The 236969-nt window shown below is 44.5% G+C and overlaps 6 protein-coding genes and 2 long non-coding RNA genes across 28 annotated transcripts; 3 read left to right on the plus strand and 5 right to left on the minus strand.

Annotated features, from left to right (window-relative positions):
• The first annotated feature begins 844 nt into the window (after positions 1–844).
• AGBL3 (AGBL carboxypeptidase 3) lies at positions 845–75994 on the plus strand. Of its 7 annotated transcripts, XM_043589563.1 has the most exons (21): positions 846–1817; positions 1954–2003; positions 2933–3040; positions 3962–4022; positions 4865–4894; positions 6529–6714; positions 21312–21419; positions 24748–24886; positions 26077–26856; positions 30932–31094; positions 32690–32816; positions 33994–34094; positions 34315–34427; positions 34938–35004; positions 40825–40908; positions 44012–44069; positions 45565–45636; positions 62676–62724; positions 63869–64065; positions 68867–69098; positions 74210–75994. In XM_043589563.1, the coding sequence occupies exons 3-21, from the start codon at positions 2942–2944 to the stop codon at positions 74607–74609; spliced, it is 3066 nt and encodes a 1021-aa protein (XP_043445498.1). In that variant the 5' UTR covers positions 846–1817; positions 1954–2003; positions 2933–2941; the 3' UTR covers positions 74610–75994. The 7 variants fall into 7 exon arrangements, with proteins under 7 accessions (XP_043445502.1, XP_043445498.1, XP_043445501.1 ...); XM_043589566.1 differs by lacking the exon at positions 40825–40908 and having other exon boundaries at positions 1956–2003; XM_043589565.1 differs by lacking the exon at positions 4865–4894 and having other exon boundaries at positions 1956–2003.
• Positions 75995–90937: 14943 nt separating this feature from the next.
• Positions 90938–93161, minus strand: LOC122488321. Of its 2 annotated transcripts, none has more exons than XR_006298597.1 (3): positions 93070–93161; positions 91851–91960; positions 90938–91114 (listed from the first exon to the last, which is right to left on the minus strand). It is a non-coding gene; the product is annotated as an uncharacterized LOC122488321 (long non-coding RNA). The 2 variants fall into 2 exon arrangements; XR_006298598.1 differs by having other exon boundaries at positions 91851–91955; positions 93070–93157.
• Positions 92846–107625, plus strand: TMEM140 (transmembrane protein 140). 4 transcript variants are annotated; one of them, XM_043589617.1, is made up of 3 exons: positions 92846–93453; positions 105448–105550; positions 106140–107625. In XM_043589617.1, the coding sequence occupies exon 3, from the start codon at positions 106178–106180 to the stop codon at positions 106730–106732; it is 555 nt and encodes a 184-aa protein (XP_043445552.1). In that variant the 5' UTR covers positions 92846–93453; positions 105448–105550; positions 106140–106177; the 3' UTR covers positions 106733–107625. The 4 variants fall into 4 exon arrangements, 3 of the variants coding, with proteins under 3 accessions (XP_043445552.1, XP_043445551.1, XP_043445550.1); XM_043589616.1 differs by lacking the exon at positions 105448–105550 and having other exon boundaries at positions 92850–93453; XR_006298596.1 differs by lacking the exons at positions 105448–105550; positions 106140–107625 and adding an exon at positions 98354–98365 and having other exon boundaries at positions 93338–93453.
• Positions 95924–98346, minus strand: LOC122488322. Its single transcript, XR_006298599.1, has 2 exons — positions 98209–98346; positions 95924–97562 (listed from the first exon to the last, which is right to left on the minus strand). It is a non-coding gene; the product is annotated as an uncharacterized LOC122488322 (long non-coding RNA).
• CYREN (cell cycle regulator of NHEJ) lies at positions 107509–111553 on the minus strand. 8 transcript variants are annotated; one of them, XM_043589609.1, is made up of 5 exons: positions 111491–111553; positions 110555–110628; positions 109745–110025; positions 109406–109481; positions 107509–108511 (listed from the first exon to the last, which is right to left on the minus strand). In XM_043589609.1, the coding sequence occupies exons 3-5, from the start codon at positions 109882–109884 to the stop codon at positions 108257–108259; spliced, it is 471 nt and encodes a 156-aa protein (XP_043445544.1). In that variant the 5' UTR covers positions 109885–110025; positions 110555–110628; positions 111491–111553; the 3' UTR covers positions 107509–108256. The 8 variants fall into 8 exon arrangements, with proteins under 8 accessions (XP_043445544.1, XP_043445548.1, XP_043445543.1 ...); XM_043589613.1 differs by lacking the exon at positions 111491–111553 and adding an exon at positions 111227–111427 and having other exon boundaries at positions 109745–109898; XM_043589608.1 differs by lacking the exon at positions 111491–111553 and adding an exon at positions 111227–111425.
• Positions 111554–114286: 2733 nt separating this feature from the next.
• Positions 114287–143690, minus strand: WDR91 (WD repeat domain 91). Its single transcript, XM_043589605.1, has 15 exons — positions 143526–143690; positions 141816–141995; positions 141057–141264; positions 139167–139249; positions 138034–138164; positions 136781–136946; positions 127378–127533; positions 125680–125873; positions 124800–124950; positions 122911–123005; positions 122601–122769; positions 120487–120595; positions 119586–119698; positions 118121–118318; positions 114287–115705 (listed from the first exon to the last, which is right to left on the minus strand). The coding sequence occupies exons 1-15, from the start codon at positions 143646–143648 to the stop codon at positions 115541–115543; spliced, it is 2241 nt and encodes a 746-aa protein (XP_043445540.1). The 5' UTR covers positions 143649–143690; the 3' UTR covers positions 114287–115540.
• An 18285-nt stretch (positions 143691–161975) lies between these two features.
• STRA8 (stimulated by retinoic acid 8) lies at positions 161976–180332 on the plus strand. The gene is made up of 8 exons (XM_043589623.1): positions 161976–162381; positions 166445–166520; positions 167107–167191; positions 169044–169265; positions 170149–170434; positions 174961–175034; positions 176653–176764; positions 180258–180332. The coding sequence occupies exons 1-8, from the start codon at positions 162190–162192 to the stop codon at positions 180330–180332; spliced, it is 1122 nt and encodes a 373-aa protein (XP_043445558.1). The 5' UTR covers positions 161976–162189.
• LOC122488323 (solute carrier family 23 member 1-like) lies at positions 174015–230802 on the minus strand. 4 transcript variants are annotated; one of them, XM_043589621.1, is made up of 13 exons: positions 230432–230802; positions 227925–228071; positions 217539–217696; positions 200526–200685; positions 193720–193901; positions 192693–192813; positions 191476–191632; positions 189928–190181; positions 185322–185486; positions 184808–184916; positions 184617–184712; positions 183067–183237; positions 174015–175683 (listed from the first exon to the last, which is right to left on the minus strand). In XM_043589621.1, the coding sequence occupies exons 1-13, from the start codon at positions 230471–230473 to the stop codon at positions 175646–175648; spliced, it is 1800 nt and encodes a 599-aa protein (XP_043445556.1). In that variant the 5' UTR covers positions 230474–230802; the 3' UTR covers positions 174015–175645. The 4 variants fall into 4 exon arrangements, with proteins under 4 accessions (XP_043445556.1, XP_043445557.1, XP_043445554.1 ...); XM_043589619.1 differs by lacking the exon at positions 174015–175683 and adding an exon at positions 179862–182357; XM_043589620.1 differs by lacking the exon at positions 174015–175683 and adding an exon at positions 179862–182357 and having other exon boundaries at positions 227925–228068; positions 230432–230801.
• Positions 230803–236969: the final 6167 nt, after the last annotated feature.

Genomic DNA, 236969 nt, shown 5'->3' on the forward strand with positions numbered 1-236969 from the left:
CCTTTAATTTCCTGTGTCCCCTGGTTAGACCATTTCTTGGGGCTTCTTCACCTTGTTTATCTGACATTCAATGGCTGGCAACCATGACTCTAAAGTCCAACAGAAAAATGGAGTCCGTGTTTAAATATTCTTTGCGCAGGTCACCTTTAGTTACATACGTACGGCGTAAAACAAGGTGCAACAAGGCACCTGATGGGGTTCCGGGCAAGCATCACCACCTGCATGCCACTTGGCCTGCAGATTATTTTGAGCTGAAGACAGTGTAGGCCCAAAGGCTCAGGAGCAGCTTTTTATAGAGTGCCCGGTCCAGGAGAACAGCCATCACCAGAGATAACTGCAGAAAGTATGCGCTAGGGGTAGTACGTTGGAGGGAGCTTGGCAGGGCATGTTCAGTTCCTCTCTGTGTCCCATTGTCTCTGCGTGGCCAAGGCAGGTAAACATTTGTTTACCAAACATTTGCTCTTCCCATCTTCCTATGAATTGTCTTCCTGCCCTTTGACGCCCCAGACTCCACTCTCTCCTTAGTTCAGGATGGCATATGAGCCTCAGGTGCCCATCTTGGAGCCTCTCGTGCCAGTGTAAGGTGCCCATGTGGAAGAAATTAAACTTATTTTTCTCGTATTAATATACCAGCCAAAAGAATTTAAAAAGAGTAAAAATGTTTCCAAACATCTTAAGACTTTTTTTCAGCTACACTGGGACAACGGTTTAGACCAGGGGGAAATCAAGGTGATTTCAGGAATAACGTCTACAAGTCTCTTATGGACCAGGGTGTCTAAGTCTGTTATGGAAAGACCCCATTTAATTAGAAAAGACCATGCACGTAAAGGGATGTGCGTAGCGCCTCAGAAGGTCCGAAGTGCTCGATGTGTTTGCTAACAATTATGATACCTAAAGAATCTCTGAGCTGGGAAGAATTTAGAGTTCACCCTAGTGTATCTATCACTCCTCTACCAAGTATTTAGAGAGAAGTCTCGTTTCCTGAATAAAGATTACTAGTCACACAATCGCGCAGAATGCAGTTCTGTGTGGGTGCAAATAAAGACTAACAAGGCTCAAGTCTTAACCAGTACGTTCTACTGCCTCCTTGGCTAAAGCACAATCGACGCGGAGAAGCGAAGGGACAAATCGCTGCCGGCTCCTCTCCTCTCCTAAGTTTCCCCCCGCCCAGGTAGGGGGCTCCACGCTAGCGCACTTGGGGCCTCTCTCCGCCCCCTCGCCTCGGCCCCTCGTTCCCGTCATCCTCTGGGCTCTCCCCTTCCTCTGGCCGAAATCCCGCGTGGGCTCTTCTCGGCGCTGGTCGCTAGGTGATTCCCGAGGGCGCTAGGAAGTCTCGCGAGGGTGGTCCCGTTGCTCAGGAAACGGAGGGCCTCGCCTCTCGGTGAAGGGCGTGGCTGGAGCTGTTGAACTATCCCCGCGTTCCTTCCAGACGCTGGACCTTAGGTGTCTCGGGTGGAACGGCTGCGCCCCGCAGGGACGGGACGACTGGCCTGGGCGGAGGACTCGGGGCGGGGGCGAGGGCCCGGCCGAGGCAGCCCAGAAGGAAGAGACTTCGCAGACGGGCCGCCCCCTGCGGGAAGTGAGCGCGCGTGGAAAGACCGCGCGTCCCAGAAAATGAGCTCCTCCCCACACTGCCTGGTCCAGAAGTGAGTGTGGGAGGCACCCCTTACAGACACAACTTGGGGCTTAAAAGTCCTTCCCACTGAGAAAGTCACCGTGCCTGTCCGCAGACCCGCCCTGCGTGGCTGGGCGTGGAAACGCCTGCTTTTGCCTCGTCTGCTTCAGCCGTGGAAGACACAGGAAGCGCCCATTAGATAGTGTGTGTGTGTGTGTGTGTGTGTGTGTGTGTGTGTGTGTGTGTGTGTGTGTGTGTGTGGCTTTATGTGTGTGTGTGGCTTTGTGTGTGTGTGTGGCTTTGTGTGTGTGGCTTTATGTGTGTGTGTGGCTTTATGTGTGTGTGTGTGTGTGTGTGGCTTTCCTGAAGTTGAGGTTTCACTACTCAGGTCAGCACGTTGGTGTGCCTCCTATGTTCATGTTAGGAAATAGAGCCAGGATTTATGCCACGTTTTCCAAATTTGGAATTGTGACGATCCCCCCCAGGCTGAAACTTCAGTCTCTTGATCCCGGAGGTGTCATCTCTATTGCATGAGTTATTTGCTCTCTGTAGAGAGGAGCATAAACCAATAGATTCGAAATTGGTAAATTCCTTTGGTCTCAAAAAGAAGAGAGTCTGGCAAGGAATTTGGTATTCCGTTGTCTTAACCACTTGGGAGGATGTTTGCATGGAAGGAGTAGTCACCGCCAATACAACCTTCGGATAGCTATTGAGATTTAAGTAAGAATAATTGAATATTAGAACAGAGACAGTATCTTACAGAATAGTAACCAAAATCTAAGGAGAAAAGTCTGTTGTAGTCATTTGAACTTTTGGTCAATTGAAAACTAAAGCAGAAAAAAAAGATTTTTTTTAAGCTATGCTGTTAGATATCATTGCCTGAGTAACTATAATTTTCCTTTGACCCATGATCTTTGTATTTTTTTATTTTTACTTTATTTATTTATTTATTTTTGATCCATGACCTTTTTAAATGCCTCAGGATCATTCCGAACTTACTATGCTGTGTGGTATTGGGAATACAGGATGTGAATGATTTGGCTGTGTAGCCTAGAAATTTCTTTTTCCAATACATTATTTACTTGATTAGCCTTTCCTTGTGATTTTTGCCTCTTTTTCATGGAAATGGAAAATGTCTTCAGTTTTTGGAAATTGAATGTCTAATTAGCTGTGTCCTAATATAGCTTTTAGAGAAGCCTGTTGTCACTATTAATTAAATACAATTGAATAAAAGGTTGGGGTACTCATTTAATGTAATAAACACCTTCAACTTAAACAGAAAACTGTCAAATAAGTTCCCTAGAAATTGTTTTACAGCCTACCTACATGATAAAAGAAATTTCAAGCCAGATATTGCCAGAAATGTCAGAAGATTCAGAAAAGGAAGACTATTCAGACAGAACGATCAGTGATGAAGATGAATCAGTATGTTTTTCTCAGCTTCATTCCACTTAATTTCAGATAAACCGTATGTTATAAAATATAAATTTCCCGGTAAAAATATTACAAAATCAGTTGGATGTGAAAATCAATTCGATGTTTAAATCACTTGCCACTGAAGTTCGAAAATAATTTGAAAGCCAAGATGTTGCTGTGTGCAGTATGCCCTGTCTAGAAAGAGAACCTGGATTGGTATTGTTGTTTAGAAAATATTTTGGCTAAGATTCTTCTCAGTTTTACTTAAAAGTGTGTATAAAATCATTACTAAGGTTTCATTTTTATAATTCTTCACTTACGTCTGTGTTACATCATAATATGTATCATAATACTGCAGCCTCCTATGTTCTAAATCTACTGTTTGTCACCATAATAGGTTTAATGTGGCTCTGATGTAACAAAGGGACACGGAAGAAGAAAAAGGGAAAAACAAAGCACAGTATTTCAAAAGAGTTTGCCTGGTTCTAGTACATATTTCTGAGAGATTTCCTTCACATTTTAGTAAAATATAAATTACCATGTATCTAAGTTAAGGTCCCAAAATAAGCTCCCTATTAACCCTCTCAGTCTATGGCTTCTTGTGCTTCTTTTCTTTTAATTTTATTCGTAGTTTAAATTGGGTTGCCAAGCTTACCAAGAATCTTTAAACTTTATTCCCTCCCTGCAATCATTAATCTGACCTTACCCAATGAAAGAAGGAGGTTGAAAGATAAAGGCTGGAAGGTTTGAGGGTATTTGAAGTGTTTGGCACTTTGAGACTGGTAGTCCCTAATAATCCTTTAATTTTTTTCATTTATTAAAGATTAAAAAGAGGCACTCAATTCTCACTACTAAAATAGATGTAAAAAATTTCTGGATTTGGAAGCTGTTGGTTTTTAAAAGAATATTTTAAAACTCTTTTTGTTTTAGGATGAGGATAACTTCATGAAATTTGTAAGCGAAGATATCCACCAGTGTGCACTTTTAACAGGTTTGAACTTATCCATATTTTCTTCCTTCCCTTTATGATAAAACCTTGAGTGAATAAATAGCAAATGAAAAATTCACTCAAGGTCCATGAAAAATAAGAAAATGAAGAAACTAGAAAAAAAGATTGAATAATATAGGAATGTATTCTGATACTGGATAAGGAGAGAAAATGTATCCACTCTTATAAGAATCTTTTGGAGCTCAAACTGTGAAGGTTTTAGGTAAACCTGATATTGAATGAAACTGAATAAAAGTGGTCATTACTTTATGAAGGACTACCCTTAACATAAAGATTTACATAGGCATTTCTTTAAATAATTAGCTCTTAAATTTACAGTATGACTCGAGTTACAGTACACAGTGTTTTTAAAGTACATTTTTATTTTTTTTAATGTTTATTTATTTTTGAGACACGGAGACAGAGCAGAGCGCGAGTGGGGGGAGGGGTAGAGAGAGAGGGAGACACAGAATCTGAAACAGGCTCCAGGTTCTGAGCTGTCAGCACAGAGCCCGCTGTGGGGCTCAAACCCACGAACTGTGAGATCATGACCTGAGCCGAAGTCAGACGCTTAACTGACTGAGCCACCCAGGCGCCCCTACAATACATCTTTTTTTAAATGAAGTATCCTTGTACAGAGTTTTTTTAATAAAGCCATTCACTTGCAAAAGTACATATATGTGGAATCTTTGTGTATACTTGATTTTTAAAAAATGTACACATTTAGAGTTTTAAAATAAAATATTTCTTCTAAATATCCACATATCTATCACAGATGATCTGAAATTGAAGATAAGGCCTTAATTCTTTTCTTTTTTCTTCTCTCTCTCTTTCTATCATAAAAGTCTTTCGAGATACCTACTATTCTCAGTTTGGTATGTATCCCTCTAGACCTTTTTCTTTGCACTTACACACATATCTATGCCCATACTCATAAAATATTTGTAGTACTAGTTTATGGACATCTTGCCACCCTTTTTTGCTTTTTAAAATTTTGCCAATCTGTTGGAAAAAAGGAGGTAACTCACTGTCTAACCAGTGTCATCTTTATTGCTGAAGAAATTGAGAATTATTCCATATGCTTGTCTATTTATGTTTCCTCTTATAATGAATTCCCTGTTATAGTAATCCTTTGTTAATGTTGCTTCCATGACTTAGAATTATTTTGATGTTAAGTTTATCATTATTCATTTGTGGCTCTTTATTTTTAAATCTGTTTAAGCTACAGAGGCCTTCCCTACCCCAAGGTCATTATTATAATCATGTAAGTTTTCTCTAAATACTTTGAATTTTGTATTTAATTTCTCTATAATTTACACTCATGAGCAGTATGAGATATTGATCTAGTTTTATTTCCTAATTCATAGCTACCTTGCCATTTTTGAGTCATACTGTAAATTAGACAAAATGTGGTCTCTTCACATAATGAAAAACTAGACGCTTAATAACTGTTGAAAAAATGGATCTAAATAACAATCCTGAGAAGTAGCAGGGAATATTATTATTCCTTATTTACATATAGTAAAATTTATGTTCAGAGAGGCTGCATTAGCCAAGAAAAATCATATAGAAACAAAGTGGTGGAATAGAACTCAGTTGGTCTGACATCTAGTCCAGCTTGATATATCTGTTATCGTACAAAAATAGCCCAAAACTAAATCTAGGTAAAAAGCCACATTTTAGAGGTAGAAGAGCAAGAAGAGGCAGACAAATGGAAAACGAAATATGTGAAAGGGAGAAAACAGGAAAGTATAGCATCATAAAAGACAAGGTACATGAGGGGTGATTATCCACATCAAATTGATGCCCCACGGTTATCCCATTGAAAGAGACAGGGCCTCTGCGCTGCCTACTTGTGTTGTATTCTTTGTGAATTATGTGCTTGGGGTTGTGTCACACAGTGACCCTAGAATGAGCACTGAGAAAAATTTGTGACAGAGTTCACTAGCAACCCTTGAGAATATTCTTCCAGTAGGCGGTGAGGAATTATGATCGTGGACAAATTGTTGCCTCAGTGTGATTAAGTTTAAGAAGACTCGGCAGTAAACAGTTTGCTAGAATAATTGCAAGAAATAAATGTTTTTGGAGTAGCACGGCATTTAGCATAAAATAATAGTATCTGAGGTCAAAAACTACTTTTTAGCTATTGTAAAGATCAATTGTTACAAAATTTCAATAGTAATTTTTATTTATTTATTTTTTATCTTTTAGAGAGAGAGGGAGCAAGGGATGGGCAGAGGGAGAGGGATAGAATCTTAAGCATAGGCCGACTCAGGTCTCCATCTCCTAACCATGAGATCATGACCTGAGCCAAAATCATGCGTTGGAAGCTTAACCAACTGAGCCACCCAGGTGCCCCAGTAATTTTATTTTTTAAGTGCCATGAATTATAATATCCACAAATATTTATAAATTAATGGTATTGGGAGGGAAAAGGAATGTATTAAAAAATTATAGAAATTGGGGCTTTGCTTCTTATCATTCATGATTGTGTTGAATCTTTTTTCAGCTAACTCTGCTGGTGACCCATTTTTCCCACGGACTACCCAGATACTGTTGGAATATCAACTAGGGAGATGGGTGCCACGTCTTCGTGAACCACGAGATTTGTATGGTGTTTCTTCTTCTGGTCCACTGAGTCCAACACGGTGGCCGTACCACTGTGAGGTCATTGATGAAAAAGTCCAGCATATTGGTATGTTCCTAGATGTTTTTGGAATTCAAATATTAGCATACTTACTTTGCCAAACTTCATGAGGAGACTTATGGTGTTAGAACAGTGCGTTCCAACAGGAATATAACATAAGCTGTATGTATCATTTAAAATTTTCTAGTGGCCACATTTTAAAAAAGGAAAAAGGGGCCCCTGGGTGGCTCAGTTGGTTGAGTGTCCGACTTCAGCTCAGGTCATGATCTCATGTCTCATGGGTTCGAGCCCTACATCGGGCTCTGTGCTGACAGCTTGGAGCATGAGCCTGCTTCAGATTCTGTGTTCCCTCTTTCTCTCTCTCTGCCTTCTCCACTCGCACTCTGTCTCTGTCTCTCAAAAATAAACATAAAAAATATTTTTTTAAGGAAAATAACTAAGTGAAATTGATTTCAAAAATATATTTAATTTAGGGGCGCCTCGGCTCAGTCAATTAAGTGTCCAACTTCAGCTCAGGTCATGACCTGAGTCCATGAGTTCGAGCCCCACATCCGGCTCTGTGTTGACAGCTCAGAGCCTGGAGCTGCTTCAGATTCTGTGTCTCCCTCTCTCTTTGCCCCTCCCCTCTTGAGTGCTTTCTCTCTTTCAAAATTAACATTAAAAAAATTGTTTTAATATATATTTTATTTAAGCCAAATATATCCAAAATATTTTGCATTCTTTTTTTTTCATATGAAATCTTCAAACTCTGGTGTGCATTTGCACTTGCATTTCAGTTTTAAGCCACATGTGCTTAAAAGAGGAACTTAAAACATGTGCCAGAGTTTTGTAATTCTCAACAATTCCAAATAGCATGACGGTTCCAGTCACATTCAAACTCTTATGTAGAGTGAGGTTGCAGACAGAGGGTATGCCAGATGGCTGTGTAATCTTGCTTTTTTTCTCCCTACCTCTTTCTCCTTCCCCTCCTGCCCTACCACCACACCGAGTATCTTCCTTCTCCTGTGTGTCTTTATCCTCTTCACCTTCTGCCTTTCTCCCGTTCGCCATTGCCCTTCCTTTCTTATTTTCTATCTTTGTGCCCCTTTGTCGTTTTTCTCTCCTCTCCCACTTTCTGCTTCTTTCCTTCAATGTATGTTTTATGGACGTGAAGTGTGCATATTTCAGTGAATATTTTTATGTTTCTGTATGTGTGCATTCTCAAATTTAGTTTTCATTCAGTGGCTTACAGCCTTATCTTCCCAATTCTCACACACAAATGATAGAAACATTCCTATTAGCACTTCCTCATTGCCACTGTTTTCCACTTTTTGTTAATTATAGCATATTATAATGCTATAATAATATTATTGCCATGTAGAGATATTATTAGACATTCACTGGTGATTAAAATTAAAAACCATCTATACTTACTATAATTGTCTACACTTACTTAAATTAGATGCTACTTACACATTCTTATAAACTAACTTTTCTCTTTATATTATTTGATGGAGAAAGGGTAAAGGAGAAGTCTGTCTCCCCTTCTCTGATTGACTCTCTCTCCCTCCCTCCCTCCCATCCTCTCTCTCTCTCTCTCTCTCTCTCTCTCTCTGTGTGTGTGTGTGTATATATATATATATATTTACATATATATGTATATGTATATATGTGTATATATATATTTACATATATATGTATATATATATGTATATATACGTATGTATATATGTATACACACACACACACACACACACACACACACAGGCTTCAGATGACTTCTAAGTCAAAAGTTCCAGCTGAGTGTTTATGCCCCTGTGGTCATATGGTCAAGCCAGGCTGTCTGATTCTGCCAAATGAAAACCACCAGTAGATAAACTGCCCATGGTGGGTACCAGGGGAGTTTCAGACTTTAAATAGCACATTATAAATCTTAACTGTCCTTATCTTGGCCAACTGTCAAAGCTAGATGTCCATACTTCCCCGGATATAAAAATAGAGCTTTTCTGCTTTAGCTATAAATGAACTCTGTCCTACACAACTATATATCTTGAAAGTCTTTCCACATCAGCTCACATATATCAATCTTTTTTAATATAAATTGGTTTATTAGATTTAATTGGATAAACAATGTTTTCTGTAACTGCTACCTTATTAATGAATTTTAGATGTTTCTAGTCTTTGACTCTGACAAACAGAACTACATGAACATTCTTTTATATGTGTCCTATTGTGTGTGTGTGTGTGTGTGTGTGTGTGTGTGTGTGTGTGTGTAGTGTTGGAAGTAAATGCCTAGATTTCCGGTTACAATAATACTGCCAAATTGCCCTCCAAGAGGAGCTGTAACAATTTATATGAGCATGGTTGGGGTCTTCAAGATTACCTACAGGTTCAATGATTATAGAAGGACTCCTAGAACTCAAAAAACTGCCATACTCATGGTTATGGTTTATTACATTGAAATGATACAGATTAAAATCAGCAAAGGTTAAAAAAATCAGCAAAGGTAAAAGGTACATAGACTAGAGTCCAGGATAGATCAGGCACAAGCTCCAGTTGTCCCCTTCTAATGGTGTCTTTTGTACAGTGTTTAATACTCCCAACCATGTGAGATAACACATGAAGTATTGCCAATCAGGAAAGCTCATCCAAGCTTTGGTATCCAGGATTTCTATGAGGGGCTGGTCACGTCTCCATGGAGTATATATATGGTTGGCCTTAGTTACTCAGTCTCTAACCTCTCCTGTTAAAACTGATAGCATATGGTACAAGTCCCTCTACCATAAGTCACATTAGTGTAAATTATCTGGTGTGACCCAAAGCCCCAAGTAGACGATAGACTCTTATCAAGCAGGATAGTCCAAAGTCTGAGAGGTTATCTTCTAGGAGTTTTACAAGGGTCTAACTTTTCTTTGGTATGTGCAGAGTTTGGACAACCCAGGCCTTCTGAGTTAATCCTTCATTACACCGTAAGAAGGCGTGTTTTTCCATATACCCATAAACACTGTTTAGTTTCCTGATTTTCAACAATCTGGTGTTGTTTGCTTTATATATGTTATGTTTTAATTTATATTCTTTATTTATTAGTGACATGAAATATCTTTACATATGTTTATTGGCTATTTTAGTTTTTATATTTATTTTTTTGTGGTAAGAGCACTTAGCATGAGGTCTACCCTCAGCATATTTTTAAATGTGCAATACTGTATTGTTAACTATAGGCACAATGTTGTTATAAATCTTACTCATCCAGTATTATTGAAGCTTTAAAGATGTTGATTAGTAGCTCCCCGTTTTTCCCTCCTGCTGGCTCCCAGCAGCCACCATTCCACTTTCGGAGTTGGACTCCGGAAATTTTAGATACTTCATGTAAGTGGAATCATGTAGTATTTGTCCTTCTGTGACTTCATTTAGCATAATGTGTCAGGGTTTATCCATGTTGTTGCATATTGAAGGATTTCATTTTTTAAGACTGAATACTGTTTCTCTGTGTGTGTGTGCATGTGCATGTGTGTGTAGCACATTCACTTTGTATCATTTGTCCATCAATGGACATTCAGATTGTTCACACATTTTCACTAATGTGAATAGTACTGCAATGAATATGAGAGTGCTAATGTCTCTTCAAGATCCTAATTTCAATTCTTTTGGGTAAATACCCAGTGGTTGGACTGCTGGATCATGTGGTAGTTCTGTTTTTAACTTTGGAATTTCTATACTGTTGTACACAGTGTTTGCAGCATTTTTTATTCCCACCAACTGTGTACAGGGATTCCAGTTTCTCCACTTCCTTGCCAGAACTTTCCAGTTTCTCCACTTCCTTGCCAGAACTTTTTTTTTTATAATACCCATCATAATAGGTGTGAAATGATACCTCACTGTGGCTTTGATTTTTCATTTCCCTGAAGATCAGTTAACAATGCAATCCCTATCAAAATCCCAATGGCTTTTTCATAGAAATAGAAAACAACTCTAGGGGTGCCTGGGTGGCCCAGGTGATTAAGCATCCGACTCTTGATCTCAGCTCAGGTCTTGATCTTAGGGTTGTGAGTTCAAGCCCCATGTTGGGCTCTGTGCTAGGTGTGAAGCCTACTTTAAAAAACTAAAATATAAAAGGAAGGGAGGAAGGAAGAAAACTGAATGGGAAAGGGAATGGAAGTGAAGGGGGAAGGGAAGAACTCTAAAAGTCAAATGGAATCACAAAAGACCAGATAGCCAAATCAGTCTTCAGAAAGAAGAACAAAGCTGGAGACATCACACTTTTTGATTTCAAAATGTATTACAAAGCTAGAGTAATCAAAAAAGGACAGCACTGGCATAAAGAGAGACCTAGAGGCCACTGAAACAGAACAGAGAGCCCAGAAATAATTCCATGCATATACAGTCAATGAATCTTTGAAAAGAGTACCAAGAATATACAATGAGAAAAGGATAGCCCTTCAACAAATGTTGAGAAAATTGGATATCCACGTGAAAAAGAATGAAATCAACCCTTAACATCTTACAGTATGCAAAAAAAACACCTCACAATTTATTATGGATTAAAGACTTAAACATAAGACCTGAAACTGTAAAACTCCTAGAAGAAAATTTATGGAAAAAGACCTTGCTATTGTCAATGATACCATGGATATCATGCCAAAGTACAGACAGCAAAAGCAAAAATAGGTAAGTGGGATTACGTCAAACTAAAAAGCTCTGTGTGGCAAAGGGAACAATCAAAACTGAAAAAACAACCTATGGAACAGGAAAATATTTGCAAACCATATGTATGATAAAGGGTTAATCTCTAAAATACATAAGGAATTTCTACAGCTCAATAGCAAAAAAAAAAAAAAAAAAAAAAAGTAACCAGATTTAAAAACAGGCTGAGGACTTGCATAGGCATTTCTCCAAAGAAGACCTGCAATTGACCAACAGGTGTATTCATTGGCTTTTTATGTCAACTGATAAAATTCTTTGCCCATTTTGTTATTGGTCTCAAAAGTCTTTGTATACTGCTTTCTCTTAAACCCTGTCCAGCCACCGTGGAACAATCCATAGCTAGCTTGCTGGGTATGATGAGCATGAAGCAGAGATGAGCCAAGATTAGCCTACATCGTTTAGCCACCAGCCAAACCTGCAGCTTATCAAGATAAATGAGTGAACCTAACCCACCAGAAGAATCATGTAGCTGAGATAAATAAATGATTATTGTTTTGTGTCACTAAGTTTGGGGGTGGTTTCTTAAATAGTAAAAACACATATACTAGCATGGTTAGGAGTTCAGTCTCTGTAATAATAAACTATGGTCCACAGGCCATATCTCGCCCATTATCTATTTTGAACCTTCTATTAATCATTGAAATGTGGAACATAAATTAATCTTGGAAAAGGAATATCTTTTATAATCAATACCCAAAGAATTTCTTTTAATAAAATACTATATAGTTCTGGGAGATATCAACAGATTTTCTAGTCTCAGACAAAGTTTACAGGGATAGCCAATGATATTCCATACACAGACATTAGGTTAATTCCTCCAAGAATTAAACAGGCTCCTTTTGCATTTAAGAGAGGAAAAAAATGAAATAACTTTCTAATGTCAGTAAGAAAACTCATCTTCAAACAAATTGCATGTAGAAATATATAAATGAGATTACTATATTCTTTTTAAAAATTTTTTTATTTCTCTTTTGAGAGAGAGCACGAGCTCTGAGCTGTCAGCACAGAGCCCGATGTGAGGTTCAAACTCACAAACCATGAGATCATGACCCGAGCCGAAGTCAGGATGCTTAACCAACTGAGCCACCCAGGCACCCCAAGAAAAGTTATTTTCAAACAAATTGCACACACAAATACATATATGAGATTACTATATATTTTTAAGGGCAGTATATAGTGCCTTATATTTCAATATGTAAAATTCACATGTTCTTTGATTTAGCATTTCCACTGCCAGGTATCTAGCCCACAGGTCTTCAAACACATGAATCGAGGCATATTATAAGTAATGTAGTATAAAGAGACTGTTAGAACCAAATGTCCATCAGTAAAGAAATTACTGTAATGTCTGTCAGTGGTCAGGTAATGGCAATCCATATTAGGGAACTCTACACGGCTATTAAGAAATGAGGGAGATCTATATATATTAATAAAAATCGGAGAGGCTGGGTGGCTCAGTCAGTTGAGCAACCGGCTTTGGCTCAGGTCGTAATCTCACAGTTTGTGAGTTCGGGCTCTGTGCTGACAGCTCGGAGCCTGGAGCCTGTTTCAGAGTCTGTGTCTCCCTCTCTGACCCTCCCCCGTTCATGCTCTTTCTCTCTCTGTCTCAAACATAAATAAACATTTAAAAAATTTTAAAAAGAAAAATCGCTAAGATATTTGGTTAGGTGGGGTGGGAAAAATTGATGATCAGTTTATACATAAAGTGATATAATATACAAGAAGAGGAATTGTAGTTGACTCCCAAGTATCCATTTCACCTCAGTTAAGTAGTACATGTCAGTTAGTCCATGACACTGTTTTACTGAAAGCCACATTGTTCTCATTTTACAACAGTAAGGGATCCAACCTTAGGAGGACCTCAGATCTGAAATGACAAAGTAGAAAGACATAAATAAATTGTGCCTTGAATGGCCACTGAGCCACTGATTGTACCAGACCTTGAATCCTCTCTGTTTCTAGATTTCTAAATATGTAAGATAATAAATTACTGTGTAAGCCAGTTTGCCTTAAGAATTGTTGTTACTTGTAGCTGGAAGCATCTTTATGGGATAGTTGAAAAAGACAAAGCCTGAAACTAAAAACCCAAATGTTCATATTTAGATCTGTGCGATGAATTATGGATAATTCTTTTTCTTTTGGCTTAAAGTATATTTTTAAATTTTTATACAGCAAATTTGTTTAATAAAAAATACTTATCAAAAGCATCCAAATTAAGCACCTTTAATTCAAGTTTTATTACTCCTGAGATTTTCTGTGACTCTTAGACATCTGTTTTGTAAGATCACTTCCTTCTACTACATGTCTGTCATCAAAAAGTGGGATAAACCAAAGGTGAAGGGCAGGTAAGTCTTACAGAAAAAAGAGAGAGAAAAAAAAATGCAATACTCACTGTCATCTACTTAGGCTTTTAAATCAGTGCTATATGGGTGCTTCAGTCAGTTAAGCATCAGACTTCAGCTCAGGTGAAGATCTCACGGTTCGTGGGTTCAAGCCCCACATCTGGCTCTGTGCTGACAGCTAGGAGCCTGGAGCCTGCTTCAGATTCTGTGCCGCCTCCTCTCTCTCTGCCCCATTCATGCTCACTCACTCTCAAAAATAAATAAACATTAAAAAATGTTTTTAATAAATAAATCAGTGCTGTAAATGGTTGAATCAGTACTGGAGCTGTTAATTTTCATTGCTTTTCCTCCATAAAGAGATGATAGGTATAGTACAAACAAATGTATTCCACAGATTTGGATTTACCATCATGAAAACACTTTCTAAATTTATATTTATTGACTTTCTGAGAAACTAGTAGTCTCTTATTACCAAGAATAGTATCATTTAAAGATTGGAACTTAACACAAACTAACGAAGTCAAGGAGGGAAAACACCAAGCAAATACTTTAAAACAAAATATTTGCTAGTCTTACAAGTGTCACATTCTAAATTTATTTTTGCATAGAATGGGGTGCCTGGGTGGCGCAGTCGATTAAGCGTCCGACTTCAGCCAGGTCACGATCTCGTGGTCCGGGAGTTCGAGCCCTGCATCAGGCTCTGGGCTGACGGCTCAGAGCCTGGAGCCTGTTTCTGATTCTGTGTCTCCCTCTCTCTCTGCCCCTCCCCCATTCATGCTCTGTCTCTCTCTGTCCCAAAAATAAATAAACGTTGAAAAAAAAATAAATTTATTTTTGCATAGAGTTTGTAGCTTGAATATAAGCTCTTTTCAGACATATCTAGGCTTGTCTGCTATCCTGGTAGTTAGGGCCTCAAGAGTCTTCTTTAACATGAGAGGTGTTTTATTTTTGTTTTTGTTTTTTTTCCTTAAAATGAAATATATGGTACAGGGCTGAGGGCATAGTGTTATCTCAGTATTAACCCTCCAAGCTAGACCTGAAGACAAAGGAGAAAGGAGCTGAAGGCCAGAGTAAAAAACTTCATAAGATGATCCAAGAGACACAATGGCACAAACAGCACTGATTTGGTGCTCATGTGACATAGTAAATGCTAACTAAGTCTCCTGGGGACATGACTTTGACCCAAGGAGAACTCAAAGCAGTGCTGTTTTGTTTTCTTTTGTTTCTTGTTTTTTGTTTTCCATTGAGTATTATGTTAGCTGTGGGTTTTTCATATATGGCATTTATTATGTTGAGGACATGTTCCCCCTAAACCTCCTTTGTGAGAGTTTTATCATGAATGGATTTTGTACTTTGTCAAATGCTTTTTCTGCATCTGTTGAAATGATCATATGGTTTTTATCCTTTCTCTTGTTGATGAGGTGTGTATCACATTGATTGTTTGGGAATATTGAATTACCCTTGTATCCCAGGAATAAATCCCACTTGATCATGGTAAATGTGTTGTTGGATTTGATTGTTTATTTTGTTGAGGATCTTTGCTTCTATGTTCATCAGAGATATTGGCCTGTAGTTCTCTTTTTTTGTAGTGCCTTTATCAACTTTGGTACCAGGGTAATGCTGGCCTCATAGAATGACTTTTGAAACCTCCCTTCCTCTTCTGTTTTTGGAATAGTTTGAGATGAATAGGTATTATCTCTTCTTTAAATGTTTGGTAGAATTCACCTGTAAAGCCATCTGGTCCGGAACTTTTGTTTGGAGTTTTTTGATTATTGATTGAATTTCATTACTGGTAGTTAGTTTGTTCAGATTTTCTATTTATTCCTGATTCAGTTTTGGGAGGTTATGTTTCTAGAAATTGATCCATCTCTTATTGGTTATCCAATTTGTTGGCATATAATTTTTTATAATACTTTCTTATAATCCCTTGTATTTCAGAGATGTCAGTTATTTCTCCTCTTTCATTTCTGATTTTGAGTTCTCTCTCTGTCTCTCTTACTCTCCCTCATTTTCTCCCCCCTTCTGTCTCTCTTCTCAATGAGTCTGGCCAAAGTTTTCTCAATTTTTTTTTTATCTTTTCAAGAACCAGCTCCTGTTTTCATTGGTCTGTTACATTGTTGTCTTTTTATATTCTATTTTATTTCTGCTCTAATGTTCCTTCTACTGGTTTTGGGGTTTTTTTGTTCTTTTCTAGCCTTTAAGTGTAAGGTTAGGTTGTTTATGTGAGATTTGTCTTGCTTCTTGAGTTAGGCATATATTGCTATAAACTTCCCTCTTGGAACAGCTTTTGCTGAATCCCAAAGATTTTGGACTGTTGTGTTTTCATTTCCATTTGTCTCCATGTATTTTTTTATTTCCTCTTTGATTTCTTGGTTGACCCATTTATTGTTTAGTACCATGTTATTTAACCTCCATGTATTTGTGTTTTTCCATATTTTTTTCTTGTGGTTGTAGAATTCCAGTTTCATAGCATTGTGGTCAGAAAAGATGCATGGTATGACTTCAGTCTTTTTTAATTTGTTGAGACTTGTGGCCTAATACATGATCTGTTCTGGAGAATGCCATGTGTACTTGAAAAGAATTGTATTCAGCTGTTTTAGGATGGAATGTTCTGAATATATCTGTTAAATCCATTTGATCCAATGTGTTATTCAAAGCCACTTGTCCTTGTTGTCCATAGTGTCCTTGTGATTATGTTTGGATGATCTATCCATTGATGTAAGTGGGGTGTTGAAGTTCCCTCCTATTCTTGTATTATTATCAATTACTCCCTTTATGTTTGTTATTTGCTGTATTTGGGTGCTCCATGTGGGTGCATAAATATTTACAATTATTATATCTTCTTGGACTGTTCACTTTATGATTATGTAGTGTTCTTTGTCTTGTTAGTCTTTGTTTTAAAGTCTATTTTGTCAGATATAAGTATTACTACCCCAGCTTTATTTTCACTTCCATTTGCATGATAAAACTTCCTCCATCCCTTCACTTTCAATCTGCATTGAATCTGCATTCAATCTGTCTTTAGGTCTGAAATGAGCCTCTTATAGGTAGCGTATAGATAGGTCTTGCGTTTTTATCTATTCTGTCATCCTATGTCTTTTGATTGAGGCATTTACTCCATTTAAATTCAAGGTAATTATTGATAGGTATGTATTCACCACCATTTTGTTACTCATTTTATAGTTGCTTGTGTAGTTCTTCTCTATTCCTTCTCTTGCTCTCTCGTCTCACTATTTTCTGGCTTTCTTTAGTGATATTCCTGGATTCCTTTTCTTTACTTTTTGTGTAGCATCTATTATTAGTATTTTATTTATGGTTACCATTAGTTTTGTACACAACACTTTCTGCATATAGCAGTATGTATTAAGTTATGGTCACTTAAGTTTGAACTCATTCTTTACTCCTCACCTCACCCCTTGCCCCAAGTTTTAGGTGTATAGTACCATAGTTTACATCCTTTTATTTTGTGAATCCCTTGACTGATTTTTATAGATATAGTTAATCTTACTACTTTTGTGGTTCCTAATATTTTCTTACTCTTGCTTACAGTCTTTTCTTTTTTCTTTTTTTTTTTAATTTTTTAATGTTTATTTATTTTTGAGAGAGAGAATCCAAAGCAGGCTCGAGGCTCTGAGCTGTCAGCACAGAGCCTGATGCAGGGCTCAAACTCACGAACCATGAGATCATGACCTGAGCTGAAGTTGGACACTCAGCCAACTAAGCCACCCAGGCACCTCTACAGTCTTTTCTTTTCACATAAAGAATCCTCTTTAACATTTCTTGTAAGGCTGGTTTAGTGATGAATTCCTCTAACTTTTATTTGTCTGAGAAACTCTTTTATCTCTCCTTCTGTCCTGAGTGATAGACTTGCTGGATAGAGTACTCTTGATTGCAGGGTTTTTTCTTTCAGCACTTTGAATATATCATGCCACTCCATTCTGGTCTGCAAAGTTTCTGCTGAAAAATCAGCTGATAACTTTATATAAACTTTATGGGACTTCCCTTGTATATAACTGTTTTCTCTTGCTGCTTTTAAAAATTATTCTTTATCACTGCTTTTTGCCATTTTAATTCCTATGTGTTTTGGTGTGGAACTCCTTGGATTGATTTTGTTGGTGTCTCTCTGTGCCTCCTGGATCTGAATTTCTGTTTCCTTCCCCAGATTCAGGAAGTTTTCAGCTATTATTTCTTCAGATAAAATTTCTTCCCCCTTCTCTCTCCCTTTTCCTTCTGGGATCCCTATGTATGAATGTTATGCTTGATGATGTCACTGAATTCTCAATTTATTTTCAATTTTTCTTTTTCTTTTTTCTTTCTCTTGTTCAGCTTGATTACTCTATATTACTCTGTCTTCCAGGTCACTGATCTGTCTTTCTGCTTCCTCTAGTCTACTGTTTATGCCATCTAGCATAGTTTTAATTTCACTTATTGAGTTCTTCATTTCTCATTGGTTCTTTTTCATGTTTTCTGTCTCTTTGTTGAGGGTCTCACTGAGGTCTTCCACTCTTTTCTCAATTCCAGTGAGTATCTTTACGACCATTACTTTAAATTTTCTGTCAGACATATTACTTACCTGTTTCATTCAGCTCTCTCGCTATGATTTTGCCCTGTTCTTTCATTTGAGAGATATTCCTCTGTCTCCTCATTTTGTCTCTCTGTGTCTGTTTCTATGGGTTAGAAAAGTCAGCTACATCTCCTGCTCTTAAAAGTAGTGGCCTGTAGTGTGTTGTCCCCTGTTCAACAGAACCTGGCGCTTCAGAGTTGTCTCCTATGTGTGTTACATGCACCCTACTGTTGTGGCTGAGCCATGTTTGCCATCAGTCGGCATTGGTTCTTTTTTCCCTATTGTGGATGGGGTTTGGTCCCTGTGTTGTTAGTGAGCCAGTCTGGGGCTACATTGGGTTTGAGTTGAGTCAGACTAGGTGTTTTCCAGAGGTGTATAGCACCAACCTGCAGGGTACTCTCACTGTGTGGTCCCCTGGGAGGCTTTTGCTGTTGGGTGGGACCTGCAGTCAGATCATATACCTGTCCTCAGCAGTTGAACTGGTATGTGTGATTTTCTTCCCCATTTACTCCGGGAAGGAGGCACTTTGGGGTGGTGCTGGCCCATGTCAGGGCTGATTGCACACTGCCGTGCTTGTGGTACTGCTTTGTATGGACTCCTGCTGAGTATGTGTTGGGTGGGCTGGATCTGTAAGAGAACACAAGGGCAGAGGAACCATGCTAGCAATTTCATGCTGGTCTATTGTTGAAGCCGTGCTATTTTGGTACCTCAAAAGTTTGCAGCTTTAAGAGAACTGGGAAGCAAAACATTTGTTATGCACAGACATATAATTTCTTTGAGACAGTGATTCCACCACCTTTAAGTAGTGTTTTGAATGGAAAAGATCAAAAAGTCTGGCAGGAGATTCTGATAATAGGAAGATTCTAAAAGGGTATAGAACTTGCCTGGCTATTTGACTTAATGACACCTGCAAAAGTTACCACTAGATAGCAGTAAAGAAGTGTCTATCAGGAATCCATTTGATGTTTAAGTCCCTCACAGGTGAAATTCTTTAATGGATTACTTCTCAAAAAATCTGGAAATACTTCCATTCCCAGCCCATATCTCTGCTTAAACAATTTTAGCTCCAAACAAGCTTCTCTGCAGGGAAGGTATTGTCAGATAGAAAGCATTTATGGCAATAAGTCAGTATTACATTATTTGAATTTAAGGGATCCCATAAGAATCCCATCGGAGTTGTTCAACTATCCATTCATCCATCCAACAGTCTGTCAAATACGATGCAAACAGTTTTCATGGAGTAGAGCAAAAGCTAGATTGAAGTGGGTTAGACCGATTCTCAAAATATGGTTCTCAATAAGGGTACTTTGATAAGCTGCAAACTTGTTCCTATTGTATAAGTTCTTTATCCAATTCCAGTGGTAAAGTTTCATACTTCTTTACAGATAGGACTATTTATTAGTAAATAGTTAAAGAAGAGTATAAACAGATTAATTAAATCTCTGTTTCTTTAATTAAGAATTAAAGAAATCATGCAGCTGTTGACAATAAACATGCACAAAGGTAAATAGTTGAAATCCCCAAAATTGTCAGAATCAATGCTATGGTAGTAGTTCATGATTAAATTTGATTTGTGTTGGGGCGCCTGGGTGGCTCAGTCGGTTAAGCGTCCGACTTCAGCTCAGGTCACGATCTCGCGGTCCATGAGTTCGAGCCCCACGTCGGGCTCTGGGCAGATGGCTCAGAGCCTGGAGCCTGCTTCCGGTTCTGTGTCTCCCTCTCTCTCTGACCCTCCCCCATTCATGCTCTGTCTTTCTCTGTCTCAAAAATAAATAAACGTTAAAAAAAATTAATTAATTAATTAATTAAAAAAATAAATTTGATTTGTGTTAAGGCTTTCAAATAATGAGAGGCTCACTCTTTAGTTATAATTTTCTTTATGACTTATTATCAATTTATTTCATTATGTGTTAATGCTACTATGTGTATTCATGCATATTTGCATCAATATTCTGTTCTATTCTTTTTCTGTAGCTAGACTTGATCCATATTCATGTCAAATACACTTCTATTGCTAAAGCAGTTGTACACAATCCTTAAAACGTCAAGTAATACTTATTTCTCATCACCACATTTTAAAAAATTGTTCTAATGAATATATTTGGGATCATAGAGTATGGCTCCCTCTGTTGGAGCATACATATTTCCACAGCCATGCATGTCTGACACATATCAGCTAAAGATAAAAGGAAAGGAGGAGAATGCATCATCCAAATTCTGTTCCGCTAAAAAGTGGGAACTACTAGGGCAGCTGGGCTGTGAAGTACTTTTTTCAGTCAAATAGGTCGTGTTCAAAAGTTTGATCAAAAATAAGTCATTTATTACAGCATGGTCTAGACAACTTTTAAGAAATTTGGTCTAAAAATAAGAGAAGGAAAGCTGGTATAGCTAAAGAAGAAAATGGGGGTTCGAGGATAGCCTTCCTTTGAGAAGATAGAAGAAATCTGAGCATGTAGAAGCTTAGAGGACAACCATTGTCAAGCAGGAGGCTAAAGAGGCAGGGTAAGGGAGAACAAAAGGTGGAGCAGGATTCCCAGAGGTGGGTCAAAAAGTCATCAAATGCTCAAGAAAATGGGATCTTCAGTATGAAATCCTTAATGACACAAAATAATCACGAGCTACTCACTTTAATAATTTAGAACAAAGTACAAATGAAATGTTATGGGTTTTGTTACAGTGTGGCAGTGTTCATTATCACTTCCAATGAACCGTTGGTAAAATCTAGCCCTACATAAAACACTAAATTTTAGAGTAAAAATACCAATGAATAATTTGAAAATATATGGTAAAAATTTCCTATTTTATTGGGGCATCTGGGTGGCCCAGTGGGTTAAGCATCTGACACTTGTTTTTGGCTCGGGTCGTGATCTCACAGTCCATGAGTTCGAGCCCCACATCAGGCTCTGCACTATCAGCTTGGAATTCTCTCTCTTTTCCTCTCTCTCTCTGCCTCTCCCCTTCTCACTCACTCTTTCAAAGTAAATAAAGTTTAAAAACACTTCCTGTTTTATTTTGAAGTAATATTCAAATAATGTTTTCTCTTTTTTTTCCCCCAGATTGGACTCCTTCTTATCCTGAGCCAGTGTACATCCCAACAGGTCTAGAGATAGAACCTCTTTATCCAAACTACAAGGAAGATACTGTAGTTTATCTAGCTGAAGATGGTGGGTACATAATAAAACATGTTGCTATAAAATATAATTTGGTATCTATATTCATCTCTTAATTATATTTGTTTTGCTGTTTATAATGGAAACTGCAGAATACCATGAAGTCTCTGTCACCATCAAGATGTTTGGTTACAGATTGATTCAAGTGTGGATTTAGTGCTAATTATATTCTTGAAGGTGTACTGCAGTTTATGCAAAGTTGCTTTAAAAAAAAAAAAACAATGCCCACTAGAATGGAGAGTTATATTTAAAAGGGATTATGTTCACATCACCTTTCAAAGAGAAATCCAGTAGAGTATTCTGCAACTATTGTTGCCTCTCTGTTGATAGCTCATGTTCGTGAAATCTTTCAGATGACTTTATTTTCATTTAATGCCAGTTTGATGCATTTCTTGAGATTGCATCTTTAAAAGGGGGAAAATACCCCACACTGCAAGTAACATCTAAGATTATACCTCAGGAAAAGTGTTCTGAACAGTCAAGATCAATATTTGTACTTTGAGAACTCTATTCATGCAAAATCTCGTATCTGCTTTACAATAGTATGCTAATAGGGGCGCCTGGGTGGCACAGTTGGTTAAGCATCCGACTTCAGCCAGGTCACAATCTCGCGGTCCGTGAGTTCGAGCCGCGCGTCAGGCTCTGGGCTGATGGCTCAGAGCCTGGAGCCTGTTTCTGATTCTGTGTCTCCCTCTCTCTCTCTGCCCCTCCCCCGTTCATGCTCTGTCTCTCTCTGTCCCAAAAAAAATAAATAAACGCTGAAAAAAAAATTAAAAAAAAAACAAAAAAACAATAGTATGCTAATAACAAAACATAGATGTCTCAGCGTATATGCCAAACTGTGTTGCTCCTAAAGCACCATGTAAGGAAATATGGGATTCCTGCACAGTTTCACCATCCAAGTTCTATATCTTAGAGCATATATTAGAGATAACTTCAGGAAGCATATGTATTTTATTTAAAGGGCTGGCAAAACAAAAATGTGCAAGGATTGTTTCCTATACAGTAAACAATTGTATAAATCATATACTCACATATTTTTTAAGAACCAGAGTAAAGACAAGCATCTCTGATTTTTTTAATTTCAAATATTTACATGGCTAACCTGCCTTAGAACTTCCACACATAACTTAAATGTGATCTGATAAAATATTAAAATAGTTGAGGTGAGTCAATCAGGGTCTTGTCAGGAACTGAATAGCATACTGGGAGTAATTTAAGAAAGTTTAATGAAAGTATAACTTACCAAAGTGTGGACAGACTTAAGAGAGACTCACAAGGGATGGTAAAGCAACATCAAACTGTCAAGAGAGCAAAATCATTGTGTGTCCTAGGCCTGAAAGAGTAAGAGGACAAAATGGTTTTCAGATCTGTAGCTATAGGAAAGAGAAATCTCCAAACAACAAGGTGTATAGAATTCTGGGTTCATGGTTTTTTTTCTTCTAAAAATTTTTTCTTTAAAATGTTCCATTGTCTTGTGACATAATTTGTCTTAAATAAAAAGTTAGCCATAATTTTTATCATTGTTCCCTACATATATATAATGTGTCTTTTTCTCTCTGGCTGTTTTCAGCAATTTGACTATGATCTGCCTAGATTTGGATACCATTATATTTGGATACCTGCTTGAAGTTTGCTGGACTTCTTTGATCCATAGGTTAATAGAGTTGGATTTTTTTTTCAAATTTGACAACTTTTCAGCCATTATTTATTCACATATTTTTTCTGTATTCTTTCTCTTCTGTCCTTTGGAATGCCAATTACACATATGTTGGATTTCTAGCTATGTTCCACATGTCACTGGATCTTTTTTTTTCTTCTCTGTCCTTGAGACTGGATAATTGTATTTATCTGTTTTTAAATTTACTGCATCTTTCTTTTGCAGTATTCAATTTTTCTTAAGCCTCAGGAAAAGTGTTCTTAACAGTCAAGATCGATATTTGTACTTTGAGAACTCTAGTAATGCAAAATCTCATATCTGATTTACAATAGTATGCTAATAACAAAACATCTTTCTTAAACCCATCTAATAAATCATTAACTTCAGTTATTGTAATTTTTATTTCTAGCCTTTTCATTTGGTTCTTTTTTTGTAGTTTTTCAGGTTTTTTTTGAGATTACTTGATCTGTTTGTTCATTATCTCTATCTTTTCCTGTAAGTCTTTAGATATATATTCAGAGTCATCTGTTAATCCCAACATCTCAGTTATCTTGGGGTTTGTTGAAAATTGTGTGAGTGCGTGCGTGCGTGTGTGTGAGACCATGGATCACATTTTTCCTGCTTTTCTTCATGTTTCATATTTTTTCCTAATCACATGCAGGACATTGTGAAAATATGTTTTAGAAATCTGTATTATGTTCTTTTTAAAAATTATGCCACAGTTCTGGTAGGCAGCTAAATTGCTGGCATATCATTTTGCTTCTTTCAGGCTTGGTTTTATTTTTTTATAAGGGCAGACTTTTGTAAGGGCAAAATTTTTATTTTGTCTTAGTCCTTCAGTTAGTTCTAGGTCTTGGTCTTTACCCTTGGATGTGGTACATATGCCTAGTATGCTCCCTTTCTTGAATCACAAAAGAATGCTTGAGATGCCCCATAAAGTCTTTCCATTCCGGATAGATTAGAATTACAGTATATTCTAGAATTGCATATCTCAGCGCCACAGTAAAATTTTCCTATCTTACTCAGTCTTATCTTGTGCTTACACAGCCAAGCCCTCAGCCATGAAGGGAACCACCAGGGAACCACCATGTCGACTTTTGAGGCCCTCCATCTATGTAGCTTTCATCTCTCTGGTGTCCTGTCTCATAAATTTCCGTAGCCCCAAGCAACTGTCTTGCCTCCTCAGCTCAGCAAGACTGTTAGAGTATTCTTAAGTGCCACCTTCTTAGGATGTAGTCAGAAAGTATTCCCAGGAAGAAAGCCAGGGTTAAACATGGGCATACTTCATGTATTTATCTTCTTTCAACTATTATTATAGTTCTAGTCTGTGTGTTATCCAAATATATGGAAACAGCTCATATTTTTTTATCCAGCTTTATAGTTATTTATAGTGAATGGGAAAGTTCAGGACCAATTACTTCATAAAAATTAGAAGTAGGATAAATACTTTTAATGTGACAAATACATGAATTTATTTTAGGCATTGCTTCTCTAGTCTGAAAATTCTTAGACTTCAACAAATCTGTATGTTAGTGTCAAATTACTTTAAAATTTTAAATCCTTAGTGACACTTCAGTTATACTGTGGCTCCAAACTCTGTGCAGAATAATCTGTGTACTTTAGACATGGCTTGATACCTTTATGGTCTTCTTCTGTCATCAGCTTACAAGGAGCCCTGTTTTGTGTATTCCCGAGTAGGGGGCAACCGAACACCCCTGAAGCAACCTGTGGATAACTATGACAATACTTTGATGTTTGAAGCAAGGTTTGAGAGTGGAAATCTACAGAAGGTAGTCAAAGTGTAGGTTTTAATTATTTTTATTTGAGGAGCTGGACCTTCAACTATTTATTATTTTCTGTATTAGGTACATTAAAGTTTTAGTACTCATTAATGAACTGTAATTCCTTGAAGTATAGATGCCAATTAGAGATTGTGAAGGGGGTATGAAAGGTTCAAATTCTGGATTCAAATACTATGAACTTAAGCAGATTTCTGTAGTGTACATTTTTAATATGCCAGTATGAACTGTCAGACAGACACACACACACACATACACTCACACTGCTTCTCAAATTTTTTACTGGAATAGTGTTTGAGATGAGTGTTCTATAAAATATGTTTGGGAACATTCATGCTATCCAAGAGCATTCTTTAAAGGAATTTTTACTATGAAAATATTTAAATACAGAGAATAATACAGTTCTCTATTAACCATCATACACCCATGACCTAGATTCACCAGCTCTGGTTTTGCATCCTTTATTTCACCTATTTCTCAATCACTATTTATAACACATACACACACACAGTAAGTACATAGTCCTGATAGAAGAGAAGGTTACTTGGCAAAGAAAAGTCACAAATAACCCAGCAAGATTGTGTGTGTGTGTGTGTGTGTGTGTGTGTAAAACAAATGTGCCAGTAAAATTATTTTTACCTTTATTTAAGTATCCTTAGTGATTAAGTACGAGGGATGCAAATAGTTACCAAAAACAGTCCTTAAAGAGTTTTCAAATTTTTTAATGTATGTGGTTGTATTAATTTATATGTTTTAAACTTTTCTCAGTGATAGTATTTCAGATCTCTAGAGTTTGAATCTAATAGAAAAAGGAATATATATCTGAAGTAAAAAAAAAAAAAAAGAAAAGAAACAGTGGACTTTAAGTTTTAAGAGCTCTTTAATCATTTCTTTTATAGGAAATGTAATCGGGGTAAAATACAGAATTTTTTTATCAAATGCCCATTTTAATGTGCTCTCTTGAATTACAAAGAAATAAAAAGGCTTTAGAGAATTAGCACAGAAGCAATTTCATATCCAGTAAGAACATTTCAAAACTTTTATCTTTTATAATTACTTGCTGTTGGATGCTGCCTAAATAGTTTCAGGAAAAAAGGCTCTCAGTGAATAGGTAAAAGTAAAATAATTTTCCTTATGTAATTTAAATTTGAATGTCATTTTTACATGTTTCTTTTTCCTTTTTATGTATTAGGGCAGAATATGAATACCAGTTGACTGTGCGCCCTGACCTCTTCACAAATAAACACACCCAGTGGTACTATTTCCAAGTCACTAATACTCAAGCAGGAATCGTCTACAGATTCACTATAATCAATTTCACTAAGCCTGCTAGTCTTTACAATCGGGGCATGCGCCCACTGTTTTATTCTGAAAAAGAGGCCAAGGCTCATAATATTGGCTGGCAGAGAATAGGAGACCAAATCAAATATTATAGGAACAACCAGGGACAAGAGGGGCGCCATTATTTCTCTCTTACATGGACATTTCAATTTCCACACAACAAAGATACCTGCTACTTTGCTCACTGCTATCCATATACTTACACCAACCTGCAAGAATACTTGTCTAGTATCAATAATGACTCAGTACGGTCAAAGTTTTGTAAAATACGTGTCCTGTGCCACACAATTGCTAGAAACATGGTGTATGTTTTAACGATCACTACTCCTTTGAAGAATGCTGACTCAAGAAAGCGAAAGGCTGTGATTTTGACTGCAAGGGTACATCCAGGGGAAACCAACAGCTCTTGGATCATGAAAGGCTTCCTAGATTATATTTTAGGAGACTCAAGTGATGCACAGTTGCTTCGGGACACTTTCATCTTCAAGGTGGTACCTATGCTGAATCCAGATGGTGTGATAGTGGGAAATTATCGTTGTTCCTTAGCTGGACAAGATTTAAACCGTAACTATACATCTGTCCTAAAGGAATCATTTCCTTCTGTTTGGTATACCCGGAACATGATCCGTAGGTAAGATAAGCCTCAAATTACCTCTCTGCTTATTTAGTAAACTTGGAAGTGAGAATCTGGTTACCACAATCCCATTCATTTTACCCTAGCTTCTTAAGATAGTTTAACTAATCGTTTAACTATAGCTACTTAATTTTTTCTCCACCCTTTCCACTCTTCTTTCTGGCATTATGCCACTGGATTCACTATCCTTTTCTTAAATAATGAATAAATTTCTAGAACATTTTAGTGGCTTTGTGAAACTAATAGTTAAATTTGCATATCCCAAATCTGGTTTCTTGCTAAAGGTAGCACTGATGTTTACTTCGGGATGCTTGAATCTCTTACATGTGAAAATTAGTTATATGTCATAGGGCTCCTGGCACTATATTGATCACACATTGCTCTTTGATGAGCCTTTTTTTTTTATTAAGTATTTTAACTCTAGTATAGTTAACATATAATATTATATTAGTTTAGGTGTACAATATAGTCGTTCAACAGTTCTATACATTACTCAGTGCTCATCACGATAAGTGTACTCTTTTGACTATCAGGTTGCATAGTTATTGCAATTTTGATGAATAATAGTGTTTATTTCCCCCGGAAAAGAAATAAACAGCTTTAAATTTTCCAAAGAATCCAGAGCAGCAAATGCACATAATATTTAAATTTTTGTTGAATGGGTGAATTCTTTAATAGATTCAGTTAATAACAATCAAGAATAGGCATGTGCTAGAGCAGAAAGATTTACTGGAGTCAGAGAACCCCATTCCAAGTCCAAAGCCTCTTGACTTTTTTGGTTAAGAGTGTGGAGTGGAGTAACAATATCAGATTGGAATCCTGGTATGCCATTTGCTGTGTGGCCTTGAGCAATTTAAAAACAAATCTAAAGCTTGGTTTTCTCATCTATAAAGTATATAGATGTGGTAATAATAATACTTCATAGGCAGGAGGATTAAATGAGAGTGTTATTTAAAAAGTGCCCAGATGGGGAGCCTGGGTGGCTCAGTTAGTTGGTTAAGCATCTGACTTCGGCTCGGGTCATGATCTCACGGTCTGTGAGTTCAAGCCACGCATGGGGCTCTGTGCTGACAGCTTGGAGCCTGGAGCCTGCTTCAGATTCTGTGTCTCCCTCTCTGCCCCTCCCCTGTTCATGCTCAATTAAACATTTAAAAAAATTATAAAAAGTACCCAGAATAAAATACAGAACATTGAAAGATCTAAGTGTTTTCAGTGTTAGCTCAAATATAAAAAGAAAAAATTGATAATGAATCAGATATAGATATAAAAACTCTTGGTAAACTATTTAGGATTATTCAAATATTTACAATAATAAGTACATTACAGAGACTGTTTATATCCTTATCCCACTTTGCTAGGGCCCCTAGTGCAAGTACAAGAACCCTGTTTCAAGGCTGAGGATGTCAAGGGTACCTCCAGTCCATCAGAGCTGCTGACAGGCTTAGGATGGCCCCAGTTATCTCAGTTCAGCATCAACTTTCACTTCCGTGTTAATGCTTTTATCTGCTTAGGCACAAAGGGACTAAGGTGCAGATCCCCACCAAAAGGACTCAAAACTCTGTTTTCATACCCCTCACAGACGTGGTCTCCAGGATTCCCTGCAGTTATCTGAGAAATATTCAGTGATTAAAAATATAATAACCTATGACGTCCTTTTTCCCCTGGGGATAACAAACAATAAAAAGAGAGCTAAGTAATGTGATGACCCTGATTGGATTCTGGGACAGAAAAGACATTCATGGCAAAACCAGTGAAATCCAAATAAGGTTGGGAGTGTAGTTACTAGTCGTATACCAATGTTGGTTTCTTCATTTTGAACACTGTACCATGGTTAAGTAATTTGTTAACGGGGGAAACTGGGTGAGGAGTACATGGAAACACTACTATTTTTGCAAATTTTGGGTAATCTAAAATTATTCTAGAATTTTTTTTAAAAAATCATAAGAAAGGATGCTGATTAGAATATCTATAGTATCTGCTTACTGCTCTTTGACATAAAGGGTCCCTGGTCCAACACAAGATGGATTATAGGCCAAGGCCCTTTGGCTTGTCTCTGTAGAAAATACTTTAAATGTCTTAGTTCTTCTCAGGTTGCCTTGTAAGAAGGTTAAGGCAGGAATCTACTCAGTAAGTTTCAGAAAGACTTCCAAGAAGGAAAACTATCTCAATGCAATTGATCATAGGCAGGTAAGTAGAATAAGAAGTCACATATGTGTGGGAAGGCAAGCAGCTATAAATATATCTAAGATTTAGTATAGTTAAAGAATATGAGAATAAGAGAAAGTAGTTTTAGTATAGGTTACTTAGTATACGTTACTTAGAATATCTTAACCTGTGGGTAAGAAAAAAGATCCAAGATGTTTCTCAAGTGATTTAAATTCATGTAAAATTTAGAGAGACCCTTCAGAAGTAATGACATATCTTTGAGAATTAGTTAGAAGTTTGTTTTAACTTACATGTAAGAAACTGAAAGGTCATTGAAACTGGGAAAATGTTTATTTCAAAATGTTTAGTGTATTTCATATTTAAGGCCCTAACTTGATATTCTTGTTTTATAATCTACTTCGTTATCTAAAAACTTGTAATGATCATTTAGTGGCTTTCTGTCAGTCTTCCATTTTCCATTAGAATTTATTGGGCACCAAATGAGAAAAGGGCAACCAATTAATACATGTAACAGACTTTACTTTGGGATTTCACTATAGTTTAAAGGAGTATTGTTGCTAATATAAGCTATGTTTTGATTTTGGGTTTTAATATTTTTGTTACAAAAGTAATATATTTCATATTACTATAAGTACCATTCATTACTAACATTTTGGTACTTACCCTTCCAGATATAATAGTATATGTGATTTTGGTTATTTAAGTGATAGAACACTATATAAAGTTTAGAAATATGGGGGAGAGGAGGCAAAAAATGCCCATCATCCTACCATCTTAACACCACTTTTTTTTTAACCTTTTTAATTCCTCTTCATTAGTTATTTTCATCAGTTTGGAGGGGGCTATTTTTTTATAGCTTTAATACTCATTGAATGGCAAGTTTTACAAGCCAAGGATTGTGCTCCTAAGAAATGTGTAGTAATTCATTTGTTAAAAATTTACCAGAAAAAAAATTCAAACTTTAGTGCCATTTTTCTCAAAATGATATTTACCATTTTTTTTAATTTTTTTAATGTTTGTATTTATTTTTGAGACAGAGAGAGAGCATGAGCAAGGGAGGGGCAGAGAGAGAGGGAGACACAGAATCCAAAGCAGGCTCCAGGCTCTGAGCCGTCAGCACAGAGCCCGATGAGGGGCTCGAACTCAGGGACTGCGAGATCATGACCTGAGCTGAAGTCAGACACTCAACCGACTGAACCACCCAGGCGCCCCAGATATTTACCATTTTAATCAAGGGTTGTATAATAATTGGCTTCAGCACCAAGTTGTCTGGTACTCAGTTTTTAACAAATATTTGGGTACTTGTGTACATAGCACTGTTCTAGATGATTTGAAGCATTTCTTACCCATAAGGAGATTAAATATCAAAAATATAAAAAATTTCCAAGGCAAGTGTCAAGTAAATGGTACCAATATTATATGCTACAGGAATTCAAAAAAAGAAAAATCTATGACCCTGACTAATTAGGAAGTGAGACATGAAGTCAGCCTTGAGGGGCAGTATTTGTACATACAGAGATGAAGAAAGAAGACGTTCTAGTCAGAAAGAATCTCTGTGAAAGCTAATGGGCAAAGCTAGGAGTGAGCTGTTTTCTGTATGCAAGGGAAAACCAGAATAATAAAGCAGAGGGATCCTGTAGGAGAGTCTTGGGTGGAAGGTAAATTTTATCCTTATAATGGAAGGTAAACATTCACATTTTATATATGTATATAGTTAATAGGAAATTATTAGAGATGTTTTAAAATTGCCAATAATGTGCAGTATGGATAAGAGAAAGAAGTCGAAAGCAAGGATATAAGAAATTCTGTTTATTTGGATATTAGACTTGTAAATCCATAGTTCCACCCAGAGAAGAAAAATGCAGAGGTGAAATTTAGTAACTTCGTTCTTTTTTTTCCTTGGTAGATTAATGGAGAAACGAGAGGTTATTTTATATTGTGACCTTCATGGCCATAGTAGGAAAGAGAACATCTTCATGTATGGTTGTGACGGTAGTGAGAGATGTAAAGCATTATACTTACAACAACAAATCTTTCCACTTATGCTGAGCAAAAATTGTCCAGATAAAGTAAGTACCATTTAAGATTTTTTTTAATTTTTTTTTCTTTTTTAACCTTTATTTATTTTTGAGACAGAGAGAGACAGCATGAATGGGGAGGGTCAGAGAGAGGGAGACACAGAATCTGAAACAGGCTCCAGGCTGTGAGTTGTCAGCACAGAGCCCGACGCGGGGCTCAAACTCACGGACCGCGAGATCATAACCTGAGTCAAAGTTGGCCGTTTAACCTACTGAGCCACCCAGGCGCCCCCCATTTAAGATTTTTAACTTTTCTTTTATTACATGTTGCTCATGTGAGACTGCAGAATAGATCATTTTAGTAAACTGCTTTTTTATTTATTTTGCCTGGTTAATACAATTGACCATAAAAAAGCAACTGTGGGGAATGTTTAATTTGAAATGTGAAGGAAAAAATGTGCCTTATCCTTCCACCTTAATGGTAAAAGACTAGTTTCCTCATAAGGTCAGGAACAAGGCCAGCATAGCCAGCCTTAACCCCTTCAATTCAGCCTTATACTGGAGGTTCTAAGTGCTGAAAGGCAAGAGAGAAATAAAAGGCAGACACTTTGGAAAGGAACAAGTAATAAAGATGACACAGTTGTCTTCATAGAAAATCCGAAGCAGTCCACAAAAAAAGTCCTCGAATAAGTGAGTTCAGCAATGTCCTACATGACAAGGTCCACCCACAAAAACCAGTTACATTTCTATAGACTCACACCAGACACTTGGAAACCACAACTGAAAATGGTATCATTTACTGTAGCTTCAGAATAAATTAAATACTTGTGACTGTAAAGGAATGATACAAGGGAGAATTTTAGAGGTGATGGAATTGACCTATATCCTGATTGTAGTAGTGCTTACACAGATCTCTATATGTGTTTAACTCAGAATGGAACACAAGTCACTTTTATCATAAATAAAAAATAAAATTACAAAAACTTTTTTTTGTACTAAAACATTTTATAGATATAACAGTCTTTTAGGACAGCTTTCCAGTGATCGATCTTGTGAAAATAAAGCATCCTTATTCTATTCAAAAAATCTACATTAATTAGGGACACTTCGGTGGTTCAGTCAGTTGAGCCTCTGACTTGGGATCAGGTCATGGTCTCGTGACTTTGTGGGTTTGAGCCCCACATCGGGCTCTGTGCTCACAGCTCAGAGCCTGGAGCTTGCTTTGGATTCTCCCCCTCCCCACCCCCCATCTCTGCCCCTCCCCTTGTTCACACTCTTGGCTTTCTCAAAAATAAACATTAAAAAAATTTTTTTAATCTACATTAATCTTTATTTCTAAACATATTTAAGCCCTTTCCTATAAGTTTTTTAAAGTATAAGATCTTATCCCAACAGTATCAAGAATTAATAGGTTTTGAAGGTATATGTTTTATATAGATTAAAAGTAAAATTTATTACCAGCATTCAAATCTGTAGTTCTCAGAAATGTAAATATGTCATCCTTAGGACATAAAAGCCCGTGAAACGTGAGAGAGAATTACTGCTTTTGCACTACTTCCTCCTTTTCAATCCTAGTTCTGAGAAAGACATTGTACTCAGAAAAACACATTTTTCTCTTTTTTTTTTTTTTTTTTGCTTATTTTTAGTTTTCATTCTCAGCTTGCAAGTTTAATGTTCAGAAGAGCAAAGAGGGAACAGGAAGGGTGGTCATGTGGAAAATGGGAATCAAGAACAGCTTCACCATGGAGGCTACTTTTTGTGGATCTACCCTGGGTAAGACCAAGTTTTCTCATTCATGGCTGTCAGAGCTTCAAACCAAAGAGTCGTTTTTAACATAAGATTAATAGTGTAGACAGTTTGATAGTGAGCACTTTCTTCCTACTTAGAAACATGCTGGTGTCCAATCAATTCTCTAAACAGGATGAATTAACAAACTACCACTATATGCATCTCCATCTCATCATTTTCCCTTTGTTTAGAAAAGGGAGTTTTAGCATATAGATAACATACCTAATTGGTTATTTCATGAACTAATTTTTTTTTGTTATGTTTTTAAGAAAGAGTCCTTATAGATGACTCCTGATTGCAAGAAAAAGCAATGTTCATACTTAAAACATCAGGATAGACATGTCTTTAGTGGATTTGCTATCTGCAAGTCAAAATAGACTGGGTTTGTTGGGGGTTCCTTGGGGGGTCAATTTATATTTTAATGGAAGCACTTGTTTCCTTTAAAAATAAAAGTGTGTGGGGGCACCTGGGTGGCTCAGTCAGTTAAGCATCTGACTTGGGCTCAGGTCATGATCCTGCGTGAGTTCAAGTGAGTTCAAACCTTGCCTGCATCAGGCTCTGTGCTGACAGCTCAGAGCCTGGAGCCTGCTTCAGAATCTGTGTCCCTCCCCCTCTTGTGCTGTCTCTCCTCAAAAATAAATATTTTTTAAAAATGTTTTTAAAATTGTGCTCTGTAGTTACATTTAAGAAATCTTTTGGTTTACCCTTAGAATATTCCATATTAAGATAACGGTTATGTTTTTAGAAAATTTATTGACTCAAAGGAAAGTGCTAGAAACCCACACATGTATTTCTGGTCTTTAAAGCACCTTGAAACTGATATAATGGTATCTATGATGATGAAAACATTAAAATATTTACCCAAGTTTTTCTCTAAGTGATTATGAGCATGTTTATAACTGATAACCAAGTATTCCATATGTTCTTATTAAATATTCTTCAGCCCTACAACATAGCCTACTATGTGTTAAGTCAGCTTTGATCCAGATGTGGAGAGGGAATGAAGGAAAGCAATAAGCTGTTAAATGACTTGCCCTGGAGAAGCAAATCCAAAGGACAGGAGATGGAATCTGACCAGAGGTTTTATTTATACTCTGTGAAAACACAGAACGTAAGCCTGCCTGTTAAGGACAAATGGTGGTTAAACTTATTGATGTTTTAGGTAATAAACGAGGTACTCATTTCAACACAAAAGACTTGGAGTCGATGGGGTATCATTTTTGTGATTCTCTTTTGGACTATTGTGACCCAGACCGAACCAAGGTAAGCAAAGTCCATTTGGTAATGCTTCAAACTCCACTTTATCAGATAACATAATCTAACTAAGGGCCTATAGCAGTGTGTTTCTTTTACTATCCCAACAGTGTTTGGGGTTTTTGGTACTTGATGTCCTCATAGTTGCTGTGCCAGGTATCTATAAATATTCAATTAGTTTCATTAGGAAATAAAGTTAATTTATAATTAATTTATCATTTTCCCCTAGTACTATCAGTGCCTGAAAGAATTGGAAGAGATGGAAAAACATATAAATTTGGAAAAAGTCCTTGAGGATTCAGATACTTCTCTGAAAGAAATTGCATTGGATCTAGAGTCTAGGTAACTCAAGATAGTGGATGTAATATAACTTGTGTTTTACTATGCCCTTAATAATAACTGTAGGATATAAAATTATCAGTCTCAACTGAAAATTCCACCTATAGGTAGAGGAGAGAGGGAGAGAGACAGAGACAGAGCGTGAGTGGGAGGGGCAGAAAGAGAGGGAGACACAGAATCCAAAGCAGGCTCAGGCTCTGAGCTGTCAGCACAGAGCCCCGACGCAGGGCTTGAACTCACGAACCATGAGATCATGACCTGAGTGGAAGCCAGACGCTTAACCAACTGAGCCACCCAGGTGCCCCTGTAAACATTCTTATAATTAGAACCATTTCTACAGTTCCAATAAGATAACAGTTTAATAAAAATAACAGTTGAAATTTTAAAATGCCACCAAAATATTATTGTTTTAATATTTATAATATATAATTAATAAGTTACTTGTAAATATAAAATATAATTATAAATATAATAATTAAAATAATTACTATATCAAAGTTTTTTTTTTTTTAGTAGCCGAGGCTCTGACAGTTCAGAATCCAATGAGTCTCAGACTTACCTTCTCAAATTAGCTTCTCAGGTATGATTGAAAATTTCTGCCTATGGTATGGATATACTAAATAGGTACTCTTCTCATTATGACTAATAATCAGGCAAAAAAAAATGCTTGCAGCTGTGTAATTATTGTGTAACAGTAATTGTTATTTTCTGATTATGTAACATATCTTTAAATCATAGAATTTTCTAACCTTAGGATTTTTAACACTCTTACTTTAAAGATCCAGAGAGATTACTTCTCAAAAGCCACTTGTTAACAACTTGTTAATACAAATTAACCACTTGCTAATGAGAGTTGGTACCATAACATACATCACATGCCTGCAAATCCAGTGTTCATTTATTCATTTATTTAACAACTATATATTGAGCTTCAACTGTGTGCTGGGGATAGAGCAGTGAACAAAAAATGAGACAAAAATCCTTCTCTATCATAGCTTATATTCTAGTGGGTGGAAATAAAAAATAATGATAAGTAAAATATATGATGTGCCTAATATGTGATAAGTGCCTAAGGAGGAATATAGAGTGGGAGGAGGAGAAGGAAGTTCAGGTGGTGTTATGGACTGCTTATGTCCCCACCAAATACTACACATGTTGAAACCCTAACCATCAATGTGATGGTGTTAGGAAGTGACTAAGACAAACTAAGACACTACTCTCTTAGTACCGAGTGTGGGGTGCTATTGTAACTAATACCTAAAACTGTGGAAGTGGCTTTGGAACTGGATAACTGGTAGAGTCTGGCAGAGTTTTGAAGTGCATGTTAGAAAATGCTGATATTGCCATGAAGGGACTTCTCAAGATGATTCTGGTAAGGACTCAGAAAGAAAAAAGGGGAGCTGTAGAGCAAGTTTCCATCTTAAAGACACACAACTAATTGTGTATAGGACGTTGGTAGGAATCTGAATATTAAGGGTGATTTTCATGAGATCGCAGACAGAAACGAACATGTTACTGACCAATAGAGAAAATTTAATCCTTACTATAAAATGGTAAAGGATTTGGCTGTATTGAGTTTGTGTTCTATAGCGTTTCATGGAAGGTAGAACTTGTGAGTGATAAAATTGGAAATTTAGCTGAAAAAGTTTCTTTGTAAAGTGTTGAAGAGCAGCTTGATTCCTCCTGACTGCTTATAGTAAAAAACAAGGAGAGAGAAATGAAGAAGGAATTGTTAAGCGAAAAGGAACCAGAAGGTGAAGATTTAAAAAATTCTCAGCCTACCCATGTTACAAAACAATAGGAACGTGTGTTCAGAAAAGAAGAGTAAGAGTGTGGGGGATCAACTGTATGATAAGGAGATTAGTGTGGGTATGAACCACAGAACTAATCAACCACTCCATCAGGAAGACTGCCAGCTTGAACTGAAGGGGTTGGAGACAGGACAGAATGAAGGAAGGCCATCAGACTGCTTGAATTTTACAGTACGGTACCATACATCTATTTGTGAACATGCACTCTTCTTCAAGACAAGGGGGAAAAATGGCCTCAGAGGTAACTAAGAGATCATCAGGGCCACCACCACCTGGATTTCAACAGGATAAACAGCCTCTAACAGAGGCCATGAAGGCAAGCTGCCTCGAGCCATGACCTACATTGTGGGCAGTGCCCTAGCAGAGAGCCAGGCATTAGCAGCACCCTGCCAAGCCGTATGGGTGATGTTGCCACTCCAGTAGGTCCAAAAGGCAGTCCATTGAACCAGAGAGGATTATTCTTGAGCTTTAAGATCTTGTTGAATTTGCCTTGCTAGATTTTTCTATGTCCTTACTGGCAACCCAGCACTCCATCCTTTTCTGTTTCTCCCTTTGGGAATGTCTGTCCTCTGTCTGTCCCATCACTGTATTTTGGAAACCTTTAACTTGTTGGAATGGAATGAGATGGAATAAATGTATTTTGCATGTGAGAAGGACCTGAATTTGGAGGGCTCAGGGACAGAATGCTATGTCTGAATAATTCTATCTTCCCCAAACTCATATGTTGAAATTATAATGCCCAATATGATGGTACTGGAAGGTGGGCCCTTTGGGAAGTGATTAGGTCATGGGGCAGAGCCCTCTGGATTAGTGCCTTATTAAAGAGCTCCAGAGAGATGCCTAGCCCCTTCTACCTTATGAGGATACAAACGAGAAGTTGGCAGCTCAAAAGAGAGTGCTCACCTGACCATACTGGCACATTGACCTCTACCTTCCAGCCTGAAGAACCAGGAGGAATAAATTCCTGTTCTTTTTAGCCACACAGTCTGTGGTATTTTGTTATAGCAGCTGAAATGGAGTAAGATGGATGTTGTATTAGTTTTCTATTGCTGAGCAACAAATTTCCCCAAGCAGTTGCCCAAAACAACAGATACTTATTTTCATGCCATTTCCATGAAACAGGGACTCAGGAGTGGCTTCACTATGTGCTTCTGTCTGAGGTCTCTCAAAAGGCTGCAATGAAGGTGATGGTCAGGTGGTCTCATCTGAAGACTTGACTGAGAAAATATCCACTATTAAGCTCACTTACATGATTGTTGACAAAATTCAAAAGCTGTTCTTCAAAAGCTGTTGGGCTGAAGACCTCAGTACTGCCCTTGTTGGCTTTTAGCCTTTAGTATCATATCCAATAAGTCATTGCCAAATCCAGTGTTGTGAAGTTTTGTCCTGTTTTCTTCTAAGAGTGTTATCCTTTTGGGTCTTAGATTTAGGTCCTTGATCTATTTTGAGTTAATTTTTGTGTTTGGTATAAGGTAAAGGCCCCATTCTTTTGCAAGTGGAGATACAATTTTCTGAGCACCATGTGTTAAAAAGACTGCCCTTCACCCATTGAATGGTCTTGACACCCCTGTCAAAAATCATTTGACTGTATGCAAGGATTTCTTTATTGGCTCTGTATTCTTTTTCTTTGGTCTATATGGCTATCTTTATGCCAATGCCACACTGTTTTGATTACTGTAGCTTTGTAGTAAATTTTGAAATCAAAGTATGAACCCTCCAATTTTGTTCCTTCCCCACTGCTACCCCCCCCCCCCCAGATTATTTTGGCTATTTGGGATCCTTTGAATATTGGGATGGATTTTTCTATTTCTGCAAAAAAAAAAAAAGTCATTGGGATTTTGATAGGGATTGCATTGAATCCATAGATTGCTTTGGGTAATATTGATATTTTAATAATATTAGGACTTACATTTCATGAATAAGAGATATGCTTTCATGTACTTATGTCTTCTTTAATTCCTTTCAACAATGTTTTGTAGTCACCGTAGTTTTTTTGTACAAGAAGATGAAGTTTTCTTTCACCTTCTTGGTTAATTCCTAAGTATTTTATTCTTTTTGATGCTATTGTACATGGAATTGCTTTTGTAATTTCCTTTTCAAGTTCTCTAATTGTGTATAAAAATGCAGTTGATTTTTGTGTGGTAACTTTGTATCTTTCTGTATTGCTGACTTAATTTATTAGTTCAAACAGATTTTTTTGTGGACTCTTTAGAGTTTTTAAAATATAAGATCATATCATCTACAGAGATCATTTTACTTCTTTCCCATTTGGATACCTTCTATTTCGTTTTTGTGCTTAGTTGCTCTGGCTATAATTTCCAGTATTGTGTTGAATAGAAGTGATGAAAACAGACATCCTTACTTGTTCCTGATCTTAAAGGAAATGCTTTCAGCATTTCACCATCAAACATGTCAGCTATAGTTTTTTTTATTGTGTTGAGGTGGTTTCCTTCTATGCCTTGTCTGTTGGGTTTTTTAATCATGAAAAGGTGTTGAATTTTGTCAGATGCCTTTTCTGCATCAATTGAGATGTTCATGTGAGGTCTTTTCCTTTATTATGTTGACGTGGTGTTTTACGTTCATTAGTTTTTTACGTTTGAACCATCCTTACATTCTGATCAATTGGTTATGTTGAACCATCCTTACATTCCAGGAATAAATCCTATTTGGTCATTGTGTACAATCCTTTTAATATGCTGCTGATTTTTATTTGCTAGTATTTTGTTGAGGATTTTTTGCATTAATGTTCATAAGACATGCTGATCTATAAATTTTTTTGTTCTTGTAGTGTCTGTCTGGCTTTGGGTATCAGGATAATGCTGGCCTCATAGAATGAGTTAGGAAGTGTTCCCTACTCTTGAGTTTTTTAGAAAGGTTTGAGAAGTACTGATGTTAGTTCTTTAAATGTTTGGTAGAATTCTCCTGTGAAGCCATCACGTCTACAGTTTGTGGTTGGGAGATTTTTTTATTGCTGATTCATTATCAGTTATAGGTCTGTTCATATTTTCTATTTCTTTGTGATATACTCTTGGTAGGTTTTGTGTTTCTAGGAATTTGTCCATTTTATCTATATTTGTTATATATAATTGTTAATTGTTATATATATATAATTATTAATATATAATATATATTATATATTATATATTATATATTACATATATTATATACATATTATATATTATATTAATATATATTATCTATAATATATATAAATATATATTAAATATATTTATATTTATATATTTATATATTTTTTATTTTATTATTTTATTATATTATATATTATACATATTATTATATTATTTTATATTTATATATTATATTATATATTATATATTATATATATTTATATTTATAAAAATATTTATATAAATATAAATTATATATTTATATAAATTTATATATAAATATATAAAATAAATTTATATATAAATATATATAAATTTATATATAAATATATAAAATAAATTTATATATAAATACATTTATATATAAATATATAAATATAAATATATATATAATATATATAATATAATATATAATATATATAATACATATAATATATATAATATATAATATAAATTATAACATATATTATAATATATTATATATAATATATTGTTAATAGTGAGTCGTAATAAGTAAGTCTTAATAAGTAAGATTTTAAAAGCTAGCTGTCTTACAGAGTATCTTCTCTGATCACAACAGGATGAAACTGTATTATTAACTGCTTTGTTTTTCTTTAAATGTATTGGAAAACAAAAAGTGCTCTTTAAAACCATTGCTACAGTGATATGCTAGCTTTTATAATTGCCTGTGTTCAGATCTTTATTTCTCCCTACAGATTCAAGTTAGTTTCCGGTGTCTTTTCACCGTGTAGGACTCTCTTGAGCATTTCTTACAGGATGTGTCTAGTGGTCATGAACTCTTTCAGCTTTTGTTTATCTGGGAATGTCTTAATTTCTTCCTAACTTTTGAAGGACAATAATGCCACTTTTTAAAAGCACTTTGAATGTATTGGTTTATGGTCTTCTGGCCTCCAGTTTCTGATGAGAAATCTGCTAATAATCTTATTGAGGATTCTTCCACGTAACAATTTTTTTCTCTTGCTACTTTCAAGATTCTTTCTCTTAATTACAATGTGTTTCATTGTGGGTTTTTGAGTTCATCTTACTTGGAGCTCATTGAGCTTCTTGGATGTTTACATCATATCTTTCATCACATTTGGGAAGTTTCATCAAATTTTCATCCATTATTTCTTCACTCATTGGCACTTCTGGGTTGATGGCTTCTCTGGCTCTAAAGCTGGGATATGTAAGTAAAAACAAAACACAGGAATTACTCACTATTCTTCTGTCCTCTGCTCCTGAAGTCCCTCACCAGACTACCTTCTTCTTTCTGCTTTTTAGGGCCTCTTATGCTTATTTTGTGTAGAATACCCAGGATTTTCAGTTGTACTTAGTGGGAGGGATAGAAGAAGTACTTTATCTTCCTAGAAGTGGAAGTCTCAAGATAGCTTTATGTCCACATATATACTGTCTTTGGTGTGTTGATTAAATATTGATTTCAAGTATGATTCTTTTACTTAGCTAAAAAAGAAAAAACACTTGAAAACAAAGAAGGAAAGAAATTCTACCATAGCAAGTAATCAAAACACCAGAGAAGAACCAGAGGTATTCACTGACCTGGTTTTTAACAGTTTTTGAAAAAATGGTTGCAAGAGAATGGCAAGTTGTTTCCTGTTACACTTTCTATCCCCAAATTTTTGCCCTGGGAAATGTTAGTGATTAAAACTTTGCTTATGTTATTTGCTGTTTATAAAAATATAAGAGAACCTTGACAGATGAGAAGTGGATTTTATTAATAGGTGCTATAAATTTCACTTTTACTTACTTTACTCTGAAAAGTATTTGAGGTATCTTACAAAGATACATCTAGGATAACTAGAAGAGATAAATTAAGAAAAATTAAATGGCAATACAAGAGTGTAAGAGTAGATGGTGCTGAGAGATTGACTTCTACCATAACAGCATGAGAAGCTCTGCAAATTCATTCACCTAACAAAAATTGGTGATACTAAAAACAAACAACACAACCATTGCCCTAAGGGCAGATAGCAAATGAAAAACATCTATTTGTGAAAATTTCCTAAAATTTGGTAAAAAGAAAACAGTAAGAGCTTGTGGCATTTGAAGCAAGATTCCTTCCTCCCCCTCCCAGTTCAGTGAGACTGAATCTCCACCCCAGACCAGCACAGCCACGAACACAGAACCCCCTCTCTCCACTCGTGCCAGCCAGAGGGCTGTCTTCCAAAAAGGGGTGGGGCATCAGTTCTTATCCCGCCTCCAGCTACCTGTTGCTGGGGCTAAGTTCGGAGTGAGTGCAGCCAAGAGGTGGGGGCTCCCTTCTTCTACCCACGCTCCATTCAGGAGACAGAGATTCTGCCTGGGGTGCCACATTACCCAGAATATTTTGGCCCTAATCACCCTTACCTTAGCTTGTGAAATGGTGACATCACACTAGAGGCAAATAGAGAAGACCTGAGACTGCTGCCCTCTTTCCACGTACAGCTCAGCTCCTAAAGTGGGTGTCACTGAGAGAAGAGTGCCATTGTCCCCACCCCCAGCTCCAGAGACAGGTCAGAAATTTTGCCTTGGGGGAGAATCAGACAAAAACAGATAGTTTTTAAGAACTTTTTATTTGAAATATGTGTAGGAGCTCTGCTGCATCCTTGACTTCTCCATTGTTAACATCTTGCATGTATCATACTATATCGACACCATAAAACTGATGTTGATCTAGTCCACAGCAGTTATTCAGATTTTATCAGGATGCACGCACTCATTTGTGTGTATTCCTCATAAATTTTTAATTCTAGTCTTTAAAGCACATTGTTATGTAATATCGCATATTTTTATATTGGTATCTGATTTCTTGTTTGTAAATTGTGCAATCTAAGCAATGTGAGTATGCTTGGGAGAGGGCCAAGATTATAAAAAAGTGTTTGGTAAACTCTCTAATCGATCTCAATGTGTTAAGTCATTTGCAGAACCCAATAACCGAAGTGGATTTTGTTTGGGAGACTGTTTTTTTATTGTTTTGTATGCAGATTTTGTCAGACACATATTTACTCTTCATAAACATCTCCACATAGTGGCTTTTCTCCTCTACCCAAGCTATATTTCAGGCAAAATATAGTAAATTCCTTTACATTAAAATATTTATGTATTTTCCCCTTGGTTGATTAGAGCTTCAAAATTGTTATGAAATCATAATCTGTATTTAATGTTGGATTTTCCAGATGGAAAACAATCATCATTTGGTTATCTGAAAAGCTGCATACATAAGTGCTCTTATAAACTAATAGGAGTTCTTAGCCATTGATCTTGAAATTTATTTTAACAGTCTTTGGCAAAAAGAGTGAACAGTGTCATCTTAACTGAGTTTAATGCCTAAGGACAACCTAAATTCATGCTCTGAATTATTTCTTAATTGTTTGTAAGATATCCATACATCCTGAAAACAATATTTGTAAGTTATTTTTAAAGTATTTTAGGTAACTATATTTCGTACCTGGACATTCTCAATAATTGATTCAGAAGACTTAAGCAAAAACAAACAATTATAGATTACTGTGGTTAGAATTGGGAGATCATGTTCATAAGGAAGGACACTGGCCTGGTGATTTTCTATAGGATGAATGGAATAGTTTATAATGGCTTATAGCATCATTTCAACGAAGGGAAGAGGGCTAAAAATAACATGGAGTTCATCGAATCAAGTCTTACCACAAGTGAATTTCTCTAGCCTAATTTCACTTCTTGTCTCTCCAAATTCTGATTATATAGTATTGCTTTTAACTTTGTGTAATTTTTTCTAGAATATTTCCTTTCTCTCTGCCTTCAGTAATCAAGTTTTTATTTTTATACTTGCCTCTCATTTTTATGATTCTATAAATTTTTTTTTGCTGCCAATTTTATCTACAAAAAAGGGGGATTTTAGTTTTTAACTACTCCATAGTCCACTTTTCATCATGAGTTGATATGGATAACACATTGGCAAAAAAATATTGATGTCCTCAGGTTTTTTTTCCCCTTTCTAATGCCCGTTCAGAAAGCTCTTTATAATATCCACATACCACAGATGTAGAAACAAAAGTTTGGAAACTTTTTAAACAAAAGTTTAAAGTGTTTTCATGGTTACATGATTTGTAGACTATTCAAGATTAGCTGTTACAATTCTGTAGTGTTTTGTGTCTCATTTAGTGTACCTGGTCATTATTGGCAACTCCTTTTTCAAGGTAGAAAACAATATGTGTATGCTCTTCCTTACTATGGACTTCTACAAAATATTTTTCGTCTTTTTTATATAAGCACAGTTTTGTAATCAATTATACATTTTTCATACAGTTTTATATATTTTCACTCATTTCATATTATCTTCCTACATCTTTATTTTTATTTAAATAAGTGAGATTATACCCATTCATTTTTTGTCTCTCATTGTAAATAAATTCTTGTGAAGTGAAAAAGATTTTTAACTCGCTTTAGTGCCAAAATAACCATATCAATATTTTCTTCTCATTGTTGCAGGAGAAAAGTAGTGTTATGAAAGGTATTAGAAGGCTCTGTTTTAAGAGGTATTTTTGCCCATTCTAAACCTATGAGGATAAAATGAGAAATGTTGAAAACTACTATACCAAAGATGATACAGGAAATATACTTCCTTTTCATGTTTATAACATATTGTTTTCCTTCTGGTTCTGTGTTCCATTAGGTATGTGATAAAGGACATTTAGTGCAAAGACACAAACCATCAAATTCTGATGTGAAAGGTAATGTTCTGCTTGTACTCTCTCTAGCCAATTAATGCATTTATTCAACACTTTCGTGCCACAGCTTTGAGGTTACCACTGTGCTTGGTGCTAGGGACATTAAGTAGTATACTATTACCATTTCTTACCCCCAGGAGCTCATCTTTAATAGGGGGAGAAAAGTAAATAAACGAAGTGCAGTGTTACAGGTGTAATGCCAGTAGTCTAGACAGGGCTCCAAGAAAGCGCAAAGAACAGAAGGTTGGAGTGAGTGGGCCATGTACTTGAGGGATCTCTCTGATATGAGAGATTTTTCCCCAAACAGAATATAGGGATTTTGTTTTAAAAACCATCTTGTTCCTCTCATTTCATAATTTAATAGAGGATGATCCCAGGAGGGAAATAAAATTATGGACCATTTGCTTTTGCTAGAATCTGCTAAGTTGGATATGAATTTGACTCTATTTGAGATGACCTACTTAAAATATATATATATGTATATATGTATATATATATATATATGTATATATATATATACACATACACACATACATACATGTGTATATATATCCATTTAGTTTATGATCTAGCAAGCTAACTAGAAATAGAAATGGAAATAAGAACCACACCAAGGAAAGGGGAAAATTCTATTATAACTAATGTGGTTAATTGATTTGAACTTTAAATTAACTACTCTTTCTCATAGTGATCATCCAAGCAAATCACTTTTTTTCTTATTTTTTTCTAATCTTTGTTTTTGAGAGAGAGAGAAAGAGAGAGAGACAGAGTGTGAATGGGGGAGAGGGGCACACAGAGGGGAGACACAGAATCCGAAGGAGGCGCCAGGCTCTGAGCTGTCAGCACAGAGCCAAACGCGGGGCTCGAACTCACGAACAATGAGATCATGACCTGAGCTGAAGTCGGATGTCCAACCAACTGCACCACCCAGACGCCCCCCAAGCAAATCACTTTTTATATATAATGTATTCCTCTGTTGAAAATTTAATACCAAAAATTAGAACTGAAAAGCACACTTTAGAATACTTACTTTAGATCTTTTTCTATATCTGTGCACATACTATTAATCACAGAATGTTCATGTTGTTTTGCAATCTACATTTTCATTTAAAATTGAAGTATATTATAAACTTCTTTACATGTTACTAAGTGGTGGCAAAGTATTCCATTGTATTTGTTAAACATTTTTGCTTACATTTTTTTCTATTACAAACAATAGCAAAGACCTTAAAACTCCATATTTGTGTATATTCTTATTTATTTATACTAGATTCCTAGAAAGGAATTGCTGACCTAAAGAGTATGGACATTTTTTTATACTTTAACAATAAAAAGCAAAAATGTAACAAAAATTCATAATATTTGAGAACTGTGCTAATTGAGCTAAGCTATTTACATTATCTTCTAGCCTTTTTGTTTAGAAAAAGATAAAAAATATGAAGTGTAAAAGACTCAAATTATTTTCATGCTACAAATGATCTTTTATCATCTTTTCTAGCTACAAACCCTGATGTATCAGATGACAGTATATTTGATTATTTCAGAAGACCATTCCCTAATCAAGGTTTAGGTGAGTAAAATAGGAATAGAGGCAGTAATGAATCTACATGTGAGCTTTTTAACCATGTGTGTCTGATCAAAATCTACATGTAAGTAACTAGCTTGTCTTCAAAATGGATAGCCAAGAAGCAATTCGCCTTCCCAGAAATTATGACCTCAAATTTTTATTTTTCTCTCAAGCCCAAGAAATTTGTAAGGGAAGCCAGTAGAAATTCATTACATGTCAATTTGATTCCTTATAATTTTATCTGTTCAAAAAACAAAAAGAATATTCATCTCATTATCTAATCTCTTCATTCCCATCACATTGAATCCTAAAGAGAGAAACCTTGAGAGTCCTCTAGTCTTACCTATTCATTAGAGTATCCAGCCTCATCCAACCTTTGAGTGAGGACACTTGGTGACAAGTAGTTCACCCAATTGTACAGTTCATTCTGTTGCTTGAGAGCTATAGCATTGAGAACATCCTTTTTCTGTTAAGCTAAAAACATGTGTCCCTATAAATTTCATCCACCTCTTTAATTACACAAAACGAAGAGTGAAGTAACCTTAAAGGTATTTCTGATTTTCCCTGATTCTCCTTGAAAAATGCAATGTCTCTTCCCCATAGTAGATGTTAAGTATTTTTTAAGCAATCATTTATTTCCTTGAAACTTTCCTTCCATTTCTTTCAGCCATCCATAATACAGCATGATTCAAGTCCTTTACCACATGATGTTTTTCTTTCCTGTCACTCTGTCACTGTTCAAGCTTGACTGAAACTGAACACAGCACTATAGACGCCAGTTAATGAGTATACAACAAATCATCACTTTCATTTGCTTCTTTCTACACCCTAGATTCCCATTAATGCAGTCTAAGGTTGCATCTGTTCTTTTGGAAACTATCCTAAAACATTGATAAATTGCATTTATATACACTCAAACGTATAAAGTTTGCTGCTGCTCAGTGTTGTCTCCTCCATTTTCTACTTCTTCAATTGGCATTTTGATTCAATGTTTATTGAACCAAATTTATTTATTTATTGGGTCTTAAATTTATTCCTGTTAAATTAAATCATCTTAGATTTAGCCTTTCATGAACTCTCGATCTTAAGTGTGTCATGTCATTGTACTTGCTATATATATATATTTGTGTACATATACAGACATATATCTATATACATTTGACCTCTTGTCAGAGCTTTAAACTCTTGTATTTAACTCTCTCCTAAACATCTCCACAGAGATGTCCCACATATCCAAATTCAAATTCATCTAATTCCACACTAAATGCTGTTCCTCCTGTATTCTCTGTAACCTTGGTCACAGTATTAGATACAGAACCACCCGTTTTAACCTAGAAACATGACAGTCTTTTTTTCCCTTTCATTTCCATCCCTCAGATCCAGCCACTGAATCCAACTGATTTTACCTCATAATCTCTGTATCTCCTATTATGTCATCATTCTTTTCACTCCTCACCTGTTTACAAGGAGATTTCTAATTGGCTTTCTTGCCACCAATATTGTCATCCTAATTCCGTCTTTCTTGCTACCATAAAAGTGAGCTATCAAAAACACCAATCAGATGATGTAAAACTAGTACGTAAAGCCTTTCAGTAATACCAGTTTCCTAATAGTGGTTGAAGTTGGCACAGTCCTAAGACTTAAATTTTTTTTTGGCTTTCTTTTTTTTTAAATTGTTTTAAATTTTTTTTTCTTTTTTTTTTTTTGAGACAGAGAGAGAGCATGAGCAGGGGAGGAGCAGAGAGAGAGGGAGACACAGAATCCGAAGCAGGCTCCAGGCTCTGAGCTGTCAGCACAGAGCCCGACGCAGGGCTCGAACTCACAGACTGTGAGATCATGACCTGAGCCGAAGTCGGATGCCCAACCGACTGAGCCACCCAGGTGCCCCTAGGCTTTCTCTTTTTAATTTTTTTTAAAGTGTATCTATTTATTTTGAGAGAGAGAGAGAGCACAAGTCGGGGAGGGGCAGCGAGAGAGGGAGAGAGAATCCCAAGCAGGCTCCGCACTGTCAGTGCAGAGCCCAATGCAGGGTTTGAACTCACAAACTGTGAGATCATGACCTGAGCCAAAGTCAGACACTTAACTGCCTACACCATCGAGGCGCCCATTTTTTTTAACTTTTAATTTCAAAATAATTTCAAGAATAGTATGAAGAACTATATCTACCTAACTATATTTCCCCAACCCATTTTTTGTAGACATGTTTATTCCTAAACAATTTCAATACATATTTTCCAAGAACAAGAACGGTGTCTTACATTAAAATCAAGAAATTCAATTTTGATGCAATACTATTTTATATATTACAGTTAAATTTTGCCAAATGTAGCAGTAACATCCTTTAAAGCAAAAATTCTCCCTGATTCAGGATCACAAATTGCATTTAAAGGTCACATACCTTTATTCTCTTTCAATTTGGAACAGCCCCTCAGCTTTTCTTTCTCATTCATAGCCCTGGCATTTTTGAAGATCATGGGCCAGTTGTCTTAGAGTGTTTGGCTTTAAAATTTTAATGTACATGAGAATTACCTGGGGAGCTTATGGAAACCCCAGCTTCTGATTCTGAGCTGGTCTTTGTTGTCAGCCCCTGAATCTACATTTTTTATAAGGCACTTCAGATAATTCTGATGTTGGCAATTAGCACACCATACATTGCGACTCACCACTTAGGAGACTATAAATGAGAGATGGCAAAAGGCCAAATAGTTAGGACCTAGCCCATCCAACCCTTACTCATCCTGACTAGCTTTCTTTCTTTTGATAATGTTGTTAGTTCAAAAGGAAAAGATTTTTTTTTAATTTTTTTACATTGATTTATTTTTGAGAAACAGAGTGAGACAAAGCGTGAGCAGGGGAGGGGCAGAGAGAGAAGGAGACACAGAATCTGAAGCAGGCTCCAGGCTTTAAGCAAGCAGTTAGCGCAGAGCCTGATGCGGGGCTCGAACTCACAAACTGTGAGGTCATGACCTGAGCTGAAGTCGGACGCTCAACCAACTGAGCCACCCAGACGCCCCAGAAAAAGATTTTCTGACAACCACTAGCTACCGCGCAGAAACCAGATTCTATAACATGATGTACAAGAACTGCAATGAACTGGCTCCTGACTACCACTCCAGTTTTACCCCTTGCCATTCTCTGCCTTTTACTTTAGACTTCAGCAAAGATAATCTTCTTGTAACCTCAAAATCAGTCTTACCTTTTTGCCTTTCCTCATGCCATCTCCTGTGCTTGAAACTTAATTCTCCCTCTCTTCAACTACATTAGCTACTCATCACTTAAGGAGTAAGTATCAAATTTTAGTAAGACTCATATACAATTTATTACAATAAGAGTTAGATGAAGTCATAATGATTTGCACAAATTGCTCAGATTGTTCAGAGAAGAGGATCAGATCCAGCCTAGAAATCTCAGGGCATGTTTTTTTGAAGAAATTGATACTTAAATTATGATGCGGTCTTAAGTGACAAGTTAGACATTTAGCAAGAACAGAGAGTACCTTCCTTGAATTCTTAAAAAAAAAAAATTGTCAGTGGTTTTGTGATCTTATGTGTAAATTTTTTCCTTACTTGAGATGTAATATGTCTGGGACTGGAAATAACCCATTCGAAGCCTTTTGACTTCTGTCATCTCTTACCAATATTTAGTCTCCTCTTTCTAGAGAAAAGAAAACTCTATTTGATAGAAAAGACAGAAGCAACTTAAGAGCTGAGGGATTCTGCTCTTTGTCATCACTCAGGATGATTATCATTAAAATAATCCCAGCAGATCAGATTTAAAAATTGTGATAGATTTTTCATTCTGAATATAGCCAAGTAAAATTTACATCTTTTTTATAAGTTTTTGAAGTTTACTTATTTTGAGAGAGAGAGAAAGTGAGCAGGGGAGAGGCAGAGAGAGAGGGATAGAGAAAGAGAATCCAAAGCAGGCTCCACGCTATCAGCACAGAGCCCAACGCAGGGCTCAAACCCATGAACCATGAGATCATGACCTGAACCGAAATCAGGAGTCAGAGGCTAAATTGATTGAGCCACCCAGGCACCCGGATTAAAATTTACATCTTGTCAATATTTATTCATATCTTTTTTTTAATATTTTTTTTATTTTATTTTTTATTTTTTAAAATTTACATCCAAATTAGTCAGCATATAGTGAAACAAAGATTTCAGGAGTAGATTCCTTAGTGCCCCTTACCCATTTAGACCATCCCCCCTCCCACAACCTCTCCAGCAACCCTCAGTTTATTCTCCATATTTTTGAGTCTCTTCTGTTTTGTCCCCCTCCCTGTTTTTATATTTTTGTTTCTCTTCCCTTATGTTCATCTGTTTTGTCTCTTAAAGTCCTCATATGAGTGAAGGCATATGATTTTTGTCTTTCTCTAATTTCACTTACCATAATACCCTCCAGTTCCATCCACGTAGTTGCAAATGACAAGATTTCATTCTTTTTGATTGCCGAGTAATACTCCATTGTATATATATACCACATGTTCTTTATCCATTCATCCATTGATGGACGTTTGGGCTCTTTCCATACTTTGGCTATTGTTGATAGTGCTGCTATAAACATGGGGGTGCATGTGTCCCTTCAAAACAGCACACCTTATCCTGTGGATAAATGCCTAGTAGAGCAATTACTGGGTCATAGGGTAGTTCTATTTTTAGTTTTTTGAGGAACCTCAATACTGTTTTCCAGAGTGGCTGCACCAGCTTGCATTCCCACCAACAATGCAAAAGAGATCCTCTTTCTCCGCATCCTCGCCAACATCTGTTGTTGCCTGAGTTGTTAAAGTTAGCTGTTCTGACAGGGGTGAGGTGGTATCTCATTGTGGTTTTGATTTGTATTTCCCTGATGATGAGTGATGTTGAGCATTTTTTCATGTGTCAGTTGGCCATCTGGATGTCTTCCTTGGAGAAGTGTCTATTCATGTCTTTTGCCCATTTCTTCACTGGATTATTTTTTTGGGTGTTGAGTTTGATAAGTTCCTTATAGATGTTCCATTTATCTGATATGTCCTTTGCAAATATCTTCTCCCATTTTAGTTTTGCTGATTGTTTCCTTCGCTGTACAGAAGCTTTTTATTTTGATGAGGTCCCAGTAGTTCATTTTTACTTTTGTTTCCCTTGCCTCCAGAGATGTGTTGAGTAAGAAGTTGCTGCAGCCAAGATCAAAGAGGTTTTTGCCTGCTTTCTCCTCGAGGATTTTGATGGCTTCCTGTCTTACATTTAGTTCTTTCATCCATTTTGAATTTATTTTGTATATGGTGTAAGAAAGTGGTCCAGGTTCATTCTTCTGCATGTCGCTGTCGCAGCACCACTTGCTGAAGAGACTATCTTTATTCCATTGGATGTTCTTTCCTGCTTTGTCAAAGATGAGTTGGCCATACGTTTGTGGGTCCATTTCTGGGTTCTCTATTCTGTTCCATTGATCTGAATGTCTATTCTTGTGCCAAATATTTATTCATATCTTAACTCACTTGATATTTTAACCTTCCTAACAGTATTCCTCTATGTCTCAGACACTCTCTTATAATCAGTCTTTGTTAAAAAATCTCCTTTCCATCTTTGTTCATGTTTTTTTAAGGATCTGATGGCTATCTGCTTCCCAGAAGTGTCAAGTTATACTAGTCAAAGATTGTACTAGATACTAGGATACAATGGGAAATATAGTCTGTTCTCAAGAAGCAGAAAGTGACAAACAGGTAAAGAGACAGCAGAAATATAATGGGATAAATGCTACTTGCTGTGTTACAGGATTACATAGGAGTGGTTTGAGGACAGGGGTGTATGAGACAAAGTTTCTCAAGAAGGCAATTGTTAGGATTCCAGGGGCCAAATATATAATCATTTTTCTTTACCAAGATCTGAATCTATTAAGAATTAAGACAAAATACTAGCAAATTGAATCCCACAACATATTAAAAGGATTATGCACAATGACCAAATAGAATTTATCCCAGAAATGCAAGATTGTTTTAACATATGAAAATTAAACAATGTAGACTTCCAGGGAAGATAGTGGAGTAGGAGGACCCTCTGATCACCTCATCTCATGGATATAACTAGGTAACACCCACATCAGTGTAAATAACCCAGAAAACAACCCAAATATTTGCAGAACAGATGCTCCATAGCTAAGTGTAGAGAAGAGGACATATCAAAGAGGATAGGAAAGGCAGAGACAAGGTCAGGAGCTAAATAGACGGGTGGGACTGTTTGCTGTAGGGAGGAATGCCACGAATGTGGAAAGGAGAGAGTACCAGACCCTCACACCAAGCACCCCAGGCCTGGAGAAGCTGCAGAAAAACAAGAGGGGCATAATTTTGCAAATTCTTATAATCAGCAGAGCTTAATACCTGGAACTTTAAAAATCAGTTGACTCAACTCTGGCAGAGCCAGGAGGGCAACAGGAAACTCAGTCCACACCCTGAAAGAGACAGCACAAGAGCCTCACTGAGATACAGCATAAAAGTACCAGTTTGAAAAACGCACGGGCGGGGCGCCTGGGTGGTGCAGTCGGTTAAGCGTCCGACTTCAGCCAGGTCACGATCTCGCGGTCCGGGAGTTCGAGCCCCGCGTCGGGCTCTGGCCTGATGGCTCAGAGCCTGGAGCCTGTTTCCGATTCTGTGTCTCCCTCTCTCTCTGCCCCTCCCCCGTTCATGCTCTGTCTCTCTCCCAAAAATAAATAAACGTTGAAAAAAAAAATGAAAAACGCACGGGGTATACAGGAGGGAGATTTGTTTACTCATCTCAGAGCATGTGCTAGAGGGGCAGAGATCTTTGGGAGACTTCTCCGAGAATAAAAGAGTTGGTGGGTGCCGTTTCCTTTCCCCACCTCCCAGCCTAGACACATGGACACCTGTGGGAAACAGTATAGTGCCAACACTCACTACATAACTTACTAATGGTGTGCCCCACCCCCACATCCTCCTCCAAACACAGCCCTCTAACCAGACATTAGCTCTAGATTGTCTCCCACAGCAGACCTGCACAAACCTTGCTAACACCACATGAACTGCCCCTGCATTCTCCTCCAATACAGTATTGACAGGAACCCACCTAAAGCAGCGCTACCGGCCTGAAAGGATACATGCAGTCATGACAGAGACCAGCACCACTCCAAAGTGACCCCTACCCAGGGGAGACTGGAAAATAAGCACATACACCAGTCCAACTGTGGCCCTAGCAGTGTGCTGGGGGCAGACATGTAGTCTGACAACAAGGGCCCATCCACCAGCCAAAGCTTCTCAGAGGACAACACAGAGAAAATGTCCAGCAGTTTTGTACTACAGTATCTCTGTCAGTTGCCTTGTCTGACTCCAACTCAAGCCCAAGGCAGCCTCGACTGGCACACCAGAAACACGGGGACGAAACTCTACCCACAACAGGCAAAGAGAGCCAAAGCAGATGACTAGACTGGAGGCAGAAGTGGCTCAACCACAACAGTAGGGTGCACAAATAGATACCCCTCAAGCACCAGGTTCTGGTGAACAAGGGACACTGCACTGTAGGGCACTACAGAGCCCCTTCTTCATAGGCCACTACTTTTAAGAGCAGGAGATGCAGCTGACTCCTAACACGTAGAAATAGGCTCAGAGAAATATGTTCCAAATGAAAGCACAGGGCAAAATCACAGCAAGAGAGCTAAACAAAATGGAGGTAAGTAAATGCCTGATAGAGAACTTAAAGTAATGGTCACAAAGATACTCACTGGGCTTGTGAAAAACATGGAGGGACTCAGTGATACCCTCAACAAAGAGATGGAAAACCAACCAGAGATGAAGAACTCAGCTGAAATTAAAAATACACTAGTTGGAATAAATAGACTAGAGGAAGCAGAAGAATGGATCAGAGACCTGCAGAACAGAATGGAAAGCAATCAAGCTGAACAAGAGAGAGAAACATAATAGAAATTGAAATTAGACTAAAAGAACTCAATGACACCATCAAGGATGATAACATTTACATTAATAGGGAATCCCAAAAGGAGAAGAGAGAGAAATGGGAGCAGAAAATGTATTTGAGGAAATAGCTGAAAAGTTCCTGAATCTGGGGAAGGAAACAGAAATCCAAGTACAGGAAGCACAAAAGACCCCAACAAAATCAACCCAAGGAGGTCCACACCAAGACACACAGTAATTAAAATGGCAAAAAGTAGTGATAACAAGAGAATTTTAAAAGCAACAAGAGAAAAGAAAACAGTTACATACAAAGGAAGCCCCATAAGGTTATCAACTGATTTTTCAGCAGACACTTTGAAGGCCAGAAGAGAGCAGCATAATATATTCAAGTGCTGAAAGATAAAAATAATATTCTAGCAGTCAGTTATACTTTACCCAGCAAGGCTATCATCCATAATGGAGAGATAAAGAGTTTCCCAGACAAATAAAAGTTAAACGAATACATGACCACAAAACCAGCCTTGAAGAGATATTAAAAGGGAGTCTTTGAGGGGAAGGAAAGACCATAAAGCAGGCGTGAGAAAAGTAGGAAATACAAAAGCAATAAAATTAAGTATAACTATAAAAGTCAGTCAAGGACTTCACGAAATAAATGTAAAATATGATACCATATGTCTAAAATGGGGGAGAGGAGTAAAGAATGGGTTCAAAATTAAGCAACCATCAATTTAATATAGGCTGTTATATACATAAGATTTACATACAAAACTAATGGTAACCACAAATAAAAAATCAGTAAGAGATATGCAAAAAAAAAAAAAAAAAGAAAGAAAGAAAACAGAATCCAGGTATATTACTAAAGAAAGCTAGCAAACCATCAGGGAAGAGAACAAGAGAAGAAAGGAACAAAGAAGAACTACAGAATCAACCATAAAACAAGTAACAAAATAGCATCAATTATTACTTTGAATGTAAATGCTCCAAGGGTAAAAGAATGGATGAAAAAGCAAGACCCATCTGTATGCTGCCTACAAGAGACTTGTTTCAGACCTAAAGACACATGCACATTGAAAGTGAAGGAATGAGAAAACATTTATCATGTAAATTTAAGTGAAAAAAGCTGAGATAGCAATACATATATCAGAAGAAAATAGACTTTAAAACAAAGATTGTGGGGCGCCTGGGTGGTGCAGTCGGTTAGGCGTCCGACTTCAGCCAGGTCACGATCTCGCGGTCCGGGAGTTCGAGCCCCGCGTCGGGCTCTGGGCTGATGGCTCAGAGCCTGGAGCCTGTTTCCCATTCTGTGTCTCCCTCTCTCTCTGCCCCTCCCCCGTTCATGCTCTGTCTCTCTCTGTCCCAAAAATAAATAAAACATTGAAAAAAAAAATTTAAAGATTGTAACAAGAGTCAAAGAAGGACACTATGTAATCATCAAAGGGAAAATCCAGCAAGAAGATATAACAACTATGGGTATTCAGCACCTAAATACATAAAGCTGCTGGTAACAAAGTAATCAATAGTAATACAATAATAGTAGGGGACCTGAACACCCAATTTATATCAGTGGTAGATCATCCAAACAGAAAATCAACAAAAACACAGTGACTTTGAATGACACATTGGCCCAGATGGATCTAACAGATATATTCAGAACATCACATTCTAAAACAACAGAATACATGTTCTTTTGAGTGTACGTGGAACATTCTCCAAAATAGATCACATATTGGGCCACAAAACAAATCTCAACAAATTAAAAAGATTGAAGTCATACCATGCATTTTTTCCAACCACAATGCTATGAAACTAGAAAGCACCCTCAAGAAAAAAATCTGGAAAGAACACAAATACATGGAACTTAAATAACATGCTACTAAACAATGAATGGGTCAGCCAAGAAATCAAAAAGGAAATCAAAAAAATATATGGATACAGGGGCATCTGGATGGCTTGGTCAGTTAAACATCCAGTTCTTGATTTCAGATCAGGTTGTGGGATCGAGCCCTGCATCAGACTTCATGCTGAGCAGGAAGCCTGCTTGGGATTCTCCCTCTCTGCCTCTGCCCCTCTCCCAGCCTGCTCACTCACTCTCCCTCTCTAAAATAAAAAAAAAAAAATGTTTTCTAATTATATGGAGACAAATGAATATGAAAACACAATTTTCCAAAATCTTTGGGATTCAGCAAAAGCTGTTCTAAGAAGTTTATAGCAATATAGGCCTACCTCAAGAAGCAAGAAAAATCTCACATAAATAATCTAACCTTACATCTAAAGGAACTAGAAAGAATAAAACCAAACCCAACCAGTAGAAGGAAAGATTAATAATAAACATTAGAGAAGAAATAAAATAGAATCTAAAATAACAGAATAGATCAGTGTAACCAGGAGCTGGTTCTTTGAGATCAACAAAATTGAGAATACTTTAGCCAGTATTCTCATCAAAAGAGAGAGAGAGGACTCAAACAAAATCAGAAATCAAAGAGGAGAAATAACAACTTATACTTCAGAAAATACAAAGCATTATAAGACAAGATAATGAAAAATTATATGCCCACCAATTGAACAACCTAGAAGAGATACATCAATTCCTAGAAACCTATAACTTCCCAAAACTGAATTGGGAAGAAATAGAAAATTTGAACAGATTGATTATAAGCAGTGAAATTGAATCAGTAATCAAAAGACTCCCAGCAAATTCCAGGACCAGATGGTTTCACAGGTAAATTCTACCAAACATTTAAAGAAGAGTTAGTACTGACTCATCTCAAACTATTCCAAATATATATATATATATATATATATATATATATATATATATAGAAAGGAAGGAAAGCTTCCAAATACGTTCTATGCAGCCAGTGTTAAACTGATACCAAAACCAAGTAAATACGCTACAAAAGAAGAGAATTACAGGCCAATATGTCTAATAAACACACATGCAGAAATCCTCGATATAATACTGGCAAGCCAAATCCAACAATACATTTAAAAAATCATTCACCACAGTCAAGTGAGATTTATTCCTGGAATGCAAGGGTGGTTCAGTTTTCACAGATTAATCAATGTGATACATAAATAAGAGAAAGGATAAAAACTATATGATCATTTCAATAGATGCAGAAATATCATTTGACAAAGCACAACATCCATTCATGATAAAAGACCTCAACAAAGTAGGTTTAGAGGGAACATACCTCAACATAATAAAGGTCATATATTTAAAAACCCACAGCTAACATCATACTCAATGTTTAAAAACTGAGAGCTTTTCCCCTAAGGTCAGGAACAAGACAAGGACATCCATTTCACCACTTTTATTCAACATAGTACTGGCAGTCCTAGCCACAACAGTCAGACAACAAAAAGAAATAAAAGCATCCAAGTTTATAAGGAAGAAGTAAGCTTTCATCATTTGCAGATGACATATTACTATACATAGAAAACCCTCAAGACTCCACAAAAGAACTACTAAAACTGATTAATGAATTCAATAAGGCCACAGGATACAAAATCAATACACAGAAATTTGTTGCCTTTCTACACACTAATAATGAAGCAACAGAAATTAAAACAATCCCATTTACAATTTCACCAAAAATAATAAAATATCTAGGGATAAACATAATTGAGGTGAAAGACCTGTACTCTGAAAACTATAAAACACTGATGGAAAAAACTGAAGATGACACAAATGGAAAGATACTCCATGATCATGGACTGGGAGAACAAATATGGTTAAAATGTCTATACTACCCAAAGCAATCCACAGACTTAATACAATCCCTATCAAAATACTAACAGCATTTTTTATAGAACTAGAACAAGTAACACCAAAATTTGTGTGGAACCACAAAAGACCCTGAAAAGCCAAAGCAATCTTGAAAAAGAAGAACAAAAGTAAAGGTATCACAATTCCAGATTTCAAGATATACTACAAAGCTATAGTAATAAAACAGTATGACTGGCACAAGAATAAAAACACATAAATCAATAGAACAGAATAGAGAACCCTGAAATAAACCCTCAAATATTTGGACAATTAATCTTCAACAAAGGAGGTAAGAATATGCAATGAGAAAAAGGCAGTCTCTTCAACCAATGGTTCTGGGAAAACTGGATAGCTGCATGCAAAAGAATGAAACCGTACCACTTTCTTACACCATACAGAAAAGTAAACTCTAAATGGATTAAGGACTTAAATGTGAAAACTGAAACCATAAAAATTCTAAACTAAGAGAGCATAAAAAGTCTACACTAAGAAAACGTGAGAACCGAAACCATAAAAAGTCTACACTAAGAAAACATAGACTTAAATGTGAGAACTGAAACCATAAAAAGTCTACATTATGAAAGTCTACACCAAGAAAGACATTGGTCATGGCAACATTTTTCTAGATATGTCTCCCGAGGCAAGGGAAACAAAAGCAAAAATAAACTATTAAGACATCAAAATAAAAAGCTTTTGCACAGCAAAGGAAACAATCCACAAAACTAAAAGATAACCTTCTGAATGGGAGAAGGTATTTGCAAGTGGCATATCCAATAAAAGGTTAGTATCCAAAATATATAAAGTATGAAGAACTGATACAACTCAACCCACAAAACAAATATTCAATTAAAAATGGGTAGAAGACATGAACAGACATTTCTCCAACAAAGACATATAGATGGCCAACAGACACATGAAAAGATGCTCAATATCACTCATCATCAGGGAAATGCAAGGCAAAACCACAGTGAGCTATCCCATCATATGTCAGAATGGCTAAAATCAACAATATGAGAAACAACAGGTGTTGGCAAGGATGTGGAGAAAGGGGAACCCTTGTGCACTGCTGGTGGGAATGCAAACCAGTGCAGCCACTGTGGAAAACAGTATGGAGATTCAAAAATGAAAACCAGAATTACCATATGCTCCAGTAATTCCACTACTGGGTATTTACCCAAAGAATATGAAAACACTAATTCAAAAAGATCTATACAGCACCCCTATGTTTATTGAAGCATTATTTTTAATTGGCAAGATATGGAAGCAGCCCAAACATCCATCAATAGATGAATGGATAAAGAAGATATGGGGTGTGTGTGTGTGTGTGTGTGTGTGTGTGGCAAATCTTGCCATTTGCAACAACATGGATGGAGATGGAGAGTATAAGTGAAATAAGTCAGAGAAAGACAAATACTATATGATTTCACTAATATGTTCAACCTAAGAAACAAATGAACAAAGAAAAGAGATTAAAAAAAAGATTCTTAAATATAAAGAACTGATGGTTATAGAATGTAGGGGGGGATGGGCGATATAAGTAAAGGGGATTAAGATTACACTTATGAGGAGCACTTAGTAATGTATAGAATTGTTGAATTACTATTGTACACATGATACTAATATAACACTGTAGGTTAATTATACTGGACTTAAATACAATTTTTAAAAAGACAACTATGATTAATGTTAAGAGCTCTAATGGGAAAAGTAACCAATATGTAAGAACAGATGGGCAATATAAGCAAAGATCTGGAAGCATTTAAGAAAGAATCAAAATGAAATGCTAAAAACCAAAAACACTAACAAAAATGAAAAATGCCTTTGATGGCCTCATCAGTAGTGGACTGGAAGTGGTCAAGGAAAGAATCAGTGAGCTTGAAGATAGGTAAGACCAACTCCCCAAACTGAAATGCTAAGAGGAACACGGAAGGGGAAAACAAAGAATATCAAAGGTCAGTGGGACAATTTTAAAAGATGTAAAGTACACATAATTGGAATACCAGGAGGAGAGGAAAAAGAACAGGGGCACAGAAAACATAAATATTTGTATTGTTAATGTGTTGTCAAAATATAAACTATACTTTGCTCATGTATCTGCATGCTTGGCAGTTAAAAGGTAAAATTTGGCAACTTTCATTCCATCTATAAACTTTTACCAAAGAAAATGAAAAGATCTTACCTTCTAAGATATCTTGCACACCTTATACTAAAAAATAGTGTGATTTTCTATCCTGTGATATTGAGTCTTTCATAATGAAAGTTTTGGGTCACTTTTTAATTTCCTCAAAACTTGCAGAAACACTTAACGAGATTTTTTAACTTTATAGAATGCAAGAAGATAGCCTCCTTGTACCTGTGCCTACAAGATGTCTATCATGGTTGTCAAATATCAAAACGTTGGTCTGCCAATAAACCACATTTTTGACATGTGGGAGAAGAATGTCCTCCAATTTGGAAGTAGTTTGAATGTGAGAATATAGGAAAGCACTACAGTAAAATAATTTACATTGTTTTCTCTCAAACTGTTTGATGATCTTTATAGAAGTACCAAGGACTGTAGAAAAGGATTCACTACACCTGAGCTATTTGGTATTGTGTGTAGATTGTGACAAAAACTCAAACAGTGGGGGGGGGATGACATTTGGGGGGAAAGAAGACTGACTCAAAACTCAAAGGTGTCACCAGGAGGGGCAGCCAAATGAAACCGCCATGAAAACTAATTTATTTGAAATCCACCTTCAGTTTAAGTTCAGATTACCCCTGTGCTTTAAAAACATTTTTCCTGCAGGTGCCTGGGTGGCTCACTCAGTTAGACATTCAAGTCTTGATTTTGGCTCAGGTCATGATCTCATGGTTCATGGAATCAAGCCCCAAGTCAGACTCTGCACTGAGAGCACGGAGCCTGCTTGGGATTCTCTCTCCACCTCTCTCTGCCCCTCCCCTAGTTTCTGCCCCCCAAAATAAATATTAAATTCAACACCCAAAAAACTAATAATCCAGTGAAGAAATGGGCAAAAGACATGAACACTTTTCCAAAGAAGACATCCAGATGGCTAACAGACACATGAAAAGATGCTCAACATCACTCATCATCAGGGAAATACAAATCAAAACCACAATGAGATACCACCTCACACCTATCAGAATGGCTAAAATTAGTAACTCAGGAATCAACAGATGTTGGTGAGGATGCAGAGAAAGGGGAACACTTTTGCCCTGCTGGTTGGAATGCAAACTGGTGCAGCCACTCTGGAAAACAGTATGGAGGTTCCTCAAAAAATTAAAAATAGAACTACCCTACGACCCAGCAATGCACTACCAGGTATACAAGGAAACAAAAGTTCTGATTCAAAGGGGCACATGCACCCCAATGTTTGTAGCAGCACTATCAACAATAGTTAAATTATGAAAAGAGTCCAAATGTCCATCAACTGATGAATGGATAAAGAAGATGTGGAATATACATACAATAGAATATTACTCAGCGATCAAAAAGAATGAAATCTTGCCATTTGCAGCAACATGGATGGAACTAGAGGGTATTATGCTAAGCAAAGTAAGTCAGAGAAAGATAAGTATATAATTTTACTCGTGGAAATGTAATAAAACAGGTGAACATAGGGGAAGGGAAGGAAAAATAAGATAAAAACAGGGAGGCAAACCATAAGAGACTCAAATACAGAGAATAAAGTGAGGGTTGCTGATGGGGAGGGGAGTGGAGGGATAGACTAAATGGGTGATGGGCATTTGAGGGCACTTGTTGGGATGAGCACTGGGTGTTATATGGAAGTGATGAATGCTAAATTCTACTCCTGAAATCATTATTACACTATATGTTAACTAACTTGAATTTAAATAAAATTTTTAAAAATGTTTAAGTAAAATTAAAAACAAAAAAATAGTACACATTTTCCCCAAGTTTAACTTATGGTGACATCCAGTGTGCTTCAGTGTCTAACAACAATGAACAATCCAGACATGCAGAACCTACATGATGAATTTAAAGATGCAAATGGCCTGAATGCCAAAAAGCTAGTCTACTAGATAATAAGTGGATGGACATTTTTGAAGGGCTGGAAACTAATTCCTTACAAGTTGAAAAACCTGCTGTTGCTAGTAAGTAAAATCGTATTCCATGTTCAAACTCCTCTGTTGACGGGATTATCTAATTTGATGTCATTGCACTGGACTGCCACCAGGGACCAATGTAAAGTGGGCTTGGTAAGAGACCTGCAAGTGAGAGAGAACTTGACTTTGAATGTGTTCAGTGTTACCACTACACAGAAGAAAAGAGGGATGTCCTAAAGGCTGCAGGGAGTTCAGAGAGTATTATCAGAAAAGGAAATACAAAATGCAAAAATACTCTATTTTATCATGGGACATAACCATATCATTGTTAATTTTTATTAAATATAGGAAATATCTATTAGCCTCATTATATTTACCTTCAACTTTTAAAAGTCAATATTTATGTGTCTTAAGAATACACAATAAAATGGCTTATAAAATTTAAATATCCAACAAGGAGTTAAAATCTGTATCAGAAACAAAGATATTAATATATTATTATCACATATACTATTTGCTTAATTTCTTCCATAAATTACTAATTGCCACTGTTAACTGCTCCAATTGTTTTTACTTAATAGTGTTTATATATCAGAAAAGGAAATATAGAATGTTATATTAATTTTAAATACCTATTTTATATTTTACTGTTAAAATCATAATATATGTGATGTATAGCTACCTATTACATACTATACTTTTTTTTTTTTGCAGGGGGGGGGGTCTGGGATGGCTGTGTCCTAGGTTGGCTGTCTACTATACATGTAGACAAACATCCTTCATAGATGTTTATATAAATGTAAATATATATATTCAATTCTGAATTGTTTGACAATTATTGGATAGGTATTTCTACTGTCTACTATTCTCTTGAAAGAGTTTAAAGGCTTCTAGGGGAAATATGTACAGGTATACTTCATGTCTGGATGAAACAATGGCAGATTAATTGAAAATAAGCTCAGTTAAGCTAGCCATTAAATGTATGAATGAGGTAATTGTCAATAAGTAAAAACAAGTTTTGTTAATCTCTAAAAAAATCTCCATTTATGGGGCCCCTGGGTGGCTCGGTGGGTTAAGCATCTGACTTCGGCTCAGGTCATGATCTCGCAGTCCGTGAATTCCCGCATCGGGCTCTGTGCTGACAACTCAGAGCCTGGAGCCTGCTTCAGATTCTATGTCTCCCTCTCTCTCTGCTCGTCCCCCACTCACGCTCTGTCTCTCTCTGTCTCTCAAAGATGAATAAATGTTAAAAAAAATTTTTTTTGTAAATCTCCATTTAGAAATTTTATGGTATACTCTCTTTTTTAGTGAAAATACCCGCACGAGTTCCTTCTTGGCTTCTAAAAAGATATGTAAGGTAGGAGAACTATACTTGATTTCTTCTACCTGACTACATTACTCCTTTCCCTCTGGCTTCTGTGATTTTGATTTTGAGTTAAAGCAACAGGTAAAAGTAACTTTTTTATAACAATTGCTAATTGAAGTCTCCTTATATTCTCCATAGTATCTGTGACTAGGCCAGTGTTGTACGTAGCAGTGTTTACATGATGCATTTTGAAGCGTTGTGAGATTTCAGTATTCCCAAACTGTCCCCATTGGATGCCTTAAAATCTACAACTAGACATTTATTTGTCTGTATTTATCATTGCATTATCTGAGTTTCTCTTTTTGAAAAGAAACATTTCTGGCATAAGGTAATTATTTAACAGTTTACAATGGATGACTATCAAATGTGTTACTATCTGTAATAGCAGTTGGAGCACTGGCCACCTATGTTTTGATACTCGTACCTAAAACACATATAATACTAGCACCAAAAAACTGGAAAAAGAATAGAAAGTGAATTCAGGGATAACAGATAAACTGTGTAGTTTCGTCTAAGCCAGGAATAATTATATCACCAGTCCCCTTGGCAAGTTAGAAACAGTGACATGAACAACCATCTAAGCAGTGGAAGAGTAAGTATCTGAGGATAGACTGAATATATCCAACAGAGGAAACATGGTCTGCACTTTCTTCCTTCCTCAACTCTCCTAAGAACTTGGTTTCTACTTAGCATAATGGGTTCTGTAGAAATATGTAGACTCTCCTGCCCCAAAAACTTAGAAAATTAGGTAAGATACCATCTTTAGGCATACCTGTACTTGGATCTAGAATTGATCAAACTAAAACAATTTTTAAAAATATATTAGTTATCATATCTATGGAAAGCAATCAAATGATATATCAAAATAGGAGAAAGTAAAGTGTTCGAGTTACAAGATGTGAATTCTAGACCTGCCCCTCCCTCTTATTAGCTGCATGATCTTAATATTCCCTCTCTGATGTAAGATAGGGATAACATTGGCCATCCTGCCTGTATCATAGGACTGGTAAGATCTCCAAGTAAGGTAATAGCTGTAAGAATCCTTTACATACTCTGACGTGTAATATACATTACATTACTCTTGATTAGATAGCTCGTGGTTGACATTGAAATCTGAGTACCCAATTTCTTTCAGCTCCCAAAATAAGATTCATAGGCTCAGCAAAGACCAACAAAGACAATTGGTAGAAACTGGTGAGAAGTCAATCCAGGAAATAATTCAGCCCAAGAGCACTGATTTGTATGGAAACTGTTTCAAAGTGACATCCTTCAAGTGTCCTATGAGCACACAAATTCCCAGTTGGACTGAGAAGACAAGGATCCCAAGAGGAGGTGTTTTGGGTTTTTTCTTATTGTTTCAGATTTTAATAAATACAAAGGTTGTTTTCACTGTATCATTAATAAATCCTATGAAGTTTGGATTATGAGAACTGCTTTTATAAACAGGACTAATAGCCATTTTATTCTTGATTCTGAAAAATATTTGCTTAATTTCTGTATGAGTCTATTACAGAAAAAAATTATTTCAGTTTAATATAGCTTTGAAAAAAACCCTAATTGCCTTATTCCCAATACCCCCTTGTTATTGGTGTCCTTTCCATACTATAGAATAAAAAAGTAATGAACTGATACACATGACATGAATGAATCTCAGAATCATTGTGTTAAGTACAAGAAGACAGATACAGAAAAGTAAATGCTATATGAAATCTCATGTATATGAAATGCAAAGTAACTCACAGAGACAAAAAAAAAAAAAAAAACAGATAAGGGTTTCCTGGAGGAAGAAGGGATAGAAAAGGAGATGAAGGCAAGAATGGACTGGAAAGGAACACAAGGAATCTTTTAGGGTTATTTTCTAGGTCTTGATTGTGGTGATGGGTTTCACAGTTGTTTACAACTGTTGAACTACCAGGGTTTTAGTTTCCAGGGCAACAAGCTGGGTAGAGTTATCCTCTGCTGAGACGGCAAAGACTGAGGGCAGAGCAGCAATTCAGTTTCGACTTGGTTTTGAAATGCCTTTCAGACACTGAAATACAGGTACTAACTAAGCAGTTGGATAGGAGTCGAGTTCAGGGAAGAGGTCTGGGCTAGATGTACATTTGGGAATTTTCAGATAAAGATAGTACTTTAGGGTGTGAACCTAGACAAGACTTCTAAATGAGTACAGATAATAGAAGAGGGTTAAGGAGGAAATCCTTAAGAATTCCAGTACTGATGGATCAGAAAAAGAAAAGAACCAACAAAAGAAGCATAAGGAGCACCTTGTGGGCTAGGAGGAAAACCAAGAGGATATGTTGTCCCGGAAGCTAAGTAAGAAAGTGTATCAAAGAGGAGGCAATAATCAACTGAGTCTGATGCTTCTGATAAATGAAGTGGATTTACTTTTGGGTTTTACAACATGGAAGTATTATTCAGGATCTTGATCAGAGAAATTTCAGTAGAATGACAGAAGCACAAATCTAATTAAAGTATATTTTAAAATAGGAGAGAGAGTGGAGACAGGTAGTCTTCATGGAATTTTGTTGAAAAAGGGAGATTTTTTTTTCAGTGCCCCCCCCTCCATAGGTACTAAAAATTATGTTTTTCAGCCTCATTCAGCCTTTCCTGAGCTGAGCCGAGAGTCTCATCACTTACTGATTACATTATCTTACAGGCATATGTCCTCATAAATCTTGATGACATACGAATAAAAACTCTACAATTTTTTTTTACTGAAGTCATTTCAGAGGGACTTGTCTTTAATTCTTTTCTGTTGCCCCTTTCTTTACAATATATACATTTAGAGCTGTACATTTTCCTCTAAATTCCTAGCTTCATTATCTGTTTATTACAGAAGGAATTCTGTCCTTTCCCCTTACTGAACTTACCAAGTGGGAAATGAGATGAATTCTGTCAGAGAATAGTGAGAGATCTAGGCAGACTTCAGTTCTGGAAGAGTTCATATTTACTGATGAGCTATGGTACAAATACAGAGATTCAGCTGACTGAGAAGAGTAGGGGAGGAGTAAATTCATAATAAATCCTGGCAGACAGGTTTATATCCAAATTATTTCTTCGAATTTGGTAAACAAACACAGTATCCAGTCTTCTATTTAGCTGGACCACCAACACCCAGAAGTGAGTCCTGGTATTCCAGGCATCATTTCCGTTTCCTCAGAACATGATTTCCCTGCACAGATTCATATTATTAGCTGCCTATAAACATTTCATCTAGTGCCATCGATGGACTCTAAATACTGGTCAATCCTAACAGCAAAAGGAAATCCAGTTATTGAAGATGAGTGATGGATTTAAGAGGGTTTCTTATACTATTCTCTCTTTTGGGGGATATTGAAATTTTTAAAAATGAAGTCCAAATGTTTCTCTCCCAGGTATCAGTGGTGCCCTAGAACTCGTACCCATCAATTTCCTCAGGGACATAATTCTAATGACTACCCTCTTTCTCACTTTCTCAAAATATAGCAGCATTCACTTTTAATTTTTTTTTTAATGTTTATTTTTGAGAGAGAGAAAGCGCAAGCAGGGGAGGGGCAGAGAGAGGGAAACAGAGGATCTGAAGCAGGCTCTGTCCTGCTCTGAACAGTGAGATCGTGATCTGAGCTGAAGTCGGACACTTAACCAACTGAGCCACCCAGGTGCCCTGCAACATTCACTTTTAATAATGGACGCTTCCATTTTTAAAAAGCCAAATTGTCGGGGCGCCTGGGTGGCGCAGTCGGTTAGGCGTCCGACTTCAGCCAGGTCACGATCTCGTGGTCCAGGAGTTCGAGCCCCGCGTCAGGCTCTGGGCTGATGGCTCAGAGCCTGGAGCCTGTTTCCGATTCTGTGTGTCCCTCTCTCTCTGCCCCTCCCCCGTTCATGCTCTGTCTCTCTCTGTCCCAAAAATAAATAAACGTTGGAAAAAAAAATTTAAAAAGCCAAATTGTGAAAAATTGAAACATAAACAAAAGTAGAATACAATAATGAATCCACCGGTGCCCATGACCCACCCTTAGTATTTATCGGCATCCTGCTATTCTTTCATCTATATTCCCACTACTTTTTTTGTGTGTGCTATTTAGACCATTTAAAGTATCTAAAGCATTTGGAGCAAGTTCAGCAAATCATGTCATTTTGCCCATACATAGTTCAATGTAGGTCTCTAACTAGATAAACATTTTATTTTTTAACAAAGCACAACCTATTTCTTGCTTTTATTCTAAGTGTATTCTCCTTTTTCTTCTGTGGTCTACATACCACCTTAAGCATCCTAAGTAATCCTGCCACATCCTTTAAAATGTCTACTAGTCTTCTTCAGGCTTTATGCATGGTTTCCTTTTATCCCTTATCTCTCTTCCTGAGTACACTGAATTTTTAAGAATTGTGTTGAAATGTACATGAAATAAAATTTATCATCTTAACCATTATGAAGTGTAAAGTTCAGTTTTGCTAAGTATATTCACATGGTTGTGCACACAATCTCCAAAATTGTTTTCATCTTGCAAAACTGAAACTCTATACCCATTAAGCAACTCCCCATTTCTCCCTCCTCTCAGCTCCTGGCAAGTATCTACTTTGAGTCTTTTTGACTCTGACTATTCTAGGTACCTTATATTAAGTGTAATCAAGTATTTGGAAGACAAATACTTAGCATTTGTTTCACTTAGCATAATGTTCTCAAGTTACATCCATGTTATACCAGGTGTCAGAATTTCCTTCCTTGTTAAGGCTGAACATTGTAGGTACATAGCATATGTTATTTATCCATTCATCCATCAGTGGGCACTTGGATTGCTTCCACCTTTTAGGCTACTGTGAATAATACTCCTTCTATGAACATGGTTATACAAATAACTCTTTGAAACCTGCTTTCAACTCTTTGGGGCATATACCCCGGTGTAGAATTGCTGGATCATATAGTAATTCTATTTTCAATTTTTGAGGAACCACCATACTGGTTTTCATAGTGACTGCATTTTACATTCCCACCAATAGTGCTCCAGGGTTCTAATTTCTTCACATCCTTACCAACACTTACTTTCTGGGTTTTCTTTGGTGGTAGTCTAAGTAATTGAGAGGGGAGATAAACACTTTTTTAAAACATTATACTAATTATCATAATTAAAATAAACAATTCCTTCATATCATGTAATAAAGAAGGGATTTCTAACATACTCTTCCCATGGTTTTTCCCATATCTCCATCCTTCTGTTTCCCAAGGTGAGAAGCTTTGGAGTCACCACTGGTTCCTCTCTTCTCTCATCCCACATTAATTCATTAGGAAAATCTCAAAATACAGTAAAACCTTGGTATTGGAGCATAATTCGTTTTGGAAACATGGTTGTAATCCAAAGCACTCATTTCTCAAAGCAAATTTCAAGAACCATTGGCTCAGTTGTGATCATATGACATTCGGCATCACCTACCACTCGTATTGCAAGATACCGCTCGTTTATCAAGTTAAAATTTTATTAGAAATGTTCGCTCGTCTTGCGGAACACTCCCAGAACAAGTTCCTCGCAATCCAAGGTTTTACTGTATAGGATTATATAACAGCAGGATCCTGTTAAAACAAATCTTAGATCGTGACACTCCTCAAAATCTTTCAGTGCTTCCCCATTTCATACTTAGTAAAATCAAAGTCTTTACAACGGCCTGTGAGGCCTCATGTGAACAGAGTCCAAATTACCTACCTGAGCTGCTATCTTCTTTCTTGATTCAATCTGCTGTAGCCACTTGTGCCATCTTGGTGATCCTTCAATGCACAACCATGCACCTAGCTCAGGGCCTTCACACTTACTCTTCCTCTTGCCCAGAATGCTCTTCCCTCTGGTATCTGCCTGACTCACTCCCTGACTCCTTTGACATGTCAGCTTCACAGGGAGGCCTTCCCTGAACGCCTTAAAAAAAAAAAATAAAAATCTCTCCCCTAAGAATTCTTTATTCCCCTCCCCAGCTTTATTTTACCTCGTAAATTTTATCCCGACATATATTTTACTTTTGATTTGCTTATTTTCTGACCCTGTAATTAAAGTATGAGCTCCAAATGGATAAGAATCTTTAGGTAGATCTTGGCACATAATGTTCACTAAGTAATTGTTGAGTCAATTCAGTTCATGTATTTATACATATTTTTGTGGTTGCTCCACAGATCTGCATCACAACTTGAAAAGAAAAATGAAAGAATGTACTTCTTTCCAAAGCAAGAAGACTGGCATAAATTGGACAGATGATGAGAAAAGAATCTACAGGGATAAAAGAATAGCTCAAACTCAAGAAATACTGCAGTATTTGCTCCCTATCATGGAAAGCACTAAAATTGTGCAAAACCCCCAGATAAAACAGATACTCAATCCAAGAACCAACTTCCAAATTCAACATCAGTAAGTCAATACAATTTTGTCATTCTCAGCTATTTAATACATTTTTGGTAAAGAAGGAATGCTTATTAATTCATTAAGAATTGTTAAGAAACAAACATACCCTCTTAAAAATGGCAGCTATATCACATTTGACAAAGGAACAAAAGCCCAAAGCCATCAAAAAGCATTGGCTATGTGAAGGGAGTAGGTTATCGGGCCTTATTTGATTGTCTATTTGCATGACATTACTCATTAGTTTGAATCTATGAGTAAAGTATGCATGAATAAAGTGTGACCATAGCCTGACTTCAGATTTCTCCAATGTGTTTAAGCCCTATAATCCTAGGGAGCAACCAGAATTAGAAAAAATTAACTGGAGTTACTTCAGTTTATGGATATTCAGAAGAAAGCACAAAGGATAAGACCAGATTAGGGCGCCTGGCTGAAGTACTTTCTATGTGCCACACACGATTCTATGTTTATATACACACATGCACATATTTTACATTCTACACATAAGGAAATTGGGCTACAACGAGGTTAAGTAATTTGTCCAAGGTCACACAGCCAACAGGTAACAGAACTGCTATGCCAGTTAGACATTCTGCTTTCAGAGTCCATCATCACTGTGCTTTGATACTTCTCTTTAAAATATAAATGATAGGGCACCTGGGTGGCTCAGTCGGTTGGGCATCTGACTGCTCGCAGTTCGTGAGTTCAAGCCCCGCGTTGGGCTCTGGGCTGACAGTTCGGAGCCTGGAGCCTGCTTCAGATTCTGTCTCCCTCTCTTTGCCCCTCCCCCACTCGTGCTCTCTGTCTCTCAAAAATAAATAAAAAACATTTTTTAAAAGTTTTTAAAATACAAACGAAAAACAGAAGATCAATATACTTAATATTCACAGATCACCTACACATCAGTGACAAAATGTGAGTATTTCGATAGGAAAATGAGCAAAGCCTAAGAACCATAAATTCACATAAGAAAAAAAAATGGCCAACAAACATTTACAGTGTTTAATTTCACTTAAAGGAGTGCAAATTAAAACAATCATGAAATACTGTTCATTTTTGCCTCCAAGTGGAAGAATTCACTTACTGGTGATTGGAATATGAACTGATACAGAGGCTTGGGAAGGCAGTCCAACAATATAAATGAAAAATCCTCAATGTCATACATTCATTTTGACTAAAAAATTCCATTTTTAGAAATTAAACCTAATTTCTAAAAGGAAAAAAAAAACCTAGGTAAGAGCTTTCTGAATGTTCAACAATAGAAGATTGGTGAAATAAATTATAGTATATCCATAAAATGAAATGTTATGTGACTATTAAATATTATAAGTACATATTAATTAACAGGGGATAATGTTCATGATGCACAAGTGAAGAAGAGCTACAGAACAGCTTTGGTATGGTTACATTTGTACACTACCCAAATACATTTAATGTGTGCATATTATACACACTCAAACACAAGGATACCTAGAAAAAATCTCTGGTAGCACATAGTCCCAACAATAATTATCTCTGGATAAAATATTGGCAGAGGATGATACTACTCTTTATGCTTTTTTTTCTTAAATTTTGATTAATGCCTATTTCTTTATTATATAATCAGCAAAGTCAAAAAATTATAAAAAATAGGCAACTGGTAACAGTTTTTAGTCAGATGGGATAGCTATCACTGAAGGCAGTGCCTAACAGAAATTCTATCTAATGGATCAGTTAATATGCAAGAAACAGATAGCCTAGGCCTAAGCAAACAAGGGATCCATCACATATAATATCAGCAGACTCAAAAATCAGGAAACTAATAACAAAATACAATGGACCTAGGCAAAGGTGACAACTAAGACATAGCTTAATTTTTTTTTTAATATATGAAATTTATTGTCAAATTGGTTTCCATACAACACCCAGTGCTCATCCCAAAAGGTGCCCTCCTCAATACCCATCACCCACCCACCCCTCCCTCCCACCCCCCATCAACCCTCAGTTCCCAGTTTTTAACAGTCTCTTATGCTTTGGCTCTCTCCCACTCTAACCTCTTTTTTTTTTTTTTTCCCTTCCCCTCCCCCATGGGTTCCTGTTAAGTTTCTCAGGATCCACATAAGAGTGAAACCATATGGTATCTGTCTTTCTCTGTATGGCTTATTTCACTTAGCATCACACTCTCCAGTTCCATCCACATTGCTACAAAAGGCCATATTTCATTTTTTCTCATTGCCACGTAGTATTCCATTGTGTATATAAACCACAATTTCTTTACCCATTCATCAGTTGATGGACATTTAGGCTCTTTCCATAATTTGGCTATTGTTGAGAGTGCTGCTATAAACATTGGGGTACAAGTGCCCCTATGCATCAGTACTCCTGTATCCCTTGGATAAATTCCTAGCAGTGCTATTGCTGGGTCATAGGGTAGGTCTATTTTTAATTTTCTGAGGAACCTCCACACTGTTTTCCAGAGTGGCTGCACCAATTTGCATTCCCACCAACAGTGCAAGAGGGTTCCCGTTTCTCCACATCCTCTCCAGCATCTATAGTCTCCTGATTTGTTCATTTTGGCCACTCTGACTGGCGTGAGGTGATATCTGAGGTTTTGATTTGTATTTCCCTGATAAGGAGCGACGCTGAACATCTTTTCATGTGCCTGTTGGCCATCTGGATGTCTTCTTGAGAGAAGTGTCTATTCATGTTTTCGGCCCATTTCTTCACTGGGTTATTTGTTTTTCGGGTGTGGAGTTTGGTGAGCTCTTTATAGATTTTGGATACTAACCCTTTGTCCGATATGTCACTTGCAAATATCTTTTCCCATTCTGTTGGTTGCCTTTTAGTTTTGTTGGTTGTTTCCTTTGCAGTGCAGAAGCTTTTTATCTTCATAAGGTCCCAGTAATTCACTTTTGCTTTTAATTCCCTTGCCTTTGGGGATGTGTCGAGTAAGAGATTGCTACAGCTGAGGTCAGAGAGGTCTTTTCCTGCTTTCTCCTCTAAGGTTTTGATGGTTTCCTGTCTCACATTCAGGTCCTTTATCCATTTTGAGTTTATTTTTGTGAATGGTGTGAGAAAGTGGTCTAGTTTCAACCTTCTGCATGTTGCTGTCCAGTTCTCCCAGCACCATAAATTAAAGAGACTGTCTTTTTTCCATTGGATGTTCTTTTCTGCTTTGTCAAAGATTAGTTGGCCATACGTTTGTGGGTCTAGTTCTGGGGTTTCTATTCTATTCCATTGGTCTATGTGTCTGTTTTTGTGCCATAGCTTGATTTTTTAATCATTATTTTCATGAGAGATTTCTTACATCCTTCAAACCCAGAAATTTACTTAGTGTGGATTACCCTGAATCTAGAAGAGTAGATATATAGTAGGTTATATTAATTAAGAACTCTTTGGTTGCAAATAACAGAAACCAGTTTAAGCTAGATTAATCAAAAAGCATAAGGTAGGGTAAGAGGGAAGAGTTCTGAGAAAATCCAAGACTATTTATGGAAATAAAGAGGAGAGAGGATTCAGCCAGGTCTCAGAAAAGGACTGACACTGGGGAATGGAAAGCTACCAGGGCTCTTTATCCATCGTCAGTCTCTGCTTTTCTTGCTCTACAATAGTATTTTCATACCTCTTACCCTCACAAATTTGCATCCTATAACACTTTAACTCACAAGACACGCTTTCATTGCCAATTCTAAATTATAGGGAAAGGCAATGTGGTTGGCAGCCATACCAGTAGGTTACAGATCAGACAGTTACAAATATGGCTGATGGAAGGCCTAGCTCTGTGGATCAAGAGGCAGTCCCCAGAGAAGGGCAAATTGTGCCTGGGGCAGACACTTCCCAAAAGTTTCTAATGTAGGTATACATGGATATAAGAAAGAGTATGAAAGTAGCAAGCAAGACCATTCTTAACAGATGGATTCACTGTATATTTAAATTATTTTTATAATTGGGGCGGCTGGGTGGCTCAGTCGGTTAAGCGACCAACTTCAGCCCAGGTCATGATCTCACAGTCTGTGAGTTTGAGCCCCACATTGGGTTCTGTGCTGACAGCGCAGAGCCTGGAGCCTGCTTCAGATTCTGTCTCCGTCTCTCTCTCTCTGCCCCTCCCCTGCTCACGCTCTGTTTCTCTCTCTCTCAAAAATAAATATTAAAAACTTGTCTTAAAAACTATTCTTAAATGTCTTAAAAAACTATTCTTATAATAATTAAATATTTTTTGTTCTTTGAACTTTTTTATGGCTGCCTTTCTCTTTTATATATACTTGGCCTGACTGGCTCAGCACACATACCCAAAGTAATTACTGAGTAAAGTGAGAATAAACAAAAAATGAGAAAATCACACCTTTGTTAAACCACTTTACACCTCAACCCAGGTTTAGACTAGAGAGAGACTACTTAATGTATTTTATGGCAGAATTATCATATTAAAGAATGTAACATCTGAACATAGGGCTTGAACTTAAGTGGTCTGTTCTGTTCTTAACCAAAATGAATAGAGTCTAGTATATTAGCAAGACAATTTACGTCTCTTAACTTACCTCCAGTCCAACACTGGTCAGAAGTCAGACATTGAGGAATAAATCTCATGTTTGACATTCCATCTAGTAAAGATACAAATTCTTGTGAAGGATTATATAGATCAAAATGTGATTGGAGAGAGTTTTCACTTCCGGGAAGATGAAATAGATGCAGCTTCCCTCTTTGGGATTCATACTGATCTTTTTCCTGACTATAGAAAAAAGCCAAGACCTATAGCAGTATACCAAGCACGTTCTAATAGGATAAACAAGTCGATTTTTAGAGAAAAGTGGAATTTTAGAGAACATTTATTGTAACTAGATGTATAGGTAAGGCCCGGAGGCCCAGAGTGGCCATTATATCAGGAAGCCTGGGTCAGGGCAGGCATCTCAATAAACATATCCTCTGGGCATTCAGAAGTACAGGAATGGAGTACTTCTGAAAAATCGTGACCAGAAATGAAGACATAGATCATTCTCATAGAAATAATGGTGAAAGTTTTAAGGGAAGAGGAACTCACCAAAGAATTTAAAAATATGACTTAAGCTATCACAAATACCTAAGGACTACAAACACCTAAGGTACGTGTGGACAAAAACTCATGTATTTTATTTCTTCCCTAGATTAAAGCCAGCTACTTTCATAAATATAAAGAGATACAGCACATCCTGGACACAACCCAGAAATCCCCGCTTTACAAGCCAAAGTAACCTTGTGGTAAGCTCTTCAGAGTGGCTCCAGTCTGTGTCCCAGCGGTCATTTGAAAGTTTGTCACCTCTCAAGGTGCCCAAGAAGAAGAAAAAACACTCTCAAATCAAGGCCACAAAGACTCAAGATGTGAAACCTCTCAGCAGCAAATGGGAGACTGCTCCCTCAAGTTTTGAGAAAGATGCAGATATCAAAGGAAAGAGTCTTCAAGCTGAAGGATCCAGTGACCAAAACTCTAAGCAAATAGCTCCACATCTAACTAGGAATAGGGATGAGCAACCAAATAGGAATTATGGACAACCTACTTCCATTTGAAGTTCCAAAGGGACAAATAATTTAGCTTTATACTACTCTGAAAACTGTGGATGAAAAATAACATATGCTTACATAGTAAAAAGAAAAGGAAAAGAAAGAAAAATGAGAAAGCCCTCCCCACCCCTCTATCTCTATCCCTCCCCTTACACATACATATACTAAACTACAAATTCTAGATAACTCTTATTTAGTGGGAACATCTTTTAGAGATTTAAAAAGAAATCCAAAGAAAATACAGAAAATTTAGAATTACTTATTTATATATAATTTTTGTCAAGATGGAAAAAAATCTATGAACTTTTGAATTCTCCCAAAACAACTTATGCATAAAACTCAAGGAAGGAATGGCATATACTATGACTTTAACATCCCTACAAGGCACCTTAATGAATCAGCAAACATCATTTCTTGATTTTCTGTTACGTCTTTAGTGTGCTGGACACCACCAATGATATAAAAGACATTTCTCCCCACTGGAAGGTTATTGTATAATTGTACATATAAAGCACACATGACTAAAATAATTATAGAATAAGATAGTACATAGTGAAGTGCTAAGTTGTACATCTCCAATAATTAAAATACTATATATTAAAGGATGTTAAGTACACAGAGCAAACGTGTGTCACAAAATAACACCAAAATGCATAGATTATGGTTCGTAATAGTTCTTTTACTTCTCAAAGTATAGCAAAAATGTAAAAGATTAGATGTGCAGTTTCCTTTAGAGTGGACAAATGTACATCTCCAGCCATTCATTCATGGGAAAGCAAGTGGAGCATCTCACAAGTTTATCATTCATAAGACAGTGAGCACTGGTGGGATTCCTTGAGGACACTACAGAGAAACAGATAGGTCGGGCAAATAATAAAGATGGATGTGATAGAAAACAAGAGCCACAGGTCACCAATGGTGTCCATTACAGGGTAAGGTAAGCAGAATGAGGATCCGGTAGGTGAGTACATAAAAGTTACAAGCTACAAACCTAGCTCATGGTAGCAAGCCCAAACTAGGAAAATCTAAAGTTGGGTAGTCTACTCTTAACAATAATTCCAATAGCCAAAGGTTCAAGGAGAGCTCACTGGGATATTAAAAGAGTAGCTACTATGTTTTTGTTTTATTTTTATTTTTGTTTTGAATTTTTAGAGAAGGTTCACAGCAATACTGAGCTGAAAGTACAGAGATATCCCATAAACTTCTTGACCCCCACACATATATAGCCTCCCCATTATCTCCATTGTCCACCATTTGTTACAGTTGATCAACCTACACTGATAAATCATTACCATCCAAAGTCCCTAGTTTACCTTAGAGTTTTACTCTGGGTGTTGTATATTCTATGGATTTGAACAAGTGTCTAATAAAGTATATCCACCATTACAGTATCATACATAGTTTCACTGCCCTAAATATTCTCTCTTCATATTCATCCTTCTCTCCCCACTAACTCCTGGCAACAACTCATCTTTTTACCGTCATTATAGTTTAACCTTTTCAAGAATATCACATAGTTGGAATCATATAGTATGTATGTGGTCTTTAAGATTGGCTTTTTTCACTTAGTAATATGCATATAAATTCTATCATAGCTTAACAGCCAATTTGTTATAATGCTAAATAATATTCTATTGTCAATAAAATTTATAAACCACTAGCAATAAAAACTAAGAAAAAAGACACAAATTACTAATATCAGAAATGAAAGAGGGACTGATCCCATAGACATTAAAAGGTTAATACAAGAATATTATGGAGGGAGCCAAGATAGCAGAAGAGCATAGAAGTTTTTTTTTGCATCTCACATCCATGAAATACAGCCAGATCAACACTAAACCATCCTGCACACCTAGAAAACTGATTTGAGGATTGACACAACAATCTGCACAACCTGAACTACAGAACTCAGCAGGTATGCAGAGCAGAGAGATGAAATGGGGGTGAGAGAAGCCACGGAGGGCAGGGAGCTGTTTTTGCTTGCAGAGAGAGGACAGAGATGGGGGGAGAATATGGGAAAAGCACCCCCCCCCAAAAGCAGCTGGAGAGAAAGTGAAAAAGTGGAAACAGCCACAGGGACTGAACTAAAAAGGGAGAAAGGAGAGGGTTTAAATTCCATTAAGACTGTATAAACAGGGGGAGCACAGAGTCTGAAACTCTTCAGCTTGCTACCTGGTGGTGCTCTGGTGGGAAGAGTGAATCCCCAGGAGCATAGTGGGGTCTAGGAGGTTCTCGGGCCACACAGGGAGAAGTGATTCCACTGCTGGAAGGCCATTTGGTAGAGGCTCTGTGGCCACCCGGTCCCAGCAGACCCCAGATAACAAACCACATTCACTGGTGCTGGAACAAGGTCATTAAGGGTGACGCCTGGTGCCAGATGTATGTTGTGATTTTCCATAATCCCTGAAATGCTGCTACTACACAATCACGAGAACATTCTCGGGGGTAGGCTGGCACCCAGCCACAGTCTCTGGGCTTGGGCAGCAGCACAGTCCTCTGTGGGTGTGGCCAGCACCCAGCCATTGCTCAGTGAGACACTCCCCCCAGAGGATCTGAGCGGGTCAAAGCCACAGTCCCTCAGAAGTGAGGGGTCGAGAAACACAGCTGCCTCTGAGATAAAACTCAGGAGGGAAGTGCCCTGGCAACCTGACAGCTTGGTCACAGTATAAAAGCGGGGAGCAGGAAGCTGGAAACAAATGATGGGTGCGCAATTGTTGATTTAGGAGAATAGAGTTCCAATACTGGAGACTGGGTGGCTGGGTATGCCATTTTCACCACTCCCACGCATGCACCTGCAAGTGCCACAATAATCCACCCCAGTAAGCTAAGCAGCGCCATCTAGTGGAGAACAGAGCCATTACACTAAGCCCTGCCCAACTGGGCCAACCTCGCTCTTCAGGAACACCACAAGTCCCTGTGCCTACTTAGTTTGTGGACTATCAAGGGCTTCACAGTTTGACTTCTACAGGAAAACGATGTAATTTCAATTGTATTTCAGTCTGCTAACTGGTCCATCTATTCCATTTTTTTCTTTTTGTTTTCTTTTTCTTGAATACAAAAAGAAAGTTTTTATTTTCAATTTTTATTAAAAATACTTTGCTTTAATTTTTTCTACTATATTTTTACTTTTTTGTAAAATTTTCAAATTCTGTTTTACTTTCATCATTTCATTTTATTCTCTTTCATTGTATTCATTTTCTGAAATTTTCAAACGTTTTCTTTCTTTTCTTTCCCTTTTTTCTCTAATCTATCAAGCTCCTTTCAATAGCCAGGCCAGAAAACACCTAGAATCTAGCATCATTTATTTTATTTGTGTGTGTGCACTTTTTAATTTTTTTATTTTAATTTTTTTACCTAATCAATTCCTTTTCTCCCTTCAAAATGATAAAACAGAGGCATTAACCCCAAAAGTAAGAGCAGGGAGAAACAACAACCAGGGACTTAATCAACACAGATACAAGCAAGATGCCTGAACCAGAATTTAGGATCACAATAATAAGAATACTGGCTGGGGTCAAAAATAGATTAGAATCCCTCTCTGAAGAGATGAACTAAAAACTAGTCAGGATGAAATAAAAAACACTATTGCTGAGCTGCAATCTTGAATAGATGCCATGGCAGTAAGGATGGACAAGGCAAAACAGCAAATCAGCGATACAGAGGACAAACTTATGGAGAATAATAATGCAGAAAAAAAGGGAGACTAAGGCAAAAGAGCACAATTTAAGAATTAGAGAAATGAGTGACTCATTAAAAAGGAACAACATCAGAATCATAGGGGTCCCAGAAGATGAAGAGAGAAAAAAGGGGTAGAAAAGTTATGTGAGCAAATCATAGCGGAAAACTTTCCTAACCTGGGGAAAGACACAGACATCAAAACCCAGGAAGCATAGAGGATTCCCATAAGATTCAACAAAAACTGACCATGAACAAGGTGCATCATAGTCAAATTCACAAAATACTCAGGCAAGGAAAGAATCATGAAAGAAGCAAGGGAAAAAAGTCCTTAACCTACAAGGGAAGACAGATCCGGTTTGCAGCAGACCTATCCACAGAAATTGGCAGGTCAGAAAGGAATGACATTATGTATTCAATGTGCTGAATCAGAAAAATATGCAGCCAAGAATTCTTTATCCAGCAAGGCTGTCATTCAAAATACAAGGAGAGATTAAGAGTTTCCTAAACAAAAATTAAAGAGTTTGTGACTACTAAACCAGCCCTGTAAGAATATTTAAGGGGCATTCTCTGAGGGGAGAAAAGACAAAAAAAAAAAAAAAAAAAGACTAGAAAGGACCAGAGACCACACCAGAAACCCTAACTCTACAAGAAACATAATGGCAATAAACTCATAACTTTCAGTACTCTCTCTAAACGTCAATGGACTAAATCCTCCATCAAAAGACATAGGGTAACAGAATAAGAAAACAAGATCCATCTAAAAGCTGTTTACAAGAGACCCACTTTAGACCTAAAGACACCTTCAGATTGAAAGTAAGGGGATAGAGAACCATCTTTCATGCTAATAGTTGACAAAAGAAAGCCAGAGTAGCCATACTTTTATCAGACAATCTAGACTTCAAAATAAAGACTGTAACAAGAGATGAAGAACAGCATTATATCACAATTAAGGGGTCCATCCACCAAGAAGACCTGACAATTGTAAACATATATGCTCCAAACGTGACAGCACCCAAATATATAAATCAATTAATCACATAAAGAAACTCATTGGTAATAATACCATAATAGTAGAGGACTTCAACACCCCACTTACAGCAACGGACAGATCATCTAAACGGAAAATCAACAAGGAAACAGTGGCTTTGAATGACACACTGGACCAGATGGACTTAACAGATATATTCAGAACATTTCATCCTAAAGCAGAATATACATTCTTCTTCAGTGCACATGGAACTTTATCCAGAACAGATCACATACTGGGACACAAATCAGCCCTCAACAAGTACAAAAAGATCAAGATCATACTATGCATATTTTCAGACCACAACGCTATGAAACTTGAAATCAACCACAAGAAAAAATTTGGAAAGATAGCAAATACTTGGAAACTAAAGAACATCCTACTAAAGAATGAATGGGCTAACCAAGAAGTTAAAGAGGAAATTAAAAAGTACATGGAAGCCAATAAAAATGATAATACCACAGCCCAAAACCTCTGGGACGCAGCAAAAGCAGTCATAAGAGGTAAGTATATAGCAATCCAGGCCTTACTAAAGAAGGAAGAAAGGTCTCAGATACACAACCTAACCTTATACCTTAAAGAGCTGGAAAAAGAACAAATAAAACCCAAAAACAGCAGAAGACAGGAAATAATAAAGATTAGAGCAGAAATCAATGCTATCGAAACAACAACAACAAAAAAAGGTCAGATCAATGAAATCAGAAGCTGATTCCTTGAAAGAATTAACAAAATTGATAAGCCACTAGCCAATCTGATCAAAAAGAAAAAGATAAGAACCCAGATAAATAAAATCAAGAATGAAAGAGGAGAGATCACAACCAACACAGCAGAAATAAAAACAAGACAGTATTATGAGCAATTATACACCAATAAAATGGGCAATCTGGAAGATATGGACAAATTCCTAGAAACATATACACTACCAAAACTGACACAGGAAAAAATAGAAAATTTGAACAGACCCATAACCAGTAAAGAAATCATATTAGTAATCAAAAACCTCCCAAAAAACAAGAGTCCAGGGCCAGATGTCTTTCCAGGGGAATTCTACCAAACATTTAAGGAAGAGTTAACACCTATTCTCTCGAAGCTGTTCCAAAAAATAGAAATGGAGGAAAACTTCCAAACTCTTTCTATGAAGCCAGGATAACCTTGATTCCAAAACCAGACAAAGACCCCACTAAAAAGGAGAACTATACACCAATTTCCCTGATGAACATGGATGTAAAAATCCTCAACACGATATTAGCCAACCAGATCCAACCATACATTAAAAAATTATTCACCACAACCAGTGGGATTTATGACTGAGGTGCAGGGCTGGTTCAATATCTGCAAAACAATCATTGTGATTCATCACATCAATAAAAGAAAGGACAAGAATCACATGATCCTCTCAATAAATGCAGAGAAAGCATTTGACAGAATACAGCATCTTTCTTGATACAAACTCTTAAGAAAGTAGGGATAGAAGGATCATACCTCGAGATCATAAAAGCCATATATGAAAGACACAATGCTAATATCATCCTCAATGGGGAAAAACAGAGCTTTCCCCCTAAGGTCAGGGACAAGACAGTGATGTCCACTCTTGCTACTGTTATTCAACATAGTATTGGAAGTCTTAGCCTCAGCAATCAGACAACACAAAGAAATAAAAAGGCATCCAAATTTGCCAGAAGGCGGTCAAAGTTTCACTCTTCACAGATGACATGATACTCTACATGGAAAACCCAACAGATTCCACCAAAAAACTGCTAGAACTGATCCATGAATTCAGCAAAGTTGCAGGATATAAAATGAATGCACAGAAACCGGTGCATTCCTATGCACCAACAATGAAGCAACAGAAAGAGAAATCAAGGAATCGATCCCATTTACAATTGCACCAAAAACCATAAAATATCTAGGAATAAATCTAACCAAAGAGGTGAAGAGCCTATACACTGAAAACTATACAAAGTTTATGAAATAAATTGAAGAAGACACAAAAAATGGAAAATATTCCATGCTTCTGGATATGAAGAACAAATATTGTTAAATGTCAATACTACCCAAAGCAATCTACATATTCAATGCAATAACTATCCAAATAACACCAGAATTCTTCATAGAGCTAGAACAATCCTGAAATTTGTATGCAACCAGAAAAACACCCGAATAGCCAGTCTTGAAAAAGAAAACCAAAGCAGGAGGCACCACAATCCCAGACTTCAAGCTGTATTACAAAGCTGTAATCATCAAGACAGTATGGCAGTGGCACAAGAACAGACACTCAGATCAATGGAACAGAATAGATAACCCAGAAATGGACCCACAAACGTATAGCCAACTAATATTTGACAAAGCAGGAAAGAATATCCAATGGAATAAAGATAGTCTCTTCAGCAAGTGGTGCTGGGAAAACTGGACAGCAACATGCAGAAAAATGAATCTGGACCACTTTCTTATACCACACACAAAAATAAACTCAAAATGGATGAAAGACCTCAATGTAAGACAGGAAGCCATCAAAATCCTCGAGGAGAAAGCAGGCAAACACCTCTTTGATCATGGCTGCAGCAACTTCTTACTCAACATGTCTCTGGAAGCAAGGGAAACAAAAGCAAAAATTAACTACTGGGACCTCATCAAAATAAAAAGCTTCTGCACAGCGAAGGAAACAATCAGCAACACTAAAAGGCAACCGACAGAATGGGAGAAGATATTTGCAAAGGACATATCAGATGAAGGGTTAGTATCCAAAATCTATAAAGAACTTATCAAACTCAACACCCAAAAAATAATCCAGAGAAGAAATGGGCAAAAGACATGAATAGACACTTCTCCAAGGAAGGCATCCAGATGGCCAACCGACACATGAAAAAATGCTCCACATCACTCATCATCAGGGAAATACAAATCAAAACCACAATGAGATACCACCTCACACCTGTCAGAATGGCTAACATTAACAACTCAGGCAACAATAGATGTTGGCAAGGATGTAGAAAAAGAGGATCTGTTTTGCACTGCTGGTAGTAATGCAAGCTGGTGCAGCCACTCTGGAGAACAGTATGGAGGTTCCTCGAAAAATTAAAATAGAGCTACCCTACAACCCAGGATTGCACTACTAGGGATTTATCCAAGGGATACAAGTATGCTGTTTTGAAGGGGCACACGCACCCCAATGTTTATAGCAGCACTAGCAACAATAGCCAAAGTATGGAAAGAGCCCAAATGTCCATTGATGGATGAATGGATAAAGAAGATGTGGTGTGCGTGTTGTATATAACACACACACACACACACACACACACACACATATATGTTATATATATAACACACACACACATACATATATATATAACACACACATACACACAATGGAGTATTACTCAGCAATCAAAAAGAATGAAATCTTGTCATTTGCAACTATGTGGATGCAACTAGAGGGTATTATGCTAAGCGAAATTAGTCAGAGAAAGATAAATATCATATGACTTCACTCATATGAGGACTTTAAGATACAAAACAGATGAACATAAGGGAAGGGAAGCAAAAAATAAATAAATAAAACAGGGAGTGGGACAAACATAAGAGACTCTTAAATGTGGAGAACAAACAGAGGGTTATTGGAGGGGTTGTGGGGGGGGGGGATGGGCTAAATGGGTAAGGGGCATTAAGGAATCTACTCCTGAAATCACTCTTGCACTATATACTAACTTGGATGAAAATTTAAAAAATAAATAAAAATTAAAAAAATATTATGAACAACTCAGTACCCACAAATTGGATAACCTATATGAAATAGACCAATTCTCTGAAAGAGACCAATGACCAATTCTGCCAAAATTCACAAGAAGAAATAGACTAGCTGAATAGGCCTATATCCATTAAAGAAAAGGAATCAATAAATAAGTTGCCAAAAGAGAAATCACTAAGACCAGATTAGACTGATGAATTCTACAAAAATTTTAAGGAAATCTCTATAACCGCTAACAAAAGATAGAAGCAGAGAGAATATTTCCTAACAGTGTATGGAATGAAAAATGGTACCACCACTTTGTAAGACAGTTTGGCAGTTTCTTACACAACTAAACATACTCTTACCATACAATCACACTCCCTGGTATTCACCTGAAGGATTGAAACTTATGTCCACACAAAAACTACTGCAGATGTTAATAGCAGTTTCATAAGTGCCAAAAATTGAAAGAAACCAAGATGTCCTTTAGTAGTTGAATGGTAAATAAACTATGGTACATCCAGCCAATGAATTACTTAGCACTAAAAGGAAATGAGCTATCAAGCGATGAAAAGACATGGAAGAACCTTAAATATTTACATTGCTTTTTATTTATAAGAATAAATGAAGGTGTCCATTTTCATCCATTATAGGATAGCTGGTAATGCATTAACCCACTCTCTATAAACTAAAGCTAGACCATCTATATGAAATAATTGATTTCAGGCAATATATGGTGACTAGCACAGGACTGAAATGCTTGTGAGAAGGAATATATGGGATAAACCCTACATTCACTCCAACTTTCTCCCTTAGAGTCATTTTCTAAACTGTGGTTCAGAGAAGTGGAACCCAACAGTCTTACTGACCAGACTAAATAGAGATCAGAGTTTGAACCTGCTGCAATAGCTGAAATTTGGAGGCAGGGTACTGAAGAAGAAGAAACCACAGAAAAATAGCCCCCAAAATCTATGTAGAAGTTCTCCTCAGGTCTTTGACCATATCCAAAAATGATTATGTAAAAGCAAAAGTATGGTAGGCAAAGTAGGAAAGAGTCTTGGGAAGACTCTTCCCAGGAGTTTCAACTCAACCAGAGTACAGAAACCTTAGTGAGCATCCCCAACATTGAATTGGAACCCCAGAAAAACTATGCCCTGTGAATAAAGACCATGCATAGGAGCAAGGGCTACATCCTAGGACTAAAGACAAAACTGGAATAGAACATTCTAACAAAGATTCAAATAGAACCCCAACAAGATAATCTGCTAGTAATATAAATTCTTCCAAAACAAAACTATTCTTTAGAAGATAACAATAGTCCAGCCCTTCTATAATGTATCAACACCATGTCTAACATGTAATTAAAAATTAGGCGACATTAAAAAAGAAAGGAAAAGTGACCAATAGTCAAGTGAGAAAACAGACAACAGAACCAGACCCAGAGATAATCCAGTAAATGGAGTTAACAGAAAAGACCTCTAAATGATCATTTAAAAATTATACAGGAAAAGGTAAACAAAACAATGAAAACATGGAGCATTTCAACACAGAATTAGGCTTTATTTTAAGAAATAAATTGACATTTTGGGGCGCCTGGGTGGCTCAGTTTGTTAAGCATCCTACTTCAGCTCAGGTCATGATCTCACAGTCTGTGAGTTCGAGCCCTGCATTGGGCTCTGTGCTGACAGCTCAGAGCCTGGAGCCTGCTTCGGATTCTGTGTCTCCCTCTCTCTGACCCTCCCCTGTTCATGCTCTGTCTCTCTCTGTCTCAAAAATAAATAAACATTTAAAAAATTAAAAAAAAAGAAATTGACATTCTAGAACTGCAAAATATATCTGAAATTAATAATTTATTACATGGATTTAACTGCAGACTAGATACAGCAGAAGACCAAATCAGTTTTAAGACTCGTCAACAAGACCTATTCAGAATGCATCTTATACAAATAAACAAATTTTAAAAAGAAAAGGAAAGAAAACACCAGAATAGAGGGTAAGAGAGATTTGGGATATACAGTCTCTTAAGTTTTAACATGTGTAACTGAGTTCCAGAAGGAGAAGAGAATTAGATACGCAATGTTTGAAGAAAGCTGCCAAAAGGAAGCTCAGCAGAGCTGAGGATAAATATGAGGAAAATCAAACTCAAATGCTTCATCGTCAAACTGGTAAAAACCAAAGATAAAGGAAACATTGTGACAGCAGCCAGAGGGTGGGGGAAAGCCACATTTCCTTCCAGTGAAAACTATGAGAATTAGATTTAATCTCTTTACAGAAACTACTGAAGCCAGAAGAAAATGGAATTGCAGTTTTAAAGAAGGAAAACGGACAACCTAGAATTCTAGGTCCATCAAAAACAAACAAACAAAAAACCCTTTAAAAACTGAGGCTTCTATGAAAGGAGGGCTAAATGCTTTTGAGTGTCTACTGTGACCCCATCCTCTCTGGCAAACGTGACCCAGACTGTATTGTCTTTGACTCCCCATGCCCATGGAGCTGGGCTTCTGGAGATGGCACTGATACTACTGACTCAGGCAGAAGGGCTTGATCAGATGAAACAAAAGACACACTGAGTCTGGGGCTTCATCCTGACATCATTAAATTGTTCTGTACTCATGAGGCTTAAGATAAGAATGATCTGAGGACGCCTGGGTGACTCTGTCAGTTAAGTGTCTGACTCTAGGTTTCAGCTCAGGTTATGATCTTGCATTTGATGAGATCGAGTCCCACCCTGGGTTCTACACTGACAGTACAGAGCCTGCTTGGGATTCTGTCTCTCCTTCTTCTCTGCCCCTCTCCCACTAGTACATGCAGGCTCTATCTCAAAATAAGCATTTTAAAAAATAAGAATGATCTGCCTATCACCACCAAATAAGTTATATTTCACTTGTATCCCAGAAGAGCGAATACCCTTTCTGCATATAAAACGGATTTGCTTAAGTAATTTTTTCCATAATAAAGATCTTCTGTACCATGGCTGAATTCTTTACTTTTAGAAACATGTTATAAACTCTTAATCTGTGATTTCTCTTTCAAATAAATTATAAACAAAGAAACAGTCATCACTCTACCAAACATTGACCATCTTCGCCCCCACCTCCAAGCCTGGTAAGAGCCTCTATTCTCCACATTCTTAGGTGAACCAAACCCTGATGCGGCAGGATTTCCAGATCAGTCTCTGCTGATTGTTCTTTCTCCTATGAACAAAGGCTGTGTGGAGAGAACTGCTCATGGCAGAGTCCTGGGTATGGACAAAAGAGGCTCTGGGCCTGAATCTGCTAGAGAGATACGAGGAGAGTACGATTTTGTTTAAAGAAACAAAAGATGGCAAATCCAGCTGACAGAATGATGCACTCCCTCCACGGAGGCAACCACGGTTCTGAAGATGACTGTGCTGACGGTGGCAGGGCCACATGATGGTAGGAGCCTGGGTCATTGAGTCACTTCGCTAAGGGCACTTGGATTGAACTACAGCAAGTTTCCGCTGAAAATACATGAAATGTTAAGACGTCAACAGTTCTCCTTGATGTCTCCCGAGTTCTTATTGGTGAAGTAGCACCTCTGGCGAGGCCCTTCATTTCTCTGACCCAGCTTGTCTGCACTGACCAAACCCAGGCTCAAGCAAGCCTACAGGGAAGGGAGATCCCTGTAACCTTGATAAGTAGGATCTGCCTTCAAGGCTGCAGAAGGAGACTAACTCAGAAGGAGGCTCACCCCAGAATGTGGGCATGTCTCACCATTGTGTTCTGACACACCTGCATGCAGAGAATGTAGGTTATGGCACGAAGCTACTTTAATCCTCTAGGTTTTGCGTAGTGTCAGGAGAGGCAAAAATTCATGGGCTAGTCTCTTCTGGATGCAATCGGCACAATAGAAATACGCTTTCTGTGTGTGCAGCAGTGAACAAAGAGTGTACTTTGTTTTATTAGGGCATAGTGTTTTATTCAACCAGGCCTCACTTGCCCTCCCTACCGGTAGGTTGCCAGGCACTAATTTGTTTTAGAAATAGAACACTCCAGGGGCACCTAGGAGATTCCGTCAGTAGACTGTCCAACTCTTGATTTCAGCTCAGGTCATGACCCCAGGCTCGTGGGACCAAGCCCCGTGTAGAACTCCGCACTGGGCGTGGAGCCTGCTAAAGATTCTCTCTCTCCCATCTGCCCCTCTCCCCCACTCACACTCTCCAAAAAAATAAAAAATAAAAAATAAAAAGAAATACAACAGTCCACAGGGTTCCAAGCAGATAGTTGTGGTCCACCGGATACCAATAGCCAGCAACCAAGCTTCAGTGCCTTTGGAGTCATGCAGGGCCTTTGGACTGCCACAGAAATATCTTTCCATTCTGGTCCTAGAGCAGGGCTCTGGTGGTAGTATCTGACTGGTGGTAGTACTTGAGACAAAGCTCTCAAGTACAAAAAGCTCTCAAGACAAAGCTCTTTGGGTTTCCCTTCAGTATATGCTGCTATGATTTTTTACTTTTTGATAAGAAGCCAACATACTTTAAGGAGGAATAAAGAGGTAGCCAAATGCTCTTCTGTCTTGGTTAAAGAATATCGTTATGTCAGTGAAAAGACTAAAATGAGAAAATACAAGTCTATGGATCTCACAGGTCACCTCTTATAAAGGCCAGTCCTCTGAAGGTACAAACTCTGTGTTTGGCAACACTTAAGAGAAATGTGAATGGGTTGACCTCTTCACTTGAGGACACCTTTGAAAAAACAATCAAAAAGAAACCCCGAACTGTCATGTTACTGGGTGATAATGGCTCATCTTAATTTAAGAACAGACATGATCAGTCAAAGAGGGATTGAAACCCTTCCAGTCCCAACTAACTAATGCTAAAGGCATCCCAGAAGAAAATGTAGAACAGCTTCAGAGGGAAATAATGGATGGCTTGGATGAAAACACTCATCAATAACAAAACCTAAGCCTGCTTTCCAAGAAGATAAGGAACGAAAAGTGTGGGGACTCAAAGGCAAAACAAACAAACAAAAACAAAAACCTTGAAAGTATTACCCATGAACGACACAGGCTGTAAATGAGAAAGGAGCCCATAAACTCTCTCACTGAAACTGTGCTGAGAGTGAGGTTTACCTGCTCTCTTTAGAGATAATCACCCAGGTGATAACAGTTCCCCTTTCAAGCAGAAGAGGACAGTTACTCCATAGGGACCCAGGCTCACATGCAGGTGTAATCCAGAGGTCAATGCAGCTGCTCCTGAACATCCACACCCACTGCAAGACATTGGCGTTTTTTGTCTCCTCAAAAGTAATTTAGATTTCAAGTACACAATACATAGTTATTAACTCTAATCAGGCTGTACAGTAGGTCTCCAGATTCATCTTCTAAATTAAAAGACTGCATCTTTTGATCAAATATCTCCCCTTTTCCCCTCAACCAGCCTCTGATAAACTCAACTATATTCTACATTATTGTACGTTTGATTTTTTTTTAGAGTCCATATGTGAGTGACATCATGCAGTACTTGTCTGTGTCTGGTTTATTTCACTTAGTATAATGTTCTCCAGTTTCATCCACATTGTTGCAAATAGCAGGATTTCTTTCTCATGGCTGTGTGATATCCCAATATATATATAAGGGTATATAATATATATTGTCTGCACTGACCAAACACAGGCTCAAGCAAGCCTACAGGGAAGGGAGATCCCTGTGTGTGTGTGTGTGTGTGTGTGTATACATACACATATATATATATATACATATAATCACGTTTGTATATATATATATATACAAATGTGATTTATATATACACATATAATCACGTATGTGTGTATATATATATATATACATACACATATATATACATATAATCATGTTTTCTTCATTCATCTGTCCATTTGCTTAAGAGAATAGATCTCAAGTGTTATCACCACAAAAAAATAAGTGAAGTGATGGATATCTTAATTAACCTGATTGTGGTAATCATTGTACACTGTGTATGTATACTAAATTATCATGTTGTACACTTTAAATATATGCAATTTTTATTTGTCAATCGTAGTAAAACTGGGGAAAAAAACATTAAAAAAGCAATTTAGATTTACCTCTGTTGAACACTTTCACTGTTGCTATTTGATTTTTGTTTGTTCTTATTGATGTTTGATAGAATTATAACTCCTCAAAGCATTTTTAAATATAGATGGGTTTTAGGGCACCTACATAGCTCAGGTGGTTAAGCATCCAACTCTTGATTTCAGCTCAGGTCATGATCTCACAGATTCATGAGTTCGAACCCCGCATGGGCTCTGTGCTGACAGAGTGGAGCCTGCTTCAGATTCTCTGTCTTTCTCTGCCCCCTCCCCTGCTCGCAGTCTCTCTCTCTCTCAAAATGAATAATCTTTAAAAAGAATTAACATAGATGGGTTTAACTTCATTATGATACATTAGTTCCATTTCATTGTGTCCCCTACAATGAAAGGATATAAATACTGCATTTTTTACTATTACTTAAACCATCACTGACATTTTAACAAAACCAGGCAGGATATTTGGAAAAAAAGAAAAGACTATTTCGATATACCATTAGAAATCTGTAAAAGTAGCTTCTTAATAGTTACCTCAATAAACTTTTATTGGTATTATTAGTTTTAACAAATTGAAAACCCAAACAGGCATCACAGTTAAACCTATCAGTATTTTTATCAAAGTTCTAAATTCACAGATGAAGGGACTTGTGAGTTACAACCATTTGTTTCTTACTTTGTAATTTTCTGAAATGTTGCCATTTCAGATTTGTTCATGTATTCTTCAATACTTAAATGTCCTTAGATTTTATTCAGTCAAAACTTTTCCCTTTAAAAAACAAGGGGCAGACACCCAGTTCTAGAACAGCAGCCCCAGAAGCCCCTCCATCTACTACCCCTCCCCCCCCCCCCCCCCCGTGAGAATACCATAACTGCTAAAACTTCAAAACAACAACAAAAACCCTCCTGTAAAGTCTCGGGAAACCGTCGTGAGGACACACAACAGATGGAGAAACATTCACTCAAGAAAAGTTACTAAAATCTGACTTGAGCCATAGCTACTGCTCCCTTCCCAGCAGTTCAGCAAGAGGGAAGCTCCCCCCTCCCGGAGCAGGTGGCCAAGGACACGGGAGTCACCCTCCGGCCCCCAGCTCCCAGCCAAGGGCTGCGGTGTCTCCCCGGGAGGGGCAGGCTGCTAGCGTTGCTCACGTCCCTACCTCCGTGCTGCAGGGACTCGGTTCCCGGCGGGCCCCGCCGAGAAGTCAGGGCCTCCCTCCCTCCGTCCAGCCAGAGGGCACAGGCTCGTCCCCAGAGCCAGCAGGCCAAGAAAGCCGGAGCCCTGGTCACCTTTGCCCGAGCGTGTTCACGGGGCAGGGAGGGAATCGAGCTGAAAAGACCAGAGGGACTGCCCCAGGGCATCGCCCCACCCGCAGAGGTGTCACCAGAGGGAGCCGCCACCGCCTCCGATAATTCGCCCCGGGAGGAGGGGCATGCCCTGAGAACCGGGAGCTCTGAGGGTCTCCCCAAGCCAGCTGGTGTGTGGGGAGCAGTGCGGGAAAGTTCGCGCCCGGGCGAGGGTGCAGTCACAGCCTGGAGGTTGGGGTGGTCAGCGAAGAGGCTGAGCTTGACGGGAGCAACAGGCTCGGCCAGACGCGCTGTGCCGCTAGGGGGAGCCCGCGAAACGGCCGCTAGAAGGAGCCTCCAGGGTGTAAAAAAAATTACGTTTCCAGTTAAGAATGGCAAACTGGGTAATTTAATTTTTTTAAGTTTATTTTTGAGAGAGAGACCATGAGCGGGGGTGGGGGGGGGGGTGGGGGCGTAAGGGCAGAGACAGAGGATCCCAGGCGAGCTTTGCATTGAAAGCGCAGAGCCCAAGGTGGGCTCGAAACCACCAAGTGAGATCAGGACCCGAGCTGAAGTCGACGCTTTACCCACGGAGCCACCAAGGGGCCCCTGGGCACATTTAATTTCGTTCCTTCTCAAAAACCCACAAAAATCATTTCTGGTTTGTTTGTTGTTGTTGTTGTTGTTTTCACCACTTTTGTTTCTGAAGACAAAGCTGCAAGGCTGAGAAGAGGAAAGGAGACGATCTGGGAAGCTGTAAAATAGACCAGTTTTAAACTCTCAAAAATAACAGGAAGGCCAGATGGAATGGAATAAAGCTTTCAAAATTATACAGGCAAATTATTTTCGCCTAAAATTCTGTACTCGATCGACCTTTGATTGATCAAGTTTAAGGGCAGGATAAACACTAAATGGATAAAAGCCTTTGATACCCGCAATAAGAACTCCAGCACAGGACAGGGGCAGAGGGAATCCCTGGGGTGGTGGGGAGGGTCCTTCAGGAGGACTGCTGGGTGCCGGGTGTCAAGACCCAGCCCGGCGCAGACGTGGGTTCAAGGGCGCTGGGGGAGCTTTTCTCAGGAAGAGGTCAAGCACCACCCATACACATTTCTTGAAAAAAGATTTAAGTATTGAGGGTTGCATCGGTAGTAAGTACATAGAAATCCAAGCAAACACAGAATTAAGACAATTATCTCCAGAGAAGACTAACAGACCGGGCGGGAATCACAATTTTCTACAGGACTCCACTGCTGTGTGTGGTATTTACATAGTTACAATAGTGCAGACGCTGGATATTGATTTAAGCAAAATCTTAATATAACCAGTTTGGAAGGAGGAGGAAGATAAGACTCATGCTTGTGGACAGGGAATCAGGGAGAAGAAAGCTGAGAGTCAGTAGATGATGCCTGAAACTGAGAAACCGGAGAGCACGGAGACAAGCAGGTAGGTTATTTTGAGAACTGGGGTAAACACCTGAAGAATCCGCTTACCCAGGTGAAAGTGCTTGGCTCTGGAGAAGAAGGGAGAATGCGGTCGCTGCTTTTCACAACGAACTTTGAAAAGTTTGGCTCTCTTACAACTATGTGCATTGGAACCTGTACTGAATGTATAAATATATGTTTCTCCCCCTCTTCCACTACATCCCCTTACTCACCGGTGTTTAATTTTCAGAGTAACTACTTTATATTCGTACCGAAAAGTTCCTTTTGTCTCTGCCTTGAAGGCATTACCAAGAAGGTTACTCTCAATATTTAGAAATTCTGCTTTTAAATAGTAACAGCTGCGGGGGCGCCTGGGCGGTTGGTCCAGCGGCCGACTCTGACTTCAGCTCAGGTCATCAAGGCACACTTTGCGAGACTGAGCCCCGAGGTGGGGCTGTCAGCCTGCTTGGGATTCTCCCTCTGCCCCTCCCCTAGTAACAGCTGCCATCATGACCTGCCCAGCACTGAGTGCCCAGCACTTCCACACTCTCTCTGGGTTCCCACAACAGCCACGCTTCCATTTCACGGGTGAGAAACTCACGCTCAGCTTGGTTAAATAATTTGCTCCTCTGTAGCTGGGAGCCCTGACCCCAAAGCCTTGTCAGACCTCATCTTTCTAGGGTTTGAGTTTAAAGGAACTCCAAAGGGGAAAACATGTGGCAGTTCAAAGAACTCCTGGGGGGTAGGGTGGGGGGTGGGGAGGGGGGGGAAGGACGGGGAGGGAAGAGGAACCCGAAGAAACCCGCCAGGCCAGGCGTTCTGCAGTATTACTAGGGCAGCTTCTACTGACTTAACCAAGCCTGGCTCCAAATTGGAGTTCCCAGCTGGTCATGTGGGCAAAGGAAGCAATTTTTAAACTCTGGCCGGGAGCCCCTGTGGTTACAAAATAAAAGCTTGGTTCTGCTCTTATTCTGAAGGAAGAGATGTTCCCGCTGCTCCTGCACCGGCCCAAACACCCCCCTGGCGAGGACGCTAAGCCCACAAGGTTTTGTGGCCAGAGAAGCTCGGATTCCTGAAAAGGAGGGGACAGAGGGCCTGAGTGCTTCCCAGTGGGGGGTGGGGGTGGGGGGGGACCCGGGTCGGGATCTTAGACCAGATGATCTTAAAGGCCCCTTCTGAGTAAAACTGGAGGTCGTGTTTACTCGGAGTCTAAATCACTGGGAGCTTTGAGAGTGTCCTGGGCAGTTCCCTTTCCGGAGCTGTCGTGTGACAGCGTCAGGACCCTTACCTGGCTCCTTGGGTCAACTGGTCGGGCGGCTCGGGCGTGGGTAAAGTACGCGATCTGGTGAACAACAACAACGTTGTTTACGTTCCCTTTTTCTGAAAAGTCACGAGCCACCGGCAAGTGAGGAAATGAAAGTGAAATCAGCTGATGTGACACCAGTCGGCGGCATCAGTGCCCTGACCTTCAGCGAGCTGTTTACTTGGGCACAACTGCAAGCGCGAGCGGGCGGGAACCCCGGGCCGGCCTCCGGCCGCCCTTCCCCTCTCCACCGGCCTCGGCTCCGTCTCCGGAGCCTGGCGTTAGGAAGCCAGCGAGAAAGGACACTCCGCCAAACCTGACTCCCTGCCCGTCCTCTTTACGAGCGCCTGTGCGTTCTGCCTCTTGTTCGTAAGTACCCACCCTGCGTGGAGCGCAGCTGGCCTGCGTCTGGGCTCAGCGTGGGCTCCGGCCTTTCGCGTCCTAGCGGGGCCACGCCGCCGGGCCGTGTCCGCACACCCGCTCCCACCCCCCCTCCCACCCCCCCCCCCCCCCCCGTGACCTCGGGTGCCGCTCTGCCCTCCTTCCCTCGGCTCCCGCCACCATCATCCTGGGGGGCTGCGGCCCCCAAGATGGTGAGGGGACTGCCAGCGCACCCGGTTAGAAACACACGGCGATGGGGGCGCCTGGGTGGCTCGGTGGGTTAAGTGTCCCACTTGGCCTCAGGTCATGATCTCACAGTTCGTGCGTTCCAGCCCCGGGTCGGGCTCAGTGCTGACAGCTCAGAGCCTGGAGCCTGCTTCGGATTCTGTGCCTCCTTCCCTCTCTGCCCCTCCCCTGCTTGCTCTCTCTCAAAAATAAATAAACATTAAAAAATAATAATTAAAAGGAACACACAGGGATAACCTGGCGACAGGGTGTTGCAAGGTCTGTGCAAATAGATGTTTATGGCCCGAGGGGCGGGTTGCTCATCAGAAACGGGCAGCCAGACAGAAGCAGGTCACTGACTTGAAGTGGCTCGACTATTACTATTCCGAGTTACAGAAACACCCTGAGTGCTTAAAACATACACCGCGAGTTGAGATTGTCAGAAAGACCGGTGTTCTTGACTCAGAATTGAACGGGGTCTAACATATTCAGAGCCTGTCATTAGACTACAGCGCTTCTCATGCCCGCCAGTGCTGATCTTAAAATATTTTCTTAAATACGGACTGTTTCCTTAATAACTTCCGTTATACTTCTTCACCTGTAAAATCAAAGGTTCCTTTGGGAAAGACACACACACACACACACACACACACACACACACACACATTATGTGATTCCTTCTTTCCTTCTCGACTCCTGACAACTAATGTGCATTTCTCAGTATCTTCTTCCAACACCCCAACCCTCGCCAAGCCCCAGACCTAAGAATCTGTTCATAAGACATCCCTTTCGATTCTGCACGTAATGCCCTTTCTCAGGTTCTCGCCAGCCGACTCCTGCCTTACCTTACCTGATCATGAAGTCCGTTTGTGTTTGTTTTCTGCATTTCACTTTTACATAAATGCAACACATAATTCTGGAAATGTTTTTCAGGCAAAAAGAGAACAGTTGTTCACAATGCCACCACCCAGAGACAGATGCATTAACATTTTAGAATGTTCCCTTAGTCTCCTTCCTGCAGTCATACTCTATTAGTGTGATTTTAGACTGGCTTTTCTAAAGTCTGCAGTCTCACCACTTTGGTGCGTCACAGTTTAATTCCAATGGTGGGCATTCAAGCTGCTTCCCGTTTTTCGCAAGATGCGGTGATGAACATTCCTGTGTATAAACCATTGATTGCATTTCTGATTGCTGCCTTGGGGTAAACCCCTAAGTGGAATTACCAGGCCAAAAAGATAGGACTATCTTTTAGTTTTAAGGGTTTCCATGCATATTGCCAAATCGCCTCCTGGAAAGTTTGCGCAAATGTTTACGGGTCACTTGGGCCACTGTCACCGTCACCGTATGACAAGGCTAGCCTTGCCACGAGCTAGGTGCCATCCAAAGTTCTTAGCCGCAGTTTTGATACAGAAACTCACAGGTTATTTGACTTGGCTTTTCTTTGCTTGTGCTACAAAGGCATAGACGTTTTTTCTCATGTTAATGAGATATAGTGATTTATATAATAAGAATATATATTTGGACTTTGTTGCCCTTGCTGGCACAGAGCTCCTAAAACCCTTGGAACATTAGAAGTGTGAACAGCAATAAAGGTGTCTTCTTTATTCATTAACAAGCTCCTTCCAGCCGCGTCTGGGTTTATGCTAATGAGCTGACTTTTGGAAAGTCCCTATAGACGGGGGTTTGTTTGTGGGAGAAAGAGCCTTGCGATTAGAGGGTCTTGTGATCAGAGGGTCGGAACTTTTAGCCCCACCCCCCACAACCTCCAGGGAGGCAGACTGGCTGGAGATTCAGTCACCAACACCCGGGGATTCATTTCGCCAGTCGGGCCCTGGTGACTAAGCCTTGGTCAGGAGCCGGGAAGGAGGAAGGGGGAACGGCTTTCGGGACCGAACCCTTAGCCCCAGGATCTGACACTCTCGTCCTGTAGATAATGTCAGAATTGGCTTAAATAGTAGGACACCCGCTGGTGTCACGGAGAACTGCTTGGTGGAGGCAAACGCCCACACATTTGGTAGAAATATGACAGCTACACTCACCTACTTGGCAGCCCTTCCCTGAAATCTCTGTTCCTTGTCCGTTTTGACGGACGGTTAATGTTTTTCTTACTCGTTTGTATGCATATTTGACATATTGGTAATATTAGTCATTTCATATCTGTTGCAGATGCTTTCCACACTCGTTGGCTTTTACTTTTATTAGTTTGTTTTCGTTATACGGAAATGTGTCTTTCTTTTAAATAGTTAACTCTGCACTTTTTTTTTTTTGTTATTTCAGTGTGCTTTTAAGCGCAAAGCGTTCCTTCTCATTTGTAATCGAATCTGGACTTGTTTTTAGATCTTTTTTTTCCCTCTGTTCATGGCATTTCACTCTTGGATCCATGTGACGTTCATTTTGGTATGTGAGCTGGACGTGAGGACTTAAACTAGTTTTGCTTTCAGGAAGCTAATCGACGGCTTCCGCACCCGTTCATGAAAAACCTTCCAGCGAACTCTAATACTTTGGCCACGTATTAACCCCGTATGTGTGGCTTTTCTGAGACACTCCACTCTTGAGCTGTCCATCCCGGTAGCCGTGGGGGGGTACCGTTCTGGGGGCTGGGGCCCAATCTCGCCCCCGTCATCTCTAGGAATCTGCCCGGGAGCTGGGTACCGCGACTACTTCAGTGACTCTAGCCTGCCACGGGCCTCAAAATGGTACGCCCGAAAGTGACTTCACAAGCATTAACAAGCGTCTGCAAATGTCATCTTCCGGCACGTGGGCTGTATGTTCTCATTAGCAACTGAGATCTTCAGAGCTGTACTCGGCGCCCCTGGGTCACGCCACCTCAGCGTTCTCGGCCCTGTCAAAGGACAAAACGGAAACAATTGAGTGATGAGCTTACCCTTCCTTTATCTGAGGGAAGACAAGCCGTGGATTGGGGGAGTACAGCGCCTCCCAAGCATGGAGCAGTCTGGCAGGATTTGGGGCAAGAGCCAGTTGTGTAGAGAGGCAGCAACGTGGGAAAGAATGGGCACGATTGGCCGGGAGGTCGGGGTTTCCTTCGAAGGCGGGCAGGTCCTGTTTTCTAGGGTAAGGTGCTGGGGGGGGGGGGGGGGGGTTGGGTTTCCCTGACAGGTGTTTCACATGACTTAGGCTTAGAACTGTGACACGGGCTGGGCCACCAGGGCCGCCTCCATTTTGTGGTCCCGGTACAGGAATTCACTTTGTCAGCCCCAACCTGGACTTCAACAGACTTTGGGAGGTGAGCCCTGGGTCCCCCGCGCTTTTGTGGAGAGGTACCCTCTGTCCGCTGGGCAGCAGTGGGGCAGTGGAGGTACCGACGGCCAAGTCCCCGGGCAGAGCGGAGAGCGGCAGGAACCGCAGCCTCGGCCCCCTCCTCAGGCAGCCGGACAACCGGGAGGCAGAGGCCGCAGCTGACGCCAGCAGGGTGATGAGGCAAAGACTGGTCAGAGTGACCGAAGACTGGCTTTCTGAGGTTCCCGAAACTGGCCTTGAAGGGTAGAGGGGGAAGGCCCCTAGCATCTGCTACTCAATTTAGCTTCGATCTGCTTTCTTTGAGTTAATCTGCATGTGTTTTGAAGCCCTTTCTGATGTATTACAAGCTTGCTGGGGAAGAAGCCTCTCTCAGAAGCCTCTCTCGAAAGACCTCTTGCAAAACTGAAGGTCCGAGTCTTTGGGTCTATTATTCTTTGCCTCCCCTTCTTCCAACGGTTGCGTGCCAGCCACGTCCAAGTAGGCCTGGGTGCTTGCCGAGGGCCCAGCCGGCAGGACGGGTGTGAGGTGACCCCTGGCCTCCGCGCGTCTGTCCTGGCTCACAGATCTGTCTGTGCGCTCAGCCCGCCGCCGTCTGGGCGCCTAGAGCCTCGTGTCTGAGGGAAGAGGGACAGGAGTTAATAGAACACTCGGGTCGAGCGATGAAATCCACACCTCTCACCCTGGCCTACAAGGCCCCCAGGGACCTGGATCCCCTCCCCTCAGTCACGGGGCTGCAGCCACCCCGGCCCCGGAAATCTGATCCTCTCCCAGGCCGGTGTTTATAACAGCCGCACTGTCTCCCTGGAGGGCTCTTGCCCAGGCCCAACTCGGGATGGCTCTGTCACATCCCTCGGGCCTCAAACAAATGTCTCCTCTGCACACAGGCCTTCCCTGACCCACTAATCTAGACTCACGGCTTCCAGCACCTTCTCTCCTTTGTTTCATCCTGTTGGTTTCCTTCCCAAATCTTTTCAAAACTTGGAATGGTCTTTTTAAAAGTACACCACTGGTGTTTGTGTCCTCAACCGGAAGGCAAGCTCATGAGGCCAGGCTCCTGGTTTGCCCTGAGAGCTACTGATTCCACAGGGCCTACGGCTCAGGGAACTCTCCAAAACGTGCCTTTCGTGGAGTCACAAGATGAAACCCTGGCCTCCTCAGTAGAAGGGGGGCTGTGAATGTCTATTGGGATTGCAGGAGAGGGCTGGGCAGGAGAACCAAGAGTGACAGCCAAAGGCTGTCCTGCCTTCTGGTACTGCTTACCCTCAAACTCTGCTCTGGGTCCTTAGCTTCCCATAAGCTAGCTGTGGAGTCCCGCCACTAAAAACCAAGTGAGGAGGGGCGCCTGGGTGGCTCAGTCAGTTGGGCATCTGACTTCGGCTCAGGTCGTGATTTCACAGTTCGTAAGTTCGAGCCCCGCGTCGGGCTCCGTGCTGACGGCTCGGAGGCTGGGGCCTGCTTCCGATTCTGTGTCTCCCTCCCTCTCTGCCCCTCCCCCGCTCACGCTCTGTCTGTCTCAGAAATGAATAAAATAAACATTTAAAAAAATGCTTAAACATTAAACAAACAAAAACACCAAGTAAGGACGGGTCCAAGACGCAGGCGCGTTCTTGTGGTGAAGGATTTTTTCTCCCTCTAGATGTTTTATGTTTTGACCCTCGTTCCCAGCTGCATCATCTGCCCGCCGAGGCTAACAAGCAACAAAACAAACGAACAAAGAGCTAGTTACCATTCACGGAACCGCTGAAACGGTCCACGTCCGTGGCTCCGTGTTCGTGGAGGTCTGGAGACGGACGGTTCTGACCCTGCGTGGCGGTCTCGTGGCGTGGTCGTGCTTCTGCTGGTGAAGCTGCTTTTCGTTTCCCTGGCACAGGCAAGCCAACCCGAATGTCACGCGCTGCCTACAAAGCTGCCCTCCGGCCTGGCCGGCCTCAGAGCGCGGGCGACCCCCGAGGGCTGCCTCCGCACCTTTGGGACGCACCACCGCGGGCCGGTTGTGAAAAATGAGAACCTGGGCCCATGCTTCTGCCAGAGGAAACATGACACATTTCCCTTTCTTCTTCCCTTTTTATTTCTGTCAGAGCCGCACCCACACCGCCAGCCACCCTGTCCTGCGTGTGTTCGGCGGGGAGGTTTTCGGCAGGGCCGCTGGCTGCTCGGCTCAGACCCTGTTCTGGCTTTATCCGGACTCTTTCTTCCCCCTGCTTTGCTGCTCTCTCCCCCTTGGTGCCGCACCCCCAGCCCCCCTCCCCTCGCTCCTCCCTCACCTCCCTTTTCTCCACAAGTCAGGGCTCCGGTTGGCAGAGGGGGCCGGCCCAGCGCACCCGGCCTACGGGTGGGCGTGGAGACAGTTGCCACACCTCAGTCTCGCCACAGCCCCCGGGGACAGGCCAGCGACAGGGTCCGGACGGGGAGCAGGTGCCGGAGGCCGAGCCGGGTGCTGCTCGAGCTCACGGGCCCTGAGCCCAGGCGCTCGGCCCCTGGGTCCACGCCCTTCCCCGCCACCTGTGGCGGCCGCATCAGCGTCCAAGGGCACAAAAGACAGCTCCCTGGGGCGCGGGTCCCCCAGCGGAGCTCTGCCGCTGGACGCAGGCACCGTCTGTCTCCTCTAGGGCCGCACCGCGGCCGGGCTCCCTTCCCCGAGTTCCAGTTTCTTCTCCATGACAATAATGACTGACACAGGACTTACTAGGTCACGTTCCGTGTGCTGTTCATAAGCTACAAGATAAATTCTATTGTAGCCATTTTACAGATGGGAATGTTAGGCGCTGGGGTGTTAAGTCAATGGCAGAACTGGGATTGGAACCCAGGACACACAGCTGCAGAGTGTATGCCCAGAACAGTCATTCTACATGGCCTCCACCGCACGAAGAGCCAACAACGACAACAGCGTCCGCCAGGCCTCAGCGGGCACGCGCACAATTCAGTGGAGGCAGGTTCTAGATGATTACGACCAGCCTGCCTGATGGACTGTCACTGGCCACTGGCCGGGGGACCTTGGGGAAGCTCCTGACCTTCACCGAGCCTCGGTTTTACTCCTCTGGAAGATGGGGATGGCAATCGTAAACCTGCTCCCACAGGGTTGTCGTAAGAACTTAATAAAATGGTACCTACTGAGTGCTCGGCACAGGGCCTGGCACAGAGTAAATGCCCAAAGAGCTTCTGAAATCTGTTTTCAACTATTAATCAACTCTCAGTCAAACTCGATTTCTCCCTGGACGCCTTCACTGGTCAAAGAGAATTCTCAGAGCAACTTCTTCCCTCTGTTGTCCCCTAGAGCTCTCTTAAATCACGAGTGAAAAGGAAGGCCGGGAGATGAATTTACAACTAGTAACCACCCCATCAGCTCGCTGTTTTTTCTTTCAAGCTTCTGTTCTGTTCTGGCAACAAAATGATACCATCAGTTTCTACCAGGCAGTCCTGGGGGCCCCGGTAGGGACCGCTCGTGGGTGGGTGTGCCCTTGACCTCCGCTGTCCCCACATCTCATGTCATCATCAGGGCTCTCGGTGTGCGGCTCTCACAGCTGTAGGCCTACGTGATGTTATCTGAGAGACAGGAGAATCCTGTAGAGAGCTCACATTTAGAAACCGGGAAGAAGAGGGAGGGGCCAGGAGGAGGAGGACCAGGACAGGGAAGCAGATGGAAAAAATCGACACAAGGAGGGGTCTGAGCAACTCTATGTGCCGTCGCTGACGTTCATTCAGTCACTCGCGTGTCCTTTAACAGACTTTTACTGAGTGCCTCCCGTGTGGCCCGTAGTCCCGGGCGTGGGGGACGTAACAGTGAAAGATAGGTCTTTGACAGATAAACAGACCAGCTAACCACAGACACATAAAGATGAGCATCAGATACAAGTCCTTGCCCTCATGGAGGTTACAGTCTACTGGGGACTGGGGTCGGGGGGGACAAGAAATGTTGAGAATGTTAGATGGCACCAGAGCTATGGGGAGAGAGCAGGAAAGGGGCACAGGCAGTGTGAGCTGTGGGGCCGGTGGAGGGGTTGTCACAGATGGAGATGCTAACCAGGGGTGGCCTCCGTAAGAAAGGGACAGTTGAGCAGAGAGGCCCAAGGGAGGCGTGTAATAACAGAAGAGCATTCCAGGCAGAGAAAATGTCAAGCATGGAAGTCCTGACTTGCCTTAAGTTCTTGGAAAATAAGGAAGAAGCCACTGTAACCGAAGCTGAGGGAGGGAGTGAGGGGCGAGGATAACAGGAGAGGTCCAAGAGGGGACAGTATCGAGGTGTCCTGTTCCTAAAGGAGCAGGAAGAATACCAGGTCGTCGTTGATGTTGCCGTGGAAAGAGGGCACCCTGGGCAGAAGTCATCCTTGGTAGCACATTCCGGAACATATACACCCCTCCAGGTAGAACATACGATATATTCCCGGTGGAAGAACTCAGAAGTTCCAGTCTAGTCCCCACGCTCCTGGAGGGGGACTCTGAAGGGGACGTTCTTCGTGGGTACTCCGTTCCCCTCCGCGGGGCTCACTCTGAGAGTTCACCAAACACTTAATGAGCGAAGTAGAATTTCCACAGGTGGTGAGTGAGCAGTTGCCTGGCATGAGAGACAGTCGCAGGGGGGCTGTGTGTGTATATATATATATATATATATACACACACAATATATATACACATATATTGTGTGTATATATATATACAATATATATATGTATATAATATATACAATATATACATATATATATTGTGTGTGTGTGTATATATATATATATATATATATATACACAATCACGTGGACGGGTATTCTCGCAGATCACAGACAGGTGCCAAGTATACTCCGGAGATGGAGACCAGAGCTACAAACCTGCCTCCGGGAAAGGGAACGAAGGCACTAGGACAGTTCGTAAAGTTCCTTTTGATTCTGTGACTCAGGAGAGCCATGGCACTTGAGGCGTCTTGAGAAGCAAGTGCCAACAGTAAGGGACGGTGATTCACAAACATCGCCACAGCGTTGTGTCCAGTCTTACAAAGTAATGTCCTAAAGTACGGGCAGCCACGAAAAACATCGTGCAGGAAACACTTCTCGTGACATAGGGACACGCTCACGCCGTAATGATGTTGACAAAGCGGGATGCAAACATACATATTCGCATGAGCCTGACCGTGTAAAACAACATGACGGAAGGAAATGCATTGAGAGTGGTGGTTTCTACAACCCAAAATTACAGATGAGTTTTGGTCATTCACATATTTTTCCACTTTTCTACAATCATCACGTGTGGCTGTCTTATAAACAGGAAAAAGTTCAGCTAAAAATGGCAGCAGTAACGCAGCAGCCTGCTGGTTCACCCTCTGAAGGAGGCAAGGCTCGTCATGAAAGAGAATTCAAAAGCTCGTGGTGGCGAGAACGAGATTATGTGGATTGTCAAAAGCCACGAAAGCCAGGGTGGGCTCTTAGGACAACAGAGAAGAGCGCCATGGGGTTTTCCAACGGAATGTCCAGAGGCATCCGCTACGAAATGTTCAGACGAAGAAGCTGTGACCAGCCTCCAGCCTCTCGGTCCCTGAGGTCCTGAAGTCTGTCCGGATGTCTGAGGGGACACGGGGAGCAGCCAGCCCAGCGCCATGCTGGGTGTGTCTGACACACGAAACACGGCCCCTCGCCTCAGGAAGCCTGCTGGCTTGTCAGGACACGCACACAAGATGTACACGCGCAATAACTGAGGGGTACCACAGGGCTTGGCTTTCCTTTTTCTTTAATTTTCTTTCTTTCCTTCCTTCCATCTTTCATTCTTTCTCTCTCTCTCTCCCCCCTCTTCCTGTCTTCTTTCTTTTTTTTTAAATTTTTTTTTTCAACGTTTATTTTTGGGACAGAGAGAGACAGAGCATGAACGGGGGAGGGGCAGAGAGAGAGGGAGACACAGAATCGGAAACAGGCTCCAGGCTCTGAGCCATCAGCCCAGAGCCTGACACGGGGCTCGAACTCACGGACCGCGAGATCGTGACCTGGCTGAAGTCGGACGCTTAACCGACTGTGCCACCCAGGCGCCCCCCTGTCTTCTTTCTTAACAAGAAGTTCCTTCTGTGTGTCAGGCACCATTCAGGGGATAAGATGGACGGCCAAGTGGATAAAGGGGGCAGGGATTAGTAGGATTTGGAGGCAGGGGGCAGGGCAAGACCTCAGGAGTTTCAGGGAGACTGAGAGAGAGGGCAGATGGGGTTGGGGGCCGCCTGAGCACAGCCAGAGTGGAGAGCACCGGGAGCAGGCGCCCCCTACAGAGAATTAACTGCCAGTACAAGTTCAAAGTTGCCCAGTGGCGCTGAGCCCCAAGCTCCAGGCGGTGGAGCTGAACTCTGTGCCTATAAAGACTGGGAACCAGGGGCGACCTCCTTCCCCATATTTGTGCTCCTGGGCTTCCCAGGTCCGGTTTTATTTTGTTTCACTCTCTAGTGAAACCCTCCCAAAGGGCAGTTGAGAGAAAGACAGGAAGTCAAAAACAAAGGCCGGTCGCCTGGGAGCCACAGCCAGAGTTGGCTGATACGATGTCCTCAGGCCGCCACGCCTTTTGAACCTGGCTCTGTCTTCAAGTCAAAAATGCTTAAAAATAGCGATTTTTTTGAACCCAAGTGTAACAGGCCTGAAATAGGGGCAAGAAGAGGGAACATCCACGTAAGGCCACCCGTACTCCCAACCAACGGAGGCAAGTCAAAGCTCATCTGCTACGGCACACGCGCACAAATCGGGGTTCCAGCCCTGGAAATCCATCTCGCGCCCTGAAACACCTAAACCCACTAAAAACGTAGATACAGGTTTCTACAAGCATTTGTGAAATACGAAACCGTACAGAACACCTACTGCTGGGGATGTTCCCGCACCGCGGGCTGGGCCAGCTAGAACTTCGGCTATGCTACTCTCACAACTCATGTACCAAAGACACCTTTCCACACCTGCTAAGCCTTGCTGTGGCAAGGCGGGTAGCGGGAGGTCCCAGGGCCTCCGCGGGATGGCCCTTCTCTGCCACCTCGGCGCTTCCCTGCCGAGCTCCCCTGAAGGAGAAGCCAGGGGCAGAGGCCCTTGGTGGACGGTGGCGACAGGAGTTCAAAACCTCACTGCAGGCACAGGTGTATGTTTCTGTTCTGACGGGCACCGGCCTCCCCCCAAGGTGCTGTCCCGGCTCTCGGTCAAAGGAGTTGCTTGCTGATAAATCTTTATTCTCATTGTCTGCACTGACTCAGGTCCTCTGAAGGGAGCCACCTGCTATAGAGTGAATCGCTGTGTCCTTCAAATTTCGTACGTTGAAACCTAACCTCCAAGGTGATGACAGTAGGAGGTGAGGCCTTTGGGAGGCGATGAGGTTGAGAGCAGAGCCCTCATGAATGAAATCAGTGCCCTTGTGAAAGAGGTCCCAGAAAAAAATAAAGGTGCCCCAGACAGCTTCCTGTCCCTTCCACCATGTGAGGACACTGGGGAAGGATGTCCCTCTACGAACCAAGAAGGGGGCACACCAGACACCAAATCAGCCAGTCCCTTGATCTTGGACTTCTCAGCCCCCGCCCCCCGAGCTGGGGGAAATAAATGTCTGTGGTAGTTGGTGCAGCGCCCTCTCCCTCAGCGGGGGCCATCTCCTCTTCCCTCACACTTGTTCTCTTTGTCCCTCGGGGCACTTCCTGTTCTAGCAGAACAGAGATGGGATGTGGTGGGACGCACCTTCCTTTCAGCCAGCGGAGGGAACGAGGGAGCGGCTGCTCCCTTCAGAAGCCGCCCCCCAGGGCTGGACACGTCCCCTGAGCCTCTCCCCGGGGCCACCGCTAGCTGGCTGCAGGAAACCACCTGGCACCCCAGGCTGGGTGCACTGACAGGATGGCCCTCTACCCTTTGTCCCCAGCACCTTGTGTCTTGGAAGGCTAGCGGCACTTTGGCCCACAAATGGCTATTTTGTTCGGTAGTCAAAACTTTACAAATACAAAGGTATCGCAGGCAGACTACTGTGGTAGAAGAGCAATTTGGAGAAGTCCTTCTGGTTAAAATCATAGTGAAAAGACTGTTCAAATACGATGAGGACGGTGTACGCTAGTCTACGGGGACTACAAGTAAGTTTTCTGCGGATCAATTTGGCAATATGCAGTAAGATCACGCAAAAGTATTTCTACCTTTGGCTCCACTTTAGATATCTAGCTGAAGGAAAAATCAGATTCCAACCAAGAATCATACAAACATCTTCCTTATCTGTCACTTATAATGGTAAAAATGGAAACAATCTGCCTAATGGCGTGACGGATAAATCTACGACACGAACTATCACACAGCCATTAAACATGTTTTTGCAGACTATGTAACAGCTTTGAAAAATGTGCATAATATTCAGCGAGAAAATCATTGTGGTCAACAGTGTGACTATTTAAAAACACATCAGCGCATAGGAAAAAAATATTGGTAAGAAATTAACAGTGGTTCTACGTACGTGGTGGGATAAGAGGTTATTTTTTATGTATTTTTTTCTTTTACGTATTATTTTCCAAGATTTCTATGATTCCTGTTCTCAGGAAAAAAATCGGAGACACTTAAAAGGTAGCGAGTGCTACTGTGTGATTTCATGAGCAGGTGGCCTCTTGCCTTCACCAAGTAATGACTCCCAGAGCAGGGCAGGTAAGCTCCCGGAGAAGTCTAGCAGACCTCGTCCCCCCCCCCCCCCCCCCAGCTTGTGTTAGAACAGGCTACAGGGCTTCTAGAACACACCAGTGCCCCAACCCAACCTGGAAGTTCTGATGTGCCGGGTCTGTGGCCCATTGACAGTAGTTCCCACAGCGCCCCCTGGGGGGGGCCCCTGTGCCTCTAGCGCCTTCCTCCTCCTTCAGGCCCCCAGGGACAGCGAGCCTCCTCCCTCACCCCAGACAAACCCACCCTCGAAAGGATCTGAGAAACTCCCTCACAAACATTTCCAGGGGCTTGTGGTGTTTAAAGGGCAGCAAAGCCTTTGTTCAAAGGGCATCCATCATTGTCACCGCTTTCCGGCACTCAGCGGCCTAGGGAGCCCCTCCTCCTGAACAAGGCCGGAGAGGGGGCTCGCGGTGACTTACCAAGTGCATCCCGCCTGCAGGCTCCCTCTGACTTCTTGTTCCCGCTGGGGTTGGAGGGAAGGCTGCCACAGGTGTTTATGGGATTCCAGAAGGGAGAAGGCGAGCTTGTGAGGAAACCGGGAGGGAGGCCGGACACTCACCGGTGTGACTTCCCTCAGGTGCCCCGGAAGGCGGCCCTGCAAAAGGGCAGGAGACTATGACCGTCCTAAGGCCAAGGCGGGGCAAGCAGCTGCTGTTCCTGGGCATCATGACAGTCACGGTGGCAGTCATCTTCCTGCTGTTCTACGCTCTCCTCTGGAAGGCTGGCAACCTCGTGGACTCACCCAACCTCAGAATCGGCTTCTACAACTTCTGCCTGTGGAACGAGGGCACCGGCTCCCTCCAGTGCCGCCAGTTCCCTGAGCTGGAGGCCCTGGGGGTGCCGCGGGTCGGCCTGGCCCTGGCCAGGCTCGGTGTGTACGGGGCCCTGGTCTTCACTCTCTTCGTCCCCCTGCCCCTCTTCCTGGCCTGGTGCAACAGTAACGAGGCAGAGTGGCGGCTGGCGGGGGGCTTCCTGGCGACGTCCTCCATGCTGCTGGCCAGCGGCCTGGGCCTCTTCCTCACCTACACGTGGAAGTGGATCCGGCTCTCCCTCCTGGAGCCTGGGTTTCTGGCTCTGGGCACTGCCCAGGCCTTACTCCTCCTCTTGCTTATGGCCACGTGTGTGTTCCCTCAGAGAGCAGAGGACAAGGTCAAGCTTGACAGCTGCTAGTTCTGTCGAGAGGCTCACGATGGCAAGAGTTCAGTTTGAACTATGCTCAGAGAAGGTGCCAGAAAACTCATGGGCTGGCATGTCTTCTCAGCCTGTTTCATAGCAAATGCCGGCCTCAAGCTCTGGCAGACGGGACCCACCACAGAGGAGGTGGGGGTACCCAGTGCCGAGAAGGCCAAGGGCACAGCAGTGGCAGCCGCGGTACCTGCGGCTTGTTAGCGTGGGGCTGTCCATCCTTTGGGACTTCCGAGGTTCCCAAGGACACACCACAAAAAGCTCATTGTCACGAGGACTCCTTTAACTGACATTAGGATTCCCATCACGAGGCCTGATTTCTAGGATAATTAGCCACATGTCACACTGGAACCAAGTGAAGGTTCATGGCAACAAAGGGGGGACGTTATGAGAGAGTGCACCTCAGCCTCCCTGGGGCGCTGGTTAGCAGGCTCCCCCTCCCTACGGTGGGTGTGAAGTGATGAGCCCGTCTCCCAAAGGCCCACGAGTGATCCCTGAGGGAGTCACTAAAGACAGAACACGTGGGCACAAAGACAAGCCTTGGTGGCTTTGAAGGTTCTCCCGAAGTCTCCCAGACCTGAAGCCAGACAGAGCAGGGGCGTCAGCTGGCAAATCGTTCCCAGCACGTGACCTGGGAGTTGGGAACACAAAACGCCGAATCCCTGGGCAGGAGGAAGGTGAAAAGAACTGAGGGGTTTCCATACAGATGTCGAGGCCTTCACTTCTCCACCCAGAATTGGAAAGGACATAAACACAGCTCACACACTAGGGAACTGTTTGTATTTTTCAGCACCTATATATTGGAAAACCTATACAGCAAATGACTGCCTTATTCTGTGCCTGTCAAAAACCACACTGAATAGAGTCAGAAACACGGACTCCGGTGTGATCTTGTCTTTAGGGTCTTCGCAGGGCTCCCGTCCCACTGGCGCTTTACAACTGCCCAGGGACTGAGGCTGAGCTGCCAAGTGGCAGGACGGTGGCTGCCTGGGGAAGGGGGGCTTCCGATCTGCACACGGAGTTTCAAGATCCCACACAGAGCAGAGCCCTGTGGGCGGGGCACCTGCCTGGGGGCGGGGGGGGGGGGGACTGCGCGAGTGACTGGAACTGTGTTCAGAACAGCCGTCCTCCTTAGGGAGAGATCAGGGGGACCAGACGGTGGAGATTCCAGTGCACTTAGCAGCAATGCCTCTTTTTCGCTGAAAATTATTAAGTTGGCTCTTCGGTTCACTAAGTTTGGCCACCATGTCCCCACCTTCCCTGGACCTGGAAGGCCAATAAAACCACGGCCTCCGAGTGGAGAAGGCAAGGCGCAGGGAGAAATTCTGACGGAAGCACATTTGGACTCCTCACTTGCACACACTCAACAGGGCAGCTCCCCAAGGAGGTGACTGCCTGCCAGGGAGGAGCGGACGAGGGGAGGAGCGGGAGCGGCTGGCAGGCCCCGGGCGGAGGGGAGGCCGGCTTCCTCCAGCGCTCTGGGTAGAAAGTCCTGGGAAGCCTGTCCGTTCAGCTGAAAAATATTTCCCTGACGTATTTTAACATGTCCTCGTCCTCCTCGGGGCTTCTGCTGCGGGCAGAGTCAGACCCCGCGGGCCCCTGAGGGCTGTGGCCTGGAGGAAGGGCGTCTTTCTCATCGTCCTCGTCCTCACTTCTCCCAGGAGAGCTCGGTGACGGTGACAAAGCGGAGTGGGCCCGGGACAGCTCTGGCTTATCAGCGCCAGCCGGGGTCAGTGGCTCCAAGGGCTGTTCCTGTTTCCGGGCCTGTGGGGTAGGAGAAATGAGGGGCAAAACAGACATCGTGCTATTTCCCGAATGAAATAACCGCCGGCGACGCAGAACACATGCGGAAGCCACTGTGAAGCGTGTGACCGGCTCGAGCACCGCCCCAAATCAGAGCCTCCCCCTCTCCATCCCCCCCTCCCCTGGCCACCCCTCACAGCTCCCGAAGAAGTCAAGACCCGCTTGGGAGAGAGGCGGGCAGGGGCCTGAGGAATGGCAGAGTGGAAAAGAAAAATAGGAAAAGCGTATCTGGAAAGGTGGGGGTGACAGAACGGAAGGACCACGGGTACAAAACTTGAGTGTGGGCCTACGTTCTGTCACTTATCGGCTGTGTAACTATGGGAAAGTCCCTGGGTGTTAATATCTTCATCTGTAAAATGGGACAGTAATACCTGCACTCACTATCACCGGGTTATTGCAAGGATTAAATGAGGCAACAACCTAGGAAAGCACCTGGTCAACTAGAAAGTACTCCACAACACTAAGGTGGCAGTTACTATTCGCTTCAAAAGCCAGGAGACTTGCGTGGCATTCGGCTGAGAAGTCCCCTCACCCACCTGAGACCCTCCAGAGGACGTAAGCGGTGAAAAACTTCCGTCCCCTCCACATACCACACACAGTCACCCAGAGAGAGCTGCTCTCCCACCCACGACCACTCCCTCCCCAGGGGTCCAGCCCCAAACATTCAGTGACACCGGACATGGGGAGAGGCCAAGGGGAAGCGCTAGACAAGGGACAGCTGGACGAAGGGGGATGACAGATGACAGGGCTCCCCAAGGCCAACTGAGAATGCAGGGCGTCTCTTTTATTGCCATTAACCAAGGGCCCGGTCCGGTTTCTGGTCGTGAGAGTAAGAAGAGACACAGTGGACTTTACCTCAATCAGTATCCCCAGGGCGACATCCACCATTTCGGCCTCACTCATGCAGTACACAGTCCTCGTGGCAGGAGGTCTGAAAGGAAGGCACGATGCTACAGATGGGGACAGACGGGTCTCGGGTCTCAGGTCTCACGAGGGGGCAGAAAGTGAGGGCAAGAGTCCCATTCCCGGGCCTCCCGATTTGCCACGTGCACCTCTGTGGGGCTGAAACCCCCGCCACCTCACCGCCACCTCACCGTTCTGCCCGCACCGCAAGACTCAGCCCCAGCAACTGTGACGCCTCCAAACCCTCCCTCCCTCCTCATTCCCCAGGACCCCGACGGGAAGTTGTCCCACCTTGCGGCAGCAGCCCTTGGCATTGCTGCCGATGTCCTCGCTTTCGGGGTCTTCACGGGCACCTTTCTCTTCTCGGCCACCTGGGCTGTCATCCATGTGGGAAGGACCCTCTTTTTATCCCCAGATTTGAAGGTTTCCATCTCTCTTTTCTCTCATGAAGGAAGACGAGTCAGGGCCCAGGCTTAATGGCTTGCTTTTCTAATTCAGGACGGGGAACCCCACGCTCATCCGACCGGGAACTTTAGGTCTGTTTGTCCTGCATGGGAGTCACGCTTGAAATCCTACAAAGAACAAAGTCCAGTGAGCTCTAATAAGCTGGAATACTTCCAGTCACCAGCTGAAATTACTGGTCAGGACAGGCCAGAGGTGGACAGCAGGCCCCAGGAGACTAAGATGGCCCATTCCCCTTCTCCCTGCCATCCAAGATGCTCGCTGTCCCCAGGGTGCCTAGCCTACCCTGAAAATCTCTCTCATGATCTCTCCCTCATCTCCCCAACTCCAGACTTCTCATTTCCTCTACCTTAGTGTGGTTACAGACAACTCCAAGACCATTGTGAGTCCCCGCAAGGTTTAAATGGCCAACACTCCCTCCCTTAATCCAAAAATACTTCTGGGTGGCCAGATTTTAGCCAGCAGTAGGGATTAGGAACCACAACCGGACCTGCTCCAGGAAGGAGGTAATCCAGAAGGTGCCCTGACAGCCTGTCTCATCTAACCTGGTCTCTCTTCTCCCCACCCCCACTTACCACCGCCACAGCCCCTCCCCCTACAGCTCAGTCCCCACCCAGGGACTCGGGGTGCAAGTCTCACCCTTCCACTTGGCAGTCCACTCTGAAAGCAGTCCAGCTCCGCCTAGGGAGGCTCTTACTGGAGCAGAGGTTTGCCTAGAAAAGGGTCAACCATGAATAAGCGATCCCTCTCTGAATCACAGTCATTTATTGCTCATCTTAGAAGACTGTTTACAACTTAAGGGAAAAAAAATGAGCATGACGTCATCCTAACCTGTCCGGCCAGAGGGCAGAGCTTGGCCAGTGTACCTGGTTGCTGTCAAAATTCAGGCAGTGATGACAGCCGACTGTTCCCACAACTACCCGAGCCCTGCTAACCGCCAGGCGCAGACACAGCCCCGCAGTCAGGCACACCGACATTTATTCCACCCGCAGGCAGATATTATCAAGCCCATTTTTACAAACGAGGAACTGACAGCAATGTGCCCAAGGTTCCAAAAAAAACGGAACGGCCAGCCAGGCCTCGCAGCCGGGTGCTGCAGGCCGAACCCTGTGCCTAAGGGCCGCCGCGCTGCCGGGGCTCTGAGAAGCGCAGAGGCCGGGCGCGGGGAGCCCGCGAAGCCGGGCAGAGCCCGCGCTACCTGGGTGAAACCCGGCCCCTCCGGCTCGTGACGTGCCCGGCGCTCCCCAAGCAAGGCCCGCCCCGCTCTCGGGGACCCTGCGCCACCGGGGCCGCGGCGAGACGCGTGCCAACCTGCGGGGGACGAGGGCGGAGCGGAAGCACGTGGATAGCCACGTGAGGCCTCGCCGGCCGCGGGAACGGCCGGGACCGCCTCCTCCGAGCCCGTAGGCTCGCGGGCCCCGTCGCTCGGATACGGCGGGGCGGAGCCGAGTCCCGGACCACGCGCCCCTCCGGCCCGGCCCTCCAGCCTCCCGGGCCCGCGCGCAGTTCTCGGTTTCCGGGGCGAGCCCGAGAGGCGGCGCGGGGCGGCTGCGCGGACCCACACCCCACCCACACCTGGCAGGCCGGAGGGACCCGGCTCGGCCCCGCGCGCACCTCCTCCGCCCCGCGCGGCCTCGCCACTTCCGGCCCCCGGCGCGCCCCCTGCAGGCAGCCCGCGCAGTCGGCGTCCCCGCCCCCAACCCGAGCGGGAGTCGCCAGCTGTCCCGGGGCCGCGACACTCTCTCCTTGACCCGGCTCTCGCTCTCGTCGGGCTCCTCTGAACCCTCATCTAGGCCCTGCCTCTGGAGCTTCCCTGCTCCTCTCTGCATTGTCCAATTTTCGCAAGCATCCTACCGAGTCATTTTAGCCAGGAGCCCCACCCTCCAATCCTGATCGCCCTCAAATTTGGGCGGGCTCCTCATTTTTCACCATTCCCCAGGTAATGTCGGATCGCCTAGATTGCCTTCAGCAAGAATCCTGGTTGCCGAGTTTAGCGAGTTCCAATCCTTCCCCTCCCCCCACCTCCCACGCCCCCTTTACCTTTGGTGATTCCTCTTAGCAGCTTTCCATCCACTCTTTGGCTATAAAGTCCCTTTCCCTCTTGTATTCAGAGTTAAGCCTGATGGCTCTCCCTTACTATAAAACCCAATTGTAATACACACCCTTGAATAAAGTCTGCCATTAAGTTTTTAACAAGTGTCAGTAATTTTCTATTTAATAGAATATTTTTTCTTTAACAGTCCCCAAACATGGCTCCAATTGAGGTCTGCTAGTCGGATTTTAATATTAGAGTGTCAATTCCTGAGCCCCCAAATCAGAAATTAGGGTGAGGGGAGGAGGGCCTGCATTTTTTTAAGGCTCAGGATTCCCACAGGGACCAAGTCCAACTCTCGCTGCTGGGGTGTAGGCATCCCAGAAGGAGGGGGTACAGGGTGAGACCCTCAGGTGCAGGAAAAGAAATTATCTTAAAGTAAGTAGGTTTCACTAACACTTAACATTCAGATTGGTGGCCAGGTGTTCCCTTTTCCAACCCGGCAGCTCCACGAAGCTTCCCAGGAGTCCGCGGTGTTTGCGTTCAGCCTGATGCGAGCACTGTGGTGGACACGTGGAGCTAGCATCTAGCTTTAATTAAAATCACACTCAGTTTGGGGCCCCTGGGTGGCTCAGTTAAGCATCAGACTTCCGCTCAGGTCATGATCTCAGGGTTCCATGAGTTCAAGCCCCGGGTTGGGCTGACCTCCCTCCCCTCCCCTCTCTGTCTCTCTCCCTCCCCCTCACTGCCCTCCTCTGCCCCTTGCTCACTTGTGCCTTCTCTCTCTCTCAAAAAAAGTCACACTCAGGGCTACCTGGGTGGCTCAGTCAGTTGGTTTCAACTCAGGTCATGATCTCACCGTTTCATGGGGTAGAGCCCCAGGTAGGTTTCTGCGCATGCTTGGGATTCTCTCTCTCTCCCTGCCCCTCCTTCACTCGTACTATCTCTGTCCCTCTCAAAATAAATAAACTTAAAAAAAATTTTTTTTTTTTTTTAAATCACAGCATACAGCAGCCTCAAAGAGGCCAGCAAAGCAACCCCAGGTCGCAGATGTGACAGACGTGACAAAAACACAGAGGAAACTTCTCCCACCAGAGGAATCTTCTTCTACAGCATTTTGAGGTAAAAGGATGATTAGAACTGACCTTCTGGCCCCAAAATGTGAAATTATCAAGACACCATCTGAAATGTGATTTGCAACAGATCCGCCAATGGAATAATTACCCTCCGCAGGCCAGAGGTGCACAACTGTGGACCTTGATCCGAAGCTTGGAAACTCCCTACCCTGAAGATCTCTACTAAGTTGTGTGGCGCTTTTGGTTTCTCTAAAGCACGTTCACCTGCTGGGCCAGGAGAGTTTAACTCAATCAAGGCTTGAAGAGATAAACCAATGGTTTCAAGTCACAAAACCAACCAGTCCAGCACCGAGGTCACCTGGCTGCAGGCTGCACCCGGACTCTGCCTGCAGTCTTTCCAGGGGGGCCACACCAGGGGCAGGACCCACCTCTCTGGTTCCTCAGAAGTATTAGAACCACTGACCTCCAGGGTCCTCTGCTCTCAAGCTGGGAGCCAGAACAAACCCAAGTCTAACTGGTGAAGCGTCATTTTTTGGGTGTGTGAATGAAAGAAAATACTTATCAGTGGAACCACTCCCCCCATATGTGCCTCCCTAAAACTTCTTCCCAGCAAGCCGAAAAATGAGGTCTGAGAAGCAGGAAACCTTTGCGTCTGCACAGAAGCTGCTTGAAGGGAGAGAAGCCCAGGCAGGGGAGAGAACACCCGAGCGGTGGCATCTGGATGGGTTGAAGCGAACCGCTGAAGTGCTCTGAAAGCCGTGCTCCTGGGGCCAAGAGGAGGCGGCAAGCAGACCGGTCCCGAGGACAGCGAGGGGCGTGCAGCCTGGGCCAGAGCCGGGGTCCACACCTGCACCAGGGACACAGGCTCCAGGACCCGAGGCTGGACTGGCTTGATGGCTTCCCCGCTACCCTGCCCTTGCCCCAAATAAGGGGCGGGGTCTTGCTGGGGTTCTGGGTAGGTGCCAAGCAGCTATTGTGAAGAAGGGACATTTCAAGTTTTGACACGTTTTACTGGAGGATGAAAGCACATCCTGGAGGGGTATGGGTGCGACCGGGAGGAAGGCCAGGGTGAATGCATCCTGACGAGCCCTCAGGATGGCGCAAAGACTGGGGAGAAGCAGGCCAGGAGGGGGCAGGTTTCCGTATTTGCTCATTTCAAAAGGGTTTGGGTTTTGTGTTTTTAGGCAGTGCTGTGGAAACCCACACAATCCTAAACTGAACTGAAAACAAATGCCCAGAGCATAAAGGAAAGGACAGAAGACACAGCTTTTCAAGTGTTTCTTTGCAATCCTTGAAGACGTTTCGGTAGCAGTGGAGACAGTACTGACGAGAGAGAATGGGTACAAGATAGAAAGTGAGACAAAACTTTGAAGTTCAACAGGCCACGTTATCACTCGAACGAAACACATGACCGCTTCTTAAACGTCCTACAGCATCGCTGGGGGACGTGAACAATTTGCTGTTTCAGTGCAGAAGATGGGGAAACTGTAAATGGAGAGTCTTGGTTTTCTTCGTTTGAGTAGAGGGTCACCAAGGTAGAAATAGGTAAAAATGTGTAAGTCACTGCTTCTTAGTCTCTGGTGTTCTCTCATAATGGAGCCACATAAATACCTACTTTCCTCCACATCCCAGCAGAAGGGTGCCAAGGCGTCAGCACCAACTTCTTCCAGATTTTCCATAAGTAGGTAACAGGCCCACGCCTGGCCCACGTCAGATGGAAAAGCAAGCTAGGGAGACCCGCTCCGGTGCTCTCGCCGTTCACCAGCAGAGGGCGCTGGCACCGGGCTCCGGTCAACCTCAAGGATGTGAAGTTGACAGAACGACAGGAGCCCCAGTGGCAGAGGGACCTGAGTGCAGAAGGCAGCCGGGAGCAGTAAGCCTGGGACCCTAACCTCATCCTGAGAAGCTCCACCGATGCAGGGAAGAAAAGGAACGCTGTGACCTGACTGGAGCTCAAAGAAACAGAACAGCACATGCCACAGCTGGCCAGCGGGGTGCGGGAGAGGCCGTCCTACCCCGAAGGCGGAGCAAACCTCCCCCAAGGCTCAGCCCTGCAGCAGTGGGCGCGCAGGGGAGGCTTGCGGCTGACCGGCTCCCTGCGGGAACATGTGCCTCTTCAAGGACAAGGGGTGAAGGGACAAGCTCTGCTGCACACACACGTTCCAGAAAGAGATACCAGGTGACCGCGAGAGCATTCTTTTTTTAAAAAAATGATGAAAAACGAGCAAATATATACAAAATACTGTCAATCCCTCCTGGGCCAACAGAGCAGCCATCACGATGTGTCTCCTGCTTCGCGAGCTCTCCTCCTGCCCCCGGAGCAGGCCTGCGGCACAGCCCAGCCTGTGGGTCTCCGGGGCACTCGTGCCACGGCTCCGTGCGGCTCCCGTCCAGTCTCCCCCTGAAGACTCCCCGCACTGGCAAGAGTGGAAGCAGACTGCCCTGTCTTCCCGTCCCATCTCCCCACACCCCCCAGAATAATACTGCTTCCGTGGGCATCCCTCGGGTTGGGCCCCATCAGAGTTTATGCGCCAGGAGGGTGGTCAGCTTGATCTTGCCATCCATGGAGGCAGTGAGGCACGTCCCACAGTCCATGGCGGTGCTCCAGTCCACAGTGACCACGGGGGCTCGGTGGCCGCCCAGGCTCAAGCAGCTCTCCAGAACCTTCTCATCCCCACCCAGCTGCAAGACAAGAGAGGCGGCGTCAGCAGGCACTGTTCACAAACACAACTACTTTATTCACCAAACTGCCTCGAGCCTGGTGGCTGCTACCCCAATCTGAGGACGTGCCCGGGCACACATGCCCACCTTTCCAGAAGATCTCAGTTTAATTTCTTGGGCCAGGAAGCGCCTTCCCTACCTCAACTATAGTTACTCCTTCGTCTCAGGTGGAAAACAAGATCATACATTCTCAAGGACCAGAGAATTTTCTCTGCCACCTTTAACCGGCACCCCCCGCCCAGTTCTTTTCCTGCATGGTTTACCGCTCCCCAGCATTAGATCCTGGATCTGCTGCTCGGCTGCCCATTTGCTTCCCGCAGGAATGCGAGCTGCGGCGCCCAGCACAGTGCTGGCACAGGCAGGCCCCTGAGGACACATGCACAGGCTCCCCCTCTCCCACCAAGCCCACAGCTATGAAGAGTCAGCAGGTAACGAGGAAGGGGAAGCCAGGAGCACGATGAATAATGATTAATCCGGCTATGGATAACACCCAGGAGTAGGACGCAGAAGTCTCTGGCCTTTGTGGAGAAAACATCTTTAAAAGTCATAAGTTGTTTAAAAAATAAATCAATAAATCAATATCAAATAAAAAAATAAATTTAAATCATAAGTTGTTTAAAGATCATAAAAACAGGATCCAAAGTTCATTATATTGCTTAAGTAAGTTAGACCCCATAACTGGCATTTCAAAAATTGTACAGAGAGAAATCTTTGGACCCATTAATTGGTTACAGAGCACGTCTGACTGCAAATCATCAGGCCATAGTGACCACAGAGGCTTGGTGGCCACCCAGGCTCAGGCAGAAACCCAGAACCGTCTCATCCCCACCCAGCTGCAGGAGGACAGGAGAGGAGGAGGCATTTGGGACAAATGACAAAGGCTGATTGGGACAAATGACAAAGGCTGATCAGGACAAATAACAAGTGACCAAGGCTCATCGTTACAAATACACAAACACATGCAACACACATAAAATCATACAGAGAGCGAAGTATAACCTGAAACTCAATTTTTAAATAAAATAAACTACAATTGGGCTTGCAAACAGAAAGCTCTTATTTTTACAGCATCTCCCAAGAGCAATTACAAGAAACTGCAGAGCTAATTTTAAGAAGGCCAAGAGCCACTAGACACATCATGTGTGGAAAAGAGGAGCCTCACTGATGGTAAACCCAGATGTCCCAGGGCCACGCTCCAAGCCAACAGTCTAGAAGGCTCCTGACACTACATCTCCAGAGTCCTCCTTACACCCCATCCCATTGAGTGCTCTCACGTGCCTTTATCTCTGTGGGGCCCCAAGGCCTGCCTTCCTCCCTGTCTCTCCTCTGGCCTCAAATCCATAGCCCACCCCCCACAACCTGCCAGGGGATCTTCCCTGAGGACTCGGCCCCTGCCCAGCTCCCTCCCCTCAGAACCCCAACACTGCCCTGTCCCTGATGGTGGTGTCTCGAGTGTGAATCCCAGAAGAACAGGATCGCGCTCTCTCCCCCACGTGCACTCCACAGCGCCTAGACCAACAACTGCGCACAGCTTCTGTCCACACCACGTGCGGTCCGCTGACTGATGAACCATGGCAATGAGGGCATGGAGAGCCCCCAAGCAGAGGACATTCCACCTGTGACTCTATCCCTACAGCCTAAATACCACCGTTAGGCAAAGAGTTAACAGTGAGGCTAAGAATTGGTTTGTGTGGTTACCATAAACATATGGTTAGGCTACAACTCAAATCCTCATCACTAGTCTGATAATATTAGTAAAATAAAAGACGTTTATAAATTCATACAATTATATTTTACAAAGTACATGAACCAGAGAAACTCGGACACAAGAATTAAAACAAGCGTATAAACTGAGGGACAAAACCAAAGCGGACAACTTACATCATGCTGTGATCAATCACACCCCCAGATTTCTGCTTTGGCCATGGGACTGGAATATCCATGATCCATGGGATCCCCAATAAATTAATAAATCTATACCACATTAGAGTAACTAAAGCAGACCACAGAAAGCTCTTGCTTGTGTGAGGCATGTTCCCCAACCCAACACTCTTTCCAACCCTTCTCCCTATTTCTTCATGTTTTCTATAATAGGTATTATTCCCAAGGAACAAAAGCAGAAAAGGTCCAGAATCTGCAAATGGACAAGCAGAGAAAAGGACGGGTGTGCCATACTCTGTCCCCACTCCTGAGCTGAGAATCGGCCCCCTTGCCCGGCCTGCAGCAAGGAGACCCCAGGAGCTATCCATCCGGGGTCAGAGGCTTCTCTGGGCCCACACAGGGCAGGGAGAGGGATGGAGGCCCATGCTCAGCCTGGCCCAGACCTCCAGGGGGGACCTCCCTGCCCACCGTGACAGCCCCCCCCACCCCCGGTACCTTGTAGATGACTCCGCCCGTGGCAGAACACGTCAGCATGTAATTTCCCTCCGAGTCAAAAGCGAAGAGTCGGCCCCGGGGAACTTGAACCTGCTTGTAGCCGCTGTAACCTGACAGCACAAAGGGGCCCGTGGCGTCGGCGGGGAGGGTGTACTCAGACACCTTCAGGCCACTCTTGTGGATGTTCCACTGGATGAACTGCAACCACAAAGCACAACCTGAATGCTCTTCCAGCAGGAGCTGGCCGTGGCTCCCCGGCACCCAGCCCGGGAGGAGGAGCAAAGGTGGATCCCCGAGCAGAGGCTGTGGGTCTACGGCCCACCAGGAAAGGTGGCGGGATGACCCCTCGGTGCATCCCTGCCCAATACAACTTAAACATTCTTTCAGAGCAGAACATCTAGAAAGAGTCTGTAACTTCACATGAGAGCCTGGGCTTTCTCTCTGGCCTGACTCCAGGAGAGGAAAAGGGCAGGCAGCTGCCGTTGTTTGGGTTCCTGTCTCTGAAGCAGGGGAATGCTCCAAGCGATCATGACTATTACTGCGATTGTTGTTGTTGTTTCTAGGGTTAGAACCCAACCAGATCTTTCTGACTTAGAAGCAAAGAGAGGACACATCCCAAATATCTTCCCGATGTCCCCGCATTGTTATCAACTGAACACGTGCAGTATCATCATCAACTAGCTTCACGCACTGTAGTGCATATAATCCTTTAGCCTACATCACGGACAGGCCCGTCTGACCACCTCTTAGCTGAGAGTCCTACTCACATAAATAGGAAGTCAAGCTTTAATTTAAAACTCCCTTCCCACAGTTTTCAAATGAAGGACTTATTTTGTAATTACAGTTTTCAATGAATACTACAGGTACATCGTATAAGATCCAAACGTACTGGAGGGTACACGTGAAAACCAAGACTTTCTCCCACTTCTGCCTTCCTGCCTCCCACCCCCAGCTCCCTTTCCACAGGTCCTAATGTGTCTTTCCAGAAAGAATAGACAAGGGGGCACTTCTCTTTGCTTTTATCCCCGGCTTATTTTACCTTTCTTGACTCCACTCAGGCCTATCGGCACTGACTCTAGGAAGCAAACTCTACACGTGATGCTGTGACCACCCAACCACCAAGGTCAATGCAGCACAGCCCGGCCCTAATCTGGACGCCGCTAATGCACCTGTAGTGGGAAGAGTCGCTTCTGCTACAAGGAGGGAGGCTGGGTTCTTCCCTTTCATAACCGCCAGCTCCCACTAAACTTGTGCAAACCTCACAACGGTCCTAGGAGACTGGTTACTACTATAGCCCTATTACACACAGGACACGGTGAGGCAGAGAGGGGCCCAAGGTCACAGTGCCAGTAAAGGGCACGGTCAGGATTCATCTCACCCCCCACGCTTCTCTGGTGCTCTCTGGAATCTCCGATGGCTAACCCAGCAGAAGGGAAGTTCCCGATCCAAATCCGCTCCCACCTACCTTCCCGTCCTCGCCGATACTGTACACGGTGTTCTCGTCGTAACTGAACTCCACAGAATAGACCTCCCCGCAGTGGGCCTTCCAGCTCATGGCGCACTCGTGCTGCTGCATATCTGAGGCAATGAGGTGCCGCTAAGACCCCCGCCCGGGCCCCGGAGAGGCATCCGCCCCTGACAGAAGGGCAGAAGCTGTTCTGGAGGCAGAGGGCCTCCTGGAAACTACAGGTATCTCGGAGCTGAGCCCTGCCAAAAAGGCCTTTCAGTTTGCTAGTTCTCTCTGCCAATGTATTAATCGTCTGTTTAACAAATGTAAAATAGAAGCTTTTAACACTGTGTCAAAAATGAGGTTCAGGAATCTCTTGGCAGAGCCTGAGCTCCTCTGGGGAGCCCAGAAGTTGAGGGGGACACACAAATCCTTCCCAGGAGGCCTCCCACCGCTTCCTAGGTAACTTCCCACCAGGGAGCCTGGGGGATCTGCTGGACACAGTCCCTAGTTCCCTCCCAGACTCTCTGACCCGGAGTCTCCAGAGGCAGGTCTGCCTCGGGGATCCTCAAACGGCGACACATCTTTATCAGGAGAACGCACGAGCCACGCCAAGCGGACAGCACGGCATTACTCTCACGTGTCCTCCTGGATCTCACTCAGGGCATAGGACTCGGATCAAACAGTCCGGACTCAAGGACTGCTGAGCCCCAGCACTCCCGAGGCCGACACTGACCGCGTGCAAGGTGACTGGTTCCGGAGGTTTTGAAAAGAGCAGACTCGGACCAAAGTTAAGCTCTATGTCAAGCATCTTGAATTGGGCTTCTGCAGTAGCCTCTAGTCCAGCCGGCAAAAACCCAACTCTCTTCTCTGAGAGACCGGAGGAGGGGACCAGACTGCCGTGAGCACACCCACTTACCAAACAGGCGGATGACGCCATCAGCCGCCCCTGTGACCAGCAGGTTCCCATTGTGATTGAAGGCCGTGCAGTTGATGGCAATGGGCTCGGGGTCCAGGGAGAACTGGAGCTAGTTACAAACAAAAACCAAAACAAAAAACAACTAACTAAATTGGAAATTGTAAAACAGTAACAACCCGAAATTCAAAATAGGTTGTCTGCAAGGGCAAGGGGGCCAAGAATGCAAAGGGCACACAACAGCATAAAAAGTGTTGAAGGTTCCACTTTCAAACTGTGACAATATGTACGGGTTCACGTTACAGCTTCTCTTCTCATTACCCTATACACCTTCGATTGCAACATTCTTTTGTACGTACTCAGTATTTCATTAAAACTCTGAAGATAACAAGTGAACATAAAATTACAGGAAGTGCTTTTGAGGGAAAGAACGAGATTAAGAAGGATCTAATTAAACTGGAGAAGGGAAAGCATCTAAGAGACACTGGAGGACAGATGTCTGCCAGACTGAGTGGGATAAGAACTCTCTAGAGAGGGGAGAGCACGTGGGTAGGGCCTGCGGCCGCAGGACACTCCACGAGGCCGAAGGGCGGGGACGGCACACCGTGCAAGGCCCTGGGCCAGTGTGGGTGGGAAATCTGGAAGAATGGAGCGGTGTGACATGCCACAGGGTCTGCCATTCCCTCCGGTGGGAGGGCCGGGGGCGCGAGTCTAGGGTGCGTCCCTGGAAGTGCAGAGAAGTGGGCAGAAACGCTCGGCAGGTGGGGCCGTCTGCTCACGGACTGACCACGTGGAGTGAGGGAGAAGGACGGCTCCAGAGAGGCACCCCGTTTCTAAGTGGAGCACATCTGGCAAGATGAGGAAAACTAGAGAACAGACGTGGCAGGACACGGTGGTCAAGAATTCAGGCGTGGCCCTGAAACCTGAGCTCCAGGGAGACCCCTTGCTGGGAACATACACCATTTCTACAGGCAGACGCAGGGAGGTGCGAACTGGACCCTCGGAACACGGCCCATCTACAGAACAGGAACCCTTCCCAGTGTCCAGTGACATCAGAAAACCATTTGTTCGAGGCAAGGGCCATGCCATGTTTGTGTCCCAAAACTAATTTTAATGAGAAACATCACCGCCTTTTAAATGTGTGAGTTTACACACCCTTTCTCTCTCTAGGGGCTGAGGGTCACAGCTGCAGGAATCTGCCACTTTAGGTGGGAACCGTCCTCGGCTCCTGAGGAAGGTGGGCCACGTGGCCCACAAGTCAGCTTTCACGTGGCTGTCACTTCTCAAGAACACGCATGTGTCCTCACCTCTTTCAGCTGCTGCTGTCATTTTTATGAAATACTAAGCTAACGGAATCAGAAAGAGAGTCCACATCTGTCTCCTAAAAACTAAGCCACTTGAATGCCTAATAAGAGAGAAGGTAATGCGAAAATGCCGTAAGATCCCAGCTACATGGCATTATGGAAAAGCTACGGGGACAGTACAAAGGTCAGCGGCTGCCAGGGTTTGGGGGGACGTGGTAGGACAAACGGGAGGTGCACAGAGGGTTTTTAGGCAGTGAAAACGGCCTGTGTGATACTACAGTGGTAGGTACCTGTCCTCACACATTTGTCCAATCCCTGAGAATGTACAACACCAAGACTGAGGCCTGAGATCAACTCTGAACTTTAGGGGATTGGGCTGTCACTGCAGATGCTCTGGTGGGGGACGCAGTAGGGGTGTGTCTGGTGGGGGACGCAGTAGGGGGCAGGGGGCATGTAGGAGACCTCTGTACCTTCCTCCCAATTTTGTTGTGAACCACAACCGCTCAAAAAGTTTTTAAAGCTTTTCAATATAAACAAAAGTAAACAAATTTTATAAGCCGCAAGGGCCCTCTGATAGGCTGCGTATGACTTCTCAGCCGGGGGCACAATTCTCAATGACTTAAGTCGCTAGCAAGCTGCCCAACCTGAGTGTTACTGCTTTTCAACACTTCCACTCCGAACCCGCATCACAAATCAAAATCAGAGGAGACCAGAGCAAAGAGAGGAGGTGGCTCATCGGAAAGACGGGAGAGCGAGCCCAGAGTGTGACCCCACACAGACCCACGGGGAGACCCACAGGGGCAGGGCCTGCACCTGCTGCTTCATGGTTTTCGTGTCCCACAGCAGCAGCTTGCCGGGAACCTGGTCAGTACCCTTGCTGCCGGTATCTGGAGCCGAGAAGTCCACCTGGGAAGCGAGGCTCGGAGCCGCGGCCGAACAGACGAAAGAGGCCCCGTTGGGGCTACACGCGAGAGACAGGATTCTGCAACAGACGCGGGGCTGGGTCAGCACTCCGCCGGCCCCCGGAGGCTGGTCCTGCCACAGAAGACGGGCCAAAAGGCCCGGCGCAGAAGCAGGCCCCCCCACAGAGCACGGCAGGGGTGGGCAGTGGCTTCCCACTCACCTGGGCATGTCGTCATTGATGCTGATCTCACAGAGATTCTTCTTGGCTTCTGTGTCATAAAGACGCACTGTCCCCACACCACTGCCCAGCAGGAGCTAGAATTGAGAAGGGGCGGGAGGCACGAAGGACAGAGGACAGCACGGGGAGGGGGGGGAGGAGGGGGAGTGTGTCAGGGAGGAGCACTGCGGGGCTGGGCCCACTCCTGTGAGGGGCAGGTCTGGGCAGGCAGTAGGGGCGAGGCCCACTTAAACACACCTCCACGCAACCAGGTGATATCTGGCTACAACGGACCTCATTTAAAAACTACATGAAGGGGCGCCTGGGTGGCGCAGTCGGTTAAGCGTCCGACTTCAGCCAGGTCACGATCTCGCGGTCCGTGAGTTTGAGCCCCGTGTCAGGCTCTGGGCTGATGGCTCGGAGCCTGGAGCCTGTTTCCGATTCTGTGTCTCCCTCTCTCTCTGCCCCTCCCCCGTTCATGCTCTGTCTCTCTCTGTCCCAAAAATAAAATAAAAAACGTTGAAAAAAAAAATTTAAAAACTACATGAAGACCAGGGCGTCTGGGTGGCTCAGTTGGTTAAGCATCTGACTTTAGCTCAGGTCACAATCTCGCGGTCCATGAGTCTGAGCCCCGCGTCCGGCCCTGTGTTGACAGCTCAGAGCCTGGAGCCTGCTTTGGATTCTGTGTCTTCCTCTCTCTGCCCCTCCCCTGCTCACGCTCTGTTTCTCTCTCTCTCTCTGTCTCTCTCTCAAAAATAAAGATTTGAAAAATTTTTTAAAAATTACATGGAGACCTCAGAGGTGACCTTGAACAGAAACAAAACTACAGAAGGCATCTATGAACTGGGAAAGAAAGAGAGAGATCACCTCAGATACACCTGGAAAGGTGCCGGCTGATTAAATGAGATGCTTTGATCTTCGCTCCCTGTCAGTTTTAAATGTCAGTTGTTCCCGTCCTTCCTTCTCCCTCATCTACCCGCCACCACCGGCAGCCTGCCGGGCCTGGGTGAGGCCCCGTTTGCATGTTCTGGGGACAGCTCTGGCTCTGGGCCTGTAAAGGTCTCCAGGAAAAATACAAGAGGCTATCCTTGCCTTCAGGCATTTGTGACTGATTGGGCAAAAAGCTTAAAAGATAATAATGGGTAATGCCAGAAGAACCAGAGGCAGGTCTGAGGGTGTCCCCCAGGAATATTACCTATTTTCTAACTTCAAATTCACACTGGCAGATAACACTTGTATAGGCTAAGTCCTGAGATCCTAGTAGCATAAGGATAATCCCTGCAGGTTGTCAAAAATTATTTAAAAAAACAATGAGGTTTGCCCCTTGGGCTGCCTTGCATCATCTCCTCAAAACAGAATACAAGGAAAGAAAACACTTAAATCAACTTGACCTCTTCAACTGCAAATCCTCTCTCAAGTATTAAAAACGTCCAGAAAGAAAAAGAGCGCTGTGCTAACAGCACTGTCGTAGACGTGTGGGGACCCCAAACAGGACACCATCCCCACCAGCTTCAGCCACTTCCCAGAGGGCCTGGCCCGGGGAGGGGTCTTGCAGGAGGAGGGGCAGCTGGGAACATCTGTGCTGGGCTGTCAGAGGGGACAGACGACAGGAGCTGATGGGGGAGAGCAGGGGGCAGGAGAGACACTCACCAACTGGCAGGAGCGTCCTGCAGGTCCCACGACCATCTGATTTCAATTCTTGCTAATCCAATAGCTTCCCTGCCGCCCCCAAGCAGGAGCCCCGATCGGACAGTCTGGAGGTGTGCCCCCCCCGACTCCCAGGAAGAGAGAAGGGAGGGGTCTGGCCTAGCTGCCTCGGCTCAGCCACTGGTGCCAGCAGCTGGAAACTCCTCACTTAGACCGCAATGAGGCACGCATCGCTCGTCACTCACCAGCCTGTCCCGCTTGGTGGCCCACTCCAGAGAGAGCAGCGGCGACTTGGAAATGGAGGACGCTTTGGTCTGCATGATGGGATTGAAGGACCATACTTTGATGACCCCGTCCACGTCTAAGCTGGCGACCCTCCTCCCCGAGCAGTCCACTCTAAGACGGGAGAGAGAAGGAAGCTGTTCCCATCCTTGCCTCAGCGCACCGTCCTCTTGCTAGTGCCCAGATTGCTTTGCTGACTTCTCAACTGTTTCTCAAACTGCCTACACGCCAAGGATGGGTGTGGACTACTTCTAGAAGTATTCATGTGTTTGGTCGCCCAGGAACTGCTTACAAAGGACCTAGTATGTGCTGAGCCCTGTGGTCCACGACGGGGACAGAACAGCAGGGAAGGTACGCACGGCTCCAGCCCCGAGCACTGGGGTGCCTCCTGCATCACACTCCAGAGCCATCGGCTCCCGGGGCAGGGAGGACACTCATTGTCTGAAAACTACCTTCCGTGAGGGCTTCTTATAAAGGTCAAGCTTTTACCACGTGTGACTAAAAACTTGTACATGATAAATATTTACCTAAAAGTACAAACGTGAGGCAAATTAAAATGAAGTCTTAGGGAGTTCCAATAAAAGGGAGCCTATTCCTGAGACTCCAGAGTCACACAGCTAGAGAGGACAGAGAGGCTGCCCAGGCCAAGGGCAGCTGTCCAGCCCTCCTGTGACTCTGGAGGGACGGCCACAGTCCTTCGGGGACCAGCCCACCACGCGTTCCTCCTGTCTGCCACACCTTCGCACACACAGCCTCGTAACCCAGGCTTCCCAGCCTGGGAGACCAGCCCCCGCCCCAGTCAGCACTTTCCTGCCGGGGCCTTGCCCCCAGACCCCCACCCACCTGCAGTGCATGATGGAGGAGTGGTGCTCCCCGTACTCCTCCTGCCCCAGCACAATGAACGGCTGCTCAGGACGGACCCCTCCTCCCTCGGCGCTTGCTGCGGAAGCCCGCGTCAATGTCTCCAGCGCCTCCACGTGGAGCTCTGGGCAGGACTCGGCCTCCGGGCCACTAGTTTCAGGCTTCTTCTCTGCACTCTGTGACAGGCAAAGTGGGGACGAGTTACCTGCGAAGGGTCTGCACTGGGCCCAGCCATTCGGGGACACACTGCAGGACATCTAGGATGCCGGGCTACGGCATGCTGGGGGGGCTCTCAGTGGGTACAGAGTCTGTAGACCTGTAGAAAGAGCTCCAAACACCAAGAGCAGCACCCAGCTTGCCCCAGGAGAGGCAGGTTCCCGCTCTACTGATGGCCCCTGTCTAGAGACCCTGCTGAGGGAGTAGTGGGCCATGGGTACCCTCTGCCTGTCACAGCTGACAGGACCCAGGACTGGCTGACAATAAAAATTAGTGAGAACCTACTAGGTGCCAAGCACTGTGTGACCACATTTGATTCTCATTTAATCCTTCCTGAAACCATCTGAGATCCTATGATTAACCCCATTTAATAACTGTGGAAACTAAAGACTGAAAGCAGAAGTTAAAAAACTTACCCAAGGTCAAGAGCTGGCAATGGGCAGGACTCAGATGTGAAACCAGATCAGAGGCAAGCCTAGCCCCTCACCAGCATCTCCCCCATACCTACCCGCACCTCCCCCTGAAAAGGAGGTACCAAGAGACTGAGGTGACTGGCCGGGCATAAAGATAGAGACTCAAGTTGCCGCAGAGGCCGGAACAAGGCCGGGCACCAGAAGGCACCTGCCCCTCTGCCACCTGGTGCGTCCGCAGCTGCCCTGGTCTCTGCCTCCCTGGTGCACTAAATGCTGACCACCATGACTACTAGCCTTTCACCCACACATAACCCAGGCCAGGCGGCATCAGCCAGGGCAATCTCCACCAGCCCCTTGGCTCCCAAGGCTCCTCTGAGTGCTCCTTAGGGTAGCAGAAACCACGGGTCTACAGCACAAAAATAACAGAAGAGAGACCTCTGAGCTCAGACAGGTGCCTTCCGGGAGCGGCGGGGCTCAGGTGTGCCTTTAATCCTACGGTGTCGGAAGAGGACAATCTGAGATCCGAGGCTTAAGGTTCTATGCCATCAAATTGGAACCGGCACAGGGCTGGTAACCGGCAGCAGTGCTTTTAAAAGTAGTCCCGATCACGAGATAAATGGTCAACAGGATGAATCAGCCAGTAAACCCCTTGGATTTCTCCTTTCACTCTGGAGTAGGTGACAGAAGGAGAAGCAGCTTTACTGCCACAAAGAGTAGACTCCGACCCATTTCCAGGGTGAGGAGAGTCCCGGGGTTTAGCGTGGCAACGGCCCGGGGCCGCACCACCGTGTGTCAGCGCAGCATCTCCAGCAGGCGATGCGGGAGAAAGGGAGGCTGTGAAGGGGCAAGGCTGGGTGATTCTGGCCTAAACCAAGGGAAACGGGCCTCTCCTGCCAAGCCTCCCAGAGCCTCTGACACGCTAGCCGTATTACGTAGAAGTCAAGAGAGGTAAGGGCAGGCTCTGCGCCACCCCACCTCCTTCCGTGGCCCCCAACGGTAGCCACGGGGATGTCCCTGCAGGCACTCGTGTGATGCCAAGACTGAGCCATACCTGCAAAGTCATAGACAGAAGCTCCTTCCTTTCTTTGCCGTGATCCTGCAGGCGCCGCTGCCGGTGCTGGGACCAGCTGGACTCCCCAGAGGCCAGCCCGCCGAAGAGGCTCTTCCCGTCCTTGGGCCCGCACGCCGGGTCCCTTCCCTTCGCGGTCTACAGGGCGACATGCGGGCTGTAAGAAGTCACTTGCTGCCTGCGCCCAGGCCACGGCACCTCCGCTGGGGGGGGTAGGGGGTGGGGCAGAAGCCAGGGAGCAGCTCCTTCAGCCCACAGCTCCCGGGAAAGGGTCCTCCCGGCCAGAATGCTCCGATCTCAGCCTACGGGCTAAGTCCAGAGTGGAGCACGAGCAGTGTGGACGCCCCCCTTTCTGTTCTCCCTGTTTTAGGAGGTAAGTCACCAGCACTCCTCAGCCTGCCATAAGCATCACCTGGAGACAGACGTACACATTTCCTTCCTCTAATCAGAACAATTAACTTTAGTGAAGGGGGAGGAGACCAGTGCATCCTAAGTGATGATTATGAGGCAAGTCAGGTCCTATGTTGTAAACGTCTTCAAGCAACCGTATGTTTGGACAATACAAAAAAATGTATGCAACATACAATCACCTCCCTGGAGGCAAAAATGAACACAATACCTGCTCTTGTTTTGGGCCAACCTAATGACTAAGCCAGCTAATGTTAAATACCGAGGTATGTGGAAATGATTACTAGGCAACCAGAAATTCTTAACAGAAATTGTTGGAAACTCAAGGACCTATGAGCAAGATAAGAAACTGGCAGGAAAGAAACTGGCATCTTCTGGCCCCTTTTCATGACAAGAGTGATAAAGTCGACCAAGGCTATATAGCAAATGAATTCAATAATCCTCACCCTGCTTCCATGGAGAAAAGATTCGTAATCTACAGCCTCTTAATTAATTAATTATTTATTTATTAACATTTGTTTATTTTTGAGAGAGAGAGAAAGAGAGAGAGCAGGGGAGGGGAAGAGAGAGAGGGAGACACAGAATCTGAAGCAGGCTCCAGGCTGAGCTGTCAGCACAGAGCCCAACGCAGGGCTTTAACTCACAGACCGTGAGACCATGACCTGAGCCAAAGTCAGACACTTAACTGACTGAGCCACCCAGGCGTCCCTCTAGAGCCTTTTTAATTTTTTTTATTAATGTTTTATTTATTTTTTAGACAGGGAGAAACAGAGCATAAACAGGGGAGGGTCAGAGAGAGGGAGACACAGAATCTAGAGCCTTTTTAAAAGGAGTTGTCACCACATCATCTTTCCAGATTATCTGGCTGGGTTTTTCCCAACCTTATTCCCACAAAGTGTGATGCTCAAAACTGCTCCTTCCTCTGCCTTATTTTATATTCTTAGCAAAGGGATTTGGATGCAAACAGCCACTCAGGTTTTAGACCTGAAACCTGCAAGTCATTTGCACATAAGACATAAGTCAAGAGTATAAGCTTAACCAAAGTCCACTTGTTGTTTTCTACTTCTACTTATTATTTTTTTAAGTAGGCTTCATGCCCAGCATGGAGCCCCACATAGACCTTGAACTCATGACCCTGAGATCAAGACCCGACCTGAGATCAGATGCTTAACCGACTCAGCCACCCAGGCACCCCGTTTGTTATTTTTTATGTTAACACTAAACAACTTAAAATGATTAACACAAGAGTGCCTGGGTGGCTCAGTCAGTTAAGTGTCCAACTCTTGGTTTCGGTTCAGGTCATGATCTCGTGGTTTCGTGAGTCCAAGCCCTGCGTCAGGCTCTGCACTGGCAGCATGGAGCCTACTTGGAATTCTCTCTCTCCCTCTCTCTCTCTCTGCCCCTCCTCCACTTGCACTGTCTCTCTCTCTCAAAATAAATAAATAATCTTTTTTTTTTTTTTTTTCCACATTTATTTATTTTTGGGACAGAGAGAGACAGAGCATGAACGGGGGAGGAGCAGAGAGAGAGGGAGACACAGAATCGGAAACAGGCTCCAGGCTCTGAGCCATCAGCCCAGAGCCCAACGCGGGGCTCGAACTCACGGACCGCGAGATCGTGACCTGGCTGAAGTCGGACGCTTAACCGACTGCGCCACCCAGGCGCCCCAAAATAAATAAATAATCTTAAACATTTCTTTAAAATAATAAATAAATAAATAAGTAAATAAATAAAATGATTAACACAGACTCCTTGGAACCCTGGAATCATCAGGAGAGTTAAAAAGGAAATTTTAAAGAACTATTAGTTCATGTAGAGCCTAACTGAGGCTGACCTTCAGGGTATTTGTTATTTCTGTTTTTCTGACTGAGGTGATCGTCAGGGGTATCAACTTCTGCTTGAGACAGAACTTTCTTCTCGGGAAAAGTATTTGACTCTCCACATTCTGCCTTATTCTGAGAGAAGGAGGGTTCTCAGTCAAGATAAAAGAAATAACCTAAGAAGAAAACCAACAGTAACAATAACCAATACATGTTATTCATTGAATGTTTACCATAGGCAAGGCACCATGCTAATAAGAACTAAGAACTTGGGGCACCTGGGTGGCTCAGTCAGTTAAGCATCTAACTTCAGCTCAGGTCATGATCTCACAGTTTGTGGGTTTGAGCCCCAGGTCAGGGTCTGTGCTCACAACTCAGAGCCTAGAGCCCGCATTAGATTCTGTGTTTCCCTCTCTCTCTGCCCCTCTCCCACTGGTGCTCTGTCTCTCTCTCAAAAATAGGTAGACATAAAAAAAAAAAAAAAAAGAGCTAAGAATTTTACAAATGTCCCCTTAAAATAGAGATGAGGGCATTATTTTAACACAAGGAACAGAGGCTTAAGTTACTGCTCGTGTAGGGAAAACTAGACAGAGGTGGAATTCACGCCCAAATCTGACGGCAAACCCCATGCTCTAAGAAACCTAATGAAAGCAATATCATGAAAAGAGCACAAAAAAAAGTGACAGTGAGTAAAAAAGATAAGAAGAAATATCATAATTCCAGAGCTAACAAAGACAAGGCCCTTCTCCATTTCTATCCATTTCTGAGAAGTAACCCATGGCTCATGGAACACGGAAGAGGTTCCGCAGCTTTAGAAAGTGGGAGAAGACTTCTCTTACCTGCCCAGAAGTAAGAGGTGGTCAAGATAACTGTTAACAAAGAGGTCTTGAAACCATGGCGTACCTCACATGGTCCCGGGGGGGCAGTACTCACTCCCTGAGACATGACACAATGGCGCCAGGCCTCATTACACCAATCCATTGATTCCTCTCTCTATCTCCAATCAACAGGGCAAATCAGACTGAAGAATTCCACAGGCGTGGCTATGCTTGCATCAGACAAAATAGACTTTAAGCAAAAGACTGTAATAAGAGACAAAGAAGGTCATTACGTAATGATAAAGGGGTCCATCCAGTAAGAGGATATGATACTTTTAAGTATTTATGCACCAACAGAGGAGCATAAATATATAAAGGAGCAAATATAAAAAGCAAACATTAGGGAGAAACAGGCAGCAATGCATAATAGTTAGGGACTTCAGTACCTGCCTTACCACAATAGAGATACCATCCAGAGAGAAAATCAATAAGGAAACATTGCACTTGAACTATACATTATATCAGATGGACTTAAAAGACATAGAATATTCCATCCAACAGAAGCAGAATACACATCATTCTTAAGCACACGAAACATTTCCAGGATAGATCATGCTAGGCCACAAAACAAGTCTTAACAAATTTAAGAAGACTGAAATCATATCAAGCATCACAACAGTATCAAACCACAAATCAATTACAAGAAGCAAATTTAAAAATTCACAAATATGTGATGATTAAACATGTTCTTGATCAATGGATCAAAGAATAAATCGAAAGAGAAATTAAAAAAATATCTTGAGACAAATGAAAATGGAAACACAACATACCAAATCCTAGGAGATGCAGCCAAAGTAGTTCTAAGAGTGAAGTGCATAGCAATAAATGCCTATATTAAGAAAAAAGAAAGATCTTAAATGAACAGTCTCCTTAGGAACTAGAAAAACAAATGAGGCCCAAAGTTAGAAAAAGGAAATAATAAAGATCAGAATTAAAATTAATGAAATAGAGACTAAAAAGACAATATAAATGATCAATAAACAGCCAGTTTTTTAAAAAGATAAAATAGACATTTATCAAGAGAAAAAGAGGGCTCAAATTTAAAAAAGGAGAGCTCCAAAATACATCTCTAAAAGTTCTAACATTTTGATAGAAAAGACCAAAAAACTCGGCAGTCGAGGCCATGTTTTCTGAATAAAAGGTGGCTTTGGCAACCCTAGAGCTAGCTACATAAGCAGTGGAAGGAGAAGGAAGATCAGTTTCCCAGGTTGACAGCTATTTTCCAAAATAATGGGATCCGGGCACGTAAGGAAGTCTCAAAAAGCCTGGAACAACTAATATGCAGTTTTGACAGATTAATCAACCTGACCAAGAGATCTTTACACTGGATATCTCAGAAGAAAAGGGAAAAGAATCCATATACTATTGCATTCATGCCCTGGAAGTACACGGACCACAGGGGATCCAGCCTGGAGACGAAGGGGGGGAAATGCTACAGAGGGCAGGCAGGTACTCTGTGGCACTCTTTTTCTTCCCTCACTTGCCCACTATATAGGAGAAATGGTGTCTTTTCCCTTTTCAGTGCTAAGTCTTAAGAGCGTTCAATTAGCCCATACTGATAGAATAGAGAGGCTTGGGATGGACTTCAAATTCCCTCAGCTGGCACAAAAGCCACGTGTAGTGCTTCCCCAGCAAGGACAGGAAATGCAACATTAAGAAGTGCAAAGGCAGTGCTTGCCAAGTCAAGGTGGCAGGGAAGCTGTCCAGTAGATCATCAGGTAAGGGCTGGACCATACTCCAAAATGATAATTCAAACAGGTGTTAACAAAAGGCACTACGACAAATTAAGAACTACCTTCCTCACGATAGGGTAGTTTACAGCAAGAGAGCTATGGACCTACACGTGACCTGTCAGATCCTGCTTAAAAAAGAGAGCTTCTCCCTCAAATAGATCTCAGTTATTCACTAAAGAAGGGTGAACAACACCAACAAAAAATAAGGTGCTAAAAGCTGATGAATGCAGCTCTCCACAAAACACTTTAATAAGTAGGTTAAAGTAAACTTGTGACTCGCTACAAACGTACATAACTCCAACAATGTTTACTGTGATATTACTGGTAATCCACAGTTGTAAGAGCAAACCTCATCAAAGTCTCAACTACCAGAGTTATAGAACAGTCCAAATGGCCCAGATTAAATTCTGTCATATTCTATCACAACCTACCTGTCTCCTACAGTTCAGAAGAGATATTTAAATTTTTTTTTTTTTAGTGTTTATTTATTTTTGAGAGACAGAGAGAGACAGCATGAGCCGGAGAGGGCAGAGAGAGAGAGAGAGGGAGACCCAGAATATGAAGCAGGCTCCAGGCTCTGAGCTGTCAGCCCAGAGCCCGACGCGGGGCTCGAACTCACAGACCGCGAGATCATGACCTGAGCCGAAGTCGGACGCTCAACCGACTGAGCCACCCAGGCACCCCCAGAAGAGATATTTTAACCTATGTTCCATCATTTTGCCTTTGCATTTCTCTCTGGAGAAAGACAGAATTTTCACTGGCCTGAATAGTGTTTACCAGGTGGTCATCCAAATGGGGCAGGACACAAATTCCAGTAATCTGGTCTCACCTGAAGTAAAAATACAGCCACCCAGAAGACAGGCCCTCATAACACATAAAATTATGGAACAAGGGTCGTGGAAGAGGACCCCCTTTTCCTCCATCCCCATACAATCCGGGGACACAGCTCCAGGGGCAGCTTCACTGACGGCTCAGTAGCTAGGAAGTAATTTGATACTAATAAGAATTACAAATACAGAAGTTTGCTTTCTTTACATCACAGCCAATGAGAGGTTGTCTCTGTGACGACCGCAGTCTGAGCGGGTGAGGAAGAAGTGGTATCACATGGCTGGAGGGAAGGAGGGAGCAAAAGCGCAGGCAGCATGAGCCGGGGGGAGCTGCCCTCAGGTGCTATTGTAACGGACACCCCAGAAGAGTTGGGAGCTGTGGTTTTAGAGTTATGTCCACTTGTTTCTTACATTTTGCCTCCAGATTCATAAAAGCACAGAGAGCCCATCACCATACACTTTACCACCTAAAATGCCACGAACATTTCAGTTACGATGACCCATCACAAGTGGGCAAAATGCTGATGGGATTGAAACTTACAATGTTACATATAAATAACATTTAAAACAGGAAGGCCTGATCATTTTTATTGCTGAGTTAATAACACAGCTTATGTTTTTTGTTTGCTTATTCACTAGTGAAAAAGAAAGAGAGCTCTGGTGTGGCAACAGTGAGAAAAAGACTAGGTGCTTCAAATGTGCTAACAAAGCAACGTGGTTTATTAAAAAAGCCAATGTCATTTTCTACTAAATTAAAAGCTATGCATCATTAAAATCACAGGAAGTGATCACACAACTAACTGCATTTGCTATTGGTAAGAGCACACAATCTTGAGTTGTACACTCAAATTTAGCATATCAATTGTAACAGAAGGATTAAAAAACCAGAATGTCCCACAGAGAAGGGGTGCAGGATGGTGAGGGGTCTAGAAATCACATCATGTGGCCAAAAGAGTGGAGGGGAGAGAGAAGAATGAACAGTGAGTGCTTCGCATGGAAAGATAGGAAGTGTCCTAATAAGAAGCCTTATTCGACGTAGCTCAAAGGGCAAAGCTAAGATTAGCAAGTAATAATTATACAGAGGTTTCTACAAACAGGTTCCTAACAGGCAAACATCCCTACATGGACAAGTAGTGAGCTCCACATCACAGGAGGCAATCAATCCGATGTGATCCTCTGTACAATTGGAAGGGGGGCCAGATGACCTTTAAGCTTCCTCTAACTCTAAAATTTTGTGATTTTCTTGAACCTCAAAGTTCAGGTTGTTTTCAGAATTGAATGCTGAATCTAGTTAATAAATTAATAAAACCACAAGTGACCCACAACCACTGGATTTTTCAGATGTAGATATCTATCACCTCCATTCATGAAACGGAAAGAGAGCTACCTTTGCTCTGTTAATATGCCACACAGTGACCCAAGTTCTATTTGTTTTTTTTTTTTTTAATTTTTTTTTTCAACGTTTTTATTTATTTTTGGGACAGAGAGAGACAGAGCATGAATGGGGGAGGGGCAGAGAGAGAGGGAGACACAGAATCGGAAACAGGCTCCAGGCTCCGAGCCATCAGCCCAGAGCCTGACGCGGGGCTCGAACTCACGGACTGCGAGATCGTGACCTGGCTGAAGTCGGACGCTTAACCGACTGCGCCACCCAGGCACCCCCCAAGTTCTATTTGAATATATTTTAGAGGCAATGACTGCCTGCTGCAAATTACAAATTCTTTTTTTTTTTTTTTTTTGAGAGAGAGAAAGAGAGAGAGGGTGGGCAGGGGAGGGGTAGAGAGAGAAGGAGAGAGAATCCTAAGCAGGCTCCACACTGTCAGCACAAGCCCAATGCGGGGCTTGAACTCATGAACTGGGAGATCACGAGCTGAGCTGAAATCAGGAGTCAGATGCTTAACTGACTAAGCCACGTGGCCTGCCGCAAATTACAAATTCTTACCCTCATCTCTTGAACACGAACTGCACAAAAAGTTCCCAATCCCATTCCAATCTCACCATGTGACACCTACCTCCTGATCTCATAAAGAACAAGGCCACCGGCTTAACCCCAAGGAACCCATCCTTGTGTTTTCTTTCATTTTAACTTAATGAAACTGAATTTCATGATTTCCTGCATTTTTCAAGAGACCTAGCATCCCATGCATCGTCTATTACACTTAGAAAATATCGCACTGTGACAGAGATCTGCAAAGCAAACAGTAAAACTTATTCAGCCACATTCCATAGAACTGGAATTTGAATTTTCAGGTTTGGAATTCAGAAAAATAGCCATAGGAATCACCAGGATTGTTCTGACTGCCATAGGCCTCATGAATGCCAGGTGACAATCATTTTGCATTGCTCGCACCTCAGGTCTCAGGGCTGAGTCGGGTGCCCAAGTAGGCCAGTACCTTCACTAATACAACCAGCACTACTAAGATGTACTGTGTGCAATGTGCCGGGCCCTGCATACACCGAGGGCTCTTGTAGCAGTTCGAGAATTATGTATTAGTATCAGCCCAGGCAAATCGGGGTGAGTTCAAGCAATCTAAGCAAGGATGAGACACAAGGAGCCAGGGCTGAAAGTACACCGCTGGCCTCCCGAGCCCGCACTCTTTCCTCTCCAGTGTCCTGCTCAGCATCTGTGCTTCAACAGAAATACCAAAGCCAAGGGCTGTGCTGAAAGCCCCGCCGTCCCAATGGCGGCCTGGAGTAGACCCCCGTTTCCCTGCCGCAGAGGGCGGCCCCAAGCTGCAACTGTTCCCAAGCCAAGGGAGGTAGGAGAGGAAGGCAGACTTTATGACAACTGACTTTACCTGTAACTTAAAAAAAATACATTAAAAGAGAAAGGGTCCCTGCCCAAGCAACGGAGTGTAACTGTGTGTCTGTCAAACTTTCACTCTGGAAGGCATTGCGGAAAGCAATGAATTCTGACCATCTCTGCCAGGAAAACTACTCAGTGAGACCCACGGCTGTTTGGGGTGTGAACTGGCATAAAAGAATTCTCTTGCAAGCTTCTATAAAAGTGAAAAATAACAAAAAGTCCTTTGCTGAATCAGTGAATACCAACTTGTAGAAGAAATACACTGATTCAGAAGTAACTCTAATTTACTCTTTCTCTACACACCACTTTATATCACCAAAAATTCAAAATTCCAGAATGGCTCGAATTCACCCTTGAGCCACCAAATCCCAGTCACAAGCCTTCAGGAGTTCAGAGAAATTTATGAGAAAAGAGAAGAGATTCAAGCACACTCCTCGTCACGGCCATGTACCCACCCCCTGCAGGGTGTCACTGCAGGTGCCGGAGAGCGGCAGCGTGCTGGGTGAAGGTCCCTCTGGGTAAGACGTGGGGCTGTGACCTGTCTCAACCCTTGGTTAGCAGCACACACCTGCCTACTGTCTCATTCTGCCCACAACACCTGCAATTCTGACCAGAAGAGGGGACGCGGGTAGGCGCGGGATGTGTGAAGTGGATTCCCTCCTTACTGTCTCGGATCCCCCACTATGGTCTTATCTATGCCCTCATCCTGCAGAGCCATCGCTTAAGCATGAGGGAGAGGCGGGAGGGAGGAAGAAAGCGGACGGGATGTGAATATAGGAATCTCATCAGCACAGCAGAGAAATCAGTCCTAACAACAGGGCAATCAAGACCGCACTTGACGTGGGTCTGAGAGCCCAGTCAGACGTCAAGGGCCTCCAGGAAGGAGTTAGAAAGGCAGGTCTTGTGTGCTCACCTGACTGCTGAAGGGCTCTTTCTTGGCCAAGCTCGGAGCCTGCGAGGGACCCTGGGCAGGTGACAACCTCGAGGGGCTCTTCTTACTCTGAGGCAGCAACGAGGACAGGAAACCCACTCGAGGCGACTGGGAGAGGGAAGTGCTCCTCTGGCTGCACATCATGGCTCTGGAAAGCAGACACACAAGGTCACAGGGCTGGAGGGGACCCGGGGAAACCCGAAGCACAGGCCTCCTGGGCTGTGGACGGCTCCAGGGGCACACGCCTATGCTCTAAGTTGGCATTATCCTCGGTACTATTTCTTGTACCCAAGGGAGCCAGCAGCCTATCTGGCACAGCGGTGAAGTGTGCGGGGCCGTGGTGAAGCTCAGAGCTGTGCGGGCCAATGGCCACTGGCCACATGCGCCACTGAGCACCTGAAATGTGTCTGGTCCAGACTGAGGCGTGCTGGAGGTACAAAACACACAGCAGAATGCAAGCCTTAGCATGAAAAAAGAGTGTAAAATAGCTCATCATCAATACTTTGTTTACATTTATCACATGTTGAAATGTTTTGGATATATGGGGCTAAAGGAAATATATCATAAAATTACCTTCACTTGTTTCTTTTTACCTGAAGTAAAAATGTTTAAGTTACATTTTTGGCTTGCCTTTGCTTTCCACCGGACCCTGCTAGCTCAGAAACCGGACCAGCTGCTCCTGGGACAGCCCTTGGCCACGTGCAGGTGTGGAATACACCTGCCTGGGTCTGCATCCTCACTCACCAGTCCATGGCTGGGTGACCACTGTGTGCCTCGGGTTCTTCAAGGCTACAACCATTAGCATCACCTGGGACTTCTGCTTTAACTTGCTATATTTTAAGGTTGCTCAAATACCTCTCTCCCCATCTGCCTACCTCTTCAAGCCCTCAGACAGGTGCATGCTTCCCCCGCCTCCTGAGTGCCAACCTTTTCACCCTTGAGGCACCCCTTTCAACACACAGACTTCCCCAGGCTGCACGACAGCGTCGGGTTTATTTATCCCTGCTGCACACATCTGGATGTGCAGTCCCCCTCCCTCGGGGCGGGCTCAGAGGCTGGGGGCCCGCAAGGCCAGGGGACCTTACTCAGAAAGCTCAGACAGGAACAGTGAGGGCCAAGGAGACTCTCTGGCCATTCCCTGTCACCAGGAGTGAGAGGGCCGGGGCAAGGTGAGAGCACAGGGGCAGATGGGAGAGGGGGAGGCCCTCCCACCCCCGAAGCGGGCACACACTCACAGTTCTGAGTCCCCCAGGCGGTCCATGTTGGAGACATAAGGAGGCAATTTGTGCTGGACCAAGGCCTCTTCCTCCTCTGGCTGCAGCTCCTCTTTCTTCAGGCGGTGGATTTCGGCTTGCAAGGCAAAAAGCTGCGCAGGGGTGGGGGCGAGTCGGGTGGTAAACTCACCTTGCCTTCCCTCTGCCAAGGCGCATGAGACACATCACATCCAACACTCAACCGCAGTGGCTCAAAAGGACACTGGGCGTCAGCCCCAGGACGCCCGTCTTACCCTCTGCTCACCGCAGAGCGGGGGGGTGGGGGGGGGGGGTGGAAAAAGGGCAAGTGGCACCTGTCACTTGACCACCATGAGGTGAGAAAACAACAACTGTTAGACACACAAATCCCACTTTTTTTCTTTGTATCATTTGACTTGCTTCTTCCTGAATTCATTGAGAAAAAGAGCTCCGTGCCATCCTTTGCTCTTTGGAATCTACAAAATCTACAAAATCAGGTTCTGGAACTCTCACGGAAAATTTTTTTCAGTAAGGTTCAGCATTTTTGACTTTTATGCCTGGAAAAAAAAAATTACATAGGCACATGCACCCAAAATCTAAACAGCTTATAATCTTCCTTTTTCTGGAAAAAAAAAAAAAAAAAAAAAAAAAAAAAGACCTACAGATGCCTTAACTTCAAGGACAGAGCAATGCTCCTCAGACAAAATGCAAAGGCAAATGTGGGTCCCCTGGCTCTATTGTTTCATACACCTAGAGGATCATGGAGCTGAGCAGAACAATTAATTCATATCTGGGCTGTAAACACCATAGATGTGGATGTATGTGGAAAAGGACTGAAGTATGAAAGAGACATACAAAAGTTATAAGGCACGAAAGCACATGGGTCCTTCTCCTCTGAAAGTTCATTACCATTGCTATGCTTTTCGTGCTATACACAGGACTCAAAATATGAACCTGGCCTCTGGTTTTCAGAGACTGCTCCAGACCCCAGATCTCCCATACTGACTTTCTGGTGGCTCACCTCCATCTGAGATCAGTGCTTTCCTATTTTTAATCAGCCCTCCACCACCACTACCTCATTTCACACAGGAAAAGCAGAAGTTCTACCCAAGAAGCAAGTGTGTTTCAGAACCGACCTTCTGGCGAAGAACTTCATTTTCTTCTTGAACCTGGTTGGTCCTCTGGCATTCCGCATCAAAGTTCAGAATCACAGGTACAGGTGCACAAAGTTAAAGAAAAAGACTGACTGAAAATGATTAAAAGTCCTTCCCAGGGGCGCCTGGGTGGCACAGTCGGTTAAGTGTCCGACTTCAGCCAGGTCACGATCTCGCGGTCTGGGGGTTCGAGCCCCGCGTCGGGCTCTGGGCTGATGGCTCGGAGCCTGGAGCCTGTTTCCAATTCTGTGTCTCCCTCTCTCTCTGCCCCTCCCCCGTTCATGCTCTGTCTCTCTCTGTCCCAAAAATAAATTTTAAAAGTTGGAAAAAAAAAAAAAAAAAAAAAAAGTCCTTCCCAAACTCTTGACCCAGCAGCAAAACCCTTGAACATAAGTCAGAGGGAACAGAGTACAGACTTGGCCGTCCACGGCTGTATGAAAGTCCCTCCCCTGATGCCGGCTCTGGCCTTTCTTCAGACATACAGACACTCATAACAATCTGGCTGGTCAGCCCACAGAGAGGACATAAACCCAACCCTGAGCGTGTTCTCCCAAATACCAGCAGGAAAGAGCAAGCATTCAGTGGACTTCACGGCCTGTCTAAGCTGTAGCAAGGTCAGTGCAGACACTCAGTTAGAAGCCACCCCAGGGGCCGGCTGGTCTACCAGCTGGGCCGAAGGCTCGGCCACATGGCCTTCCCCTCCCCAGACCGAACCTCTCCCTAGCAAAGGTTGAGACTGAAGAGAGAGCTTTCTGCAGATTGGACAGTAACATGCCATCCTATGAATATCCACATTCTAGATCAGGGGGTCAGTCCTTCCCAACAACCCTCAACTGCTTCAGTCAGGAGGAGCACAAAGCAGGCAGGGCCTCAGTACTGGGGACGTGAACTGTGCTCAACTGTATGTGACCTAGTTTGCAGGGCACTGTCCTACACTGAAAAGACCTAGAAGGCCCACATGGTCATGCAAAATGCTACTGGGCAGAGCCCCCTCCTAGTTGAGTCTGAAAGTCCTCAGGATAAAGAGCAGGGGGCAGAAGGAGCAGTTGTACCCGGCAAGAGTGGAACTGACACCCAGACCCACAATACAAAAGGAAAGGGCACCCTTCCTACCCCCACCAAACGGTGCCCCTCCCAGAGGCCAAAATGGCCACCCGTGGGCGGGCCTCTACAACGCCCGATTTATCAGTGACTCACCAAGCAGCTCCATTCAAACTGGACTCCCTTCTCCTCCTCTAGAATTCTAGCCTAGAGAGCATGAGCAATGGGGATCTCCTGGGCCTCAAAACTGCAGGCTTTCCATGACAAAATGGTAAACAGGGTAGGCTATAAATATCAATATTCTTTCTCTCTTCAATACCCATACATATATTCCTACCGCTGCTCTGTTTTCTGGCAAGTTGAGGAACTCTGAGGTCACTGTCAGAGTGTGACCCAAATGCAAACACAGGAAGGAAGTTCTAGCCCAAGAAGTATTTTGATCTGCTACCTAATCTCAACAGAGGCAAGTAATATCCTCGGGGGCACAGGGCACACACGGAGAGGGTGTTCTCGGCTGGCCAGTTCTGCTAAGCAGCAGCAACCCCTGCTCAGCCCGATTTGAGGGCTCCTCCCAGGGCCAGCCACTTGTCCCCCACTGCCACTGCAGTCCCTGCTCATGCCCATCAGCTGTTTAGCAGCGTCCGGACGAAGATCGACGATTTCCTGGCCTACTGACAAAAATAATCACAATCTGTCCAGCCCCCTCACATAACACATGACAGCCGTCTTTGGGCATTTTGCAGAAGCAATTGCATCGAGAGCAGCAGCCACTGATCACGTTGTCTGGAAGCCTCAGAGGAGGCCCCCGGCCCCAGGCGGCTGAAAGGATATGCATGCACTGAAACAGTACGCTCAGGAAGTTGTGCAGGGACACAATGAAGGTATCGGCCCACTGTCGAGAGAAGTACGTAGCAAAGGTGGGGTTGGTGTCTGGGGACGGCAGGAAGGGCAGGACAAACCAATCCTTCCACTCAGCCTGGTTCTGGAGCTCTGTGGCCTGCTTTGCAAAGAACTCTTGAGCTTTGTCATTTCTGTTTGTCTGCCAAGACAATGAGGAGGTAGCAAGAAGGGGGAAGAGACAGACGTCCAGAAGTAAGATTCTTCATCAGCCTCTGGGTATCAGCCTGCCAGGTAAGTGGCCAAATACAGTCTACAAACTCCATAAAATAAATGACATCACTCTTTTCTCAAGTTCCTTATAATTTTAAAGAAGCTCGTTCAAACTGAAGTCCTGAAGATAAAAGCCTCCCTAAAAAAATTTAATTCTTCGTTGATTTTCAAATAATCTAAGTGACTTATTCCCCCGGGTAGGCTATAATCTTTATTCCCCAACCTTTAACCCACCTACTTATATTCTTTAAAACACCACCCAGGCTTATGTGCTGAAAACGAGAGGAAATAGGAATGAGGAAGACAAGTCAGATGATCTACACATGAGAAGGAAAAAAACCCAGGAAAACAGTCAAGAAATAATTTGCACTGTGACGGTTCCACCCTCTCCCAAAGCAACACAGACAGGTCTCCCCAGAAGTTAAAATCTATTTCGGGATCAAAGAACTCTCTCCGAGGAATCCCTGAACTAACAAGCACCTGGATCGTGTAGACGAGATAAAAGCGGAACAGGCTGGTTTTCAGCTTGTTGATGGTGGGTCTATATATATCCTCCAAGCGGCTGAAGAGCCTACGTTCCAGGTAGCTCCAGTAATCCCGAAGGGCAGCCAAGTCATACACCTGCATTAATTGTTGCAGCTGGTCCACAATCTTGTCCACCTGGCGGAGAAACATGGGACAGAGGTGGTGGTGAAGGACAAGAGGGAATTTTCCCATCACCTCACACAGTTAATACACCTTTTTCCTCTTGCTTGGGCTTCGAGTATGAGAATTTTTTCCAAATCAGCAATCTAGAAAACATTCAAAACATAGTAACGTAATAGCTTTTGAGCTATTTCCTGATGTTAGATATGGGGTTTGACCCTCCAGCAAGCATGGAAAGCTCAAGGGTAAAAGCCCTCTGGCCCTGGAAGCAGGAGGTCTAGGTCTTGGATCTGTGTCTGTCTTACTCAACCAACTTGACAATGTCACTTCGACTCTGTGGTCTCGGATGCCTAAGATTTCAAAAAAACACACCAAAAAAGAGAGAACCTCCATAATCTTCCTCCTAGCTCCGGCATTCCAGGAGTCCAAGACTCCCAGACAGAAGCACTGACTGACCCCTGCAAGTCATGGAAGCATTACCACAGCCCCTGCGGTGGCTCAGAGTGAAAGGCAAAGAAGTCACCTCCTTGGGAGAAATCACACCAGAGTACACAGTCTGTAAAAGGTTTTAGATGCCAATACCAATCAAACATCCCCATTTCTTTTTTCCTTTCTTTTCTTTTTTTTTTTTTAGAGAGAGCACACAAGCCAGCAGGGATGCCCACCCAGCCCCTGGGCTCGATCCCACAACCTGAGATCAAAACCTGAGCCAAAATCAAGAGTCCCCTAAACCAACTGAGCCACCCAGGTGTCCCAGGAACATCCCCATTGTACAGAGCAGGACACTGAGGCTTGGAGAGCTGAAATGATTTGCTTTTGCCACTAAGTACCACTAACTTTGGCAAGAGGAGACCTCAGGTCTCCCACCTCCCCCAGCGTTCTTTGCTACTAGCTCACTGCCTCTCTCACAGTTCACCTGCCAACACCAATTAGAGTCAGCAAACACACAAATCACACACAAACTCCAAGAACTTCTCAACAAAAAATCACATCTGAGCAGGGGAAATATAATGTTTTAAAACGTACAGCAAGGTTCTCCTCAACTGCAGGGGCAAATTGCCAATAAGTCACCGGCAAAGCCATTTTTAACAAACACCAAAAGATATTTGAACCCAGCTGACATTTTCGACTGCAGACCCCTTTGCTCCCAATGACATCGGAAGCCAACTTTTGAATGTTTCTGTTGCCCAAACTCAACTATCTACCCATCCTTAGCTCCTAAAACCTTTATCTCCATCCTGGCCAACAGGCCAGCACCTGCTGGGAGGCTGGAGCGGAGGACCGCGACCTGGACCAGGAGTCAGGGCACCTGGGCTCCAGCCTCAGCGATGCTCCTGACTCGCTGAGCAACTTCAGGCAAGTCGCGTTCTCTCTCAAGACCTCAGTTCCTCGTGTGTCAGGAGAGGGCCAGACGCGCTGATATCGACAGTCCCCCGGCGCGGTGACAGCGCCACTCCCGCCCCGGAGGGCAGTGCTGGGGTGGGGGAGCCGCTCCGGTCTCCCTCGGGGCCGCCTCTGCCCGCGCCGCGCCCGCCAGTCCCTCACCCGGAACCCTTTCTCCTTGTCCGCCTTGATCTCGGCGTCCAGCTGCCGCAGCGTGTGCGTGAAGCCGCGGAACAGCAGGTACTCCCGGACTAGCTCGTCAGTGCGCTCCACGGCCTCCGCCATCGCTGCGCCAGCGCCGAGAGCCGCCGCGGCTGGCGAAGAAGTGGGGGCGGGGCCTGGGCCGCGCGGGGAGGGGCCCGGCGCGGGCGCCAAGCACGTCACGCCGCGGCCCGCCTATCAGTCCGCACGCACCGCGCGCCGCTCTCCTGTGGCCCCTCCCCATCCCCGCCCCCAGCCATGCCCAGCCGCTTCCGTCAGCCTCACCCTCCGGGATGAGCGGCTGGGAAACCCGTTGCTCGCCTGGGTTTTCTGGCGTCGCTGGCGCAGGCTTTGTGATCTGAGTTATTGAAAGTGGCGGCTGCCGTCCAAGTCAAGTAGGGTTGGGCCTTGGAGAACATCCCAGATAGTCACGAGGCGGGCAGGGGGTGAGGTGCTCTGCTCATTGGCATTCCATCGCGGAATCCTCTGTGCCGTGTCTTCGTTTTACAAATAAGGGGAACTGGAGTCTGGAGTCCGGAGGTAAAGTGACTTGCGTGCAGTCACACAACCAGTTTGAGTCATCAGAGAGTTCTAGAGAAAACCTTACTTTCATTAATAAGAGTAATCAGGGGCGCCTGGGTGGCGCAGTCGGTTAAGCGTCCGACTTCAGCCAGGTCACGATCTCACGGTCTGTGAGTTCGAGCCTCGCGTCGGGCTCTGGGCTGATGGCTCAGAGCCTGGAGCCTGTTTCCGATTCTGTGTCTCCCTCTCTCTCTGCCCCTCCCCTGTTCATGCTCTGTCTCTCTGTCCCAAAAATAAATAAATGTTGAAAAAAAAAATTTTTTTTTAAATAAAAAAAAATTAAAAAAAAAAATAAGAGTAATCAACTACACGGCCAGATAACCAAGATACACTGTTAGGAAAAAAGAAAGCAAATTTCAGAACAGTGTGTATACTATGGACCCAGTTTCTTGTTTAAAAAAAAAAAAAAAAAGGATGGGGCGCCTGGGTGGCTAAGTCAGTTAGGCGTCGACTTCCGCTCAGGTCAAAGTCAGGTCATGATCTTATGGTTCCTGAGAGATCGAGTCCTGCATCAGCTATGCTGACAGCTCGGAGCCTGGAACTTGCTTCAGATAATGTGTCTCCCTCTCTCTGCTCTGCCCTGGCTCATGCTCTTCCTCTCTGTCTCTCAAAAAATAAAATAAACATTACCAAAAAAAAAAAAAAGGGGGGGATGCGTTATGTGTTTGTGTGTACATTTTAAAACTTAAGGAAGATTATACACTCATCACTTAGGGTTTCTTTGTCTAAGAGGTGAGACTGTGAGGTACTTTCACTTCCTATTTTTTACTTTAGCTTGTTTGAAATATTTATAAAGTATATTTTTGTAAGCAGGTAAAGAGCCAGTATCTTTGAGCCTTCCATTTCTCCTTTGTAAATTAGTGACAATGATATCTACCTTGCAGAGTAATGAAAACTTAATAAGATAATGTATGTAAAAAACTTAGCACAATCGCCCATCATTAAAATGCAGTATTTGTTGCCATCTTCCCTCTAATGGTATGGCTTTCTGTAGTTATCAAAGTAGAACTCAGAATCATTACTGCCACTTTGTCCAGACCCTCCAACTCAACTATATGGAAACTTAACTCCAGCAGCTCTGATCTACACTAGAGAAACCAGAAAAGATAACAGGGAGCAAGCCACAGCGAGACCAGCTTCACCCTTTGCCTGCTTTCGCTGTCTTCACAGGTGTAAGACACCTTGCCCCACAGGGCAGGCAAGGCGGGTCACCTCTGTGACTCCCGGGAGGACCAGACCAAAATCCTACTTTGGGATCTCAGATCATCAAAAGAGTGCTTGGGAAAATCCCCCAAAGGGAGTAATGGCCAAGACCTCTGCCTCCAAGAATGTCACTAATTCAATTTTCCTAAGGCACCTGACACGCACTGCCATAGGTCCCACGTGCCTCACCTCCACCTGCACTGGCACTTCCCAGACCAGACCCCGTAAAATCAGCTAAGGTTGGCTTTCTGGTCAGTGAAAGGCAGCTCCCCCAGGCCTTCGGGCAAGCACTTTCCTCTATCAGGAGTGTCTTCCGCACATACCCACGCGGACAGCTCATCCGAGCAACGCGTGAAGGAGGCTCCGCGTGTTTGTGCTAATGTCATCTCAGAAAGGCTGTCTCTGACCATCCCGTACGGAAGAGCAGTACGCTCACCTTGCAAGTCTCATCCCCCTTGCCCTGCCTTCTCTTTCTGCACAGCACTTACCACCATCTGACAAGCTAGATGTTTGACTTATTTATTGCCTGTCTCCCCGTACGCTAAAATATAAGCTGCACGAAAGCAGAGATTGTGTCTGAATCGTTTGCTACTATATCCTCAGAACCGAAACCAGCGTCTGCCTTGTAGTAAATGCTGAATAAATATTTGTTGAATTGTATGAATGAGGGCAATTTCAGTGAGGGCCCAGCCACCTTCAAACAAGATAGCCCGGCTCGAGGGAATAGAAACTCTCGGATCCCTCCCGTGTGTAGGCTCTGTGGCATTACCAACCGGTTCCCTGCCCAAAGCATTCCTTCTTTCCATCTTCCCTCCCTATTATTTTGCTCACTCTATAAAGATTTCTAGAGACGTTTAGCTGAGCTGTGTTTATGTAACTGGAGAGGGCACTAGATTCTCCAGCTTATTCATCAGTTCCAGTTAGTTGATCTGATTAATCTTTTACTGCTTATGCTCTGGAGCCTGCTCTGAAAGTAGCAGGTGGCCTGGGGGTCCCTTAAGAAGGTGTGGTCGGGGGCCTGCAGCAGTTACATTATACCAAAAAAAAAAAAAAAAATTACAGGGGCATCCACAAGGTGACCCACAAATTATCTTTTCTTTCAATCTAATCATCTCCCTTTGCCTTTGAGTCAGGAGAGAAGGAAGGACGGGGCGGGGGGAACCAGTAAACATTTAATGAGTACCTACTAGATGCCAGGCAGTGTGCAAGGTGTCAGGAACAGGACAATAAGGAAGACCAGGGTCTCTGCCCTCGGGATTAGCTCCCCGGGGGGCAGTGGGGGGACGGGGGTTGAGGTTTGCTATCCAGACAATTGAAGCACACACTTGGCTGCAGAGTGGAGGCTGGACTGGATGTGGGCAGGGCTGGAAGGGCGATGGAGGCCAGACAGAGCCTGTGGCATTCTGAGCAAGGGATGAGACTAGGCTGGTAACAGCGAGGATGAACAACGGGGCAGATTTGAGAATTCCTGAGAAGTGGAATCAGCTGGACCTGGTGACTGATTAGCCAAGGCAAATAAAGAGCAGGGCTGATCAGTAATGGGCAAGTTTCTGGCTTGGGCATCTGGGTGGATGATAGGCCCATTCGTGGGCAGAAAGAACTCAGGAAGAGGAGATCGCGGGACTTCCAGACACATTGTTTTTGGTGAAAGCTAAAACAGAGACCCAGGAACTGTAAATAATATTAGGACACAGAGCACGGCTGGCCCACCTCACTCCCCTGGAAGCTTCAGCTATGATCTATACACCGATGGTTCCTAAATCTTACCTCCAGCCCAGCCCTTTCCCCTGAGCTCCTGCACAGATACGCACGGCCATCTCAAACTTAACCGTACTAGTTCAGTCAGAAGCATTTATGGAGGCTTTAAGTTGAAAACGGTGGGACTTCGGCTCAGGTCATGATCTCGCGGTCCGTGAGTTCGAGCCCCGCGTCAGGCTCTGGGCTGACAGCTCGGAGCCTGGAGTCTGCTTCGGAGTCTGTGTCCCCCTCTCTCTCTGCCCCTCCCCCACTCATGCTCTGTGTCTCTCTGTCTCAGAAATAAACATTAAAAAACATTTAAGAAAGAAAGAAAGAAAGAAAGAAAGAAAGAAAGAAAAGAAAATGGTGAATGAAGCTTGAGGCCTGCCATGTGAGACTGCAGAGTTCAGCTCCTGTTTCTCCGAAGTGTAGTTCTGTTACTACCACATCAGAATTGCCTCAGGAGCTTATTAAATTACAGAGTCTGGGCGCCAGAATTGCCCAGAATTGCCTGGGATGGTGCCTGGGAATCTGCATTTGGAGCAAACTCCAGGTGACTCTTAAGGACACCCACGTGTGAGAACCACTTAGTTCATGGTAATAGAGGGTAGAGGGGCCAGCTACCAACCAACAGAGCTTCCATGCCTAAGTGACTACTTTAAACTTAAAAGTAATACCAACATCCATGTTGGTAACTGCAAGACACTTTTACATACCCTGTTCCGTTTGAATTTCATGCGGCCCTATAAAGTTTTCTTTTCCTCATTTTAAAAATAAAAAGCTGAGAGGCACCTGGGTGGCTCCGTCGGTTAAGCTTCCAACTTTGGCTCAGGTCATGATCTCACGGTTTGTGGATTCGAGCCCCACGTCAGGTTCTGTGTTGACAGCTCAGAGCCCGGAGCCTGCTTCGGATTCTGTGTCTCCCTCTCTCCCTGCCTCTCCCCCACTTGCACTCTGTCTCTCTCTCTCAAAAATAAACATTTAAAAAAAAAATTTTTAAAGAAATAGAAAACTGAAGTTTAGGAAGACTAAATAGTGCCTCAACTTTACATTTCTGATTCCGAATCCTCCAGGGCTCTGCCGAGAGATTTACAGCGGCATCATTGAATCGGTCAACTTGTGAGACAGGTGAAACACAAGGAGTTATCCCTCCTCCTGAAGAGTTTTAGAACTCAGACTAAGCACACCGGGTCTCTTTGGTAGCTGGAGCATTCTTCCCGGGGCACGGATCAACTTACCCCTCCGTAGCCAAAGATAACAGGTCAGAGGAGCAAGAGCACCTGAAGCCATCCAAGGTTCTAGGGTTTCCTTCGAATTCCGCCTTCTGCCATTCTAATCTTGATGCTCTGGGATGCCCTTGGCGTACCCCACAATTTCTGAGATTTCTTTTCACCTGGTCCTTTGCCTGCCTCTGCCGTGCTTTCTCGCTTGAACTCCTGTTGTCCTTTTCAACTCAGTCTAGTTGTCCTTAGCCGCTACCTCTCTCTGATAGCACTGGCTATTCTCTCTGTTCTCATGGCATAGCACCCTGTATGTGCTTATCCCATTGCTTTGTAACCATCTGTCTCATCTCCTTGGTTGTAAACTCCTGAGAGCAGAGAAGGTGTCTTGCTGGTCCTAGTGTCTCCGGTGACTAGCACAGTCCTTTAAAAGTAGGTGCTCAGTAGCTATTTGGGGAATTAATGAGTGAGGAAATAAAGTCCACATGACGATACTGCCGGGAACTCTAGGTTACATCTGCAACACAGAGCACCTACTGCCATTGTCAAGGGCAGAGGAATATTTTCTACCCTGGGGTCAGTGCCATAAAAGCTATGAGCACTTCTGAAAGCTGGAGGAGGCCCACCATGACCATGTAGCAATTCGTGGGGTCCCTGTTGATAACCTTCAACCTTGCCTGCTTACATGCTGGTGTTTAACTTACTGAAAATTACTTGCCTGCTTACATGCTGGTGTTTAACTTACTGAAAATTAATGACATACCAATTAAAATAAATGCCCTTTTCACCTATCAAAATCGCATTTAAAAAAATATTGTCCAGTATTGTTAAAATGAAAGGGACATTCTCATAAAGCTTCAGAATAAGCTACTTTTCCAGGAATGAATTAATAAATGATCAAGCTTCTCCAGAATGTTCTTGAACCCAATGGTTCTCCTTCTAGAATTTCCCTTAAAGAAATGATAAAAAATGACAAGGTTCATGTCAAACAGGGTCAATTGTAAGAGTGTGAGTTATTTGTAACAATGAACGTGGTTTACAATAGTGGAAGTTGTAAGTATTTGGAGGCTATGGTGAGATATCCCCCCAAGAAGTCAAGATTGAGGAAAAGTGCATTTCCCACTGAGTGTCAAACTGCAAAAACCACCCAGATGGATCGGACACCAAAGACGCAAAGTCAGCGGAAAGAGAGAAAAGCTACGAGGCTCACAGGACTTGACTGAAGGGCACCAACTCACAAAATAAATATGGTGTCAGAAGAGGTTTTATTTTATTTTTATTTTTATATATTTTTTTAACGTTTATTTATTTTTGAGACAGAGAGAAGACAGAGCATGAATGGGGAAGGGTCAGAGAGAAGGAGACACAGAATCTGAAACAGGCTCCAGGCTCTGAGCTGTCAGCACAGAGCCCGACACGGGGCTCAAACTCACAGACCGCGAGGTCATGACCTGAGCCGAAGTCGGCCGCTTAACTGACTGAGCCACCCAGGCGCCCCTAGAAGAGGTTTTAAACACAGACACACAGAAATCCAGAGAGCGACTGTGGCAGAGCCTATCAAAGCCCTCGTGCCCGGCTCAGCCAGCAGATGACGTTCTGTGCTCTGTCCTGTCTTTCTCAAGATGAGAAGGAGGCTGTAGACCACCCCCAACTGGACCATTAAAGGCATCCCACCTCCCTTTCCCTGGCTCCAAGTTCACCCAGCGACCATCTGATTCTCCTGGCACTTGACTACATGAAGATCTGTGACATTCCGGTGTTTTTCTCCTGGCAAGCTAAAAGGAAATTTCCGACTATGATAGCCTTCCAACGTAGGTGGAAGGGGACGTCGTTGTCAGTGCCACCGTGAACCCTCCTTGCCTGCGTGACAGTTGCGTCTCTCATTGAACCATGAAAGACCCAGCACTGCAATGTCCCTCCCGCCCTGGTGCGGCCAAGTCAGCCTGAATCCGCCTTTCAGAACCTGCTCACCACCCCCCCCCCCCCGCAAGAACCGGTTCCAGCTGGCCTGGTTTTCACACCAACTCCACGTGCAGAGGTCTATTAATGATTTCTGCAGGGAAACAAAGAAACGTGAAGCAAAACGTTCAACATTCGGGAAAAGCTTAAGTAAGTTATGCTATGTCTATCCCACGCAATATTATGTCGTTGTTAAAAATCACATTTTTCAAAGACTCTTTAATTACTTAGAGAAATAGTCCCACTACCTGTTAGAAAACATACGAGTCACACTCCAGGGGAAAAAAACCTGACAGTTTCTTATAAATTAAACACGCAATTGCTACAGGACTCAGTAATTGTACTCTCGGGCATTTTTATCCCAGAGAAATGAAAACGTCCCTTCACACGAAAATTTGTACGTGAAAATTCATGGCAGCTTTATTCATAAACGTCAAAAACTGGAAGCCATTCAAATGTCCTTCATGTCTTTTTGAAAGAATCTAGAATAAACAGGGCTGACAGGCAATGCTGGGACCCAGAGCAGAGCCGCCCCACCTCACCTCCTCTGGTTAAACAGACCGTGGCCCATTCATGCGATGGAATCCTATTCAGCAATAAAGAGAAATGAATTAGTAAGACACGCACAACCTGGATGGGTCTCAAGCAGATTCTGCTGCTGAAAAAAAAGCCAATCTCCAAAGGTAACATACACACCAAAGATGGGATTCCGTTTGCTTAACACTTTGGAAAAGACAACATTTAGAGAATTTGGAGACCAGATTAGTGGCTGCCAAGGGCCAGGGGTGAGTTGGCAGGTGTGTGTGGAAGGAAGTATGATTATAAGAGGACAAAGTGAAGGCTTCACTGTGTTCGTGGATGCGGGAACCTACACGTGCCATAAAATTGTAGAGAACTAAACGCACACACACACACCCACACACACACACAGATGTGTACAAGTAAGATAGGGCTATCTGAATGATACTGGTAGATTATAAATTTCAATATCCTGACTGTGATACTGTACTATAGTTTTGCAAAATGTTACTGTCGGGGGAAACTTGGTACATGGATCTCTCTATATTAGTTCTTACAACTGCATATGTATCTACAATTACTTCAAAATATAAAGGTTAATGTTTTATTTATATATATAATTTTTTAAGTTTAATTTTAAGAAGTGTGCTATGGGGGTGCCTAGGTGGCTCAGTCGGTTAAGCGTCCAACTTTGTTTGGCTCAGGTCATGATCTCACAGTTCACGAGTCCAAGCCCGGCATCGGGCTGTGTGCTGACAGCCCAGAGCCTGTAGCCTGCTTCAGATTCTGTGTCTCTCTCCCTCTCTGCCCCTCCCCTGCTGGCGCTCAGTCTGTCTCTCTCTGTCTCAAAAATAAACATTATAAAAATAAAAAATAAAGAAGTGTGTGGATTGTATCTTTGATATATACATACACACAAAATATCTACAGTTATTGGCTTTGGGTGTTAGAAGTGTGGATTTTATGGGCGGTTTCTGACTTTGTCTTTTTTTTTTAATTTTTTTTTTTTTAACATTTATTTATTTTTGAGACAGAGGGAGACAGAGCATGAAGCGGGGAGGGTCAGAGAGAAAGGGAGACACAGAATCTGAGACAGGCTCCAGGCTCCAGCTCCAGCTGTCAGCACAGAGCCCGACACGGGGCTCGAACTCACAGACGGCGAGATCATGACCTCAGCTGAAGTCGGACGCTTAACCGACTGAGCCACCCAGGCGCCCCTGACTTTGTCTTTATACTGTTTAATATTTTTCAGATTCCTTACCACAAACCCATATTGATTTTCTTTTATAAATATAATGACTATCTTTAAACACAGCACATTCTTTTTTCATTGCCATATCTTAGTGCTGACACACACAAAGCTTTTACAACTGTCCTCCCCAAAACTTATAAATATAAGCTGCTGCCAAACCGGGAATTCCCAATTCTGTGCCTCTACAGTTCAGTTTGGGGAACCAACTATAGGACCTCACACATGAACTCTGATCATCAAGTTGTGACATTTCCCTGGCTCCCCTTCCACATCTGCAACGTAAAGATCTTGAATCAGAAGGACCCTGAGGTCCTTCCAGCGCTACTAGCCCATGCTGGGATGAGGCACCTGCTGGGAACATTGGCCTGTCTGTTTAGTGATCATGGGCCCCCGAGACTGAAAGTGAACCACCTTTCTCAGACCACTGTGACCATACCCCCCTGAAGAGTAGCTCAAATCAGAGACCCCGCCCCTCTCCCACACCTCCGCCTTGTATCCCAGAAGGCGGCCAAGTCCCATTTACACAGGACAGGAAACCACCAGTAATGGCATCCTTAGGCTGCCAGCAGTAGGAGTCCATAGGCTTATGGGTCTATAAAATCATTCACTTTCACTGCTAGAACAATCCAAGACTCCCAGGTTAATAAGTAATACTGCCTTCACAAACACGGGAAGACTGCATGGGGGAATCCCACCTTGATTGCCATGCTTCCTAAAAAGTAACTCTCTGCGCTCTGCAGTCCTGCTTTTATCTACTGCAATAACTGGGGCAGCCCCCCTGCCGACCCCGTGTACATATGTGTATACACACATATATGTAAATGAATGTGCGTATGTATACTAATCTTCTAAAGGACCCTAACACACGTTGCAAGAGGTTTCTTCGCTTTCAAATGGATTCACCTTTCCGCCCTAGTTATGGAATCTATGGAATACTGTGCATCAGTAAATGAATGAGGTAGATCTCCACCTTGGTGGTCGAGTGAAAACATCAAGCTTCGGAGTGATACGTTGACGGAAACATTCTTTCCTCTGAAAACTTGCAAAACCAAACTACATTTTCCAAGGGACCGTCCATAGGCATGTAAACATCCAGCAAAGGATCTGGAAGCGTTCATATCAAGCTAATGACAGCAATCAATTCTACAAAGTGGAGGGAACTCTAGGAGTGCACTCAAGATGTTTTCGTTTTTCACAAGGGGAATGTGTATTGTTTGCTCAATTAAAATTAAGCTTATCTAGAAAATTAATAAAGGGGTTGACCAATGATTTGACTCACATGGACTGACGCCACCTGGCCCATGGTCTTCCCCATTGTTTCATTTCCTTCTTCCAGTTGTCCAGGTTCAAAACCTGGGGGGTCACTCTTGACTCCCCTCTTTCTGCCATGCCCCCACCTCCGCCGTCAACACATCAGGATATTCTGCGAGCTTTCCCTTCAATATCCAATGATTTCTCAACCTCACCACCACATTTCGTATTTTCTCTCCTGTATAATTCTAACGGCTCACCTGATCTTCCTGCTTCCACCCTGGCTTCCCTGTCTCGTCTCAACCCAGCAGCCAGAGTGGCCGCGTGAAAACCCTGCACCCCTCTCCTTTGCCCCTCTGATCCCATGTCTCACTATTTTGCCCCTCACTCACTGCCTCACTCTGCTCCAGCCACAGGGACGCCTTGCTTTGCACTCAGCACACTTCTGCCCCAGGGCTTTTGCATGTACCGAGCCCTCCTCCCAGAACACTCTCCCCATTGTTATATACTTGGCTTACTCTTGGCCTCCTTCAAGTTTTGGCTCAAATCTCTTTTCTGAGAGATCTTCCCTGACCACCCTATTTGAAATGGACCCTCTCCCCTGTACTCCCTATTTCCCTCCTTATCAAACTTTCTAATATACTAGAAACACTTTTATTTTTTATTCCCTCCCCCAGCACTAGAGTTAAAACTCAACAAGAATCAGCTTTTATGTCTGTTTTGTTTATCATTATATTTCCAGCACCTAAAACACTATTTGGCACATAATGGACACACAATAAATATTTATTAAGTAAAGAATATATCCATAGTTTCATGAAGGACACTATAAAAATGGCAAAACTCCGTATTGAGACACCACTGGTTGGCTTTTGAATTTTGAGTAAATCACTTAGCCTCAACTTGCTTTTTTTAATTGTACTAAAAACAACAACAACAACAACAACAAACCATGTAAGATGAGATCTACCCCCTTAAAAATTAAAAAAAAAATGTTTATTTATTTTTGAGGCGGGGAGGGGCAGAGAGAGAGGGAGACACAGACTCTGAAGCAGGGTCCAGGTTGTGAGCTGTCAGCACAGAGCCCCGTGAGGGGCTCAAACTCACGAACCATGAGATCGTGACATGAGCTGAAGTCAGACCCTTAACCAACTGAGCCACCCAGGCGCCTCTACCCTTAGCAAATTTTTAAGTGTATAGCACAGCATTGTTAACTACGTGCCCAGATCTCTGGAACTTTTTCATCTCACGTGACTGAAACTCTATACCCATTGAACATCAGCTCCCTATTTCCCCCTGGTGACTGCCCCCAGCCCCTGTAACCAGCATTTTACTGCCCCCAGCTGCGGACAACCACTCTTTAGCAATCTGCTTCTATGAGTCTGACTACTCTAGATAGCCCCTACAAGTAGAATCATGCAGTATTTGTCATTCCGCGACTGGCCTGTTTCACTTAGCATAATGTCCTCTAGATTCATCCATCGTTTTTTATGACTGAATACTATTCCAGTGTGTGTGCACCACATTTTCTTTTCCATTCATCTGTTGATGGACATTTAGGTTGCTTCCACCTCTTAGCTGTTGTGAATGATGGTAGATGAACACGGGAGGCCAACACCTCAAGATCCTGCTTTCATTTCTTTTGATAAATATGTAGAAGTGAAACTTCTGGATAATATGGCAGTTAGTTCTACTTGTAACTTTTTGAGGATCCTCCATACTGTTTTCCACAGCAGTTGTACCGTTTTACATTTCCGCAAACAGGGCACAGGGTTCCGGTATCTCTACATCCTTGCCCAAGAGCCACTGTCCACAGCCCTCAGTTCAAAGCTGCGGGTCTTTCGTTCGGAAGCGTATAAAATCAGGTAAATTTCTCTCTGGCCTAAGGTAGTTGATAGTCATCTCACTAGATGTCACCCCAAAAGCCATGGAAAGCAAAGAACCAGAAAGAACCTTAGATGTTGAGATCTTAGACAAATCACTGCCCTTCTCGGAGTCTGGCTTCCCCATCTATAAAATGGAGTTAAGACTCTTCACAGACTTGTCCGTAAGGATTAGGAACATAGCGGGTACCCAATACACAACCCATCACTCTCATTTAGTTTGAAGGATGTAAAAATGGTAGGGTCTGAGGCCCCTGCCCTTTACCACATGAAGTTGATAGACCAACAAGCGCAAAAGGCTTTTCTTCTAACGAGAAAGTCAAGGCCAAGTGGCGCAGAACAGGGGTGGCCCCACAGGGGTGGCATTAATGCAGGGATCTTAGAGGCGTCCTGGTGGACTGGTGGTCAGCTAGATCCAGGAGAAGGGAGTGTCCTCCAACCGATGGGGGGAGGGGGGTTTTTCAGGGCAGGATCTATGCTACTGTGTAAGGGGGGGCGGTATTTCAGGGAAGGATCTATGCTACTGGGAGGGAGGGGGCAGGGTCAAAAGTGACAGTGTGTGTGAATGTTGCCGAGGAGAACTCTGATTGTATCTGAAGCTGAAGAGAGCCACCAGGAGGTACCAGGGTTCAGGAGCAGAGCCTTCCTCCTCAGGGCTGTGGGGAAGGTTGACTGACGTGGACAGAGATCTCTGTGGACAGAGATCTCCATTTCCAATCAAGAAATCAGGCTGCTGCAGGTAAAGGGGTCTCCTAGTAACATCCCCCTGCCCCCCGACTGCATTTCTTCTGGATGCAGATCTGGTTCTCCCAGGGCGGCGCATCCAGGGAGGCAGTGTGGTGTGGGTTGAGGGGTGAGGTTGGGGGGGGGCACTGATCAGATGAAAACCTGAGGCAGGTAGGTCTCTGAGCCCCTCTGTGTCCTCTTGGTGCAAAGGGGAGGCTCTTCAGGACAGAGCTGCAGACTCCCCAGCACCCTCTGCTCCCTGGGGCCCCAGCAGTGCTGCGGAGGTGGGGGGAGGGGCTGATGGTGGGAGGCAAGAAGTGGTGGGGGAGAGAAACCAGGAAGGGGTGGGGGAGAAAGGAGTTCCTCAGTGGCCCTCAGAGACCCTGCATCAAAGGCCACCGGAGAGCCTGGACCTAAGCAGAATTGAACTGAAATGAACATTTGACATTTACCCTGAAAAGGAGGGTAATTGATTCTTACCAGGTGCTTTCTATGTGACAGTTTCTTTGTACATAACACATAATTCAATAATCCCCCAAAATCCTTTTTAAAGAGGAGTCTGGCCCTCACTGCAGTTGAATTTCTGGAGTGTGGACGGAATGCCAGGTGGCCTATTTGCACAGTTTAGCTAGGGCTGGCTCACTCATGGTCCTCACAGTCACGGGGAGGGCACTTCTGGACAGAGATCCAGATCTGTGCACCACCAAGCCCACAGCTAGGTGTGAGACCTCTGTGTGACCCCTGCCCCGGGGTGAAGTTCGGCCCCCTCAGAGGGCAGCAAGGGGGCACCTGGCCTGGCTACTGCTCCTGGTGCACAGCTGATGCGATGGGGTCACGACCATCAGGAAATATTTACGGGTGCAGGGGATCAAGCAAAAAGGGCCAAAAGACAAGAGTATATCTAGCTTTGGGGAAAAGGAATTTTTCCCCCTCAACTGAAAGAATGCCTGCTTCCTGTTGTCCCAAAGACTGAGTCCTTTTTTTATTATTTCTTGATATTTTAATCCAAGCTTTTGAAGGTCTCTTTTCTAACCTTCTTACGCCCCCCTCCCCAAAGTTCTCTCCTCTTATTTAAAACATCATTCCCCTGGCCCACCCCCTTTATGCCGGTTTCCTTCCTACCTACATGTTTTCATCTTTTCCCTGAGATGGGGAGCCCCTAGTTCTCTGGACCCTTTATTTAAGGTGTCTTCTGTAAGCCTCAAGATAACCCTGTAAGGTAGGTGTCATCGTCCCACTTGACGGATGAGGAAAACTGGGCTCAGTGTCCGGTGAGTGGAACCAGTTAGAGAACTTCCCTTTAGTCCTCTGTGGGCTGTGTGGGGCACCTGGGGTGGCAGAGGCATCCCCCCCCACCCCCTCCCTGTCCCCGCGTGACCTCCACTTGAAAAGGAGCCACCTGGCAAGGTGAGAAGGTCAGTCTCCCCCTTTTGTGTGTCCTTGAGACAACTGGTTACATTCTTTCTTCCACGGCCCGCACCCTCATTGGCCCGCCACCGCGCTTCCCCATTGGCTGTGTTGGCCGGGGATGCGCCGTGATTGGTCCCCAGCCTGGTACCCAGGCGCTAGGTCTGTCTCCTGGTGGGGGTAGGATCTAGAGTCCCCAGTCTGGCTCGCGCGCGAGGCCAGCTACAACTGTCCCGGCTGTCAGGGCTTCGGACGACCTCCCGCATGTCCTGGGAGAGGGGACGTCGTGTGCACGGGCACCCACCTCCCGAAGCGCGTGAGTATAGACCAACCGCTGCTATCACTGCACCGGCTCATCTTTGCAAAGGTGCACTTGGCCATGTGGGTGTTCATGCACAGGTATGGGCTGTGCGTGCCCGTGATCCAAGCAGGTGAACGTTGAGGTCTGGGGCCAGACCTTCAGCGGGCGTTTGTGTATGGCATCGTGACAAAGTACAGAGTTCTGAGAATGATTTTGGCTTTCTCTTTTACGTGATGTAATAAGCGTAGGGAACCAAAGGAAGCTGCCTGGGAGTTGCAAAACATTATCCAGCCTATTGTGTACTTTCGCGCAGGGTGTGCTCATAAGCGTCACACTCAAACGTTTTGTGGAGTGATGCTAAAAACGGATGAAAATTTCTCTGAATCGCAGAAGAGGCAGAGGTCACATTTTTCAAAAATTTAGTGTAGGGAGTTTTTAAAATGTCGACTCCAAGGGTGTACTAAGTGGTGTTTTGATAGGAACGGGTTAGTGTTCAATAGGCAAGTCGAGAAAGGTAACTTGAAAGTGTGCTTTGCTCTACAGATGAGGAGTAGCAAAAAAAAAAGGCAGGACGGTATGAACCGTCCCAGTGCCTTTCTAGAAGAGTTCGTCAGTGAGGCTGTCTGCTGACTTTGTTGGACTGCAGAGCGATGTGCTTGCTGGTCTGACGCACAGGTTTGAACACAGTGAAAAGCTTTTAAAAAGGAATATATGTCAGGCATTCTGAAATGCCTATTATCTTTGGCCCGGGTTTCCTGCAGAATGAATGGGGTTTTCACAGAAAAAGTATCCAGCAAACCTCTGTCCACAGGGCTGCAGAGCCCAGAATTCCTCCAGATTCAGCTTCCCACTCCCTCGTGTACTCCACTTCTGCTAAAAGGAGTAGCTCGTGCTGCGTGCCTTTGCTCCGGGTGGTCGTAGAATCGTGACAGTGACCTTACAGAGGCAGCAAACTTTATAAAGACTTTCTCCCCTCCTGTATACAGACAAATTAAGACCTCGGGCTTCTTGGCTCATACAAAGTCACACGGGAGATTAACACGGAGCTGGAGGTCCAGTCCAGGTCTTGAGCCAGTGGATAATCCAGCCGGCCTTGCCCTACACCAGTTCATCCCACTGGCCGGGTACCATCTCTGGGTGTAGCGTCATCCCACCCACGGTGGGTTCTTAGGCCTAGTGTCCTGCCCACCCCCCCCCCACTAGCTCTGTCCTGAATTCCCAAGATTCTCACACATTTTGGTTGCCCAAACATTTACACTCATCCCCCAAACGTGGCCAGTTTCTGGAGTCAGGAGAGGTATCCAGATTCTTGCCCCTGGGTAATCCCTCCCCTCCTCTCCTGTGTGGCAACCGGCCAGCATCCCCTTCGAAGGCTTTTTAAGCTTCCGAGATGTGTGCCTCTCACCGTGGATCTGGCCAAAAACTGAATTCAAGAGATCGTTATGCTTAGGATCCAGAGAGGGCTTTTGGGTTTTGGTCGGACTAGCTCTTATTCCCTGCCTCCGAGGTCTTTTCGTCATTTTATCGTGTCTTACTCTGACCTGCCGTGCGAAGGACGGTTTAGATGCCGATACATTAATCCCAGCCAAGGATTTTACTAATTTGTTGGCAAAACAAGATTAAGTTAGAAACCAGCGTGGATGGGGCTGGCCAACTTCTTAGAGGAATTGGGGCCTAAACAAGGACAGGTTGACTCTCAATAGGTAGAGACTGGGGGGCAGGGGACAGAAGGAGGGGCGGCATCCCAGGGCAGACAGGCAGGGGCCACAGAATAGAGGGTGGTGGGCAGGAGAGCAAATGTTTCTGTTATTGGTGTGAGGGAAGGGAAAATGGGAGAGTCTGCTATCAAAATGCAGATTTCCAGGTCCCGGGGACAGAGTCTGGGACTCTGCTGTCCTTATACCTCTGGGGGCAGTTTCCTTAACACACGTGGCCCCTGCACAGGACATTTAGGGGGAAACGGTTTGTTTTTGTTTTGTTCTGTCGTAAATAAAAGATCCCTTCTCAATCTCATTTTTACAGTTGGTTCCCCCTTTCCTAGCAGAAGAGCCAACCTGGGGAAAAGGCAGAAGGAGGGTCTTGCTCTCCCCTCCCCACCGAGACTGTGGCTTCTGCGGTACTCACCCCGTGAGCCACCCCCTGGCACAGACCACAGGTGTGGACAGGCCAGATCCACCTGTATGATCCCAACAAAAAGCTCTGTCCGAACAATACTTACACCTCAGCTCCTGTTAGGTGCACAGCGCAAGTCAATAAAGACAACTCGAGACGCATGCCTTCTGGAGATCCTACCAGTTCATTCCTAGCAGAGAGCAGGTTGGCATTTAGGAGCAGGACATTTAAAATTGCACAGGGTCTTATCAAGTTTCATATCTGCTTGGCTTGAGGGAAGGATCCTCTCCCATCATCCCTGCGTCCTGCCCTGCTCCTGCCTCAAGGGGGAAACGATCTCAGACTCCTGACCGCGGGGCGCCTGGGGCAGGCAGGGTGAGGCAGAGGCCCCGGCTTGGCAGGTGGGCAGGATGCTCTGGGACTGGCTTCACCCCTAGTGGCAGGCAGTGAAGACTGGCCCAGGGGGTCCGTCCCCTTTGCGAGAGGCAGGGGGTCACAACCCTTATCCTGTGACTGAAACCACACAGCCCTCCAGGTATTTGGGTGGAGTGTGTTTGGGGAGAAGCCTGGGAGGAAACCCCGATTACCAGCATTGGCACCGCGAGAGCTTCAGATTTCCCATAAGCCCAGGGGCCTTTGGTGTCAGTATTCTGAGACCCTTAGAGAATTCTAGATCCTGGGAGAATCCTAGTGTTTATTTTACTTCTGTTCACTGACCTAAATTCCCTGCTGTCCAGGCACATTCATTTCTTCTTAATTTAAGCAATTAAAGAAAACCTATGCTCTTCGGTTCAAAAGATTTTTATTTCTTCCCCAGGCAAATCAAAAGTTTCTTTGTTTCGCTTTGCTCCCTATTAAAGATTTGTCAGTGTCTGGGAAGTGAGGCTATAGAGAGTTTTTAACCCAGCCATCAGGCCGGATGGGCCTGTGCAGATTCTGCGGCTGTCCTCTGTGCACCGATGGTGGCATTCTGGGTAATAAATGTTACAGGAGCTTCACAGATCAGTGGCACAGACACCCACAGACGTAGTGGCACCCACTTACTATCTTCCTGCCATCGTTTTGAGAAGCGAAGAGAGGGAAAATAGACCCATTGGTGAAAATTGCGTTGTTGGTAGATTTGTTTTCCGATCTAAATGGTGTTTTACAAATCCCATGCTGCCTGATTGGGTTCACTATCTCTGGCTGGTTCTCCCTGTAGAACTTAGTGGGAATGCTTTCTCAAGCCCCCTTCCCCGACATTCCCTCTATGGAGGAGACTTCGTTCCCAGCTGCCAGATGTGGTGCTTGGAGAGAGGTGTTGCTGTATGGGCCCTAGTGATGGCTCAAACCGTGAAGGTATCAGCATCACCTGGGGAGTGGGCTGCCCACCAGATGCCTGGGCCCAGTAGATTCCGAACCAGTATTTTCAAGGTGGGGCCTGGGCATGTGTATTTTCTACAGTCCCCCAGGTGATTGACATACATCAAAACAAGCAAACCCCAGGCTGAGGTCATGGAATGTCCCTGGGTGGCAGGCAGGACCGAGCTCAGGGAAGCCTGAGACCCAGTGGAGGGCTTCCATTAGAATTCACTCAAAACCCCAGCACTGAGCACCTTCTGGGAGTACAGAGGTGATGAAGATGTGGCCCCTCTGTTCAAAGGGCTGGCTGTCCTCTGGGTGGTGGGGTGAGTGCCTGAAGGAGGAGTCTATGACTCAGGTAAGAGACCTTGGTCCCTGTCTTTTACTAAAACTGTTATGGATCCATCCCAGAATTGCCTCTCCTAGGGGAGGGCTCCTGCTTTGTAAACTCAGATGTGACAACCTAATGATCATCCTCAGAACGCACAGCAGGCCAAGGGACATCTGCTTCTAAATCTCTGTCATTATGTGACTTTTTGCTTTCACAGGTAGAAAAGTGCATCTCTCCTTTTTTGAGATTATATATATGTTCACGAATATATATATATTCGCGAATATATATATATTCGTGAATATATATATATATATACTCACGAATCTAAGGACACACCTTGATGGATTTCTTTTTGTACATATACCCGTGTAACCACTACCTAGATCAAAGAGGGGTGCATTCTCATGGGAGGAAAGACCTCAAAGGGTGCAGACACATGCCTGTTCAGCTTCTCACAGACTGTAAGGAATGAGATCTCAGGGGTATGGCTTGCTCTCCTTGGCCACAGCCAATTTAACAAGTGTCTGGTGAGTACCTGCAACGTTCTGGAAAATCCCTGGGGTAAAGCAGCAGTGCCCCTCAACTGTAAGTCACATATGAGCAGCTTGTGTTCTTAGGAGTCCAGTTTAAATTCCGGATTTTTGTGTCCTCTGTGTCCTTGATTATATTCGTCGGTTTGGGACCTGTTACTTGGGAGTGGTAACCCCTTTCTGTTTCAGTCTGCCTTCCTCTTTCTTTAGTACTGTATTTTTATTATTTAGGGCCAAAGAAGGGCATACTGTTACACAGCAGCTTGTAATGGCGACCTCTGGAGAAGGCAGTCACCCCAGTGGCAGAGCAATACCCTGGCCCCTGGCACAGCTGTGGGAGCTTGAGCCGAGGGTGGCCCGCCGACGCCTGTCCCAGGCCCGCCACCGAGCCACCCTGGTGGGGCTGTTCGGCAACCTCCGGAAAATGGTCTACTCCCAGTCTGATCTCACAGCCTCAAAGGTAAGGGGACCTGGGTGTGGGAGGAAAAGTCTCCAACGTGGAGGGACTGTGGGGTGAGGTGGGGACCGGCCTGGAGCCCCCAGCCCCCCCACCCCCACCCTCAGGGCTGCAGCCGGGTGGGGTCAGTGATCAGAGGCGGGCACCTCGTGGCGCACGGTGTGTGGCTGCACGTGGGTGACGCGTGAGCTGGACCTTCCCTGCCCGCAGCAGACAAGCCGGGCATCAGAAGGGAAATAACGCCCCGAGAGGCCTGGTTAGCCAGCGGCTCCTGTGCCTGTCCCTCGAGCGGACAGGGGTGACCTCCGGCATCTGCTCCGGGACCCTGCCTCTCCACTCAAACACACACGCACACATGCACACACGCGTGCACGCACACACACAGACACACGCACGTGCGTGCGACTTGGTTCTGGGCACCAACCGGATCTTTTCCGCAAGGCAGCAGAGACCTCTGGGTAAGCATTTATCTGTTCCTGCTCTTGATTTTGCCTTTCTCCCTCGATAGCTTCTTTATTGCCTGTTAGTGCCTCTGGCAGAGCACGGAGGAAGGTTCCGGTGTTTCGGGTGGTGGTGCTAGAAGGAACGGAGCTCGTGTTATTGGAGGAGCCTTATAGGAGGTCTCCGGTAGGGGAGAGGGCCCTGAGATCTTCTCGCTCCCCCTGCCCTCTTGGAACAGCGGAGGCACAGGGGTCCGAAGGGACCTGTCAGCTAGTCGGTGGCAGGGCCGGGAGGAGGGCCTCAGCTCCCGGCTCCAGACCTGGTGGTCTTTCCAGAGACCAGCCGGTTGCCTGCGACAGTTTCTAGCCAGCAGTTTTTCCCTCGTGGGCTGGTGGGTTTCAGCGGAGCCGCATTTAAGGACAGGGACCGCTGGAGGGGCATGAGCCCCCAGCCTCCTGCTGCCGGAGCTAACACAGCCTTCTCTCACTGAGGGCCAACACAAGAATTCCTCCTCAGCTGGCACGGGGCCAGGGCCTCTGTGACTGTGGCTTGATTGAGTGGCACCTCAAGCACCTTTGTGCAAGACGCCGAGTAGGGCCTAGAGGGTTTTTGGGTGAAAGAATCTGAACAGAGATCCTGCCTGCTCTTGTAGAAGGGTGTGGAGGGTGAGAGGTGCGGGGGCCACTGTTCCTCCTCTCTCTGCTGAGCCAGGCTCGGGGGCTCAGGGCAAAGAGCCCGTCCGGGCATAGCTCTGCGCCGTGTCCCCTCGCCGAGGAGGAATCTGCTACCTGTGCCCAGGGATGCGCCAAAAACCCAAAGTCCCCATCACTGGCCAGTGAAGTAGTGTGCACAGACTGGCAGCATGACCAGAGAAAGAACAGGGCCCCCAAGTAAATAATCGAAGTCAAATATAGAGGAAAACTATATTTTCCTCTATATTTGCACCCCCTAAAGTCTGTACCTCGTGACGTGGTGGTGGAGAGCCTGGCGGATTGGCCTGGGTCCATGTGAGACAAGGTACTTGCCAGGCTCCCGTCACCACCTCCCTTAAACACGGGCAACAGTAACGGCTTCCTCAGAGGCCTGTCGTGGCACCTAATAAGATCGCTGCGTGGAAAGATGTGGCATTGTCGTAATGGCTTCCGTCTTGGTCACTTACTAGTGTATTACCTCATTTATCTGCCACAATTCCATTCTGATCTCATTTTACAGAGGAGGAAATGGAGGCTCCAGAAAGGTAAACAATTTGCCTGAATGGCACAGCCAGGAAACAGCAGGCAGACCAGGTGTTCTCTCTCTTTTCCTTTTTTCCTCATCCTGCTCGAGGGACAGCCCTGAATTCTGCCTTCCTCATAGGCATGAAGAAAAGGTTCGCCCTAACAAAATACCAGGAATAGGGTGGCTTGAAACAACAGAAATGTATTGTCTAGGAGTCCTAGAGGCTCAGAGTCCAGAATCAAGGTGTCCACAGGGCCATGCTCCCTCTGAAGGCTCTAGGGGAAAAGCCTGCCTGCCTCCCACCTTCTGGCGTTTGCTAGCAATTACTTGGCGTTCCTTGGCTTAGAGATGCCCCACTCCAGTTTCTCGGCCGTCTTCTCACTGTGTCTTCACCTCATCCTCCCTCTGTGCACATCTGTCTCTGCATCCAAATTTCCCCATTTAATAAGGACACCAGCCACGTTGGATGGATTAGGGCCCATTCTATTGACCTCGCTTTAGTTTAGTCTACGAAGGACCTATTTCCAAACAGGGTGACATCCACAGGTTCTGGGAGTTAGAACTTCAACATATCTTTTTCAGAGGGATATAATTCAACCCAGAACTAAGGTCCTAATTAGCCTGCCAAGAACATTCTGGAAGCACCCGGCTTCCATGGCTCTGTGTTGGCCCTCTAAGACTGCAAATGAGCATGGGGTGTCTGGGCCAGAGGGCCAGAAAGGCCTCACCTCATCCTGATTAAGAACAAGCCTGAGATGCTGGGAACCAGGTAAAGGGAGTATTCGAGGGCCGCCTGGGTGGCTCAGTTGGTTAAGCGTCTGACTTCAGCTCATGGTCTCGTGGTTCGTGAGTTCAAGCCCCTCATCGGGCTCCTTGCTGACAGCTCAGAGCCTGGAGTCTGCTCCGGATTCTGTGTCTCCCTCTCTCTCTCTGCTCCTCCCCTACTCGCTTGCGCTCTCTCTCTCTCTCTCTCTCAAAAAATGAATAAACATGTAAAAACATTTACAAAATAAAATAAAAGGAGTATTCGAGATCTCGCGATCAACTGCATTCTCCTGTCGCGCGGTTTTGGGGGCAGCAGAGTGTCGTGCTTCTCGCTCCCCTCAAGCCTCCTTAATGTGCACCAGGCGGGACGCTGGGACGGCACCGGGGCTGTGCGCCCGTGACTGCTTTGGCTTCCTCTTGCACCGCCCGCCCCGGCCCTGGCCACACCTGGCTTCCCCAGTCCCCTGGGGCACCCCACGTCCACAGCCGCTCCGTCTCTGTCCCTGCGTGGAGGCCTGCCTTTGAGACACTGCGCTCTCCAGAGCTCAGCTCGGCCTGCTTGCTTGGCTGCCGTGCTCTAGGTCGTCTGGACGCCTCCAGCTGGAATCAGTGCCCCTTCCCATGCGTTTCCACGGCCCTCGGCTTCTACTCCCTTTGGTGCCTACTGAATTCTAGCCTGTGTTACAAGTCGTTTCCACCCTTGCCTTGTCCTTCCTGCTGGAAAGCAGGTGCCATCTGATTTACTCTGTGTCCCCAGGGGCCGAACGCACAGCTCTGCCTGTTGCACTTGCCTGATGAACGTATGGAACTCTGGACAGCTATCGGTGGTCAGCCAATAAACAGTATTTGGCATTTCTTGTGTTTGCGTAATCTTGCAATCACCGTTTGACTTTAGGAATAGGGGCGCCTGGGTGGCTCAGTCGGTTGAGCATCCGACTTCGGCTCAGGTCATGATCTCGTGGTTCATGAGTTCGAGCCCTGCGTTGGGCTCTGTGCTGACAGCTCAGAGCCTGGAGCCTGCTTCGGATTCCGTGTCTCCCTCTCTCTCTGCCCCTTCCCGCTCATGCTCTGTCTCTATCTCTCAAAAATTTTTTAAAGGAATATTACACACAGGAGAGAAGGAAGGGGAGAAGGAGGAGGGGAATGCTTGTGACTTAGCCCTGCAGCAACAGGAAATTCAGAGTTCAAGTTGACAGGGCATTTGGTGTTTTTTGATCAGCTGAAGTGTATGCATCTAGCAAATAAGAACTATTTATTTCATATTAACCAGCCAGTTGCTCATTGTGATAACTGAGCAGAAGTTAGTTCTGGGTCTTGGCGCCAGCCTGGGGCTGCTGTTCGGCCACAGTTCACTCCATCTTCAAGGAGCATATATAGCTGTTTGCCCTTCGGAAGCCCTAGTAGCTTGCAGAACACAGCCCTGTTGCCAAATATTTTAGCATTTCTGTGAGAACCGTCTCCAGAATACAAATTGAATGCTTCCGAACAAACTTCCCGACCTTTTTATTGACCATGTCAAGGAATGTGACTTTGCATCTGAGGGAGCATGGCGTCAGCCTGTGGAACGGACTCCTGTGTCCACGAGACCGCAGCCTCGGGGGTGGAAGGCTGGCTTTTCAGCATTGTCTGTCTCGGTTCCCAGTGGCAGGTTTTGAATAAGGCGAAGAATCATATTCAGGAGCTGGAGCAGACCTTGGACAATCTTCTGAAGATGAAAGGTAATAGACCCCTATCGGCCACCCCCGTCTCCTTCCCAGGGAAAGACTGGTTGGTCTTTCCACCAAAAGCAGAGCGATTGGATTAAGCCAAGTGAGCAGGTATTTCCTGCGTGCCAACCGTGTGCCAGGCACTGTGCTGAAGCCAGGAGTGCAAGGAGATTAATGCCCCTGCACTCAGGGAGCTTACAGTCTGGCAGGACAGACGGAAGCCATCAGGTACGTGATCCCATCTTGAGAGACCAGAGAGGAAGCGGACCGGTACTTATCATGCCCAAAAGCAGAGCCTGGCTCCCTTTCTTGGCACTCAGTGTGGGAACGGTGGCTGGCAAGGAATTTGGGTTTACTAAGCTGGTGGAAACCGCATTCTAAAAGGGATACTTTTGGTGTCTTGATTGAGAAGGGCCGGTTTAAGAAACTTCTCCCCCTTACCTCTAGAAGAAGAGGTGAAACTGGACCCTTGACACCCTAACCCGAATCTGGGTGGGCTCAGGGACCACTCATGGTCCACCTGGATCAGAAGGGCAGGAGGGAGTCGACAGAGGCTGGACTTCCCCGTTTGTGACCCTTGCCTTCACCTCCCCAATAGAATCCTTCAAGCTGGAGGACGGGAATGCAAACAGCTTAGAGGAGGTCAAGGCAGAATATGCCAGCATGTACTCTGGAAATCACAGGTAAGACCCCCAGGCACCACCGTGCAATCAGCAAAGGAGGGATCATCTCATTGAGGCAGACAACTGCATTGGCGGTTCCTAAATGATCAGCCACTGATCCCAACCCCATCCATTTCCGTAAGCCATCCTTCCCTTACCAAGTTAAGATACACCCTGTATCCCATACTAAAATCTGATCGATACTTATATCATGTGCCCATGTGAGAATGGCTGCATTTCTTTTTAAATCATAATAATTAGGATTTTTTTTCTAGATAGATTATAGACCTACAGCAATTAAAAGTGTGGCATCAGCTCAGGAATAAATTAATTATATTTTATAGTTATTGTATTTTAATTCATTAAGTTAGGAGTGAAATTCAGTGTCTTCCTTCAAGATCATTTGTATTTCTTTTCCTGGCAACCTTTAGTGCCTATTTTTTGCCCATTTTCCTGTTGGGTTGGTGGTCTTTTTCCCACACGGCTGTAGAAGTCCTCTGTATAGACCAAGCAATTAGCCAGCCATCTTTTAGGATATGACTTGCAAATAATTATCGTTTGGTCGTTTGTTTTATTATTTTGCTTTTGATGTTTTTGCTTTTTGTTTTGGCCACGCAAAAATGAAGTCTAATCTGTCCATCTGTTATGGTTACTCAGAAAGGCTTCCTGTGCTCTGAAATTTAAAAAAGAAAAAAAAAAAAAAAGAAGGGAGCCTGGGTGGCTTAGTTGGTTAAGTGTCCAATTCTTGATTTCAGCTCAGGTCATGATCTCACAGTAGCGAGATTGAGCCCCACGTCCAGCCCCCCACTCAGCATGGAATCCCTCTCTACCCCTCTTTTTTTGCTTCTCTCTCTCAAAATAAATAAACATTTAAAAAAATAATGTTAAAAATAAAAGAATCTTCCCCGGTTTTCTTCTGGTGCACTTGCTTCTTAACTCAACATGATGCCTTGGAGATTACTCCTATCAGATGAAGAGATTCTGGGTTACAAATCCTGGTTTTCCAAATCGTGTCATGCTGTTCTGCTCTCTTAAAACTGCCTTTTGAAGAGCAGAATTTGAAATTTTTGATAAAGTCTAACTTACCCATTTTTTCTTTTTGAGGTTGAGGTTTTGGTGTGAACCTAAGTATTCGGTGTTTTGGGGTGCTGTTATAAATGGCACTTCTTAAAAATTCAATTTCCAGTTGTTCATCACTGGAATATAGAAATACGATTGGTTTTCATATATTGACCTTGTATCCTGCAACCTTCCTAAACACGCTTCTTTGTTCTAGTCACATATTTGGAGATTCTTTGGGATTTTCTACATAGATTATTGTGTCGTCTGCAAATAAAATGAGTTTTACTTCTTCCTTTCCAATCTGTGTATCGTTTTGTTCTTTTGCTCGCCTTGTTGGACTGGCTAGAATCTCCAGTACTATATTGGATAGAAGTGGTAAGAGTGAACATCCCTGTCTTGTTCCTGACCTTAGCAGAGACATATTTTGTCTTTTACGGTTAAGTATGATGTTAGCTGTAGGTTTTTCATAGATGCCCTTTATCAGGTTGAGGAAGGTCCCTTCTATTCCTAGTTTGCCGAGCGTCTTTGTCATGAATGGATGTTAAATTTTGAGGAGTGCTTTTCGGCATCTATTGAGGGGATCGTTTGGTTTTTCTTCTTTAAGTCTGTTGTTGCAGTGAATTCCACTGATGGAATTTCATCAAAGTTTGAGCCAGCCATCCTGCATTCCTGGGATAAACCCCACTCGGTCGTGATGTGTACACACACACGCACGTGCACACGCTCACGTTAAAATTGTGTTCAGAATGTCAGTGTCAGTGTTCATGAGGGGCATTAGTTTGTGGTTGTCTTGTTTCTGTTTTCTCACCAGCCTGGTCTCAAATAAGTTTTGTCATAATGGCTCTGCCAACTGGTGCCCAATTGAGGCAGTTGGGAAGGATGCTGAGGGGGAGGAAGAGGAGGAAGAAGAGGGGGAAGACCAAGAAGAGGAGGAAGAGGAGGAAGAGGAAGAAGAGGAAGAGGAAGAAGAGAAGAAAGTGGAGCCCTTACACTCCCCAGTCACCTTGTTGCCAGACCTCATGGAATTTGAACGGTGTGAACGGCTGGGAGGGTGGCTTCACGCATGGCCTGAACTCTTGTGGGGAAGGGGTCAGAGGCCCTGTCTGCAGTAGGCTGCATCCCCGGTGCACTTCCAGACCAGGCCCCAAGTCAAGGAAGCTCCAGAATTTCCATATGTTAGGGGCTTGGGGTGGGGTTGGCAGAAGAGCTAGAGAAATAATCTTGAAGTTGCATTGCACAGCACATACACTGAGTTTACTTAGACTGGGTATTTATTTGGGGTGACTTTGTGGGGGCTATGATGGGGATTAGGAGGACCAAATACCCCCATACACACACAAACACAGACACACACACACATACACCAGCTGCATTACTGGTCTTATAGTAAGAAATACAGTGGATGGCTGGCCTGGACTCCAACAGTCACCCACTGCCCCTCCACAGACTTAAGACCTATGGCAGCCATGTTGGCTTCTGGAGGCCAATAGAAGGAGGCTCGCTCCACAGCTGAGCCTTTCCGGCCCTGAAATAAAGCAAGCGTCATATCATGGCTGCACATTCATGGGGCTTAGAACTATAAGCACTTTTCCCATGGGCTGAGAGGCGAGCAGGGAGCGTGGGCTCCTTGTTCTCTCTTCTATTAGGCAGAGAGCTCCATGGGAACTCTGGGAAGACGTGGGGGAAGGACCCTGGAGCCCAGATCTATATCATTCCACGGCCCCCCAGATGGCTTCTGCTCTCCAAGTGTCAGGGGCATGCAGACTAGAAAGGCTAAGCCCCTGGTAAACCACAGAGCTGTGGCACTGCCCGTGTGCTGTGGACCACCCCACTAATGGACACCTGAGGAGACGGTTTGGGGAGGGACCTTCGGCCACTGGCTTCAGGTCTGGGAGATGACGCCATTTCTGTTCCAGGTATCTCAACTTTTACAAACAGATGATGGACCTTCTGATCGGGAATGGGATTGTCTCCTCACAGGAGGTGACACTCCCCATCGTCTCTGCAGCCATCTCCCACCTGTGGCAGAACCTCTCTGAGGAGAGGAAGACCAGTCTCCTGCAGGCCTGGGCACAGAGGAACAGTGGCCTCCTGGGCCTTGCTGGTACCTATCAGGAGGCAGGCTGTGCCGAGGGCAGCATGAAGGACAGTGGGGTTGACAGCCAAGGAGCCAGCTGCTCACTCGTCTCTACCCCAGAGGAGGTGAGCAGACCGTCTCTGGGTCAGGGGGAGGAGTGCGCGGGAACGATTCTGTTGCCTTTGGCCCAGAGACACCAGGGGTCTGCTTGGGGTCATTTACCAAATGTGAGGTAGTGTTTAAATTCTGACTCAAGCCGTGTGTTTCTGGTTTTCCCGGCCTAAGCGCCACCACCACAGAATGGCATTCCTTTTTCTCCTGCTTCCTGAGCTTTCCACGGGGACCATAGAAGAGAAGGCTTAAAAGGTCATTATCAGTTGGGATTGTTTTCGCTGCCAGTCACTCGCTCATTAAACCATGAAGGGAAAGGTGCTTCTCCCGTGCAGGGAGGTCCCAAGGTCAGGAGGGCTTCCCATTAGTCTCAGTGAGGTCACCGTGGACTTGGTCCTTCCCCTCTCCCTGCTCTGCCTCATCGTAAGGCTGACTCCTCACCTTGTCTCCCCTCCCCACTTTCCCGTGTGACTATAGAATGGCAGCTAGGAGTCTTTGAGCTGTATAGTCCCTCCTCCACATCAGGTAAGAGAGAGAAAGATTCATGTGGCTCTTTCTTAATGGTCAAGGAAGACCTTTTCCAGAAATGTCTGCCATACCTCTCCTGCCCTCCCATTGGCCAGATTGCCAGATTACTGAGCCAATGACTGACATCATCAAGAAAGTATTATGTTTGGACCAGTTAGGGCCAATCCCTAAGAGGAGGTCCGTTCCCACCCCCAAGAGCATTGCTGCCATTCAGTGAAAAGAGAGGAATTCGCTATCGACTGTCGGCCTCTCAAAGCAGTGTGTCTGGTGGCATTAGTGGTCACTCAATGCTGAGATCGAAGCGGGCCCCTCAGCTGCACTTCCAGAATTAGAACAGCCTCAGGAGGCTGCTGCTGCCTCACGGCCCTCCTGACCTGCTTCTCTAGCTTGGGGCAGGCAGTTCTGTGCTCTCTGCGCCTGTCCTGTGCTTTGCAGGACACTTAGTAACCATGGCCTCCACCAGGTCAGCCGCACCCCTCTGCTTGCCCTGACTTTCCAAGCACCCCTTAGTGGGTGGTCCCTTTGAGGAGATGTTCTGTGGCTCTGTGGGGAGCCTTAGAGCCAGACAGCTTCCTAGTGCCAGGGACCCCGGGGATACAGCCCTGAAATGCTCCATCGTCCAGGAAGTTGCCCAGCCCTCAGGGCCCGGGGCCTGGACAGCAACAGGATGTCACTCACCTAGTCCAGGGCTTCTGGTTTACTGATGAGGCCTAAGGAGTGAGGTGGCTTGTCCAGGATGCTCAGCTCCTGCTTCAGAGGTTGTATCTCCTTCATCAAAGAATTTTTCAAATCTTTCTTTGGTCACCTGTCTATGGTCAGCCTTCCGTGATCTCCCCTGATCCTTCTCAAGTGGAGTCTAGTAAAAAGGCAGGTACCTGGCTAATACCTCAGACCCACTGAAGCGGAGTACCTGACCCCTCAGGTGACTCAGAACCTTCATTTTTAAAAAAGTTTATTTTTGAAAGAGAGAGAGAGAGGGAGAGAGAATGAGTGTGTGTGTGTGGGGGGGGGGGGGTCAGAGAGAGACAGGGAGACACAGAACTCGAAGCAAGCTCCAGGCTCTGAGCTGTCAGCACAGGGCCTGATGTGGGGCTCGAACCTGTGAACCACGAGATCATGACCTGAGCCGAAGTCGGAAGCTCAACTGACTGAGGCACCCAGGCGCCCCAGAACCTGCATTTCTAACAAACACCCCAGGTGACTGATGCATGAGGGCATTTTGGAAGGAACTCTCAGTGCAGATATGCAACAGTCAGTCAGCTTTTGTGTATGTCCCCTCCCCTGCCCCAGTTGGACTTGGGCTTCTCACCTATTTGTCCATTAATGTTGGCTTCACCACGAGAGGACCTGAGTTCTCCTCCATAGTGGTCAAAGCGGGGCCAGGAAACCAGTCGCTGAAGACCTCATACCCAAGGCATGTCAGCCAGCCTCGATGTCTTTGTAGCCCCGAATCGCCTGGCCCTGAGGTCTCACACAAAGAAGGCAAAAGGAAAACATATGCCAAATGTGCGGACAAGTGTTTCAAGCTTTAAACCGATGTGTACAGGCGTGTATGTGCATTTGCGGCACGAACCTTTCCTCAGGGAAGGACAGACCCAACCCAGAATCTAATGTCCCCAAATCATGGAAGCAGCTGATCTTTTCCAGAAAGGGCTAAGGGCTCACATTCTTCTGGCAGCAGAGTTCCTCAGCAGTGCCCAGATGAGGGCTCTGCCTCACTGCCATCCCTAGGCTTGGGCCAACCCAGGGCTTGGTGACCAGGTGAACAGAAGAGAGAACAGTTACACCCAGGGCAGGGCCAGTCACTACTCTGGCTTCTAACTTAGTTGCAGTGAAGTCTTTATAGCTCGTGGTCCATCTGGAGAGGTTCTGCTGCAGAACAACTGTGTTTGGGGCCAGCTCCTGGATGCAGGGTCAGGTGTGCCTGGGAGGGTCTGAGAACCAAGGCCCCGTGAGTGTGCTGGGTGCTCCAGAAGGGCCACAGAGCCTGGCAGGGCACCCCTACCCCCGGCCAGGCTAGCTGCGAGAGCCGTGTGCACAGCTGAGGACAGTGTGTGGCCCGGAACTTCAGTGGGCTGACTGGTCAAAGGCAGGAGTTTCGGGCCCAGGACCCTGCCTCCCACCTGCGGGGGAAGAACACAGAGTGGATGGGCTTCTGGGCTGGCCCTTTCAGTGACCTCTTCCCAGACCCTCTTGGAGATAAGCAAAGGGATATTAGAAAGAAGGTTCACCATAAAATGTCTAAAAGATCAGGAGAAGGGCCATCTGGGTGCCCGGGTGGCTCAGTCAGTTCAGCTTCTGACTTCAGCTCAGGCCATGATCTCCTGGCTCGGGAGTTCAAGCCCCACTTCGGGCTCTGTGCTGACAGCTCAGAGCCTGGAGCCTGCTTTGGATTCTGTGTCTCCGTCTCTCTCTCTCTCTGCCCCTCTCACACTTGCCATCGGTTTCTCTCTCAAAAATAAACATTTAAAAAATTAAAAAAAAAAAAAAAAAAAGGAGAAGAAGAAGAAGGGCCATCCACATGGCCAGAGTCCCAAGGGATTCAGTTCAGGGGAAGCAAATTGTAAGAAGATAAGAAAGACAGGGGCGCCTGGGTGGCGCAGTCGGTTAAGCGTCCGACTTCAGCCAGGTCACGATCTCGCGGTCCGTGAGTTCGAGCCCCGCGTCGGGCTCTGGGCTGATGGCTCGGAGCCTGGAGCCTGCTTCCGATTCTGTGTCTCCCTCTCTCTCTGCCCCTCCCCCGTTCATGCTCTGTCTCTCTCTGTCTCAAAAATAAATAAACGTTAAAAAAAAAAATAAAAAAATAAAAAAGACAGACACAAGACCTCCAGAGATAGAACAGTGTGTCTCAGGTAAGGGGAGAGACCCTATGGAACCTGCCAGAACCTGCCAGCTATGGGCCAGAGAGCTCCCTCTCCTCTTCTCAGGGTGACTGCCCTCGTAAATGGGGTGTCAGACACAGGGAGGTGTCCCTGGTGAAAATTATGTAAGAATGTCCCGCCCAATATCTGGGACATTCTCATGCTAAAAACAAAAAACAAAAAACGATTATTTGAAATTCAAATTTAATGAAGCATCCTGCATTTTTATTTGCTAATCCTTGCATTCCTAAGTGTATATATCACATTCCTGTGGAATATTTAATATTCTTCAAGAAAGTAAACAAAAGCAGGACTGAAAGCCATCTAAATAACAAGACTGCAAAATCGAAATATCCAATGTAACACGCCCCAGGAAATGACCAGAGGGAAATAGGTCAATGTGTCAACAATAGACCTCTCTGGGTGGGCGGCTTCTCCGTGGTTTTCATTTCTTTCTGTTTCTATTTTCCAAAATCTTCACAATGAACATGTGTTTCTTTTACAAAGCAGATTAATATTCAATAATAGCTAACGTTTCGGAGGCGGGTGCTTCACCGACCTCATCTTATTTAATTCCTGCAGTGTCCCTGTGGGTAGGCGCTATTGTGATTCCCTTTACATAAGAGGAAGATTCGAGAAATGAGGTCACTTGTCTGAAGTCACACGGCTTAGTGAGTGGCAGGACTGGGAGCTGGCCCTCCTGCAGCCTCACCCCAGCGCCCCCAACCTCTCTCCGGCTGTCCTGGCTGATAGATGACTGCCAGCTTGGGGATCCTGGGCTCGTGTAGCCTCTGCATCTCGGGAGGTGTAGATGAGCCCTCTCCCAGGGCAAACTGAAGCCTGACTCTGGCTGCTGCGTCTCACGCCTGGGCTCCCACCTTCTTTAGAAAGAGGAGACCACAGTCCTTGGTGCTCCCCCGTCCCTTGTGGCCACCTCTGGGGTTGGCACTTTGTTCTGGGCGGGCAAGCGCTTACTGTGCACGGCCTGGGAAGGTCACCAAGCAGAGATCCTGTGTTTGGGCCCCGGCTTTCACATACCCATCCTTTGGGGAGTGAGGGTTAAAGAGAGAGCCTTTCTATTCGTGTCCACCAGCGGCCCAGAGCAGGCGCCAAACTAGTGCTGACACATCACGTTCTGTGCCTTCCTTCAGATACTCTTTGAAGATGCCTTCGATGTGGCAAGTTTCCTGGACAAAAGTGAGGCTCCAAGTACTTCTAGCTCTAGGTGAGGAAAGGGGTATGAAAGAGTGTGAGTGTGTGTGTGGACCCCTGTGCGGATGCTTAGGGGCCGCTCCCCTGCAGCCCCACAGAGGGGTGCCAAATTCCGCAGAAGTTCTTAGAGATCCACTTTTGTCTGTGGTTCAAAGCAGGCTGGTTCTAGGATCGTGCCACTGAGCTGAGGCTTCTTCTACGTAGAAAATGCTTCCATCCTGGCCCAGGGCTGAGACGCAGGGGGTCATGAGCTCGAGGCTGTTCACACTGCACCATCTTCCCAGGGTGAGGGGGGCCACGGGCAGGTTGCTGCGGTTGTCTTGTCTGAGAGGTGGGCAGGGGCTCCGGCCCCCCGACCCCGCCCCGAGAGGCTGGGCCAATGTGGAAACGGGGCCGTGCCCTGAGCTGGACAGGGGAGAAGTGGCTTTTCACGGTGCTTCTGGGGATAGAGGTGGGAAGAGGGGAGGAGGGGACAGCTGACCCCATGAAGTGAGAAGACACAAAATAGGATATGGGGAGACTCCCAAACAAGCAGCTTGACTAAATCCGTAGCGCAGGGGCTTTTCGCAAAGAGAGCTTGATCGGGACGCAAATTCCTTTGCTGCTTTGGAAAGCTGTGGTCTTCTAACCTATAGGCACAGGTACCTGCGCCCGTGTCATGACTAAAAAAAAAAAAAAATCCCGATTATTTAGTTTTTCTTCTTTGGGAGTGAGGAGACACTCTTGTCCTCATACCCCAACAAATATCCCCACTCTCTGCCAAGGCCATGCGGCCAGGCTGTCCCCGGTCACCTGACATCAGCCTGTGTCCCTCCCGCCTGCCTGCTCCACTCGGCCTCAACAGACTTGTCCAAACTCTCCAAAGCGGTTTGATGAGGTGACTCAAGCTCCTCTCAGCTGTGTGTGGGGTTTGGTTCTGCTGAAACGGGCTGGAAGCGGATGGATGTCCCTGTTTCTGAGCTGGGCTTGGGCTGTGGAGACAACTTCGCCAACCTGGAACTCCTTACTATGACTATGGAACACGAGAACAACCTATTAAAAACGTTTCCTGCTCTCCCTGGAAAAGGCATGGATTGCTGCCGGAGGGTTCCTACGCGGCTTGTGGGACCTCGGTCCCAAGGGAAGTGAGGTCAACATGCAGGCTCTCCCCGCATGACTTAAGCCTTCTTTGAAGTTGTTGGGAAGGCAGCAGGAAGGAGTCTGCAAAGCAGGCCTTCTCCCTGCATCAGGGCTGCGTTCTGTGTTAGACCTACAGAGGGGAGGCATCTCAGGCGACTGAGCCCAAGTGTGGCAGATGCCCCCTGAGCTCCGTCAGCTGCCACAGGGGGACCAGGACCGTGGAGCGCGGCTATGCGAGGGCGAGCCTGAGGGACAGAGGCAGTTTAGCTCCCTTCTTCCAGAGGCCACAGCTCAGAACGCTAAATTAGGGCGCAGGAGCCAGTCTCCCTGTAGTCTCTTTTTTCCCGTGGGCTCCATTGAAGCCGAGGCAAGGCAGACCTCCAGGCTGTCTGAGAATTCAGCCGGGTGCTTCCAAGTGCGTGGTTCACCCTGTAAGCCACATATTTTAGGGGGTACCAGCCGAGGCCGAAGATTAGGATTCTAAATATTTGCTGTTTCTTCTCCTTTGTCAGTTCAGCATTTGCCGGCAGCAACCCAGAAAATCCAGAGGAGAAGTTTCAGCTCTACATGCAGATCGTCAATTTTTTTAAAGGCCTTTGCTGCGTTAACACTCAGTTAAAACAGGTAGGACCGAGCAGAGTGATGGGAGGCCTCCGCTCACCTCCCGCAGGATGCCAGAAAGGACTCTCGAGACGAGAGTCAGGCTGATGCACCCTGGGGAATAGAAGATGTCCAGGGAAGCTGAGGGACGAGACTGACGATGTTCCCCGGGCAGGCCTGAGATGGGGACCTGGCTCTTGGCAGGCATTTGTAAATGTTGTGTGACTGGGTGACAGCTTTTGGAGGGGCTGAGCTATTCTGTCATCTTCTGAGCCCCTTTGCTAATGTTTGCGGTCAGCTTTTGAAGGGCATTAATTTCCGCTTCCCAAAAGCTGACTGTGTCTTCATTAGAAGGTACGTTCCAGAAATTTTCATGCGGGGAGGGGAGTGAGGCGTGAGGCACCAAGGGCACAGGCCGCTTCAGATTCATAACCGAGGAATTTCTCTCCCAATTTAGCAAAGACACAACTGTTAATTTAAAAAGGTAAGCAACAGGGGCGTCTGGGTGGCTCAGTCAGTTAAGCATCCGACTTCGGCTCAAGTCATGATCTCACAGTGCGTGGGTTCAAGCCCTGCGTCAGGCTCTGTACTGACGGCTCAGAGCCTGGAGCCCACTTCAGATTCTGTGTCTCCCTCTCTCTCTGCCCCTCCCCTGCTCGTGCTCGCTCTCTCTCTCTCTCTCTCTCAAAAATAAACATTAAAAAAAAAACTATAAGAAATAAAAAAAGTAAGCAGTAATAATGACAATGCTTGTCTAAAAATAACTAGGACAGCTTTTCAACGTTTATTCATTTGGGGGACAGAGAGAGACAGAGCATGAACGGGGGAGGGGCAGAGAGAGAGGGAGACACAGAATCGGAAACAGGCTCCAGGCTCTGAGCCATCAGCCCAGAGCCTGACGCGGGGCTCGAACTCCCGGACCGCGAGATCGTGACCTGGCTGAAGTTGGACGCTTAACCGACTGCGCCACCCAGGCGCCCCTAGGACAGCTTTTCAATAGGTTAAGGTATCATCCTATTAGTGGCCCTCTTCCTACTGACCTTTCCTTGCCTCTGCCGAGACCACTCTGAATCTCCACTTGGGGCCCAGGGCCCCCCCTCCACTTGCTCCGCACCACCCATCAGCTCTTGGCCGTCCGGCCCTTACTGCCGTGTCCGCCTTCTCTTGGACACAGGAAAGTCAGTCCACTTTACCGAGGCCAGTCTTTGCTTTCCCTGCTTCCTTTTCCCCGCATATGGTAGAAAAGAAAGACCAAGCAGGACTGGAGTATCCGTATAAAGCAGAGAGATGCTCGAACTTGAATCCTCTCGGGAGCTAACCGAAAATGCAGATTCCTGGTGCCCCGGCACCCGAGATTCTCATTCACTGTTGTGAGGCAGGGCCCCAAGAATGCGTATTTTGAACAAGCTGGCCAGGTGGCTCTGGGGCAGGAGGCCGCCAGCCTTTGCCATACGCTGTATAAAGAGGGAAATCTCATTCTCTTCCCCATCCACCTCCCCTGTCAGCTTGACCGAGGTCGTTGGATGAAACTTTAATTAGCACCTGTATGGTGTCCTAGGAAGACTGTGTTAGCACTCAGCACCTGGGCAGCACCTAGGACTGGCTTAGAACAACAAAAATGTCTTCTCTCACAGTTCTAGAGGCCAGAAGACCACATCAAGGCCAAATGTAGCCAGAAGCTAGAGAAGGTGCAGGGCCACGCCGCCCCAGAAGGCTCTAGGGAAGAGTCCTGCCTTGCCTTTTCCTAGCTTCAGGTGGCCCCCACAGTCCTTGGCTTGCAGCTGAATCCCTCGAGTCATGGTCTCGGTCTTCACATGGCCTTCTCTCTTCCATGTGTCTCCCAGTCCCTCGCATCTTCTTATAAAGACAACAGTCATTTGGATTAAGGGCCCCCCTAAATCCAGGATGAGCTCATCCTGCAATCCTTAACTTATTACACCTGCAAAGACCCTCTTTCCAAGTAGGGTCCCAGATGGGCATGAACTGGGGTGGATAGGCTACTATTCAGCACCCGAGACCAGCAGATACCTCTCGCGACCTGCTGCTTTTGCAAATCTGCAGCTCAAAAATGCCTTGGACACCATTTTCGGGGGCTTAGGGAACTGGACCCTTCTGAACAACATTCAAGCCCTTGGTGTGACACAGACTTGAGTGTGTGGCCCCTCCTGGGATGCTTGGCCTCCTGGCGCCCCCTGTGCTCCACTCCCTCTTTTTCTCAAGCTTTGCTGTGGTCTTCACCCTGAATGAAGGGCCCACATGACTTTCCTAGAGACCACCTGGTTCCCTCTCAGATACGCTGGCTCCCCACGCACCCTGCCTTCCTCGGTAGAGCACCGTGAGTGAGGACGTCAGCAGAGTCTTCTCCCAAGCTGGCCATCACCCCGGGGACTATGTCCCACATTCACGAGGTGGTTGACTGGGCTTAGGGATGCCTCCCGGGGCCCCTGACCAGCAGGGTAACAAACTACAGGGGTCACTTTCTGCCAAGGTGGGGAAAGACAGGAAGAGCAAAACCCAGGAACATACTTTTAGGGGGAGAGGTAATAGCGAGTCAGGTCGGTGGGGGTCATTGTAAAGGGAATAAAAAAACCCTGATAAACACACACCGTGATGCTGCTTAAAAAAATTATCTAGGGGTGCCTGGGTGGCTCAGTCAGTTAAGCGGCAGACTTCAGCTCAGGTCATGATCTCCCGGTGCGTGAGTTCGAGCCCCGCATCGGGCTCTGTGCTGACAGCTCAGAGCCTGGAGCCTGTTTCAGATTCTGTGCCTCCCTCTCTCTGACCCTTCCCTGTTCATGCTCTGTCTCTCTCTGTCTCAAAAATAAATAAAGGTTAAAAAAAATTAAAAAAAAAATTATCTAATAGTCAACCCATGTACATAGTTTAAAACTTGAAAGTTACCAAAAGATATACAAAGAAAACTCAGTCTCCTACCAGCGTCCCTTGGCTATGCCCCCATTCCTTTCCCCAAAGGCAATCACCGTCACCAGTTTCTTGTGCAGCCATCCAGAGATACTCTACAGATATTTATATATTCTTTCAAACACAAATGATAGTCTACTCTGCACACTGCCTTGTACTTCACTCTTTTCCTTTTAAATAGTATACCCCACAGAGAGAGAACCATCTCATTCCTTTAATTTCAAATAGCTGCATGGTATTCCCTTGGTGGGTGCACCATGGCATAACTCACTGTCCTCCATTGATGGGCGTTTGGAACAAGCTTTGATGCTGTCCACCTCCCCACCCCCCGCCTCTTACGTGATCCTGGAAACCCCCAGGATGGAAAAGCAGCCAAGAAAACCCTTTCTGAAGATCATAGAGTGTGGAGTTGAGTGAAACGGAAAAGGGACCTGCCCCCCGCCCTCCCCCGTAGCCCTTACTTCCTGGCCGGAAGCTAGAGAAGATGCAGCAAGAGATGGGGTGGACTCTAGGGGAGACGTGGGGGCCTTCTCATCTGCCTGGGGACTGGATTCCTTAAATAAAAACTGATCCTCTTCCACCCTGTGTTTTGCAGGAACCAGACCTCCCCGTTGATGATGAGATGATCATGTTGAGGTGCATGGAGACCTTCGATGATGAAGACCTGTGACGCACAAGGGCTGGGAAGGGAGGGGGTGAACGGGGGTGGGCAGCTTCCAAGTACTATGCCGACAGCCAAAGCCGTACCTGCCTCAGCCTTCCGGGACATTTTGGAGTGGCTGTCCCAGAGCATTTGGATGGTTTCCGTTTCTGATTGTTATAAAGTATTTGCAAAGTAGTGTGGCCCTGTGTCAGTCCCTCAGGGTTGTTTGGTGTGAGGGGTTGGCCGGATGCCAAGGCACACACCTGCTCCTGCTGTGTTCCTCTTTACGGGGGTCCTGGGGGCAGCCTGGCTGAAGCCCGGGCCACGGGCCTTTCAAGAAAGGACAGGTGGGGTCTGTCCCCAGAGGTGCCATGACACTGGGTACTTTCAGCACACCTTGAAGTCACGACATAGTTCTGGTGGGTTCTAGAGAGTTCTGGAGGCCACTCACTCATCCTGCATGCCCTGGGAGCCCAGGAACGGTGCTGACCACTCGTGTGCTGTAGGAGCTACAGGACATCGGGGCAGAACCAGCTTCCTCTGCTGCTTCTGGTAATAAAGACTCCTAAATGGAGTTCAAGCCAGATCCCAGAGTGTTCTGAGTGCTTTCTGGTGAGGCTCCTGGCTGCACATACGGGATGTGATAGTTGATTCTACGTGTCAGCTTGACTGGGCCACGGAACCCAGGTATTTGGTTGAACATTATTCTAGATGTTTCTGTGAAGGTATTTTCAGATGAGATAAACATTTACAATAGTAGACTTTGAGTAAATACAGAATAATTACCCTCCTTAATGTGGGTCGGCCTCACCTAATCAGTTGAAGGATCAAATAGCCCTGAAGCCTGAGCTCGAGGAAGAGGGAAATCGCCAGTGACTGCCTTTGGACACAGACAGCAACTCTTCCCAGTCTGCCTGCCTACTCTACAGATTTGGGACATTCCAGCGTCCACAATCACATGAGCCCATTCCTTAAAATCTCTATGTGTGTGTCTGCACACGTATGTAATATGTAGACGTGCTTGTGTGGACGTGCGTGTACACATGTGCATGCACACACATCCTACCTCCTTTTGGCTCTGTTTCTCTGGAGACCCCTCACCAATACACCGAGCGTGCACAGAAAGGATTCCCTGGCTTTTTACCGTTTCCCATCATGACCACATAAGAAACTGAGGCGCAGGTTAAGGGTTAGGACGCAAGCACAGTCCTGCCTGCCCTGAGCCCCAGTGCTGGCCCCTCACCTCATGTCCTGTCACGAGCCCACCCCCGAGGCCCCCCCATGGGGGATACGCGAGGACTGTCGCTTCACTATTTATAAACAACCAAAATGGGGGGGGCAGGTAGGGGGCTCTCCACTGGGGGCTGTGCTGAGCAGAAAGAGGGGGGCTCAGCACCCGTGCTCACAACCACCCCCAGCCACTCCAGCAGCCAAGAACAAGGCAGCACGTGGGAAGGAAGAAAGAAATGTCTACAGAGATGCCGGCACACAGTAGGTCCTCGAGCAATGCGGGCCTAATCAGCTCTAACCAGCCCCCACCCCACTCCTGTTTAGTCCTCATTCCTGGAGCATCGCGTCCTACGGGGGCCCCCCCGGTCTGCGTGGACCTCAGGGGAATACAGCATCCTTTCTCCCCACAGCCATGTGTGAGGAGCGCCCCTGCCTTCACACCTCAGCCCTAGCGGCCGTCTGCTCCCCACCCCGCAGGGCTCACTGGATATGGCACAGCCCGGGGTGGATATGTTGCTTTAAAATCCCCTCAGAAGCTACTTATCCTCCCTTCCTCCCCACCTAGGACTCTTCCGACATCAGTCAGGTATCTACCTGTATCTTGACTGACGATATCTTTTCCCTTGTTAGCCAGTCCTGTATCTGCCAGAGATACAGAACCAAGAGGATACGGATGGGGATGGGTATAGGTGCGGGTATAGGTTTAGGTATTTTGCTTTAAGGAACTGTTTCACACAATCGTGGAGACTGCAAATCTGAAATCTGCGGGGCGGACCAGCCAGCTGGAAACTCGGGCAGGAGTTAACGCTGCAGTCCTGACACCTATTAAAATAATGAAACAAGGAGGCCATCAGGTGGAGTGGGTTCTGATCCCTCGGCAGCCTACAGGAGCACACCGAGGCCTACGCGGGAGTCCGTGCACTCGATTCCAAGAGAGTGAAATTTAGGAACAATCCATCACAAACAGCCTGAGCCGGACGCGGGCTGGAGCACCAGGAGCTCAGAGAAGGTGCTGGAGGAACAGAGGGTCGTCCTCCCCTCTCCTGAGGAGCCAGCCGACGGCCGGGTGCACGGAGGGGGAGGACTGGAGGGGCTGGGGCATCCTGGCTCTTTGAGGAGGAAGAGAACTGTCCCTGCCACCTTTCAGCAAACAGCCCCAACTCTGCCCCCTGCCCCACCCCAGGCCTTTTCCTCCCCCCAAGTCAGTATGTTGCCAAGCGCATATGCCCTAAGAGAGTTTCTGTGTGGACGCTGGATTACACTGGAGACTGGTTTTCACTGTGGTGACTAAGTGACTGTGTCAAAGCCCACGCTTCACAGTCTTAATCTAATACTTATCTGGCTGCCACAGCGTGCGGGGTGCCCACCCATCCTCGCGTGGGGAGACGAGCACCCGAGGTGGGGGGGCGAGGAGCACCCTGGGGCAGGCGTGAGGACAGCTCTTCTCATATCTTGGTTTCTATGGTGCCTTCCGAGAACTTTCCCGAGGAATTCTGGGAGAGGCAGGTGAGCAGGCTCACTCCCTGCTCACCTTTCCCAGCTTCCCCCGTGGGCCAGAAGGGGAGATGCTGGGCGCAGGAGGACGTGCAGGACGTGGAGCCAATCCCACAGGGGAGGCAGTACACCTCCAAGGCCCTCGCAGTCTCCTCAGACTCCTCCTGGATTTGATTCCACACCAGGAGGCCTCTCTCCTCCAGGCTTCCTAATGGGAAGACGGCAAGCAGTCAGGACTGGGCACTGACCTCGCGGCCCTTGGGCTGGGGGAGCCTCTGGTGCCCCCTGCAGGCACCCGGGAGGTCTCCCCTGCCAGCCCTCCAGCTGCCGACAGCGACAGCATCGTCTCCTCCTCCTCCTGCTCCTCCTCCTCCTCCTGCTCCTCCTCCTCCTCCTCCTCCTCCGCTTGTCTGGAGCATTCCAGGAGCTCCCACTGCGGCTGATGTGCAGCAGAGCTCCAGGGTACAATCCTAACTGCGCCCTACCCTTTCCTCACCTTCAGGGGGTGGGCCTCTCCACCACTGTTTCTAGAATGCAGGCGCACTTTACACTTGGTAGAGAGAACAAATGTGGAAAACAGAGTGCCGTCAAGCAGGTGATAGCCTAGAGGTCCTCTCAAGGGGCCATGGGAGGTTCGAGAAGGGAGCACTGAAAGCCACCCCTGATGGCCGCTCTGCACTGCTCACGGCGACATCCTCAGCTCCCAGAGACTCGGTTTGCTCATCACCACATTGGTTCCCCTCTATTCTCATTGTCTGTTCCCTTGTCTCTCTCCCCTGTTAGCCTGTGGAAGATGGGGGGCCTGTCTCTCTGCTCTTCGTATTCTCAGTCCAGAGCATCTGGAACACAGCAAGTGTTTGGTGGGTTTTCATTGAAAATGTGAGTGAATGAATGAATGAATGAATGAATACATGTGTTCTCTCCCTCGCCAACTGGACTTTGGACTGTAAGACAGCTGGGGCTGTGTCCTTTTCTTCTTGCATCTGGTGTATTTCTCACCTTACAGCTCTGTTACAGCGAAATTGTCTCCCTCCCCCACCCCCCAAAAAAATCATATGTTGAAGCCCTAACCCCCCTACCTCGGAACGTGACTGTATTTGGAGATAGGACGTTTAAAAGGGTGATCAGTTAAAGACGAGGTCTTTAGGGTGGGCCCTAATCTAATCTGACTGGTGTCATAACATGAAGAGAATAAGACACACAGAGAGACAGCAGGGAGGCACCCACATGGAGGAAAGGGCATGTGAGGTCGCAGCAAGAAGGCCGCCATCTGCAAGCCAAGGAGAGAGCCCTCCGGAAAAACCAACTCTGCCACCTCCTGGATTTCAATCTTCTAGCCTCCAGACTGTGAGAACACACAGTTGTTGTTTAAGCCAGTCTGTGGCATTTTGTTACAGCTGTCCTAGAAAGCTAATACCATCCTGTACATCCACCCCCCCCCCGCCCCCCACCGCCAGACCCAGGGCCTGCTCGACATACGCTGTGGTCAGCCTGACATGGTAATTGGGCTCAGCAAAGCAATGTGGGTGGCCCAAATGCTGACCGCTTACCCAAACCACTAGCTTACAGAGCGAAGGTGAGCCCTACCGGGGATGGTGTTGTCCAGGAGAAAGCCCAGGAATCCACCGACAAACATGCCCGTGGTCAGCAGGACCTGGATGACCTGGTCCAGTTGGAGAATCCCTAGAATGGAGACAAAAGCAACCAGGATTCCCAGGGGCCGAGGGCCCCCTGCCTCTGCCCCTGGAGAGGTCACAGTCTAGGAGACAGAGAATCACCTGTCTGGAGCTTCTCAGAGTTCTGGTTCACCCAGTTGGGAATGGCGAGACCACAGTAGATGGAGAAGCCAAAGATAAAGAGGTTCCTGGACGAGTTCATGTCCACGTACTGTAGGAGAGAAGCCCCCAGGGCAGCCCAGAGCCATCAGCTCCCGTACTGCACGGCGATCTCTCTCTCCTCCAAATGCCCCCTCCCCTCCCACTGCCACCGGAGATGGGGGAGGGAGGCTGGACTCAGGGCATCACACGCAGCCGGCAAGCCAGGCCTGGGTTCCACTTGACCCTGGGAGCTCAGTGGTCGGGACCACCCGAGTCGAATTGCTACAGTTTCTGTTTTCCAGAAGTCTGGGTGCATCCGGCTATTTCTTTCTTCCGTTCAGAGCCCACTGTGGTCTCTGGGAACCAAGGATTCCTTCTCCTCCTCCCCTGCCCAGCCCTGTTCTGTTCATCCCAATTCTCAAGGGCTCCTTTCAAGAGATGCACTGGCCGCGCTTCAAAGGGTGCCTTGCCTCACCTGCAGATTGGAAATCCCCACGGCAGTGATGACACCAAACATCACCAGGAACATGCCTCCGATCACAGGGGTTGGAATGGTGGCAAAGGCAGCCCCGAACTTCCCAAATACGCCCATCAGGAGAAGCACGCAGCCGGCAGCGACCATCACTGTCCTGCTCCCCACCTGCTCAGGGAGACGTGGGACAAGACGCTCAGCTCCAACCAGGCCTCAGCCTTGCTCCAGGGGTACCACACATCACAATCCGGCGGACTTGAAAGAGCAGCCGCATGAGCCCAGATGGCCCCCCTCTGCTCCCACATGGGGGTTGGGAAAGGATGAAGGTGTGACCTTGGGTCTCGGCCTCTGCCCTCATTTCTTCGCGCACTGCTCTGTCCCCATCTTAAAGTCCTGACTCAAATGCTCCTCTAAGAAGGCTTTCCAGTGAGGCCGAAGGTCTCTCTTGGGTGGCAGTTGACCCAATGCTTAGGAATGGGCGTTTGAGAGCCAACGCCAGCTCTGCCCCTAACTGCAGACTTCGGCACATACAGGGACTCTGCCCCTGTATGACTTCGGGCACATGACTTAACCTCTCCAAATATCAGCTTCCAAAACTGCCAAAGGGAGTTAATTAATAATACTTCACAGGGAGGGAGCCAAAACACAAGAGACTCTTAAAAACTGAGAACAAACTGAGGATTGATGGGGGGTGGGAGGGAGGGGAGTGTGGGTGATGGGTATTGAGGGGGGCACCTGTTGGGATGAGCACTGGGTGTTGTATGGAAACCATTTTTACAATAAATTTCATATTTAAAAAATAAAAATAAGAGAATACTTTCTTCACAAACTCATTTTACAAGGCTAGCATTACTTTGATACCAAAGCCAGACAATAAAAGAACCTGCAGACCCACATCCCTGATGAATACTGAGGTTAAAAGTCTCAATAAAATATTAGGAAACCAAATTCAACATCACCTTAAAAAGATCATACACCGTGACCAAGTGGGATTTATCCCTGGGATGCAAGGATGTTTTAACATATACAAATGATAAATGTGATATGCCACATAAATAAAATGAAAGATAAAAACCATACAATCATCTCAAAAGATGATGAAAAAGCATGAGACAAAATACAACATATTTTCATGATGAAAACTCTCAGCATATTGGGTATAGAAGGAACATACCTCAACACAATGAAGGCATGAATATATGACAGTAGAGGTGATATGATCTTATATACAGAAAATGCTGAGGAGTCAACCAAGAAACTGTTAGACCCAATCAACGAATCAGTAGTCACAGAATACAAAAATCAACATATAGAAATCAGTTGCATTTCTCTACAAACAACAAAATATAGGAAAAATAAATAAAGAAAACAAGCCATTCATAATAACATCAAAAACAATAAACTACTTAAGAATGAAGTTAACCAAGGAGGTGAAAGATCTGTACACTAAAAACTAAAAGACACTGATGAAAGAAATTGAAGAAGACACAAACAAATGGGAAGATACCCTGTGTTCATGGGTAAGAAGAATTAATGTTAAAATGTCCATACTATCCACGGGGCACCTGGGTGGTTCAGTCAGTTAAGCGTCTGACTTCGGCTCAGGTCATGATCTCATGGCTCGTGAGTTTGAGCCCTGCGTTGGGCTCTGTGCTGCCAGCTTGGAGCCTGGAGCCTGCTTCGGATTCTGTGTCTCCCTCTCTCTCTGCCCCTCCCCTGCTCATGCTCTGTCTCTCTCTCTCTCTCTCTCTCACAAATAAATAAACACCCAGAAAAAAATTTTTAAGAAAAGACCATACTATCCAAAGCCATCTGTATAGTCAATGCAATCTCTAACAAAATCCCAATGGCATTTTTCACAGAAATAGGAAAAAAAAATCCCAAAATGCATATGTAAATACAAAAGACCCCAAATAGCCAAAGGAATCCCAAGAAAGAAGAATAAACTGGTGGAATCACACTTCCTGATTTCAAATAACACTACAAAGCTATAGTAATTTAAACAGTATGGTGCTGGCATAAAATCAGGCACATAGACCAATAGAACAGAACTGAGAACCCACAAAAAAACCCCATGCAAACATGGTCAACTAATATTTGACAAGGAAGCCAAGAATATTCAATGGGGTAAAGGACAGTCTTGTCAATAAAGAGGGCTGGGAAATCCAGAGAACCACATACAAGGAATAAAACTGGACCCCCTACGTTTCATCATTCAAAAAACTAAATGCAAAATGGATTAAACACTTATACGTAAGACCCGAAACCATGAATCTCCTAGAAGAAAACATAGGGAAAATCCCTTTGGAATTGATTTTTACAATTTTTTTGGATATGACACCAAAAGTGTAAGCAACAAAAGCACAAATCAACAAATGGGACTAAACAAAACAAAAAGGCAACCTACAGAATGGAATAAAATATTTGCAATCTGTATATCTGATAAGGGGTTAATACCCAAAATATATAAGAACCTATACAACTCAATAACAACAACAATAACAGCTTAAAAATGGGCAGAGGAACTGAACAGACATTTCTCCCAAGAAGACATACAAATGGCCAACAGGTACATGAAAAGATGTTCAACATCACTAATCACCAGGGAATTCAATCAAAACCACAATGAGAGATCACCTCAGGTCTATTAGATTCAGTTATCATTAAAAAGGTAAGAAATAACAGGTCTTGGTGGAGACGTGCAGAAAAGGGATCCTTTGTGTACCGTTATGTACTGTTTATTGGAACACAAACTGGCACAGCCACTATGGAAAACAGTATGGCTTTTCCTCAAAAAATTAAAAATAGGATTACCATATGATCCAGCAATTCCTCTTGTGAGGATTTATGCACAGAAGCCAGAACACTAACTGGAAAAGATATCTGCAACTGTGTTCACTGCACCATTATTTACCGCAGCCAAGATAGGGAAACAACCTAAACGTCTACTGATGGATGAATGGATAAAGAAAATGTGGTATACATACACAATGGCATATTACTCAGCCATAACAAATGAAATCTTTCCATTCTCAACAACATGGATAGACTTTGAAGGCTATGCTAAGTGAACCATGCTAAGTGAACTACGTCAGAGAAAGACAAGTATCGTGTGGTATCATTCACATGCGGAATCTAAAAAAAGCTAAATTCGCGGAAACAGAGAGGAGAGTGCTGGTTACCAGGGTGGAAAAAACGGGGAGAAAATGGGAAGATGTTTGTCAAACAGTATAAACTTCCAGTTAGAAGATGCATAAGTTCTGGGGATCTAAGTACAACACTGTGACTACAGTTAACAGCACTGTATTATATGTATACTTGAAAGTTGCTAAGAGAGTAGATCTTAAATGGTCACACTGTTAAAACAAACAAAAAAAAGAAATGGTCATTATATAACCTGATGGGAGGGTTAGCTAATGGTGGCCATCATGTTGCAATATGTTAGTGTATTTTCTTTTTTTTTTTTCTTTTTTTTTTTTAACGTTTATTTATTTTTGAGACAGAGCATGAACTGGGGAGGAGCAGAGAGAGAGGGAGACACAGAATCCAAAACAGGCTCCAGGCTCTGAGCTGTCAGCACAGGGCCCAACGCGGGGCTCGAACTCACGGACCGTGCGATCATGCCCTGAGCCGAAGTCGGACGCTTAACCGACCAAGCCACCCAGGCGCCCCTGTTAGTGTATTTTCAAATAAATACACGGTACAGCTTAAACTTACACGACGTTACATGTCAAGTATGTCTCAGTAAAGCTGCGGTGGGGGGAGGTGGGAAGGCAAATCTGGAGCACAGTGAGACACAGAGAGGCACCTGGGAGACGAGATGAAGAACACGCAAGGGTTCCTCCATGAAGGTCAAGGGCCACGGGGAGCAGTTAGAATACAATCCAAAAACAAGGCATAAACAAAATGTGGTGTGTGTGTGTGTATTATACATGGGATGGAATATTATTGGGCTGTCTGTGGACAGTCCTGGAGATAAGCCAGTCGCAAAAAGACAAATACTGCACGATTCCACTCCTGTGATGTAACTAGTCAAATTCACAGAGACAGAAAGAATGGTGGTTGACAGGTGCTAGGGAGAGAGGAGGATAAGGCCTTGTTTAATTGATACAGATTTCAGGTTTTGTGTTATGTGCCCTTAACCACAATGAAAAGTACTTTTTTTAAAGTATTTTTAAAAAGATACTCTAGCGTCAACGACTGAAGTCCATCAATGCACGATAAGTAGCAGATTCTGCCTTTGTGTCTTTTTTGTTTCCAGCCTAAGAGCTTACTTTTTGAACTGTCTTCATTACAGGACGTGTGGCAAGAATTTAACCACATCAAAATACATTTCTTTTTTTTCCATTTTCTTTATGCTCCTAAAAAGGAGCAACAAACGAAGGCTGGAATCAAAGCTAAAGGGAACACAGCCCTTGCCAGGGTTTTTATTTGGGCTCCCTGAGACCCGTGTTGGACTTCTGAACTCCAGCTCAGTAAAAGAAGGAATCTGAGTCGTTTGAAACTGCTAAGTTTGTGATTAATTTGTTCCAGCAACAAGAGACTGAAGCACTGAGGACAGATTCGGGGGCACCCAGCCCACCCCATCAGTCACCGTCAGCAGACTTACCCTGGTGATACCCAGCGCCCCGACATTCTCGCTGTAGGACGTGGTCCCGTTCCCGGTCCCCCAGGCCCCTGCCAGCAGACAGCCAAGACCCTCGATGCCGATGCCTCGGTTGACCGCGTGCCTCGGAGGGGGTGGGGCCCCCACCAGCCGCGCGCAGGCGTAGTAATCGCCTACCGACTCCACCATGGAGGAGATAACCCCGGCAATGATCCCAAAGACCCCAGCCAGGCTGATGGTGGGGAGGCCCCACTGTCCTGAAAGAACAGTACAGAGGGAATGTTAATCCAGAAGGCGGCGGGTTGCTGAACCCCAAATAACTTCTTTGCCGGGGGCGTCTTTGGAAAGCTTAAAAAAATTCTTTTAACTTTTATTTACTTTTTGAGAGACAGAGAGAGACAGAACGTGAGCAGGGGAGGAGCAGAGAGAGAGAGAGAGGGAGGCGCATAATCCGAAGCTGGCTCCACGCTCCGAGCTGTCAGTACAGAGCCTGATGCAGGGCTTGAACCCATGAACCGCGAGATCATGACCTGACCCGAACAAGTTGGACGCCTAACCGACTTAGCCACCCAGGCGCCCCTGCGAGGCTTTCAAGACCAGGAAGTATGTCTTCCAACCCCACGACTGTCCAGAGGCTTTGGCCTGGACTCCTGCCCTCCCACTCCTTCCTGAGGGTAAGTCAGACACGCAGACCTGGAGGTCACTGTGCAAAAGAGCAAGCGACAGCGCTTCTTCTCAGGGCACATCTTGAAGCTTTTGGAAGCAGAGATTCTCACTCAGGGAGGCTCTGGGTCCACAGTCCGTGGGGCCAGGCCCTCCCTCCCTGGTACCTGGTTATTAATACACCCCGAGCCAAAAAGTGCTAGGAAAGACAACCAGAAGTGGGCTATGGGATGGCCTTGACCTCATCTTCCTGGAAATGTTCTCATTCAGCCCAGGGATCCCTTGGGTAGATGCAACTAATCCAGGAAGAGTCCCAAAGGTCTAGCCAGAAGGGTGAAATGTCTCTGATCTGCCCGCGCTCAGGCTGTGGGTTCTGGGTAACATGGAGGAGGGGTGGAGGGATGTAGACAGTCTTGGAGGAAGGTCCTGGAATGGGAGCCTTTGGTCTATCACCCCAGAGGATTTTTTTTTTAATATATGAAATTTATTGTCAAATTGGTTCCCATACTACACCCAGTGCTCATCCCAAAAGATGCCCTCTTCAATACCCATCACCCACCCTCCCCTCCCTCCCCCCCCATCAACCCTCAGTTTGTTCTCATTTTTTAAGAGTCTCTTATGCTTTTGCTCTCTCCCACTCTAACCTCTCTCTCTCTCTTTTTTTTTTTTTTCCTTCCACCCTCAGAGGATTTTTAGGACAATCTGAGGGTCTCCTTCTTCTCCTAGGGGTCTGACACAGACTCCCTAGAGCCTGCTCCTCCTTGTCAGATCTTTTGGAAGAGATCCATCCTTTGCTCCTATTCAGCTCTCCATCCAGTGCCCTGGGCCCCACGGACAGTCCTGGAAAACACATGTCCCAGTCAAAAAGGGGCCCTGTCTTCTCATTACCTGGGTAAGGGAAGCGAAACCAAGGAGCCCGGCTCAGGACATCGCCTTTGGTGTCGGTGCGGGCCAGGTGCCCGTAGGCCGTGGGGGCCGTGGGGAGGGTATTGGTGACTGTGAGCACGAAGCAGAGAAGCCACGAGATGCAGAGCGCCAGCAGCACCTGCCAGAGGGAGGGGCTTCACTACCCATCCCAGACCCCCGGCCCCTGCCAACACCTCCCAGAGGTGCTGGGCCAGGGAGGCAGGTCAGGGAAGCTCTTTGAAATAAGCAAGTGCTGGGTTACTGGCCCTGGTGGTGACAACAGCAATCTGCATCGTAATTAGTGCATTAACGGAATGTAGAAAATAAACTCTGGAAAGACCTTGTATCAAACACAGGCAGAAATGTCTAGCAAAACAGGCACAGCCTGGGGCAGAAGGATTACCATCTGTCTTCCTTTCCACTGCCTGCTGGTCACATGACCTTGGATCAAACTCCCTGAGCCTCAGTTTCCTCGTCTGTGCGATGGCATTACAATCACTGCTCTGCAGGGCCTGAAGCAAGATTTCTGAGAGCAGGGTCTTCAGATATACTGATATTTCATCCCTGGTGGCAGAACCCCAGAAATGTGTATTTTGAGCGATGTCCCCAACTGATTCTTGCACACAGTGAACTGTAGAACCACTGACCTGCAGGGTGGTGAAAGATGGATGAGACGTGGAAGTACCTTTGTACAATTTGAGACGTAGCTCACGGTGCAATTAAACCAGAAAACATACCGTGTGGTTGGTAGCCACACAGAGCTAACCGCGGTGCAAATCCAACAGCGGGGTGTCTGAAGAGGGGGCACCAGCATCGCCGTGAGGGATCTGGCTTGCCCACGGGCCGCTGAGGAGGAACGTGATCTGAGCGACAGAGTCCTTAGTTTTGTGGAGTCGGGCGTGAACCTTGCTGGGAGCTGTCCCGCACTGGTGCCCAAAGCAGTGACCTGGGGCAGGGTTCTCTGCTCCTGGGGAGCAGCTTTGCGGAATGAGGGGACCACATCGCGCCAGCAGCCAGGGAGCACTCCCACGGACGGTGGGCGGGCCTCCTTCTACAGAGGATGAATGCAGGTCGGGGGGGAGGAGCCACCACACGAGGAGGAGCATTTGCTTTGGGGACCTTCTGGGAGTGTGAGGGGATGCCCCCCACTCTCCGGGTGAGTCCACTAAGAACGGAAGAGGGCGGGGAGTGCTTCTTACCGGGAAGACCTGAAACAGGTAGAACTTAGACACGCGGCACTTCTTCTGTCCTCTGTAAATGGGCATGGGCACAGCGACATTTTTCAGGTACTGAGAAAACAGCACGATGAGGAAGATGGTCCTGAAACAGACACATGCCATGCCCAGCCCGGCAAGCTGGGGCTTATCCTCAGCAAGCGTCCAGGAGGCTGAGCCACCGCTGTCTCGGGGACGGGGAGGCAGTGGCCGCACCGGGAGGGTCCCCATCGAGGCCCCTCTTGGCGGCGCGGGCAGCGTCCTGCCATCTCTGAAAAGGTGGGCTGTTCCCTTTCAGAGCCGCCGGTGGCTGGAGAGCAAGAGCGGGGAGGGGGGCTGTTATCCCCTGGGGGTGGGCAGCTGGATGGGTCCAGTGGTTGGAGCCGGTGAGGTGAGAGTCCAAGACTGTCCTCTCTCCTGGGTCATTCTGCAAGTCCTTGTGGTCAGACTGCAGTGGCGGTGTGTCCGGTGCTGTCCCCAAGTCCCTTCGAAGCTCTGTTGAAACGCTTAAGGCCTCTTTTTCCATAAAGCCTTCCTGACCCTCCCAGTTGGCTTCCACCACCCCCTCCCCTGAACGTGCTTGGCATTCTGCGATTCTCGTCACTGTCTCCCGGTGTCACAGCTCCGTGGGCCCAAGGCTCATCTCTCTCCTACGCCGTAAGCTTACTGAGAGCTGGAGCCACGTCTTTGCACCCTTCTCAGGTGCCAGAGATTTACGGACATTTGCAATAAAACCTAGCAGGCAGAGGACCAGCAGTATCGATTTTTTTTGTGAACACTAAGTATTCTTCTACGCTGCCTGTGATTACTTCATTGTTTTGAGTACTAAAAATGCAACAAATAGTATTAATAATAAATTGTGGCAGTTTCGTTGCTTTTTAAGGTATCGGAGTATTCATGAAAATATCCATAAACCACAGGAGTTTGCCAATATCCAGAACACATTCTTCTTGCTGGGTAATCTTCCACCAGAAAGAACTTAGGTGCCACTCCGTTCCCAGAGAGTACTTACATGGCGGCAATGCCCCAGTGGATCCCAGCATTGTTGCCCGCAGAATCAAAGAGAGGCAAGGCCACCAGGGAGATGGTCGGAGCAATGGTCAAAGGGCCAATGTAGCGCATGAGAAACCCAATGAGGCCTGAGAATCCCACCAGCATCTGGACGCAGGAAGCGACCATGATAGCGCCCTGCAACTGAGGAGGGAAAGTACAGTTCATGTGCCTTGAAACTTGCAGAGGCCAGGGGCCACCATGGCAGACCCAGCTGTGGCAGCCCCCTTCCCAACCCGGTCCCCCTGGGTGGCACACACAGAGGCAGTGCAGCGACAAGGCTGAACCCCAGAGGAACTGAGGCAAGGAGAGCCCTGATCTCGCTCCTCTCTCCACTTCGGGATTTCCCACCACACCTTGGGCATCTTTACTTAATTTGAAAGTTTTCAGGAAATAGCCTTCAAAAGACCTTCACGGTCATAGTGATGATGCTGATGTCTGGGAATCCTAACATCACCCAGTAGTGTGTTGAACATCTTGTTGCTTTATTTTTCTGTTTTCCCACTATCTGTTGCAAGCCTTGGCAATTTTTTTTTTTTCGGTAAAGGACCAGATAGTGAATATTTTAGGCTTGATCAGCCATATGGGCTCTGTCGAAACTTCTCCAGACAAGATGTGAACAAATGAGCCTAGCTGTGTTCCAATACGATTTCATGGGTAGATACTGAAATTAGAATTTCATATAATTTGGACACATCATGAAGTAGTATTCTTCTTTTTCAACCATTTAAAATATAAAACCATTCTCAGCTTGTGAGCTATATAAAAACAAGCAGCAGTCCAGATTTGGTTCATGGCCTGAAGTTTGCCAACCCCTTCTTTGTAGGACTGATTGAATTTACTTTACTTCTCCTTTTTTACTCTTCCAGTTTGGATGTTCCACATTCCATTTTGGCCCTGATAACTCTCCCTCTTTTGAAGTCTGCTTTTTCTGAAAGTAATAGAATGACTCCTACTTTCTTTTGACTAGTGTTAGGGTGGTATATTTTTCTCCATCCACTTACTTTCAATCTCTGTGCGCCTTTATATTTACAGTAGGTTTCCTACAGACGATATTTAGTTAGGTCACATTTTAAAAAATGTTTTCATTTATTTTTGAGACAGAGAGAAAGAGAGAGAAAGAGCGTGAGCGGGGGAGGGGCAGAGAGAGAAGGAGACCCAGAATCCAAAGCAGGCTCCAGGCTCTGAGCTGTCAGCACAGAGCCTGATGTGGGACCCCGAGCTGTGAGATCATGACCTGAGCTGAAGTCGGACACTCAACTGACGGAGCCACCCAGGCACCCCGTTTTTTAAATGCACTCTGACAATCTCTGTCATTTAATTGGTACGTTTAATCCATTGACATTCAAAGTGATTACTGATATAGTTGGGTGGGTATCTACCCTATTCATTACTGTTTTCTATTTGTTGCCCTTCTTTGTTCCTATTTTTGTCTTCCACTGTGTGTGTGTGTGTGTGTGTGTGTGTTTTAGGTTTTGGGTTTTTTTTTTAGTTTATTTTGAGAGAAAGGCAGAGACAGAGACAGAGAGACAGTGAGTGGGAGAGGAGCAGGGGGGGGGCTGGCGGGACAGAATCCCAAGCAGCCTCCATGCTGTCAGCCCAGAGCCCAACGCGGGGCTCAAACTCACAAACCATGAGAGGACGACCTGAGCTGAGATCAAGAGTTGGACGCTTAACCAGCTGAGCCACCCAGGCACCCCTCTTTTTGTGCTTTTAATGGAGCATTTTGTCTGACTCCGTTTTTTCTTCTTTCTTAGCCTATCAGGTATACTTCTTTCTTTCTTTCTTTCTTTTTTTAAAACTTTTTTGAATGGTCGCCCTCGAGTTTGCAACATACACTTACAACTAATCCAAGTCCACTTTCAGATAACAAGATGCCAGTTCACGAGCAGGGTGAGCACATTAATAACAAAGTAATCCTAATCCGTCCTTATCATCGCTTGTATCATTGCTGGCACCTATTTTGTTTACATATGGGGACACATCAGTATATAAATAGAAACTACCATGATCCTGGAAGGGGAAGTTTGGATGGGTCTAATGTGTTGAAAACTGAACTTGCCTTCTCTCCCCAGTTATTTTTTACTTTTTCTGCTACCACCGTGTTCTTAAAATAGAACCGCTGTTCACTGTTACTTCTCCATTATTTATAGCCCAGCAAGTAATGCCCTTCCTATCGCTGGTACATTTGCACCACTTTCCCTGGTGGCTAGTATTGGGATATACAGCTGGTGTGCTGACCATCAGGGTTTTCAATCCTTGAGATGTGCGTGTAAACCTAACTCAGTTAAACATGGACTATCTACCTTAAATTCCCATAGGCTGGCTGGGTAGATTCAACCAATCCATCCTATTAATGAAACGAGGTTGAAACTTACAAGAACTTTCTCCTGTTTACAGCACTGGTGAAAAACATTGGGCCAGCAGATGGAGCTAAACTACCACAGAAAAGGCTCTGGCTTTGGTTTACTGTGTGGGAGCCTTGGAAACCATGTGGGAGAAAGTAGTGGAGACTATTGTCTTAGACCAGTCAAAAGGAATCCCTACCCCGGGCCCTGGGCTTTCGAGCAGCTGTTGGCAAACTTCTGTAAAAAGCTAGATGAAAAGTAGTTTAGATTTTGGGGGCCATGTGTGGTTTCTCTCACATCCTCTTTTTAAAACAACCTTTTAAAAATGTAAAAACCATTCTTACTTTGTGAACAGTTAGAAAACCAGACCTCAGGCTGGATTTGGTCCAAGAGCCATAGTTTTCTGATTCCTGCTCTAAGGACTCCATATATCATAAACACAATAAAGGTAATAAGAAACTATGGGGTCTCTGCCACTTGGGATCCCATGTTCAATGCAGGCACAGCATGACCCATATCCCTCAACATCTCCCTATTAATACTGTTCAAGCCCCAGGGAAATTATTTTCCAGAACTCTTGCCCAGCATCCTCAAAACACAAGGTCGCTGTTTCTGAATGCGGTAAAGCTTTGTGAGTCGTGCCACTGTAAAGCCAGAGTCAGATACTTCATGAGGACACAGGAAAGATCTGAGCCAGGAGTGCTTAGGTGGGAGAAGAGACAAATGAACTCATCACATCTTTCTTCTTGGAAGGTATAAAGGCAACAGATTCTTGCATAAGCAAGTCCAGTCCTGGGCGCCTGGGGCGCTCAGTCAGTTGAATGTCCGACTCTCGATTTGGGCTCAGGTCATGATCCCAGGGTCAAAGGATTGAGGCCCACATTGGGCTCTGTACTGAGTGTGGAGCCTGTTTAAGATTCTCTCTCTCACCCCCTGCTTGCTCCCTCTCTCTCTCTCTCAAAAAAAGGGGGGGGGGGGATTCCAACCCGTAATAGGTCTGAGCGAAAGGGAAATCTTACCCCTGGCATCTAGCAGAGCAGGGTAAGGAAACTCTACTTCTTGTTTTCGCTTAGTTTCAATTTGGATTTAACGAAGCCAAATACAGACTCCCTGGGGGACAGAAGAAGCAAACAAACAAACACCCACAAACCACGTGTGTTCTGTGATTCATTCTGTTGGTGGTATCATAAAACTGGGCTTCGCTGAAGAAGCATAGCCTAATTTGGAGAAGGTGGTACAACACACAGCCTTCTGAGATTCGCCAATCCACCTGGCAAAAATCCAGGGCCCCACTAGCTTGACAAGGGAAATTCTTAGGACTATCTTGGTCTAGAGCTATCTAGAACCGTCCTTTAAAGATTAAAGAACCTTGCTAACTCTGGATTCGCTCTGAGATAAAAAGGAAGCACGAAGACTGGATGAGATTATGGAGGTACACATACTTTTGGCCTGTGTATCAGAGCATAGGTGTGTGCACAAAAAGCTGCTTTTGCAAGGAAAGAAGAACAACCGAAGGTTCTGGCTGGAACTCGACAAGTGATGGCTCAGACTGATCTGCTGTGCCCTTATAAGCACAGTGCTTGCTGAGCTATCAAAAGTGTTGGTGGGAGAGCCCACACTGAATGAAAACAGACCCTGTTAGAAGCCAGGTGGCCTTAGGTGAGTTTGTGGCCTGAAGCAGCTACTCAACCCCCTCTCCCTTTGACAGACCATCACTAACTAGTCTGCATTGTTTGGAATTAGACCACAAGCAGATGGCACCAAATAATTTTAAGATCGGAGATTCCCGTCACATCCCGAGTGATGCCCCAAAGGCATCAAGTAAGGAAGGACGGATCCACAAAATCCGCTGGTTAAAGGAAATAGTTATAGTCAGGTAAAGAGAAGGCACGTATACAGGGAGCGTTCGTAGGATTCCTGAGCAAGTGACAGTCCTCTCCCACGGGCCCCATCGGGACAGACACTACCTCACAAGATAACCTGACTCCAGCAACAAAGACTTGGATTTCACTGTGTGAGTCTTTGAATTCGGAAAGCACTAGTTGGGGCCACGCTAAAGGTACTGCTCACCTAACCGAGAAATGGAGGCTAGAAGCATATAACATTTCAACAGAAGGACATTGGTGGGAGAAGTAAAGCAAGTCTAAGTGCAGCCAATGGACCGAGTGACAAGGCTGACTATGCGAATATACGGACCCGGGATTGCCCCCGTATAATTACGTGGGGTCTTGGGCTGCGGTCAGTGACTAGCAGTTTGGGCTGGCAAGTGGCTCATACAGGGCTCCTTTTATGGCACATGAGTCTATAGTTAAATCTCAAATGTCGGTGGTTCATGGTGATGCCCCTGAGTCTTAAAAAGAGGAGTGAAGTATGACTTTGAATGTAGTCACTAGGGTCCACAAGATGATACCTTGGGCCACAATCCATGCACATGTGGGCTCATGAACAACATAATCCCTATCTCCATCTGAAGTCACTTAGGTTTCCCAGGATGGTCCCCGTTGCCAATAGCAATGGGCGCATGTGCCTTTGGTGGGAGAATATGAGGGTATATGGCCCATGTCTCAGAGTTGGCAGTCTGCCCGTGCTGGACATTTCACAGAGTATGGGAGGTTTTAATATTTTTAAAAACTGGCATTGACAGTGTCTCTGGTTTGACCTTTGCCTATTTTGCAACTGAAGCCGTGGACCAGACTACTATAAAAAGTTGCCCACCAACATGAATGTCAACATATATGTGAAAAAGCTCAAGGACTTCCTGGCCTCCATAACCATAGGAGTCAATTCCTATAATAAATCTCCTCTTATGTGTATCTCTATGTATCCCGCTGGTTCTGTTTCTTTGGTCATCCCTGACTGGCACACATATCTTATGACAGCAATCCCACTCCTAGCTGTATATTCAGTGGAGATACGAATATACATTCACCTAAAAACAAGGACACAAACATTTATAGCAATACTATCTATAACTGGAATGCCATCTATAACTATCAATAACTGGAAACTACCCATAAACACAGTCTGGGTAACAGCAGAATAGATAAATAAATTGCTGTAGAGTTATATAATGGAACACTACTCAGTAAAGACAGTGAAGAATCTACCCCAACATATAACGATACGGAAGACTCTTGTAAAAATAATGTTGAGGGGGCGCATGGGTGGCTCAGTCAGTTAAGCATCTGACTTGGGCTCAGCTCACGATCTCACAGTTCATGGGTTGGAGCCCCGCGTCATGCTCTGTGCCGAGAGCTCGGACCCTGGAGCCTGCTTCAGATTCTGTGTCTCCCTCTCTCTGCCCCTCCCCTGCTTGCACTGTCTCTGTTTCACTCAAAAACAAATAAACATTAAACAAATTTTTTTAATTATGCAATTGAGACATGGACTTTAGGTAAATTATCTATTTAGAAGTAAGTACTGATAGAGAGCTTTATCTTGACTTTTTGTAAATTTGGATATAAATAATTTGAGCACTACAAATCAACTTGAAACAATTAAATGTATATGTTTCCTTGAAAAAAAATAAATAATAAAAAAATTTTTTTAATAAAAAAAATAATGTTGAAGGAAGAAGACAGACACAAACTAATATGTACTGTGTAGTTCCGTATATAACGTTCAAAACCAGGGGGAACTAATCTATGGTATTGGAAATCAGGTCAGTGATTATCCCTGAAGGAGGAACAAGGGGGCCTCTGGGATGTTGGTAATGTTCTGTTGCCTGATCCAGGTGCTGGTTACATGAGCAAGTTCAGCTTTTGGAAATTTATTGTGTTCTTTTCTATCTGTATTAAACTTAAGTTAGAAGTTCATTTACAAGGGTAGTGGCGCCTGGGTGACTCAGTCAGTTGAGCATCTGACTTCGGTTCGGGTCATGATCTCACAGTTCATGGGTTCGAGCCCCGTGTCGGGCTCTGTGCTGACAGCTCAGAGCCTGGAGCCTGCTTCGGATTCTGTGTCTCCCTTTCTCTCTGCCCCTTCCCGCTCATGCTCTGTCTCTCTCTCTGTCTTTCAAAAATGAATAAACATTAAAAAAAAATTAAAAAAAAGAAAAAAGAATAGAGGGGCGTCTGTTTGGCTTTGTCAATTAAGCATCCAACTTTGGCTCGGGTCATGATCTCATAGTTCATGGGCTCGAGCCCCATGTTGGGCTCTGTGCTGACAGCTCGGAGCCTGGAGCCTGCTTTGGATTCTGTGTCTCCCTCTCTCTCCCTGCCCCTCCCTGCTCATACTCTCTCTCTTTCTCTCTCTCAAAAATAAAAAATAAACATTAAAAAACATTTTTTTTAAAAGTCCATTAACGAAGGTACAAGTTCTGACTTTGGAAGGAGGGGAGAAAAAATTGAACTAGAGCAATATTATCAAACATATGGTAGTAGTATACATTTCCCCTTCCACCCCCCCCTTAGCCCCTTACCTCTCGGATTCTCTTCTGCCATTCTTCAGTGAATTCAGGAGAGCTGGTGTTCACCAGGCTGGCATTGAGTGTCCACGGTGGGCACTTCCAAGTGGGGAGGGAGAGCATGGCCAGAGAGGGTGCCACAAAAGCAAATGTCCCTCCCTGGAGAATGGGCAGCCTGGAGGAGGGGGAAAAGGATGCAGTTACTCAAAAGATCCATTAGCACTGGTCTGAAACTGGGCCCAATGGGGGATTTTTTAAAATCCCAAGCCCTGGCTTGATTTAGAGGCGATACATGACCTAGCGGGTAAGCTCCACGTCAGACCCACGAACCCCGGCAAACTTTGGACAGGTGGGAGAGGTGAGTATGGGGAAGACAAGCAGACCTAACCCCAGTCTTGGAGATGCAAACTAAGGAGGAGAGTCGGGCACTGGGAAATCATTCGCAGACCAGCACAAAGCTCAGCAGCCATGTGCACGGGGTGCCATTGTCCACCCCGGTCTCAGAGAATCTTCCCCAGAGCCCAGGATAAAAGCACAGCTCCCATGTGGAGTTCTCCCTCCAAGAGATGCACAGCCTAAAATCTGGGTCGCCAGACTCCTTGGTGTCTTCCAAAATGATCGGCAATCCCAGACCTTTCCCTTCAAGCCTCCTTTTCATCATATGGACAGAACAGTTTTCAGGTCAATTATCAGGGTGCGTTTTTCCATCCAGGCCCTTCTCACTCCTGCCTGGACTCTCACTCCATCCTCTGTGAGAACTTCTGGAGGTGCCCACCTACCTTTCTTCCCTTTGAGGTAAACACAGCCTGGTAAGTCAACCTCCAACGATCCTCTCTTATCAGATCAGAGGCCGCCAAGGCTAACCTAGTCTGCCCACCCATGACACTAAAATTTGGGGTAGGGTGGAACAGAGGCACCCCAGCATCTTGATTGCATTTGTCACTATGATGCACCCACTTTGTCTTTTTTTTTTTAACGTTTATTTATTTTTGAGACAGAGAGAGATGCAGCATGAATGGGGGAGGGTCAGAGAGAGGGAGACACAGAATCTGAAACAGGCTCCAGGCTCTGAGCCATCAGCACAGAGCCCGACGCAGGGCTTGAACTCACGAACTGCGAGATCATGACCTGAGCTGAAGTCAGACGCCTAACCGACTGAGCCACCCAGGCACCCCCCACCTTGTCTTAACAATCCCAGAAGGGTATTTTTGAACTCAGGATTTCATAAAGATATCTTAAAGGCTTATTCTCGAGAATGACTGAGCACATTCTACGTAATGAAAATGTAAAGTTTATGAGAGTTTTGTTGCCCAAGTTTTGTATTCTGGCTGAATATTAGAGTCAGTGACACTTGGGCATCACCCTCAGTGGGTGGGCATCACCTTAGCAGGCTCGTCTAGCAGTGCACTCAAGGTGATTCTAATGTGCAGCCAGGGTTGAGGGCAACTGATCTAGATCCATAAATCTAGGCCCACAAAAGGCTCCAAAGTAGAATGGAATACATTGCCCACATAAGGCAGGAATCCACAAGCGGTGTATGGGTATGTGCGAACAATTTTTTTTTTATTTAAAAACTATGAATCTAAATATCTTGACACAGAAGGGAAGCATGCTCTATTTAACTTTACAAAATCTCCTTGAGGTTTTAAAACAAACATATAGGGCTGCCTGGGTGGTGCAGTCGGTTAAGTGTCCAACTTCGGCCCCTGATTTTTGGTTCATGGGTTTGGGCCCCACGTCGGGCTCTGTGCTGACAGCTCAGAACCTGGAGCCTCCTTCAGTTCTGTGTCTCCATCTCTTCCTGCCCCTCCCCTGCTCCCTCTCTCTCTCTCTCTCTCTTTCTCTCTCTCTCAAAAATACAGTCCACCACGTCAGCCATTTCCATTGTGCTGGGCTCCATGATTCGTTATTTTTCACTGCCATTCCTCCAGCACTGAGCCTGGCGCCACAAAGAAAACCTACCAACACTGGGTTTATCGTTGTTTTTTTAAGTTTAATAGGCGTGTAAGGAAGTCCTAACAAATGTTAATTTGCATCTCATTAAGCTATGAGCGATGTGCACTCATTCATGTGATTTAATGTCTGTTTTCTCCTTGTCTATAAACTGTCTGCTCATTACATAGAATTTGGATACTGTTAAAATAAATAACAATTCTTATGATCATGAGCTTTCTTTTCATTAAAAAAAAATGCTTTCTGTTACTGTATGCAGGAACTCACCCCCATTCAGAAATTATTTAAGAGAGCATTTCAAAATTTTCAAGTAGTTGAGCACATTTCTAATTCTGTTTGTGTCCATTTCTTTCAAGATGGTTACATGTAGTTGGGGTAATATGATATATGGACTTTCTGCCTTTTTTGCATTTGCTAAATATCTTTTATGTTCAAGAACAAGGTGAATTTTTTCCATTTATTTGCTTCACTGTGTTATCATGCTTTATGTTTAGGTTCACACGGTGTATCAATAAATTTTTCCCTTATTGTTTTATACTTAGACCTTATACTTAGTTCCATTTTCTATTCCTTCCTGCCATTGTCCCCACCCCATTTTGTTAGGTAGAACTTCTTTTTTTTTTTTTTTTTTAACGTTCATTTATTTATTTTGAGAGAGTGCATGCACGTGCACAAGGGAAGAGGGGCAGAGAGAGGGAGAGAGAGAATCCCAAGCAGGCTCCGCACTGTCAGAGCAGAGCTGGATGCAGGGCTCGAACTCATGAACCATGAGATCATGACCTGAGATGAAATCAAGAGGCAGTTGCTTAACCTACTGAGGCATTAGGCGCCCCTGTTAAGTATAACTTCTTACCAAAAATACCCTTTTGGTAAATAGATGTGAGCAATAGAAAGAGGGAAATAGAGAAAGATACATTGATCTACATACTCTCCTTTCACTGCTGCTAGTTCTTTTATGCACATCCTGGTACATGCATAGGGTACGTGCACTCAGTACTATCCTGGGTTTTCATTGTTCTATGTATGTTTTACCTTCTACGGTGACCTTGATGCATATCTCAGGGCTCTTTTTTAAAAAAAATATTTTTTTAACGTTTATTTATTTTTGAGACAGAGAGAGACAGAGCATGAATGCGGGAGGGTCAGAGAGAGAGGGAGACACAGAATCTGAAACAGGCTCCAGGCTCTGAGCTGTCAGCACAGAGCCCAACGCGGGGCTCGAACTCACGGACCACGAGATCACGACCCAAGCCGAAGTTGAACGCTTAACCGACTGAGCCACCCAGGCGCCCCTCAGTGCTCTTTTAAATTTTATAATTATCTACTACCGCGATGGCGACCCCTATATTTTTAAATCTGCCCATGAGTATGATTCAGTATTATTCTACATGTGCCTCTGACATCAGTCTCTCTTATAAACTATAGACTATTGATTTGAAACCAACCCAACATTTTAGACCTAGAAGAGTCCCTTGAAATATATCCAGCTTGGCCTTGTCATTATTGTAGATAGGGGATCTGGGCCCAATGTCATAGAGGTAACCAGGACGAGTGCTCGGGTCTCCTCCCTTATCATCTGGGTTTCTCGCTGCTTTTTGACACCGATTGAGAGCAAGGCATCCACGAATGCCAAGTTTAAATCCGGCTCCGCTTCTCATCAGTTCTGTGACCTAGGTATGCTGCCCAACGGCTGCAAGCCTCAGTGTCCTCTTTGATAAAATAATATACTCTCCCCAGGGAGTAGCTGCGAAGATTAAATATGTATAAATGGGTAGCCCCATGCCTGGGGCATATAAGAGCTCACCGAAGAGCCGTAACTGCCATTACTTTGTTATTCCCTCTGAAATGTGTGGGTACTTCCTGAGAAGGTGGTGTACATTAGGACATTTTCTCTCTTGTTTTCTCTAAATAACAGATGTTCTAGTGTGGGCTTTTTTTTTTTTTTTTTTTTTTTTAACTGTTTGGCATTCCCAACTCTTGCAGGTTGGTTCTCTAAGACTTGTTTTCTGCATCCCTTGTTTTCTTTCGTATTGTTGGAATCCATGTGTGTGGGCTGGTCCAAGGCTGTGTCTTCGTATTAATTACTCCCTTGCTCTCTCCGGCCAAGTGCTCAGCCCTGCAGGTAGTATGATATCACCTGCTCAGAGCTCCACAGCTTTTGCTTCACTCCCCCTCATTATTCCTCCTGTTCTAGTTCTTAAAGTGGACAGTATTTGTTAATGTCTGAGGCACAGCTCTCTTCATGTGATGGCACGACACGTATCAGTTGGGATGGAGCTGCTTTTGTCGGATCCACTAATCGTCTGGAAGCTTACTGCTCTCGTAGTACTGTTGGATCTATTTCAGATGCTACCCTCCCCGGTTCTTTTTATTTCTGTTAGATTTGATTTGAAGGAGGTGCCCTGGCAATGCCCCATAAGTTCCGACATGCTATGTCCTCACTCTAGAACTGACACTTCACCTGGCTCCAAACAGGATTTAAGGGGGCTTATGACTATATTACGCTACAGTAATAAAGGACCTACCACGCTATCCTCAGACCCCCCAACTTCACTTTCCAGCTGTTTCTCACCCCTTCCCAAGCCCACTTGCCCACTCCCAGCCTCTTGAACCCTTACAGAAAGAGCCAGTCTGGACTCAGACGGAGTGGGATCTGGGCGCAAACCTCCACTGCCGCCCTCACGACCCCCCATAGAAAAGGTGGTCCGACTCTTCCTGTGCCTCCTACTCCGTCCACCCTTCCCCGTGTCACCTGTGTGCTCAAGCCTGGAAAAGGGAAGACGCCCGGCCGTTTTCTTTACAACAATGCCTTGCATGTTTTCTAAGAAGAGGTTAAATGTCAAAATCTGTAGTCACAGGAATGCATCTTAAGAATCTCATAGGATAAGTATTTTGTAGGAATGTGTCCCCGGGGCGACTCCTCACATCTAAGTTTACACGGAATTTTAAAAAGCACGCGGCATTTTCATCCAGTTGTCTCAACAGCCCTCCAGGGCAGTCGGTCCACCTTGCTTTGCCTGCACAGGAGGAGACTGCCTCTGGTGGGCAGTGCCAGCGGGAGGGCCTGGCTCGGATGTGGGGAAGCCGTGATCAGAAAGTCCGACTCGCCAGGTTGAATTGCAACAGCATGTTTGTCATAAAAACAACTGCTAACAAGACGTGAAGTAAGAACAAACTAGAGTTTATGTTAATGATTAGAGAAAACATTTTTCTCCTGTCTTCATAGTCCCACTCTAACCCACAAAACAGAAACATCTACCCTTTTGGAAGCACTGAGAAGTTAAGGCTCCCCCCGTTCCCTCTGAGCTCTCAGGTACTTCTCTTAAGGAACAGTTATTCATGACACCAGTTAATGATGTGAAGGTGACTTTATTCCAGGGTGGGACTACAACGGGATTTTGTAGTAGGGGAGAGCATCGGGCTCAACTCTGAATATAACAAGGAAAGATGGGAATTCATAGCCCAGGAGCGGGGTTGGGTCAGGGGCTGGAAAGTTACTAAGAGGAAACATAAGGGATAGGGCAGGGGGGGATCCTGCTGAAGGCAGGCCAGGGTGATCAGACGTCATCTGAGTGATGGTAGAGAACTGACAAACCCAATCAGATATGGAGGGCAGGGATTCTGGCTACACTGAATTAGTAAGATTCTTGCTAAAATTGGAAAATGCAGAGACCAATATGAAAGCTCAAAAGTCAAACCTAGTTGAATAGTTGTCTGCTGGGCTGAGCAACAGAATCGCCATAGTTGATCCTGTCCATTAGACACTATGACTACATAGACCTCTTATCCAGGTAAGTGATGAATAGGCAGAAAATCCAGCGTGACTTGGGCCTGAAAAAGATCCTGCGTGTTTTCCTGCTCTGAAAACTTAAAGGAAAAAATTTCCTTGAAGAAATAAGTGAAAATTGTTGAGTATGTTCAAAAAATATAAGAGGATACAGCTGCATGATAAAATAACTTGAGATAATATTTTTAAACAAAATGCTAATAGAAGACGTATGATGACTTGAATAAATGAGACATATACTATGTTCCCTGAGAGGAAAACCAATATTACAAAGGTCCACTTATTCCAAGTTAATCTATAAATGTAATGCAATTGCAACCAAAATCCCAATGAGAATATTTTATTTCATATAATGATTTAAAAATTGATCTGGAAGAATTTAAAAATTAGAATTACTTAGAAAGACTTTTAATTTTTTTAAATATTTCTTCTTTTTTTAATGTTTATTTATTATTTTTGAGAGAGAGAGACAGAGCATGAGCAGGGGAGCGGCAGAGAGAGACAGGGAGACACAGAATCTGAAGCAGGCTCCAGGCTCCCAGCTGGCAGCACAGAGCCTGATGTGGGGCTCAAATTCATGGACCGTGAGATCATGACCTGAGCCAGAGTAGGGCGCCTAACTGACTGAGTCACCCAAGCACCCTAATATTTATTCATTTTTTGAGAGAGAGAGAGAGAGAGAGAGAGAGAGAGAGAGACAGAGTGCGAGTAGGGGAGTGGCAGAGAGAGAGGGAGACAAAGAATCTGAAGCAGGCTCCAGGCTCTGAGCTATCAGCACAGAGCCCGATGTGAGGCTCAAACCCATGAACCACAAGATCATGACCTGAGCAGAAGTCGGATGCTTAACTGACTGAGCCACCCAGCTGCCCCAGAATAAATTAGAAAGACTTTTAAAGTAAAGAATAATGAGGAAAAGCTTGCCTAACTAGATAAAGTCACTACAAAGTTATTAATTTTAAAATAGGGCAGTAATGGTTGAAGACTTAAAGAAATCAATGGCAGAAAACAGTAGCCTGAACAGATTGATCCTAGGATATATAAGAACCTAATATGTGGTGAATAAAGTCTTGATTCCCAATGAGGAACAGATGGTTTATTCAACAAATGATACTGAGAAAATTGGCTTTTACACAGAAGAAAATCAATTTGAGGACTTACTTCATACAATGCACCTAAATGAATCCTAAATAAATTCAAGAGTTAAATTAAAAAAATCTAAACAACACACAGACAAGATACTTTTTTAAAAGGTGATTACTTATCTATTGGATATAGAAAGGATTTCTAAGTTAAAAGTAGATCAAGAAATAGCAAAGGAAAAAAGTAATACATTTTACCATAGAAACATAAAAGCTTTATTATGGCAAAAATATCTTAATCAAAATTAAAGCACACTAAAAATGTTTATGGCAGTTAATAAACACAAAAATTTAATAGTCTTTTTTAAATTAATTAAAAAAATTTTTTAATGTTTATCTATTTTTGAGAGAGAGAGAGAGAGAGAGAGAGAGAGAGAGAGAGAGAGAGAGAACATGAGCAGGGGAGGGGCAGAGAGAGAGGGAGACACAGAATCTGAAGCAGGCTCCAGGCTCTGAGCTGTCAGCACAGAGCCCAATGTGGGGCTTGAACTCACAAGCCATGAGATCTTGACCTGAGCTGAAGTTGGAAGCATAACCGACTGAGCCACCCAGGTGCCCCAATATTCTTAATATGTGTTGACTTTTTTACAAAATAATAAAAATGACTTCTGATTAAGAATGCCAGATTATACACTTGCCCTCTCTTGAAACTTCAATAAAATGATTAAAATATATTTTAGAAGAATAAATTACAAGGATAAAAAGACCTGAGCAGGAGACAGTTGCAACAAACTGCAAGCTGAAGAGCAGATGAACAGTGGTAACTGATTTAACCTCCTGGGGAATCATTATCCTATGGAGGCAATCGGGAAATGACAATATACTGAAAAACTCACCACGTGTCAGGAGTTCGTTCTTGAAGTAGGGTTAAACGTGGAGCTAAAACAGGTTAAAAATCTTTCTCAGAACACCAGTCAGGTAACTATCCTTCCCCCATCTTGGCAGAAGACTTTAAGTTTATTCCGTGAAAAAGGCAAACTGCAGACTGCAGGGACACGGGCACAGTTGAAGTGGAGATACCGTACTGAACACTGAGATGATTCATTTAATATATGTACACTGAACACGAAAACTTCCAGCTCACTTTCCCACTGAGCTTCTAGTACACTTCCAGCCAGGTCTTTACCCTCTGGGCAAGAGACTGGAAGGTCCTTTTCTGGAGGATAGGACAACCTGAGAGGAAAGCATAAAGATGCTGAAATTCAGGCTTCCCCAGCTATGCTAGGAAAAACACAAAGATGCTGAAATTCATGACACCATATTAAGACTACAATGTGAATTGTGACCCTTGCAGTTGGGACATGTGTCATTCCTGCATGTCATGCTATGATGAAGCCCAAAGTGAACGAGACACACTCTCAGGTTCAGAACATCTAGTCAAGCTTCTGATGCCCTACCTTAAAATATGAGCAGATATACAAAGTTCGCCAGACAACCACAGGACTATCAATGACAGAGACCCAAATAAAGAAACAGATGAAAGTTACTTGTCTTGGGGCGCCTGGGTGGCTCAGTTGGTTAAGCGTCCAACTTCACCTCAGGTCATAATCTCACAATTTGTGAGTTCAAGCCCCACATCGGGCTCTGTGCTGACAGTTAAGAGCCTGGAGCCTGTTTTGGATTCTGTGTCTCGTCCGTCTGCCCCTCCCCCATTCATACTGTCTCTCTCTCCCTCTCTCTCTCTCCCTCTCTCTCTCTCTCTCAAAATTAAACGTTAAAAACATTTTTTTAATTAAAAAAATAAAAGAAAGTAACCTGTCCTGCAAGGGGATGATACTTTTAAAACACACTTTCATTTGTATCTTTAGCAAGTAAGAGATCTTGCATTCATAGAACAAGAATAGGATGCAAAAACAAGAATATTCAGAGAACAGGAAAAAATCTTTTAAAACATTATAGTATAAATAAATTAAGCAGAAGAGTTGGAAGATAAAATTGATGTAATTTCCTCCCCCCAAAAGAGCAAAAATACAAAGAGATGTAAATAAGGATGGAAAAGGTAAGAAAATTAGAGAACCAGTCCAGGAAATCCAGCATGTGAATCAAAGGAGTTTGAGAAAAAAATTCAAAGAAACTGAAGGACGAGTATTTGCATATTAAAAGGACCTATGGAGTACACAGTATAATGGATAAAAATAAACTCAGGCCATGACACATAACTAAAAATTTATAACACAGGGTTGTAAAGCAGTTCTTTCCATCTTCTGGGGTGGGGTAAGGGGTAAAGATTACATAAAGGTTTGGCCTTCTTAAAATCGCATTGGAAGTTATAAGACAATGGAACAGTACTTTCAAATTCTGAAAGAAAAGTATTCCCAACCTACATTTCTATACCCAGCTAAGCTATCAATGAAGCATGAGAGTAGGATCAAGATACTTTCGCATATATGAAGTCTTACAAAATTTATCTCCGATGTATTCTTTCTCTCTCAGGAAGCTACTGGACTCTTGTGTTTCTCCAAAAAGGATACTACTGTGGGAATAAGAGACCTAGACTGAGAACTGACATGAAGGGGATTCTCAGGATAGGGATGAAGGGTCATCTCAGGATGACATATATAATGGATACCAGGCATAAAGAGCAGCCACTCCAAATTGCAGCAAGCAGAGAGCTCTAGGAGATAGTTCATCAAGAATATTAAGCTGATGTGAATGAAATTATTAGGAAGAAATTTAGACAATAAACAAAGAGTATATAACTGAATTAGAAATAAGTACATATAAAATGAAGTATAGAAACAAGAAAGGTGTTAACTCCAGGGAAAACAAAAATCTGGGCAGGAAAAGCACATTGTGATTCAGCTCCAACTAGCATTCTAGTCATTAATTATAATGTAAATATGGAATATTGATCTATGTTGAGAGCATGGGAGAATAAGAGGATGGGAAATATGCTTGTATGCAGTGAGAGGGAGTGGGCTGTGAAAGAAAAGGAGATCATAATTATTCATATTGGCACATCAATTAGTAATAACTAAAATGGAAGTGTGTTAATTAGAGATATGGAGCTAAATAATCAGCTTAAAGGGATGAAATGTTTGACTTTGCCTAGGGGGAAAAAAAAATAGGAGGAAGATGTGAAATCGGAAGGGGAAGCCTATTTGTCTATCTTCTTTAAACCCATCACTGCTTACTACTCTTTGACCACCCCCTACACCTCCTCCCTCCCCCACCACCCAAAATCCGTGCTGGATTGGGAGCCATTGCTCCAGCCCTCCCTTCTGTTCTGCCCCAAAGACAAACACATGTGTCCTTTTTTATTTTTAGGGCTTCAATGCTGATCATGGAGAAATGACTTGGGGAAACGAAGATGAAAGCAGGTGAAGTGGAAAAGGTTGCAGGATCTCAGAATTTGTCTCAAGGTTGGGGCATAACTCCCAGCCCCAGTCCCTCCTCCAATACAGTAATAGGCAGCCTACTGGACTTTTGTTCTCAGGCACAGACTCAAAGGGTGTGGCTCATGAAACATACCCTGGTACTTTTCTAAAAATACCTTTTAAATGTTTTTTACTTTTCCCAGTTATAAAGTAATACATGAACACTGAAGAAAAATAAATGGCAAATCAAGACAAATATAAAGAATAAATTTAAATTACCCTAATTCTATAACCCAGAAATGGTTATTAACATTTTGCTCCTGTCTTTTTTTTAATCTTTAACCAGATAAGCTTTATCAGCATACATATAATATATACCTTTTATATATATGTGAAAAATATAATCTTAAACATTACTATCAGCCTTTCTTCTGTCTTTAACTCGATAAATGATTGTCAGTATACATATAATTTCTACTTCTCATACTTAACAAATCACGTTGGTTGCTATTGCAATAGTGAAAAACCTGAAACAACTTAAGTCTCCTTTAATAGTAAATAGTTAAATAAATTAGAATATAATTATATTTTCTAGAATATGAAATACTAAGTGATCATTTTTTAAAAAGAACTATTGCAGAAATGTGTTTGTTGGAAATGGAAAAATATTATGGTGCATTGTATATGTTTAAAAAGGGGGAGGAGGACTGTTTCTTACAATCAAATGTTTTTAATTATTTAAAAAGGGAGGGAGGGTGCAAAATTTTGTGTATAGTACAATCCTTTTCCTGGTGTGAAAAATAAATTTTTTGTACCTGGCACTAAGCTAACCTCTTTGTATGCATTATCTAATTTAATTCTCACGGCTTTGGAAAAATTAAAAAACAGTTCCTCTTCACAGAAACAAGAGGACTCTAAGAGAAAATAATGCAAATGTTGTCCAGGGAAGAAAGGAGAAGGAGCATTAAGTCTCCACTAGGTAGGGCCTTAAGCACCTGGGAACCTGGAAGGGATGATCCCCCTGAGGAGTTCTGGGGTTGGGACATGTGGAATTTGAGAAGCCTGTGGGTAAGGAGGGGAAGAACACGGGTAAATGGGGAGGTGGCCAACAGCTGGGGACAGATGCATCTGGAGGGTGATCTGCTGGAATCCAGCCTCACCATGTCATCATGGTGATGTTCCTTCTTGAGTCAGTCCCTGAGTGGGCAAAGGATGATGTCACATGGACTTTTCTTTGAAACAGACCAGAATGGGGAGCAGAGTCTCAGGAACGTAAGATGGAACTGATGAATTCGCCTTGAATTTAAGAGGGTCACTGTGTTGTAAGAAATCCTGAGCACTCTGAGTCTCAACTACTTCACTAGTGGACAAAGAACACTCTGTTCATGCTTTTCCTGAGTTCCCTCCACCAAGCAGGTACATTGTAGGAAATACCACTGGTGCCTTCCCTATGGGTAACTACTCAACTTCAACCCAGAGGAAGCACACCAGCCCCCTCCTTAGGACTCCTCTGATGTGATGAATTGTCAGATCACTCTTCTATCCCAACAGCCACCACTGTTCCTGCTCCCGTCAGAGCCCCAATGGCACATCTGGTGACTTGGCTGTCAAGAGGGCAGGAGCAAAGTGGCTGCATACCTCTGATGATGGCCATGGCCTTTCTGCATAACCAATGACAGGCGCAGAGCTAGGGCAGGGCTGGGCTCAGCCACAGGAAGTCACTGGATGCAAAGGATCAAGGCCAGGGCTGACTCAGGAAAAAGTGTATGCGAGTAAGTGTAAGACAAGTGGATGGACTTTGCCAGAAGTACGTGTTCCACACTTGAGCTATTCCCAGGAAAATGGAGAGACATGTTACCTGGAACCACTCCAGAAAAAGAAATTACCAGTACAAACTATGAATAATTCCAGAGATGGCATTAAAGCCTAGAATCACGTGTAGTCAATATCTGATTTCTTCTAGCGATTTCCTTTCAAACTTAATGCCTTATTTTGAAATGAATGATAGAAGTATGCCCTTCTGTGAATTGCAGAAGTGAACACCTAAGTGAGGAAGGCTCTTAGGGGATGCACCCAAGACCCTTAAAGCCGTACCAGGGAGACAGCTGTCCATGTTGCCAAGGATTACAGCCGCCTGCCCCACACTGGGCACAGTGCTTGTGAACTCCTATATCAAGAGCAGCAGTTATCATCTCTTATCATTCCCTTTTGATTATTTAATGTGGTTTTAATCACGATGACCCTGTTGCAACATCAGCATTTTTGGTTACCAGCAAATAACCAGAAGCCAGACTTCTGGTTATTACAAGCCAACCAGACTTGGCCTTTGAGTCATCAATTATCAGTTAGGTTTCACAATCTATAATGTCTTAGGGAGTTGCTCATCAGCATCTGAGACAGAAGCTTATTTCCTAGAACCAAACTCATGTTTATTCCTGACCCCACCCTAATGGCATTAACATTATTTCGTTTCCTAATTTTATTTACCTCTTTCTCTGCATGTTTAATTAAGGTGTAAGTTCAAGTTCTTTGGGCCCTAACTGCTGATTAGTTTGTGTTTCTTACGGAGCCTACCAGAAGGCTAGGCCCAGAGGCACTTTTACTACTGATTATCCCATTGAAACCCAGGGCTTCATCATCTTCTCTGTCAACATCATAGCTGTCCACAACAGAGACAGAAGGGACTTTCAGACATCGAATAGTTGAATTCCTTCATTTTGTTGACGAGAAACTGAGCCTTAAAGAGGGCAGATGATTTGTCTAAGTTCCCATGGTACAGAAGCCAAGACTGGAGTTCCATCCTCCAGTTTCCAAACTCAGTACTCTTCCATAATTATAATTAATGCCATCTCAGGTTTATGGGCGGGACTCCCCCATCCAGAAGCGCTTTGTGTTTGTAACTCTCCACGGGGCGGGGTGTTCTGGGACCCAGGCAGGTCACCGCAAGCTGTCCCTAATCCCACCGCACCATCCCATATTCCCAGAGCCGATCCTAGAAAATAGGGGGGTCTGCTAGATAGACCAGAGCAAACCCTGCACTTCTCTGAGTCCTTGGTCGGGGATTTGGAAGAAGTCTTAGCTCACCGAGATGGTGACAGAAGAAGAGAGAGCAGGGAAATAACCCTCCAAAGCCGTGGGCACTGGTCTCCACTCCTCAATAGAGGTTGCAAGAACTTAAGCCTTGGCGTCTCGCCTGGAAATGACTTGCAAAGGAAGCACTTTGGAAAGTGCCTTTGATTTGATTCAGGCAAAAAGGCCATGCCAGCAGTGAATATACTCCTCTGAATGTTGTCTGCAGTCAGTCTATCCTGGAAACAACCGGCCAGCCCCATATCCGTCTATACCTGTGTGGTTTGATTCAGATAATTGACACTGAATAGATGGATATTAATTTTTCCTGTCATGTCACCTTCTATCAATATAGGTCAGCAGAAGCACATTGTAGGAAATGTTTTCCATTTCCCTTCGCGACGCCAGGGCGGGACACAGGCCTGGCACAGATTAGGTCAAAAGAGATTTAGGATAAAGGGACCCTCACTTGCCAGGCTCCTTCTCAAGTCCCGGGGGTCCTGCAATGTGTGCACTAGCCATAGGCCTTTGTCAACTTTGTAAAAGTAAATGGTTTCAGCCACATTTGGCCGGCTACTGCCTCTTTGCGCTGCCTCCTCACGGACTCTAAATCTTGCATCAGATGGCATTTGAAAGGTCATAAGCACTCTTAGGATTTGGCCAGGGGAAGCTGAGTCAGGATCAATTTAGTTTGAATGTGGCAGGATAGATTTATGTGGGTTGAGACCACTAAACCACCCATGTTTGTTTGTTTGTTTATTTATTTTTTTTTTTTAATGTTTCTTCATTTTTGAGAGACAGAGAGAGAGACAGAGCATGAGCAGGGAAGGGGCAGAGAGCGAGGGAGACACAGAATCCGAAGCAGGCTCCAGGCTCCGAGCTGTCAGCACAGAGCCCAACGCGGGGCTCGAACTCACGGACCTCGAGATCGCGACCTGAGCCGAAGTCGGACGCTCAACCGGCTGAGCCGCCCAGGCATCCCCACCCATGTATATTTAATTTCCTGCTAGCCACCTCAGGGTCATGATTGGGTCTCGCAATACTCCTACCTCCTCTTGTGCCAGCTCACTCTACTTCGTGAAGTTGCACAAACCCGAGGTCACGTTATATTATGAATGTGTCCTATGGCACCTGACGTACGTGGGCATTGGAGGAGAAACAAAGGTTGAAATGTAGGGTGTCAGAAGCAAGTCCGTGGAAAACCTGAAAACCATCAGATACGCAAAATCGCCAGAGAAGACGTGAGTCTCACTGATATGCAGGCAAGATGGAAGTTTTCTCCTATCAAGAATATAGTTGATAATGTACCACTTACACTTTTAAATGCAGCATGCATTTTAGACATTTCTGATGGAAATCACGGACAAGAGAATGTCTGTGTTTGTAGGGCACAAATCTATAGTGGTGTTACAGTTTTGTGTGAAAGGATGACCACGCATCTTAACTAGCAGTAGTAACAAACAAATTTGGACCGACCCACGGAAGAGGAATGACTGAATTATCTTTCCTTCTCTTCAGAAAATGTTGATCAAAGAGTACACCACTTTCAATTCAACAAGAAAGGAGTAGGGGCTCCTGGGTGGCTCAGCCGGTTAAGTATCTGACCCCTGTTATTCAGCTCAGGTCTTGTTCTGGCGGTTTGTGAGTTCGAGCCCCACGTCAGGCTCTGCACTGACAGGGCGGAGCCTGCTTGGGTTTCTCTCTTTCTCCCTCTCTCTCCGCCCCTTCCCTGTTCGTGCTCTCTTTCCCTCGCAAAATAAATAAATAAATAACTTTAAAATAAAATAAGAAAAAGATTGGAAAAATTTGGAATTTGTGACATTTGTGGTGTTAATCTGCTTTTTAAATGTTGTAATTTATCGTGATTTTTTTTTCAATGTATAATATTGTCTCTCATGCAGGATTTTGTACTCATACTTTTGTGTCCTTCTTAAAGGGGACACCGAAAACTGGACATCCTTCAGGCTGAACAAAACTTGGATATGTCCTTGGACTCGATGTCAAATAAATGATAAAGGAAGAAGGCCCACGACTAACAGATCTGGGGTGAGCAGGAGAGGTCTGGAGCACCCGCAGAGAGGGATGTCCTGATCCCTCCTGATCACCTAGAAGGGAGCCACGGTGCAAGAGTTCTTTCTGGGAGACAAGCTGGGGCGGGGGTGGTGGTGGAGAATATGAAGAGAGGATGTGTCGAAATGAGGAGGGAAAAGTTCCGAAGACACATTTTCCAGGCCTCGCAATTTTGTCCAGGCCAGCTCCAGAGCCACAGAACCCCATTTTACTCAGGCTAATTTTTGCAACCTACATATGAACATAAAGGACTTGATGGTGTTTTTATGTATTTATTTATGTATGTATTTATTTATTTATTTATAAAGGTGATTCCACTGATTATAACGATTTTGCTCATCTCAATCTTACTGTCAGGGAGAAAAGGCCATACTATCATCTGCCTTGTTTTCCGGGTACCAAACCACATACACAGTTCAGAGAATCTCTGCTGTCTCGTCTGTTCAGAACAGAACTCTCCTTCCCTGACTCTTTAGGAAGTTTTCCCGAACGAGAACTGCCATATGTGTTGCCCTGATGGGTGAGAGCTGGGCATCTGGCTTAAGTCGCACCCATCAGAGCTCTCCCCTGGAATTTTAAAACGCGAGGCCAGCCAGAGCAGTCCTCAGCTGCTCTGGGAGACAAGCGTGAGGACTGCCAGCAGCCTGTCTCCGGTCCTGTGCGGGAAGCGTGACCGTGACAATGAAGCACAGGCACTGACAGTGTGAGGAAGAGACAGCCCTGCATCCAGACGAGGAAAGGAGAGCCCCCTGTACTTAGCCTGCTGTCCCAGGGGGCTCCACTCTCCCTCCTCCGCGAGGCATCTGCGGGGCCAAGGGATTCTGTCCACCTCATGTCTGTGTGCCTCTCCCCTTTGAGACTCAAGAATTCCTCTGCCCAAATGGCCCTGAGCCTCTTCCAGAACCTGCTTGGGCCTCTTCCCCAGGTCTGCCCTGCTGAAGGCAGACCATGATGCAGGTGTACATACCCCTAGGCCTATGGAGGGTGGCCAAGCGTCAGCTATTTGGAGAATCTGGTGTATGTGTGTATGTGCATGAGCATATGTGTGTTGGGGGTGGGTATGCAGCCCACATTCATTAGTATAAGGACATTTACGATCTGGAGCAAAACTTGACATAAGAAGACAAGGGGGAAGGCCACAGGCTGGGGGTTGGCCCTCCCCATGTGGCTAAGTCCCAAAGCAGAACTTAGAGCAGTGAAAAAAATTTAAATTCAAACCTGGCCTTCCAGGTAGAATGACCAGAACATATCTTATTTAAGAGTTTGTAAGTTTGGTTTCAGACATGCAGCGTGTGGGGCTCCATTTGTATCCTTGCCCTGCATCTCGCAAATACCAGGGGCAGGCCTTTGTAGAGACAAGAGGAGAAGAAAAAGTCCCAGTGGCACTTGAGCCCCTGGTTCAATGTGCTCCTGATGTATGGTGTAACCTTGCCTTTCTCTTCCCTTGACCTTATACACCGATAAAGAACAATTTTTTGCCTAAGCCAATCTGGACTTATGGGACTTTCATCAAGAATCCTAGCTAATATGGAAAGTAAGTGTTGGAGCCAGGACCTGAACCCAGGCTCTGATTCCCAGTCCCATGTTCCCTCCATCATGTCCACCTAAACACCTCTGCAGCTGTAAGCCAAGCAAATCTTGCTGATACCCCAGCAGGTAAAAGTCAGAATCCCGGGAAAAGAGTTTTACCTACCTGACTCCAAAAAACACTTGCAGGAGAGTGCAGAAGCCAGAGACGAAGAAAATTGTGCTGATGAGGTAGCTCTGAGTCAGGGGGTCATGCTGCAGACACAGGTCCTTGGCCAGGATGAGTGGCACTGATACGAGCCCCCCCAGGGCCGTGAGGAAGTGCTGTGGGCGGAGCAGAGAGAGTGGACGGTTAAGCAGATGCCACGGGTTACCTGATCCCACCGTCATTCCCATTCTTCCGCCAGAGGAAAGAGCACTACTCAAGCCGGACCATGAGTGACAGGCAGAGATCCAGAGAAGCAGTAGGAAGTAGGAAGACCAGACAGCAACTAACAGGGACCTAACCAGAGGGTCTGGGGTTCAAGGGCAGAACCCTGGCACTGGGAACCGATATCCTCCATGAGAAACCAAGGCAGGGACACAAAATAGCAGGACATAACAGGAGCCAAGGAAGGGGCCTTAAGAATAAAAAGAAGGCAAGAGGCTCCTAATTAAAACAAGGTACAAGGTGAGGGCAAGACTAATGAACAGGAAGCCCTGAACACATTCTCCAGATAGATCATATATTAAGTCACAAAAAGTCTTAGCAAATTTCATGAATGTAATCATACCATGGGTCTGAATGGCATGAAACAGGAGGAAAACTGGAAAATTCACATATTTGTGAAAATTAAGCAATACCCTTCTGAACAACCAACGGGAATAAGAAGAAATCAAAAGAAATCAAAAAATGTCTTGAGACAAACAAAAATGGAAACGTAACATATCAAAACTTATGCAATGTGGCAAAGCAGTTTGAAGAGCTTATAGTGATAAACACCTAGAAGAAAAATCTCGAATAACTTTACACCTCAAGGAACTAGAACAAGAAGAATAAACTAAGCAGAAAATTAGCAGGAGGGAGGAAGAATTAATGCTATTAAAATTTCCATACTATCCAAAGCCACGTATCGATTCAATGAAATTTGTATCAAAATTTTAATGACATTCCTCACAGAAATAGAAAAAACAATGTCATAATTTGTGTGGAACAACAAAAGACTTCAAACGGCCAAAGTAATCCTTAAAAAGAAGAACAAGGCTGGAGCCATCCCAATTCCTCATTTCAAACTTTTTTTTTTCTTTTTAGTTTCTTTATTTTGAGAGAGAGAGAGAGAAAGCAGGGGAGAGGAAGAGAGAGAATCCCAAGCAGGCTCTATGCTCAGTGTGGAGCTAGACACGGGGCTCGAACTTACAAACTGTGAGATCATGACCTGAGCTGATATCAAGAGTCAGATGCTCGGGGCGCCTGGGTGGCGCAGTCGGTTAAGCGTCCGACTTCAGCCAGGTCACGATCTCGCGGTCCGTGAGTTCGAGCCCCGCGTCAGGCTCTGGGCTGATGGCTCGGAGCCTGGAGCCTGTTTCCAATTCTGTGTCTCCCTCTCTCTCTGCCCCTCGCCTGTTCATGCTCTGTCTCTCTCTGTCCCAAAAATAAATAAACGTTGAAAAAAAAAAAAATTAAAAAAAAAAAAAAAAAGAGTCAGATGCTCAACCGACTGAGCCACTCAGGCAACCCCCTCATTTCAAATTTTTATTACAAAGCTATAGTAATCAAACAGTATGGTACTTGAGAACTGGTTGATATTTTGATATTTTCCTTAGTTTAAAAAGTGAAACAAAAATGAAATAAAAACATACCAGATTTTCATTTTTCAACGACATAAATAAGCAGCCTCTTTGCTAAATTTTATGGCAGTTTTTGAAAACTGGAGGAACATTATTTAAAAAAAAAAAAAACCCACAGGGGCACCTGGGTGGCTCAGTCGGTTAAGCGTCTGACTTTGGCTCAGGTCATGATCTCGCGGTTCGTGAGTTCAAGCCCCGCATTGGGCTCTGTGCTGACAGCTCAGAGCCTAGAGCCTGTTTCAGATTCTGTGTCTCCCTCTCTCTCTCTGACCCTCCCCCGTTCATGCTCTGTCTCTCCCTGTCTCAAAAATAAATAAATGTTAAAAAAAATTTTTTTTTAATAAAAAATTAAAAAAAACACAAAAAATCAGTATGGTACTGTCATAATTTTTTTCTTAATGTTTATTTATTTTTGAGACAGAGACAGAGCATGAACAGGAGAGGGGCAGAGAGACAGGGAGGCACAGAAGCTGAAGCAGGCTCCAGGCTCCGAGCTGTCAGAACAGAGCCCGACATGGGGCTTGAACTCACAGACTGTGAGATCATGACCTGAGCCGAAATCCGATGCTTAACTGACTGAGCCAGCCAGGCGCCCCAGTATGGTACTGTTGTAAAAGTAGACAAATAAACCAGTAGAACAGAACTGAGAGCCCAGAAATAACCCCATGCATATATGGTCAACTAATATTTGACAAGCAAGCCAAAAAGGCTCAAGGGGAAAGGATAGTCTCTTCAATAAATGATATTGCGAAATCTGGATAACCACATACAGAAGAATGAAAATGGACTCCTGTCTTGCACCACTCACAAAAAGTAACTCAAAAATGGATTAAGGACTTAAATATAAGGCCTGAAACTGTAAAACTCCTAGAAGAAAACACAATGGAAAAGCTCCTTAACATTGGTCTGGACAAAGATTATTAGCCATGACACCAAAAGCTCAAACAACAGAAGCAAAAATAAACAAGTGGGACTACATCAAACTAAAAAGCTTCTGAGCAGCAAAAGGAACCATCAGCAAAATAAAAAGGCATCCGAAGAATAGGAGAAAATACTTGCAGTTTGCAAACCATCTATCTGATAAGGGGGTTAACATCCAAAAAATGTTAACTCATCCAAAAAAGGAACTCATAGAGCTCAATAGCAAAAACCAAACCATCTGATTTAAAGACGGGCAGGAGACTTGGAACTTGGGAAGATGGCTTAGTAGGAGGAGCTCACCCCCTCCCACGCTTACAAGTAGGTATCATCCACATCCAAGTCAATAAACCGGACAGCGATCCAAAGACTGGCAGAACAAACTCCACGACTAAATATGGAGAAGCTGCATCTGAAAGTTTAGGAAGGTCAGAAAGGTGGAGGGAGGCTGCCCACGGGAGGGAGAGAGCTGCGCACACATACAGGGCAGAGAAATGGGCCCTCGCACCAGGGAGCTCACACAGGGAAGACTAATCCCTATAACGTTTGGCTTTAAAAGCCAGAGGGGCTGAATTCGGTGAGTTTGTAAAACCAGGGGGACTTGGAGCCTGGAGCTTTAAAAGTCAGCTGACTCAGCACTGGGCCAGCTGGAAAGGCAGGTGATAGTCGGGTCACTGCCCTTAAAGAGCCAGCAGCCTGCATGGAGAGGCAAGGTAAAAATGGCAGTTTACACAACCTCTGGGGCAAACAGGAGACAGATCTGCTCAAAGTGATTTTGGAGTGTGCCGGGGGACTTTGAAAAGGAGAGAGCTGGCAGGTGCCATTTTCCTCCCCCTCCCCCTCCCCCCAGCATGAACACAGAGCCACCTGCCAGAGGTGGGCTGCATGGACACTTGTAGCCTCAGCTCGGGGCCTAGGACAAATTTTGTTAAAGCCCCGCCCAGTGGTGTTTGCCCCACCCAGTCACAGGTCCCCCCAAACCACCCCCCCCCCCCGCCCCATTCCCACATGCATGGAACTCAGCCTCACACCCCTTGCCGCCCTGACATGCAGCCCCCAGCCAACAACCACCTCAGTGCTTTGGGGGATCTGGCAAAGGACTAGTGGCCCAATGCAAATTTTCCTAACACCACTGCCCCGTTCCTCAATTCCCTGGCAGGTATGCCCCCTCGGAGCCGGCCTGCCTGGGTCCCACTAACACCACATAGAGGAACTACTGCCCACAACAGGCAGAGAGTCCGTGCAGACGACTGTACAGAAAGGAAAGATGATTCAGATACAACAGCAGGGTGTAAGCAGCACATACAGGATACTTTCCTGAAGTGCCAGGTTCTGGTGAAGAGGGACACTGCACTGCAGGGCACTCCAGGACCTCCTCGTCATAAAGTCACTACTTTGAAGAGCACAAGTCATAGCTGACTTTATTGACACAGAGAAAGAGACACAGAGAGGGCAGAAAAATGGGGAGACAGAGAAATTTATCCCAAATGAAAGAACGGGACAGGGCCATGGCCAGAGATCTAAAGAAATGGAAATATAAGCAAATATAAATAACCTTCCTGATAGAGAATTTAAAGCAATGATCACAAAGACACTCACCGGACTTAACAAAAAAAAAAAAAAAGAGTGGAAGACAGGAGTGAGACCCTTAACACAGAGATAAGGAATAACACAGCAGAGATAAAGGGCTCGATAAACCAAATGAAAAACATGCTTGATGGAATGAATAACAGGATGGCAGAAGCAGAGTAACAAGTTAGTAACCTAGAAGAAAGTAATGGAAAGTAATCAAGCTGAACAAAAGAGAGAAAAAAAAAATTGCACAAAATGAGAATACATTTGGGAACTCAGTGACTCCATCAAACATAATAACATTTGTATTATAGGAGTCCCAGAAGAAGAAGAGAGAGAAAAGTGGGCAGAAAATTTATTTGAAGAAATAAGAGCTGAAAACTTTCCTAATTTGAGGAAGGAAACAGATATCCAGATCCAGGAGGCACAGAGAGTTCCCAACAAAATCAACAAAAGCAGACCCACACCAAGACATATTGTAATTAAACTTGCAAAATATAGTGATAAAGGAAATATCTTAAAAGCAGCAAGACGAAGCAGCAAAAGAAGTCATTAACTTACAAGGGAAAACCCATAAGGCTAGCAGGAGATTTTTCAACAGAAATTTTGCAAACCAGAAGGAAGTGGCATGATATATTTAAAATGCTGAATGGGAAAAATCTGAAGCCCAGAATACTCTGTCCAGCAAGGCTATCATTCAGAATAGAAGGAGAGATAAAAAGTTTCCCAGACAAACAAAAACTAAAGGAGTTTGTAAATCACTAAACCAGCCCTGCAAGAAATATTAAAGGAGACTCTCTGAGTAGAAAGTAGAGATCAAAAGTGACAGTATAAAGGTAGGAAACACAAAAGCAGTAAAAATGAATATTTCTGTAAAAAATCAGTTAAGGAACTCCCACCCACAAAAATATAAAGTATAATAATATACACTTAAAATGTGGGAGAGGAGAGGAGAAAAGAATGGGTTCAAACTTAACTATCGATTTAATAGAGACTGCTATATGCAGAAGTTATATACAAACCTAATGGCAACCACATATCAAAAGCCATTAATAAACATGAAAAGAATAAAGAGAAATAAGTCCAAATATACCACTAAAGAAAATCAGCAAAAGATGACAGAGAGAAAGACAAGAAAGGATCAGAGAAAACTTTCAGAAACAACCACAAAACAAGTGATAAAATGTCAATAAACACATATGTATCAATAATTACTTTGAAGCTTCTGCACAGCGAAGGAAACAATCAGCAAAACTAAAAGGCAACTGACAGAATGGGAGAAGATATTTGCAAAGGACATATCAGATAAAGCGTTAGTATCCAAAGTCTGTAAAGAACTTATGAAATTCAACACCTAAAAAATAAATAATCCAGTGAAGAAATGGGCAAAAGACATGAATAGACACTTCTCCAAAGAAGACATCCAGATAGCCAACCGACACATGAAAAAATGCTCAACATCATTCATCATCAGGGAAACGCAAATCAAAACCACAATGAGATACCACCTCACACCAGTCAGAATGGCTAACATGAACAACTCAGGCAACAACTGATGTTGGCGAGGATGCAGAGAAAGAGGATTTCTTTGGCACAGCTGGTGGGAATGCAAACTGGTGTAGTCACTCTGGAAAACAGTATGGAGGTTCTTCAAAAAATTAAAAATAGAACTACCCTATGACCCAGCAATTGTACCACGAGGTATTTATCCCAGGGATACATGCCACTGTTTCGAAGGGGCACATACACCCCAATGTTTATAACAACACTATCGACAATAGTGAAAATGTGAAAAGAGCCCAAATGTCCATCGACAGATGAATGGATAAAGAAGATGTGGTATATATAGACAATGGAGTATTACTTGGCAATCAAAAAGAATGAAAGCTTGTTATTTGCAACCATGTGGATGGAACTAGAGGGTATTATGCTAAGCCAAATTAGTCAGGCAGAGAAAGACAAATAGCATGTGACTTCACTCATACGTGGAATTTAAGATACAAAACAGATGAACATAAGGGAAGGGAAGCAAAAATAATACAAAAACAGGGAAGGGGATAAAACATAAGAGACTCTTAAATATAGAGAACAAACAGGGTTGCTGGAGGGGTTGTCGGTGGGGGATGGGCTAAATGGGTACGGGGCATTAAGGAGGACACTTGTTGGGATGAACACTGGGTGTTATACACAGGGGATGAATCACTGGAATCTACTACTGAAATCATTATTGCACTATACGCTAACTAACTTGGATGTAAATTAAAAAATAAAAAAATATAAACAAACAAACAAACAGACAAACGTTATAAAATTAAAAAAAAATTACTTTGAATGCAAATGGACTAAATAGTTCAATCAAAAGGCCTAGGGCAACAGAATGAATTAAAAAACAAGACCCATCTATATGTTGCCTATAAGAGACTCATTTTAGACCTAAAGACACTTGCAGATTGAAAGTGAGGGGATGGAGAAATAGCTATCATGCAAATGGATGTCAAAAGAAACTCAGAGTATCAATACTTATTTCAGACAAAATCGACTTTAAAACAAAGACTGTAGCAAGACACAAAGAAGGACACTATATAATAATAAAGGGGACAATCCAACAAGGAGTTGCAACAATTGTAAATATTTATGCACCCAACATAGAAACTCCCAAATAAATAAAAACAGTTAATAGCAAATATAAAGGAACTAATCAATAATTATACAATAATACATATATACAATAATAGTAAGGGACTTTTACACCCCACTTATATCAATAAACAGATCATCTAAACCGAAAATCCAAAGGAAACAATGGCTTTCAATGACACACTGGAACAGATGGATTTAACAGATATACTCAGAACATTCCATCCTAAAACAGCAGAATATACATTTTTTCAAGTGCACACAGAACATTTTCCAGAATAGATCAGACATCAGCCCACACAGCAAGCCTCAAATTCAAGAAGATCCAAGTCTTACTATTCATGTTTTCTGATCACAATGCTATGAAACTAGAAGTCAACCACAAGAAAAAATCTGGAAAGATCACAAATACATGGAAGTTAAATAACATGCTACAACCAGGAAATAAAAGAAACAAATGAAAATAAAAACAACAATCCAAAACCTTTGGGATTCAGCAAAAACGGTTCTAAGAGGGAAGTATATAGCAATACAAGCCTACCTTAAGTAGCAAGAAAAATCTCAAATGGATAACCTAAACTAACCCCTAAAGGAGCTAGAAAAAGAACAACAAACAAAACCTAAAACCAGCAGAAAAAAGGTAATAATAAAGATTAGAGCAGAAATAAATGACAAACTAAAAAACAAAAACAAAAAACAATAGAAAAGATCAGTGAAACCAGCAGCTGGTTCTTTGAAAAAAAATCAATAAAATTGATAAACTTCAGGCCAGGTTGATCAAAAAGAAAAGAGAAAGGTCTCAAATAAATAAAATCACAGATGAGAGAGGAGAAATAACAGCCAACATTACAGAAATACAAATAATTGTAACAGAATATTATGAAAAACTATGTGCCAGCAAATTGGACAACCTGGAAGAAATGGATAGATTCCTAGAAACATATAAAATACCAAAACTGAAACTGGGAAGAAATAGAAAATTTGAACAGGCTGATAACCAGCAAAGAGATTGAATTAGTAACCAAAAAACTTCCAACAAACAAGTCTAGGGCCAGATGGCTTCACAGGTAAATGCCATCAAACATAAAAAGAGGAGTTAATAGCTGTTATTCTTTAACTATTCCAAAATTAGAAAAGGAAGGAAAACCTCCAAATTCATTCTATGAGGCCAGCATTATCCTGACACCAAAACCTGATAAAGACACCACTAAAAAAGAGAACTGCAGGCCAATATGAATATAGATGCAAAAATCTTCAATAAAATACTCGGAAACCAAATTCAACAATACATTTAAAGAATCATTCAGCACGCTCAAAGTGGGATTTATTCCTGGGTTGCAATGGTGGTTTCAATACTCTCAAATCAATCAATGCAATATATCGCATCAGTAAAATAAAGGATAAGAACTATATGATCATTTTAGTAGATGCAGAAAAAGCATTTGACAAAGTACAACATCCATTCATGATAAAAACCCTCAACAAAGTAGGTTTGGAGGCAATATATATACCTCAACATAACAAAGGCCACATAAGAAAAACCCACAGCTAATATCATCCTCAAAGGAGAAAAAATGGAGAGCTCTCCCCCTAAGGTCAGGAACAAGACAAGGATGTCCACTGTCATCAGTTTTATTCAACATACTACTGGAATTCCTATCCTCAGCAATCCCACAGCAAAAAGAAATAAAAGGCATCCAAATTGGCAAGGAAGAGATAAAACTTTCACGATCTGCAGATGACATGATACTATATAAAGAAAATCTGAAAGACTCCATCAAAAAACTGCTAGAATTGATATATGAATTCAGTGAAGTCAGAGGATACAAAACCAATGTACAGAAATCTGTTGCATTTCTATACACCAATAATGAAGGAGCAGAAAGAGAAATTAAGAAGACAATCCCATTTACAATTGCACCCAAAGTAGTAAGATACCTAGGAATAAATCTAACCAAAGAGGTGAAAGACCTGTACCCTGGAAACTATAAAACATGGAAACATGGAAAGACGTTCCATGCTCATGGACTGGAAGAACAGGCATTTGTTAAAATGTCCATGCCACCCAAAGCAATCTAAACATTCAGCGAGATCCCCATCAAAATAGCAATAGCATTTTCACAGAACTAGAACAAACAATCCTAAAATTTGCACGGAACCACAAAAGACACCCACCCCCACCCCCCAAATAACCAAAGCAATTTTGAAAAAGCAAAGCAAAGCTGGAGGCATCACAATTCCAGACTTCATGTTATGTTGCAAAGTTGTAGTGATCAAAACAGTATGGTACTGGCACAAAAACAGACACACAGATCAATAGAACAGAATTGAAAATCCAGAAATGGACCCACAACTATGTGATCAATTAATCTTTGACAAAGCTAGAAAGACCATCCAATGGGAAAAAGACAGTCTCTTCAACGAATGGTGTTGGGGAAACTGGACGGCAGCCTTTGGCTTTCTTAAATTCCTTACAGTTTTCTGAGTCAGGGAATATAGATCTACATTATCTATATTATCTATTTCATTGGCTCATAATAATGTTTTTAAAACAGTATGGTATTTACTTTTCTTATTTTGTAGAAAAGCATAAATATGTAGCAAGAAGTGTAACCCATCTCTAATATTCCATATTGAACAGTTTGTAAAATTAAAAGAGACACATCCATGTCACGAAAAGCTACAAAATAAAAGGTGACAGGGGAAAGCCACCTCCCCTTTTCTAGCTCTTCTTCCCAAAGCTAAATCCCTTTATGAGTTTCTTATGAGTCCTTCAAACCCCCAAATCACTGCATAGACTTATTTCTGTCTTTCCACCTCTTTGTTTTTAACACACACACACACACACACACACACACACACACACACACACATACTAACACTCTATACACAGTTACTTAGATTTTTTCACTTACTATATATTGGGGCACATTCTCTAACTGCAAGATAAATATATATCTTTCTCTTTTCTCTGCGTAAAAAAGTCATTTGGTAAGATGTGTCACAATTTGTTAACCAGTCTTTTTGAAGGATATTTTGGCGTTGTTTCTAGGGTTTTGTTTATTTGTTTGTTGTGTGGTGTGAAGTTACTATTACCAATAATGCTATGAGAACATCTTTGCATTTATCTTAGCAAGTCCTACCAATATATCCCGAGAAATTCTTCAGCACTGAGGACTGGGTTAAAGGGTATATGATCTACACTGGATTGTCATCCAGAAAGGCTGCATCAAATAATATTCCAACGGAAGGGTTTGAGAGTACCTGTTTCCCCAAATTCGCCAAGCACTGGTTATCAAATTTTTTAGCTGTTGCAAGTGAAATAAACTGAAATTGGTATCTTGAAGAAAAAAATGACACAGCGTCCTTGATGGGAACTCTCAGCTTAGCACGAGGGAGAATCTTCCCCTAATTCCTCACCCCCATCCCCAACACCCGAGGAGCTCTGGGTTCCCCTGGAGGTCACCTGCATGGGAGACAAGGACACCAGCGCCTAGCGCCTGAAGTTGTGGATCTTGACTGATTTGACCGGGGCGTGTACTGATGTCGCTTTGGAGGCAGAGCCTCTTCGGACGCAGTGCCTGCTGGGTGGCGTTACCTGGATTCCCATGAGGATGCAGAGATACCATGGTGGGACCTCCAAGATGCTATAGACCAGGTTGTTGCTGCTGGGGCTCCTGGACTGCCCCCCCTTCTTCCTGTTTGGTCCCTCAGTGTGACCGTTGAGCACATTGTCTTCTCTCTGCTGGGAACATGAGAAGGGCACAGAAAGGCATTTTTTTGAGAGAGAGAGAGAGATAGGGAAGGAGGGAGGGAGGGAGGATCTTAAGCAGGCTTCATGTCAGCACAGAGCCCGACATGGGGCTCGATCTCACAACCATGAGATCATGACCTGAGCCCAAATCAAGAGTCGGATGCCTAACTGCCCGAGCCACCCAGGTGCCCCACATCAGGGCATTTTAGGAGGACTCAGTGGACTTCCTGATTTCAAGTGGAGAGCTGGACGGCCTGCAGGAGGCACTGGGACAGCGATAACGGTGGGCCTGCTTGGGATTTCTAGGTCCAGACTCAAAAGACCAGTGATTTTCTACATTATACATCTTCAGTAGGGCCTGCATGTGAAGTCTGGGACCACGCGAGGGGAGTGGGCGCGTTGCCTGAAGCCCCGGCAGAGAAGCAGCTTTGTGGAGGAGAGGTGGGGTTCAACTGCAAGGTCAGAAAATGGGCAGATTTCCCTCCCAGACAGGGAAATGGGGATCCTGACCCCGAATGGTGTCGCTACCCTCCTAGTGTTTACATCTGCCGAAGCTCTCATCTCAGCCTGTTTCTATAACAGTCAGTTACCTGATCCATCCCTTCTGCTGGGCTGTGAGCTCCTAGAATGCACCAACTGTGCCTTACCCTTCTGTGGCGTCCCCGCTTCGAGAGCAGCCAGCGCTCGTGTTCAGTATAGACCCAATGAACGGACGGAACGTGCAAATGTGAGAGAGTGCAATGCCACCTCCCTGCAGCTGCCGGGACTCCGGTGCAGGGACAGCAAGAGCCGGAGGTGGAGTCCCCGGGGGGTGGGGCGGGGGGTGGGGGGGGCAGATGGATCCCTTGCCCCTCCGGCTCCACTCATACCCCCCACAGCTTCCGTTCCCCCACCTGGCCCTCCAGGTGTGTTTCCTAACACTCCCGATTTACGCGGCTCCGACCAATGGGGTTGTCCAGGTGTCTCCGAATGTGGCCTCCGTTATCCTGCATCAGTGCCTTAGCTTACCCTGTGCCCCAGCTTGAGCCCCTGCTTCTCCCACCCACTCCCTGATGGCAAGAGCTCTATGCCTCCTCCCCTCCACGTCCCCCGACCTCCTCCACCCATATGATTTTTTCTCCCGGGAACTCCCAGCGCGCTGCACCTCTCTGTTACATAATGTACCATTTTCTCTCTAGTTCTAGAAACATTCCTGTGCACCCTGCCTTCCCCTAGCTGGGCCACAAGCTTTCAGGGTCGGGAAGCTGTCTTCTCCCTGTTAACATGCCTAGAAGTTTCTAGCAGAGCAACCTGCAATGTGAAACCAAAAACATCCTAGAAAAATGGGTGCTGATAAGGAAGGGAAGACAGGCCACCGAAGAGAGGGGTGGGTACATGCCCAGACCGGCCACTCCCCAGAGAGCCTCCAGGAAGCCAAAATGTGGGAGTCTTCAATTTCTTTCCCAAGGTGTTTGTTTTGTTTGCCTGACGTAGAGGCAGAAAGAACTCTGAAGAGAAATGAAGAGAGTTCTCTCAGGTGCCTCCCATGATTTTCCAGAAGAGACGGCCAGGGCCTCTTCCCCAGAAGGCTGAGCAGCGGCGGGCAGAGGTCTGGCAGCTCTCAGAGCCCAGCCAAGGTTCACGGGGGACACCCGTCCCACAGGCACCCTGGGCTGCAGCCCTAGCGGGGCACAGAGGGGCTCTCTCCGCCTGTGGTGGCCACTGGCGAGGTCAGAGTGTCTCCACTGGGTTCACCCTGTTATTTTTAGGTGGTCAAAAATCGGTCAGAAGGGTGGTGGGGTCAGGGCTCGAGGCCCTGCCAGAGAAGCCTCCGGAGGCTTCTCTCTGCTTCTCTGGGCCTCGGGATCCTCACCTGGGAACAGAAGCGCCTGCATCATTGGCTCGGAAGGAAGAAAATAAAGCACGTTAAATGCCAGGGGGGTGCGTATCGATTGTTTGGTAAATATTAGTTCTCTCTCTCTGCTGACCTCTCTCTTTCCCTTGCTTTGTTGCAGAAAGTCCTTCTGTCCAAAGAAATTGTAACACTGAGAAACCTCGAAAAACAAAAACATTTAGATCCAGCAGAGACCAACCCGTGAATAAAGGTAAAACCTCCTCCACCTCCTCGTGGCTTTCGAATTTATTCACAGAGTTTAGCCCTCAGGCAGGAATCTTTGCCACAGGACAGCCAGGCTGGGAGCGGCACACCTGTCTAGTAATCTAAACTCTGGTCTAGGACGTGAGCCACCGTCCTGGGCAGGCGGCATAATGATTGAGGACACTGGGACTCCCCCTGGACACCCCCTCCAGGCCTCCTTCTTCCTTTCTGCCCCTCCCCCTTAGCTTGCCCCCTCTCTTTTTGGGGCACTCACCAAGGCTTGCGAAGGCTCACAGCTGGTGATGGCAGAGGTCATGGCAACCTGGGGTCGGCTCCTTTTGGCCTCCTCTCGGGATGAAAACAGAGTGAAGCTGCTCCAGTTGGAAGAGATTAACGTCTCGCTGCTCGCCAAAATAGCAAGGGAGGGAGAAAGACAGGGATCCTGGGCGGGCTCCGGGCAGGGTGGGGCTTCCAGATTTTCTCTCCTGCCCCCTCCAAGCGCCACAGGAGATCAAGGTGCATTCAAGTGCAACCAATGTTTCATAATTAAGTTTGAGTAAGTGCAGAGAAGTTAATGATCCTCTATGGCACTACAGGAGACAAACCGGGCACGGCCTTTCCGGGAGCGGCATGACCGCATTTTCTGGAAGTCTGATTCTAGGACGCAGGAGAGGAGGGGGGGTGAGGGTGAGGCTCTGGGCTGAACACAACGGCTTTGCAGTTTTTGAATGTTGGTTCTTGGTGACTAGTTGAACCGGAATGGAGAGCATTTGAAAAGATAAGTTCAACCAGCCTGGCCTCTGAGGATATCATCACAGAACAAAGGGCATTACTGTGGATCCAGGAGAAACTGCTAAGGTGCATTGGGGGAGCAAAGCCCTTGGGTGAGAACCTGAGAAATGTGCTTCTAATCCTTAGGTGTTTGTCTTCCCCACACCCGGAAATGTCTAGTAACCCACCTTGTAGAGAGAGAAGTCCGGGAGGGTGTACTCTTGCTCTTATCCTGCATAGGGCCCTCCTCAAAAACTCCGAATAAAGCCCCCTCCATGAAGTCCAAAGTAAGCCGGCTACTCATGATGGCAGAATGTTCTGGAATAGTGGCACTGGGTCCTAAGGTTCGGGAAACACATGGTGGGATGCACATAGATGTCAGTGGGCATTGGTCCAAGAGGAAGCCCTGAAAAAATGCAACAATGAGGTGTTTGACAAGGGAGGGGACAGACCTGCTGTGGGCTGTGACAGAAAAGCCAGCGGTAAGTAGCTGACCTTACTGAATACTTGGCTATGTACACTGTGCTACGCCTTTTTGGTATTACCTTGCTTAACATTCACAACAAACTAGCGTTCCCATTCCTTTTTTACAGATTAAGAAAGTAAGATGTTGATGGGCCCGTTAAGCTCCCTGCCTAAGGTTCATAACAAATGTAGAAGGTGAGATTCAAAACCCAGACAGTCTTGCTCCACAGGCTGTGGAGGCCAAGGAGGTCCTAGCGGAGACAGGCCCTCCGGGTCTGAAGATGTAAAGGATGAGGCTCCAGGGGACATGGCCGCAGAGCAGGCTTCCCCCCACTATCCCTGAAGGGAAACGTGGATCCTCTACAAATGGCACCCCGGGGCCACGAGTTCACCTCAGAAGTGAAAGTGAGACTACTTAGCTTCCGGAAGGTGTGGATTCCGGCCTCTGTTGGGTTTCCCTGAACACACTAAATGTGCAGTTCTGAGCAGGGCAAGTTATGAGGTGAACACAGAGAGCAGGTGCCACCATTCACGTGGATCTCTGTCCTGAGCAGCACAGGCCTCGTTGCTCCAGGAAGACCCGGCAGGTGTGAGGCAGAGTGGGGGGCTGCCTCTACTGCCTACCACAACCCCTACCCTCACAGACCTGGGGGGCACGGGCAAAGTTGGGTTTGTGTCAGACGTGTCTTTTCCCTGTCACCTTCTGGGATAACATGGAAGAAGGGGACTTCTCAAAGACTCTATCCTCCCGACACTGAAGGTCCTGCCTTTCGTGGCTACGTTCTTTCCTCTCCCTGGTGACCGCTTAGGTATACAGTTAAACTCCCCTACGCTATGAGGTAAAATCCTTAGCTACACACAACTGAGGTAAAACGGAAAGATGGTCTCCTGTTACCCACTTTGTTTGGTTGCCTATACAGTATGTTCCAGAAACTTCCTCGCTCTTTAAGCCCTCTCTTCCGGGCCCGACACTCTTTGTCTCACGTGGTTCCTCGTATAAGCCCTTTGGCTTGTGGCCGCTGCTGATGTCCGTGAAGTCCCCACCTCCCTCAGCAGTTCAGATGAGGAACCAAGCCATCACCCCTCCTTTTCCTCTACCTTCCACCCCTCAGGAGTCACTTCTACAGACTATGATCCCTCAGCTCATCATTGGCCTGGCCTGGCTTCTGCAACCATCTCTTACCTTAAAGCTTCTGTGGTATTCCACAACTCTCTACAGTCTCAGCTGCCCCAGCTGGTGGCCTTGCCCTCCCTCCCCATCTGGAATCATCCTGCCATCCCGTACACACACCAGCCTGAAGCTCTCAATACACAGTCAGCACATTTACACATGATTCTTTATAACCCTTGTGTTTCAAGTTATGGAAATCAAGTTCTAATAATTAGCTCAAACAGAGGAATTTAAGAATATGGGGCCTGTCTGGGAACCCATGATCTTTCCTCAGACACGGGAAGGAATGAAAACCCTTCCATTACATTTTCACACCTAAACATCTAATCCCAAATTTGAGGCAGTTCCTCAAGCCCCAGGCACTTTGGGAGGGGAGAGGCACCAGGCTTCTCCATACATAATGCATGACGGCCCCATTGGATGCACCACCTTTGTGTGTGGAGTAGGCTATGCAGGCAGGCTTGACCTGGACCTTTGCACCTCTGCAGATAAACTGGCAATTGCCCGCTATAGGAGGGAATATGCCAAGAGACCGCCGTGAGGCAAATCACACCTGACAACGAGAATGAAGGAGGCCCACAGGGTTTCTCAAGAAAAGGTCCAACAAAACCGAAGGCACAGCTCTTGGTTTTGCTATTCGGACCCGTGGAGCCTCCCTCATCGTCCTCAGTGAACCATCCTGATCCGCAGTCTCCCCGCACAGGGGAGACTACGCGTGTGTGCACATCTATTCCAATGCTAACGACCTCAACGTATTTTTACACAACAGAATTGCCGAAAATGTGGCAGAAGTAATCCAAGAGAGCACTGGGGAAGCAATTTCAAGGCTACTTGTCTATGAGATGCTTTACTCCAGTGAACATCTAATTTCGTATACTCTTGATCTGAAAGGTCAAGAAACCAAGCTTTATCGTCGGAGGGTGGGTTTCCTACATCCTCATGGAGCCCTGACTTTTTTCATGAGGAATTGGAGTTACTGACTTTCAGGCGTGGACTTGCAAAATGGTTTACTTCAAGTTTTGGTATGTGCAGCGCGGAAGAGCCACCGCAAGTGGATTGTCGCACTTGATTTATGACTTCATGGCCTCAATAATTCCCATACTCATGTTTAATTGAATCTCAGTTTATCTAACAGGGGTTGACAAACTGTGACTCAGGCCAAGTCTGGCCCACTGCCTGTTTGTGTAAATAGAGTTTTATTGGAATATGTCCCATTCACTTAGATACTCTCTAAAGCTGCTGGTGAGTTACAACGGCAGATCTGAATGGTTGCGACCGCCCACAGAGCCTAAAACAATCTGCTACCTGACCCTTTGCAAAAGAAGTTTGCTGACCCCTGCTCTAGAACACCAGTCCAAAAACTTGTTTTTTAAAAAAAAAAAAACACTTGACTTCGAAAGTCTTCAGCACGTAATTTTTCATCTGTAATCATACAGCGTCAAGAATGGTTTAAATAAATACATTTAAACAAAATATAACTAAGTACTTAAAAAAAAAACTTATTTCCTCCTCTTCAGCTGAATCCTGCTTTTCTCTTCCAGAAAAGATACTACACATTCTTCTTTGAGTTCACTCTTGTAGAGGACAGGCAGGATTTGGGGGGCTAGTGACCGGAAGCCATAATAAAAACCTTTTCTCTATATGCTCCTGTCACTAAATGCTTCTGCTCACCCCTTCAGCTTATCTTTGTTTTTCCTTGTGTAAGCCCTTGTGTTGGACAAGGAGGGCTGAGGGGAGACTATGCAGTGGGGTCCCGGAAACCAGGACTGGTCACGTTCATGGAATGGAACTGCCCTGGCACCGAGATCCAAACCAGCTTATGGAGAGCAGGTTTGAAAATCACTACTCTAGGGGCACCTGGGGGGCTTAGTTGGTTAAGCGTCCAATTCTTGGTTTCGGCTCAGGTCATGATTTCATGGTTTGTGGGTTCGAGCCCCGTGTCAGACTCTGTGCTGCCAGCAAGGAGCCTGCTTGGGATTCAATCTCTCCCTCTCTCTCTGCCCCTCCCCTGATCGTGCACTCTCTGTCTCTCTAAATAAATACATACATACATACATACATACATAAATATTTAAAAAGGAAAAGGAAAAGAAAACCACTACTCTAAGATGATCAGGTAGATTCCAGAATTTGACAATGGATCGCCCAGGTTTAACTGCTGCTCTAAACAATCCCTTCTCAGCGGGAGCGGGTCCTGCAACCAGCTTTGGTGTCTTTGAAATTTCAGCTCTTCCTTCTAGTGCACTCTTCTTCCCCATGCTGGGCCACTGAGGCTGGGAGAGAAGGCTGGCCTAGAGGGACCAGAGGATGTCAGGTGGATTTTCAGGCAGAGACACCTCTGCCATGAGAGGTCCTAGACTTACAGACTCCATCACCTCGAAGCTGTCTGTTGGAGTGCCCCATCTGACCTTTCACCTGGGCCTGACCGCCAGTCATCAGAGGACAGTATTCCAGAGTCCTTCTTGGCAACCCACGAGTCACTCTGTTACTGTCTGGCCATTCGAAGATCGGGGAAATCACAGGATGCCTGGTTGATGTAAACCAGAAGCTAGGAGTTAGCATGCTTAGTCGCAAGCAACAGAAACTGACTCTGACCAACTGAAGCCAGAAATGGGCATTTATTTGAAAAACCCTAGTAGGTAGCTCAGTGAGTGAAGAGTCGAACAAGCAGGCACTAGGAAAGACGGCAATAGTGAATTCAGGGACAGGAATCCTGGGACTTTTTCTCTTTCAAGGTAGTACTATCAGGTGACTCAGCTCCACCCACCTTCTGTTCCTGGAACCATCACTCACAAGTCAAATTCCACGGGGACAAGATCTGATCGGCCCAGCCTGTGCCCACCCCTGCAGGCAGCCCACCGGGATTGGGGTTGAATAGGGCCCTACAACAGGTACACAGACAGGGCAAGGACAGTCTTTCCGAAGGAGAGGGAAGAAAGGCAGGAGGAAGACACAGGAAGGAGGTGGCTACTCCCCACAGTTACCATGATAGGGAGCATCCTGTGTGGAGGAGCCCAGTGAGTTTTCCCACGCAAATTCCCACGCAAATTCTATTGCAGTGAGTGAACCAGCCACGTGGTAAGTATGACAGGAGAGTGTGCCCGCTTCGTATGCTTCCCCAGCCACTCTAGATAGAGCTTTCTGCCTCTATCTCCTGTACTAAGCACAAACCTGGAAGGTGATTATCTACTGCCCACCTCCCCTTCCCCAAAAAACAGGAGTTCAGTTTAGCAGACACTGTTTTTGCATAACTGATGTGCGTTTTCTGTCCCATTGTTTTCCTCTCCCCACCCTCCACCTATTCCAGAGGACACGTTTCTTTTTTATTTTTTAGTATTTATTTATTTTTGGGAGAGACAGAGAGATCAAGCAGGGGAGGGGCAGAGAGAGAACGGGACAGAGGATCTGAGGCAGGATCTGCACTGACTGACAGCAGAGAGCCCAAGGTGGGGCTCGAACTCATGAACTGTGACATCATGACCTGAGCTAAGGTCAGACGCTCAGCCTACTGAGTCACCCAGGTGCCCCTAGAAGATACATTTCTAAGGAAGCAGGCAGGAACCCTGAACGGATCGAGTTTTAGAATATTGTTAATTTCCTGCAGCCCTGATTTTTCAGACTGAGAGGCTTACCCTCCAGTATGGGGACTCACCCAGTTTGCCAAGACTCCTCAGGCAGAAGGGACTGATCAGTTTCAAGAGGGAGAGTCATGCCGAGACTGTGGGGAGCTGGGCAGCATCCTGAGGACCTGCAGCCTCCTGGAGGGGTGGGTTCAGGGTGTCTGTCCAGGCTGCATGGGGGACAGCCCACAGAATAGTAAATGGCTTGGGCAGATCCAGGGCTATCGGCAGGACAAATAAAGCAGATGGTATGGACCTTAGAGTCCAGATTAATCTCTAAATCACAAGAGGATACTCAAAAAAGAGGGGCATGCAGGGTGGATTTCAAGCCTCCTATGCCAGCCTTGAAATTTTCTCAAAGAACTGATCCTCTTGGGGTGCCTGGGTGGCTCAGTCGGTTAAGCATCCGACTCTTGGTTTCAGCTCGGGTCATGATCTCGCAGTTCATGAGCTGGAGTCCTGCACCGGGCTCTGTGCTAACAGCATGGAGCCTGCTTGGGATTCTCTCTCTCCGCCCCCCTCTCTCTCCCCCCTCTCCTGCTCTCTCAAAATAAATAAATAAACTTAAAAAAAAAAAAAGAACTGATCCTCTTCTCAGAGAGGAAATGAGCAGTTCCAAAAGCACCTGCCAGGGGTCTGCCTCTAGGGCAGAAGGGTTTTTATAAGAACCAGCAGCCCTGGCTGGCACTTAGCAGATGTCACGAGACATCAGGCGGGAGCCTCTCTACCTGAGGCGGGTAAGACTGAGGGTCCTGAGTGTCCACAGTCAGGGAAGCATAATTCAG

This window comes from Prionailurus bengalensis, chromosome A2, assembly GCF_016509475.1.
Source record: "Prionailurus bengalensis isolate Pbe53 chromosome A2, Fcat_Pben_1.1_paternal_pri, whole genome shotgun sequence".
NCBI lineage: Eukaryota > Metazoa > Chordata > Mammalia > Carnivora > Felidae > Prionailurus > Prionailurus bengalensis.

Coding starts and splice junctions, on each gene's coding strand:
- STRA8 (XM_043589623.1), top strand. CDS start 162,190: ATGGCGACCTCTGGAGAAGGCAGTCACCCCAGTGGCAGAGCAATACCC. Junction 162,382..166,444: donor CTGATCTCACAGCCTCAAAG/GTAAGGGGACCT, acceptor CTCGGTTCCCAG/TGGCAGGTTTTGAATAAGGC. Junction 175,035..176,652: donor CCAAGTACTTCTAGCTCTAG/GTGAGGAAAGGG, acceptor CTCCTTTGTCAG/TTCAGCATTTGCCGGCAGCA.
- WDR91 (XM_043589605.1), bottom strand. CDS start 143,648: ATGGCGGAGGCCGTGGAGCGCACTGACGAGCTAGTCCGGGAGTACCTG. Junction 139,250..141,056: donor CGTACTGTTTCAGTGCATGC/ATATCCTTTCAG, acceptor AACTTTGTGCAC/CTGTACCTGTGATTCTGAAC. Junction 120,596..122,600: donor CGAAAACCATGAAGCAGCAG/GTGCAGGCCCTG, acceptor GTTTGTAACTAG/CTCCAGTTCTCCCTGGACCC.
- CYREN (XM_043589607.1), bottom strand. CDS start 110,892: ATGTCGGTGTGCCTGACTGCGGGGCTGTGTCTGCGCCTGGCGGTTAGC. Junction 110,629..110,746: donor TCTGCCCTCTGGCCGGACAG/GTTAGGATGACG, acceptor ACCCTTTTCTAG/GCAAACCTCTGCTCCAGTAA. Junction 109,482..109,744: donor CCAAGGGCTGCTGCCGCAAG/GTGGGACAACTT, acceptor CCTTCCTTTCAG/ACCTCCTGCCACGAGGACTG.
- LOC122488323 (XM_043589619.1), bottom strand. CDS start 230,473: ATGACCTCTGCCATCACCAGCTGTGAGCCTTCGCAAGCCTTG. Junction 193,902..200,525: donor GGCAGAAGAGAATCCGAGAG/GTAAGGGGCTAA, acceptor TTCCCTCCTCAG/TTGCAGGGCGCTATCATGGT. Junction 192,814..193,719: donor CACTGGGGCATTGCCGCCAT/GTAAGTACTCTC, acceptor TGTCTGTTTCAG/GACCATCTTCCTCATCGTGC.
- AGBL3 (XM_043589563.1), top strand. CDS start 2,942: ATGATAAAAGAAATTTCAAGCCAGATATTGCCAGAAATGTCAGAAGAT. Junction 31,095..32,689: donor GCAAAAATTGTCCAGATAAA/GTAAGTACCATT, acceptor GCTTATTTTTAG/TTTTCATTCTCAGCTTGCAA. Junction 40,909..44,011: donor ACACCAGAGAAGAACCAGAG/GTATTCACTGAC, acceptor GTGTTCCATTAG/GTATGTGATAAAGGACATTT.